This window comes from Hemicordylus capensis, chromosome 2, assembly GCF_027244095.1.
Source record: "Hemicordylus capensis ecotype Gifberg chromosome 2, rHemCap1.1.pri, whole genome shotgun sequence".
NCBI classification, from domain to species: domain Eukaryota; kingdom Metazoa; phylum Chordata; class Lepidosauria; order Squamata; family Cordylidae; genus Hemicordylus; species Hemicordylus capensis.
In genome coordinates this window covers 331,642,143-331,917,049 of record NC_069658.1, presented here as the reverse complement: position 1 = coordinate 331,917,049, position 274,907 = coordinate 331,642,143, and the positions used below count along the sequence as shown (strand labels likewise).

The 274,907-nt window shown below is 44.8% G+C and overlaps 4 protein-coding genes and 1 long non-coding RNA gene across 21 annotated transcripts; 3 read left to right on the top strand and 2 right to left on the bottom strand.

The window, feature by feature from the left end:
* Positions 1-14,230: 14,230 nt before the first annotated feature.
* Positions 14,231-91,563, bottom strand: RNF44 (ring finger protein 44). Of its 3 annotated transcripts, none has more exons than XM_053297870.1 (11): positions 91,479-91,563; positions 37,957-38,139; positions 31,598-31,826; positions 27,733-27,900; positions 27,198-27,371; positions 24,004-24,171; positions 23,229-23,347; positions 21,878-21,965; positions 21,402-21,523; positions 18,534-18,633; positions 14,231-17,064 (listed from the first exon to the last, which is right to left on the bottom strand). In XM_053297870.1, the coding sequence occupies exons 2-11, from the start codon at positions 38,061-38,063 to the stop codon at positions 17,002-17,004; spliced, it is 1,338 nt and encodes a 445-aa protein (XP_053153845.1). In that variant the 5' UTR covers positions 38,064-38,139; positions 91,479-91,563; the 3' UTR covers positions 14,231-17,001. The 3 variants fall into 3 exon arrangements, with proteins under 3 accessions (XP_053153845.1, XP_053153843.1, XP_053153844.1); XM_053297868.1 differs by lacking the exon at positions 91,479-91,563 and adding an exon at positions 91,215-91,361; XM_053297869.1 differs by lacking the exon at positions 91,479-91,563 and adding an exon at positions 60,662-60,960.
* An 8,310-nt stretch (positions 91,564-99,873) lies between these two features.
* Positions 99,874-142,951, top strand: CDHR2 (cadherin related family member 2). 3 transcript variants are annotated; one of them, XM_053288918.1, is made up of 33 exons: positions 99,874-100,000; positions 100,676-101,198; positions 105,244-105,308; positions 105,843-105,917; positions 107,160-107,302; positions 110,441-110,494; positions 111,280-111,369; positions 114,728-114,817; positions 115,109-115,234; positions 115,751-115,894; positions 117,666-117,741; positions 119,090-119,196; positions 119,285-119,515; positions 121,835-121,990; positions 122,580-122,747; positions 122,977-123,038; positions 123,174-123,417; positions 127,607-127,846; positions 128,196-128,265; positions 130,606-131,220; positions 133,179-133,250; positions 133,804-133,847; positions 134,028-134,179; positions 135,060-135,162; positions 135,254-135,342; positions 137,481-137,564; positions 138,064-138,141; positions 138,396-138,459; positions 138,849-138,973; positions 139,289-139,402; positions 140,024-140,104; positions 140,391-140,454; positions 142,216-142,951. In XM_053288918.1, the coding sequence occupies exons 3-33, from the start codon at positions 105,263-105,265 to the stop codon at positions 142,384-142,386; spliced, it is 3,978 nt and encodes a 1,325-aa protein (XP_053144893.1). In that variant the 5' UTR covers positions 99,874-100,000; positions 100,676-101,198; positions 105,244-105,262; the 3' UTR covers positions 142,387-142,951. The 3 variants fall into 3 exon arrangements, 2 of the variants coding, with proteins under 2 accessions (XP_053144893.1, XP_053144892.1); XM_053288917.1 differs by having other exon boundaries at positions 99,880-101,198; XR_008314757.1 differs by lacking the exons at positions 140,024-140,104; positions 140,391-140,454; positions 142,216-142,951 and having other exon boundaries at positions 99,882-101,198; positions 138,396-138,527; positions 139,289-139,399.
* A 5,994-nt stretch (positions 142,952-148,945) lies between these two features.
* Positions 148,946-244,245, bottom strand: GPRIN1 (G protein regulated inducer of neurite outgrowth 1). Of its 8 annotated transcripts, none has more exons than XR_008315476.1 (4): positions 244,013-244,210; positions 240,523-240,641; positions 208,524-208,693; positions 206,917-207,133 (listed from the first exon to the last, which is right to left on the bottom strand). XR_008315476.1 is itself a non-coding variant. In XM_053292221.1 (3 exons), exons 2-3 carry the CDS (start codon positions 240,619-240,621, stop codon positions 157,102-157,104), a joined length of 2,415 nt encoding a protein of 804 aa, XP_053148196.1. In that variant the 5' UTR covers positions 240,622-240,641; positions 244,013-244,165; the 3' UTR covers positions 148,946-157,101. The 8 variants fall into 8 exon arrangements, 4 of the variants coding, with proteins under 4 accessions (XP_053148196.1, XP_053148199.1, XP_053148198.1 ...); XR_008315475.1 differs by having other exon boundaries at positions 208,524-208,799; positions 244,013-244,193; XM_053292221.1 differs by lacking the exons at positions 206,917-207,133; positions 208,524-208,693 and adding an exon at positions 148,946-159,417 and having other exon boundaries at positions 244,013-244,165.
* On the top strand, positions 196,914-222,261 carry LOC128343332 (uncharacterized). The gene is made up of 2 exons (XR_008315480.1): positions 196,914-196,963; positions 221,972-222,261. It is a non-coding gene; the product is annotated as an uncharacterized LOC128343332 (long non-coding RNA).
* Positions 244,211-263,778, top strand: LOC128343331 (glutamate dehydrogenase, mitochondrial-like). 6 transcript variants are annotated; one of them, XR_008315479.1, is made up of 13 exons: positions 244,211-244,858; positions 246,958-247,038; positions 248,318-248,373; positions 249,169-249,232; positions 249,552-249,646; positions 249,870-250,049; positions 255,288-255,425; positions 255,673-255,849; positions 257,156-257,236; positions 260,394-260,609; positions 261,110-261,180; positions 263,027-263,089; positions 263,357-263,404. XR_008315479.1 is itself a non-coding variant. In XM_053292226.1 (12 exons), the coding sequence occupies exons 1-12, from the start codon at positions 244,378-244,380 to the stop codon at positions 263,471-263,473; spliced, it is 1,749 nt and encodes a 582-aa protein (XP_053148201.1). In that variant the 5' UTR covers positions 244,212-244,377; the 3' UTR covers positions 263,474-263,778. The 6 variants fall into 6 exon arrangements, 5 of the variants coding, with proteins under 5 accessions (XP_053148203.1, XP_053148201.1, XP_053148204.1 ...); XM_053292226.1 differs by lacking the exon at positions 261,110-261,180 and having other exon boundaries at positions 244,212-244,858; positions 263,357-263,778; XM_053292227.1 differs by lacking the exon at positions 261,110-261,180 and having other exon boundaries at positions 244,213-244,858; positions 255,712-255,849; positions 263,357-263,778.
* Positions 263,779-274,907: the final 11,129 nt, after the last annotated feature.

Here is a 274,907-nt window from a genome sequence, read left to right as displayed (position 1 = left end):
ACAAGACAAACAGTAGAGGAGAGCTGAGAGACCTGGCAACTTGACTTGAATTGGTCAAGTTAATGCTTTTCCTTCAAAGAACTTGGATAATGACATCTGCTAGTTTTCATCTTGATCCAGATCAAGGTCAACTTCTTTGGATAGGTTAAGATAAAACTATTAAAATTAAATTTAATGATTAATATTAATTTATATCATTGTTGTCTTCACTGCTTCCCCCTAGGCTGGCCTTGACTCCCTCTGGAGGGGCCATTGACTGTACCACTGAGAAGTGGTTCCACTCTAATCATATGGTGTGTCTGCATTAGTGACTGGAAGAATGATAGAAAAGAGAAACTAGCTTCTAAGAAAGAACTGTGGAAACTTTTTGCTGAGTCCAGTGGGTAAAACAGGGTCATTTTGTCAGTATTCCTGAAGGCTAGTTTTTTGTATGCCTTCCTAGAAAGCATAATTTAAATTATGTGCTGCATGTTCTAGCTGGAGTCCATAAAGTTCAAAAGGGCTATGCTCCAACAAAGGACACAGCCCTCTGCAATGACTGCAGCCATTGTCTCTTCTAAGGGTGTAGTGATTGAGCCTGCCCCATCTTTCAGTGGGATGCATATGAGGCCAGAAAGGCTGTCTTGTTTTTCTAACTCTCCAGCTGCATAACCTCCTCTTAGACTTCTTGAAGCTGAGAGCACAAATGTGGCTTGCACATGGCATTTTCTGGGTTCTTGGTATGGCTTCCCTTGAGGAGGTGAAGCCTCCACTCACTTTCTATTGTGCTTCACTGTTTATTTTGGAGAGACTTTTGCCTCGGGAAAAACAGCAGTATTTGGAATCTGAGGTGGACTCATGAAATACAGTATTACTTTGATATGCCAGACTTGGCTTCTTTTCTGTTTTGTTCATCTTTAGTCGGAAGCACAAGAGTAGTTTTTCTGTTACGTCCTTCTAATGTACGAATCCATACAAGCTCCCAGGTTTGCAAACAGGGGACTCCATGAGGAACTCCTGTGGGAAGGGGTACAGCTTCATGGTGGGACCTTTCTCTGTGTGCACATATGTGCATAGCAGCTGGGTCTCTGACTTGAGCAGTTTATGCATGTGAGTGGATTGTCCTCCATATGCACTGAAGGACTACCAACCATCAGATCCAGAGCAGTCTCCTTGTTACCAAATATATGCCCTAGTCCCACTTTGTGAAGAACCCTCTGTAGTGCCTGTTATAGGGTATGCAGAATTTTTGAATGGAACAAACTGAAGCAAAGCTGTAGAGCTGACGTATCCTATTTGCCCTCTCATTAGTCCTGGAGCCCTTTGTCACAAAGCTTGCTGTAGGAAACAGAAGGCACAGCCCATCCGTGTGTCGTCCTCCATAAAAAGCAACCTTTGAGAATTCTTCTACACTCCATGAAGAATTGTGTATGACTAGCTGTGGCAGCTGCATTATTTGGTGGAATAATCTTAATTGGCATAAGTGGGTGCCATACTAAACCTGCTAGAGAGAGCTGGTTTGTTTAACCTTGTCTGCTGTGTCCATGGATAACGTGTGTAGGGTGGGGGTCTGGGTTCTTTAATCAAAAGGAACATGCAGGAGGGGGAGTTGTACCCTCCTCCCACTTCTCTCACTATACTCTTGTCATTTCTTCTCACTCACAGTTCTCCCTGGGCCGGGAGGTGTGCATGTGTGAGTGAAGTGATAGTGTGTGGAGATATGGTAGGGTGAGATTTAGCTCCTCATTTTTACTTGGGAAAAGTGAGCAACCACATCCATCCTTTTTTCATATAGGAATGGGTCAGATGTGTGAACAAGAAACACAGCTGACTTACGGCAACCTAGGCTAGCTGTGAGACAAAAGGGAAGGCTGTGAGAGAAACTTATTCACAAACCACTGCTCTTATAATCAGTGTTCTCAGCCAGGTTGCAAAGCAGTCATATTGAACATACATCAACTTGCCTCCTGGGATTTTCTGCTATAGCCTTTTCAGAAGGAAAGATTTCTCTAGACCCAATCTTGCAGTAGCTTTTTCCATTGTAAGCATCCAATATTTTTGTATGTTCACACTAATCAATAAGCATATTCAGGACAATTTGGAAAAAAGACAAGTCATTCCCCAAAAGTGGGTTTAATGTTCAAGATGATTTTAAATGAGCACTAGTGTTAAAGGATGCGCTTTATGCAATGAAGGTATTATGGCTTTTTTCACACACACACACACACACACACACACACACACAGAGCCCCCCGTTGCTTAGATTATTTTCACGGAAGTCGTTTTGGGGGAATACACAAAGCATATATGACTAAATCCTATTGTAAATAATTAAATGGAACTTATTCCATTCTTCCTAGAGTAAGCTTTCATGCTTGGGGTAGTTTGTGCAGTCTCTCCTCCCCCTCCCACTCATGAAAAGGGGGCCAGGTAGGAGGAATGGAATGGGCACATCCAGGTTCCCAATTGTGTGGCTGGGGCTAGCTCAAATGTATTTTCTGGACTGACCCACTTGCAGCCATTGAGAGGGAGCTCTGTTGAATTGCACAGACAAGTTGCTTTCCCCCCGATAAATATGAGAACCACCACTTTTTAAAAGTGTCACTTTTTTTAGGTAACAGAGATTGCAGACTTAAAGAGAAGTGGTGGTGGGTGGGCCAGGGACCATCCTACCTCCTGGAGCTGGATTTTTCAAATCTATTTGGACAAATCTTTTATTGGAGATTATCCTCAGCAGTTCCCTTTTGGTCAGGGGACCACAAAAGAGTGCGATATCAGCACCTTGCTATACTCAGCTGATGCTAGAGCTGTAGCTTGTGTTAGACATTTTGTTAGATGCTACATTTTAACACATTGTGTTAAACATTGTGTGAGACATAGAGCTGAAGCTTGTGTTAGACATCTTCACAGTTTAACCTGTTCTCCTTCACAAAGATGCATTTGCACCTGCTTGCAAACAGCAGTAAGCTACTCTTCACTTCAGTAATTCACAGCTACTTAAAGGAAATCTAGTCACCTAATGGCACAGCAGGGAAATAGCTTGACTAGCAAGCCCGAGGTTGCCAGTTTGAATCCTGACTGGTATGTTTCCCAGATGGGAAACATCTCTATCGGGCAGCAGTGATACAGGAAGATGCTGAAAGGCATCATCTCATACTGAGCCAGGAGATGGCAGTGGTAAACAGCTCCTATATTCTACCAAAGACAACCACATAGCTCTGTGGTCACCAGGACTTTAAAGGAAATCTACTGCTGTTGGTTGGAAAGTGTGAATGTATCCCTAATCAGCTTCTTGCAAGACTATCCACATGAGCAGCCCTACCCAGGTTAGGGAATCCCTACCTGGGTAGGGCTGCTTGTGTGTGGCGCTGCCTCGCCCACAAGCCCAGGTTTTGTATTCTCTATTACTAGCCTACCTGCACAGAGCATCTATGCGCTATTTGGGGCTGGCTGTTCCCCCCTCCCTCCTGCCCCACTCTCTCTTGCCCCCTCCCCCTCCCTCCTGCCCCACTCTGCACTCTCTCTTTCCCTCTCACCCCCTTTGTAGTCTCTCCACTGCTTCCCTGCCACTTTCTTGTCTCACCGGCCTGGCATGCCGCCTCCTATCCTCGGCGGCCAGGCCGGGCTTCACCACTACTGCTGCCTGGTACTTCCAGGACAGCCGTCATGCCACCACATCCCACCTCCCGTGGGCAGGCTGGGCTTTGCTGCTTCCGCTGCCGCCTCCCCCTTACCTGGGACGGCATGGCCTGGCCAGGCCAGGTTGTTCTGCTGCTGCCTCCCGGCGGCCGCCATTTTTTCTTTGCCCCAACTCGCGCCCAATGCTAGGAACTCTTGCGAGAGTTCCGCTGCCAAATCCAGCAGGACACGCACCGGCTAAGAGAATTAATATAATAGATATATTAATATATTATATTATTTTATATTAATATATTAATTATTTATATTAATATAATATATTAATTCTTCTGGGTGGGCCTTGGAATGTGCGTTGCAGTGCCCAGCTGATTGGCTTGGTGGCGGACAGGCCTGATTGGCTGAGGTGCACCCAGGAGGATTGGTCGCCGCGGCAGAGGCAAGGCCCAGGAATGGGGGGGCGGGGAGAAAGTGGGGCGGGGCAGAAGTGGTGGTGGGGAGGAGAGGCGTCTGGGCCTTGAAGTGGAGATTGGGGCAGAAGGTGGGGGGAAGAGGTAACCGCCGGCCTCAATGAGCACAGATGCTCTGTGGGGGGTCGGCTAGTTATTTATTTGATTTCTATATCACCCAAAAATGGCACAGGGCAGTTTACACAGAGAAAGAATAAATAAGATGGATGGGCTTTTACCTGGGTGCGAGCAGCCCAAGCATACAGAGTCAGGCACCTAGAGTGCCCGACTCCTGGGGCATTCCCCCAATGCACTGCATTCATTGCGTGGTGCATTGTGGGATAGCCGGAGGCCAGGATCCGTTGCGAAGCAGCATGGATCACGTGGGAGCGTGATCTGTGTCCGTCTCTCCCCCCCCCCCCCCACTGGAACTGGATGGTTTGGGATGAAGGTAATTTGGGCACAGCCTCCCCACCGCCCCCACCTGGTGGTCGTGTTAATAGCCTTGGTGGTTTTGGAGCTTGAACCCATTTCAGTAAAAGTGTCTACATTTTTAACACCTTTGGTATTTTCTGCTAGAAGAGCTTCGAGGAGGTTTGTGCTCAACTTACCCTTCCCCTGCTTTGCATTAGGAGTGGAAGCACAATGGGAGTGTCTCTCGATCTCTCTCCTCAGCTGAGTTGGATGCCTGCTCTCCCACATTTGGAGGGGCAGGAATGTATGCAGCCAAGCAGGAGGAACAGAGACAGGAGGAAGAGAACCACTTCCTTAAAGCTAAGCCTCTGGATAATGAACACGGACTTGGCGCAAACTCCCACCCTCTGCAGGAGCCATCTGTGCCCTCTGTTAGGAAGCCAGGTGGGGAGCGAACAATGTAATAAGCCCTTGGCAGCATGGCAGACCCCAGAAAAAGGTGGATGACTGCATTTGCACAATGCGCGCAGGAATAAAGGAAGCTGAGGTTTTTTCCCCCTAGGAGGCTACAGCATTAGACACACCCACACCCCTTTCTTCTCCTAGTGTCTTGGTAACCAAGAGTTCTGAGAGGAGACGAAAACTTCCTCTGTGATCCCTGTAATAAAGCAATTGGGGAGAGCACATTCTGCTTTCTTCTCTTCACTGTTTTCTTTGAGGGGTTGGCAAGAGGGAACCTCAGGACGTGCCCTTTCCATGTACTGATTTAACAGAATACTGTGTAAAGAATACACCACCAGAGTACTCAGAACCTGACCCAAGTCCCCATCCTTCCAGTAAATCTTTGGTAGTGCTCTTTCCTCTTAACTGAGAGGCTCTTTCCCCTTAACTGATTTTGGGCCAGAAAAGACCCCACCCACCACCACACACCAGTGATGTAAACTCCATGCTGACATTGCATCCCTTTCTAAAGGAGTACTCTTGCTCTTTGCTACTGAAAGTAGACTTTGCAGCAACAATTTTAGCTGTGAGAACCTTCCCCAAGGAAGATATCAGCCCTCTTGTGTACAGGTAAAATGTGCTGTCAAGTCAATCGCAACTCCTGGCACCCACAGAGCCCTGTGGTTGTCTTTGGTATAATACAGGAGGGGTTAACCAGAGCTGCCTCCCACGCAGTATGAGATGATGCCTTTCAGCATCTTCCTATATCACTGCTTCCCGATATAGGTGTTTCCCAGAGTCCGGGAAAGCATACCAGCGGGGATCTGAACTGGCAACCTTCTGCTTGTTAGTCAAGCATTTCCCTGCTGTGCCATAGATTAAGAAGAAGAAGGTAGTGGTGTAGTGTTTGTAGAAAGCTTTCTGAGATTTTGGTGACAGGATTAAAGGATTGTGGGTGGGGGCCAGCTTTCTGTCCAAACACTGAGTTTCTTTCCACACTGTTGCTGAGTTTCCTCTGAACAACTGCCTGCGTCATAGCTTCCTCCAGACTTCAGAGTGGCATTGCTGCCTGAAGGTGCATCTTGCTGAAACCTTGAAAGATGGCCGTGTTCCCCTTCAGAGCAAACCTAACAGCTATATGCCATCAAATGCAAGCACACTTAGCCAAAAAATAAAAGGAGGTGGGGGAGTTACCTGCTACAACAAAGCTGTTGTCACTTTTTGAGGAGTGACTTTAAGGCTTGCAATAGATTCTGGGATTCTTATTGCAGTGGCCCTTACAGCTGCAGGAAATCATCTAGGTTACAATGGGGATGGGGGCCCTTTAAGGCTTAAGGTTGTATCACCAGCTGGCAGAATTGTGGGGCTGCTGAGGCCTAGAGACGGTTGAGGAGGGGAGTTCAGCACCGATCTCAATTGCTATCTTTTTTGTTAGTGCACATATATATGAGCTGTGATCTCCTATGCATGCCACTTGTAGGAACTGTTGGTGTGATTACCAAGTATAGATGTCATAAAATGATTGGGAAATGTTGCCTAGAAGCCCCTTTGCCCTAATCAGAGATGTTTGGGGTTTTTTTTAGACATTTTTCTTTTTATCTGATGTCTAGGGCCAAAATGGGACTAGGAGGGTCCACTGATAGCCTCTTTCCCAAGAACTCCCAAACATTTGAAGATTCAGCATGAAACCAAAAATATTTAAACGTAATTCAAAGTTCTGGTTGGTGATATGGCAAATGCCCTTCATGTTTGGTCACAGAGCATGTTCTAGTTTACCAGTGGGTATGGGAGTCTACCTTCACTTTCACACACTTGGGCAATAGAGATTACAGTTTGTTTGTAGGGTTGCAGAAACTCTGACAACCACCAGTCCCTCATTGTGCAGAATGGAGATCATACCTGCCATGGTAGCCACGCCATGTCTTGGGGCTTCCTCAATGTCTGGTTCTTAAATGATGCAGATGTGTATGTGACAACCCTGTAAGACCATGTTGGAAGGCATATCTGGCTTTTACTTCAACAAGCAGCACTTTCAACATCAGACGTCATCATTTTGCCTTCTCTTGTGGGAGGTGCAAAGGGCAGTGGTCTATGAGAGGCAAGAATGTTCAGTATAAAAAAAACCAGCTGCCATTATGAGCTGGCTAGTCTTGCGAAGAACCATCACAAAAACTATAGTAGAATTTTTCAAGCAAATTGACTCCCAATCCTGTTAGACTGTGTGCAGTTAGACAGAAGTGTTATCTAGACTGACCACTTCACTGTCTGGGCCTGTTCCCTAATACACAGGCAATGTGGTTAGCTTCCCAGATATGGCAGGGGGAGCTCAAGTTACAGCTCTGTAAGGTCCCAGTGTTATCAGCTGCCTACTGCTATGCAGGGCAGGGTAGGCTAGAGATCAAAGAAAAGCAGGATACCCTATGCTGTGCCCCTGTCCCCCATATGATGGTTTCAGTCAGGAACTGGAAGAGCAGATTGTGCCACTCAAGCTTGTTTATCTTCTATAACTAGTCCTAATTGTGGGTATGCGGTGTGTGTTCAAGAGCACAGTGAAGATCATCTGATACTCATTGGTAGGCAGTCAAGAAAATTCTAATTACACACTGAGAATGTGCTTCAAGACAACCAACAAAATTAATCTAAGACCTAGTGCTCAGAAGCAACAGATAAGGCAGTAAAACAGTGCCTGAACTGTATCACTTAACTGCAAGTGATGGCTTATATTAATGCTCCTCTAAACAAAAATTGCACACCATAGAAAACATAAGGAAAACAATTATATCCTTTCCCCCTATGTGGAAGATTATTCTGAATGGGAGAGCAGTTGAGCAGTAAGCCTTGCCTGCACTCTGGAGATAGTATAGATCAGAGACAGGTTTACCACCTCATTTGCCATATATGAGAATAAGGCCTAAGAAACACAATCTGTTAGGAAATCGCAAAAAAAGCCACATGTGGGCAAGAATCTCAAAACTCAGAGCCATATTTTGCTCACATTCTGGCACCAGACTGTAGTTGTGAATGTTATGCACACATCCTTAAAACTGTTTCTCTCATAAAAATACAGAGGTGGTCCTTATTTCCATGTGTTTTGACAACTGAAATGGTATCTTAAATATGTATAACATGCAGCATTCAAAGCTGTCATTGATTAGATTTTTGTATTTAGATATGCATTCCTCTGTACAAAAAAATGGTAGCTCTTTAGCTTGCAGATCTAGCCCAACTCCTGCCATTTGTTACAGAAATAATTTTCTATCCCAAAACCTATACAAAGTAGACAGTGAAGGTTTTTTTTTTTTAAGCTTGGTTACATATGACAGAATTCAAATATTTATTCACTACTTTGCAAGTTGGATTGATTTAAATTATCAAGAAAAAACCCAACTTAAATAACTGAAAGGTTTTTGAAAAATCCATTTATTTACTTATGAAATGTAATTGCATGGTTGCTATAATTATAAACCATACTGAATGTTGTTTCATTCTGACAAGCTGGCCTTGCCTTTTCTTGTACTGTTTACATTTGTCACATTTCCCATTTTTAGGCAGCAAAGAGATTTCTTCAGAATACTCCAAAATAGGATATTTTATGAGCTGCTCTGACAGGTCTTCACGGACAGGTACTGGTTGAAACCAACACTAGAAGTTGCTGCTTCTTTCCAGTGTTCTGTGCTGTTACTTACAGAAATTGACTGAGCCAATTAGAGAGATCAGATAGTTACTAAGCATCCAACAGGAGTAAAAGATGACCCAGTGGATGACACATCTGGCAAGTTGTCAGTCTTTGGCCTCCAGTATCAAGCCCTACTGAAAGCAGATGAACTGTTCTGTTGTATGACTGACAAAGGGGGCTCTCAACACAATTTGTTCTTTACAACAGGGTTTCTCAAACTTGAGACCCTGGATATTCAACTACAACTCCAATCATCCCCAGCCACAATGGCTAAAGGCCATTGGGGGTTGTAGTCCAACAGCATCTGGGGACCCCTGCTTTAAAAAAAAGCAGCTTTTCATGACTCAGATTTGGTTTTAAGAGATCTTGGCCAGAATTTAGACTAAATCCCACTGAAATATTCCACATGAACCTTAGTTCAGTTTTATTGTGATCGTTGAGCAAATAAAAGGAACCTTCAAAGGTAAACATCAATATAAATGCATATAGGTATATACACACACATGTGTCATCTATTACATATAAAATTGATAGAATAGTACCCAGGGGTACCTGCCACCCAAACCCCAAAGCAATCGGACACTCGTACGATTTTTTATGAATTTTTGAAAATTATTATTATTTTTTTCTCACAGGGTATAATGGGACTCGAACCAGGCAATTATTCCTTATTGTGGAGCACACATGGGTGCCAACAACCACCCAAACCCTGAAGCAATCGGACAGTCCTACGATTTTTTATGAATATTTGAAATATTTTTAATTATTTTTAATTATTTTTCTCATAGAGTATATATAATGGGACCCGAACCAGTCCATATCCCCTATTGTGGAGCACCTAGGGGCACAAAAGCGGGGTGGGTGGTAGACAGACAGGGGTGCCTACCACCCACAAAACCCCAAGGCAACTGGACACTCCTGATTATTGGTGAATTGTTAAACTATTTTTGAATTCCTCATAGAGAATAATTAGGATTGCAGCAAATGTATAGCTTCACGTCGGTTCGCACATCCTTATTGCAGGTCTTCTGTGTGCTGGATATATCAGGTCACACAGGTATTTAGCTGGTTTTTGCAAGGGCTTGGTAGCTCCAAGTCTCACGAAGCTTGGTGCCTGGCTTAAGTCTGGTGTTCCATATCAATAATACACTGTTTAAGGATCACTGTAATATTTGTCATAGCCCAGAGAAAGACAATATTCCACTGACAACCCATATGATTTTAGCTTTTCAGTTATTAGGTGCATCCAATCAGAGGGATATTCACCCTTAACCATTAGTTAGTTATGACTAACTTTCTCATTTATTTAAACTGTGTTTAGTCATGACTATGTTATTCCAGATCCTACTCTCAATGTTTGGATTAAGCTCAGATTTCATTTTGAAGCACTTAAAAACAACACAGAGCTGACATTTAAAATCTATTTTAAAAAGAACTTCCCTGATCTGGAACTGCAACCATTAATGTTTTATAATTGCACACCAATGAGTTTGCCAAGGGGAACAGGTGATCTGGAGATAAGATTCTGCAGCAGCAGAGTTCAGCTTCTGCTGAAAGAAACAGTTACCAGGGTAGCTAGCTGAATGGGTGAACAGGTGCAACTTCTACTACTGCAATGAATATTTCTATACAATTTTGCAACCAAAATTCTCAAACCGGTTTACATAGAAAAAGAACTAGATAATAAACAAGATGGTCCCAAAAAGGCAGACACCAGAAAGTCACTGGAAAGATGCTGTGCTGGGGTATGATAGGGCCAGTTGCTTTCCCCTTGCTTAATGTAGAGGACCACCATTTTTTAAAAGGTGCCTCTTATGCAAGCAAGTCATCTTTAAAGACACAGAACTTCCAAGCATGCTGGAGAGAGGAGCATGTCCATGACCAAAATGGCCAATTCCATGCTAGGGATCATTAGGAAGGGGGTTGGAAATAAAACTATTATTATAATGCCCTTATACAAAATGATGGTGCGGCCACACCTGGACTACGGTGTACAACTCTGGTCACCACATCTAAAAAAGGACATTGTAGAACTGGGAAAGGTGCAGAAGAGGACAACCAAGATGATCAGGGGCCTAGAGTACTTTGCTTACAAGTCAAGGCTACAATACCTAGGTCTATTTAGTTTAGAAAAAAGACGACTGCAGGGAGACATGATAGAGGTCTATAAGATCATGCATGGTGTGGAGAAAGTGGATAGAGAAACATTCTTCTCCCTCTCACATAACACTAGAACCAGGGGTCATCCCATGAAATTGATTGCCAGGAAATTTAGGACAAGCAAATGGAAGTATTTTTTCACACAAGGCGTAATCAACTTGTGGAATTCTCTGCCACAAGATGTGGTGACAGCCAACAACCTGAATGGTTTTAAGAGGGGTCTGGATAAATTCATGGAGGAGAGGTCTATCATCAGCTACTAGTTGGAGGGCTCTAAGCCACCTCCAGCCTCAAACGCTGGATGCCTCTGAGTACCAGTTGCAGGAGAGTAGCAGCAGGAGAGACGGTCTGCCCTCAACTTCTGCTGTAGGCTTCCAGCAGCACCTGGTGGAACACAGGGTGCTGGAGTAGATGGGCCTTGGGCCTGATCCAGCAGGGCTGTTATGTTCTTTCTTAGACCACTTGAAAGTGTGGTCTGTGCCACCTTTCCTTGAAAAAAATGAGTTACATCATAGAAGCTGAGAGTCCAAAATGAGCCTGGAGGTTTTCTAGTCCACCCCCCTGCCCCCGCTCAGTGCAGTACAGCTAATTACCAACACATCATGTAGAAAAGATTCTTGTTTGGATGCATCCTTTCCCCAGACCTCAGTCATGATATTACTGTTAAAAAACACAGCCCTTTAAACTGAAGCCCAGGCTGAAAGTTGTGTTTTGTTTGTGCATTTGAATAATTTGAGGTGCTTCAGGTGTCACTGCTGCCAGAGAATGTGGAATATAAATACTCTAAATGAAGGAAGCCCACTGAGTTCCACCAGCACTTGCGCTAGGTTTCTTCTGCCATGGAGTTGCAAAAGATAGGAACAACAAGCCACACACAAGACATGCTGGATTGCAACTTGAAGCTCAGAGTCACACTCTCCCCATTCATCACTGAATGGTCCATGGAAATGCCACAAGGACCTTCACTTGAAAGGTTCCCCTAGTACTATTCCAGAATACTGGAATATAATATACTGTAATATAGTTAGTAGGTATCCAGTGTTGCAGAGCACCATTAACTTCACCGAAGCCTGCAGAAGAGGACATGACACATCTAATTGTCAAATGTTCTGATTCGGTACTAACTTTAAGCATCCCTAAAAATGAGTGTTAAAGCAAGTATTTTCTTTTGAGCACTTTGTCATTATGCAGCTACATCTTGGTAACCTTGTGAGCCAGTGTGGTATGGTTTCTACTTAGGCTTTGGGAAATCCAGATTGAGATCTGTGCTTGGCTGGGAAGGACACCCCGTCAGCCTAATCGAACTCACAGAGGAGTGGTGAGGGATGCCGGAATGCTCTTCCGAGTGCTTTGGAGGAAGGACAGGGGCCATTGATGACCCCTTCCTAGATGGATTGCCTCTGTCAAGAGAAGAGACTGGCCTGCCCTCTTTGGTATACATCATACATTTATTAGTGAATATCCCTCTCAAAAATCAGCCACAACATTAAAAAAAATAATGATTGCACTACTTGGTCAAGCAGAACTAGCAACTTTCATTTTAAAAAAAGTACAAATCTGTTAAAAATTTCAATCAGTATAATACACATATATATAATACAACATACCAGTTATGTTAAATGCTACAAACCAATATGATTCCAATGGAATGGAAAAAAAACAAACACTTTTAGAGATTTAAGAACCTTTTTTTTTCTTCTCTATATATTAGCCTTTTTTCAAATACATACATGGGAAAAATGAGGTAACTGTAAAATGTGCAAGTAACAGAGCAAAAAAAATTATATAGATATATTTATATTTCATATTTATATATGAAACATATATATATATATGAAACTTTCTAACACAGAACAAATGCCCTGGTGCCCTACAGGGAGGCTCCTCTCCTTGTAGGGTGAAGCCAAGCTAACCCTCTGGAGGGCACGGGACTGGTAGAAAAGAACAGTAAACAGTCCACTATCCCACCACAGGAAATCATTGGTAAACAGTGGCATCTACAGCGCAATCAGCAATCACAAACATCCTAAATAAATGTTTCAGTAATTTTTTTGTTTTTTTAAATGATAATTTTAGCTGCTCATTGGAATAAGTTCTGCAGCACACGAGCTGTGAGCTTTCGAGTCACCGTCAGAAGAACCGTGAAGGCTTTTCTACCCTCCCCACCCCAAGAACTCTTCTGGTGCACTTTCCCAAAAGGATGGCAGGGCAAGGAGAAGAGAGCATTTAAAACAGAGGGGCACCGGCACGGTTCTGATTGGCTATAAATATAGAAATACTTCCTGTGGTTTTTATATACAGTAAAGACCTTTGGTTATTTGTGTGACGTGAAAGCTGGGTTTTTGTTGGTTTTAAACTGCGAAACAAGGGGAAAGGCTGTGGGGAGGGAAAGGAGGTGAGTCTGACACAAGGCACTGGCTTGACACGCGAGAGGGCAGGGGGAACTGACTGGTCACGGAAGGATCCGGAGGAAGGAGCTGCTGGTGTCTGTGCAGTTTTACTATGGCAAGTGGCCCATTCCTCTGTGTGTGTGTGTGCAAGGGCCGGTAACTGGCTTAGATGTCCAACTGCAGCTATTTGAACCCTCCAGAAAAAGGGGGTGGGAAGGAAGAGGTTAATTATTTGACCCAATCCAAAGGACTGCACCCATAACCTGTATCAGCTGTCAAAGCAACAAGAAATGTTTTTTTTTAAAAACCAGTATCTTCACTCATCAAATTCAGATTATTAGTTTTTTTAAAAAAGAAAGCTGGGGCCTGCCCAGAGTTCAACAGGTTAGTTTCTAATTCACTCATCTGGCAATAGGCCAGCTGCTTCTGTCAAAGCAGAAATCGATATTCAGTTGTAGTACAGCCTACCTCAATGCTTCCTGCCTGCCTAGATATCTCCCAGGAACTGAGGGGCTGAAGACCATGATGATCCTGAACTTTGATTGACAAGGCCCAAGGAAGAGTCCAAAACCCCAAGGCCTTACTAACCAAATTCCAGCAACTGCCAGGGAGTCAAGAGCTGCTCATGTGGCTGTGAGCACCAGAGGCAAAAGGCCTGGCCAGGCTGCCCCAGCGACTTTCCCCTTCTTCAGAGAGAAGTATCGTGGAGAGCCGGACCAGCGGTGGGCTCAGGAAAACACCCACAGCTGCACTGCCTGCCCACTGTTTTAAGAGCTGCCTCTTCCCTCCCTGGCCACCAAAGCTCTGAGCAGCCCTAGAAGAAGAGAGCCGGGCTGGAAGCTGACCTTCCCTTTCAAAGCCCAGACCAATCGGGGCCCACTCTCTCTGCTCCCCTGGCTAGCACCTCTTTGCTCTGCGACAAAGGCGAGCCACGCGGATGCAGAGTCCGGCAGCTGGTTGGGAGCCAGTGAGGGCACAGCTTCTCCCAAGTCATGAATTCACGTGGCGGCCTTACTCTAGAGCAGAGATTCTCAAGGTTGGGTCCCCAGATGTTATTGGACTTCAACTCCCATAATCCCCAATCGAAGGCCACTGGGGCTGGGGATTATGGGAGTTGAAGTCCAATAACATCTGGGGACCCAACCTTGAGAATCCCTGCACTAGAGCACTTAGGTAGAGGAGGAAGGTACCTGGTCTCTCTGGAAGACCTTGGGAATAGCTCGAGCGTAAGCAGAAAGAGACCACAGGCCAGGCTCAGGCTTTTCTAGCAACCATGCTCTCGTGTGCTGGCATCCGCTGCCACCCATCTTTAAGGGGAAGAGAAAACAGACCTAAAGCCAGATGGAGTAGGAATCGGGGGTGGGGGCGGGGGGGGAGGAAAAGAGGATGGACAGCACACAGATGCAGGAAAGGAGAGCGCCACCTTGTGGTTGGTTGAGCAATTTGACAGAGAGCAGCACTACCAGACATGCCCTGAAGAGTTACTGCCCAACCAGGTTCCCATACTGTTAATAGCAGCAGAGAAAGGGAAAAAGAAAAAGCGAATGTGTAAGAAGGTGCCACTTCTCCCACCTCTGCAGCACCATGAAAGAGAAGCTGCACCTGCCCCAACCCCCCCCTTTCAAGGCAGCTCTTAGCAGCACAGGAGTCCTGGCCTATGCTGACCCTTGCAACCCTAGCCTCAGATGAAGTTCAACTGGACCACACTGCCTCCTCCTGGCCCAGCAGGTTTCAAACCAACCTCTTTTTTCCCCCTTGGGGGCGGGGAGAGAGAAATGCCCTGAAAAGCGTTAACGGTCCTTGTGAGGCGTTGCGGACATGTGCAGTACAGTGCATGGCAGTAATCAGCTGAGCACAAAGAACTCCCTCTTCCCCACCCCCCATCACCCCACAGCTGGCTAGAGAGTTAGCCAATACCAAGTTCCAAGCTGGTCATAACATGCATGCATAATTTGTGAACATTTACATTAGGTTTTGTCATCCTCTCCGAGTCTTCTGCCAGGCTTCAGAACACAAACCCACTACACAGCGAGGGCTTCTCTCTTGCTCCACGGTATAATCATGCAAAACAACTTTTTTTCCTCTCCAAAGTTAACAGGTTTCTGTAACAGGGTGGCAGGTTGGTTGCTTTCTTGCTTCAAATCAGCAGGTGTTTTAGGTAGGAGTGTGTGTGTGTGTGTGTGTGTGTGTGTGTGTGTGTGTGTGTGTGTACGTATGTATGTATGTATGTATGTATGTATGTATGTATGTATGTATATATATATATAAACACAGGAAGGCACACCACTGAGTGTATGCTTTGTCACGGCAACACACACCCATGGCACCTGACCCAGAGCACAAGCATCAGGCCATGCAGAAAAACTCTCCGGGGTGTGCTGGCCGGAGTAGGCCAAAAACCATGATGGGAAGGGAGGGAATGAAAATGCTTGCCAGGTCCTATCTGAAAGAAAAGCAGATGCAACCTAGCATCCAGAACCATGGAGGGAGGAGTGATTGCCAGATGGGCTTTCTCCACAACAGCTAGTGCAAGGATAGACAACAAGCAGATTACTAAATAATTCCCCATCTGCTCTCTGCCCAGAATCCTGCTGCTGAGAGCCTCCCAGCTGCCCAACAGCTTTCAGGGGCTTAGCTGGAGGTCAGTGAGTGGGTGGGATTTAGTCACAATTGGAGGGTTGGAGGCTCCTCCTACAGTCTGCTGAGCATGTCACTTTCCTCTGCAGGAGAAAACAGGGAAAGAACACACAGGCAACGCAGCTGCATCTTCCCAGGAATATTTTCAGACCAGTGGCAAGAACTTGATTCTGGGTAAGCGGCATGGAGACTGGTGCTGAGAAGGGAGGGAGAGCCCCTCGGACTGGGCAGCAGTGAAGGGAGGGCACGAGGCAGAAGCACTGGTTCGAACAGGATTCTCAGTCTCCAAAGGCAGGCCTCAGAAAGACAGGCTCCATGTCCACTGGGTAGGTAGCAAACAGAGCCAGCTGCTTTACCAAAGGGATTCTCACTGGAACGCTCCTTCCCCCTCTGGAGGAGAAAAATGGGAGCCTCCCCGCTCCATCACTAACTCACAACAATGGCAGAGAGGGGTGTGGGATATTGCTGGACCTTGTTCAGGCCTGTTTTGCTCCTCCATCCCCCTGCGAGTTGTGAGGGCAGCCCTGAACTATACCCAACATCTCAGGCATGCAGGGGGGACCTGAGAAGCTGGAGGGGCAATAACGGGGTCTGTGTGCGCGCGCATGTGTGTGTGCATGTAGGAAAAAACAGAAAGCAGCACTGGGCCAAAATCTGCAAGGGGGCAGCTGCGGCGGTCTGGGAAGGCCTCGAGCTGCTCACATCACAGTGTCGCAACCAACCAATCCCCCTGCTGCTGCCTGCTGTGCAACACTGTGCTCTGGGCCAGCAGGATGCAAACAGGTACTTCCTCCCCTATCCTGGCTCGGGGCCGGCTCTGCTTCCAGGGGTCCCGGCTGGTGCCACCAGAAGGGGAAGCATTCAGACTAAAATCTGGGTCAGACAGCCACAAAACCAAAGACCAAAAACGGAGGAAAGGAAACCCCAAATCCAAAAGGAATGCAAAACACCTGGAGATTAAATGGCGCAAGGATGGAGAGTCTTTGGAGTGCGGAGCACACGGGGATGCCTCCCCCTACAAAGCGTGACACTGCGGAGCCGGCTCTGCCACCAGGCCCAGTCCATGCCACGGGGTGAAGGGGAGGGGGTGTCATACATTGCTTATATTCTCACCACATCCCAGGAGAGGCCCCAGAGGCCGAGCACGCAGGCTGGCCCAAGCCTCTGGTCCAAGGTCCGTATCCTGGAGTGAATTTGTGCAGCAGTGTGTCGACGAGCCTCACTCGGCCTCCCGATGCACTTCTGAGGCATCTGCCCGGCAGATTGGGCACGTGCGGTTTGCCTGCAAGGAGCAATGCACAAAAGTGAGACGTCGACACGTGCCAGCCTGGCCAAACAAAGCCACTGCTGGGATTCGGGAAGCAGGGAAACACCGACAACCTTTCTGCTTCTCCTCCTCAGACACTATTAACCTCTTAGGGTTAGGGTTAGGCTCAGAATCTGCTGAGGCGGATGGAGCCTTCCTTAAGAGCAGGGCAGAAGGTAAATCCAGTGTGAAAAGCATAAATTGTGCAAACATAGTTTGAGCATATCATTCAGGGTATTCAAGTGATAGTTCTATGTCAAACTGCAAAATATATGCCTCAGCATTAAATGGAACACACATAATTGTGTGTTGGTTTATGAGACCAATTCTTTCCTTTTAACCTCTTATGTGCATTTTTGAATGGGAAAAGCATTGAATTCTGTGTGTCCTTCAAAAACAATATGTATTTTTCTAGATAGGTGTCTGCAACCAAGTAAATAACGTAGGGAAAGAAGGGAAATGGACTGTAAATGGACTCCATTCAGCATTAGCAAGAACCAAGATCAATCTATCTCTCTCAGACACCATCTCTCATGGGAGATTTGACATTATCTCCCAATTGCAGGGCAGAGAAGTAACTGATTGACTAGTAAAGTAGCAAGAGGGATGGAATCCCAAGAGATGAACCAGTAGTAAATAAGGACAGGAAATTGAGCTCCATGGGGGCAAGACAGTCAGCAGTAAAGATTCTCATCTAGGACCTCTTCCTTGCAAATATTTTTTGTTCCCTCTCCCATTACACTAGAACTTGGGGTCACCCAATGAAACTGGTGGGCAATAGGCTCAGGACAGACAAAAGAAAGAACTTCACACTATGCATAATTACTCTAGGGAATCATCCACCATAAAATGTAGTGATAGCCACTGGCTTATATGGTTTTAAGAGGGGGTCAGAAACATTTATAGGAGACTGGAGCCTGCAGGTTCAGAGATAGTATACTTTTGAATACTAGAAGGCTAAGGTGGCATCCCATGGGCGTCTGGTTGGCCTGCTGGAAACAGGACGCTGGATTAGCTGGATTTTTGGTCTGATCCTACCAGGATTCTTCTTATGTTCTCATAAACAAGAGCTCTACATTCATGTCCCCACACACCCATCACCAAATTCAAACTAGGATTCTAAAGTGTTTTACAGATCCACTACAATGAACCACCACACTGTGTTTGTACATAATAAAGTCAATGCCCCTGCTCATATCAGTTACAAGCAATTTGCTCAAAACACCTGATAGAAATTAAGAGCCATTGTGAATTTGACAAGAGCACACCCAGACACCTCCCCCCAGCCCGGATACTGGCCTCATCCTGCTGCAGTTGCAACCACCAACCAGTAGAGGGAAGGCTCAGGCTCCACTCCCAGGCTTCCTAGGAAGACCAGGTCCCTGCCTTCCACCCCCAGGGCAGGGTCTGCACCAGGCTCCATGATTAAGCACTGCAGAAGATACCTTTAACCATTTGTCGATGCACTTAGCGTGGAACTCATGGTTGCAGGGCAGAACTCGCAGCAGCTGCCTTACTTCGAAGTCACTGAAGCACACGACACACCTGGGAAGAAGGAAGAACCCAGTCAGTGGTGCTGCAGAAGTGGAGGAGGAGGGACAAGCATGGACTTGTCGTTCCAGGCAGTTTTGGAGGAAATGGATTATCTAGACCTATTTCAAACTGGCTTTAGAGCAGGCTATGGAGTTGAGTCTGCCTTGGTCAGCCTGATGGATGACCTTCACCAGGGAATCGACAGAGGGAGTGTGACTCTGCTGGTTCTTTTGGATCTCAACAGTGTTCAATACCATCAACTATGGTATCCTTCTGGATCACCTGGGGAAGCTGGGGATAGGAGGCACTGCTTTGCAGTGGTCCCACTCCTATCTCTCAGGCAGATTCCAGATGATGGAGCTTGGTGATGGCTGCTCTTTAAAATGGGAGCTATTATATGGAGTCCCCCAGGGCTCCATTCTGTCACCAATACTTTTTAACATCTACATGAAACCGCTGGATGAGGTTGAGATTTGGTGCAGGCTCATCATCATCAGGAAATGGCATCCACTCCCTAAATGCCTACCTATGGGCAGTAATGGGCTGGATGAGGGATAACAAATTGAAGCTGAATCCAAGCAAGACGGAGCTGCTCGTTGTGGGGGGAAGGAATTTGAGGGATGAGTTAGATCTTCCTGTGCTAGACGGGGTTACGCTCCCCAAGAAGGAACAGGTATGCAGCTTGGGAGTGCTCTTGGATCCAGGCCTCACGCTGGTATCTCAGGTGGAGGCTATGGCCAGGAGCACTTTCCATCAACTCTGTTTGATTCAATAGCTGTGTCCATTCCTCGAAGAGAACAATCTCAAAATAGTGGTGCATCAGCTGGTAATCTCCAGGCTTGACTGGTGCAATGCGCTCTACATGGGGCTGCCTTTGTACGTAGTTCGGAAACTTCAGTTAGTTCAAAAATGTGGCAGCCAGACTGGTCTCTGGGTTAACCCAGAAAGACCATATTATGCCTGTTTTAAAACAGTTGCACTGGCTGCTGATATGTTTCCAGGCAAAATACAAAGTGCTGGTTATTACCTTTAAAGCCCTGAAGGGCTTGCGTCCGGGCTACCTTAGTAAGCACCTTCTTCTGTATGATCTCCATTGTACATTGAGGTCACCTGGAGAGGTCTGTCTCCATTTTCCACCAGTATGTCTGGTGGTGACTTGGAACCGGGCCTTCTCTGTATCTGCTCCTGGCCTATGGAATGCAGTCCCGGCAGGTATCCACAGTTTAGGCTCACTGTTGGCCTTTGAGAGAGCCATAAAAACGTACTAGTTTGGCCTGGCCTTCCAAGATTTTAAAATTGTTTTTAAGCATTTTAATTGGTTTAAATGGTTTGAATTGTTTTTATGTTGTTTTAAGCAGTATGTTTTAAATGGTGTTTGTTTTTATGTTTTTTAAAACTTCTTGTATACTGCCCAGAACCTTTGGATAGGGTGGTATATAAATGTAATAAATAAATAATACAGACTTCAAGCACCATACAGCCCAGCTCCTGCACTCTGATAGGATCTGCTAAGGTCTCACTATTTCCAACAGGGGCTTATCCAGGCACCTAAACAAGTTTGTACAACTGCCCCACTGCTCAATTCGTCATACAGCTGATAGATACCCCCCGCCTCCGCCCGACACAAATCTGCTCTGCTGCAACCTAAATCAACTCCTCAGGGAGCCCTTCTACTCGTAGCGGAAAGACAGAGGAGTTCTCCAGAAGCTCTCTTTCCCCCGCTGCTCTTGCTCCTCTACTGACTCACATATCAGGTTCAGTACGGATTGTTAATCCATATTATCCAAGCTTTGGGCTTCTTAAAAACCTTTACTTTTTCCAGCAGCCTGGCCATATTAAAGGTAAAGGTAAAGTGTGCCATCAAGTCCATTTCGACTCCTGGCGCCCCCCACAGAGCCCTGTGGTTTTCTTTTGGTAGAATACAGGAAGGGTTTACCATTGCCTCCTCCCTTGCCGTATGAGATGATGCCTTTCCACATCTTCCTAGATTGCTGCTGCCCAGTATAGTACCAGCAGGGATTCAAACGGGCAACCTTCTGCTAGTTAGTCAAGCCTTTCCCTGCTGCGCCACTTAAGGTGATGGTAGCCTGGCCATATCCCCCATTTTTAAATATCCATTCAACACTCTTAAAACTAAACTGGAAACACTGCCCAGGAGTGGAAGCGGGGCTCCATGATGGCAGGCAAGTCCAGCCCTCCAGCACTCTGAGCAATTGGCTTCTCCTGGAAAAGGAAAGGCCCTCTTTGCTCCCAAGCTCCATAAAGGGCGACAGTCCAAAGGAAAGGAAAGGGCAGCTCCCGAACAGGCTCAGCGCTCAAACCAAGAATGCCTTTCTTCAGCCTATATTCTCTTGTGGGGTCTCCATGCATCTGAGGGTGTGTGGAAGAGCACAATGTTTCCGAAGGCCAGGAAATGGATATTAAAGAGTGTCCCCCTATTCCATCAATGTCCATTTGAGGAGAGAGCACTCTCAACCGCTATTCACATGAAGTGGCACCAATCCACTCGTGATCCAAGCCTGCCCACCCACTGTTAGCTACAGTATTTACCACCCACTCCAGCTAGCAAATGCCATGATCACCACATCTGCGCATGCACGTGCGTGCACACACACACACACACACACACACACACACACACACACACACACACACACCCTGACCCAATAGCTTCCTTCCAAAATCAACTGCACTGCATATCCTTCTCACTCAGGGAATTTGAGTGCAAGTGAAGTAAGGAAGCCATAAGAGGCCTTTTCCAATCCTCTTCCAGGACTTACAAGGTTTGCTCCGACTGATGGCTCTCTGGGTTGAAACGGTAGGATGGAAGGTGCTCAATGTCTGCTTTGGTGAGTCCCCTTGGCTTGGCCTCTCCTAGCCTCTCAGCCAGGTTCAGTAATGCCTAGCGGAAGATATAAGATACAGTGCATCAGCTCCCTTCTGAGAATAGTCACTCTCCTCCCGATGCTCTGTGTGGTCTCTTTGCATAATCAAGGAATGAAACCTGCCCATCTTTTGCCAGGGCTCTGGCTAGTCTCAGCCCTACACCTTGAAGGCCACACTGTCAGCAAAATGTCCGCAGGGACAGCTCCAGAGGACAGCAGCACTCTCTTCCCCCATCACCACCCACTTCCTTAACCCAGCGGTCCTCAGATCCCGCCCAACTCCCAGCACAGCATAAGGCGCAAACTGCAGCGCTAGAGCTTTCCTACCTCAGACAGCCCCATCATGAAACTGCAGAGAGAGAACAACCCACCTCATAGTTTTCCATCTCTACATCGTCCACATCCAAGTCCAAACTTATTGTAGGCCCCACCGCGGTTGGTGACACAGGAAGCATTGAACTGCAGCAGAAGAGGGGGAAAGGTGGCTAGCAGTGAGTAGAAAAGCACATGCAGAGGGCAGAAGCATCCTCTGCAGTTTTCCCTAGCACAGTGCTAGGGGAGGAAGGCAGCCCCTTCTTAGGACACTGGTCTTAAGTGCTGCTTTGGGGCACTTAAGCAAGGTGGGGCAAAATTTCTCAGCTACATAAAACAAAGCTCCAGGAGCTGCCAGAGAGCACACCTTGCATGCAGAAGGCCCCAGGTACAATCCCCAGTAACACTGGGGAAGATCCTGAAACCCTGGGGGAGCTGTTGTCAGTCACTGACCGAGCTAGCCAGACTCAGGAGAACATCAACCATCTCAGGCAATTTCCTATGTCCACGCCCTTGCTGACTGGGCAAAGAGGCATCTTTTCTAAATGGTGGCTTTCTTATCTTTAGCAGGAGAACAACTGTCCCTATTCGCCTCGGGATTTGTTTTAATGAAAGGCGGTACAGGTGAATCTCCATATCTGTGGACTCCATATCCGCGGTTTCACACATCCATAGTCAGGGAATTGGCACCCAACCACATATACTGGGGGGGGGGAGGGACAGCAACAAAGGGGTTAATGTTCGTGTGTCTGCAGGTCAGGGGTGACGGGAAGTGACCTCAGAGGTGACTTTCAGCCGCCATTCTGGGATCGGGAGCCTCAAAAGGCCCCTTTGGGGGTGACGGCAAAATCTATGATTTTCAGCCGATCTTCTGCTATTAGGGGCATTGCTGTGCTGCTAGGGATCCACAGATCATGGTAGGCCACTTCTCCCCCACATTTTTAGGGCAATTTTCTTCTGATTTGGAACCTTTCCCTGACCTCCGGGAACCTAACCCCTGTGATCCCACTGCCCCAATGCCTCCCTAGTCATGGTTTCCATATCCGTGGTAGCAGTGGAGAACGGAACCGCCGCAAATACAGAGGTTCTCCTGTATACACATTTTAAAACAATAGATAAATTCAATCCAACAGAGCACTTCTCCCAGTGGCCATGGCTGTTGTATTTCTTCTTAGACTGGGAACCATTCTCTTTCCTTCTGGCGTGTAAACTGCTTTGAGAACTTTTTGTGTGTGAAGAAGTAGTATATAAATATTTTAAACAGAATGAGTATCTCCAGAGAGGCTACCTGAGGAGGCAAAGCCCTCCATTTGAGACCCTTGTCCCCTACTCCTATGAAGAGCAGATTTACAGCTCTGTGGAGTACCTTCTTCTCTCTCGTCTGCGAATGCTTGAGCAACGGATACTCACAGGAAGTAGGGCAGGAAGCTCGGGTAGTAGGGCGGCGGGGGAGGCGGTGGGGGGGGCAGTGGCTGCTGCAATCTGTACCGCTGCGTGTTCAGTCGCCGGGGCATCATGTGTGGATATGGCTGTTGGGAACAACAAGAGTTGTGGGAGTGTTGCCACAGAGATGGTACTGCCTAATCCTTGGGCTATGTATGTTCCAAGCTTTAAAAAAAAAAAAAAAAAATCTGCACCCAGATAAAATAAATATTCTGCACCAAGAGCAGCTAGATTGTGCAACTTGTACAAATGACCAGAAACACAAAACAAGCACACTTGCATAATATATTCTGGATTTGCTAGTCACGGGGAGGGGCAAGGAGCTCTGCAGGCCACTGAAGCTCCTCACTCTCTCGTTACTGGACACTTTCTCTAACTGCTGCTCTGGCCCTATTCAGCAACCCATGCCTTTTCAAGCGTATTTCTGCAGCCACAAGGGCCAGAATCAGACATTTGCGCCTGTCAGGAAGCTGACAATTTCCAATGTGCCCAGCTAGGTGCATGGACTCCATATATGCAGCGACAAGTAAACAAGGACTAGAAACTTCCTAGTTCTTTTTTGTTGTTTTTTTAGAGGAGGTGGGGTCTGAGATTCTCAAGAAAGGGGACAGTATCCAGTGTGCCCAATACTCCATTCTGCAGGTTTTCTCGCTACCACCCAATTGTGGCACGCACACACACAATCACACCTGCCTGAGAATCTGCCACCTTCCTGAGAGTGACTGCCTCACAGGACACTTACCACGCCAAAGGGCAATTCCTGGTGCAGTGGGTCATGGGTGTGAGGAAGGTAGTGCAGCGGCACAGAGGGAGACAGTGCCGGAGTGTGGTGGGAAGGGGAATAGGAGAAGCCTCCGATGGAGTGCTGTTCACCCCGAAGCTCCACCTCGTTTTCTATCCTTTGCAGTGGCTGTGGAGAAGCAGAGGATCCATAATTGGCATCAGCTCCCAAACAGATCTGAGGGCTTAGGCAGTTACACAGTTAAGACATGCAGTACTGAAGAACAGTAATGAACCATCACTGAGCCTGAAGGCAAGTCCCAGCTTTCCCTGAAGGTGGCACTGCTAGGCTGATTCTCACATGCCATCTCAAGACATTCTGCTAGAAACCTTCCCAGGCTTAGCTTGCTAGGAAGCCACTTCCTTGCTCTTCCCAGCATGATCTCTGTGGAAGGCATGACGGGTGACAGTGGACCAGGATGAAGGAGACCAGCTTCAAAGGCCCACTCGGCTCATGAAGACCACTGGGTGATCTTGGGCCAATCTCCCCCTCTACCTAACAGGGTTGTTTTGAAGATAAGAAGGCAGTGCTAACAAGGCAAAGCAACTGCCGCAGGCAGCACCTAGCCCTCCCGCCCTGCCTTCCGTGGGCGTCGGCGCAACCAACTTCTGCTCCCTGTGCCACCCACCACCTTGCCAATGTACGGGGGATGGAGTTTTAAAATCCCAACCCCACATGCCCAGAGGCCAGTGGAGTGGTGAGAGGAGGTGGAGGTGGCCCAGCCCATTGATGCTGGCATCGGTGTCAGGGCGCATGGCCAGTGCAAGGCCAGCATACGGCCAGAGTAGGGCGAATGGCTGGTCGTGGCATGGCATTGCTCAGGCAGCACCAGCAGTTAAGCCGGGCCCTGAATCTACGCCCACTATCCCAAGCCCTTTACAAACTAACAAGTTAATATGCCCAAACCATGCTTTTAAATGAAAGTCACTGCCACACATCAGATATGCATCTGTGCACATGTACTGAGGAGTGGGACAATTTCCAGAGGAAACTTCAGGTTTGTGAAATCTATTGTGTCTGCTACTAGGGATGCTAAACCTTTAGTTGCTGCTGTCCCGCAGACAGGCTCCAAGACTAGGAAAGAGCACATTGGCAGGCAGAGGAAGGGTTTTGTACCCCACCCCCACTTCTCTGTTGGGAATCACCCACCCTCTATTTCTGCTTTACTGATCTGTGCTCAAAGACTTATCTTATAACTTTTAATTAACTTGCAAGTCACTAGTCCCTGAGCTAAACTATGAAGTTGCCCTTCTTAGAGGAATTCCAAACTAGGATTTCACATGCAGAAGGACATTTTGTTGAATATTGCTGTCTAGCTACAATTCATCAGTCATGATCCAGAGCCACAATGGTGGGGTACTACCATCAGAAGAGAAATGATAAATCAGGAGGAAGCAAAACTTCAGGCTTGTGGCATCTACTCCGTTTGGTATGAGAACCTCAAGATCCACTAATCAGAGCCGTGTACAAAAAAAGTGGCTCAGGAGGGTGGACATACTCTCAGAATTAAGGAACAGGGTGCTCCAAGCACATTCTCAGCCCAGGAAGATGTTTTCAATACCAGAACTGAGCTCACAGTCCTTTCACTCAAAAATCCACTCCTGGTTTTCCCCCAAGCTGTATTTTGTTCACCAGTCTAATTTAAGAAAGCAAGAAGGAAAAAGAAAAGCAACCTTTTTGTTATTGCTGCTGTTAAGCAACTGGGAGTCAGAAACTCTTGCTGATCAACTGCAAATGACCAGTAGATTCCCATCTACCTTTCTGCCCTTCCCCTGTGCAAAGCTTATTGTCTCCCAATTACAGAGATGAGGAAAGGCAGTCTAGTAATTCATCTCAAATCAAATACCATTTATTTACAATACTAATTGCATTCAAATGTGGAACAATAAACAGTGCAGAAGATGAACACACACATGAACTCAATACCAAGTCAACTTCCAATGACTTAACAATGAGGTCAGATGTCCTTCACTAGCTGGGTGTTAACAGTCAGTCTCTGAAGAAGAGTTCCTTTCAGTCTATTCGTTCCTGTCTCTTCCCAACATCCTGTCCAGCCCCTGCTTTCTTCAGCTATTCTCCTTGCAACTGCCCCCAAGTGACTTACACTTCCCTTGACCTTCCCCTCACAGTCTATGCCCCACTCTTCAATCACCCCACATTTCATAACCTTGCAAAAGTAGGTATTAGAATAGCACTATTCAGACAATCAAGGGCATGGAGGGGGAGGGGGATTGCAAGCTCCACCCCATCTGAATCCTAAATGCATTCATTCTACTGCCTATATGCTCCTTACATACATACAAGATACGCACGTGGGTTCTACATACCCATATCACAGGCAGTGCTTTCTGCAGGGTTTTGCAGGGGGTTGTAACTCCATGTGTACAAGTGTCGGGGGACAGGACTTGCCATTGTGATCCCATGCTATGCATGCTGGAACATCTGAATAGCACTAATGGGGACTTGTGCAGCTGCCAGTTTAGCCATCTTCATAGGACAGAAGCAACACTTAATGCTGCACAGTGAGATGCAATATTCAAAAAGAGAGAGAATCCCACCACCGGCTCCAATGATGTCCAAAGCCAACACTGAACTGCCTTTCCTTCTTGTGTCCACCTTTAAGCTTCCTCTTGACTGTGCCATCCATGTGCAAATACACCAAGGTACCCTTGGTGGCTGTTTTGTGGTTACCAGACTTCCTTCCTCTTGAGATTTATTAAAGTCTGAGTAGAATTCCAAAGGGCTTCCAGATATTCCATTCTGGGCTAATTTTCAGGAGCAAAGCATTCTGTAAATTCTACTTCAGTGCATCATTTCAAGAAGATTTCCTTCACTGTTCTTTTTCTTACCCATCCAAACTCCTAAATAAATTCCAGTTTTTGTACTGTACACCACACACACAGAAACCACTCAGCCCTGCAATTACTGCTGTGGGCACTCTTTCATAAGTGTTGGCTGCTCTCTTGCTGACTATCACTTCATTCTTGGATCCCTTCCTTTGGCAGCAACTCCCACAAGTGGTCACAGAGCATGAAAGCTCACTGCTACGAGCTGGTTGGAATTTAGGATTTGACAGTGCATTGTGCATCACTGATATCACCGGCCCTGGATATCCCTCCTTTCCCATCAAGCCCAGACCATCCCAAGCGACTTACCATACGAGGATGCTGGGGCTGGAGTGGGACAAACTGGCTGAGGGGAGCCATGTGTGGAGGCTGGTGTGGTGGCACAGGCGGTGGAGGGTGCAGAATGTAATGGTCGCTGGAAATGAGTGGTGGGAACGTTTGGTAGGAGACAGGCAGCTGCTGCATAGCACAGGCCTGGATCAACTACAAAATGGGGGGGGGGAGAGAGAGAAAGAGAGAGAGAGAGAGAGAGAGACACCCTTGTGTGAAGACTATACACCACATACTTAAGATCAGGGCATCCTGCCTGAATGGCTGCCTTTAGAACAGGGAAGAACCCCACGGCCAGCAATTTAGTCCTGTTAACAGGGCATCTCCCAAGACTGGCAGGGAGGGATCTAAAGTGGAGTACTAATACATCCTAGCCTCCAGGTATGTGGGAAACAAATCAGGTACCAAATCAGCTGACCAGGTATCAAACCCCAACAGTGCAATGTGGCAACCCCACCCGTATCACAGAACAAGAGTTTAACCTCTGCTGCCCTCCCTATGCCAGCAGACTCACGGGGGGTGGGAGGCAGCAGAGTGGGTAGTGCTGTCCGCTGAACATCACCGAGCATGCTGGGAGCTGCTGCGTACTGCAACCTGGGATGTGCTGGCCAGTGTGAATGGGGAAACCTTGTGTTGTTACTGTGGTCACCGTGTAGGAGAGAGGGACGGCTCCCTGATGCACCTGGAGGGAAGTGAGATGAATGACAGAATCAGAGTCACATCTCCTTGCATCAGCATATCCAAGCCACCTTACCTTTCCTTGGCTAAGCCCACAACTAAGTATGGCAGTGTCAATCTAAAACTAAGGAGAAGGGAAGCACTGGGCTCAGGACTGCCGAAAGCACCAGAGAACACATTTCCCTAGTTGCATTGCCAGGTCCTTCACTGGCATGCAAAAACAAAACAGGTTATTATCCCAAACAAGTCAACAAAAGCAGAAGCCATGAACTGCTAGGGATAAGATATCAAAGTGTATAATGTGCAATTAATGCTTCTTTAAAAAGTAAAGTTGTGCTGTCAAGTCGGTGTTGACTCCTGGTGACCACAGAGCCCTGTGGTTGTCTTTGGTAGAATACAGGAGGAGTTTACCATTGCCATCTCCCGCGCAGTATGAGATGATGCCTTTCAGCATCTTCCTATATCACTGCAGCCTGATATAGGTTTTTCCCATCCAGGAAACATACCAGCGGGGATTCAAACTGGCAACCTCTGGCTTTACTCAGGCAAATATATAATGCACCAGTTTTAGGAAAACACAGGGTAGTAACTGATGAAACAGACAAAGGTTCAAAAGCTAAAAGATGGCAAAAAGCAAAACAAAAAAACCCTAAAATTAAAAAAATGGAGCACCATAATGGAAAACTGTGTCAAAAATACTCAATGATTAGCTGGCTACATGTCGAATCCCTGCACTCTTCCGATTTTGAACTTTTAGCCATATACTGCCAATTGCATTTCATCAGTTATTATTTTGGGGTTAATTGAAGCCTGTACATTATGTATCTGCATTATTCACACATTATTTCTTGTAGTTTATTTCTCGTGTTTGTAGGTCACTCTTCTAGAGACACATGGCTTGCCCAGAAAACTGCTACCTGGCATTTTTGACCCTTAAGAAGGCTGTGTGAGCTCCCAAATAATCTGTGCACCAAGGCATATCCCTGGCACTAGAGGACAAGCCATTGCATTGTTCCGCTGGTCTAAAAAGGCTTTCAAGTTAGGACATCAAATCCTTAGCCTAGATTGTGTGTGTGTATGCACGTATGTGCACATGTGTGCACGCATACACACACACAATGTGGACAGGAGTGGAGAAGAACAATGCTACAGGTCCATTTTAAAGCCTCTTTCAGTATAGTTCATAAAAAATGGGCTGTAAAAGTCTTGCAGATTCACTGAAAGTTTGCTTTTCAGGAGGAGCTTCAATGCATAAACTTGCATTCAATAAAGACAAGAAACCAAGCCTTCCCACTTTGGATCGCAAAGCCAAAGGAAACACCAATGGTATGAAAACATCAGAGCTATTCCTGGAGAATTCCCAGGTTCCGGGGCTGGGGTTGTTTTGCTAGCCAGAAAGGGTGGGTCTGGTGGAGTGAACCATGCTGAGAAATACCCAGTATTCAGATCAGCAGAGAAGGAGCCAATCTTTTGTTGAGTACTGTTGGAATGGGCACCCCCACCAAGCACTCTACAGGCCTGGATGCAGGCTGATGCAGAAAATCAGTCTCTGCCTGGGTTTGAGTTTTGCTCAAGGCTGCCTGAAGCTCAGCAAAGCTAAACCAACATGGGTCATAATCCAAAGCTTAGCAGCTCTGTGTGGCTAGCTCCCTGGGGAAAGATGCACAAAAGCAGAGGGACAAAAGGACAAAAATAGTGTTGCTTAGAGTAATCTCTGGAAGAGAGACTAGAAGCTCATCTATGGTGTCCATGCATGTATGTATGAGAAACTCAGACACCCTGTTTTCCAAAGCATTAAAGGCTCTCTTTCAGCTCACATGGGGAAAGGACCTAAAAGGAACATCTCACTCAGAGGACCTAAAGAGAACCAATCAATGGCAAGTCAAACCCCAGACTGCTTGGACCTGAAGGTAGCTGTCTTTCAGAATTCAAGAAGCATCTGTGTGGATGATGCCATAGAAACAAGAGCCTGAACAATAGGAATGAGCACAAACAGGTTCAGCAGTCCTTTTAAGGGCCACTGAACCGGTTCGGAGGTCTCACTTTTGGACCGGTTCAGAGGCAGGGGGTTACCTTTAAGGAGCAGGGAGGATTACCATCCCCCTCACACCACTTTTCCCCTGCCAGCACTGTCTCTAAAAACACTGTTGCGGGGCTGCTGCGTACCTCCTTGCAGCTCTGGTCAGCGCTGTACCAGAAGTGGCTGGTACTTAATTTGTTGTAATCTGGATTATGTATACCGCCTAGAGATACATATATCAGGTGGTATGGAAACATGATAAATAAAAATATGCAAGTTTACCTTAACAACTCAAGGTAATTCTAGTCATCAGGACATGTTCCCTGCATTATTTCCTGCTTCTCAGTGGCCTTCAAGCCACATGTTCTCTCCTTTTCATTTCCTAAGTTCCTAACAAATATGTATTCCAGAATCTGCAATACTTTTCAACGCTGCAAACTAAATAAGAGAGCCAGTGTACTTTAGAGTGTTGGACTAGGACCAGGGAGACCTGAGTTCAAATCCCTGTTCATCTATGAATCTCAGTAGATGACTGGGCCAATCATTTATCTCCCAGCCTAACCTAACTCACAGGGTTGTCATACAGATAAACATAAAGTATGTATACCACGCTGGGCTCTTCAGAGGAAGAGTGGGATATAAGTGTATAAAGAAATGCAACTTGTAAGGCTAGAAATATTGGCATGCAGGATAGTGATAGAGGGGAGACCAGAAGATATATGAACAAAACTGTGCCCAGTTACTGCAGAACTGCCTTTGGACCTTTCATCAGCTCAAGGAGACAATGGTCCCATACAGGGCAAGCAAAAAAGCTCTAGGTTCTTAGAGAAAAAGCAGCAAGGGCTCCTTAGGGTCTTACCCCCAAATTTAGAGGGCTTGGCCTTATCAAGGACATAAAACTGCCTTCTACTGACAGACAATTAGTCCATCTGTCTAACCGAATGTTTCCTACCCAACTGGGAGTGGCCCTCCAGGGTCTCACAAAAAGGTCAAACACAGCTCAATCTCCAATAATTTCAATTCTTTAAGATTCCAGGGACCAAATGATCCTGGGGCCTTGTGCATACAGTGCATATGGCCTCGCCTCCATGAGCTAAAGGCCATCCCATCACCTGCAAACAGCAGTGCCAGCCAGCCAATCAGTATATGCTGAAGTTAAGTATTAGTATCCCACTATCCACTTCTGCAAATCTCAGTTTTGATCTGTCCCAGGATAGGCTTCTACCACTGCTGACTGAGCCATAGAGATGAGGAATCAAGAAGGATTTGCTTTTATCATTGTACTGATCCCCACAGACCAGGGGTTCCCAATCTGTGGTACTCCAGATATAACTCCCATCATTCTCAACCTCAATCTCTTGTAGTTCAGCAACATCTGGAATACCACAGGTTGGGAACCTCTGTCACAGACAAAAGCTCTGGGTGGGTCACATCCAGCACTGGGCATGTCCAGAATGAACATCCTTCTTTCTCTTCAATGGAAAACGTGTACAGCAACGGGAAGTGATCATCCTGATTTGATTTAATGTCATTGTCCAACTCAGGCCCTAGGCATTCCCAGCCACTGTTTCTTCACTGGTGGGGCAAGATTTCAACCCCTAGAATTTGTAAAGTCCTTAATACATCCTCTACCTCTACCACCACCACTACCTCACACCAAACCCACCCAGAGAGTTCTTACCTGCTCATGGAGATCCACCATGAATGGATGCTGGTGGGGTGGGTGTGTGGCCGGGTGAAGCATTCGTGGTGGCGTATTGGCCAGAACATACGCCGGGTGCTCATCTACAGGGACGTGTGGCTGTGGCTGCTGCTGCTGGAAAAAAGCCGGGTGCAAGTAGTTCTCATCCTGGGCTAGGAGAGTCTGTAGAGGTCGCTCACGTCGGCCCCAGTGGTGCCAGGAAGGAGGGCTGTGGAGCCAGTTGGGAGGAGAGAAATATAGAGGGGTGACCCCAGGGGCCAACCAGTTACCTCTCAGCCAGTCTAACCACAGGACTAGGCCATAGTAGCAAGACAAGAGGACTCAGCTGTCAATGCAGCAAAACTGGACCACAAGATCAGCCACAACACTGCATGCATACCATAGTCTGGGAGCACATGTGGTTTCATGGCAAAGTTTGTGAGAAATTTACACAGGTAGTTTTATTTGAATTGAAATCCTTTCTAGAGGAATTCCCATGGTGTCACTCTTGCATGTGGCCAATTTTGTTGTGCAAGGTTTCATTGGAAAGGTATTTTCACAAGCTACAAAACATAACCATATGATGATTTCTGGTGACTTTTTTGTGGGGGGCCTTTTTTACATTTTACATACAGAGAAAGTTGTTTTTAACACCAATTTTGAACTTATTGGCCAGGATCATGGTTTAGTCTTAAGCAGAGTACACCCACTGAAATAATGTGAATTCATTTGCTCAGGACAAACTTAAATACCATTATTTCAATCAGTCTACTCTGAGTAGGACTAAGTCAGGAGTTTCAGGATCTTGGCATTGTGTATAGCAGGGCTGCCCTCCCACACACACTTTCCTGGGAGTACGCCCGGTTAAATGCAACAGGGCTTACCTCCGAGTAGACATGCATGGGATTGCACTATATGTAACACATACAACGCTGTATGTTGGTGAAACTGGAGTATTTTTCTTCCACAGAAGTCATTGTTAGAATCTATACAATTCTTTACAATAAAGTACTATATATTAGGCCTGTTCACGAGAAAACACACTGTATCAGATCTAACATGACATAATCAAACATAAAAATTGCTGGAGCTGAGATTAGCATATGTTTTTTATATTATATAGTTGGATTGTGTCAGATTTTCAGTTGAAAATTTGAGCAAATTGGATTTTTGGAAACAAAATCTAAACTCTGCAGAAACCATTACAATTTCACATGGTCGTAGTACATGATGAGCACACTATGTGCATTGAATTTGAAGGTAATTGGACAACCCAATGATTTTTAATGAATTTTTGAATATGTTTTTTAAACTTTTAAAAAATACTACAAACTGCTTGTTTTGTTGCAGAAAGTTAAAAGTGGTGCAGGAATTGAAGCTCCCACTCTGTCCATGCCCTGTTTGAAGGAAATCATGCCTAGTCTTCATATAAAAGGAGCATCCCCCTCTTTTGCTCCCCATGTTGCAATTCTAGAATGACTAAGTTTCACACAGTAGTAATATATGTGGACAGCACTGTGTGTTCTGATTTTTAAAAGGTAACCATCATGACTGGGAGACTTTTCTCTGTCAGACACACCTCAATTCAGCCCAACTCAAAGTGCTCTTTTTATTTAACACACATTGACACACCATGCCCCCTAACAATAGTAACCATTAAGAAACTGGGGGCATTACACTGCAAAATAGCTGCAGATTGTGGAATGCGCTCCTTACTGAAATACAATCCTCCCCATCTCTGACCATTTTAAAAAAGTATTTGAAAACCCACCTCTTCACCCAAGCTTTTTCAGCTTTTAAATTTTTAGGTTTTAATCTGTGTTTGATTTTAAATTATCTAAATTGTTTTAAGTTTTTGTGTATTTTTTTACTTGTTTTATGTTATTGTTAACTGTCCAGAGACTGAGGTTTGGGGTGGTGCACAAATAAAAATCAATCAATCCGCAAGCCTTGGGCTACCACAAACCACACAACCAGAAATTTCTCCCCTACAAGATATAGCAGCACAATGTCTGACCCAAAACTTTGTTTCTGCAAAAGACATTGCTTAACAAACTGCACCCCTCACCTGGTCAGAAATGTCCAGTATATGCTTGAATGAATGAGAAACTGGTCCTGCACATTCCAAAATAAACCATGGGCCACCTCAAATCCCACAAATGACTAGAAGACTCTCCTCTAATCAGGGATCATCATGAAAACAGCAACTCCATTTTCTCCGTCAATCTGACTGAGCTGAATTCAAAAATGCTGTGTATCAAACTAAATTTTTCATTTTAAAATTTAAACACAACTCCACCAAAATGGTGACTAAAAGTGATATTTTTCCCCATGATGGACTTATAACATTAATATAAATTGTTAACTGGAACTATTAATTAGATTATGTGATTATTTTTTAAAGCAGTAACTATAGGTTGCATTATAGTGTTTATTGCTTCATACTTGGAACTGGTCTAGGAGAGGAGAGCTGGTCTTGTGGTAGCAAGCATGACTTGTCCCCTTAGCTAAGCAGGGTCCACCCTGGTTGCATATGAATGGGAGACTAGAAGTGTGAGCACTGTAAGATATTCCCCTCAGGGGATGGGAAGAGCAGAAGATTCCAAGTTCCCACCCTGGCAGCATCTCCAAGATAGGGCTGAGAGAGATTCCTGCCTGCAACCTTGGAGAAGCCACTGCCAGTTTGTGAAGACAATACTGAGCTAGATAGACCAATGGTCTGACTCAGTATATGGCAGCTTCCTATGTTCCTATATTTTCTTACTGAAGCATAGCTGACAATCATAATGACAGAGGGAATAATGTTACTTATTCATGCAAGCCCTTTTAAACAATAAGAGCACTTTGGGCTGGGCTGAATCACTGTACATCTGCTAGAGGAAATTCTCCAAGTTATGGAGTTAATTCTGGAGTTAGAACATGGGGTGCAAAAGGGGGAGTTGCTCCTATTTTATGAAGGCAAGACACAATTTCCTCCAAATAGGGCATGAACAATGGTCAAAGGGAGGGTTTCAATTTCTGCACATTTTGTAACTTTCTGCCCAGAAACAAGAAGTTTATAGCACTTTTTAAAAGTTTTAACCAACTCAGAGTAGAGCAATTGAAATAATGGGTATTTAAGATTGTCTTGAGCAAATGAATTCCCATTATTTCAATGGGTCTACTCAGATTAAGACTAAGCCAGGATACCAGCCAATAAATTCAAAACTGGTGTTAAAAATCACCATTTCTCCTCCATTTGGGTACTTTCTGAACTTTCGAATGCTGTCCCTCAGGGCTCCATACTGTCTCCGATGTGGTTTAAAAGGTACATGAAACTGCTGGGAGATATCATCAGGGGATTTGATGCAGGGTGTTATCAATATGCCGATCAGGGGCGTAACTATAATAGGGCAAGGGAAGACAGTTGTCTGGTGGCTCACTGCCTTGGGGGGGGGCCCGAGGCAAGTCACATGACTGACTCCCCCAGCTGTGCACCCACCCAGGCTTCCTTCAGTTGTATTCATCCCTCTGAAATTGATGTGAGCGTTAAGACCTTGAGCTACCAGAACAGCATAAAATTTTACTATGCTTTTTGTTACCACTATTCAGCCTCATTTAAGATTTCTTTACTTCATGAGCTGAGCTTTAGTGAGGGAGGGACATTTTAAAATCTTGTCTCTGGGCCCACTCCAACCTTGCTACACCCCTGATGCCGATGACACCCAAATCTGTTTCTCCATGTCAGCATCATCGGAAGAAGGCATAACCTCCCTAAATGCTTGCCTGGAGGCAGTAATGGGCTGGATGAGGGATAACAAACTGAGGCTGAATCCAGAGAAGACGGAGGTAATTATGGTGCAGGGTCGGAACTCGGGCGATGATTTTGATCTGCCAGTTCTGGATGGGGTCACACTCCCCAGAAGGAACAGGTACACTCTCTGGGGGTGCTTCTGGATCCGAACCTCTCCCTGGTGTCCCAGGTTGAGGCGGTGGCCAGAGGTGTTTTTTATCAGCTTCGGCTGATATGCCAGCTGCGTCCATTCCTTGAGATGAACTAACTCAAAACAGTGGAACATATGCTGGTAACCTCTAGGCTGGATTACTGCAATGCACTCTATGTGGGGCTGCCTTTGTATGTAGTCTGGAAACTGCAGTTGGTCCAGTATGCGGCAGCCAGGTTAGTCTCTGGGTCATCTAGGAGACACCATATTATTCCTGTTTGAAGGAACTATACTCACTGCCAATACATTTCTAGGCAAAATACAAGGTGCTGGTTATTTCCTAAACAGCTTAGGCCCGGGGTATTTAAGAGAACGTCTTTTTCACCATGAGCCCCACCGCCTGCTAAGATAATCTGGAGAGGTTCGTCTGTGGTTGCTGCCAACTCGTTTGGCGGCTACTCAGGAACGGGCCTTCTCCATTGCTGCTCCTGGACTTTGGAATGCGCTCCCTGTTGAAATAAGAGCCTCCCCATCTCTGTCAACTTTTTTTAAGGTTCTGAAGACACATTTATTCATCCAGGCTTTTAATTAGATTTATGGTTTTAATTTTTAATGTAGGTTTTAAATGATTTTAATGTTTAAATGATTTAATGTTTTAAATGATTTTCATTGTAAACCACCCAGAGACACAAGTTTTGGGAGGTTTAAAAATATGTTAAATAATGATGATGATGATGTTTTTTTAACAAGTCATTAAAAAAAAAGTCACCAGAAATCATATGGTCCTGTTTTGTAGCTTGTGAAAATATCTTTCCAATAACACTTTACACAACAACATTGGCCAAATAATTACAGAGATAAAGAGGTTTAATATGAATGTGGTGCTGGCCGTCTTGATAATGTCATCACAGCCAAGCACCATGCATGCAAGAGTGATCCTTCTAATCTAGAGAGGATTTCAAATCAAATAAAGCCACCTGTATACATTTCTCACCAACTTTGCCAAGGAACAGGTTTTTTTCCACTCTATGCTCCCAGACTACCATTTGAAACTGCTGCCATGATTCCAATGTGATTAATCCTTGCTGCATGCAAAGTGAAACTGTTCCTCCCAATAGCTGAAGGACAGACATGGAGCTCTGCCAACCTCTCCCAGTTATCTACTATCTAGACACAAAAGATTCCCAGCACCTGGGGCAAAACCTGCTCAGTATCATGCAAGTACCTTTCTATCTTTACTGCTGTATAGTGGAGGTGGTGGATGTTATTGCCGCTGTGATGCTGCACCAGTTTAAATGTTTATTGCTATTTTAACAGATTTTAAGGGTTTTGTTTGATTATTATTTTTAGCCACAATGGAACACTCCTAGGAAAGATGGGGTATATCTCTTTCAAAATGAATGAATGAATGTTAGGCAGACAAAGAAATCCTGAGATGGCCCAGCTCTCTGAGGAAGCACCTGTTCTCCAGCAATCATGCAACCCACACCTCCTCTTCTGCACCTTCCAGTTAGGGGTGTGCGGAACCAGTTCGGAATGAACCAGTTTCAATATGAACCGGTTCGAACTTGAACAGGCCTTTAAAAATGTGGCCAGTCCCGAGTTTGAACTAAATCGGGCCCAGTCTGTTACAGCCTGCTTCGACCCAGTTTGAGGAGTTATAAAGGGGAATCTGGTGAGGATTCCCTTTTACTAGCAAAAGGGTGGGGGAATCCTTTAAAAGTCTTTTAAGAGTGGCCTGGAAGCGCCGCCGCTGGCAGCAACGCAGTTCTGGCCTCCATGCATGCACAGAAAATGGTTCTGTGCACACCTCTATTTCCAGTATGTGGTTTTGACAACTATGAGAGTGCACAAAACTCTCCTGACTCTGGAGGAGATCCAAGTTTTAAAATGCTCCCTAGACAGGACCCAATTCATAAAGAGGTTCCTGAGCCTACTCTTCAGGTATCTGAACAAGATACATAGTCCAAAAAACATGTGTTATCATTACCTCTCTTGATGGCAGGGAGATTTCTCCATCAGTAATAACAGGTAGCAAGTTTTAGGTCTTAACGGTGTAGCCCCAAATGGACAATACAAAGGACTCCCTGTGAGGATTTATGGGAGAAGATGGGAGGCAACGCGTAAAGCAATCCTACACCAGGAAGTTGCAGGCCTCTTTTAGCATGGAATGCAACATGTGTGCCATGATGTTGAGTTTTGTTTTTTAACCTACAGATGGAGTCCTTTGGAAGCTATGGATGTCAACTCACATTAATTAACCATCACTGTCACCAGTCACTTAGCAGCACCTAGAGAAGGATGTGTCAATCTCTATAGCCATCCACATATAATACTTATTCCAAGGAGGCATAGGGAGCCTCTGGATTTCCCAGTGTCTGCCCCAAGCAACCTTTGCACAGTTGATGGCCACCTTTAAGGTATGAAAGGCTGTACCTTCTCCTGAGGTGTGCTGGACTGCCACAGATTCCCCCCGAGAATCGTCGCTGGTCAAAGGGGACAGAAGGAGGCCGCCTATTCACTGCCAGTTCCCATGGTCGCATTGGGGATGCTGGCAAGGCAAAAGGGGACGCTGGATCTCAGGCTCCAAACACAACAGCACACCAGTTCTTTCAGGACCTGTAGGAAGTGAAAAGACAGCCATTAAACCAAAGACGCCGGAAAGAAAGGTGCCAAGCAGTTCACGATAACAGCTTCTGGATCAAAGGCACCAACATGGACTGCAACACTGGCATGTGGCAGCACAACAGCAGATAGTGAAAAAGTGTGCCTCATGCCCTTAGTGACATACCCAGCTCGATCATATCTTTTCCTATCATGCCCATGAAATTCTCTTCCTCCACTTCTTGCCAACCATTTCCTCTTCTCCATTCTGCTCCAGTCTCTGCTCCCTGCCCATCTCCCTTCTCCACCACTTCTCCCCTCCCTTTGCTTGTATGTTCCCCACTGAGTCATTCCAAGAAAGAATAATGTGCAATTCATGCCTTGCCATTAATTACACAGATGTGCGGGGTGTGTGTGATGGGTGCATGCAGAGGTTCTTCCTCTGCCATCTAAGAAAAAAGTGGCACCTAAGTGCCAGCATGTATCTACAGCTGGAAACCTTCTCAGAATCCACTTCTCATGGCAAGACACTCTCAGAAAGTGGGAGGAGAGCAAGACAAGATAAGCACAAGGGCACTGACTGTGTGTGCCACAAATAACAATGATAAAGACCAATTCCCAAGGGATCTGCTCCTCAGTGCAAACTCTGTGCTTCCATGCCCTACCTCATCAACAACATCAATTAGCAGAAAGGAAGCACAGTTCTGTTAAGCACACAGCTGGCAAATGACCCACACAGATCAAATAGATGCCTCCTTGCTGCCCTGATTGCAATATTCCGACATCCAGATGCCTTGATAACAAGTCCCTGAAATTAACACTGCTGCAATGCTTTTCCACAGGACCCAGCACTTGGCAAGAGCAGATATGGCAATGCCAGGTTTCCAGAGCATTTGTGCAGCTTGTGTTGCCAGGGTGCCTTGAGCACTGATGCTACATTTGCTGTTGGTTTTCTAATGAGTTCCAAGGCTTTTAAAAGAAAGGGTACAACAAGGCCAGTATCTGTTCCACCAGCATTCCCCCGATATCTGCTGCAGCCCCGTGGGATATACCAGAAGACAAGGAATGGGCAAGGACGGACTTAACTTGTACCAAAATTCATCCCTCTGGAATTCCTCATGTCATTAATAACTGTGGGCTGATTCAGGCAATACTATCCAACTGGCACACCCACTGCACAATTAAAAGGAATGGCGCACATGTCCCACCCAGCACACCATTCTGCCACAACTACTACACGACTTGGGGCAGAACATCCAATCTGGTGCAGTATTGGAGCCATGTGATTAGGGATAGTTTGGACTCCCCACCCCCCCAGCCCACCCCCATGAGCATGCAGCTCAGAAGGGTGCACCAGGTAGGCAGAGGTGGGGGACGACATGTGTGCCTTTGCTTTTAATCATGGGGTGGGCAAGCCATATTATCCAAACTGCCTTAGTAACAAAATGAGACAATATATTCATGGCACAGGTTCAAACGGAGTGATGGGACCCAGCAGGTCAAGGAGCCAGACTTCCACACATGGGTCAAACCTGAGACACAACAGTACAAGGAGGACAGGTTGGTTATTTTGAGGAAGGTTCCCCAACATTCATACTAAACTGCTCGACATCACTCACTGACATCACCAGGTGTCAGTGCAAGTACTTTGCTCTGATTCACACCCACCGATAACCATCACGTGGCACCCACTGTCATGATATGCAATTGCTGAATGGCAAGAAACGGCAACTTGTGACATTTTAGCCCACACACAGCTTAAAGAGCATTTATTCATCAGTAGTACACCTGCCATATGGTTCAAGCCCTCATACATTACCCTGAATAAAAGAGACCAGAGATGAACTGGCATTTGCAAGTGGGCAAAGCAAAGGAGCATATTCACAAAGTTCTTTGGAGCCAAAGACCTGCAGCATTTCTTACCTTCGGTATCAGAGCACTTTTGTTCTCATCCTCTTCCACCCACACCTCCATTCAAGGTGCTTCCATGTCTACCTCTAGTTCAATAATTCTGAACCAGCCCCATAACTGTGTCACATATTTGGCAATATGGAACAGATGAGGACATGGAAACATGCCCCTGAAAAATAGACGTAGCCCATCTCACACCCCAGTGATCAGGACCAGAGATTTGAACAGATTGTTGTTGTTGTTTTGAAGGGCAGGGGGAGGGGAGCCTTGTTCTGTTTTTGGTTTTTGAAAGACATTTTTCAGTGTTTCTAATAAAAAATTGGAAAGTTAGGGAAACTTTGAAAAAACCTCAAATAAAATGCTCTTTCTAGAATAAGTGAAATGTTTAAAATATTGTTTTAGTGGCCCTTTGCTCCCTCAAAAGGTTTTCTAATAACCATGTAAGACCATCTACAATATTAGGCAATTACATTTTCTGTAAACTGTGGCAATGTACAACTCAAAATTATCTTGCCTGCTTCAAGTTTCTCCCATCTTTTACAGTATGTGAAAGAAACTGGTCTATATGAGGAAGAATGCAAACCAAATCAAGAAATAAATTAATGTGAACTTGTAGAAATAATTTCAATTTGTGCAAACTTTCAGTTATCTGTAGTCCATAGAGACAGAAATGAAAGTGCAGAAATGGAAGCTCTTGATCTTTCAGCAACTGGTTCCAGTTAAAGAAGATGGCAGCATTTTTCAAGGCTATGTTATTTAGCATTTAAGTGACAGGATATCGGTTTTAGCTGGCTAAGTTTGATGTTATAAAGTTTAACGCAATAGACTCTAGTTTGTTTTCCCCAGAGTTGGGAACAGTTTGAAAGCGGGATCATGGCTGGTGGTGTGTACACTCATCCCACTGTTGCCTCTGGTAAACAGGGGTCACAAGTTTTTGTACTGTTCCTTTTGTTTCTGGATAATGCTGACAATATCCAATATGGAGAGAGAAGGGGGACGGACTTCAGCTACTTGAAAAACACCTGAGATTTCCTGTCTATCGGGAGCAAGGAGTGGAAGTTAACCCTTTGTGAGCCATGACCTCCTACTTCGAGGGAGAAACATTGGTACTCACCATGAGTGCTTCTTCTTGCTGGTGTAACGGAGGTCACCCATCGTGGACTCTTCCCACCCACATGCTCCAGAAGGCAGGACTATGCAAATGAAGAAACCTTTAAGAGGCCCCAAGTGGGTGGTTCCTTCCAGTTCCATTGAAAAGCTTGAAGCCACAGAAACAGCCACAAAAGTAGATCCATCTAACATGTACATAGGAGAGAAAAACACGTTGTCCCAGAATGACAGCAAAAGAAGCAGGGAGACACAAATGCAGGCCAAAGAGATACAAGGAAAGGAAGCACAGGCATAGACCCCAGCAGTAGATCTAGGAAGAACCACAGGTGGGCATGGGTAACCTTCATTATACTATCAAGGAGAAATCTTCATGGTGAATAACAATGTTTCTTTCTCTGCTGATGTCGGAAGTCAGCTGTTGTGGGTAAATACCACAGCACACAACCATGGGTGGGAACAAGCCCCTAATCTGGATCTACTGCCTAGGCAGCATCTGTTGTAGAACTCTCTGTCCAAACGCTGCCTGAGCAGAGGCATCCATGTCCAGTTTATAATGTCTCTAGAAGGTGGAGGGTGGGTTCAAGCATTGATGGAAAGCCACCAAAGCAGCCACCAACCTTGTGGAATGAGCTGTGATCTGCTTTGGTGGATGTAAGCATTGCATCTCATAGGCTAAAGAAATACAGGCCTTAACCCATCATCCTATGGTAGCCACAGTGACCCTCTGACCCATGGTACCCGGTCGAAATGAGACAAACAAGGAATCAGACATGCAAAAAGACTGTCCGTGTGATGCAGATATGCAAAACCCTCCGCACATCAAGTTTGTGTTATTGTCATTCTTTGGCATGACTGGGGTTTGGGCAGAATGAAGGCAAGTAGATATCCTCCAATCAGCAGAAAGCAGAGTTGACCTTGGGAACAAATGACGGATCAGGGATGAGTCTGACAGTGTCCTTTGAGAATATGCACTGGTGATCTTTCACCGAAAGAGCCTGTAGTTCAAATACACATGGATGTGATCACAACCAAAAAGGCCACGTTGACAGAAAGGATTCTGGGAGGTGCCTTACGTAATGATTCGTATGGTGGTTGATGTAATACACTGAGGAAAATGAGTAAATCCCACGTTGGGGGATAGATGTGTAGCACCCCTGAGGAATTTCTGCAGTAACAGATGTCTGAGTGTTTCACCTTGACCATGTGGGAACAACATCTGTGTAGTAACACACGATGCTTGTCTCCTCAAAGTGTTGGCTTTCAAACCCATAGATAGGCCTTCTTGAAGAAAAGATAGTAACTCCTTAAGCTTGCATCGTTGGACCTGCAGCGAGTGTCTGGATGCCCATCTAAGGAAGCTTCTCCACGTGAACTGATAAATACGGACGGTCTTATGTGAGGTGAGAATAGTATTGATGACCTCTGGGGACAGGTCTTGGCTACTCAGGAAGTCCCTCTCAGCCTCCATGCAGACAACTTTAGCCATGCTGGGTCTGGATGGAATATCGATCCTTGTGAAAGAAGGACTTGTTGCAGTGGTAGGAATAGTGGGCCATCTTCTGCCAGTTCTACTATGTCCGAGAACCAGGATCTCCTGGGCCAATACAGTGCTATTAATATCAACGTTGCACGTGTCATTTAGAGCTTCCGGAGGCATCGGATCAGAAGCGGAACTGGTGGAAATGCTTATAGTTTTGAAGGTGGCCGTGGTGTCAATACAGCATCCACCACCTCCACCCTCATCGCTGGAAAACATGAGAGGAATCTGAGTAGTTTCATATTGATCGGTGAAGCAAACAGGTCAACTTGAGGTGAACCAAATTTTTGTGATCCAGCTGAACACCTGAGGGTTCAGACTCCATTCTGCTGGGTGAACGTCCTGACGATTCAGCCTAAGGCACGCTAAGGCGTGCACACATGCTTGCGCTCACAAGTTTTTGATGTCCACTCAGTTAATTTTAGATCCTGCTCAGGTTGAATCAGGAAGGCCTCATTCTGAATGCATGTGTGCACACACTGCCTTGATACTCCCACCCAGAACAAAACTCATTCAGCACACAGATGAGAAAAAAAACAGAGAGAACACTGGTCTGTGGAGTCATAGACTTGGGGAGGACCAGGGATCCCTTAGACTGAGTTTCTTGAAGGTCTGGTTGCATCTCCTTAAACCCTAGGGCTTGAAGGTCCTCCTGTAAAATAGGCATTGGTAGGAGGTGGAAACGGAGGCGTCACTTGAGATTTCCCCCTCTTTAGAGACTGACAATTCTGGGACAGAATCTGGTGCTGCTGCTGGGGAATTGGGGGCCTAGCCAGAATAAACAAGTCAGGGGGCTCATCATCATGTAGCAAGAGCAGCTCCAAGGAGAACAAAGTGGCACTTGAGCAACACACCACTCCTAAGGCTCAAACGACATGAATTGGCAGCAGACCCCATGTCCTCCGACACAGGTCTAGAATCCCAAAGGAGTATGCAAATGAGGCATACTGAATTCTCCCCTTTCCCCACTGCCCTTACCTTTGCAGTCCTTTCAACATTAGTCAGGGTCCACTACCAGCCAGAAGAAAATGCCTGGAGAGGGGGTTGAAGAGGGAAGAGTGCAGGCAGGGCTCAGCATATACACACAAACCTCGCCGTGGCTGATCTCTCTTCCACTTTAGTCATGACTGAAACAGGCCCACAATGATCATCTACCAACACCACACATACTCTGAAACGGAGGAAGAGCTTATAAAGCATTCATTATTGTCCTGCTGGTCAAAGTAAACTCGGAAAGAGGGTGACAGAGCAAGCTGATCTCTATACACAAGAGTACAAGCAGCAGATTCCCAACACAGCCTTGCTACCACTCCAGTCTTGGGGGGTGGAGGAGAGGGATGACTCATGGAAAGAGAAGGGCTGCTGCTTGAACTGGTAGGTGAAGACCGAGAGCCTCAAATCACTCACTCAGCTTCCCAATTATAAAGTGATTTTGTCCCAGCCTGAAGCAAGTCAAAGCAGCACAGAAATCTTAAGAATGCTATACAGCAACACAAGTTAAATCAACCAGACACTATACAGAAGTGCTTTGCCTATTTTAAAACCTCATTTTAAAGCATAAGCTCTTGTACTTAACAGCTGTGACTGAGTCCCAAATGGCACATGTGTATGTTATGGGCTGGACATGGTTTCAAAGAAAGCAAATGTCATTTATTTGCAGGGCCAACAGAAACAAAGGCATGCCCTTGACCCAAATGAACTGGAGGATTTGGCCCTGGGTTTTTTGGCCTGCACACTGCAGTTGACATCCAGAGCAACAGTGGGAAGGCATAGCAAGAGGCTGAGTCCTTGCAACCAGAGACTTCCCGTGCAACAGAGCGTGCATGTGGGAGGAAGGGGAAGCAGTTTTTGCTGCTCTTCCCACCCCCATATGGGCTCTTTGCCTTTCAGAAATATGTCCCCGAGGACATATGGGGAAATATGTTCCCATAAGGTCACACAGCCCTTAGGGGCCATATTTCTGGAGGGCCAGGAGTACTTACAGAGGCAAGGGAGAGCAGTGAACATCTCTCCTGCACGTGCTCTGCTGCTCAGCAAAACTCTAGCAGAGTTAAGAGCAGCCTCTCCTTGAAAAGACACAGTTGCTGCTGTGTCCTATGAAAGCTACCCTGGATGTCAGTCGGTAACCCTAGACTGGCCCCTGGCAATGACCATAGTCACATTATGACTTTTTTTCCGTTTTGCCACATATCTGTTGGAAGTTGATTAGCCATGAAGAGCTTCTCAGATCCTGAGGAGCTGACTATTGAGCGCATGTTCCATTACAACAATGTTTTCTTTATGAAAAACAAATTCTCATCTTCTCGTGATGCTAGTAGAATACCAAGAACCCCTGAATGGCAAATCGTTAAGAAAGATGGATTATAATTGGGTTAGATACCTAAGATCTACAGCACAATGATGCAGAAGTGGTAACTTGCCTAGCAAGCATGAGGTTGCCGGTTCGAATCCCCGCTGGTATGTTACCCAGACTACGGGAAACACCTATATTGGGCAGCAGCGATATAGGAAGATGCTGAAAGGCATCATGTCATACTATGCGGGAGACGGCAATGGTAAACCCCTCCTGTATTCTACCAAACACAAGCACAGGGCTCTGTGGGCACCAGGAGTCGACACTGACTCGATGGCACAACTCTACTACATTGAATGGTAGCTACATTCCTGCCATTTTCTTGAACAGGCCTTGACAAAATTTTCTTTGGATCTAGGAGCCAGCCCAAAGTTTTGGGAGCCAGCTCATGGGCCATTGAAAAAATTACTGGACTTAGCAATGGATGTTGTAGAGGGAGAGGTAAATGGACTTCTCTTTATCCCCTTTACAAGTAACGTACGTAAAACAGAAACAGGGCTGCCTGGGACCAATAAAGATTTTATTAAAGAACTCTACCTCTGAATATCCTAATCTAGGCACCACAGCTAAATTTCTAAGCATTATGGCTCCCTGGTGCCTGGGATTTGTTGTGCCCTGCCCTTGAGACTGAACCACATCACATGGGCCTTATGCTTGGCCACTAATATTTGGAAATGGTGTGCCAAGAGCAAAATGACTTGATCCATTCTCAACAGGCATCTCAGTGCTTGACAAGGCAGCATATTATTTGACTTTAGTGCTCAATTGTTCCAGAAGGCATCCCACACTGATTTAAAACACCCTCGAAAGGGAAAGGTCAAAAGGGTCACAAGGTTTTCAGGAGACACAGGAAGCATGTACTAGTTGAAAGGGTGAGTAGCAAGGGCAAGCTTATGGTGGGGGTTGATTCAGCCCCCACTCTGCCACAGAATGCAAGCACTGTGCTTGCTTCTGTTGTTCTTTTTGTCATCTGTGAGATGTGGACTGTCAGGAGTCTCCTCTACCTTGAAGGCACTTGGTTTACAAATACAGATCAACCAGCACACATGAGGGGGCATACAGAAAGGACAACCCTCACCTCTCATTGTAGCTCAAACCATGGAAATCTCTGCAGCTTGCTCCGGAATCTCATACCAACAGTCATGTTTGTATACAATCATACATACATCCCACTAATCATGCAAGGGTACGTGAGCATCGCCATCTGCCCTAACAACAATGCCCACAACATCAGGTACATTATTCAGCCAGGGAGGCTCCCCCAAGAGGGGTAGATCTACACACAAGGCAGACACAAAACTCACTCGGGGATGGTTTTCAAAGCCTTTGTCCCAGCCTCCTCATAGTGACAGTAAGATAGATCAACAAACACCGCCACCACACTCTCTGGGGGAATGACAGAAGGCTCTCAAAGAGCATCTAGGCCTTAGAATAAGAAACAGCTGCCACCACCCATCTACATTTAGAGAAAAGGACCTCTTCTTGTCACTTGCTGAAAGAAAAACAGGGACGCAGAGAAACTAGTTGGCTCACATATGACAGCAAAGAACAAGGAGTACTTCAGAAGCAGAGGCATAAGCTTCTTCAATACGTGCAGCAAGCAATGAGATCTCTAAAGCCTCCTGGAGAGATGTGGTCTTCTGCACACAATCACACATTTTCCCTCCTGGATCATGCTAAATTTGTTTTAAGAGTTTGTACATCACAAAGTTTGACCATTCTCCCAACCTATAGTGGCTTGTTCCTTAACCAGTCACAGCCCTCTTCCATCCATTGACAAGCACAGCCCTCACTTCTCCCACACATCAACTCCTGCACAATGCCAAACTCTTTCCTTAAAGGACCTGCTTCTCAATAGCACTACAGTTTTCTCAAGTCAAGCTATATTGCAATCTACATACACCCACACCCCAAACAGCAATGCTCTCCTTCCCTGCCACAGTCAAGTACTTTCCTTCTCTGTTACAGGTAGAATGTAATTCCTCATTACATTTTTGGAAACTATGCTTCCAGTGACAAGTGCAGCATTCAGAGCACGTATCCTATTCCCAAACAATTAAACCCAAACTTTTCCACTGGTGATGTCAGAAGGTGGTATTGCACAGTTGTGTTACTAAAACAACTGACAAGCAGCAGAAAGCTGCTTGGAGTGCCCTGCTTATTACCATCTCTTCTTCTTGCATCCCCTAAGGACAGATAGACCATACCAATGGCTACGTCAGCACATTACAAAAACAGGACGTTGCTCAAGTATTGGAGGGAGACATCGCACCAATATCAGAAAGAGATAAACCAGGGGAAACCAAGCATTTTTAATACCTGCCTAGAACAGCAACATTGGGGAGTCTGTGATCTTAAAGATCCTATGGCATGAAATTCGAAAGGGTCAGTCATCAGAGCTGGAGAAAATGAGTTGTAATCATCTAGCATGACCACTTGGCTCAAATACTATACAAGTTCACCTGGTCATCCCCATATCTAGCTTTGTTCTTCTGGCTCAGCTAGAGCACATCAGTGAGACAGCTGGCGTATGGAGATGAAAACTCTCTTGCTGAGCAGCATTGTCCTATTTTCTTACACTATCCATCTGTCTTCAGCCACCTGTTACTCTGTGCCTTCTGAAATGAAAAAGTTCTTTGGTGGGGGGGAGCACTGCCCACACAGGTTTGGGAGCTTCCAGGACTGTAGGACCAGTCAACAACTAGAGTTTTGAATAACTAGAGAAAGAAATTTTTGGGTAAACACCTCCTACTTTACACACAACCATATCTCCTGTAAACAAGGTTGCAAAGTGAATAGAACTGCACAGAAGTGGTCTTTCATCAGCACAATGCAGCCAGCTTTTGCACTGCACCAGCATAGCCAGAAATCTGAAATGCTGGGGCAGAGTATAGGAGCTGGGATGCTGCACCATGCAAGACCATGTCCTCACCCAAGAGTGGAGAACAGGCATGGGAGTGATGTGACAGCAATTAGGATTCAATCAACCCCTCCCCTGCACTAGTAGAATACTTACTCATCACAAAAAGTCTTGAATCTTTCTCAAGACTATCATACAAGTCAGAATACAATCCACATCCTTGAGTCAAATAATGATAAGCACCATCCAACAGATTCATGTACCCATAACATGGCAAGAAACGGGCAAGTGGAGCCCTCAAAGACAAGGATCAGCACACAGACCAGAGGCAGGCACAAGAGAATGAAATCTTCATACCAGTGCAAAAAGCCCACGCACAAGATGGAAGCACAAATCAATCAGGAACTGAAGAGAGATTCCAAGGAAATAAGCACAGGTGCACAAATATAGGCCCACAGCCACTCCCTCCCAGAACTTAACGACCCTTCAGAAAGAAAACCACAAGGGGCAGACTAGAGGAGCACACATTCAGTGTGAAGCAGGGGAATGGAAAAGGATTCAGATGTCAGGATGGAGAGAGAAGTGCACGCAGGTGGAGGAATTTGCACACACACCACATCACTAGGACTTTAAGCACCACCAGGCAGTCTCTCTTGCAGTCTGCTAGCGGCACCTCTTGGTAATATCTGAAAAGGATCTTGCACAGGAAAGCTAGGTGGGCTGTTCTCCTACAGATTTTTTTGGACATTACAAACAAGCACTGCTAGCTCAATAAGAAAGCAATTCAGCACTAATCATGGAATTCAGCTCAAAATACATTGGTCTATTAAACCAAAATCCTATGCAGACAGATTGGGCAGGCTTACTGAAATGTGCCACTTTCCATTGGGTCTGGAAACACACACACACACACACACACACACACACAGCCATTGTCTTTAATGTTTCTTTAACAGAGGATTATTTTTTAAGAGTTCTCATGGTATCTTCACCCTCACAAGATTTAAACCCCTGCCTGTCACACATACTGCATCACTAGGGACAGCAGCACCAGCTGCATTAAGACCACAAAATTTGTGATAAATTGTGAGACACACAAGAACTTCTAGAGCCCATTGCTTGAAGAAAACTATTGAGAAATGACATTACAAGCCATGTGGCTCTGTCTACTACTTCAGGGAGGGCCCTCCACTCAGGCCAGCCTCCAAGCCAGCGTTCAGGTAGAGTAGTCACTTCCTTGTACCACATGACAATTCTTTAAAAAGTAATTATGCAGCAAAGAGAGCTAAGGAGAATTCAGACTGACAAGATGGATTTCCTCAGTAAGACCGAGTGACAGAAAAACATGACAGAATCCCTCTTGTGCTTTTGCAGATCTCTAACTTTAGGGGTCTGAAGACACCAATAGATCTAAAATGAAATTTCTTACTCCACTAGTAATTGGACATACATTTTTGAGAAGCATTTTTCAGCTGGCTTGAAGACAGTAGGTTCCTACAAAAAAAAAAACCCGAACCCATCACTCGATCCCACTGAAGTAGGAAACTTAAGAGGCCGATGGCCAGTTTTTCCTTCCTGGAAAAATGTTTGAACAGGTGGTGGTTGGACAGTTCTAGGATAACTGGGTCAGTTTCAGACTAGTTTCTGGCGAGGTTTTGCAACAGAAACTGCCTTGATTGCCCTGGTGGACAATGAACTGGCACAGGACCAAGAGAGTGTGACCCTGATAATTCTCCAGGACCTTTCAGTACCATCAACCATGTGTTTTTATTAGATCACCCAGCATTCCATGTGTGTGTGTCTGTCTGTCTGTCCGCAGCATCAACTTTGCAATGTCTGGGCCCATATGAACCAAAACGGGTACAGCTGTAGGGACATATGGGGATGCCTCAATGGCATAGTTTGTGATTACGTCATCCACCCCAATTCGAGATGGCAAATGTGTGGACGTTTGAGGCACAAGTGGGCTAACTTGTGGACTAACCAATCTGAACCAAATTTGGTACAGCTGTAATGAGTGGCACACAGGGACACCTCAATGGCATAGTTTGTGAGGATGTCATCCACCCCGATTCAAGATGGCTGACGTGTAAACATTTGAGGCACAATTGAGCTAACTTGTGAACTGCCTAACCGATTTGAACCAAATTTTGTACAGTGCAGGGACACATAAGGATGGGTGTAGTTTGTAATGTCATCCACCCCGATTCAAGATGACAGGCACGTGAATGTTTCAGGTGCAAGTGGGCTAACCTGTGAACTAACAGATTTTTAGTCCAGTTGTAGGGATAGTGAAAGGAAAGTGGGCAGATTAGTTCTTACTAGAACAACTCGCCATATAGGATATCGTTATACTGGTTTTGGTTTTAAGGCTTATGTTAGCCACTTTAGACACCCCTGTTTCTCCCCTCAGGTTATACATTCCTTACATAAAGTATATTGCTTTCTAGACTGTCTTTCCAGAATGGGAGTTGGAGCAGAAGGTGGTGCTGAAAGACTATTATTCTTGGTGGGAGTTGTCATGCAGGGTTCCTTAGGACTCGCATTAATCTTACACACACACACACACACACACACACACACACACACACACACACACACACACACGATACCTTTGGATGAGGTTTCCCAGAGTTAGGAGATGTGCTATCATCAGTATGCTGAGAATATTCAGCTCTTTTTCTCCTTTCCAACAGATTCTTTTGTGGTAGTATCTTTGAATTTTGTCTGGGATCACTGATGGTCAAGATGAAACAGGAAACTGACACTCAGTCCAGAAAACATAGAACTAATGATGGTGGGGGAGTTGGGGCTGGCTGGAGGGGAAGGTCTCTCCTAGACAGGGTCACACCCTCCCTCAAAAGGCAGGTTCATAGCTTAAAGATACTTCTGGATTCCAGGTAAGGCCTGTGGCACAGTGTCTTTTGCCAGCTATGCCATCAGCTGGGAAATAGTGCTCAGCCGCTGTCATTCATGCATAGATTAGATCAGGCATCCCCAAACTGCGGCCCTCCAGATGTTGCTGAACTACAACTTCCAGCATACCCAGCCACAAAAAATTGTGTCTAGGGATGCTGGGAGTTGTAGTTCAGCAACATCTGGAGGGCCGCAGTTTGGGGATGCCTGGATTAGATTATTGTAACGTAGTCCATGCAGGGCTACCTGTGAGGCAGTCCAGAAACTTCAACTGGCTCACAATACCACTGCCCAATTACTGACTGAAAATCAGCACTATTACACCAGTTTGAAATAACTGCACTGATTACCAGTTCGTTTTCAGACCCAATGCAACGTATTGTTTTTAACTTTTAAAGCCCTAAATTTGCTAGGTACTCCTGGTTATCTCAGGGAGCAGAGGAGTACAACAAGCCATGCCTACTTGGACATGAGCTATCGCCCAGAAGCGGGGTGGCTTGGGCCAAGTTCTTCAAAGCTAAGTTCTAGAAGGCTCTGATTATAGCTCTGCTATAGCAGTGGTAGTAGCTTTGTAAAGGCACAGACCTCTCATAAGTGTGAATCCACAGAGACTAAAAAGAACAACTTTGGAATACTCTCCCTCAAGATGGCCATCTCCCGCACTCTGGCACCATTTCATAAACGCAGTTTTGTTTCATTGTGGCTTTATTTAATACATATTTTAATCCTGCAATTTGCAAGTAGCCTAACAAGTTTCAATGTGGCTTACAAAATACATGCACACCCCAGAAGTAACACCCCTTCCTTAGGGAGTTAAATCTTTTCCTGCTATACTGCTTTTCTATTTTTAATTGTTTTACCAAGTAATTTTAAATATATACTGGAAACCACTTTGAGAGAGCATACTTGATATAAATTAAGTGCTTTCGCATTGCTCCTGGCTTTTGAGCAATGGCAGCACTTCTACCAGTCTCCTAATCCCTCCCCCATCTCAAACTATGACCAACCAGGGTTGCAGCAAAGGGAAACAGCAACCTCGTCTTTTGTGACTTAAGCCTAGAATACAGGCCAGTCTTTTGAAGTGAAGGGTTCCCAGTAGACAGCCCACTCCACTCAGCTCTCATACCCAATAATGTCTCCCGGTAGCCCTTGTCATTTCCATTTTTGAGCTCAAACCCATCCACAACCAACCAATTTCACACACTTAAAGATGGTCCTAAGACATTTTTGCACCTAAATGAAATATCACAACTGATGCATCCTGCTTTGGATCAGAACTCTTAAAAAAAGAAGCCTGGGGCATGCCCTTTTGGAATCTGCTGTCTGAAGCAATTCCTTCATGTTGCTCTAAGTGCAGAGGCTGCAACAGAAATTAGAATATTGACTAGTGGATCTTAGGTGGACCATAGGATTGATCAACACATTTATTCAGGGTTGACAGGAGCACTTCCAGTGGTGGAGAACACATCTTTTTGTGAAATGTCCAGTCTATTATTTGCTTCCACTTTGCACCTTTTATTTCCTGTTCCAGTTTTTTCAGCTGCAGTCACTGTCTCTCATGTCATCTCAAATTATAAGCTTAGATATTTAGAAAGGAATTTACCTAAAAGACATTTCTTCTCTTTCTTGGGAGAAGCCAAATGAAACCATTTACAATTTAAAGGAGTAGTTTTAAAATGCAGCAGTGAAGAAACAACATACACATCCCAAAGGTATTTGCTGTATTTCAAGTGTATCTTGAGAATGACACACTGAACACACTCTTAGCATTTTCAGTCTAGGACAGGGACTTCGTGCCCTACTGTCCTCAAAAATGCAACATAGTACTTTGAGCAGCTATCTATATTACATTTTCAGCCTCTATAAACAATCTTGCACACATCCAGACTCACACCTCTGTCCTGAAAATTCATTTTCTCCATGTGCAAAAACATGAATTTGCATGTGCACCAGACTTGTACCACATACACAAATGTTACTAACCCACTGCAATATTTCCCAAGCCTGATTGTCCATACACTAGATTTGTAACTCACCAATGGCTGGGGGTGGGGCACAACTCTCTCCCACTTTACAAATGTCCCTTTGCCCAGTCAAGTAGAGGAGATTCTTACATGCCAAAACCAAGGTGAGTTGCTATTTCTAAGTCTAATATACATGCAGCATTTGTATACACTGCTGTCTCATTTGTAGTTAGGCTAGATCTCTAAACCCCTGCTAACTTGGCAAACCCCTACTAATTTGGCAAAGAGGCACCTTTTAACGTCTATTCTCTTTATTTAGCAGGTGGAGAGTAACTGACCCTATGCACCCCCAGCACAGTACCTCCAGTGACTGCTGCTGGTGTCTGTCTTATGGGTGGTTTTTTTTAGATTGTGAGCCTTTTGGGGACAGGGATCCATCTTATTTATTTATTATTTCTCTGTGTAAACCTCCCTGAGCCATTTTTAGAAGGGCAGTATAGAAATTACATAGATAGATTAGATAGATAGAGAGATAGATAGATAGATAGATAGGATAGATAGATAGATAGAATAAAATAATTTGGTTTACACGCATCAGTCAAAACCCAAGAGATGACTTCTATCTGCTCAAAATTAAAATAAGTTCACTCAAACAAGGATACCATCAATAGTCCTTAATGACACTATCACCTTTGTTTTCATTTGAACACTATGAAGAAAGAGACCTTGGCTTAATGAAAAACACAAACTAAAATTCCAAAGCCTAGAAAGCCAAATTCTCCAAAGGTCAATACAAATGAAGTCAGTTATGCAAAATGATACAATGTGTGCAAATGTTATTTGATTATGCATTAAACCAAACAACTCTATTCTGCAACTGAAACTGCTTTGGTCACTTTGGTTGACAACATATGCCAAGAACTAGATGGGGGAGTGGGTGCATCCCCATTAGTTCTGTTGGATCTCTCAATAGCTTCTGATAACATTGACTACCACAGTATCCTTCTGGATGGCCTGGACAAGATGGAACTGGCCAGTGCAGTGTTGCAGTCATTCCAGGCTTACATGGCAGATCGGTTCAAGAAGGTGGCACTGGGGGAGTCCTGTTCAACCCAAAGACTGTTAACCTGTGGAGAGACCGTCAGGGTCCCATCCTCTCCCCATATTATTTAACAGCTGCGTGGAGTTTTAACATTGTTTTAAAATTTTAAATTGTTGTAATGTTTTAACTTTTTCTGCTGTCATTTTTTTTTTGTTGTAAACTGCCCAGAGATGCACATTTTATATGGGCGGTATAAAATATGTTAAATAAATTATAAATAACTACTGGGAGAGGTCGTCAGGAGATGTGGAATGGGTTTCTTCTTCAGCTGATACCAAGGAAGCGGTAGAAGTTCTGATCCAGAGTCTGGAGGCAGTGATGGACTGGATGTGGGTGGACAAACTAAAATTAGATTTGGACAAGATGGAGGTGCTCTTGATCAGTAGGAATGCCAATCCAGGAAGGAGGGAATCATTTTATCTGGAAGGGGTATACTCCCCCTGAAATACCAGATGCGAAGTCGGAGGGTGCTTCTGAATGTCCAGATGATGGATGTGTCCAGGAGTACTTATGTAGTTTTGGGTAGCATATCAGCTGCATCCCTTCCTGGAATCAGCAGATCTGGCCACCAACACCCATGTCTTGATCCCAAAGGTGATCGATGGCAAAGTGCTTTATAGAAGGCTACCCTTGAAAAATGTGCAGAAACATCAGCTAGTTCAGAATGAAATAGCTAGGCTGCTCCTGGGAGCTAGTTATAGGGAATGTGTAACTCCCTTGTAAAATTTGCACTGGCTTCCAATCAGTTTCAGAGAACAATTCAAAGTGTTGGTCATTACCTTTAAAGCCCTAAATAATTTAGGGCCTTGATGCCGTCTCCCATATAAGCCTGCTTGAACATTAAGATCTTCAGGAGGGCTTCTTCTTCAGAACCCACTGCCATCAGAAGCCCGGTTAGCAGTAGGGATATGCACAGAACCGTCATGGGTTGGCACAAAGGGGGGGGCATACCTTTAGGAGTGGGGGAGGGTGCCCTTACCCGTCCTGCTGCTCCATTTTAAAAGTGTCTGTCAGGGCAGCAGCATAGCTCCCTGCTGCGCACCGACAGACACTTTTAGAACGGAGTGCCGGGGGGGGGATGCAGCGGGAGGTGTAAGAGCACCCTCCCCCATCCGGCCTTAAAGGTATCCCCACCCCAGCCTGCAAACCGTCCGAACGGGTTCGTGCACATCCCTAATTGACCCAGAACAGAGTGGTGGCACCTAGGGTATAAAATACCACCCCCCAGAGCTTGACTAATCCCATGGCACCTAGAAAAGACACCACAATACCTAGGCAAGGATATTCAGAGGCAGAGTTATTTAATAAAATTTTTATTTATTTATTTATTTTTATTTTTACACTTCTCTTCACGCTCCTCTTCTTGTGAGGAGCTCCGAGTGGTGTACATGGTTATTTTTATCCTCACAACAACCCTGTGAGGTAGGTTAGACTGAGAGATACATGACTGGCCCAGAGTCACCCAGTGATTCAAGCAGCCCTGTTTCTGTTCTAAGACTGTGACTTGTAAAGGTGATAAAGAGAAGCCTGTTTATTCCCCAGCCCCACACAATGTCCATCACTAAGTCCAGTAATTTTGTTAAGCCACCACTGTCTGGCAACTAAATTTTTGGGCTGGCTCCTAGATCCAGGGCCTGCCTTCCCGCTGGGAGCCAAACAAGCCCCCACACTGGCCATCTTTTATAGACATGTTAACACACTCTTTAGACATGCTTATGGGGCTTGGTGTCCTCTTGGATCATTACTAGTATGTTGCTATTGATACTCTGAATTTCCTTCTGTGCTTCTTGCCTATTTTTAACTAAATTTGTTTTATTTGCAACTGTATTCTATGGTATTTCACTGTGCATTTACCATTGTACACCACCTTGAGCACACTTTGTGAAAAAGCAATATAAAAAAGTAAATAATTATATTCAGTATCAGCAGAAATTGTAACAAGATGAGATTATCATGTTCAGCCTTAGCTACGCATAAGTACTCCTGGCCACATCCATCATCTGGGCATTCAGAAGTGCCCTCTGACTGTGCATCTGCTACTTCAGGGGGAGAATACCCCTTCCAGAGAAACACCACAATAGTGGAAAAACATAAAACTCCTTCCAATTCTAATATACTAGCAAATAGTATATTAATATATTGCTTTATATTAATATAAAGCAAAGGAAATTTAGGACTTAATCTGTAGAGAAAGCCACAGAACCTTGAAAAATGAAAATGTTTTCCCATCTTGACATGATGACTCTCCCAGACACACACACACACACACACACCTCAAAACCGGTCAGATAATAAATAAATAAATAAATAAATAAATAAATAAATAAATAAAAATAATCGCCTCTACATAAATAATTAATAAAATCAACCACTAACTCATGAAGACTGGAACCATCTCCCTGCCCCTCAAGCCCAAAGGAAACAGACAGGAAATCCTTGCAACAAGTCTAGTAAAGAACATTTAAACACTGAACTGCCATTAGGACAAGTAAGCAGTGGCTCTTTCCTTGCTGTTAGAGGATTTGAAGAGGAAATCTCAAGACATAACTGAGGGAACGATATCTGGGAGGCTTCTTTCTGTGTGATGCCTTATTAGAACATAACAAAATCAGGCCCAAGACCTATCCAGTCCAGTATCCGATTTCACACAATGGCCCACTAGATTTATTTATTAATTATTTCTTTTTATAATTTATTTATGTAGTACATTTTTATACCAGCCCATACAAAAGAACCCTGGGCGGTTCCCAACATAAAACCAATTAATATAATTTAAGATACAAAAAAAGCTTATAAAACCGAAGCTTTAAAACTATAAACTAAAAGCCTGACTAAACAGGCATGTTTTTAGGTCCTTCTTAAAAACATTCAGAGAAGGGGAAACTCTAGTTTCATTAGGAAGCGCATTCCAGAGTCTCAGGGCAACTCTAGAAAAGGCCTGGTTTGGAGTCGCCACCAACTGAGCTGGTGGCAACTGCAACCATACCACCACCCCTCAACTGGATGTTCTTAAGTGCTGGAGTTGATGAAGAACAAGGAACTCTCTTAAATATCTCAGACCCAAGCTGTTTAGGGCTTTGTAGATAATAACCAGCACTTTGTATTTTGCCCAGAAATGTATTGGCAGCCAGTGCAATTCTTTTTAAATGGGTGTAATATGATCTCTTTGGGCAACCCCGGAGACCAACCTGGCTGCTGCATTCTTTCTATACTAACTGCAGTTTCCAAACTACATAAAAAGGCAGCCCAACGTAAAGCGCATTACAGTAGTCAAGTCTGGATGTTACCAGCATATGCACCACTGTTTTAAGGTCATTTATCTCCAGAAAGGGATGTAGCTGGCGAATCAGCAGAAGCTGATAAAAAGTACTCCTGGCCACTGCCTCAACCTGAGAAATCAGGGAGAGGTTTGGGTCCAGAAGTACTCCCAACTACCTACCTGATCTTTCTGGGGGAGTGCTACCCCATCCAGAACCGGCAGATCTAAAAAACTTCTTAAGTCTTGACCTCCAACAGCAAGTATCTCCATTTTGCTTGGATTCAGCCTCAGTTTTTTCTCCCTTATCCAGCCCATTAGATGCCTCTGAGAAGCCCACAGGCAAGTGGTGAGGGCATGCCCTCTCTCCTGCTGTTGCTCCACTGCAACAGGTATTTAGAGGCATCTTGCCTCTGAGGCTCGAGGTGGCCTATAGCCACCAGACTAGTAGCCATGGATAGAGCTGTCCTACATGAATTCGCCTAAGTCCCTTTCAAAGCCATCCAAGCTAGTGGCCATCATCACATTAAGAAGTGTATGAAGTGAGACAATCACCCTTTTAATGCCAGTTCTGACCACCATATGCAGTGCTTTCTCTGTGCCTTAATTGTGAAGAATCTTATCAACTGACACTGTGGGACAGAATGAGAAGTGGGAAGAAGGGACTTTTATTATCACAATGATCTATTCTACCACATCTACTGATGGAAAATCAAAGCCCTAGATTCCATTATTAATTATTCTTTACTGCCTAACAATGTGCTAGTTCATCTAAACAATCCTTGGCTAGCCATTGCTATAAAAGCTTTCCAACATTTCTAATGGGAGTTAACTGACATAATAAAACAAGATTTGCACTCATCAGCACTGCCCACAAACTCATGGTCAACACTATGTCAACTAGTGAGATTATTCACAATAATGTCACGGGGTAAATATATAACAGTATTACAACGGAGCACAGATTCATTAGGAACCTAGACTAGAGACTTCTTACTTGAAAGTCAAAATCTGAAGAACGTCTAAGTGCCCCAATCAACCTAAATGCTGCTCTTCTCACCCATGGATGCTTTAATCCTCATCTGCCAATCATCTTCTTTAACTTCGGATATGAAATTCCTTTCACTGTGATCCCTTTGAAAACATCCATATCTTCAATCAGCAAATGTGTATAATAGTCCTTTGCCAAGGATGTTGATTTTTATGCCAAAGGGCATGGAATCTCTTCCTGTGAAGTGATGCAACATCTTTCTTTTTGTTTTTTAAAGTGTTACTAGATCTCACAACTGCAGAGTTAAATTTGCAGATGTGCAGGTACTGTCTGTTGGAGACTCAAAATTCAAAGAACACCTTGGCAAAGAATCCTACTGTCTCTATGACCTGCCCAAATTCCCTGTGTGGATCTGTGATGTGTTGCTTATGGTCCACTAGCCACCTCAATTCTCACAAAAACATACATTCCAGATCTGAAAAATAATGATAAGTTGTCATGCTGTATATTTGCATAATTTATTTTGAGCTCAGGAAACAGGTTTCCTTGGTGCAGAATGAGGAATCCATGGTTCAGAATCTGGATTTTGTGGCGAGTGCCAAATATTGCTACCTCCAGACAGCTTTGGCTTCTCCTCACACTCTACTGCAATCTCAGATAAACACAAGCCATGCTGCAAACAGACTTGTCTCCTGTGAACAAAGCTTCTTCTCCAGCCACCTGCAAGAGCTTCCCACTCTATTTGCTCTAGCTCCAAAACCAAGCCAAAAATGTCTTTGCTTCCTGGGTAATTTCTCTGTGCCCATACATGCTTTGAACACCATCCTTTTATTTGCAGATATGATGGAAAGGGGGAGCTATTTCTCTCTTGAGGAACGGTCTGAAACACTGAACACTTCAGTGCTCACAGTTAACAACAGATGTGCACAAACTTCGAGAACACGCTACTGAAGGAAGGTTTAGACAAGGCCTACTGATATTCCACTTCCAGAAGCTCAACTACATAAAGAAACAAGTACATTCAAAAGGAAGGCCACATGGGATCCTCCACCTACTGGCATGCAACTCCAGTTGGGACTGCAATAATTTAACACACTCAAGTAAGGAAGCCATGACCATAAATCCTCAAAGAAAAACATACCAGTGTGTGCAAAATAAATAAGTCAGAGTAGGACAACCTGTCTTGAGTTTTAAGTACCATTGCTCTTACAACCTCTCCATGATATTCTCTCACCACCATTCACATTCACTCTCCACTTCACCTTCAGGAATATGTTCTAAGAATTAGGATCTAAGAAGCTAGATCATAATAAGAAAACACAATAAGAACCCAATACACACACAACTTTTCAGTCTGAAATAGTCGTTTTCCTACTAGCTGCCTACCTTGTTCGGAATAAATACAGCCAATTTAGTTATATACCCCTGGACATCATTCAGCTCAGGAAAAGCAGTCCCATCTTCGTCCCTGGGTATTGTGTACACTCTCCTTTCCCGCCCCAAGCTTTACTCAGAACCCAAAGCACATAGTAGGGTGTCCTAGCTTTTGTATTCCTGGCACTGAAGCCTGGAGAAAGAATAGTGGTAGTTTTAGGGAGGGTGTTTTGGGGTTTCTTTTGGTTGTTGTTCTATTTTCGTTGGAGGACTTATGAAATCAGGAATCGATCAGTTTGTACCGAGGTTAGGGATCTGTAACTTTAAGAGCAGCGAGATCACAGGCCATGTGCTCCGTGCGAAACAAAAGCAATAACAAAGAGAGCGGAGGCAGCCTAGTCCTCCTGCCAGCTCTAGCCAAAACGAAAAGCAGAAAGGAGGGAAGACAGAGGAGCGAGCAGGACACCCGCCACCACCCATCTCTTGCTAGTGGAGTCCGAAAAGCCCCCCGAAACCCTACAGGAAGAGATTATTAACGCTCCCCTTCGCTCCTAGACAAAGGCATTATCAACAACAACGAAAACGAACAGCACGTGTCAGCAAAGCAGCAGCAGCTGCCCCCCACCCCCAGTCGAGCGTCCAACGAGCCAGCCAGCACCCCCTTCCTCGGAGCCAGGATCGCTTCTTCCCTAGCCAAGAGAAACGGGCAGGAAACATTGACCCTTTCAAGGATTTTACTGGCTTGGAGCTAAAGGAGAGAAACGAGGAGGCACCTCACATTCTGCAAGGGGGTGGGGGTGGGCAGAGAGGAAGCAATGATCAGTTGCACGCACACACACCCCTCGTGCTGCAGGTGAAATTCAAAGCCAGGGATGAGGAAATGCCCCGGGCTGCAATGGTGTGAGAAGGAAACCGCAATTTGCGGTCAGAATGAGAGCTGCCCATCTAGCCCCACACTTTATGCATAAAAGCCGACTACCACCCGGACCGGATTAATATTTATTTCTTGTATTTTCCGAGGGCCTTATCCATCTGAAGGCTTTCAGTCCAACTGTCCGCGTCCAGACGGCACGACCCTCCCACCCCACCGCACCCCATGCATCGTCAGCTCCAACTCCATGCATGCAATTTGTGGCTCTCTCCCCCCGCCGCCCAGTACCTACCTGCTCCGCTTCTCTGGGTGCAATTGCAGTTTAATACTCCCCCCCTCCCGGTTTTTTATGGGTGTTCTTTTTTTGTTCGTGTGCGCCCGTTCTGGGCCGTACGCCCGCGACCCCTACAGTTGCTGCGGCTGTTTCCGGTTGCTTCTTTGTTTTATTCTACGCTCCCGGGGAGAGGAAACCCTCCCCCGGTTCCCAACAGTGCTGGGCAAGGTGAGCGCGGGGGGGCTGCTGGTGGCCCCAGGTCTCTGGCCCTTTAAGAACCGCCCGCTCTGCCGAAGTGTAACGAACGGCGCATTTTATTCACAACATTCGGAGGCTAGAGCGCGCGTCCGCGCGCCTTAGGCAAACGCAGGGGGATGGTGGGAGCGCGGGCCCGAGCACGAACATATGATCAGCCTCAGCGCTTCTGCTACTCACAGCCATCTTGCGCAGTCGCACGGTTGCTGCTCCTGTCGGAATCATTCGCACGCGGCAGCAAAGGCCACAATGTATAGAGGGGGTGTTCAGGAAGGCGTCATGGCAACTGTAGCCGGGGCGCCGCTGCTAGTATGGAGCCTAGAATTTGCAACAAGGTGTACCCACAGAAAAAAAGGGACTGACCAAGCAAAATAAACTATGTAACACTTTTGTCTTTAAAGCGAGAATGCTGGGAGGTTCGTGTTTCCAAGCCATTTTGCTGCCCCAGCGGAGGTTATTGTTACCCCTATACTACACTAACATGTTATAGTGTGAAAAAACATCATAGAATTTTGAACCAGCATCAGTAAAAAAAAAAAAACTTTCTGTGATTGGAGTAGAAAACTCACTTTAAAAAGTCAATTCAGTGTGTACAGTAAAGTGTGCCGAGTGGGTCTTGATACCTGGTGACCACAGAGCCCTGTGGTTGACTTTGGTAGAATGCAGGAGGGGTTTACCATTGCCATCTCCAGCACAGTGTGAGATGATGCCTTTTCAGCATCTTCCTATATCCCTACTTATATAGGTGTTTCCCATAGTCATACATACCAGCGGGGATTTGAACCAGCAACTTTTGGCTTGCTCGTCAAGTCGCTTCCCCGCTGTGCTATTAGGTGGCTTAACAGCACTGTAAAAAGTAAATTCAATGCTGAGAATTGCTAGGCTGAAAATAAGATAGTAAGTGCCACAATGCCATTATTGTGTATATATCTGGTGTGGTCATGTTTGGAATATTATGTATGATTCTGATCACTCCGTATCAAAAACACTATCATAAGTCAAGAAAACGGAAGAGAAAAATCAAAGGTTGATTTTGTTTTTTTAAATTTAGGAACATAAGAACAGCCCTACTGGATCAGGCCCAAGGCCCATCTAGTCCAGCATCCTGTTTCGCACAGTGGCCCACCAGATGCCGCTGGAAGCCACAGACAGGAGTTGAGGGCGTGCCCTCTCTCCTGCCATTACTCCCCTGCAACTGGTACTCAGAGGCACCCTGCCCTTGATGCTGGAGGTGGCCCACAGCCCTCCGACTAGTAGCCATTGATAGACCTCTCCTCCATTATTATTATTATTATTATTACATTTATATCCCGCTCTTCCTCCAAGGAGCCCAGAGCGGTGTACTACATATGAGTTTCTCTTTCACAACAACCCTGTGAAGTAGGTTAGGCTGAGAGAGAAGTGACTGGCCCAGAGTCACTCCATGAAGTCATCCAAACCACTCTTAAAGCCATCCAGGTTGTTGGCTGTCACCACGTCCTGTGGCAGAGAGTTCCACAAGTGGATCACGCGTTGTGTGAAAAAGCACTTCTGTTTGTTGGTCCTAGACCTCCTGGCAATCAATTTCATGGAGTGACCCCTGGTTCTAGTGTTGTGTGAGAGGGAAAAGAATCTCTCTCTCTCTCCACTTTCTCCACACCATGCATGATTTTATAGACCTCTATCATGTCTCCCCGCAGTCGTCTTTTTTCTAAACTAAAAAGCCCCAGGTGTTGTAGTCTTGCCTCATAAGAAAGGTGCTCTAGGCCCCTGATCATCTTGGTTGCCTTCTTCTGTACCTTCTCCAGTTCAACAATGTTCTTTTTAAGATGTGGTGACCAGAATTGTACGCAGTACTCCAAGTGTGGTGGCACCATAGTTTTGTATAAGGGCATTATAATGTTAGCCGTTTTATTTTCAATCCCCTTCCTAATGATCCCTTGCATGGAATTTGCCTTTTTCACAGCTGCCGCACATTGAGTCGACACTTTCAACGAGCTGTCAACCACAACCCCAAGATCCCTCTCCTGGTCCGTCACCGACAGCTCGGATCCCATCAGCATATACTTGAAGTTGGGGTTTTTCGTCCCAATGTGCATCACTTTACACTTGCTAACATTGAACCGCATTTGCCATTTTGTCGTCCACTCCCCCAGTTTGGAGAGATCCTTTTGGAGTTCCTCACAATCCGTTTGGGATTTCACTACCCGGAAGAGTTTGGTATCATCTGCAAATTTGGCCACATCGCTGCTTACCCCTGCTTCTAGATCATTTATGAATAAATTAAAAAGCACCGGTCCCAGTACAGATCCCTGGGAGACCTCACTTCTTACTTCCCTCCATTGTGAAAACTCTCCATTTATACCTACCCTCTGTTTCCTGTCTTTCAACCAGTTAGCAATCCACACATGTACTTGTCCCTTTATCCCATGACAGCTAAGTTTCCTCAGGAGTCTTTGATGAGGAACTTTGTCAAAAGCTTTTTGGAAGTCCAGGTAGACTATGTCAACTGGATCACCTTGATCCACACACTCGTTGACACTCTCAAAGAAGTCCAAAAGGTTGGTGAGGCAAGATTTACCTTTGTGGAAGCCATGCTGGCTCACTCCCAGCAGGGCCTGTTCTTCTAGGTGCTTTACAATTTTATCCTTGAGGATGCTTTCCATCAATTTGCCTGGAACGGACGTTAGGCTAACTGGCCTGTAATTTCCTGGATCGCCCCTGGATCCCTTTTTGAAAATCGGTGTTACATTTGCTACTCTCCAGTCCTCTGGTACAGAGCCCGATTTCAGGGATAAGTTAAATATTTTGGCAAGGAGGTCGGCAATTTCACATTTGAGTTCTTTGAGGACTCTTGGATGGATGCCATCCGGCCCTGGTGATTTGTTAGGTTTCAGTTTTTCCAGACAGTTTAGAACATCATCCCTTGTCACTTCTATCTGACTCAGCTCTCTAGTCTCCATCCCTAAAAAGCCTGGTTCAGGAGCAAGTATATGCTCAGTATCCTCTGCCGTGAAGACAGATGCAAAGAACTCATTCAGCTTCTCTGCAACCTCCATATCCTCCTTAATAATCCCTTTCACTCCCTCATTGTCTAATGGTCCAACTGCCTCCCTGGCAGGTGATAAACATTTGCAAAATTCTCAAGGGTGAATAGGGGGCAATTTCTAGATTTCAAAACTAGAATCCTGGGCCAGCAATTAAATTTATTAGAGGTAGATTCAAAACTGATGAAAATAAACACTTCACACAACTAGCGATGTGGGTTTTCCATAAATTTTTGAACTGAAGTTTCCCCTCATTTGCATATATATAATCACTATACAAATTTTCCTGATGCCTTAAGTAAGTTGTGATCTGATTTGGCATGTTATCTGATCTATTTATACAGTAAAATCATAATCCACCATATTAAATTTCCCTCACTGTATCTCAATTTGAAATTTTATAAATGGTAAATTTTCCACACACAAAAATAAATTATGGGGAAAAATTCCACTCCACATCTCTGCACATAACACATAATTAAACTTTTGCCATTCCCTGCCACAAGAGGTGATGATGGTCACTGCCTTAAGAGGATTTTAAAAGGGAATTATTCACTAAGAACAGTTCCATCAGCAACAGCTGGGCATGATAGCTCAAGGTAACCTCCATGTACAGTGGTACAGTATGCCTCAAGTGTCAGGTGCTGGAGACTGACAGCAAGAGAGCGACATCACCTTTATAACCTGCTTGCAAGTTTCCAAGTGTCTCTAACTGGCCCTTGTCAGAAACAGGATAGACCAAATTAATCTTGGTGACATCCAACACTAAGTCCCTATATAGTTACAAACCAGTACAAAGGTTAAACAGATGCTCACTGCTTAGTTCTTTCCATTTGTAGCCAATTTCTACCAACTGTAGTGAGATTACATTTTCTTACATTAGCTGGTTGGAGGAGGGGAGTGTATTCCAAAGAGGCTGGGAAAGGAGCTATCTGGAGTGGGGGGTGAGGTTCCTACAGCAGTGTGACTATATAGGAGCTGCACAGAATGGAAGCAATTCTTTGGGGTTCTAGAGATGGAGGGGGTGTCTTTACACAGACTTCCAAGTGACATAATCCAGCCATTTCCTGTCAGTAACAGAGCACTTGCTCATCCACCTGATGAGGAGCCCCAGAGACCAGCACATCTGCACCCTGCTGCCTCTCCCTGAAAGCAAATGTAAAAGCAGCAACAGCTTGAGCAAGTTAGCAGGGGCGTATCTAGGGTGGGGCAGGCAGGGCACACGCCCTGGGCGCCACTTGCAGGGGGGTGCAATTTTTTAAAATGAACATTTTTTTAAAAAAAATGGCTGCCAAAAACAAAATGGCCACTGCGCATGCTCATATGGCCTCTGTGAAGCCATGGGCCATGCCAGACCTCACAGAGGCCATTTGAGCATGTGCGGTGGCCATTTTATTTTTGGCGGCCATTTAAAAAAACAACAACATTATTTTTAAAGATGGCCACCGAACATGCTCCAGTGGTCCCTGTGAGGCCCTAGGCCAAGGCTGCTCAACTTCGGCCCTCCTACAGATGTTGGCCTACAACTCCCATAATCCCTGGCTATTGGCCACTGTGACTGGGAATTATGGGAGCTGTAGTCCAAAAACAGCTGGGGGGCCTAAGTTGAGCAGGCCTGCCATAGGCCTTGCTAGGCTTTGCAGAGGCCATTTGAGCGTGCATGGCGGCCTCCAAAATGGCCACCATGCCAATCTTTGTAGTCCCAAACAGGCCCAAAAATCAGCCCGGGTCAGGCTGCAGCAGTGAATTAAGAGGCTGGCGGGGGGGATGGGGGTCCTTTGCAGCCCCCCACCATGCCTATAGGAAGCCCCCAAAAGGGGCTACAGGTAATTTTTTTAAATTTAATATGTCCCTGTACACATATTCAGTTTGGCACTATGTACAGAGGGCTTGTGAATACTGAGCTGAAGCTTATGAGCTAGGATTGTATTCATTTGCTCTTACTTTGCTTCTTGTGATAAGTGAGTTAAATGTGATGTCTTAATAATATGGCTATTAATGGTGAGTTTGTCTTTGAATCAGTGTGAAATCCTTAGTATGAAGGCCCACTGGGAGTTTCTTGCTCTCTTTCTCTCATTTTAACTGTCTTTCCGAAATACTAGAATATATTCCAAGCAGTGACACAGTTTACTCTGCATATCCTTTAATTATTTTCAGAGTATCTGGGAAAGGCAAATTCTCCATTTATTTTTAAAACTTATGTAATAGTGATGCTACAATGCACAGTAGAGACTGAGACAGGCACTTCTGTTTAGTTTTCCAAGTACACCTCCACATAGTATTTGGGTATTTCATGAGCCCCAACATACTGAAATTGGTAGTTTTCCAGCATTTTTTGGTCTGCCTACATCCACTGCTAAATAGTTTTTGAAATATTAAAAGATTAACAAGCTTGATTTGTATTTTTGAGCTGATATTATGGTAAAGTTATCTGAAAGATGGGTGTCAGATGTTTGGCCAGGGGGCGCAATTTCAGTGCTTGCCCTAGGCATTATTTTCCCTAGATACGCCTCTGCAAGTTAGTGTCCAACAAGACTGATGAGGAGGTCTTGTGGAGGGGGGTCAGCCCCAGAAATGGTGCACTCAGCCAGGGGCATAACTATAATAGGGCAAGGGGAGACAGTTGTCTGGGGGCACACTGCCTTGGCCCCCCCCCAGAGGCAAGTCACATGACTGATTCCCCCAGCCGCGCACCCGCCCGGGCTTCCTTCAGTTGTATTCATCCTCTGAAACTGATGTGAGTGTTAAGACCTGGAGCTACCAGAACAGCATGTCTTTCTCTAGTGCAGGAGTGGGGAACCTTGGCCCTCCAGCTGTTTTTGAACTACAACTCCCATCATCCCCAGCCTTGTAGTTCAAAAACAGCTGGAGGGCCAAGGTTCCCCACCCCTGCTCTAGTACCATTAAATGACCTGCATCGCTCACAATTTACAAAACCTTTGTAAAAATAATTTAGGATTATGTTCTATGCACATCGATGAGATATAGATATAGATATATAAATAAATTTTACTCTGCTTTTTGTTACCACTATTCAGCCTCATTTAAGATTCCTTTACTTCATGAGCTGAGCTTCAGTGAGGGGGGCCCCATTTTAAAATCTTGTCTCTGGGCCCACTCCAACCTTGCTACACCCCTGCACTCAGCATTTTGACTGCTTTTTAATGGTTGTAAAGGAAACCCTAAAAGAGCAAAATAGTGCCTCTGAGCATGTGGAGTGAACCCCCTCCCTCAACTGAGGGTGGGAGACATGACACTACACACAGAGACACTTTATTAGGATGTCTATAAATGGAATAAGCAGCACTGGGATTCCCTCTACTTTTGCCCTACATTTTCAAAAAAGGGTAGAAGGAAGTACCAGATACCTTTCTGCTGAGGAGAAAGCAGCCAAAGTTTGCATAGCACACCTCTGCAGACTTGCTTGGGAGTTGCATGGCGTGTGTACTCCCCATGTAAACATGCACAGATGTTTATTGATTCTTTATTTCATGCTGTAGTGAGGGGGGGTTATCTGCCATTTATTTGCTGCTATTTATTGTCTTTATTCTTTAGCTTTCTATGACCATTTATATGATGTGCAGGTTTTAGTGTATTTTAGGGATGTGCAGAACATTTCGATGAGCTCAGACCTTTCTGACTTGAATGGATGAGCTCAAACCTTTCTGTTTCAAAATGGGCCATTTCAAGTGTTTTGAGCTGGAGACAGAATGCCCTTCAAATGAATAACCTGTTGCGAGCTTGGAATGGAACAATCCCATTCTGAGCAGAACATTCCAAGTACCATTTTGGAGGCATGTTTTTCCCTTGTTGATTGGTTTTGGCACTGGCGATCTCCTTGCTTCTTGGTCGACTCATCATCATATAAATCTACTTGATTGGTATGATGACAGGCCAACCAAGAAGCAAGGAGATTGCAAACCAATCAGAAGCCTGTGCCAAAACCAATCAGCAAGGGGGGAAACACACCTCCAAAATGGCACTTAGAACTTCCGAGCTTATTCCATCAGAACATCTGGCTTCAACGGATTATTCCAGGCATTTGGTTTGCATCCCATTCTGAAGTTGGAACGGAACACAAATCCCATTCTGTGCACATCCTTAGTGTATTTCATTTCATGTTGTTACCTGCCTTTAGTGGTTTTCATACAAAACATAAAGATATATAAATATTTATAAATAAATAGGTTTGGGATTTAAAAACTCTATATCAAGAGAGAGGTTCAACAGCCTTGATGGAGAAATAAGATTTATTTCAGTAATATATGCCACACTTTTAAATTAACATATCAAAGTAATGTACAATACTTGCATATAGATAAAACAAAGAGACAGGTTAAAAAAATACATAAGTGAATTAAAAATGGATAGCAGCAGTCTAAAAATATAGCAAGAAATAAAGACCATTTCAAGCAGCAGAATTAAAAACTTTCCAGATCAGGAAGATCTTCATCATCCAGCTAAAAAGACAGTCACAGAGGGAGCCTATTGGAGTCCTTTAGGGTGGGATTCCACAAATGTGGTGCCACTACTGAGAAGGCCCTGTCTCTGGTACCTGCCAGACAGATCTTTTTTTAATGGAGAACCAAAAGGCTGGGCTTCCTGTCCATGGCTGATCTCAGAGCCTTGATGGGCTCATGCAGGAAAAGACAGGTTTTAATGTAAACTAGTCCCAGATACATTACTTCAAAGGCTAAAACCATTACTTTGAATTGAACCTGGAATCAAACTGAAAATTAGTGTAATTGAGACAAAATAAACATGAGATGCTCCAACAGTTTTGCCCTCACCAACATTCCGGGGGTCACATTTTGCACCCGCTGAAGCTTCCAAAGTATCTTTAAAGGTAGCCCCACACAGAGAGCACTTGAACAGTCCAAACTGGATGTAACCAATGTATGAGTAACTGAGGCCAGGTCTGCATGCACTGTGTGCATGCAGGTCTGCATACAGTTGGTACATATGAACATAGGAAGCTGCCATATACTGAGTCAGAGTCGCAGTTGGTGCCACAGCCAAAGCCAGTAAAAAGTGCTTGTGGCCACAGTAGACATCTGACCATTTAGGTAAAATGTTGGATCAAGTAGCATTCCCAAATTGTATATTTGATTTTCCAGGCAGGGTGTGACCTCATCTAAGACAGGTTGGATACCACCATCCAGAGTAGTGTAATACCCATCCAAAAGCACTTCTGTCTTGTCTGTATTGAACTTTGGTTGGTTTGTCCTCATCCAAATCAGAACCAACTCTAACCACTGGTTCAGAATTTCTACCACCTCCTTAAGATTAATTGTTTGGAAATGAGAGGTAGAGCTGTATGTCATCCATCTATTGGTGACATCTCAGCCCAAATCATTAGAGGTTTCATGCAGATGTTTTAAAGCATGTAGGACAAGCTGGATTCCTACAGCATCTCATAAGCTAAAGGCGATGAGGTAAAACTGTAGTCCTCTAGCACTATCTTCTGTGACCAATTTCAATTATTATTTTACCTTATTATCTTATCGTAGACATGAGTGTTAAGATAATAGAACTAGTGTATCTGGGACACAGCATAATCAGAAAGTTCTCTGAAGTTTGACAGCATGACACTAGGCTACTTTAAACATGGGGGGGGGGGGAGAAATCAAATCTTAAGTATGCACCTAGTACGTTGTATGACATTTCAGCCCTAAATTCTGTTAATAGAAACATACTTTGGAAGGATCTGAAACATGCAGAGACTAAAACACATATACCTCAAACCCCAAGACTACACATTGAGTACAGTGGGCTCCGATTATGGTGGAAAAATGAATGTATATGTGATCAGACATAAGGCAAGGAGCTGTGGCTGACCCCAGCTCCTAAACATATTTTTGTATGCCCATGGCAGTTTTGAGATGTACATCTCCCTGATACATTTTCCAGTTTCACTGTGGCAAACACCAGTGTACATGTGGCCGCCATGTAGCACTTACATTAGCAATAGCACTTACATTTATATACCGCTCTATAGCCGGAGCTCTCTAAGCGGTTTAGAATGATTTAGCATATTGCCCCCAACATTCTGGGTACTCATTTTACCGACCTCGGAAGGATGGAAGGCTGAGTCAACCTTGAGCCCCTGGTCAGGATCAGGGGGTCAAATGTAAAGTTTGAATTGGCCTTGGAAAAGCTGCTGAACTTGTTTTGCTATTACAAAACAGCCTTTTAGCATGCAATAATTGTGTGTGTGTGTGTGTGTGTGTGTGTGTGTGTATGTTTAAAAAATATGGTTCTATTGCAAATGAACCAATGAGTTGAAATTACAAGGAAGCAAATTTAGGAAAGATATTAGGAGGGATTTCCTAATGGTTTCACAGTGGAACAGTCTGCCTCACACAGTAGCAAGCTCTCATTCACTGGAGGATACTGGATGGCCATCCTTCAAAGACTGGATGGCCATCTATCAGGAATGCTGTAGCAGTTTCCTGCACTGAGCAAGGTACTGGTCTAGAAGACTTCCAAGGTTCCTTCCACCGCTATGGTTTCCACGTTCTATGATGTATGTGAAAGGCAAAGTGAGCCATTTAATGTGTATGCCCATTCTAATCAATGTAGCAGATTGACAAATGTAGGAAATTCAAATACAGGCAGCAATTCTGTGCACATTTACCTAGTAGAAAGCTGCACTGAACACAATAATTCTGAGGAAAAATACATAGGCTTGCACTGTTAATTGCGTGTGAGGCAGCCCAAGACTGAGAGCTATTTCACATATTAATTTTTAAGGTGTGACCTTAAAACAAGTTACATGTACACCCTTAAACTGTAATATACATGTGCATTTTTGAGTGTATATATCACACATGCACACGCCATGAGCAGACATGGTACCAAATAAGCATTTGCAGCCATATAACATATACAAAAGCTCTAGACTTCAGCATAATTCATCACAAGCTAGAGGAAACTGCATGATCCTATGCATGTGTATTCATTAGGAGTGAACCCTACTCAATTCAGTGGGACTTCACACTACGGAAATACGTACAGAACTGCAGCCCCGTCCCCCTGGCTTCTCTCCAACAAATGATCTTCAAGAACACACTGAACGGCTTAACTAAGAGCAATCAATATGATGCTATCTCACTTTGCAAGCCAATCTAATTCATGTGTTGTAGTGATCAGCCACCCCTCACCTAAAGAGTTAACCGGAAGTGAACCCTTTCCTGACTGACAGGCTGGTGAACTCCAGGACTTAGCCAATCAGCACACCAGGTGGGTTGGACCTAGAGAGCTGCTGGGAGGAAGCAGGCAGTTCTTTCTTAGAAGAAGCTGGCTGGGGGCAGGCTCGGACTGGCCCATAGGTCAACAGGTCATATTCCCGGTGCGCCCTACCTATGTGGTGCCCCTGCGCCTCAACTCTCACCCTTAATTACCTATTCTGCTCAAAACCTGGCGCCCTCCCCATATACATTCTGGAGCCCTCCCCACATACATTCTGGCGCCCTCTCAGTGCCCCCAGTCCGGCCCTGGCTGGGGGTGCAGAGGCGGACATGTGGCCATGAGGCCTGGCTGCAGGAAAATGTCTCTGCAGGTCCTGGAAAGCCAGGAGGGCAGGAAGTGTGAGTTCTCAACCAGAATTTGGTGAGTTCAAGAAAAGGAAGCTTGGCTTTGGCTTCGAGAAGTTAGTCTAGGGAAAAGTTCGTGTAGTCAGACTTTGGGTTTATTTTTTGTGTATTTTGTATATCCACAATACTGGTCTATTATTACTTGCCTGTAACGTAACTAAACTAAGGACACTAGCCTTCACCCATCCAGCCAGGGCATTGCAAAGACTCTGGAAGCTTTTAAGTGTGCTTTTGTAATTTCCCCACATACCTGTTCTTTGCAACTGGGTAACCACAATTTTTAAAGCATGCAGCCTCAACATCATTCGGGGTGCTTTTTGAAGTATTGTTGTAACCTTCTAAATATTCTTAACTGTATAGAAAAAGCTGAGAAAGCCTCAGACGGAAGCAGTCTGTAGTACTGGAAATAATGCTGTTTTTCTTTTCTTTTCTTTTCTTTTACAAGCCTCTCTGAGTGGGTTTTTAAGTCAAGGAAAGGGGGGGGATAAAAAGGGTTTTTACCCTGGTGCAAAAATGCCTCAGGCAGTCAACAGCTATCAGTTTTCTCACCACATGTAGGCATGCACGTGGAAGGTTTTTGTATGTTTCCAATAGCAAAAGAGAGTTTCCCTTGGATTCCACCCCAAGCCCTTTGGAGTGGGGGGTGTTAAGCACTGTCGATAAGCAGGTGGTGGTAGCAGGCTTTTGAACCTACCAAAAATTACAGGAAAGTTTTAGGAGAAGCCTAGTCATGCAGCTCAGCAGGGATGATTCAGCATTTATCTTCCCCTCAGGTGAGCTTGCTCTGAGACAAAGGCTTTAATCCGCTACATGTGTTTTCTGCAATGATGAATCCTACTTAAGTATAACAGCTTGCTAGATATAGTTGCTGTCATGAAAGTCGTCCAGATTAAGGATTACCGTTTTAGTGGTTATCTTATGCATTTTATGGACTTTCCTCCTTGTTTAGTTAGAAGATGGAAATCTAAGATTCTGCAACATCCAGATTTTGTAACAAGCAGAGATGCAGATATGGGAACATTACAAATTGTAAATTGCTCAGTGTAGAAAAGCTCTTAAAGAAAAGAGCTATATCAGTATAAAAGGATTTCTACCATGATGAAACAGTCTGTACTCATTATAAGGACGATGCGTCACTTTTATACTGACAGAGTTCTGTGTTTGACAAGACAAGCAGCAGGATCCTATTCTCAAACTAGTCTCCCTGAAATTGGTGTACATCTTGGAAACTGCAGAAGTCAGAATGAAGCACCTCAACTAACTTACCTCTATGGCTTGCATTTTATGATGCCTCTCAGCATTTTAGTAATAGAGCATTCTTTTTTAAAATGTGTCTACCTACAGTCTCTTTTTGAGAAGTTTCTAACTCCACTTCCTTTGTATTTAAGTCTCTCTCTCTCATACGATTTTAAAACAGGTCTAGGAAGAAAGCTTGAAGAGGTCTTAATGTATTCCAGAGTTTGTGGTAATTTTCCCCTCATTAATAGCCTCATATGTAAATGCTGGTGTGCAGCAAGATTAATAAGCTTAATAGAGGAGCTGTCAGTGTTCTTCAGAATTTGCAAATGAACTAATGTAATAGTTCATATGCCTAGAGCTGTGTGTGTGTTTCAGCAGATGTCCTGTTACAAGTTGCCATACTGCACTCATGGCTGCTAGGACTGGTGTTCCCAATGCACTTCAATTTTAATCTTTGTCAAGGGAATATTCAATTCTTTTATAGAGCAGCTCAATAAAACAACATAACAGTGATGGCCAGACAAAGATTCAGTTTTATTTTCACTGTTCTATTGTAGTTTTACTGAGTTGCTTTGTAAAATAATTGAATATTTCCTTGCCAGATATTCAGACTGAAATGTGTTGGAACCACCATTCTTAGCAGCTGTCTTGCTCATACATTTTTTGGTGAGCTACTGCTGTTCTTGATTCTCTCCTTCATTTGTGGCAGGCCTGCTCAACTTTGCCCCCCCCCCCCCCCCGCTAAGCTGTTTTTGGACTACAACTCTCATAATCCCCAGCCACAGTGGCCAATAGCCAGGGATTATGGGAGTTGTAGGCCAACATCTGCAGGAGGGCCAAAGTTGAGCAGCCCTGATTTGTGATAACTTGTAACACCAAACACTGTTGGTGCTCTTAATGCATATGAAGTAGGGTTAAATTTAATTTGAACAAGAGACAGGGATGCAGTCTCTGGCTACAGGGGAGCAGAGCGGATCAGTGAGTGCAGACCTAAATGAGAGCTCACGTTTTCCCCATTCCCCAGGCTGTTCTGGGAATAAGATAGGTTACAGTCTATATGAATTCTCTGTTACAATTGCCAAACACTTCAACAGTAGCTGTATCAATGGCAGAGGGTGGGGGTTCCCTCAAACAGACACAGGGTACTGAGATGTCATAGCAACTAAGAAATTCATTTTGTTTTTAAAAGTAAAGCCATACTTAACAGAAGATAAAAAGACGAAATGAAGAGACTTTGGCCTAATGCTCACTGAAGTGGTTGACATGGGTCTGGGTTGTGCCACTTCAGACTGCAGGCATGAGCCCATACAGAAAAAATCCCTCTACATCAAGCCCTCCATCTTTTGGGGGGACTACAACTCCCATAATCCCCAGCCACAGTGACCAATAGCCAGGGATTATGGGAGTTGTAGGCCAATATCTGCAGAAGGGCCAAAGTTGAGCAGCTCTGCTTTACATAGACAACTGGATGTCAAGACGTCTAGGCTAGAACTCTTCTCCCTGATATCCAGTTTTCAATGTGGAAATAATTGTTTCATTAATCACGGGAGTCATCCTCTGTAGTTTGAAGCAGTACAGTCCAGGCAGGCTCACCACCTCAGTGAGAAGTGGCACATGCCCTTGTCTGAACTACAGCTGAAGCACAATTTTTATACTGCATATGCTACAGAGCCAATTTCCACTGTGTGTATGAAAGTCATCTGGGCATCTCATAGCGTTACCACCTGAAAACTATTTTGGATTTGTAAGCAAAAGTTCCCCCATTATAACTTACGGCAGTTTAGAAACACAGACAGATGGCTGACAACCTGACTAACGAAGTGTGCGCGCTTCAAGGGACTGCAGCGGTGTGATGGCAGCCCTCACGCAACTCTCTCTTTCCCCCTGCATGCATGCTGTTGTGCAAGAGCCATTAGAAGGGTTCTCTGCCAGGCTGGAATGTGTTGCTGAAGCCCTTCTAGAGCACAAGCTGCATGTGTGCGGGGGGAATGGGGGAACTGCATGAGGGTTCCCATCACCCCCACCCCCACACAGTCCCTCAAAGTGGGCATGATTCATTAAGCAGGCAGTCAGCTACTCTTTTTCCTCGTTACTTCTTCCTGGTCTACTTCCAACAGGTTCAAAAAGCAAGGGCTTTTGAGGGGAGGGGGTTGTCTGTATTTTAGGTAATTGTTAAGCAACTTCACAAATTAGCTAGAGGAGCCTCCGTTATTACTGTTGCTTGGAAACTATAGCTGAAAATGATACGACCATGCTGCAACACTCGGGATAAAATTCTTGCATGGTCTGGAAAGACAACCCCCAGGAATCTATGGGCATCTGTATCAGTCAGCCTTCTGGGGGACAGTGTAATTGCACCAGAAGAATCCACTGCATGAAGGCAGAGTATATGCTTCTCATCTGAGAACTCTGCAAGGTGGAGACAATGATGACAGCCATTTAGAATTTATGCAGCACTTTTCTTCAGTATTCAAAGTGCTTCACATTATCTAGTAATCCTTGTAGCAGCTGTGTGAGGTAGGGCAGTGCTATTATCCCCATATTACAGATGGGGCCCTGTGGCTAAGAATAGTGGTCCCTGTGGCTGAGAATAGTGGTATGCCTCCTACACCGTGAGATGCACGGAGGTACTTTAACAAAATGTGTGAACAATACATTTCTGGTTCTCTTATCCAATTATTTTCAGGAGTGTTTAATCTCCAACATCACCCATGTGGCTTTTTTAAAAATACAAACTGGATATTTCAGCTTGTCTGATGTGGAATTTCTGCAGTTCTGATACCCAGGATGAGTCCCTTCTCCCCTTTTTAGTTTTAATTTTAGATCCTTTATCTAATAATAAGATCAGCTTATGTGGTAGAAGAATGAGGAAACTGAAATGTTGCCACATTATATAAAAGACCGCTACTGTCAACATGGATAGGTCTTTTATAAAACTGTATTGGGCAATACCATCTGGGTTTCGGGTTAATTAAGTATGATGCCTGAGCTTCTTCAAGAAGAAATTTTGAAATGAGTCAGCTTCTACTGGGAAATCTCGACTGTGTCTTATCCATGTAGTTTTGGTCCATATTTGTTTTATCAGAACAGTGAGACTGAAACATGAAGTTTCTCCATTATTACAATCTGCTTATTCATTTTGGCTGTTGATGAAATCTACTGCTTTATGTCAATTTGCATCCAGTTGTCATTCTGATGCCATTTAGTGAAAACTTTTTCCTGTTTATTAGTTTCAATATTCCAATATTACTGAATGTATAGCTGTCCATTTTAGAAGATTCATGTTGTATTTTGCTTAATCATCTCCCGGAATAAGCAGTGTTGCTCTTCATCCAAATACCTATCTGGCTCTTTAATAAGCTAGATGTGGATAAATGTAGTTGTGCAGTATGAAACCGCCCTCCCATGTGTTAATAGAGGGTTTCTTTTAACTTTAATTAATAGCTTTTTAAAGAATTAAAGGGATTTCCCCCCATGCATTGCATGGAGTGGTGCCATTTAATGTATGGCAAACTGAATGCTTTACTCTCCATCTTTGTGGGAATTTGAAAATCCCATGCCAGATCTTTTATAATAATACCTAGAAAACAGACAGCAGTTTTTCTAAATGCTTCATATACATAATCTCAGCATTCTTTAAAACAACTTTGTACAGTAGGGCAGTATTATTATGTCCATATTCCAGGTGGTAGGCTGGGGTTGAGTGAGGAACAGTGGCTGACATGATGAGGAAAGATATTTAATGTAGTCCCATTGAAATTAAAAGGACAGGTTCCTAACTTGTCCTTTTAATTTCAATGGGACTACTTTGAGTAATTTTCCTTATCTCAGTCAGTGCATTCTCCGAGGCCACCCAAGACTTCCTAACTGGCTTAACTGCTAAGCAAAGCTATCTGTACTTTGAATTATAAGAGTTGGATAACATTTTTATGAATTATAGGATTAACTGGATTGTTTGCACTGAATAACATTTTTATAAGTTACAGGATTAATCTTCTACCCAATTAATTTTACTAGTGCTGACATAGCTTTCAACAGCAAACTCTCTGGAAAGGGAAGTCTCCCTCTCTCTCCTTTTCTACAGAACCCAGTTGTTATAGGCCCTCACAATTGCTACAGGAAAACAACCAAAAATAAATTTACACTGGACAGTGTGTGTTCCCCAGTTATAGTTGAATTACATCAGCCTCAGTGGACTCACTAGAACACAGTGCTGGAACGCTACTTGAGACCAGTAGTCATTATCTTGCTGATTATGGCATTCAGATGTGTCAAGCGAATAAAATATGGTATTTCATTAATGTTCTGTGTGCCCAGTTGATCCCTGTGGTATCACTCTGAGCTACTGCCACACTTGCTAGGTGATGAGTAATTACTTAGACCTAACTGCAAAACTGGCCAGCATTGAAACAGTAAATGAAGGAGAAATGGGAGGCTGACAGGCAGCAGATGGAAGCAGGGGAGTTATGAAGACGTCCAACTACCTGGCCTCCCCACTACGCTTAGGGCCTTTAGCAGACCATTATTATCGTAAACTTCACTGTAGCTAGAGCTGATGTAGCGTCATGGATAAAAGTGTTAACCAGGAAGCCTGGGATTCATGGCAGCCATGAGCTCAAGAGGTGGCCTGGGGAAGGATTGTTCCCTCCCTCCCACCCCTGCAATTCAGTATGTGGATAACAATACTGACCTACACAACAAGGTGGTTGTGAGTAGTGCCAAGATATGTGTGTGTGTGTGTGTGTAGCACTTTGAATATTCTAAAGTGCTGTATAAATGCTATGTATTATTACTTCTATTACTATGCAGCAATTCTGCTCCAGAGACTAACTGCTGTGCTTCACAGTGAAATCATGATAATGCCGCAATCTGATTTATCTAGTTATATTTTGTACAACTGCCTTTTGTTAAAGGAATCAATGTGAAGTCTCACAGGTATGGAGAAAAGCAGTATGTTTCCCTGTCAAGCATATCCCATTGCCACTACTCCGTGTGTGACTCATTCAGAGCTCAAAGCAGGGGGGAATTAAAATATATGAGGGATAAGCCCAATCACCTAACATGCATGGCCGTATGAATTCACACAGCCCAGGTCAAACAATCCCTATATAATGCTAACTAATATTAGAGACAATGATGCAACAGCACACAGCTTAGCACGTGGATGTCATGGTTTGTCACAAAAACCTGACAGGAAAATATTTTTATAATGCTGGTCTTCCTTAGCCCTTGGGGAAAGGGAGAGCCATACATCTAGATGACAAATATAGGCCTGTCCTGACTTAGCTTCACAGTCAGACCTAACCAAGATTGTCACCTGTCCAGGATAGTTTGAAACGTAGAGTAACGGGGCTCTGGAAAGAACGGAAATATTCAGGGCAGTAGCAGAGGTGAGGTGCAGGTGTGTGAACTATGGTGCTGATCCTTTGAACAATTAATTGTTTCCGGTGTATACACCATTCCAGTATGAAATGAAGTGTTCCAACAGCCACTTCACATGGCTATTAATAGCAGTAGTTTTTAGTCAGCATAATCATCATCTGTGCAAGAGGTGTAAAGCTCCATTTTTGCAGACACCTTTTTGTTATTGGTTCATTTGCACTTCTGACAAAAGCAACCATTCCAAACGCACCTCTTTAAGCCATAACAGGCTTACACATGTGCATGTACTCAGCTGAAACCTTCTACAGCAGATGTAAGCCAGCTTCATTCTTTATAGTCTACATATCAAAATGCCAATGATCCTCTGAGGTTTTAAATTTACAAAGCAACTACTGTATCACTTAGCACTAAAGGCATAACTTATCTGTGTCACGTGACCTGACTGCACTTTTGCTTAAGGACATAAGAAGTGCCTGGCTAGGTCAGATCAAGGTCTCCTTCAACCAACATTTTTTGCAGGCATTTGGAAAGTACGGGGGGGGGGGTACCCTTCAGGTGCAAGAGGATCCATTAGGGATTCTCAGCGTTGGGTCCCCAGATGTTATTGGACTTCAACTCCCAAAATCCCCAACCAGAGGCCATAGGGCTGGGGGTTATGGGAGTTTGAGTCCAATAACATCTGGGAACCCAACATTGAGAATCCCTGCAATAGAGGACTAAAAATATATCTTTTGTTTTGCCCATTCCTCTCCATAACACATCAGGCTTCAGGAGCTCACCATGGCATCTGGGCAAACAGTAAGCTTGTTCACACGACTTCCTGCCTGGGCAGAGGGGAGATGGGCCGGGTAGGCAGGCTACTACCTACCTCCCCACAGACAATCAAATGGAGAAGAATACTTTGCCAATCGCATACCTGGGCAGCAATCGGCACTCTGCTGGCTGGAAAGGGAAAGCACACTCTGGGCCCTCCATGGATTGAGAATGCAATGCGCACGTAGCAGAGCAACTGCTTTTAGCATTGCAGCCACTCTACTCCACACGGCCGCTCTTTCCCCCAAGCTCACTGCTGAAAATGGCGGTGGGTCGGTAGAGAGCCCAGGAACCCAGGGGTGATTGTCCACACGATTGCCTACTGAGGTAAAACGAACCACAGGAAAACCCTGAGTAGAAGAACTGGGCTCCCCAGGTCTGGAGCAGCCGGAAGCGGAGGGCTCCCAGCACTCCAGCTAACATGAACTGCCTGGTGTAACCCAGGCAACTTGTGTCATGTGAATAGCCTTCATGTCCATCTCGGCTGACCCCTCCTTCCAAAATGATTTTACAGATACTCATTGGCGGCTCAGCTACACAAGCATATAGAATGTCTGTTTCCTCGGTGGCTAGAAATGGAGGCTGTCCAGTTCCCAACTTTCGTGAACACAACCTCCTTAGGAGACCATCTGCTGTCGCAGACACGAGCCGCTTCCCATGACCCAGATAGAAGGCCAGTTTAGCAGGAGGATTAGATGGGGGTGGGGGCATGTCTTTAGAATTCTCTGCTCTCACTTCATTTGCACTGGGGCCCATGTTGATTTATTCCATAGATTCAAAGTTTTCTTTAGAATTACATATTTTAGCCCTCATAGCTGCAGGAAGCAATCCTTCTCTGTTCAACTGAATGAGTCTAGGGTGGTTTAAAGTTTCCTGAATGTGTTTTGCTGCTCAAAGAATTCTAAGTTGTTGTATGAAAGTTGTTAAAGGAAAGGCAATCTATTCAGAAGGCCTTTCTGATAAGCAAAGTTCTCCAAGGAACATGTAAGAGGCAACATAAGAAAAGCATTTTATGCAAGGCATAAAATGGTCAAATAATGTGGTAAGATAGCACAGAACGCAACTTTGACAAATTCATCAATAAAGAAAGAAAAGAAAAGAAAACTTAAGTTTCTAGCCCTTGTGGCTTCATAGATAGGCTTGAAAGCCTGTAAGAAAAGTATAAAAGCTTTCAGAGGTCAGGGACAGGGTTTCAATGCCCTGCAAACTAACTTAGCCTTCCTCCTGACTAGGTGATATGGAATAAAGTAAAGTAAAATATAATATAAGTATAAAGGTTATACTTTAATATAAGTACAAAGGTTAGGTAACCCTGGTGCAGAATTTTAACTTAAAAAAATAAATAAAAGGTCTACACATAACCATGTATATTTCTATAATATAAAGCTGCTTGGGCCTCACTCACTCACTGACATAAAACTCCCAGACCAAACCATAAACGAAAGAAATATATCATTTTTGCAGGTAGGTTCCAGACCTTGCCCAGAGTAAGAATGGGGAAAAACTAAAACCCTGAAAAAAATTCATTACTTGCTTGGAAAATGTGGAGAGACTCTCCCATTGAAAAGCATGGGGAATAAGACTGCATAGAGCGAGGAATACCTTTACAAAATGGCAAGTGTAGCAACTGGCACCCTCCATCCTGGGTGAAGCCTGGGAGGCCAACAGGTTCCTGTGAGGAAGCCGCCCTGCCCCAGTTGCCCAGCTGGCCACAGGGGCGTAGCTAGCGGGGAGGGGGCCTGGGTTCACCTCTCTCCCTGGCAGCCCCTTGGAGTGAGGGAGAGAATGAAGAAAATAGGGGGGGTGGAGCTGGGGGGCCCTCAGGAGCTGGGGAGGCGGGTTCTTTAAACCCATCAGCTCTATTATAGCGACACTCCTGGTGGCCTCCATAGATGTGTGGTGGCCATCTGAGTAGTTAGCACGGCACTCAGCTGCCATGCTGACCACTCAGATGGCCATCACACATGCATGGAGGCTAGCTGGGCACTGGGGGCTTCCTCACGGGAACCTGTTGGCCTCCCAGGGTGGTGGGTGCCAGCTGCAGTGACACCATTTTTCACAGGTATTCCATCCCCCAAGAACCACCATCACCGGCAGAAGCTTGCAAAGTGCAAGCCGCTTTACTAGCATCTATCTTTATATCTATATCAACCTGCTTGGGCCTCACTGACTCAATGAGGCTCTTCACACACATAGCCTAGCCCAAGACAGGGCAGCCCAGCCTGGGCTAGGCTGCGTGTGTGAAGTGCCAGGATCAAGCCCAATCCCAGGGCTAGCCCCCATGCTAAGCCCCAGTTCTTAACTCAGTGTTTAGCCGAGGTTAAGCGAACCCATGGTTTGCTTTAACTTTGGCCAGTTATCGTCTGGGCAATTGCTGCTGGGTTAAGCGGTTTCACCTTGGCCTGCTGCCATTTCTGACAGCAAGCTGGGTGGAGGGGAGTGGCCACACCAAGCGCAGTGGCTGCTCTAAAGAGAGTAGCCACCACACTCATGCCTGGGGGCACCCTGGGATGTGGAAGGGGGAAGTCCTCCCACTCCCAGCATTTCCCTTTGCCGCGCTGCTCATGTGGGTGTTCAGCGCGGTGGAGAGGAGGACAGCGGCCACTCATCTGCCGGGAAAGGCAGGCAAGTGAAATCATGTGCACAACTTCATTGACTGACATGGAACTCCCAGACCAAACCACAAAATATACCATATTTATAGATAAGTTCCAGATCTCACCCAGTCTACCAAAAAATGGAAAACTATGGAAAAACTCAAAATGTGGAAAAACTATCCTATTAGAAAATCACAAGTTAGGGTTACAATTCAAACAAACTTTGGCAGTTTTCCTTGATACTTTTAGAAACAGAAAGTCAGGATTTTGTGTCACAGGAAGCATGCTTGCAAACTGTAAGCTGTTGTGTGTGTGTGATGTGTGTTTGTCTGTGTGTGTGATATATGAGAGCCAGTGTGGTGTAGTGGTTAGAGTGCTGGACTAGGACCAGGGAGACCTGAGTTCAAATCCCCATTCAGCCATGAAACTAGCTGGGTGACTCTGGGCCAGCCACTTCTCTCTCAGCCTAACCTACTTCACAGGGTTGTTGTGAAAGAGAAACTCAAGTATGTAGTATACCGCTCTGGGCTCCTTGGAGGAAGAGTGGGATATAAATGTAACAATAATAAATAATAATTATTATTATATATATGTATGTGTGTGTATGTGTGTGTGTGTGTGTGTGTGTGTGTGATATGTGTGCTGTGTAAACATTTATCCTGGAATGCTATTAGCTCAGGTTCACTAGTCTTATAGTATTTGTCTAATACAGGATCTTGTCAATGCCAGCTAATTCTTATTCCAGCAAAGCTGTGGGATGTGTCAGAATAATGAAGGAAATCAGCAAACTGGCTTTCATTAGTCAAGACCCAAAATAAAAGAAGCAGCATCTGCTCATGCTATGTGCCAAAAACATGCTCACAACAGCCCAACATATCTGGCAACAAGCACCCAAGGTTTCCCAGCTCCTTCAGCCCTCTTATACTCATCACTATTTCATCCTTCTAACAGGTTCATAAAATGGGGCTAATTAAATCTCTCTTTAAAATGCCTTCCACTTATACCAATAAATCCATAGTCTCTCCACAGCACCCTCTCATTAGCCGGGCGCTGGGCTTTACTGCCCAATCAATTCCTTGCAGCATGCCAGCATTTGACCATGGGTAAAGGGAACACAGAAATACAAAAACAAGCATTGCCCCTTTCTAGGCCACATATATTTTAAAGTGCCTTTCCCCCGTCCCTGCTCTTATTTGTTATTACATGTTGTCTTTAAGTAGGAGCCATAAACAATGTCATTTAGCAGCAGCTGCTGAGGAAACGTCACTTCTACCGCCGTTTTACAAGCCAAATTTAGTGCCCAATGAAAGCAGAGGCCATGTCATTTATGCTTTTTATCAGACTATGGCACTGAAGGAGACAAATACCAAGGCAACAGGCTACACCATCTGCAGCATTCAGTGCTCCTCTTGGCTAGAGCAACCCTACCAACTGAGAACCAAAATATTACTTATCCGTTTTTTACATTCTCTGACCTAAATACAAATCGGTAAATACGCCCTATCCAAGAATGACACAGGTGAGAGCAGGAAAAAGCAGCTCTTTCTCCTCCCAAGTGCCACATTCAAAATGGATGAAGCATCTTGACGGATTACCTTCAGATGAACCCACCAGGGGCCACTGCTGTCAGAGGTTAGGTGGGCAGCAAACAGAAGTAGGACTTTTCATCAGAGGTGCACTGTCTATGAAATACTCTACCCAAGAGGGTCATGAGGCACCAACATTGTGTCTTTTGGAAATCAGGTTAAGACCTTTTTATTCCCTATTGCTTTTAACTGAGCAACATTTTGTTCATCTGACGTACTGCTTTTATTTGATTTTTGTTGGTTTTAATTGTAAGATGCTTTGGATTTTTTTAAAAATAGAAACATGAGATATATTTTAAATTATTCTTTAATACCTGGGATTAATACCAGATAAAGGAGCATGGAGAAGCAGCTGAGCCTTAGGAAAAGTAGAGCCAGATTCCCAATAGATTTGCCAGCTGTCTTTAATCTCAAATTCTGACTATAGTTTCTAGTCTATAAACTTTTATTGTCAGACAACTGGCCCATATATGAAAGGTAAACTGCCATCTGAAAGCCTTCCTGGCAAACAGGTCAGGAGTGACCAACTCCAGAGAGGTAGCCATGCTCGCTTATAGCAGCAAACACAACAAAGCATTGTGATACTTTAAAAGGCTAAGAGATTTATTGTAGCATAAATTTTCATGGTCTACTCCACTTCGGATGCAAAATCTTTGATAGATTGATTGATTGATTAAGTGCCATCAAGTTGGTGTCGACTCTTAGTGACCACATAGATAGATTCTTCAATAGGCATGTGTAAAGAAGACAAACTAACTAACCAATTCTCTCTCTCACACACACAAAAACTCTCTCTCTCTCTCTCTCTCTCTCTCTCTCTCTCTCTCTCTCTCTCACACACACACACACACACACACACACACACACAGAGAAATGAATAACAAAGGAGTCAAACAGCAGGAAATGCAAGAGGTCTAGCCTTGTGATAAGCTTAAAAGTACGCAAGGAGCATGGTGACAGTTCACAATAGCAGTAAGTGGTGATAACACACATCAAGAGTGATCATGACTGAGTTAGAGGAGACTAAATCCAATTACTGGGGAGGGGGCAGCACTCTGAGTTGGCGTACAAGATTGCAGCATGAGGAGGATGTAATGGATGACTTCTGGGGTCATGGAGCAAGATCAGTCAACAAATTAATGATTTAAACATTAATTTTAATAATGCTCCTTGGAAGAAGAGTGTGACAACAAAATTGTAACGTATTCATTTTATTTGCTGCTTTCAAAACACAACTTTGCAAAATGGTGAGCAAAAGATAATAAAAGCAATACATATTTTAAAACACCAACCACCAAAATTAAATAAATAAAGGTAATGAACTCAATAAAATGAACAGCACAGTGAAATCCACTGAAGCCAGTGTTAAAACCAGCAGTCAGTCAGATAAGAGTCAATTAAAAGCCAGACACAATAATAATGGTTTCAAGGCTCACTTAAAAATAGCCACTGTGGGAGCCTGATCTATACACTTAGGAAAGGAATTCCATAACTGAGGCAGCACAGCAGAAAAGGTCTTGCTCCGGTATCTGCCAAACAAATCTGTGCAAGAGGTGGAGCAGAAAACAGGACCTGAAGTGCAGATCGTAATGCCTCATAATAGTTCATATGGCTGCAGGCACTGCTTGAGAACTCAGTCCTAGGCCAGATGTGGCTTTAAAGGTCATAACCAGCACTTTGATTGGACCTGGAAACAAAATGGTAAACAACTGCAAGCCAACTGAAGTTTCTGAACATAGGCAGCTCCACAAATTCCACTGCAGTACCCGCCAGTCTGGATGTAACCGATGCATGAACCAAAGTTAGATCAGTGGGGTGGCAGCTGACAAGTCAGTGGAAGCGGATAAAAGGCACTCCTGGCAACCCTGGCTGAAATAACTGCTCTTAGCTTTCCCTTCCCATGGGAAAGGAAAAGTACATTTCCTCTTACTTCCTTAAGTACTTGCCTCTTACTTCCACCTCCAGTGCAGGTGATCCAGATAAGTCAACTACACTTGTGGACTATCTTTACATGCTCAGATGCTGCCAGAAAACCTAGAGGGGCACAGATAATACAGCAGAGGAACAAACTGTGCCTGACTCTGGGGAAAGAGACAATCAAGTTGACATTACGCTGAACAGCATTTAATACTACATTGGGGAGAGGGTGAAGAGAGGAGAGCAACCTAAAAGTAGAACTTCCCAAGTTCTCCATTGAGCAATTGTATACAAAACAGAAGAATGGGAAGCCACTCTGTCATAGCACTACCTTGGCCATGCAAATAACATGGCCCATGCTCATCCCATGGGGAATGGGTGCATATCCAGGACAGGATGGAGGTGCTGCTGCATGCAGGCTGTAGAGGATGAACACATCTCTGGCCCCCACTTCAAAAACCAACATTTAGACAGGCCACAGAAAACAGGGGGTATATAAATATGATAGATAGATAGATAAGATATCGACAGAAGAAAAGAAAACATAGAAGCCAACCAAGTCAGTAAAATATCTTTATAGGAAGCCAAACTCAACTGAGTAGCAAGATTTTTTTTTGTAGATGAGATAATGTTAACTTTTTGTTGTTGCTGACTAATCAGGCTCTGTGCAGCAAAATTTCCCAGGCCTGAAAGGGAGGGAGAGGCATACTGTGCACCAATTCCCTCCATGTTGTCCTCCCAAGGCATTATGGCTGTCTGCAGAGCTTTTTCCGGGAGAGGGGGGACCTGCAATCCTATACCCAATTATGGAGATTAAGCCCCATTAATTCAATAGGACTGGCTCAACTGTAGGGGGGACCTCACCCCCACCCCCAATACTATGCCAAAGAGTTAGAGAAATAGAGATACTGGGAATGTGGGTTGCCACAATACCAGGAAGTGGACTTGTGTGGAGAGAAAGATGGTGTCCACTTAACCTTTTACCTTTGGTAATGAGAAACACATTATTGTGGAACTGCGATGTAGTACAGATGAAGTGCTCCATGGGGCAAGTTCAAAAAATTGAAGAGTCTGCTCATGGTGAGAGAACTGGAGAGTCAGAGGAGGGGCAAAGCCGTATTTTGATTGCGAAGAACTGCTGAATGGCAGTTCAGAAAAACCAGGACTGGATTTTGGAAGGAAAAGAAAATGTCTGTGTTTTCTAGTTGTGCATGGCACAGTTGCTAGGGAGGAAAGGGCAGCATTTAAATTCGAGAAAGATAGATGTGCTTGTGGAGAACCCATGCCATCCATCCTCCAAGCCCTCCTCCTTCAGACTGTGCACGTGCTCATGGGAAGGGAGTACTTAAAGATGGATACATTGACTGTAGCACAAGCTTTTGGGGGCAAGAGCCCACTTCATCAGATACATGGAGTTTAGGAAAAAAGGGGGCGCAAAGTAGGTGGTGGTGTCATTATTACTCAAGAAAAAAAAAATCCAACGAAAGTGTTCAAAGCAGAGAGGCCAGCAGCTCATTCCCTTCAGGGAGGCCACCTTGAAAGTGAGCACCCAAAGGTGACAGACAAAAGCTCAGCAACAGGCTCTTGGAATTATTCATATTTTTAGATGCTTCTGTGAAGCCAGGCTTATTATTTTCAATGCAGTGTGCATAATTGCCCATACAGCACTACAAAGAGATCAGAAACCAGAATGCTCACCCTCTGATTAGAGCTGGCAAGGTGCAGGTTTGCAGCTGCTTTCACTCTTTTTGCTTGATGGGCAGCAGGGAGGGTGATAAGGCGGGGGGGGAGCAAAGTGCCTCTGGATAACAGTGTGAATACAAATTCACACCAGGGGCTGAAGACCTAGAGGGGTCCCCCACCGAGAGCAAACATGGAATGTACTTGCTACTGATGACTCAGGTCCTGCTGGGATGGGCCATCTAGTTGAATCTAGGGCTACTGTATGTTATGATCTATATCAGTCTGTGAAGGAAGGGGCAAGGGTTGAGTCTTGCCTTTTGATGCCAACAGACCTCTCCTGATGCATTGTCAAAGTACATGTGGAAAGTCCTCTTGCTGCCTTATTTCCTGTCCTGTGTCTGTGGTCATTTAGAAAATTTAGAGATGGTAAAGTGAGAAATATTGGCGTGGCTTTCTGTGGATCAAGACCACACGTCATTTTGTCTTCACCATCACACAACTCGTTTTAGGTGCATTTTCAAAATCTATACCAGTTCAGAACTGCCCTCCGCAGAGTCATTTCAACTATAACATAGCTTGCTTTAAACATAAAATGCAAGGGAAATGCAAATATAATATTGCTTTAGTCATGAACTTAGCAGGTGATGCAAGATCAGTTTGGGATTTGGAAGGCAACTGCTCTCTGCAAGGAGAACAATTTCTATACATCTTCTGAAGAGTTGTGCTGTACAGTGCCACACCTAATGTTATTGTTTAATCTCTTATTTGTATTATATCCCACCTTTCCTTCGAAAAGATGAAATGCCAAGGCAGCAGGAGTGTAGCTATAATTGAGCGGATGGGTTCAAAGAACCCTGGCCCCCAGCTCCTGAGGGCCCCCAGGCTCCACCCCTCCCTATTTTTCTTCATAATCTCCCTCACTCCAAGGGCCCACCAGGGAGAGGGGCAAACACAGGCCCCCTCTCCCCTAGCTATGCTCCTGCAAGGTAGCTAATTTAAAAAACACATTAAAACCAATCACAATACCAAGAAACAATAAAGCTACTTAAAACCCAATACAATACTATGATACGACACCAAATAAACAAAACAGAGTAGTAGTAAGACCCACAAATCCATTGCCAAATCCTCAAAGATCTTTCTAAAAGGCTAGGTTTTCACCATACAGTGAAAACAGAATGACGAAAAAGACAGATAGGCGTTCCTAGGAAGGACATCCTACAACACAGGTGCCAGAACTGACTGAGGATGCCTCTGAGTACAGTTGCAGGGGAGCAACAGCAGGAGAGAGGGCATGCCCTCACCTCTTGCCTGTAGGCTTCCCAGCAGCATCTGGTGGACCACTGTGTGAAATATGATGCTGGTCTAGATGGGCCTTGGACCTGATCCAGCAGGGCTTTTCTTATGTTCTTATGAAAAGGCCCCATTCTCTCATACTTGTCTGCTGAGCTTTCAGCAACAGGACCTCTGTTGTTGCAAGACCTCTGATGTACAAGGAAGTACCTTGAGGCTTACCACCTCCTCCTGTATCCTGATCCCAGACAAGATCTCACTTTGTACAAAAACATACCACTGTCCCCCCCTTCTTTCTGTATGCAGGCTACACCTACCTATTCACTTAGGTGACCACTTCATGTATCTGATGAATCTGGTTGATGAACGTATGACACAATAAATGTAAACCCAGAGGCGTAACTAGGGAAAACGGCGCCCGGGGCAAGCACTGAAATGGCGCCCCCCCCCATACTACATTATACTTAGGTTTTTCCTCACAAGCGCCTGCCGCCGCCGCCAAGCCAGGCCACTGACTGGCCACCAGGCGCCAGCAAAGCAATGGGGGGGGCGCCGGCGGCGCGGAAGGGACCGCTCATGGGGGAGGGGGCGCCGATGCGCTCCCTTGACTGCTGCAGCACTGCGCAGGAAACATTTGTATTAACAATTTTTTTAAAAAAAATTAAAAAATATATTTTTGTCATGGCGGTGCCCCCCACGTGGCCAGAAAAGATGGTGCCCGGGGCACGTGCCCCCCCTGCCCCCCTATAGTTACACCTCTGTGTAAACCTTTTAAGATGGCATGAGATTGGCATTATTGTTTTTGCTGCAACAGACTGAAATTGTTATTTCTCTGGCATTTATTGTAAAGATGGCAAGGTCTTAATGCTGCCAAATGATGCATAATGTAATATAGGCAAATTTCAAACAATGCTGTCATGAGAGGAATTTCATCCAACATGGATCTGGTGTTTCCAAAGTAACAATGTTCAACTTAGTCTAATATGACCAATAGCTGGAATACTCCTTCACTAGTATACGGCCACTCATCTTAGGGGAGCATGACAAAATTCTGATGATTATTTGTTTCTCAAAGGATGAACAGGCCTCCCCAAGAAAGAGGGGGCAATTACTAGTGAAGGTTTAAGCAAAACACAGAATTGCAGGTGGGGTGGGGAGAAGAGGAGCAAAATGCTCTCTCTTGAGACACACAAATGATCAGGACAACCAAGTATGATATTGGGCCCTCTAATTCCAAAGCAGTGCTAGACGCAAGTCTCAAGAGTGATTGTTTTTTAGCCACAAAGAAAACTGCACTGCTTATTCATCTCTCTCTCTCTCTCTCTCTCTCTCTCTCTCTCTCTCTCTCTCATGTGTAATGCACAGGGTTTTTGGTTTTGCTAAGTTTAATATAATAGCACCATCCCCACAAGAAGTAGAAGAGGCTTTGGCACAGCCTATCTCTTATGATACGTCTCAGCTACTCACTACTATTTCTCTGTGTCTTGGCTTCTGCATGGGAGTAAGCAGCTGATGTGCATGAGAAGAGGGCTGTGCTGTGCCAAAGCCTCACACTGGGGAAGAGAGGGTTAAAGGACCTGTGTGGTGGGCAGAGCCACTGCTGCCCAGTAACTTCAGCCCTGCCAGCTGGCCCCCACTAAAAAATCACTTGCCAAGAGGGGGATCCATAATATACTGCAGTAATCAAACAGAACTACACCAACATGCAACATGATGCCCTCCTTGCCAAAAAGTAGAACATGGGCTCTATAGCTCCATATCCAGAGAAAAAAGAGCTTTGTTTATGTGACCCAGCACTAAGGAAGGAACTAAAACCATTGGCTGTTTTGCCAACACTCAAACAGTATGAGTGGAAGAAGGCAAAAAGGCAGACATTTCTCAAATTCCAGGAGAAGTTCCATTGCACCAGTCCATCAGAGTCAATGTACAGAATGCTCCCAAATGAGCCAAATAATGACCTCCAAGCACACTCCAGGACCGCAACTGAGTGCCAGTCAGTACATATCCTTAGGGGAAACTCTCTACAATATTTATAATACACACACCCGAAACTGGTGTGCAAACGCTTCACTGGCACTGACCCCCCAGCTGGCCAAGCCGAGAAGTTCCCACTGACAAGAAAGCCTTCCCAATGTCCCTGTGCAATATGTTCCTTTCACAAAAGGAGCTGTCAAGGTCCAGGCAGAGCACCGCTCACGATGACAGATCGGCAAAGGAGGGCACATCACACTGGCGGCCCATGCCACGCCCAACAGCACAGGCCCCCAGTCTGATCTTGCTGGCTGGTTGCTTCTACCGGACTGAGCAACACAATTCAACAGATCAGCGATTAATCATGCCACGATCGGGAGGCATCTGCTCTCCCTCTGCCTACGCTCCGGTGCTCCGATGGCAAAGACAAGGCGGGGCGGGGGGTGGGTGTCGCACCGTCATCACCCCAGGTTCTAGGGCAACTTCACTTCTCCCTGCCTACCATAACGCTTCCCCCCAGATAACCACAGCGCTAAAAAGCTGCTAATGCTATTCCCCGGCCTATGCTCTGACAGGCAGCCTTTCCAGTGCGCAAAAGCACGTCTTTTTCCCAGGGATCTCACGCAGCCAGGCAGTGTACGTGCTGGGGGCAGGGGCGGGAGCGGGGTGGGGGAGCAAACACAGCGCTGCCTCCCTAGCTCGCTCTCTCTCTCCCCACAAAGCCCCAGTCGCTCAGAACAAAGAGCCTGGCTGCCCCAGCTCCTCCATCGCAGTTCACCGCGGCGGCACAAAGCAGAAGCGGCAGGGGCAGGAAGCCGGCATGGGGAACGCCCTCTCTCTCCACTGAGCAAGGCGCAGAGCGCTGCTCCCTGCAGGCAACATCCATCCTCCAGGCCCCTGATCGCCCAGCTAGAGGCCAGGCGAGATCCGCCTCGGCTCCCCACCGGCTCTGCCCGCGACTCTCTGCTCCCGGCCGCGGCGGCCAGGACGCGCGCAAACAGCCCCAGGGCGACGGCTCCTTGCCTGGTGCAGAGGCCCTCTCTCGCAGCCACCCCCGATTCCGTAGACAGCTCCCGCCTCCCTCCGTGCAGGGGGCTGCCTCCCCACCCCCGGCTGCTGCCTCTCTCGGCTAGTACTGCGAAAGACGCCTGCAAGGTCGCCACCGGCGGGCCCCCGCCGCGGGGACAAAACGCGCCCCCAGCTCGCCGCCTTACCTGCCACCCGTGCCCCAACTCCGTCACCTCTCCCACAGCCGGGCGCAGAGAGCCCCGCGGGCTCAGTCCCCCTCGGAGGTCCCGGCTCGGGCCCGTCCGCTTGGATCCGCCTCCTGCTCGCCACCGCGGCTCCGTTTCCCAGCCCCTTCCCCCCCTGGCTAACTCCCTGATGGAACCGGCTGCTCGTCTCAGCTCGCGGAAGAACAGCAGCCTCCCCCTGCCGTGGGAGTGGGCCAGTCCGCAGCAGGCTCCATCAATACCTACCGCGGTGGGAGAAATTCAGGCAGCAGAGATCGTATTGCTTCTAAGACGTTGGTCCCTCCGGGGGCAGGGGCCTTTCCGAGGCAGTACACGTAATGCGCCAAAAGCACGCACCTTTCAAAGTCGGAGTTGGGGGACTTGAGAATGCTGCTCCCTCCCCGGACATGATCGGGCTGTAATGCGTCTAAAAAAGACATGGCATACACGGCGCTTAGAAAGACCACTTGCGTTCATGAACCAGAACAGCGGAGAGGGGAAGACTCCTGAAATTGCTCTCGGTGGAATTTGCCTGGCTGTTCCCATTTCTCCGTGCCCCGTTAGGATTGCCAACTCCCCCCCCCCCCCGCCAGCAGGATCACTATGCTTTAAACAGCAATGTTACAAGCAGCAGTTCATCAGGCAAAGCTTTGCTTTCCATGGCATGCAGATGGAGTGATGGGGAAAGCGTCATCTGCTGAATCCTGTTTGTTATTGATCTCCCATTTCCAAATTGCCGCTCCCTTCATTTATTTGAAACAAGAAAAAGAGAGCTGAATGGAGCAAAATTCCTCCCTTTTCATTCATGAAGGGAGTCTGCTGTGAGGAAAAGCTTTGAGAAGGGAGGAAACACACACCACAAACAAGATGTGATGTGATGTTGGTGTGTACACATGTGTGTGCAAAATTATATTTTGTCAAATATAAAATAGCTTCCTCTGTCCCTGCATCCAGTGGAGCTCACCCTTTCTGGATTTTTTTAATCAACGTGTTAAGGATAGACTGAAGAATATGATGAAGTTGGAAATTGTGCAGTACAAGTAGATTTACCTGGAAATCTCACTGTGTTCAGAGAGATTTGTTACCTCATAAATGTGTTCTTATGATGTATCTATATCAAGGAGCACTCCTGCATTTTCCTCAGGAAAGTATTCCACAATTGTGATGCCACCACCAAAAAGGCCCTGTCTCCACCCTGCCAACTATATCTGCCATAGAGACAGGCCACAGAGCAAGACTTCAGATCTGAGTTTTAAAATCCAAGGACTGTAGCCTTAGATGCTCAAACATGTCCAACATCTTCCACGTGTCTCTCAAAATAAGAAGCAGCAAGGGCACATTTGCAGCCTCTATGATCAAGAACATATTGGCAAAGATCAAGAACATGAGCTGTCTAAACAGTAATAAATGCTGTGTTCTTTCTTGAGATCTAATTTTTGCATCAGCCAGGGAAGCCCACTACAGTCTGATTTTCCATCTTGTTCATCAAACCAATCATACTTGCTCCTTTAAATCTGGAATCTATACTAGTGCATTCCCACAAAGGTGTATTGTACCATTACTGTCCATCTCACCACACCAGTGAGATGCAGTGGCCAAAGTGGGGAGACTAGGATTCCAATTCCTGCTCATCCACAAAGCTACTGGCTGACCTTGGACCAGTCATTCTCTCTCAATCTAATCTACCTCACAGGGCTGATGTGATAATAAAAAGTATGCCCATGTACACTGCTCTTAGCTCTTTGGAGGAAGGACAAGATAGATATAGTAGAGTGGTGTTCCCTTATAAACTCTCTACAGAGCAGCTTCAGCTGATCAGAGAGGAACTGGTCCTATCTTAAGCTGGTTCACACATGCATGCATTTCACTTGATTTCTCATCTCTTGATTCATAGCTAAAGGTGTGAATTGACTCAAATATTGCATTTGAGGATACACTGAATGATGTGAGTGTTTGGTCTGTGATGACAGGTCTGTGAGGGCCATTCACACCTGCAAGTCCCCATGTGAGTGATGCACATGCCTATATTAACCGGCCTGTAGCATCCGGATAGGCTGGCATTGCCACCTGGCTAACTCACATGTCCTTTCCATTACAGGGCGCAAAGAGCCAGTACGATGTCGTGGCCAGAGCAGGGGTCAGCAACCTTGGCTGTCTAGTTGTTGTTGAACCCCTGCTAACTTGGCAAGGAGGCACGTTTCACTGTGGTGATTCTCTTTATTTAGCAGGGGGAGAGTAACTGGCCCTATCCACCCCCAGCACAGTACTTCCAGTGACTGTTGCTGGTGTCTATCTTATGTTTCTTTTCAGATTGTGAGTCCTTTGGGGACAGGGAGCCATCTTATTTGTTTGTTATTTCTCTGTGTAAACCGCCCTGAGCCATTTTTGGAAGGGCGGTATAGAAATCAAATTATTATTATTATTATTATTATTATTATTATTATTATTATTAATAACAAATACTACTACTACTACTACTATTACTACTTTCATCACTCTCTGCCTGATGGGAGTTGTAGTTCAACAACAGCTGGAGAGCCAAAGTTGCCTACCCCTGGGTTAGAGTGTGTCAGGCTAAGACCATTTGTTATGGGGTAACTCACTCAGCCATGAATGGGTGACCTTGGACCAGTCACTCTCTCTCAGCCTAACCTACCTTACAGGATTGCTGGGAGGACAAAATGGGCTGCACCATGTAGACTGCCCTGAATTCCTTAGAAGAATGCAGGAACATAAGAAGCTGCCATATACTGAGTCAGATCATAGGTCCATCTAGCTAGTATTGTCTACACAGACTGGCAGCAGCTTCTCCAGGGTTGCAGGCAGGAATCTCTCTCAGTCCTATCTTGGAGAGGTTGCCAAGGAGGGAACTTGGAACCTAGATGCTCTTCCCAGAGGAGCTCCATCCCCTGAGGGGAATATCTTACACTGCTCATACTTCTAGTCTCCCATTCAATGGCAACCAAGGCAGACCCTGCTTAGCTAAGGGAAGAAGTCATGTTTGCTACCACAAGACCAGCTCTCACAGCAGAAGGGCAGGATAAAGATATAATAAATGTTCACCCAACTGTGATACTGGATGCTCTGGATCACTAGCGTTCCACATGGTTGCAGCTAATCCATGTTGCATTTATGGTGCTGCAAATGCTTGTTCAGGTAAATCCACCTTGAATTGCCCCAAAATTATTCCTTCTCAAAGTATTTCTTTCAAGTTGAAAGTATTTCAAAGTATTTACTTCAAGGCCCTCTATAATCATGAGTGTCTCCAGGTCTAGTATGCTGACCTTCTCAACATGGAATGTCACGGTTTCTATCCCTTATAATTAAGACTTGGATATGCCTTGGGACCCAGGAACTGGAAGGATCACCTCATGCTTCAGAGGCCCTTTCTGGGTGCCCTATCAGAGGATCAGGCAGGTGGCCAGCAGGGACAGAGTCTTTTCAGTGATGGTTCCCCGGCTGGAGAACACTCTCCCCAAAACCTATCCTCTATAGTTTTAGGTGCCAGCTTAAGATGCTTGCTTGCTTGCTTGCTTGCCTAGGCCTTAGGGCTGTGGCCTCAGCTTGTCTGTAGATGCTGTATTATGGCTTGTAATGATTGCTACATGTTCTGTTTGTTTGGACTTGTGCAGATAAACCGGTTATGGCTTCATGTTATGGAAGCTGCTTTGGAAACTTCCTTTAAAATGAATAAAACCAAATAATAGAATAACAGCATTTTGGAGTTGGAAGGGACTTGAGAGGTCTTCTAGTCTGACCCCCCTCAGTACAGGAATCCTCTCCAGCGAATGAGGCATGGTTGGCATGAGAAGACTGATAGATATTGTCACCTCCCCACTGCTTTCAGCTAAAGCATTGGGGGTAGCACTGCACATCCTAATGCCTCATGTGACCCCACTTCCACTTGCCCATTGGGTAGATCACAATCTGTAGGTTTATCAAGCTCTTTACAAACATATTTTGCTTACAGTTGGAAATCTGGGGCTGTGTGAGAGACATTATTCATATGAATACATTCCACATCTTACAGAGATGTAGGAGGCTTGTATATTTTGGAGCTGGAAGCCATGTGCCTTCTGGCAAGAATAAAAAGATACAGCTTCTGCTTAAGAGCCCACATTGAGCAACTCAAAATATAATGGACCGGTATTACTAGCAGAGCGCTGTCTGCTGCCACCTTGTGTCAATGAAGATACATTGCAACTCTCTTTCCCATCCCCAAGCAATCTATGCTGGGCTTGGGCACAAGTGCCCAAGGGGACACCAGAGGCTCTCACACGGGCACAGATTTGGGGAGAATGATCAGTGGTGGTGTTACCTCTAGTGTTAGATGGCACAGAAGCACTATGGGAAGTAGGAAAAGGACAAACCCTGGTAGCTAAATAGCTGCCTTCTGCAAACCACTCTATTCCTCAATATCCCCACTGGTGTTTCTCCCAGACTATGGGAAACTCCTATATCGGGCAACAGTGATATAGAAAGAGGCTGAGAGGCATCATCTCACACCGCGTGGGAGGAGGCAATGGCAAACCCCTCCTGTATGCTACCAAAGACAACCACAGGGCTCTGTGGGCGCCAGGAGTCGACACCGACTCGATGGCACAACCAACCAAATTCTTCAAGGTGACTACTTAAATGTGCAGGTTTTGCCCCCGTCTGACAATAATCAGTGCTTATAAGCCAATATTTAATTGCTCCATCTGCCCCATACTCATGAAAACCTGGTTGGTGGTGCAGCAACTTATATGCTGCGTTTAGCTGTGGGAAGCCCAGGTTTCAGATCCCTGCTTGCCTCTGAAGCCTGCTGCTGTGTCGCCTTACAGGTCACCATGCAGTAACCTAACCAGACTCAGGGTACTGTGAGGCTGCTCTCAGCTCTTTAGACAAAGGGGGACACAAATGTGACTAATACATATAATCTAAAATAGAATCTATCTCTGCTGTCAGCAAACTCTGTGTCAAGTTAGTACTGTCTTTTCTTCCAGAACCCTAGGGGTTGCAACAATTAGCTATGGTGAGTGCAACCAGTTTTATTAAAGCATAATAGAAAAATAGTAACAATTAGTCATGATGGTAATATGGAACCTCCATGTTCAGAGACACTTATGAGTTGGGTCTCACGATCAGTGAGACCCGGTTTGGGAAGGGAAGCGGGGAGAGTCTGCACACGAGCAGGATGGGAGCCCTGGGCAGCTAGATTGGCCGCCCACACGATTGCCGGCTCTGTGACGGAGCCGGCAGGGGCTAGGGAGTTCGGGGACCACACGAGTGCATACTGAAGAGACCCCCAGAGCTGGGAGGCAGCTTTTCGCCTCCCCTCCAGGGGGGGTGTCTACTCATGAGTAACCGCAGCGCAGAGCCGTGCTGCGGCTACTCATGATCAGAAAAATTGGGTTTGGGGAGCACTCGCTCCGCAAACCCGGTTTAAGGGGAGGGGGACTTAGGCGGGTTAATTGCCGGGAGGCAACCGCTTGGTGGCTCCCATGGTCAGCCAAGGCTCCCCTAGCCCGATTTCGGCTGATCATGGGAATAGCCTACCTCTGAATACCAGCTGGTGTGGGGGACAGCAAGAGGGGGCTATTGCCTTCATGTACTGTTTGTAGACTTCCCAGCAGCACATGATTGGCTACTGTGAGAATCAGAGTGCTGAATTGTATGGCATTTCGGTCTGATCCAACAGGCCTTTTCTTATGTGCTAATAGTAGCCATGCTGCTCTGTTGAAGGGAAAAAGTCACGGGCACTGTAAAGGCACTACTACATCAGATGCTCTGGTGATTAGCTGATTAAATCAGTGGCAAAAGTGAATAGGTATGTCATGTGCAGGGTACCAGGATAAGGTTGAAGATCCAGGAATACCACCATAAACAAGTCAAGTTCACCATAACTTGTTGTTCACTCCCCCATTTTGTTATCTTTTCACAGACAAGTTAAAACGCTGATCTTCAGTTTAGCATTTAGCTTGATATTTTTTGTTCGTTGGCTTACTTTCAGCCTGCTGTGTGTTTTTCCTTTCTGTTACGATTGGTTGTGTATCGGAGATTAGAAAAATTCATGAAGGATAGGGCTCTCTACGGCTGCTACCCTTGGTAGCAATATACTTCCATCAGGGTGGTGGTATGCCCTTGCACACCAGGTGCTAGAGAGCACCTAGGGAGTGGGGCAATTGCCCTCTTTCCCCCAATTGGGGGCTTCCTGAGTGCTCCCAGTTGGCTGCTGTGTGAGGCAAAATGCTGGACTGGATGGGCCTTGGCCTACTCCAGCAAGGGTTTTCTGATATGTTCTTATTGTTGGTTTTAAATGGTTGGTTGCATTATACTGAAAACTAATTTTAACTGCTGATTTGTGCATTGTCTTAAGTTCCAGGTTTTGGAAGAAAGTTGGTATATAAAATAGACATAGACAGACAGACAGACAGATAGATAGATAGATAGATAGAACACTGGACACTTACATTCTTAGACAAGGCTGCATATGCACTAAAAAATCAGCATTCTGTATCAAAGTAACTCACATAATATACTCCCAAAGTTAAATTAAGTGCCCTGTATCAGTTATGGATATTAAGCACATTTTTATCTAAGCAAGTTTGGCCAGGTCCTCTGTATGGATGGTGCTTGCACCTTTACAAGTTGCAAAGCACCCAGGCAAAATGCAGAAAGGGCCTCCTGATACTATTTATAATACATACAGAGAAGGGCCTTTAACAGTGAGATGTGTTTTGGTTTGAGGAAGAATGAGACAAAACAGTGGAGCCAACTTGTGGCTAATCAACAAATGCATTTCAGCATCCCAAAATAAAGCAATTGTGGGGTGGGTGATGGGTTGCAGGAATTATTGCAGTTATAGTTTAACAGAAGGTAAAACAAATTCATATGTGTAGGTGACTCTGAATTCACTATTTTGTTCAGATTTAGATGACTTGGATCCATTTCTTCCAATACTTTTCTCACAGCCATACCTAGTACTTGGAAGTAACTTTTAGTCAAGGAATAGTAGGAGACTAAAGAGCTGCCATAACTTCCCATTACCAGGTTAACTGCCCAAAGTTTAACACTTACCCTACTTCGGACATTAAAAAAGAGGGATGCTGTTTTCACACAGAGCCTCCCGAGAGCATGACCACACGCCTTGCCCTGGCATCAGTGCACTCAGGAGCCTCATGCTGTCCACAGTTACAGCATTTGTCTGAAGAGACAAATGCTGTAACTGTGGACAGACTCTTTCAGTGATTGGAAGTTTGGGGCAATAACTGACTCAGCATTTGGCTAATGCTGTAACCATGGACTTTTACGTCAGCGTTGGCGGTCTTCCGGAGATTATGACTGAGACACATTTTAAACTACTTTCTTCCTTATCAGGTAATGGCCCCTTTAGAGTAACCAGTTGCACTGTTTGCTCCTATTGTATGCATTACTGTTGAACTTCCACCAGACAAATTCCTATCAGGAGAAAAGTCACATGGGTTTAATGATGGTAATCCGGGCAACACAGGATAATTCCTATTGCTTTAGTGGCATTTTTTGGAACTACCAAAGACCAGAAGGATTGCTACAGTGCTGTTTAGGTGTTTACAGGGGTTTCTTCTAGACTTTTGTTGATTGCATTTCTTAAAAAGCTCTTGCAGTACTACTTACTGATGTGCACGCTCCAGATGCCTGAATAGACTTCTGCGGAATCTCATTCTCCCTCCGTGCAAGTCTTGGTGGGGCACTGAGACTTTTCCCCTTCTTGCCATTTTCTCACCAAATATTACCCCATAAAGCAGAGATTGCCCCTGAAACAGTGATCTATAACTGCTACACCTCATTCTTCATGTCAGTTTCATCATAAATTATTGCACCATATTAATTTAAGATTAGTCAGGCAAGCTTTATAACCAGTAACGTCCTTATAAGAAATCACTCTTTCTTTCCTTCCTAATTTTGTTCTTGTTATTGGAATTACAGCTATGTTATTGCAGTCATATTGATTTGATTTTTGATTAATAACATGCCAGAGATACTTGAGACTGAAAAGTGGGAACTCTCTCTGTGAGAAAGTGGAAAGCTGTGAGAGACCCAAGGTGCCTGTGTAACACCAGTAAATATGTTTTTCTGAGTCTTGGCACCATTGGTAAGGAAGGATGTGTCGCAGCGGGGAAATGACTTGCCTAGCAAGCAAGAGGTTGCTGGTTCGAATCCTGCTGGTATGTTTCCCAGAATATGGGAAACACCTATATCGGGCAGCAGCGATCTAGGAAGATGCTGAAAGGCATCATCTCATACTATGCGGGAGATGGCAATGGCAAACCCCTCCTGTATTCTACCAAAGACAACCACAGGGCTCTGTGGTCGCCAGGAGTTGACGCCGACTTGACGGCACACTTTACTCTGTGTCCAGGCTGGTCAAAGCAACAGGAGTGACAGCACACTCACTAGCCCAAAGAACCGATCACCAGACAGGCAGCTGGCATCATTTCCCTCCCTTCCTCCAGCCTAACCCATCTTCTGCCTGAATGGAGACAGCACAATCCTCATTTGTTCCAGTAAGTAGGTCATTGGGGAGGCAAGAGTCTCTCCCCCACCCCCACCCCCCGTCACACACACACACAGAGACCTGTCTGGTGAATCCTCTTGTTTGTCAGTTACTTCGGTGTGAGGTCAAAGGCATACACCAGCAGCACAGGGAAGGGGGCTCATTTGCCTCGGCCAGAACTATGCAGGGCTCTGAAATGCAAGGCCTGAATGTGGAAGGGACCATGAGGCAGGAGCAAGCCCAGGCGCCTAGGGTAAGAGGGTAGCTTTCTCCCTTGTGTGCCCCATGGGGAGGGCTCTCCCCTTAAACTGCCTTGAGAAGCAGCACCACACACACACCGGCAGAAATTCAGCAGGCAACACATAGAAGAAGCAAGGCCTGCTGCTGGTGTGAAAAGGCACAGGACCTACACAAGAGTAGAAAAGGAAAAGCCTGAGCGATCAGTTTCTTCTCACAGCCTCTGCTTGGGAGATTCCATATGGTGAGGGGGAGGCAGTGGCAGGTGGGAGGGGCCCCAAGACTGCCCAGTCCTGGAAGGGAATAGGGTCTGTCTAGGAAATCCTGCCCCGTAGGGTTAACCCCTGCTGAGTCTCTTCTATTGTTGGGGGAGAGCAACTGGCCCTATCCAGCCCCAGCACAACATCCCTCCAGTGGCTGTTGCAGGTGCCTACCTTTTGTCGCTTTTTAGAGGGTAGCCCTTTAAGGACAGGGAATCCTCCTATGTATTATTTATTTATTTTTCTATCCAAACCACTTTGTGGATTTTTGTTGTTGTAAAGTACCTTTAAAGTGATATACAAGTATTTCAAGCAAGCAAGCAAACGAACAAGGGTTATGCTTTCATGGGCCAGCTATAAGACCAATGCTGCTGGGTGGGTATCCTCTGCATACAGTAAAAGCCATTTCAGTTTTTGTCTCTTCTCAATAGTCCATCTCACACCTGGCCCTTCAGTGCAGCATCCTCGCATGGTCCTGTTCCCCAAGTGATTGTTCGCAGTAGATTTGCCTACATTCACCTTGCAATGGAACCTGGATGTTGCAAAGCATCTAGCAAAATGGTTACTTAGGTAGAGGCAGGGCCTCAAATCATAGACAAGAGATCATGTATGGAAGGCGAAGCAGCAGGAACTGAGGAGCAAGCTGGTGTTGGAAATGAGCACCTCGTGTTGCCAAGCTGTCGGTCATTTTGGATACGTCTGGCAATTGGGAGATTCCATTCCAGAACACCCTGGAACCACAGTCTGGGATACCTGGAATGACTACTGCTCAAGCCTCAGAAAGAAGGAAGGCTGGTGATGAGATTCAAGGAGGCTGGAGTGAGCTCCCGATCCACTAATTTCAGTTAATGATTGATCAGCTAATTTACAGCAGGAACCAAAGTCTGAGGGATTCAGAGCTCCATGGCCTACAGCAGAAGCAAGCAGCCTTCCCAGGTTCCCGCATAATACAAGGTAAGGGGGCGGGGGGCGTGTACCTTTGGTTACTGGTCAGTACTGGTCAGTACAGTACCAGGGAAAGTGGGGCACCCAACTCTGCAACAATATGAAGCAGCCCCCCCCCCGCCCCCACTCTCAGGGGCTCACTGCTCCGTTTGAGTGGAACAGCTCTGCATGGGTAGCAAGTGTGGGCCTGTGGGCAACCATGGATCCCGTGAAACCCCTCTGTGTTAAGGCAACATCAAGGGAAGCCAGCATAAGGTTTGAAAGGCCTGGCTGGATTACTACAGGCACCAAAGTAGTTGCTCTGCTCATGGACACTTTCACAGGGTTATGCCCAAGTTGTATTGCTTCTTCTAATTCTATAGAATAGGCAATTCTATTTTGTATCGAGCTGTATTCACAGAAAGCTGTGCTACTGTGTGTGTATATATATATATTCACTGGCTGACATACAGAACAAGGAAGTGCAGGTGTAGCCGGAGGAGCAGCCTAACAGCGCTTCCGACTAACTGGGCTGGGGCACTGGGAAAGGGGCAATTTTTGACACCCTTCCCTTCCCCAGGAAGCCCTCAGTGCCACTCGAAAATATGTCCCCGAGGACTGTGCTTGGGACAAAATAAACATTCTCCCCAAAATGACTTTGTGACAAAACTCTTTGGATGTTTCCTATGAATTAGTTGATGGGCCGACCTTAAGCTGGACAGACTCTTAGCACAAGAACCAAGAGGAACCAAGAGGAAAAGCCCCCACCCCCTTGGTCATAACAGACAAATTCTTGAGTGGCTCAGAAGAGTTCCTGAGGAAGGGACGCGTGTCAAAAAACTGCCCCTTCCCTGGTTCACTGATCCATTTAGTTGGAAAATGCTGCTGACCTGCTCATCTCACTGTACTACTGCTTTCTTGCTCAGTATGTGACCCATTATTGACGTTTATGATTTTAGTGACATTACTGAATTCTAAACTTATCTGACTAGTCTGACTTTTGGTTTTTAATAAATGTATTATGGGAAACATGCATAACAAATATTATTTTGAAAGTATTTCCAGTATTTTCATCAGTAAAACATTTAATAGTTGCCTTAAAAGTAATCAAATTATGCATAGAGGTAACAAAACTTTACAGATATAAAGATGGGGGACAAAGAAGGGGCTATGCCATTCAGTGGTAAATCATGTGTTCTGTATGCAAAAGGTTCTGGGTTCAGTTCTTTGCACCTCCAGTTAAGAGGATCTCAGGCTGCAGGGCGTAGGAAGCTAGCCAGGACTGGGCTGGATGGGACACTGGTCCAGCTCTATGTATGGCAGCTTCCTATATGAAGGGGGTGGTTGGAAATCAGCACCTGACACCAGTAAATAAGGTCTAAGTATCATGGAACTTGTCTTTCTAAGGCATTATTAAAGTGGATGTTTAATTTAAAAACATCAAATTCAAAAAAATATTTTTTAATAAATAAAAGCATTGCCCTTAATATCACATGGCTGTACTTATTTTTTATTTTTATTTTTATTTTATTAACATATTTTTATACCGCCCAAAACTTGCATCTCTGGGCGCTTTACATCAAAATAAAAACAGAAAGTAAAACATTAGTTAAAACAAAAACAAAAAGTTTAAAGCATTACAACAATTTAGAATTTTTAAAATAATATTTTAAAACAGCGTTTTACTTAACAGCACAGTGCAATTGCCTTAGGAGTTACAGAGGATGTGATATGAGTTTTATTGATATATTGTATTGATATGAGTCATTGTCAAAGGGAGGTCTGTACTGGCTGGCTGGACTTTGGACAACAGAAAAAGTAAACCAGTAAATGATGCACAACTGCAAAACAGAAAGCCAGGGCATCTGTGTGCAGCTGAGAGCCACAATGCTGCCACTAGGGAGGCAGCCATGGGCTCTGATGCCTGCACCAATCCTGCCTGGACTCCTCCACAGGAGCACCCCAGAAAAGTTCCAGGGCTGCTGTTCGCTGTTGGCATCTCTCAGTCCTTGGATTCTAAACTGAGTAATGGACAGCTTGAGGAATGTATCTGAAAGAATTATACAGATATTAATTCTTGATGTGGGGTTGTAGCTCTCTTTTGAGACATTGCAAAAACTGGCATGTTTAGGGGAGCTGGTGAGAGCAATGTGTGTCATGATCTGGAATTATTTGGCGCTGAGTATTTTGCTGCCGTATGCCTATCTCTGATGTGCACTTGAGAGTTTTGGGATGTGTGTATCTAGGCTGTGTAGAATTGCCAACTCCTACTCTAAAAGGTACTCTTGTGCCTTTATCAGCTGCTTTATGAGCTGGATAACTAGAAGGTGTGGCACCTTCCTCATCTTGCAGCTGGGCATCCGAGGTTGGCATCCCCACCCGAGTGTCAGAAATGTCAAAGTGCTTCTTGATAGGAGCAACAGATTTTATTATAAACAGGGTGCCAAAGTCCCACTATGAGATTTCCTATCATCTTCACCCTTCTGACTGGCCCCTATGAAGCTGCATTTTCCAGGGCACAGAAAAGCAGTGCCTTTGCCTAGCTCCTCATTCATTATCCACCCAGGAAAGATGTGTCCCTGACACAAATGCAGTGCGATTAGTGTGTGGTTTAAGGAAAGATTACGTGTGGCCATGCCAATTCTATGGTGGCAGCTAATCTGTTCCTCAATACTGTAGCAAGGGTCCGGCAACGGGACTGGACTCCTGGGACAGAGCCCAAAGACTGAAGTGTGTGCACATTGCTAGTGTCCCGCAGAGTTGTACCTACAGGGGAGGAGTGCTCTGGGGCTGAGAGTTGCCAGCTCCCCAAGACTGGTCTGGAGCGTCCAGGAATCAGCATCAGTCTCCAGGTGATGCTTGAAGGCAATCCTGGAGTTTGAATGGCTTGCTATTATAAAACATATTGGGGGAAATATCAAGAAAAGCTATCTCCCAAAATCTCCAGCACTGGCAATCATACTGGAGCTTAATATGCCTACCCCTAGGTATTCCAGGCTTCTTGGCGGGAAGGTTCACTTTCATTAACAAAGGAAAACATCACTAAAGCCACCTAATGGCACAATGGGGAAATGATTTGATTTGCAAGTCAGAGGTTGCTGCTGGTTCAAATCCCTGCTGGTATGTTTCTCAGACTATGGGAAACATTTCCCAGACTATGGGAAAAACATATATCGGGCAGCAGTGATATAGGAAGATGCTGAAAGGCATCATCTCATACTGCACGGGAGATGGCAATGGTAAACTCCTCCTGCCAAAGAAAAACACAGGACTCTGTGGTCACCAGGAGTCGACATTGACTTGATGGCACACTTTACCTTTACCTTACATCACTAGCCCAGTTACTTCTAGAAATAAAAGGAAACATGCAGGTAATGTTCTACCCAATTGTTATGTAAGATGTAACCCTGATGTCAGCTTCCAGCCAATGCATGCAGAGGTATTTGGCACTTATCTTTTAATTCTATTAAAATGTTATTTGGTGAAGGTAATTTCATTAAATAAAATAATTTTAAATATACTGCATGTCTTGTAGTTATGTTGTTGTTGTTTTGCATTGATATATAGTTCTCACTGCTGTTGCCCTCCCCGATCTACTCTTAGGTCGTCCAGTTTGTATGACACTCTAAGCTTGTCATTGATTGTTTCATGTTGTGCAATATGATAGGAGAGGAAACTGAAATAATGGGATAGCCATAGATGGGACCACTAATTATGTGAAATGATAACAGAGATTGGAGGTTTTAATTTCTACTTACTGAACATATAGTATGTAATCAACGCTGCCTGCAGAATCAAATCTCTTCTGGTACTTGATAGATACAAACAAAATACAAGCCTATAAAATGTCATATGTGGTCAAGTTCATGGTGTGTCCTGTTGGAAACCATACCATACTCTGTTGGTTTCTATCCCCTGATAGTCTTGTCCTTGAGATGGGTGTTTGTAAGGAGCATATTTCACATTTTTAAAGAAGAGCCAATCTCAGCAGCTTTGGGGATCCTGCAGGTCAGGAGAAGGTGGGAGCAGGTGTGATGCTACAGATAGATGACCCTTCCCTGTGCTGTATTTGCAGGTCTTTTTGCCCTAGCAGGATGGTTTGGCACTCATGGACACTTCTCTCCATGTTCCTGGCAGTAGGTAAGGTGGGGCTCTGGTGAGGGTCAACCACTTATCCTAAAGACTACTCTGCCACCTCTATGGAAACTGTAGAGCCTTGGGCCTAGTTATAATTCCCAAACCTGACATTGACAGACATCTGCCTCAGAAAATTAAAGCTGCAATCCTGTCCTCTCTATCTTGAAATCAATGGGACTTACATCTGATAAAGAAGACATATGATGTTCAGAGTGGCCTCTGTGTCTTCTATTGCTTCTTAGTAGAGTAGGGGACAAGATTAAAAAGAGATGCCATCTTCAGGCCTGGAGCCTTATCCAACAATTTATCAAGGCAAGGCTTGCCAGGATTGGAGCTTGGCCGCTGTAAACAGCCCTCCCACATAAGAAACCTTCCCCACATTCAGTTCATTGGAAGCCCTGAGCCATCAACTCCTCTGGCAAAAATGGGGGGGTGGGGGAATACATCAGACTAGATTTGTTAGATTTTAGCGCAACTCTCTCAAGCTCTATGGAGAAAAATTAACCCACCCATCTCTATCAAATGTTTCTCTTGTAGCATCTGTGAATGGGAATACATCACCACAATTTAATATGAGCAGCATATTCCGTGTGCCGGAAGACACACGTGTAGGTGAGTAAAGAAGAGAGTGCTCTCCCAAAACACAAGCAGTAAAAGTAAATGCTTCACTTGTGAGAAAGTGGGAAAGAAAGCAATTGGTTTCCCCCTTCTTTAGCCTATTCCTTGGGTAGGCTGAGGAGACTAAGATAGCTCCATGAGTGCTTTTTTGCTCCCCATATCTAGGCCAAGGAATGGGCCTGAATGGGAAGAGGTTTTAAGGCAGGTGGAAACTGTCCTGGGACTGGTTCTCTTTTGAAAGGCTTGGCACTGCAGAGATGGTGAATCAAAGAAAAAAGATGGCTGACTGTAACGGATTATGGCCTTTGTCTCAGAGCAAGCTCATGTGAGAGAAAGAAATGCTGAATCATTCCTGCTGAGCTGCCTGGCTAGGCTTCTCCTAAAGCTATTTTCTATTATTGGTAGGTTCAAAATGCTGCCGCCACCACCGCTCTTATCGACAGTTTGAACTTCCCTGGGCTTGGGGTGGAATCGCAGGGAAAACTGTCTTGATTTTGCTATTAGATAAGTACAAATTTCTTGCACGTGCAAGCCTACACATGGTGAGAAAGCTGATAGCTGCTGACTGTTTGAGGATGTGTTTGCACCAGAGAAGTCCCCCCTTCTCCCCCCATTTTTCCTGAGTTAAAAACCAACTCAGAGAGGCTTGTAAAAAGAAACGAACTAAACAAAACAGTTTTATTCAGTTACTATGGACTGCTTCCGTCTGAGGCTTTCTCAGCTTTAAATTCAGTTAAGAATACTTAGTAGGATTAAAAAAATAGGTTGTCTTAATGCACGCTTAAATGTTTATAGAGTCTTTTGCAATACCCTAGGTAAGATGGGCATAGGCTAGTGTTTCTTATTTCAATTACATTGCAGGTAAACAATAATAGAACATTATCAGTATCAGAACATTATCAACTATCGTGAAGTCTGACTAAACAAACTCCTCCCTAAACTAAACTTCCCTTTTCCTTGAACTCACCAAACTCCTGATGAGAATTCAAGCTTCCTGCCCTCCTGTCTTTCAAGGATCGCAACAGCTCTCTAGGGTCCCATCCACCTGGTGTGCTGATTGACTGAGCCCCTGGAGTTCACAGCCTATCAGTCAAGACAGGGTTCACTTCCAGTTAACTCTTTAGGGGGAGGGGAGTCTATTAACTACATTGAAGTAATTATGTCCCCACCCCCCAGATATCATATTGCCCTGGTTAATCCCCATCCACCCACCCCACCCCTCATTTCTCACTGCAGGAGCCTGGCTTTTCAAGTTGGTGGCTGTGGATGCTGACCAAAATGATACTTTGGTCTATAGCATACGGGGTACAGAGGCGTACTACTTCTCTGTCAACAGCAGTTCTGGAGACGTGATACTGAAGCAAACACTGGATTATGAGGTAAGAATGGCCAAGATAATGTTCTAGAGGAGAAGAGCTGGCAGGGACAAGCCAACACACCTCCATTTGAATATTTCGCTAATCAGCTTTTGTAAAGATTTGTGTGGGTGTCAGTGTTGATCAGAAACCATGTTAAGCCATAGTTTCTGCTACTTTTTCTAATATAGAATGTCTAAACATTTCCTTCCCCGCCCCTGCGTTGGACCGATTACACCCAGTAACCTGCTAACAGCTTTGATAGGGTGTCAGTCCCTAAAGAAATGGCTATTATGGATCATATAGATTTCCAAAGATAGACATACGTACATGCGCTCAATGCTGGATGAGACTCAATATGATGAGACTCAGACCAAAAGGAAAGGCCTCTACATCGCATTCTAATCAACACTACTCCATGAGGAAAAAGAAGGGATCTGCGGCATAACCAGAACTAAACTGCCTGGAGCTTTACTTATGGAAGAAATGGGCAGAGATAAGATTTTTTTAGATATGAGATTGTTGTTGTACTAGTAGTAGATGGAAAGGAAGGCCAAGCTGTTAAGAAGGGCATGGTGTTAGAACAGGCATGCTGGGAAATACAGAATATTGGGAACCTCTGCGTATCAGGAGGGAAAGGACATATGCTGTTCATTATATTAATTAGAATTCCCCTAGTCCAAAGTGCAGCCATGTTTCCTGAACACACATTGTTTTTTGTAATGTCAGATTGCAGGAACAAAAGGTTATGTTGAGTTTTGAGACCAGACAATTGTTGCTCTGGAATGTATGTGTGTGTCTGTGGGTGGGGGGGTGGTATTCGCAACCAGCTTTTTGATCATTATTCTGTTCTATCTGGTACTTCTTTGCAGACAGGACTCCACAGGAATCTTCTGGATTCACTTGCTTTCACTTGCACTAGCTCCCAACTGGGCTTATCTCTGTTAAATTAAATCTTTGTTCAGATCTGAAATATAGCCCAAGTGCTTTATATTTGTTCCCCAAAGCACCTGACTCATGATATGCCTCGTTATTTTTGCAAATGTAACTTTTTCCTCTCCAAAGAACAATAGGGTTTTATGTGATATCTCTCCTAGTGAGCCATTTGCAAGTTAGAGATATTTGCTTTGTTCTCTGCCTACCCTAGCTAAAATGCCCCAATAAAACAGTAGTGGTGCCAATAGTTGTTGGTGCCCTTGGAATGGCTGAACTCCATCTTGACACCTTGAGCACTGATAAAATTACAACACATCAGCTGCAGAAGGCCACACTACTCGGGATAGCATGAATACGACGATGCTATCTTTAATTTTTCTTTAGTTATCCTAGACCCTTGGAAAGGGCCCGATAATTAAAGTAGCAAATCCAGTCAATAACATCTGGTAGACTGTGTTTAAATAGCATAATAATAATAATAAAATAAATAATGTCTTTGAACTCTGGAAACTACTGGAATCTTGCCCCAACTCAACCACAATTTTCATTTCTAGTTGTTAGTCTGTTGATTTTATGTTTATTTCATCTTCTGTTTTTCCTGACTAAATCTTTCCCCTTGTTTATCCATATTGCCCTGTTCATACACTGTGGCCAAAACCCATATAACTTTGTTTTATGTTAGTTAGATAAGAGTCTTTAGGACGGTGGATGCTGTGTTATTTGCATGTATCAGGACCCAGACTAAGTGAGTGAGAACTATGCACCATTGAAATAAATAAGACATGACTAACAAGTCCCATCAATTTCAATGGCTGATATGATGAGGAAAATTACTCCAAGTACTGTAGTGTTCGGCAGTGCCTAACTTGTTCAATGAGACTACTTAAGATGAGGAAAGTTACTTCGGTTGTGGCAGCTACCTTGAGTTATTATGGCCCTCCAGCCTACTCCTGTTTGTATGGGTAAAAATCATTCCTGGGGCTTGGTCTGAAAGAAGGATGTCAGTTTCAATAGATCAGTCTCTGGATCTGTGACCTGGGCATGTGTTGGCCTTAATCAGAGGTTTCCAACCTTTTTAAAAAAACAAGTGTACCCCTACTGTCAGGCACCCCACAGAGGTTGTGTGTGCATGTGTGTGCACAGACAAACAACTGTTAGTGTTAAGGCTACTCTAGTCACTGACATACAGCCAGACTAAGTTGCTCATGAGTACTCCCACTGAAATGAATGGGACAAGTGTACTTGTCCTGTTAAATGGAAGTAGTCAGTGTTAATTTTCTGAAGCCCGTCAGTCAGGCTGAGGGGAAGGGTATGCTATGGTTCAGCAGGTAGCCAGCCAATCAGGAGCAGAGGAGGAGGATCTTCACCCTCTTCCCTCCCCTTTTGCAGCGGACACATCGCTGAGGATGTGATGGCTTCAAGTCAGTAATCCTCAGATGATGACAGAGCAGCTGCAATGTGGGGAGGCAGGAGGGCTCTGAGTATCCCCTGGGAGCCCTTCAAGTACACCTAGGGATACTGGTACCCACTGTTGGGAACCTCTGGCTTTAATTTACCTGGAAGACTCTCCAAAGGAGTAGCCATGTTAGTCAGTTGCAGCAAAAACAATGAAGAGTCTAGAGGGACCTTAAAGATTATGAGGTTCTCAAAGATGGGTCCCCAGATGTTGTTAGGCTACAATGCCCATCATACCCAGCCAGAATAGTCTTCAGCTGGAGATGACGGGAACCATAGTCCAAAAACATCTGGGAACCCAAGTTTGAGAACCCCTGGACTGATGCATTCATTGTAGTGTACACTTTCATAGACTACCGTCCACCTCATCAACTGGCCCGAAGTCCGCAAAAGCTCATGCTAGAGTAAATGGGTTCATTTTCAAGATGCCACTAGATACTTTGTTGCTCTTTTCCAGGAACCATCTTTTCAGCGAGGTGGGGGAAGTAGCTGCAATTCCAGCTACTGGATGAGATGGCTGGAGGTGTTGTGGCTGGCTAGGGCTAAGGAGTTTTGGAATAGCTGAAATAATGGGAGGTTATTGAATGGGTTTGAGAATGATCCACAGATGCTCCTTTACCTCACAGGCCTGCTTTGATTGGCCTGCCCCTTTTAGACTTGCAAGAAAGGAGGCATCCCAGACTAATTTGGCCCTAAGGAAGAGGCACCTTGATAGGAAAGATGCTGTCAATGTATCACTTGGTTAAAGTGTTTCTGCATTTTTCCTTCTAGAAAACAAAGACCATTATTATTGATGCTGTAGTTAAAGACAATTTCAATGCTGAGGTAAGTGAGGCAACATATTGGAAGAAAGTTGATATTGGCACATGCATGGAGCAGAGATCTATTGGGGAGCCTTCCTATCAAGGCGGGAGGGGGGCAGCTCAAGCTGTTGGGGAGAGCTGCAGCTGCTCCACTGTTGCTTCAGGCTGGCTGCTGAGATCTCAGGCTCGCAGCTCTGGTTTCAGGGAAGGATCAGCATGGCACTTTCCAGATTAAGCCCTACGTCAGTGTCACTATGGATCGGCTAAGTGTGCTTTCGTACTTCCTGTGTTGCGACACCGCAGTCCCTGCACCGACAGCAAGGTGCCATTCATATTTCTGATGCCTTCTTTCGGATTTTATCTTTACATTATAGTGCTACAATGTTGCATGTACGTCGCAAAAAAAAGTAGCTGTATTTTCCCATTGTAGGAGTTTGAGATTCTGGGGGTTGTTTTCAATATGATCCTGCCAAGCTGAAGCATTTTACCCCAGTTGTAGCATTTAATCTGGAAAGCACACAGTTAATCTGTGAAGCTTAACTAGGGAAAGGGCTTCTGTACCTATTCCTCCTGTAGAAGAGGATTTCAGTCGGTGCAGCTTTTCTTGTCTCTACATGAGGAGCTGTACCTGCTGAAATAGTGCAGGTCACCCACACAGCTATTGTTTTCTACAAAATTATTAAAGGTACAGATTCAGTCCTCCTTTGAATCTGATCATGATGTCCTAGGGTTCAGGATTTCTCTACTCCTGCCTTGAACTCTGGGATGTTGACGCCTCTCCATTAACTGTCCATCTCTTCCCAACAGGTCTCTAAAAAACTCACCATCATTGTAGAAGACCGAAATGACAACAAGCCAGTATTTGAATATGAACCCTATTTTACAGATGTTCTTGAGGTACCTGTGCTCCTGATATAATGTCCAGTGTTACATTACAGACTTCTTTGCCTCACTTGTGATCATCTGTCTGCTCCACATGTGTGTATAGAAGTCTGCACGTTATGCATTTTTGTGTGAATGCCTAAACATGAGATCGTGGTTGTCTCTGGTGGGTGACGCTTTACTCCCCAGTATTTAGATCAACTGTAAACTGTTGTGTGCAAGGTTCCAGTCCAGAAGTTACACCACATATGGGTTCATATTCCTCACAAGGGTATTGGAATGACAATATTTAAGGATGAAAATTCGAGAGGAAAAAGTCTATAAAAATATTAGTTTACTTATATAGTATATATATATATATATATATATATATATATATATATATATATATATATATAAATTATTATTATTATTATTATTATTATTTCGATTTCTATACCACCCTTCCAAAAATAGCTCAGGGCGGTTTACAAAGAGAAACAATAAATAAATAAGATGGCTCCCTGTCCCCAAAGGCCTCACATTCTAAAACGAAACATAAGATAGACACCAGCAACAGTCACTGGAAGTACTGTGCTGGGGGTGAATAGGGCCAGTTAATATAGATATTATAGCATAGAGACAAAGCTTTACCCATAGCATCAACTACGCAGGGAGGCGATTCTCACAACCGCGGGAAAGCGGACTAAGAAAGCCGAGCCTGCTTTCTAGCGGTTGTGTGCTCCCACGGGAGCTGCGCAGCTCCCGGCAGCAAACTTCAGTAAGTACCCCCCTTTAAACAAAGTTAGTGGAGCGAGTGCTCCGCTAACCCTGTTTTGGTGACCGCGCCACGGTGACTCATGAGGAGACCCCCCCCAACTGGGAAGCTCCAACCAGCCCCCTGGCCTCTGGGGTCTCCCCGGGATGCCTGGCACCTTCACGTGGGGCATCCCGGAATCTCTGGGGGCTGGGCGGCCCCCAATCCCCACCCTGGGCCGGCTCCCTTTTCATCTGTGGGGAGAGCGGGCTTAGCTAGATCATGTGTAGAGCCTCAGGGTTTCAAGGAGCATAGATTCAAGAAGCATTGTACTTTCTTACAAACTGTAAAATAAGAAAAGACCCAAGCCCAAAGGTGACCTGACACTTTTGATCTGGATATCTCCTTTTTTATTCTAAAATTTCTCATGACTATACAAAACCATAACTTGGAGAAAAACATCAGCATTCTCATCCTTTCTTAATACACAACTAGTGATCATGTACTCATTTGTTACTGCTTCTTCTTTGATCTATTGTTAGTAAAGGTAAAATGTGCCACTGAGTTGGTAATCTATTGTTACTATAACTGAAATTTATAATTAACATCCTAAGCTTCCTTCACTAATCCTTATGACTGAGAAGCAAGGGCAAACTTAGAAAGATCTTAAAACATCCTGTGGAACGTCTAGTTCATGTAAGCATCTTTGAAAAACACCGAGTTGCAGGAGCAAAGGTTGTAGGCGAAAAAGGTTATAGGTAGATCATCATTTCTAGGCCTAGCTGAATCAAAATCAAAAAGGAAAGATTGGCTGATTTTATTCCTAATATCCATGACAATGGATTCATTTGAAAAAGTGAGTGTGGGGACTGGACCGTTCTTCAGATGCAGAGTTGTATAGATTGTGCACAGTGTGTACAGGAATCCCAAGGTAGGGCTGGCACATGCGCTGAGCAGAATACATGAATAACAGTGCTTATATACACATCAAGTGTACACAGATGGGATATGCAGGCACAATTATAAGGTCATTCACACGACGGATTCTGCTGGGGCTGAGGAGGGCTGTGGCGAGGCAGGAGCCTACCTACCTGTCCCCTCTATGGTCTGAGGCTGCCGTCACCACTGCAGCTTGTGTGCCCACACTACCGGAGCATGAGCACTCCTGGAGCAGCAAGGGAGAGAGGGGGAACCAGGCTGCACCCTACGATATCACAAGGAGTGCTGTACACTGGGGAAGCTCTGCCCTGCCTGGCCACTCCCTCACCTCCAGCTCTATGGAAGCCCCGGCTGTCAGCAGCCCGAGCTTCCACATGACCCGATCGTGTGGTAGGAGGCCCGCCCGCCCTCCTACTTCACTCTGAGCGCAGGTTCGAAACCAGAGGAGGAGTGCCAGGATCAGGAGCAACCCAACAGTTCTCATGACCGACCAGCCCTACCCAGGCTACAGCTCTCCTACCCACGTAGGTTTGGTCGTGAGAACGGCTTTTATGCGTGATAAACTGGTTGGGGGAAATCAGTCACGGAAGCCAATCATGGGGTTAACACAGTCATGCTATATTTGAGATACCTGCCCCATCCAAGACTTAGGAGAAATCTGATGGCCAGTTCAAAAGTGGCCCTAAACGTGTGGGCTCCTCTGTGCCCCATGGGAAACTGTTTGGTCAGCTTCAAATGCATGCTTGCAACCAGGGGCATAGCAAGGGTGGAGTGGGCCCAGAGGTAAGATTTTAAAATGTCCCCCCCGCCCCCCCACTGAAGCTCAGCTCATGAAGTAAAGAAATCTTACATGAGGCTGAATAGTGGTAACAAAAAGCATAGTAAAATGTGTGTGTGTGTTTGTGGCACAATAGAACATCATCCTAAATTATTTTTTTAAAGGTTTTGTAAATTGTGGACAATGCAAGTCATTTAATGCTACGAGAGAAAGACATGCTGTTCTGGTAGCTCCAGGTCTTAACACTCACATCAATTTTGGAGAATGAATACAACTGAAGGAAGCCCTGATGGGTGTGCTGCTGGGGGAGTCAGTCATGTGACTTGCCCCTGGGGGGGCGCCCAAGGCAGTGGGCCCCCAGACAACTGTCTCTCCTTGCCCTATTATAGTTACGCCCCTGCTTGCAACCACTGTTTGCAACCATGGCATCCCTATGTTGAGTGTTGAGACTGAGAAATGAAAGCAGGAATCTACGTTCCACAGGGGCTACCCCTTTCCAGTGTGAATTAGAAAGAACTACTGCCTTGTTTAGGCATGACAGTTTCCAGGTTGTAACCTCATCTTCAGGAATCCCGAGGTATATCCAGAGCAGACAAGTTAAGAGATACAGCAAAGGGGTGTGCTTTCCTCAGTATCCAGCATTGATCATGCTTTGAGTCATGATCAGAGTGCTCCTGTCTGCTGAAAATTGTGCTCTGTGCAAAGAGGCTGAAAACATGACTGAAGGTACATTACCCACTCTGGGCACATCACCTGCTTTTCCGATAATATTGTATGAACAATGAAGGGACTTCTCGAGGGAGGATGAATTAGGACTCCAGGAGTTGCTTAGTTGTGTGTGGCAGTCGCCTGGGCTGTGGCTTCTGTTGCCCCTCCCTGCAATCCTATTCCAAACTGACTTGACCCATTATCTGTTTTAGAATACAACTGTCGGCTCCCCAATCTATACAGTTTTGGCCAAGGATGCAGATACCGGAAGCGCTGGGCGTGTATCCTATTCAATTGAAGATGTGAGTGTCACCATGTGAATGTCGTTTTGTTGTTGTAGTGAGCACTAGACATTATTACATTTTTATGACCTGGGGGTGGGGTGGGGGGCATTTGCGGCTTTTTGCTTCAGTTCTTTGTGCCAAGAGTCTGTCCAGCTGAAGGTCACCCCATAATCTGATTCATAAGAAACACACACAGAGAGATTTTTTGTCACAAAGTCATTTTGGAGAGAATGTTTATTTTGTCCCAGACAAATGCTGTAGTCCTGCCACTCGTTGCGTTTCTAAATTCTACACTATCCCATTCCCTAGGTCATCCCAGATGATGTGCAGAATCATAATCTCTTCTACATCCTATACAATGGCACTGTGGTGTTGAATGGCTCACTCAGTTACAATAACAAGAGCACGTTCTACCGAATCAAGATCCTAGCCAAGGTGAGTTTGAGCCAATGAAAATCAGAGAAGGAAAAAGATTTGAAGGGTGGGAGGACAAGGAAGAATCCTCTCCTCTGTGAAGCGTTCATGAGAAAGAAAGGTAAGGGAGAGCCAGCTACCATGGGTAGGGAGGTTGTGTGCAGTGACCCCAGCTGCACTGATGAATCAGACTAGCTTTTCAAGTAGGGTGGAATGAGACCTAGACTGGAAGCAGCCACACCAGTATCCATATCTGCCTTTATGAGCACTTCCCTGCCCTTGCAATCTGGTCTCTCATTTTAAAAGCAGCATTAAATGATTGAGGTGTTTGTACTTTGAACAATCACATTTTTTAAAAAAAGACAAAGGCTGCCTATCAGGCAGGGGTGTATCTTTAATGTATGGAAAACATGCTGCAGGGAGGACTTTCTAGAAAGGAAGCCATTTGTGTTCCTATGGAGAAGGGAGGGGTTTTTATTGAGCAGGAAGAGGATGATGTGGAACATGCTCAGCTGCTATTGTCTCTCTGCTTTACAGGATGGTGGGGGATTGCTGGACGGTCAATTGGTCCATCAGAACAACACGGCCTATCTCTCTGTGACAGTGGTTGATGTGGCTGACCTGGACCCCCAGTTCCTGGGAGAGCCCTATGCAGGCTCGGTACCAGAGAACTGTGCCCTGGTAAGAAGCACCCACTCTAACCCTCAAGGGCCAGCATCCTGCGGCTTCTGGGAGCCTTTGTCATGGAAAAGTTGCCATTTGGATTGGCTTTATTCCTTGGTAGGGGCTTCACGCATATGTGGGGCTTTTTGAGATGGAGTACCTATTTATTTTATTTTGTTACATTTTTATACTGCCCCATCCAAAGAAGCGGTCTAACCATTGCCTCCTTCCAACAAGGAGCCATCCTACCCTCCCTCAGCGATGTATTAATGATATTAACTAGGCCACCTCCAACAATCTCCCTGCTAGATAGACTCAGCCAAGTTGGGCAAGGATCCAGAGAACAAGTGGTAGGCCGCACCGCCCCAAGCAGCTTGTCCACATCCTCAGGAGTCACAGACTGAAACTGATCCAATCCCCAAGAAGGACTGCTGGACACCCTCTTAGTAGACTTCATAGAAATGGTAGAGTCCACGTCAGCCCGAATACAAGAGATGTTATCCGCAAAGAACCCATTAAAAGTTACAGCAGAACATAGTCTTTCTCATGTATTTAGCTATGTAAACCATTTTGAGAGCTTTTTAATGTTGAAAAGTGATATAAAAATAATACATTAATTAATTAATAATATTAAGTAATCCACAGGTCACAAATGGCCTGCCTTGCCCTGTCCCTGTTGTTGTTGTTATTTATACTACTACTTATAATGATTATTAATTATACGAGGGGATGGGACTGTAGCTCATTGGTAGAGCATCTGCTTTGCAAGCAGAAGGTCCCAGGTTCAGTCCTTGGCAGCATCTCCAGGCAGGGCAGGGAAGGACTCCTGCCTGAAACCCTTGGAGAGCGGCTGGCTGTCAGTGTAGGCAGTACTGAGCTGGATGGACCAAAGGTCTGTTGTGGTTTAAGGCAGCATCTTCCTATATACTTTCCAACAAACAAACAAACAAACAAACACAAACAGAGGAGTTTACAAAGCAGTTTATAAAGCAAAAGAAATGAGAAAAAGAATGAGAAGATGACCCCTTTGGGCTCACAATCTAAAAAGATACACAGAGGAGACATCAGCAAATGCCACTGAAAAAGATGCCATGCTGGGTAGAATAGGGGCAGTTGCTCTCCCCCTACTAAATATAATAGAGGTTCCACTTTAAAAGGTACCTTTTTGTCCAGTTAGCAGAGATTAGCCAGCTAGCTTTGTTATGCCTCCCTGTGCTCAGGAACAGACCTCGCACACTCACTGGCTCACAAGTTCACAACTCTCGGGCAGTGTCCTCTCTGTGAAGACAATACTGAGCTAGATAGACCAATGGCCTGACTCAGTATATGGCAGCTTCCTATGTTCCTGTGTTCCTAACTGAGTGGACATAAAAAAACTTGTGAGCACATGCATGTGCGCATGCCTTGGAGGGAACACTGCTCTCTGGGTGTTAAGCCCTCTTCTGTTTCTTTTTCATAGCCACACGTTTGGGGTTTGGAGAGGCAGGCGGATTGAATTCCACACCTCATGCTGCTATTCACACCACACCAGTTCTCCATGACCATGAGGTGGAGACAGTATTGCCAGTTTTAACCAACCTATATAGCTGTACCTTTAACAGCAGCTTGGCATGTAGAAATTGGCAGATGATAGCCTTGATCTCCATGCAGTGAAAAGTCTCAGATCTCTGCATATCAAACTGCTGTTTCACCTTTGCACAGCTGCAAAGGTTGGTTGATTCACAAGCGGGCAACTGTAGATAGAAGTATGTTATTGCCCTACTTACTGTGGATGGCTTCCTCATTCCAGGGTACTTCAGTGGTGACGGTGAGAGCCATCGACAGGGACAAGGAAGTGAATGATATCATCTATTATAACATCACTAGTAAGTGGAAGATGGGTGGCATTGGTGATGGGTGACACATCCAGTGTGCAAACAGGCCCGAGGGTCAGCATGCCGGTGGCACTGTGTGTGTAGGTTGTTTGTGTCATTTGGGGGCAAGTGTTTGACTAAATGGACATAGCAAGAGGGAACTGAGGAGCTGAAATTGGGAGTCAAAGCAGTGACTGGAGAAAGGGCTGAGCAGTCGTGTGGATCCCACTCCTATTCCTGTGGGTCACTCATGATCAGTCTCGTGACTGAGACTGGTGGCATAAGAAGCCATAACAGATGATGCATCCTTCCATCCCTGGTCCCTGCCAGGTTGTGCGGGTGATCCCCCCCAAGCTGGATTAGCATGGACAGTAGCGTCGGACAGTAGCATCACTGTGCCTGCTGTCTACTTCTTGCATTCATTCTTGACCTTCAGAGAATACTTTCCTCAGCAACACCTTTTCCAATAGGATGCCAGAGGATGTTTCTCCTTACTTCAACAGGGTACTGCCTCTTTTCTCTTAGAACCCATTTATTGAATGTCACAGAGCCTGATCTGGCTGTCTTATCTCTACTTCTTCCTTCTCGAGATGTTATCCCAGCTCACATTTACCTTGCTAGGGAATTCTGCTCCACACCTTTCCCTGTAACAAGCTGTAGAATAGATGGCTTCAGAGCTGGGATATCACCACAGTCTGTGCCCATAAGCCAGCAGGGGCAAGGCCTGATAAGGAGGCCTATTAGGTAGTGGTGGGCAGCAGCAGCAGTGGAGATCCTCCCACTCCTTCTTCAGGAGTCAGCCGGGTGAGCCCTTAGATGACTATGAGCCTTCAGACTCGTGTGCAGCCTGGCCAGAGGTACACCTAGGTAATTTTGGAGCCGGGCCCTAAAGGCCTTTGGATGGCTCCCTCCCCACGAGCTGGAACCCCGCCCCCCACTGTGTTAGTGCAGTGTGCAGTGTGGGTCAGTGGTGACCACACCACCCAGGACAGACTAAAGAGGATTTGGGGGCCCCCAGGAGGTGTGGAGGCTCTGGACCTAGGCCCCGAAGTCCAGGGATAAGAACGCCACAGAGACTGGCCAGCCCTGATGCTAGATAGCTGGACTCTGCAATGTCTTCCTGCCTCCCCGCAAGGGGGGGGGGGAGGAAGAAGCAGAAGAAGAAGCAGAAGAAGAAGAAAACAGAGGCACTGAATGAGAGCAGTTAAGGCTGAGTTAGTGGGTGGACTGTTCTTGTAGGTGCATTCCTGTATTTCCTGAAGACTAAAAAGGAAACTGGTCAACATGGAATACTCTGGCCAGCTCCTCCCTCCCTCTAATGTGGCCAGTGAGAAGTTTCTTTCCTCTTTCTTTCCATTAGATCCCACTAATTTATTCAGAATTGACCGTATCACAGGAGTCATTACTGTGAGTGGCAACCTGGACCGAGAAGGTGATCCAGGTGAACAGGTGCAGCTCCAGGTTGTGGTGAGTAGCACACCAGTTCTGAGAGCTTCCTGCCTCCCTGTCACTACCACGCAAGGCCTCAGCTTGTCTCTCTTGCTCCCACACACAGGCTCGAGAGAAAAACCTGAATATTTACCAGCAGGTGGCACAGGTGAGCACCATTGTCACCATCCAGATCACTGATATCAATGACAACATTCCTCAGTTCTATTCATGCAGATACCCTGCCTGCAACTTCACAGCACCTCCAGAGAGCAACTTTTTGGGTTACATAGAGGAGCATGCTTCTGCCAGAACGCCTGTGGACAATCTGACCATTGTGGCCTATGATCCTGACAAGGTGAGCATGCAAGGAGAGTAGGAATAACTTTGTGTGGGTGGGACACACGATGTGAGAATAACAGGGATCTCTAGATTTTGAACAAGGGTTGATTTCAGTGCTCTGTTGGGGCATTGATCCTACTGCCCCATTTGAGCCAGAACCTCACATTTTGACCACTGGTACCACTCAGGGGAGCAAAGGCTCTTTGTCAACATTAACTGGGTAGGGCAGGCGTCCTTCCTACCCAGCGTCAGGAAGGAGCTGTGTGTGCTGTGCTCCTAATTTTCAGTCATTTACAAGCAAAAGCCTTGGCAGGAGGAGGGGGGAGTGATCATCTGTGAGACAGGAGTTGAGTAGGATGGCGCTGTAGGGTCTTTATATCAATCTCCTATAAAATTTTCAATGGTTCAGTCAGGGCATTCAAATTAAATATTAAGCTAGTCATGTGCTTGCACTTTCTGGTTTATCAAACAGTGTTCACCTACCTTCACTGGTTTGCCATTGGCAGCCTATTGTACCTTGCCTTAAATACTTCCACAGGCCAGTCTTGTGTGGCCCACTTTGCCCTAGTCCAGTGATTCCGCTTAGTGATTTCAGCAAGGGCAGAAGATGCAGCTTTAGACCTATATGGGCCTTAAAGAGGGGTGGAGAGCACAGGGCAAGAGAGGGAAGAACTTGCCACCATGATCCCAGGACTGAAGCGAACACATGTCTAAAAGGTAAAGTGTACCATCAAGTCAGTGTCGACTCAAGGCGACCACAGGGCCCTGTGGTTGTCTTTGGTAGAATACAGGAGAAACAATGGATATTTATAAGGTCCTTAGAAAAGGGATCAAGTTCAGGGACTGCAAAGGTGGGAAAAGAGAACAGGAAGAGAGAGAAAAGAGAATTTGCTTCTTTATTGAAGAGCATTTTGATTGATTGATTGATTGATTGTTAAATTTGTATACTGCCTTTCATTAAAACAATCCCAAAGGCGGTTCACACAAAAGTTAAAAACAAGACTAAAAAAATGACACAATTAAAATACTAAGCTAAAATATAAAACAAATCTGACTAAAAAGACTTAAAATACAAGCATAAGAATGGTACAAAACACAACAAAGCATCAGTAGAGACAATCATATTAAAGTCTGGGTAAAAAGCCAAGATTTAACATGCTTTCTAAAAACTGTGATGGAGACCGAGGCGCGAATAGCCAGTCTAGGTGGCTGAGGCTTTCTTGAGAGGCCAGGAGAGCTGTGTGGGCAAGAGCAAAAGGATTCTGTTGTGCCTCCAGTCAGAGGCTTATTCCGTCATGAGCACTGATTGTTATGGGGGCTTTTGTGGGGGGTCCACACAACACTGCAGAGGGAGAGGGGGTATGCTGCAGGCATTTGATAAACCAGAAATGGCTGACAACAGGATTTTGTTTTGTTTTGTTTTGTTTAAAAGCTGGGCTTGGTGAGGACAAGGGTACTGGTGACCATCTGGCAATGTTCTGTCCCTAGTGCAGATGGAAAATAGTGATGTGAGTACAACTCCCCCACTAAGTAACACCCCTGCTGGAACTGCTCTATGTGGAAGCTCAATTTACTTTCTGTGTGCAGTTCAGTGCAGGAAATCATTTAGGCAAGGGTTCCCAACCTGCAGTACTCCAGATGTTGCTGTACTACAACATCACCCCCAGCTACAACTGATTGTGGCTTGGGATGATGGGAGTTGTAGTTCAGCAACATCTGGAGTACCGCAGGTTGGGAACCCCTGCACTAAGGAAACAGAAGAAAGCCTTCCACTTGAAAAGCTCCAGTTGACGCCAGTGTTGTTGCTTCGATTGCATTTTAGAGTGTGGTTGACTTCTTTACTAGGACATGGCTTTTGTCTTTGGGTCTTGCTGTTCCAAAATGGAGGTTTGCTCTCATTTAAAATGTAAGTTCCTTGGGTGTAGTCTCTGCCTTCCCAGGTTCATTATACACTTTTGAGCTATGTTGGAGTCTTGCTGTCATGTTTTGTCTCTGCCACCATTCTGGTCCAAGCAGAGGCTACATTCTAAAATGGAAGGGGGGATGTCTTGTTACTTCATGTTGAGTGTGTTGCAGTTATCCATCTGGGGGTGAGTAAGTCTTAAAGAAAATACGGTGAGAACAGTGAGAATGCAAATTGTAGTAGTGTGTCATCACTTATTTTCCTTCTCTTGAGATCCAGCGTTTGCCAAGAGTCGCAGTGATGCTTCTTCCCCTTGGGTGGTACCAGCCAACTGCCCTTGCTTATAGAGTACACATGTGCATGTGTGTGCTTACAAAATGTGTGCCAAAAGCCTGTCTTTTCTGAGTTCCCTGATTAATCTTTCCTGAACAGGGTTCCAATGGCACTTTCCAGCTGTCCCTGAGGGGTCCAGATGCATTTGCATTCTCAGTGTCACCCCAGCAGATTGTGAACGTAGGCACCGTGCAGGTGCTAGTGAGCAATTCCAGTCTTGTGGATTATGAAAAGACACATACTATGATTGTGGAGGTAAGAGACCCAGAAAGACAGGCCTATTCTCTTGAACTGTCCCCTGCTGTTTTGCTGCCCAGAACTAGGATCTAGAATCAGCTGCCAGGAAGCAAACTTTCCCTATGAACAGCTGAAATCTTCTTCTGATCAAGCTCAGTATAGGAGACCTAAGTTAGGAGACCTAAGTGAGGAGACCTAAGTGAGAACAGACACTCTACCATCTGTTTGGATGAGAATGTCAATCTCCTGTCGGTGCAGCCTGAAGCTGTCTAATTGTGTGAGAACTCTGTGGTTAGTGCTAGGGGAGTACCCTTTTGGGAGCCCATGCATCCCCATCCACTCTGGACTCCCACTACGTATGAGAAGTCCTATTTTACCTGACTGGCTGCTAAGCAGATAGGCCCACAACTTCCCCTGATGCCCAGAAAGATTGTATTTGCAACTCGTAAAAAAAGCATCTGGCTGGTTGGCTCTATCCTGCCCCCTTCCAAGAAAGCAAGAAGGACGAGTTAATAATCTTCATCCTGAAGGGAGTTCTGTTCTGATGAGGATATAATCATGAACAGGGATGGGATGCCGCTTACCAGTCTCTTTGTAACTCTTGCAGATTGTAGCAAATGACACTGGGAGGACAACTGATTGCTGCTCCTATGCCACCGTCACCATTGATCTTGTTGACATCAATGACCACAGGCCTGAGTTCAGCCAGAGTGACTACAAGCTCTATGTTCTGGAGGACAGCCCAGCTGGAACCATTGTCTCTCCTGGCATCACAGTAAGCGAGCTCCACTGCTGCCTGGGGCCCAGGCAGGGGAGGTTGTCGATGGGCGGTGGGGTCAGAAGGACCTGTGCTCACTGATATGGCTCAAGGGGTAATGGTCAGTGTTTGTGACCAGGCTGAGGACCCTACAGAATGAATTTCCTCCAGCTCTGTCCCCAGTAGTCTGATGATTTTACAAGTGAATGATTCATAATAACTCATTGATTTCTTCTCCTTCCTGCAGGCCACTGATCCAGACAGCGGGAAGTTTGGAGAGATCACTTACGAGCTGCTGCCTCAGAGCGTGTATGTACATGTGACTGACTGCCATAGCGACAGGGAGATGCTGGGAGAGAGGGCTCTAGTGTTGGCCCTCTTTTGCTGGGAGGCAATGATTGTCCATCGAGGCTAAGGCATAGGTCTGTTTTGTCTGTCGTGCAGCCAGTCCACTTTTACCGTGAACGCAACAACAGGTGCCGTGCTGGTGGCCAATGGCAGTAAACTAGACTGGGGAACCCGTTCTACCTATTACGCCACTCTGCAGGCAGTGGATGGGGGTGGCTTGTCTGGTTCCACGCAGCTGGAGATCTCAGTTATTGACATCAACAACAATCCCCCAGTGGTAATAGGTTCCTACAACATCTTTGTTACCGAGGGCAAAAATATTGACCCTGTCAAGATCCAGGTAAGGACAAAACACCAGCTTCCTTTGGACTTGTGCATGGAGGCAGTCATCAAACTAATCTCTTGCACATCTTTAAGAAGTAACTGAGGCATAGTGTACTCATAAGACAAAATAATTAATTCCCCATAATGCATGTATCTCGAAGATTCTCTTTTTGGTTTAAGAGACTCCTTCCCACCATGTTTCCCACCATTGCCCTGGCCAGATGGCATCCACCCGAGGTTGCAACAAAAACTCAAATGTGAAATTGCTGATCGCCTAGCAAAAATATGTAACTTATCCCTACAATCAGGGTCTGTACTAGAGGAGAGAGGAGAGCTGGTCTTGTGGTAGCAAGCATGACTTGTCCTCTTAGCTAAGCAGGATCTGCCCTGGTTGCATATGAAAGGGAGACTTGATGTGTGAGCACTGTAAGATATTCACCTCAGGGGATGGGGCCACTGGGCAGAGCAGAAGATCCCAAGTTCCCTCCCTGGCAACCTCTCCAAGATAGGGCTGAGAGAGATTCCTGCCTGCAACCTTGGAGAAGCCTCTGCCAGTCTGTGAAGACAATACTGAGCTAGATAGACCAATGGTCTGACTCAGTATAACTGGTTGAAGGACAGGAAACAGAGGGTGGGAATAAACTGACAGTTTTCACAATGGAGGGAAATAAGAAGTGGGGTCCTCCAGGTTCTGTACTGAAACTTTTAAATTTATTCATGAATGATCAAGAAGTTGGGGTAAGCAGTGTGGATTTGCAGATGATACTAAACTATTTATGGTAGTGAAATCCCAAACAAATTGTGATGCACTCCAAAAAGATTTCTTCAAACTGGGTGAGTGGACAACAAAATGCCAAATATGATAATGTAAGTGTAAAGTGATCACATTGGGGCAACCCCCCCCAAAAAAAACCCTCAATACCCCAGCTTCACATATACACTAATGAGGTCTGAGCTGTCAGTGACTGACCAGGAGAGGGATCTTGGGGTCATGGTTGACAGCTCATTGAAAGTGTTGGTTCAGTGTGCGGCCTCTGTGAAAAAGGCAAATTCCATGCTCGGGATCATTAGGAAGGGTATTGAAAATAAAACCGCTAATATTATAATGCCCTTATACAAATCTATGGTATGGCCACATTTGGAGTGTTATGTGCAGTTCCAGTCACTGTATCTCAAAAGGGACAGAATAGAACTTGAAAAAGGTATAGAAGAGGATAACCAAGATGACCAGGGGTCTGAAGCACCTACCTTATGAGGCAAGGCTACAACATCTTGGGCTTTTTAGTTTAGAAAAAAAGGCAACTAAGGGGAGAGATGATAGAGGTCTATAAAATTATGCATGGTGTGGGGAGATAAATTTTTTCTCCCTTTCTCACAACACCAGAACCAGGGGTCATCCCATGAAACTGATGACCAGGAAATTTAGAACCGACAAAAGGAAGTACTTTTTCACACAGCACATAATTAATCTATGGAATTCTCTGCCATGGGATGTAGTGATGGCCAACAGCTTGGATGGCTTTAAAAGAGGCTTAGACAAATTCATGGAGGAGAGGTCTATCAATGGCTACCAGTCTTGATGGTTATAGATGACCTCCGGGCTCTGAGGCAAGATGTTTCTAAACACCAGTTGCATGAGGGATGGCATGCCCTCAACTCTTGCCTGTGGGCTTCTCAGAGGCATCACTGGGGGAAGGGGGTGTTTCTTTTTGGTTCTCCTCCATGTTTCCTTTTGGTTCCTGATTTTGTTTGCTTATTTGTTTAAGTGAGTTACATTTCCAACTCTTTCCGTTGTGGAGCGAAGCCTCAACACAGTCTGTTGAAATCCCAGAAACCAATGGGAATTAGGCATATATGCTAAGGCTAGAAAGGTAGCTTTGGTGTAGGGAGGGGCTCTTGTGGAAAGGGTTGAATGCACTATAAATTGTCATACCCCTCTACCAGGGATACATACTTTTTGCTGATTCTTGCCCCTTGACACCATAATCTTGACACACACACAAAGATCCATTCATGCTAGCAAGTGGTCCCCCAGTAGGAAAGTGAAACACCAGCATATGAACATAGGAAGCTGCCTCCCGCTGAGTCAGGCCATTGGCCCATCTAACTCAGTATCTCTTATACAAACTGGCAGTGGCTCTCTCGGGTTTCAGACAGAGGTCTTCCCAGCCATACCTGGAGATGCAAGGGACCTAACTTGAGGCCTTCTGCATACAAAGCAAGATGCTCTACTACTGAGCAATAGCGCCTCTACTCATTGTTTTTTTCTGAATAGATGCCCCATTTTAAAAACATTGCACTATATATTTGCTTTCCAAGGAGTATCAGGATTGATGTGTGTGCTTGTGCTAGAGATGTCGAAACATGGGTGAGGCCTGGATCAAGATAGCATCCCAGGGGATGAGCACATGGGTGAGAGGGTCCAATTGTTACAGAAAACAGAGCTAAAATTTGCTGGACAGCCCCATGCATTATCAATTGTGCTAGTTCTGAGTAGACATATTTGTATCTGTAAGAATGCGGGAACATACCTGCTTGTGTGTGCATGTATGTGTATATAGCAGAGATTCTCAAACATGGGTTCCCAGATGTGTATGGACTGATTGATTGATTGATTGAGTGCCGTCAATTCGGTGTTGCCTCTTAGCGACCACATAGATTCTCTCCAGGATGATCTATCTTCAACTTGGCCTTTGAGGTCTCTCAGTGGTGCATTCATTGCTGTCGTAATCGAGTCCATCCACCTTGCTGCTGGTAGGGGTGTGCCCAAACCGGTTCGGAGGCCATTCTGGAGGCCTCCGAACTGGTCCGGTTCCAAGCCGGTCCGGCGGCTCAGCACAGAGGGGGGTTGTAGCTTTAAGGGTGGGGGGGTAGTACTTACCCCCCCCCCGTCGCTCTTCCCCCTCCGGCGCTGTGACTTTTGCAAAAGTTTCTGGGGCAGCAGCGTTCCTCCCTGCCGCCCCTGGCCCCATTGTTAGCCCGATCGAACTCAAACACGCTCCACGCATGCGCCTGTTCTGATGCGCGTGCGCAATTGTGGCCGCCACGCGTGCGCTCCCTACACGTCACACGTCGATGGCGGCAAGTGCACGCGTGCGCTCCGCAGACGTCACACGTCGACGTGTGACGTGTAGGGAGCGCGCATGGCAGCTGCGAGTGCGTCTACAACCCCCCGTGCCCATCCGGACTGGTTCGGGGGGCATGCACATCACTAGCTGCTGGTCGTCCTCTTTTTCTCTTTCCTTCAACTTTCCCAAGGAAAGTTCTCAAGGCTTCTCAAGGAAGCTGGGTCTTCACATAAAGTGTCCAAAGTACGATAGTTTGAGCCTGGTCATTTGTGCCTTGAGTTAAAATTCTGAATTGATTTATTCTATGATCCATTTGTTTGTTTTCCTGGCTGTCCATGGTATCTTCAAAAGTCTTTTTCAGCACCAAAGTTCAAAAGCGTCAATGCGTTTTCTATCGTGCTTCTTCAAAGTCCAGCTTTCGCATCCATAGAGTGTCATGGAAAAAACCATTGTCCAAATGATTCTAATCTTCGTAGGTGTGGACACATCACAGCATCTAAATATCCTTTCCAAGGCCTTCATTACAACCCTACCAAGTGCTAGTCTGCGGCGTATTTCTTGACTGTTGGATCCTTTACTGTTGATGGTTGGTCCTAAAAGGCAGACGCTATCCACCACTTCAATGTCTTCATTGTCAATTCTGAGGCTGGTTGCTGTACTGGTGTTTGGACTACAACTCCCATAATCCCCAGCCCTAATGGCCTTCAGATGGTGTGGCTGAGAAGATGGTAGTTGTAGTCCAACAGGATCTGGGGAACCAAGTTTGAGACCCCTTGGTATATAGCCTGTGTGTAGGAGAAAGAAGGGGAGGAGAGTATATGACAAGGAAGAAGAGATACTTTTGTGTGTGTGTCTGTGAGACTCTTGTGCGTATATCATATGTGTGAATGAGAGACAGCACAGGCATTTCTGGTGTGGCAGTTCTGCACAGTGTGTAGCTCCCAAGATTAAAAAACAAACAAACAAACAGCTACCCAAACCTGCTGCAGAAGAAGAGGAGAGACCACAACACAAGGCAAATATGAGATAATCTCCCCTGATCAGATCCTACCCCCTATTAATTACCAGTTGGCTGAAGTGAAAAGGATTTTGCTCCTTCCCATTGTTTGCTAACAGCTCCTTCATTTCGCTTCCTAGGCCACTGACCAGGATGACCCTAATACTAATAATAGCCGCTTACAATATGAGATTATGCCAGGTGAATTCAGCAGCAACTTCACTATCAACCCAGACACAGGCAAGCTGAGCAGCAATGGGCCACTGGACCGGGAAGCCATCCCTGCAGAGCTCAACGGCGTAATGGTGGTGACAGTACTTGTGCATGACTTGGGCATCCCTCAGTTGAACACCACTGTCAATGTCACCATCACTGTGGAGGTACCCATGCTCCCAGGGGGAGGGAAAGGAATGCTTGGAGGAGGTGGCTGGGGCTAGGGCATAAGGGGGCTGCAGGGTCTTTGCCCTGCTCAGGTAAGGAATACCTAATGGTGGTGGGTATGCCCCCCTCCACCCATGAGTGGACACTTGTGGCAGACAGATATCATGACATTGGGGCTTGCAAAATCTGCATCACCCTTGCCTACTTGCAAGATATGACAACCTCACCATATGGCAACCTCACCATAGATACCATCATTCTGCCTGAATGTCCCATGTTATCAATTACCTTGAGCATGGACTTGGCCATAGAATTGTCCCTACTTACCTTTTCTTCTTTTCTCCCTAGGACATAAATGACAATGCACCGAGATTTGAGAGCTCTTTTTATGAGTTCTCGGTTCAAGAAGGCTTACCAGGTATGGTGTACCATGGATCCTTAGTTACTTTTAACTGGAAGGGAATTCAGGATATCCCTGTGGGGAAAGCATGATACATAGAAGCTAGGCTTTGGAAGAGCATTTTACCTTGTCTGCTGAAGATTTTTATCTTGTTTTTTCTCATAAATCAAAGTGGTTTTCAAAATTTAGAGAGCTACAGGAAAAGCTTTTAAGAAAAACTTTCTGGAAAAGCAGCATCTTTCAGGTTTTCCTAAAAGTGAGATTGTCAGTGAACTTCTCTGAACTCGGGCTGAGAAAGCATTCTTGGAGTTTGGGAAAGTGCCTATTTTTCTAAGGGGAAACAGCCCTCAAAAGTCCTGCTCTGAGTTCAGAGAGAAGTGTCCCCCCCCCACCTTGCTACCAGCTTCTCTGTCAGTATTCCATTCTTTACTTACTGGTTTTGGTAGTGGCAAGATAGCAGAAGAATCGGGAGCAAGAGCATACAGGGAGCCAGCAAATCCCCCCCCCCACTTTGTGCACCAGGAGAAAAGTGGTAGCACTGCCATGTGGGGCCTAAAAACTGTTGTGCAGCATCCCAGGGCAAAGTTGTGGTGGCTCTGGGGATTTGGAGGCTTCCGAAGTAGAGATGTGCAAAATGTTTTGATGTCGAAATATTTTTACTCGAAACGGGCCATTTCGAATGTCTTGAGCTTGCGGGGGGGAAACACCCTTAAAATAAAGAGCCTGTTTCGAGCTTGGAACAAAACAACCCCATTTCGAACTGAATGTTTCAAATGTTTCGGGTGCCATTTTGGAGGCGTGTTCTCTCCTTGCTGATTAGTTTTCTGCCACTGACTTCCAATTGGCTTATGATCTTATTGGGTTTGGGGAAAAGGTTAAAAAATTGTTAAAAATCGCCTGCTTGCCCATTTTTTTTGTTGGTTGGGTGGTAGGCAGCACCCATCATGTCGGTTTGGGCTTGGCTGGAACAATATTGATTCATCATAGGGAGGACTGTTTAAACTGTTCTCTCCCTGGGTACCACAAGTGCTAGAAACAGCTCTGTTTGAGGGTGAAGAACTTGGAGCATTTCCATGAGTGTTGAGGTGTTCAGCCATCTCTGTATAAAAGCAAGCAGTCCTCCTCAGGCAGGCCTTCTTAAGGAGGGAGTTTTGCAGTAAGGGGGCCATGCCTATAAAGACCCTCTATGAACTTCCAGTTCGAATAACACTGGATTTTGGAGCTCTGAGTTTGGACTCTCAGTGTAATTTGTTTCTTCAATCAACAGTCATGTGAGAGAGATATGTCGGATTGGGATTGTGGCATTGTGGGGGCGTGCTGAGTCCGACCCTTTCCCTCTTGTTGTGTCTCTGATCCAAATTGCCCCCAGGAGCTGGTATTAGACACAAAGGAGAAAAATTACAGATACAACATTTGTCTGATATATGGAAAAACCTTCATCTCGCCCTACCTGAGATCTTTAGGGGCAAGTAGATTTGTATAGGGTGAGATGTTCCCTCAGATATGCTGTTCCTTTATTAAATTTATATCCTGCCCTTCCTCCAGTGAGCTCAGGTGATGTACATTGTTCTCCCCCACCAATTTTATCCTCACAACAGACATATTAAGTAGGTTTTTGATTGATTTGATTGATTGACTGACTGATTGATTAAGTACCATCAAGTCTGTGTTGACTCTTAGCGACCACATAGATAGATTCTCTCCAGGAATGATCTGTCTTCAGCTTGGCCTTTAAGGTCTCTCAATGGTGCGTCCATTCTTGTCATAATCGAGTCCATCCACCTTGCTGCTGGTCATCATCTTCTTCTCTTTCCTTCAACTTTCCCCAGCATTATAGACTTCTCAAGGGAGCTGGGTTTTCGCATAATGTGTCCAAAGTATGATAGTTTGAGCCTGGTCATTTGTGCCTCGAGTGAAAATTCTGGATTGATTTGTTCTATGAACAAATCAATAGTATCAAATCAATAAGTAGGTTAGGCTAAGAAATAGTGGCTGACCCAAAATCACACTTCATGACTGAGCAGGGATTAAACCTCTGTTTCTCCATTTCTAATCTAACACAGTCTCCCTACACTACACTGGCTTTCTTTAGGCCTTCTAAGATCATGACCATCATCATGAATTAAGCCCTGAATGAACAGGATAGCCAGTTGCGCTGAAACAGTACTCCAAAGAGTATGACAAGATTTGCAGGCAATGGGGAACAGGAAGGAGTGGCAAGGCAGGAAGCACATGAGTAGCCAGTTTGGGGCAAGTTGCTCCTATATGAACAATGGAAGCATATATAGTCTCCCCCTGCTATTCTTGTGGGGCAGTACAGTGGTGGTATAGTAGTTCTAACAAGCTTTCTATCTCCAGGAATCTCTGTAGGCAATGTGACAGCCACAGATGCTGACCAGACAGAGATCAACAATCGTATTACATTCAACATTGGAAACAGTCAGGACTCCAGCAAATTCCTGGTATATGCCAGCCAGCTGGGGCCTGGCTGGTACCAGGGGAACTTGTGGCTGAAACGTGACATTGCTCTTGACTATGACCGGCTGCAGGAGAAGTTCTTCGATTTGACCATGCAGGCTGAGAATTCAGACTTTGGTGGGGCAGTGGAAACCGCCACAGCCACAGTGAGGGTGAATGTGCTGGACATCAATGATGAGCCCCCATCCATCATTCCATCTCCACCGCATGATATCGAGGTCCTGGAGAACATCACCCTGCATGAGTTAGTGGAAACGCTGAACGCCACCGATCTGGATGCCAACAGCTCACTGGTTTTCCAGGAGTTAGCTGTAGCCTGCTTCAAGAACTCCGCTAATGCAGGCCACAGGTGCCGGGACTGGTTCCACCTGGAGCCCAATGGCTCACTTTATGTGACTAGTTCAGGGATAGACTATGAGACCTGCGATCTAGTGGAACTTACCTTGCGTGTTAAAGATGAGTTCACTGAGGTGGGAGACCCCTACAGTAGGAATGGTAAGTGATCTGAATCAACAGGCCTTCCCACACATTTCCTCCTGACCCTCCAGCTTCACAAATGCCTTCTGCTGCTTTTCACAGAATCAGAATTTTAGAATGAGGAGGGAGGTTTTCTAGTCCAACACCCTGCTCAGGGCAGGAATCTGCTGTAGTATCACCCCTGGTAACTGGCCATTCTAGTGAAGGAGAGCTCATCACCGTGTGAGGTAAATTGTTCCACTGTCAACCAGCTCTTGCAGTTAGGAAAATCCTCCAAATGTCCAGCCTGAATCTGCTTCCTTCTCATTTCTTCCCACTGGTTCTAGTCCTGCCCTCAGGAGCAACAGAGATCAAGTTCACTCCTTCGTCTTTGTGACAGCCCTTCTGGTATTTGAATATGGCTGTTGTATTTCCCCCTAGTCTTCTCTTCTCCAGGCTAAACGCATCCAGCCCCTTTAATCATTCCTCATAGGGCTTGGTTTCCAGACCCTTCACCATCTGTATTGCCCTTCTCTGAACTTGTTCCAGTTTATCAGTGTGTTTCTTAAAATGCAGTGTCCAGAACTGGACCCAGTGGCCAATATTATGGACAGCTATCTGCTGCTGTAAAGGAACTCTGTTTCTTGGCGCCAAGGCTGTTCCAAGTTCAGCCAACATCTTCCTGAGCAGCAGAGCATGTGCAAAGCAAGGGCGGAGTGATTCTTGCTGATTTCCCCCTGCCTCTGTTAATGCTCTTCATCATCCAGAAATATGTCCCCGAGGGCTGTGCAATGCTCAGGAATGTATTTTCAGATGGCAAAGAACACAAATGGGGGCAGGGAGAAATCAGCAAGATGTTGGCTAAGCTTAGAGCAGTCTTGGGACAGAAGAATGGAGCTCCCTAACAGAAGTGGATAGCTGCCCACCATGTTGGCCACTATTCCATGTGAAGTCTGACCAGTGCAGAACAGAGTTGGCAATGTTACGTCTCCTAATGTGGACACTATGCCTCTGTGGATGGAACCCAATATTGCACTAGCTTTTTTAGCTGCCGCACATAGCTGCACTATGCTGGCTCATGTTCAGTGTGGTCCACTAAGACATCTAGATTCTTTCTCCAGTACTTGAACATATCTTTTTATCCCAGTGAACGATGCTTTAGGGAGCCATGCAGGACTGCTGGTTGCTGGTGGTAGAATTACCATATACTCTAGTCCCTGCTCTCCAAAGAAGCACTGCATATTGTACAAAAAAGCTGCTGAGAGAAATGTGTAGCAGGAACAGAAACCTGTCATAATACCTGGACAGCCCTTACATACCCTCATTCAACTAGGGCTGTGTCTGAGAAGAAATAGAGTCACCAATGGAGGCAGTGGAAGGGTGAAGCTAGGCCTGATAGCAGCACAACCATCCTGGATTATACTGAGTTCTTGGAATGCATGTTCATCTCTCCCTCCCCCCACTGCTACCTCTCCCAGCAGATGACTTATTTGCCGTCATTTTGCTCCCAGCAAGGGTGGTTTCTGGTTCCTGGTTCCCAGCAGCAGAACCGTGGTTGCAGAGCAGCTCTACCTTGACCACCACACTTTGTCTGCATCAGGTTACCAAGTGGTTGGTTACTAATCCCCTCCCAACTGGAGACACAGTTCTCTTGCCATTGCCTCTTATTGGGATGCTGGTTGTGTGAAAATAACACTGCTGACCCAGCATCCCAGAGCTGGAGGCTCTTTATTCCTCTGGAGTAGAAGTAGCAGCACTGTAGCCAATGTAGGAGCAATGCAGGGAAAGGAAAGGATGCTTTTACAGTAACTCTTTCAGGAAGCAATGTGTTGTGCTTTTGATTGAAAATGTGAGGCAGGAGGTGCAGTAGTGTCTTGCTCACTGGAGCGGAGGACTGTGGCTCCTACCTGCAGGGGGCACAGAGAAGGCCTGCAGAGCCACCTAGGCACAGTGATTGGAGCTTCCTCCCCCCGCCCTTTTTTTTTTTTTTTTTGCAGAGACCCTGAGAATAAAAATTGTTGATGTGAATGACAACCCACCATTGTTCCTTCCTGTGATGGATACCTTTGGTAAGAGCATTATGACCAAGAGAGTCACTCACAGCAGTCAGGATGTTCCATCAATGCCCCCTAATGGATGGGTGGGGTTGATGTTGTTTTGTATGCCAAACTGCTTCAAGGATTCTAGCTCTGCCCTATGCTGACAAAATTCTCCTCGGGCTCAGTGGGAGGGGCCTGCTCTTTGGGACTGATATCATCAGCCCTGTTCCCACCATGTGTCTTTAATGAAGTACAACTGAGTGCCGTTCTCAGAAAGCTTCTCCTTCCATCAGACGACAGCCCTTCCCGCAGTTCATGACAACTACCAGATTTCCCCCTCTATCCTACTCAGCCATTTGAGGAGGAGGAGCCGTCAGTCAGTTTTGCATCTCATATTCTTTAGCTAGGGCAAAGAAATACCCCACTGGAGACTCAGTCATTGCCCATCTATGGGAGCATGTGCTGGTAGCAGAAGGGCAATTGCCTCCTTGTAACCTGCAGTGGGTAGTGGGACTTAGAGCTCAGTTTCCAGCTTGCCTTGCTCTTTGACACACTCTGATCTGTATCTGGTATTTTGTTATAGTGGTAATCCCAGAGATCTCGCTAGTGAAGGTGGCTGAGGTCAAGGTAAGAGAGTTTGGAGTGTTGCTGTGTGTGTGCGTGTGTGTGTACATGTGCATGCACGTGTCTCTATCCATTTTGGCCCTGCCTATGGTGGGAACTGGCTTTGGTTCTCTCAAGCTGTGAGACAGGGTGAGAGAGTATTTCAAAGAGCACCAGAGTTTAGAATGTTCCTCCTTCTTCCAGGCTAAAGATCGTGATTCAGGGGTGAACTGTGTGATCACGTTTGCCATCTCCAAGGTAGTTTTCATCCCAGACAACGGGCCCAAACAGACCCTTACAAATCTTTTCAAAGTGGTGACAACAGTAGAGGAGGACATCTACGTTGGAAGTATCCAGTAATTGATGGGGTTTTCTTGTCTGGAAGAACAAGATGGAAACCACACTGGTGGACACTAATTGGGTGGCAGGGGGAATTGATGGTCCGTAGCACTGAAGGCTACAGCCATCAAAAAATCACTCGTCTGTTTGGGACTTCAAATCTTTAGTAGAGCTTCTGATCCTGGACCTAAAAGAGGCTTCCCCCTCCCGCTGCTGCGTGGGTGTGATGTTAACATCATTAGGAGTCCACTGAGGCAATCTCTAACTTTCCTGTCAGCCTAACACTTCAGTGCTGATTCTAATCTAGTGAGGCTCTTCACACACGTGTGCAAAACCGGGCTCCCAGCCCAATTCGGCATGCACATGTGAACCGCGGGAATTGGGCCTATCCCAGCGGCACCACAGAGGCAAACCCACTTGTGGAGCCACCCTTTAAAACAAGGTTAAGGGCATTTTAACCTCATTTTTTCTGCTCATGTGTCAGTCGCAGCTGGCAGACTTGGGGAGGGGAGCGGGGATCCCCATAACGAGTGTGCAGTGCATTATTGGAGCTCCAGGGGGTGGGCCGACAGAGGGCAGCATGTCTCAGCACCCTGACCTGTGGAGCTGCTGGAGCAGCTGGTGCTCGCCTGGGTGGGCGATCCACCCACCCAGGGATGGCAGAACAATTGTCTGTGGGGAAGTAAGTGCTTTCGGGCTTTCTCCCCACAAACTGGGTAGCATATGTTTATTCTGGTTTCCCTGTGAGAAATCCAGAAGGTTGGAGCAGAGTATTGAAGTGGAACAGAACAGAACAGTACAAGATGGGATCAGGGGCAGGTCTGTTCCTTCACTGGTACAGAGTCTGAGGGTGAACAATTCCCAATGCCTCTGTTGCTAATACCTCTGTTCTTACAGAGTTGCAAGCAACCTTGACAAGTCACTGAAGGGCCGATATCAGTTGATGGTGGAAGCCAAAGACCATGGGACTCCCCCACTGAGTTCCTCAACATCACTGGATGTAAGACTCTTTTCCTGGCTTGCCAGGTTCCTTCCACAGTGCCAACATTTATCATGGCTTACCTCTGAGAACTACCATCTCTTTCCTCCAGATCTTCACTGTGGATCAAAGCTACCGCGTCACGCTGAGGTTTAGCACCTCTTTGCAGGATGTGCAGACCAACTTGGAGAAAATCAAAGCGTATGATATGCCTTTCCTCTACTCAGTGGGTTGACTCAAGGACAGAATCTGGCACAGGGCAAGAGACAAACAGCATGGAGAGGACTGCAGAAGGAGTGGGGTGGGGGTGGGGGTGGTTGTGGGTGGGTCATGTGGATTTCACATGTAGCATTTGAAATCTGAACCAGAAACTGGCTTCTTAAGAACTTCAGCTGTTGTTTTTAAGAAAGGAGGTTCGTATTCTCATCGTTGCAGAGAACATTTTAAAATATACAAGATATATCTGACAAATCAAAGGAGACGGTGGCTCTGTCTTCTAGTCACTAGGTAAAAAGACTTTTGTCAGTGCCACATGCAGTCTGTCTGATACCACAAACTGTAGTCATTCTCTCTCTTGGTAAAATATACAGAATTCTGTGAAAATTCACATACTGCATTCAGAAACTATGGAGTAGATGTGGGTTCCTTTGCATCATGCACTATGAGCCAAAATATGGCTTTCATATTTGCAGAGTTTTAGCCTCTTAGTGCAGAGTTTTAGCATCTTTTAAAAATCTAATTCTGCACATGGCCATTTCAGTTAGTGGAGGAATCAATGGTCTAGGCTACAAGGGCATTGCTGGAAAGCCCCTTTTCTTGGGCTACAGTATGTCTGTGCTAAGAAGATTTAATAAATGGGATACGCTGCTAAGGAAAGTTGTAGAATCTCTCTTGGTGGAAGTTCTCAAGAATGGCTGGGCAAACATCTGTGCTTTGTAAGTTACTCTGTTGTAGGATATGGGTTACTGGATTGGATGTTTCACACTTCTCAGTAAGTGGCACCACACTTTCTGCACGCCAATATGCTGCCATGTTGTAGGATTTGCAGTGTATCCTATGCTCACTGAGCACTTTTCTACAATGCACTGAAACTGTTTCAGGGTCAGATGCCATGATATTTGTGCAATTGGAAATGGCATCAGCACTGTGTTTGTTACATTTACACATTGTGTTTTAAAACAAACATTTTGCTTCACACTGTTCTTCCTGCTGGCCTAAGCTGGGGGGAAGCTCAGTTGTAGTAATAACCTGATAGTAGTTGCTCTTACCTGTTAGGTTCATATGTTCATGAAGGATATCCACTGCATGGCAGGTGGGGAATGAATCCTTACTCATCAAGTTGCAGAGAACATTTGCATGTGGCTCTTTTCTCCTTGTAGCGATATGGCTGCTCAGATAATTCCATTGTACAAATCAGTACAAAACAGAAGGCCATTTTCCAAGTGAAAGCACAAGCAATGTAAATTGGAGGGACCCTCAGGCACTCAAGGAACCTCAATAAGCCAGGGATGGGTAATTTCACCTTGGGGAATCATTCTTAAAATTGAACATGTTTCAAAACCTCAAAGGAAGAAGAAGAAAAATGAGCGGAGGGTCAAACTGACAAGCATACATAGTTTTGGTGGTTGTTGTTTGTTTGTTTGTTTGTTTGTTCAATGTATATACCACCCTTCCAAAAATGGCTCAGGGTGGTTTACACAGAGAAATAATAAATAAATAAGATGGATCCCTGTCCCCAAAGGGCCCACAATCTAAAAAAAACCATAAGACAGACACCAGCAACAGTCACTGGAGGTACTGCGCTGGGGAGTGGATAGGGCCAGTTACTCTCCCCCTGCTAAATAAAGAGAATCACCATGTTAAAAGGCGCCTCTTTGCCAAGTTAGCAGGGGTTGTAACCTTTGTCAGTTACAGAAGAAAACAATAGACTACATTAGTATGATTTCCTCTTTCTCATGGCTGAGTTGGAACATGGAATTAGTTTTTAAATATTGGATGCTAAATATGGCTGCCTTCATGTAGAATGGGTACTTCAGGTGCACTCTTCTGTACTTATGTACCATCTCTTCCACCACCAATGTTTTCATTTTGATATTATGATTCTCAGTGATGGCTCACTGACATGAGTCTCTCATGTCTGAAGGTGCAGAAGAAGCAATACTATAGAGGGTTACCTAGCACTGAGCAAGATGCAGCTAGAGAGAGTAGCCCTGTTTCTTTGGTGTCTTCAGCATTACCGTGGTACTCTCAATTGAGATGAAAATATACAGCCTGTATCTTGTGGCATATTTAGCCTAGAGTCTGTGAATAATTGTCTCCTCTTCCTGTGCTACTTCCAGGGCTCTGTTTGTGGCAACACAAGCAACATTCTACATGGCATCAATCAAGTCTATAGAGGAGTCATCAAACTCCAGATCTAAGAGGTGATTGGGACAGAAAGGATAGGAAGTGGAAGTGGGCAAGGCTAAGGAGAAAACAGGGCTACTCAAGGAGAATGGATGAATAAGGAAGGAGGGGGGTGGCAAAATAGGCCTGTTGTATGACTGGCGCAAACACTATCCAATGTGGTTAGAAGGTGCTGGTAGGAAGTGTGTGCATGAAGGAATATGCAGCTTGTGGAATGAATGGATTGGAGCCAATAAAAGAATATCTGAGGAGAGATGAGTGTATGGAGGTTCCAAGCACTGAGTTGGCATGTGGGTGGTGTTTGTGGCTAGGCCCAGTGTGGCAGATGATGTTATTGGCTCCATAATGCTGATTCATCAGCACTTGACTAGGTTTGCAGGGAAATGTGGCCAGTTAGCTTGTCAAATCATCTTATGTGGGATGGCTCTTTGATCAGCAAGGTAGCTAGGAAGGTGCTCAAGCTGATACCTCCAGCTGATACCGCCATCTCCTGAATTATTGTCTCCTATCCTGCAGGGCTCAGGAAAAGACAGTGATGGAGGCCTATTTTGTCATCAGCAATGGCACAGCTCTAACAGGCAACACTGTGCGCACGTGAGTGACAGAGGCTGCTGTGGAATGGATGAACCCAGACGAAAAGCAGAGTGCTTCTGTTGGCCCCGGGAGGAAAGAGGCAGAAGATGGGGAGGGGAGCAGTGCATGGTGAAGGGCTGTCCATTGAAAGGGATCTGGGCAGGAATGCAGTCTAGGGAAAAGGCCCAGGAAGAACTCTGGCAAGACAAGAAAAAGCCCCCAGAGAAGCCTTTGGGAAGCACTTCCTGATACTCTCCAAACTGTCTTCTCTCCAGGCTCATCCAGGAAAACGACAAGGCCTTGGCGCAGTTGCTCAGCCTTGGACTGCTAATCATCACTGTGAGTACATGTCTCCTGCTAATATTCCTAAATGTCGAAGAGCAGCTCAGAAGTCTCTCTGAAGAAAGGTGAGGGCAGCTGCTCATAATGAACACAAGGGATTCATTGGGGCAGGTACCTCTGAGGCAAGGGGTGGGCCCAGGAACGACAGCAGAGTCCGGCTTGGCCAGGAACCGCCAAGGAGAGGGCCATACGTCTGATGCCAGTGCTTCATCGGCAGAAACTGGCATTGTGGCAGCAAGCATATGGAGAAAATAGGCTTGAGCTGCAGCTGACACTAGCGTGAGGAGAGCTCTGTGGGTTCGGGGCTGTAGCCATGGAATAACCTAAACAGCCCATAGATATTAGTACTTGCTGAGCCACTAGAATAACCCATTCGTCTATCCCAGGATTCTGTGGAGCCAACAAACACCAGCAAGGAGCTGCTGCTGTTCGGTATCATTGTAGGTCTGGCTGGGGCTGGGCTTCTCCTCCTCATCATCTTGATTCTGACTGTCATGGGCATGAGGAAAAGGTACACAAACTCGTATTGCCTATCTACCCAGACTTATCATGCTGCTCATATCCCCGAATGAACACCACCTCATCTCTCCATATCTGTAAACCCCATCCCCTTTGTGTTGCATTGCATGGCAGCAGTGGCTCCTTTAATCTGCATACCTCTGGTGGTGGTGGCGGTGGCGGTGGTGGCGGCAGCGGCAGCGGCTGCAGCCTTTCTGCCCTTAAGGATTCCATTCCACTTGCTTCTGGATCCATAACATTCTCCCAGGACAGCCCTTTCCACAGCATGTTCCTCACCCTCCTCCCTCTTGCTTTTTCCTTTTTGCAGTTATGGGAGGAAGATCAAGGCCCTGAAAGCCCTGAAAGTGGCTTCAACATTCTCAGCGAAGGCCATGCAGCAGGGACCTGCAATCCCTGGGACCAACAAATACAACACAGAAGGGTATGCTTAAGTGGCGGAGGGTTGAAGAAGGACAGTTCCAGCATTCAGAGAGTGCAGCATGTACTTGGCTGCAAGGGAGCAAAACCTAGAAAAGTATCATATCTGCTTAGAGAAATATCAGCCCCCACCCCCACCCCCGCCCTTCTTCTTAGCAGCCATCTTGCCTCTTGATTACTGAACATGTGTGAGAAAACTTCAGGTATGGAGCTGCTCCAGTGCTGCATTTGTGCTCTCTGAAAAGACATAAGAGTGTCTCCAGACAATCTGGTCGATGTAACTGGACTCTGGACTCTGGAAAATGCAGCAGGACTATGCAGTTGAGAATATATGGTTTGATGGCCAAGGGGCAACCAGTCTTTCAGCTAGCTCTAGTGAAGCATCATTACATCTATTTCCTTGAAGCTTCCAGCTATGCTGTACAGAGGAGAGCAAAATTAAAGGAGAAACTGTAGGTTGCCTTGACTGAGAGTGATACATTTTGTGTATATGCATCTGTTGTACTCATAACTGTTTTGTGGCGTTTTGGTTGTCTGATGTATATTGTGGTGTTGTGTGTTAAGTGTTTGCATGGGCTGAATTCACAGCTGTCAAGACACTCATCTGTGGGCTGTTCTTCCTTAGGGCTAACCCTGTGCTTGGTTTCTCCTTGGACCCTTCCATGGACCTGGGCTTTGAGGACAACTCCAGCGTGGAGGTGGCTAGGTATGACTATGAATCCCATCTTTGAGCTTTCCTCCTGTGAAGAATCAGGTTGTGCTAATCTAATTAGCTTGCCCTCCAAAAGCCCTATCTCATATTACCTGAAGCCCTGAGTTCTTTACCCATCCATGGTAATCACGTATGACTAATCACGTAGAGCATTGAGATCATGTTGTGAATTTCTATGTCCCTGTCCCACGTTCTTGGTATCTGCTAGTGGGGGTGTTGAGACTTATAACTAGAGTTATCAAGCATTCTAGGATCATCCAAACTGCTTTCTCTTTTACAGCCTGAACTCCTTAGATGAGAACACAGTAGATGCTCCAGAGAGTGGTCCAGCCACTGTTCTGAAGGTGAGGAGGAGACCCAAGTCTGGCACTGTCCCACTACAAATTCTCCTGGCCAACATGTGTTCCTGCCATTTGATAACAATGTAGTGGTATTAATGGTGGTTGATTTGCACCCACAGTCCTTGGACAGATGTGTGTCAGGCATCAGCAAGAGTCTGCCCTGAATTCTGAAGCACCCACATCAGGGTGGAGTGGCCAGTAGCAGACAAGAGTCAAATCAGGCAGGGGTCGCAGTCCCAGGTAGCAATCGGGGTGGGGGTGGGGAGGAAGCAGGAGTGAGGCACACTCTTCATGGAGCCAGTAATGAACAGCTTGGATTGAGAAGCTGGCTGCGAGACCTAGGCTCTGGATTGACCTTTTGGGCCAGCTGACTGGCACTGCAGCCTAGATGGTGCCATTGAAGCCCAGAGCTCAGCCCTGGCATTGTGACAGTGTACAGCATACGTGGTTATATGATGCCTGAAGAGGGAATTTTGCTAATGGGAATCTGAGTCCCACTTGAAGTAACAAGATTTCCTGCTGTTGGGAGGAACCAACAAAGAGATGTCATTGGAAGTCACTGGGAACTGCCAGTGCTGTTAATGTGCATTTATTAGGAAAAGCCAAGGTGTATATGGAGTCAGATTTCCAGTTGTATCAACTGTGGGGTAATCTAAGGGAATCATGTACTCACAAGGGGCATATCAGTAGGTCTGTTTGTGTGTAACTGTTCTCCCTTTGCATGAATAATAGTAAGAAGAGTGTGGGCTTTACCTTGGGGGACTGCGGTACAACAGCTGTGATCCACTGGCCCCTCCCACCTGCTCTGGGGTGGGGAGAGCCTTCGACCCTCATCTGTACCCTCAATTGCGGAAAGTCTGCTCCAGCACTTGCACATTGCTCCCAGTCTCATCTTTGCATTCCCCCAAGCTTCTTAGTAAAGCAAATGAGGGAAACAGGCCCACGACTTGTTGCCTTTCCCTCTCTGTGCCAGCCCCCCCCCCCTTTGCCTCCCTCTTGTTTGGAGAGCCCCTGGTCTCTGGCCTGCCAGCCCAAATGCCAGGCAGTGTAGCTTTGGCGCACCAGTAGGCTACTCCTGTGTGCTGTCCCAGCGACGCTTGCCATGATGTGCCACGGCCAGGTCAGGCAGCCTCCTACTGGTGAGCCACACCTGCATCTACCTTTGCACACTCAGCCATGCCCTCATGTTCTCACTAGGGAGTCTGGCTTCACAGCATCTCCGCCACCTGGTCTCATGGGGACCCCTCCAAGCCACTAGTAGGAACAGGAAGAGGCATCACAAGCCATTGTGCGTACCCACAGCAAACAGCCTCTGCACTACATATCTGGGGTTTGCTGCATTGTGCTTGCCTTCATGCAAAGCTACCAAGAGCCAAGTGATCTTCCCCAGCAAGAGAGCCTGGAAGACCCACATGGTTCCATTGTGTGGTGCTGTGTGCTAGCTGCCCTGGGGCTGTGAAATATGGCTTTGGGGTGCCATAAGAACTTCAAACCTGTGTGGTGAATAAAAGCTACAGCTTAGCCACCACACAAGAGTTCCCCATCCTACAAGGACTGGACTGTTGGATCTGTCCTCTTGTTCCTGCATGGAAGTACAACACACAGCATGGCGCCTGTGTGGGGGGAGATCATATGAAGGCGGGGCCTGCCTCACTCCATATCGTAGCTCTTGTGGCTACAGCCCAGCAACCCAAGATCTGATGGCATCCAGCATTCCCTCCACAGAGAACAATGTTCTAAATGCTCTCTCTCCTTTCCTCTTAGCTGGGCAGAGTCAGTGCTCGATGGCAAGCCGATGGCTGGGAAGAGCCCTTGGAAGCTGCCCTAGAAAGCCACTCCCGTCACACAGCTGAAAACAAGCCACAGCAGCTGAGGCCTCCCAAGGAAGAGCCTTTGTCCTTCACCAACTCCTCTTTGGACACTACAGATCTGTGACGGCACCCATCCTCTCACCTGGCAAAGGAGGATGCAGCCGGCTGTGAGCAGGACACATGGGGGAGCAACTCTGGCCTGGCGAATTCACACCAGCAGTGGCAAGAAACACTCGCCACTCCTGGGGAATACTTTTAAACTGGTGGTTTATGGTTATCTGTATTAACTCCCCCACAGGCCTGTATGCTAACCAGGACCAAGTCTGGCCCGAGCTTGAGCCAGAATGAGAGAACACACCACACAAGAAGAGGGAGCTGATCAGTGCCTTCCACGTGAGGTTGTGTCAACAAAGCATTTCTGCAACGTGTCTGAAAAGTGGGATGCAACATGCCATCTCCCATTAAAGACTGGGCAGGTAACAGGGGTTCCGAAGCAAGCTACTAGTCTCTGGGCACACAGCCTGCACCATGCAGCTCCATCCCTCCCCCCACCTCATTCCTGGCAAAGACAGTGGCCTCCAGTGACCTCCTTCCCCTTCTTGGACATCGTGCAGCAGTGATGTCTGGGTAGTGCATCCAGACCCCTCTGCATACGCAACTATGAAGTACTAATAAAGGAACCAGCTATTGCCCACATCTGGCTTCATGTTTCCTGAGCTCACATTTTCTTTTTCTAGGAGGATATACCAAGCATTTGTGTGAAAAGGGTTTTGCTAAAGCCTTTTGTAGGGTTCCAGGGATAAGGTCTATGGAGACCTACTATCATAGATACTAAGAACAAAAACCAGCCCTCCTTTCCTCAGTCATTTGATTCAACTCTGGCCTAGGAATTTATGACCTTCTTACCTGTAACCTTTCCAGCTGAAACTTGATGCTTGTGTTTTTCAGGATGTTTTCCTGATAGGATAGTTAGCTGGTTGCCCTGTGTTCCTCAAACATAAAGATTAGTGGTGGGATTTCTCTCTGCGTGAAAAGGGCTAATTATATATCTGAGTTGTAATAACATCAAACGAAGGAGTAATGCAGGAAGTTTATACATGGCAGTTTTCTATTAAGAGAAGACTGGAATTTGGAGGCCAGATTTCTACACAAGCTAAATGACTGTGCCTTAGAACAGTTGGTCGCAGAACCAACCAGAGAGAAGGCGACCTTGGATTTAATCCTGAGTGGTGCCCAGGACCCATGAGAGATGTCAGAGTTGAAGAACCATTGGGGAACTATAGTGTGATCCAATTCAGCTTATATTCAGGTGGAGCACTGCATATAAGTGTTATATGTGTCAGCATATAAGGCTGAGAGAGAGTCCTGTCTGCAGCCTTGTAGAAGCCGCTGCCAGTCTGTGCAGACAATACTGAGCTAGATAGGCCAATGCTCTGACTCAGTATATGGCAGCTTCCTATGTTCCTATGCCAAGGAAATCCAACACAGATGTGTTGGACTTCAGAAGAGGAAACTTCTCAAAAATGAGGGGCATGGTAAAAAGGAAGCTGAAAGGGCAAGTCAGGAGGATCAAATCACTCCAGAAAGCATGGAGTGTATTTAAAACAACGATAATAGAAGCTCAGTTGGAATGTATACCAAGAAGGAGGAAAGGTACTACCAAGTTCAGGAAGATGCCAGCATGGTTAACAAGTAGAGACAGGGAAGCTATAAAAGGGAAGAAGATTTCCTTCAGAAAATGGAAGTCCTGCCTAAATGAAGAGAAAGGAACATAAACTCTAGCAAAATAATTGCAAGGAGACAATAAAGGATGCAAAAAGAGAGTTTGAGGAGCATTTAAGTTTGAGGAGCATCTGGCAAGGGCAATAACAAAAACTTCTTTAAATATATCAGAAGCAGAAAACCTGCCAGGGAGGTGGCTGGACCCTTAGATAATGAGGATGTGAAAGGGATTATTAAGGAGGATAAGGAGATTGCAGAGAAGCTGAATGAGTTCTTTGCATCTGTATTCATGGGGGAGGATACTGACCATAAACCCGCACCGGAACTGAGCTTCTCAGGCATGGAGGCAGAAGAGCTGGGGCAATTTGAGGTAACAAGAGAGGATGTTCGAAACTGTCTTGAAAAACTTAAAATTAACAAACAGCCAGGGCCGAATGGCATCCACCCAAGAGTTCTGAAGGAACTCCAGTGTGAAATTGCTGATCTCCTTGCAAATATATGTAACTTGTCCCTAAAGTCAGGCTCTGTACCAGAGGACTGGAAAGTAGCTAATATAACCCCAATTTTAAAAAAGGAATCCAGTGGGGACCTTGGGAAATTACAGGCTGGTTAGCTTACCTTCTGTGCTGGGTAAACTGATGGAAAGCATACTTAGGGACAAAATTGTTAAACATAGAGAAGAACAGGCCCTGCTGAAGGAGAGAACCAGCATGGCTTCTGCAAGGGCAAGTCTTGCCTCACTAACCTTTTAGAGTTCTTTGAGAGTGTCAACAGGCATGTGAATAAAGGTGATCCAGTTGACATAGTAAGTATGCTTGGACTTCCAAAAAGCTTTTGATAAAATTCCCCACCAAAGGCTCTTGAGTAGACTTAGTAGTCATGGGATAAGGGGACAGGTTCATGTATGGATCAGTAACCAGTTGAAGGACAGGAAACAGAGAGTAGGAATAAATGGAGTTTTCACAATGGAGAGAAGTAAGAAGTGGGGTTCCCCAGAGATCTGTACTGAGACCAGTACTCTTTAGCTTAGTCATAAATGATCTAGAAGATGGGGTAACCAGTGGCAGATGACACTAAACTATTTATGGTGGTGACATCCAAGAGAGATTGTGAGGAGCTCCAAAAGGATCTCTCTAAACTGGGCAAGTGGGAAACAAAATAACAAATGAATAAAAAATTTTTTAAAAAAACCCTCAACGTCACATATACACTGATGGGGTCTGAGCTATCGATGACTGACCAGGAGAGAGATCTCAAGGTCATGGTGGACAGCTCATTAAAAGTGTCAACTCAGTGCGCAGCAACTGTGAAAAAAGTAAAATCCTTTAAAGTTTTTAATTTATGTAAACTGCTTTGAGTCTAAGGAAGTCAGGCGGTCAATAAATTTGCTAAATAAATAAATAAATAAATAAATATCCATGCTAGAGCTCATTAGAAAGGGGGCTGAAAACAAAAATGATAATATTATAACGCCCTTACACAAATCTATGGTGCGGCCACATTTGGAGTACTGCGTACAGTTCTGGTCACCGTATCTTAAAGAGGACATTGTAGAACTGGAAAAGGTGCAGAAGAGGGCAACCAAGATGATCAGGGGCCTGAAGCACCTTCCTTATGAGGCAAAGCTTCAATATTTGGGGGGTTTTAGTTTGGAAAAGAGGTGACTACATGGAGAAATGATAGAGGTGTATAAAATTATGAAGTAGAGAGAATGGACAGAGATAAATTTTTCTCCTTCTCTCCCAACACTAGAATTAGGGGTCATCCCATGAAACTGAAGGCTGGGAAATTTAGGACCTAGAAAAGGAAGCACTTTTTTACACAGTGCATAATTAACCTATGGAATTCTCTGCTATGGGATGTGGTGATGGCTACTAGCTTGGATGGCTTTAAGGGAGGCTTGGACAAATTCATAGAGGACGGGTCTATCAATGGCTACTTGTTAGTGGATATAGGCTACCTCTAGCCTCAGAGGCAAGATGCTTCCAAATGCCAGTTGTAGGGAGCAACATCAAGAGAGAGGACATGCCCTCACCTTTTGCCTGTAGGCTTCTCAGATGCACTGTGTAAAACAGGATGCTGGACTAGATAGGCCTTGGGCCTGATCCAGCAGGGCTGTTCTTATGGAGTGCTGATGTACGTCTCTAAGTGATTATTTCTCCTTGAACATAACAAATTTTATGTTATAGTTTAACTCCCAAATAAAGAAGCAGGTTGCTATTCTGAACCTCACCTGACTCTTTGCAAGACATAGGTACAGGTCATAAGTGTTTGAATTTAACTCATTCCCTTGAAATTATTTTTCATATAAAGCCCTTTAAAATAACTTTTATTTTAATGTTTTATGCTTTCTCTATGTTCTGTATATGCTGAACTGGAAGCTATGTAAGTAGAAGCTTTCCCCCATGAGTTTTCTTTAATATCATCAATAGAATATCCTAGTGACTTTGAACTCATGTAGTAGTGTATTCTCCAAATTGAAGCTTTGCATGTCATCCAGCTTCATGATATAGCTTAAGCCATAGGTTTTCCAATGTTGGGCTCCAAGATGTTTTTGGACTACAATTCCTATCATTCCCAGACAAAATTATCAAAGGCTGTTATAGCTGGGAACTCTAGTCCAACATCTGGGGACCCAAAGCAGGAAATTCATGGCTTAAGGCCAATCTAAATACTGAAGGTGGTGTGAAAAGTCATCTAACTAGAGGCAACCTGTGACACTACTTGTCTCAGATAATGTCCTACTTAAGTACCAGTTAACATGAAGCGGCCATGCTGGTTCCTTGCAGAGCCTTTGACATGTGGTTGGGGCAAAGCAGCAGCACATGCAGGGAGCACTGCAGTTGGATTAAGGATAACATCTCTAGAAGGAAGACGTGTCATGGCAGTGCAATTTATGACCCTATGTTGGATCTTGATAAAGTTCCCTGCCATCTTCTCAGTGTTGGAAGACAATGTTAATGACTGCAAAACTGGTTTCAGGTTTCAAGGCATGTACTGAGCTTCCAACCTCTTTGATATGCCTCTTTCCCCTATTTTTGCTTAATAGGCACTGGAAATACTGTTCCCTCTAACAGGAGTTCCCAGATGTTGTTCATTACAACTCCCAGCATCCCCAGCTGCAGTGGCTTCTGGCTGGGAATTGTGGGAGTTGTAGTCAACATCTGGGAATCCCTGTTAGAGGGAACAGTGACTGGAACTCTCCATTAGGTTGCCACAGAATCTTGTGTCAGAAAGGCCCATTGTTAGTCCTTTCTGGAGTGTGCTATGAACTGGTTTGCCAGCTGTGTGGTTGTCTGAAGCATGTGTATCTTCAGAATAGATAGCTGGAGGAGTTAGTGGTGGTTTTTTGAGCTTCCACAATAGGAAGCAGGGCTGAGATTCTGAAGCTTACTCTGCACTGTCTTGAGTTTTTAGCAAGATCTATACCGCCAGGAGCCTCAGGGCAGTGGGAAGTGGCTCTCACGTTGAAGACTGTTTTTCCCCAATGTGGCTCCTGCTTGAAAAATAATGATCCCTGATCAAAAAAATTCCACAAGCACTCAGCTTGAGACATCACTTACCTCAAGAAAGGGTCTCTTGACCTTTCACAGGAACCTACTTTGGGTGTTAGTTAAGTTTGTGGTATCTGAGATCATACCACCTTTCACTCCATGAGGACAGGATTGCAGTGGAAGAATGCTAAATTTTCTTCCCCCTCCCTCTGTTCAACTCTGTACTTAAAACACAGCACTGGCTGTGTGGGGAGGAAAGGCTTTAATTAGCACCCCAACATCTAGCACACTGTAATGTTTTGCAAGTAGATTAACGGCCCTGACTTCAAGCATCAGGAGTACTTCATACTCACAAGTCTCACTGTGGCTCCTGGAACCTACAAATAAGTGTACACAGGATTGCAGCTAGAAAAGCAAGGCACTGGTTAAGGACTTGCTTGAAGCAGCTATTTAGAAACTTTAGATATGTGTCCACCCTATTTATGCAGCCACCTAATGGCACAGTGGGGAAATGACTTGATTAGCAAGCCAGAGGTTGCCAGTTCGAATCCCTGCTGGTATGTTTCCCAGGCTATGGGAACACCTGTATTGGGAAGCAGTGATATAGGAAGATGCTGAAAAACATCATCTCATACTGTGCAGGAGGAGGCAATGGTAACTCCCTCCTGTATTCTACCAAAGACAACCACAGGGCTCTGTGGTCGCCAGGAGTAGACACTGACTCAATGGCACACTTTACCTTCACCACCCTACTTAAAGTGGTTGGACAATCCTTGTAGTGCTTGGCAGAAGGTGGAGTTTTCTTGGGAGTTTTCAGCCTACTCACCCAACCTATTGTTCTGCATTCTTTGGGAGAAGCCACAACAGCTCAACTACTCTAAAATCAGTGTTTATAGTGGAGATGTAACCCGCATGGCAGAAAATGGCAAGTTATTCTTCCTATCCATGAAAATGTCAGAGAAGGCTGGGTGTGGGATGTGACACTCACCATTGCTTAGACATGAGCCTAGAATGGTGGTGGTGGTGTGGGGGGGACCACCTCTTTGTAATGGTAAGAACCAGTCAAATGTGGCTCAAGCCATTTGTACAGAACATTTGCATGTATTTATTGAAAATACCAGAACAGTTTATCTTAATTGTTTAGACTCAGAGCACCTCAGAAGTGCAGAATGTATGGTCCTTTATTCCTTTCTAGTTCTGTAAGATAAAAGCTGAATTTTGGGCAGTCTTGTTTATGGAGAAGGTAGCCATCCCAGGCATGGCAAAGGGCACTGATTGGAGTTTCCCCCACCCCTGAAACCCAGCAAGATGCAGCTTGAAGGAAGGCCAGCCATGCCGTCTTAAGGCAAAATTTTGCCACCCTTCCCACCGAGTGCACCTATTCAGAGCTAGTTGCAGCCCAAAGGAAGAAGATGACTTCTCTTCCCAGACCCTTGACAAACACAAAGGAAGCCCTCTTGGGCAAGGTGAGCTTCTTTCTTTTTTCTGGAGAAAATTTTATTATCCAACAGCCAGGTTTACAATTTGTACCCTAAAGAAACAAAGGGGGAATGAAACCAAAAGGCTAAAGTTACTGTTAACAACTCATCATTGCTTGATACTATAGATCCATATGGCACGTGAACACCATACTGAGAACAGCAAACAAGGCAGGGCATGGGAATGGGAAGGGTCTTCAGCAATTTTGTGGGTCAAGAAAAGGGAGGCACCCACATTTCCCAGTAACTGGGGGCAGGCACATCTTCAGCACCCTACTTTCCAGGGATGCTGCCAGCTGATGAGGATGTGGCTATAGCTCCCTACACCTCATGCTTTGATACAACACGTGTGGGACACCTCCCCCCAGTTTTTCTTACATGTGCATGTCCCTCGCAGCATAGCCCTAGAATCTGTAGTTGGACGAGTCCCACTGAGAAGAAAGCTGGTACCACAAAGCCAGGTTTTAGGATGACATCAGATCCACAAGGCACCTGAACGGCTCCATACCTCACAGTTGGAATGTTACTGATGAGCGCTGGGCAGTGCAGGAATCCAGGTACCCAGTGAGCGGCAACAAATACCTGTTCTCAAAGGATAACTACACCTGTGGTGAGTTACCAGGACCAGACACACTAACAGCTATTAACAGCATGGAGAGACTGGGATTTTGTTGATACAACTGTGTTTGACATTCTTTTCCCCTTAGCAACCTGATGGGGTGGAGGTCAGACAGTACATCCTCACAGAAAATAGATCAAGTACTGCTTCTCTGGTGGACAACAGGCAGGCACACACTTTCCTGCCTGTATTGGTGCACACACAGACCTTTTTAAGGGCCAAGTGTGTGGTCCCTTGTTTTCTGGAGAAATGTCCAAGATATACAGATAATACTGCTACCCTGTGCTGTCCAAGGGCAAGCCAGCTTTAAGGCAAGACCTTCCCAATTAAATGGGGTGACTTTAGAAGGACCACCACCACCTCACACACACCAGGCAACTTAACTTTTCTAGCAAGTCAGTAAGCTTCCTCACTGGCCAATCTTCACCATAAGAGCAGGATGCAAAGCCTGAGTATTGACTGGCTTTTGCAGGTCTGGTGAAGAGAGCTGCAAAACCCCAGAGGAACCACACCCCAAGTGGTTGCTTCTGAATCCACTTGCAGCAGGGGCAGCCGGCCCATCCTCCCCAGCTGCAACAAACTGCACCATCTTAGAGAGATGGTGTCACTTTTGCTTGCAGCCTTCAGCGAAATAACACTGCACAGCTAAGCCATGCTTCCCTTACTTAGGATGTCCATATTCCTAAGAGGATAGGGCTTCTGTCCATTTAAGAGAACTTTTAGGAAGACACATGTTCTTCAGGATAAGCTGCTCCCCTCACAGTGCTGCAATGGTGGTTGAGGATGCACCTGGTGAATGCTGTCATTCAGAAGAGTTCTTAAAGGGGGAGAAACTCTGCCCCCCCCGCAATATAGTTCACATTTTCCAGCAGAAAGGCTTTAATTATGCATTCAGAGGAGGACTGCCAGTGTTCTTTTCTGGCAGGGCTCTACCACAGGAGAAAATCCAGCAGCCAAAGTATTTTCCCCACACTCCATTTGCACAGTGGGGAAATCTTTAATCTGCCACATTTCCTCTATTCTTGTAATTGTTAAAGGCACAAGAGCCCAGCTGAGAAAAAAGTTGGCAATCACAGTTTACAAAATTGGGGAGAATTGTAAACAGAAAAGTAACATCAAGTCTTCTGGCAAGATTGGGACAGTACAAACAGCAGAGGAATTCTCCAACTCTACCAAAAGGGGGCAGTTTTTGGCGCTCTACATGTCTTTGCTGGAACCAACCTTGAAACAAGTACACAATCTAATGCAGCCACTCTGGAGAAACCATTCCCTCCAAAACAGGAGCCTTGGTTTCCACCACATGAGCCCCTTTGTGTTCTTACTAATCACAGTATCAATCAGTCTATCCCATCCATCCCTTCCCAGATTCCATTGTTTAGGGGGGAAAGCCACAAAATCCCAAATCCCAATGCACAAAGGGTTGTAGAGGGTAAAAAAAAGGGAGGTGCAGGGAAAAAGAAAAAACAGAAATAGCATCTTCAAGACACCTTCAGAGAAAGAAGAACCTGATTCAGAGTAAACACAATGGAAAGAGAGAATTTTTTAAAAGCTCCAGTATTCCAACACATATGAAAAAAATATCCCAACCCACCCAGACCTGTTGAAAAACAAAACAAGGAACATTAAAACTAGCCAACTAGCCAGACATCCTTGCTCTCTGGGGGAAAAAATTGCATTGACTGCAAAGAGGAAAAGACACACACACACACACACACACAAGCAAGCCAGAGCCCGGCTGAGCCACACTCTCTCACACATGATGTGGGTTTTTCCAAATGATCAGTTTCTCAGGCAAGTTGATTGTTGATTGTTCGGTGGTTTCAACACCTTGGTCTGTAATCCAAGATGGCACCAACTGGTACTTAGCAAAATTCTTTGGCTAATCCACTCTTGGGATTCCAAATTGTCGCTGAGAACCTAACAAGGTACTGAACTGTAAATTCAAAATCCAAGTGATAGATTTGGGCTATACAAAGGACGTTGGCAGTGAGGAATCTGAGTGACTTGCCCTGACAGACTTGCAGGGATAGCTCAAGAGAATAATAAGAGAGTCAATGTTTTGCCTAAATATTCTTCCATGATAGGACAAGCCCAGTTTCTCTAAGGCTAGTGACCCAAACTGTCCATATTCTATGCAAAAACAAAACAAAACAAAACAGAAAACTCTCAAGTTCTGTGTGCACAGAAAAATCAATTGAATACTGTACTACTACAAACATTTGCCTTTTTTTTTTTTTAAACGTTGGTCAATTGTATACCTTATTCTAGGCCTGATGTATGAGATTTTGCAAAGTGTGGGACTGGCCTCAAACGCGCAATGGCAGAAAGAAATCTTATGAACATACAAGTGGCAATAGCAGTGCATAAGTTGAGGAATACAACAGTGGTTTTCTTTTGTAATAAATATGTAGAATCAGTGGAGATCACTGTACTGACAGCCTCCTGTCTTAGGTATAAGAGCTAGGGCTGACAGGTCACATCTTCACAAGTGAAGACCAAGTGGGCTATCAAGGCACCAATGCTTCCTCTCTGGCTTATGGCATCTTTCACAGGTACAACCCAAAATTTTTATACACCTTTCCACAACTACAAAGGCATGGAATTTAAATCATCCAAGATCTCAGGAACTGAAGTCCATGGAAGATCCTGCATTTGCACAATTACAGTTCTGATGTTTCACCAAGGGTTGCCTCCAGAGGCTGAAAGGGCTTCTCACCTTTGGTAGTTGCCCAGAAAAGACAAAACCCAGGGTATAACCACATCCGCTTGTTATAGAAAACACAACAAAACATTCTGTGGCACCCTAAAAGCTAATAATGTGGCATGAGTTTTCTTTGCCAAGAGCCTTCAGCTGATAAAGTAGGCTCTTGCCTTCAAAAACTTGTATTATATGCTCAACAGTGTGGAATTTGCTGTCCCAAAATGCAGCCAGCAGCTGAGATAAAAGGGGGTTTGACGCATTCATGGAGGACAGACCTTGAAATGCAATGCTACAGTAGCATGTAGCATACTGAAAGCTGTTATAGTACAACAGCTGGAGGGCCTGATTATGCAGTCCTGACATTAAATGTGATAGCCAAACAGAACCTCCATGTTCAGAGGCAGTATGCCACTGCAAACCAGTTGGGGGAAGGGACCCATCGCCTTCACACCCAGCTTGTGTGTTTCCTAAAGGTAGGGTAATGGGGGTAAACAGAATGTGAAGACTACTTGGGTTTCAGACCTGGTCCATCTTATCATGTTCATATGTTCTTAAATTGATGCAAGCCTTTTGGTTGCATTTGTTTAGGGGAATTAATTTCACTGCCACTGCACAGCTTTGTCCATTATGCATGGTTGCAATGGCAGGAGTTGTATCTAGAGCGTTTCCATAACTAAACTGCAGCTCATAACAGCTTAAGAGCACCAGCACACAGCCAACCAAGTACTTCTTTTTCATCACTTTTGCATGGAGAAGCAAAGGAGGTAGTTTCGGTGTTATCGCTCTTTTTCCTTCCAGTGCTCCTAAACTTTTGATATGAAGGTGCAATACGGGGGAGGGGAGTTTTTCTTTCTGAATATCAGCTGACCAAGCAGCTGTTAAAGGCTCACAAGGCCTTCAAGAAAAATAGTTGGCAACCCTAGTTAGTTTGCCAAAATGCCTCATTTTTAGAACACCTAGCATTCTATTAAACAGATGCCAGTATCACCAATCTATACGTACGTGTGTGTGTGTGTGTGTGTGTGTGTGTGTGAGAGAGAGAGAGAGAGAGAGAGAGAGAGAGAGAGAGAGAGAGAGAGAGAGAGAGAACACAAGAACAATGCAGATTGAAGCCTCAATCTGTGCTTTATTGAGAGGACTGGATCGTATAGTCCAGCAGAATAGAAATAGAATTAATAATAATAACTAGACCCAAGCCAGTGGTGCTTCATCATTCTTTTGTCTTTCTGACTAAGCATCTTTAATTTGGGCACTATGGCTGGGCTACTCTGAGTTCCCCAGAAACGCATCCTGGTTTGCCCATTTTCCTAGAAACGTACTCCTGTGACAAATATGCCAAAAGCATTCCCATCCATCACCCAGTGGCAATAGAAGAATGTAATGGTTGAAGAAAACCGGACGAAGTACACCTTAAGTTGATGGCAGATGTACTTCCAGGGCTTTATGGCTGCAGTCTTATGCACTTATGAGAGGAGGCGCATGAATAAAGCGGATCCCACACATAGGCTCAGGCTGCAAGTGTGTGCCCCAGTAAATATGTAGATAATTCATACCCCTTCAGAATGTCTATCATTCTGTCTCTATTGACAATATCAGAAGTCACTGTGGAGACTTCTGCTGCCTCCTGGGTGCCATGGATAAAGGATGAAAGATGGTAGCAGGCAGCTTAGTAAGAATTTATCTCTGATGTACTAATTTTCGAAGTGCAATGAGGGCTTGTTTGTACATGTGAGAACACTGAAGCATGCAGTCCCGTCCATCCCCACCCCCCACCATCTGAAGTGGTACAGTTCCAAATAATCAAAATGCACAGATCAGCTCTAACCAGGGCTGCCAGGTCACAACACAGAGAACAAGGGAGCAGCTTTAGATTTCCTGACACAGTGGGCGAAGAGGCGACCAAGGCATCCCCCATCAGTTCAGGCCTGATTCTATCATCCACCCCTCTCCCACACAGGTTGTGTGGCCCATCTGGAGTTCTGTTCATGGTAGAAAGTGGGAGGGAAGTGTCCAAAAGGATCAAGGGAGAAGTGGGCAGAAGCTGACTCTTCACCTACTGCATCACGGCAGAAACACATTCTCCAAGCTGAGACTTGCTAATCAAAGCTCTAACCCATTCCAGACCCAAGGCAGGATGCTGTCAGTACAGTGATCTTCATCTATAGCACACAGGTTTATGTTAGACAGCAGCTTACGCCAGATTATTATTATTTTTAAATGGATGTGGTCTGCCTCTGGTGACAATGCCTATTTTCCGGGTTATGTGGGTTAATCTGCATGAGAGAGGACGGATGGGTTGATCCGTCAACCCCTTGGGTCAAAGGGTTAAATTGCCACAAAACCTTCTGGCCCTTCCCACTCACTCCCATGCTACTACAGCTGTATAATGAAGGCCGTTGCTTATCCAGTCCATCCCTTAAACTAGACAAGAGCCACTTGCGCCAACACAGCTTGTATGTTAAGGAGTTGATTGCACCGGCTTCGCTTTGCCTGCTTTGAATTCCTGACTCAGTGACCCTCTCTTGAAGTGCCCTCAGCCATGCTGAACTTGTTTAGAGGCTACTAAAGTGAAAAGGTTTTCAGAGAATCTAGATTGGCAGCTACATGCACAGGAGGAAAAGGTAGTTCCAAGGCTTCTGTACTGCTGTCAGGGAAGGATAAGGCTGTAGCTCATATATATGTTACGTGAGTGTTGTGTCCAACTTCACCTGGTTGCTTCCAAAACACATCTCAGCAATGGGTCAGGTGGAAAGGCAGCTAGTAGAAATGCCAAAACCGTGGCAAAGAAACATGGGTCATGCCTTGCAGTTTAGTCTAGAATTTTGTCCAATGGGATTCAGGACAGCTAAACCACCATCATTTTTGGGGAAATGAAATAAGCCAAGAACCTGCCTATTTCAAGTTGAGCACTCATTTAAGAGAGGCAGTAAAGCTATGTGGAGCTTCATGTGGAAGCATTTATTTCCACATAACACAGGTGCAATGAAAGCCAGAAGGGCCTTGCCCACAATTATCTGAGGGTGGTTTGGGGTGGGGTAAAGAGCTCCTACTCTGCTCTTCACAGGCGCTCTGTTTGGGTCTGCAATCTCAGCACTCAGACAATCCAGGCAACGGCGGTCTCCATTTTTGAAATTGGGAGGTGAGTCCTCTGAGGATTGAAAGAGCTATCCCAGTATGCATTGTGCTATCAAGAGACCAGCTGATTGGCCATGAAGGGGCATGAGGCAGGACCAGCCCTACCGAAGGCATTGCTAGCAAAGGACCATAGAGTGTGCTGTGTAGAGCGTCATATTCACAGATGCAAGCCCCTGTGGCCACAGTGCTCTATTACAAACATGGCTACTCACTCCCGGGGACTGTTAGAATGCACCCATCTGCTCAACTGCACCCACATGATCAACACGACAAGGTAGGATGGCTGCTATTTTTGTTCTATTTCAGCAAAGAACAAAATACAGTATCTGGGCTACCTGCATTTGAACAAGCTAGATATGCATGGGTTCTCATGAACCTGGCTGCATGCCTCCTACCTTTTATTTTGACAATCGTGTGAATAGCCCTAGAGGGTAACTGTTTTTCTAAGGAGAGGTTGGCCTTCAAGACTCAGAATCTGTGCTAGAAACATGCTATAGGCGGCACCTAAAATCCAAAACTTCCAAGGTTCAGGGATTAATTCTGTGTTAAGACAACTATAATATCAAGTTATAGCACCTCAGAACTTGGTGTGTGACACGTAGGACACCCCCGATTCAGGTTCTCAAATAAAGGAGTGTCTGGATCAAAACAGATGTGATGGCAGCTATGGGCTTGCTGATCATGCATGCCTCGTTTTGTATAAAAGCCCTGACCATGTTAGCCAGCACATCGGCATGTAGCATTAGAACGCCCGAGAGCAGCCGCCTGGACAGGTGTGCCACTAACACGCCACATGTTGATTCGTGTGTGTGTGGGGGGGTGCATTTATGTGATAGGACAGACACAGAATGCTAATTTTTGTGGGCAAGCACTTCACTTGTGGCTGTGGTGATGTCTGCTTTGCAGTTCTTGGACCACTGGGACCGCTGGAAAAGACCCTCTGCCTCAGGGTCCCTGGAGGAGTGATTGTGATTTTGAGATATGTTGGCAATGAAGCGGACTTCTATTTGACAGCCTATAGTGTGGCTCCCATTATATGGGTTCATGGCACATTTATACAAGGAAGGTGGCCTAATAGAAATGCTTGCTACTGGACTGCAAACTCCTCTTGTTACTAGGTTACTGGCTTCTTACTCCTCACTCAAGCGTCTTGTGCAGCCTCCTTCAGAGCACTAGGACCTTTACGAGATCTTCAGTGGCGCCCCCCCCCGCTTTAAATGCCAAACGGGGCCTATCAGAGGACATCGTCAGCAATATACAAAAAGCCCAGGGACAGTCTCCTGCTGATAGCAAACAGCCAGATGGCTCAGAGCCTTGTGTACTGTCTTATCTAAGTTTAGTACTGCCAAGCCTCTATGTCCCAGTATGCAAAGCTGTATTCCAAGGGTCAGCAGCCATATGAGCACTGCATTCTGGGACACACAAACTCCCTTGGCACACAGTTCTGACCAGGGCTAAACTCTGCCAAGCAAAACGATGTGAGGTGCTTTTTGCACACCTTTGCCCATATTGTATCTGGCCTGCATTTTCAGGAGACTTCACGGTGTCTTCTAAAGTGCAGTAGAGGAAGTGGCAGAACACTTGGAATTCAAGAGACTAAAAAGGGATTGTCTCACACATTGCCTGAGAAACCACACAACATTTGCATTTTCCAGCTGTTGTAAAGACCACCACACAGCAAGCGCCCCCTTCACTCCACAGCCGGACCCCCTCGAGAGCAGCAGCGGGGCCGCCGGACATTCTGGAGGAGTGCCCTAAACACACTAGGCTGCCTCTTGATGTCGCCTTTGCGAGGGGGGCCCTTGATGGAGCTGGTGCGGGTGCTCTGAGGAGTCATCACCACCTGCCGGCCATGCTCTTCAATCTGCTTCTCCAGGTGCTTCTGGATGGCCATGCCCAGCACCTCCACCTCCATGGAGGCACCATACACTTCCCACGTCATGCCCTTCTCATCCCAGCTGACCTCCCGCACAGGCTCTGGGGTCTCTTCCTGTGCACCTTTCACGTGCACCTCAGGATAGGAAGCCTGGGGGGATTTGGCCACAGGAGTCATGGGCCCCGTGGCCACTGACCGGGTCTCCACAGCGATGGACACTTGCATTTCTACATCCTTCTTGGTGGGCTCCTGCTCCGGGCCGGGGCTCTTCAGAGAGGAGCCCTGGGTGTGGAAGGTGAAGGCTGTGGAGCCATCAGGTGGGTTGATGGGGCTGACAGCTATTGACACCATAGACACGCGATTGTCCACTTGAGTCCCAGCATCTTGCTGGGGAGGAGAGACCTCAAAGGAGCAGGTCTTGGCAAGCAGTTCTACAGACCTCTGCTCTGCCTCTGCTGTGTGTTTCACATCTGTCTTGGTGGGCTTCTGCTCTGGGCCGGGGCTCTTCAGAGAGGAGCCCTGGGTGTGGAAGGTGAAGGCTGTGGAGCCATCAGGTGGGTTGATGGGGCTGACAGCTATTGACACCATAGTCACGCGATTGTCCACTTGAGTCCCAGCATCTTGCTGGGGAGGAGAGACCTCAAAGGAGCAGGTCTTGGCAAGCAGTTCCACAGACCTCTGCTCTGCCTCTGTTGTGTGTTTCACATCTGTCTTGGTGGGCTTCTGCTCCGGGCCGGGGCTCTTCAGAGAGGAGCCCTGGGTGTGGAAGGTGAAGGCTGTGGAGCCATCAGGTGGGTTGATGGGGCTGACAGCTATTGACACCATAGTCACGCGATTGTCCACTTGAGTCCCAGCATCTTGCTGGGGAGGAGTGACCTCAAAGGAGCAGGTCTTGGCAAGCAGTTCCACAGACCTCTGCTCTGCCTCCATCGTGTGTTCCTCTCCTATGCTCACGCTGGCTGCCTCTGGCTTTGGTTGTTCCTGAGCTCGGGTTTTGCTCTCAGTACTGAAGGGCGTTGCTTCTTTGAGCCTCTCCGCTTTCTCTGTGGGCTGACCTGTGGTTGTTTGTGACTCACCTGATGTCCCTTGGCACTGGATTTCAGGAGGAGGAGGAGGAAGAGGAGCAGGAGCAGCAGGGACCACACTGCAACTCCCACCTGTGCTAGTTTTCAGAACAGGGACCTTCATTTCCCCGCTTTGACTCAGCTGGTTCGTATCTGTACTTGCTTTGCCTAACTCCCCTGGTGTGGTTTTAGTTCCCACGGGCTCTGGAGCAGATTCCTTAGTCACTTCAGTTGCAAGGGGATTTCCATGTCCTTCATCCAAGCATTCTGCGGCTTCACAGATGTCACTGCAGAAAGGAGACAGAGCTCTCGTAGAGGCACCAGGCTGCCCTGGGATTGTTTTTTGCTGGCACATGAGAAGTGCTGGGCCCACTTCAGAGTTCACTACACCCACTCTGATGTTTCCAGCCTCAGCTTTGTTTTTGGTTGGTTCAAGAAACGCAACATGTTTCAGGGAGGCTGGTGCACTGGGTGGATCCTTACTGGCTCCCCTTAGGCAGGGCTCTACTGGGAGATGCTGACATGCCTCCCCTGCACTTCCCTTCTCATCAGCAGGGCTGGCTTTCCCAGCAGCTTTCCCTTCTAGACGGCTGCAGGTATTGGCTGAACCACTGGGAAGCTCCTTCATTCTTGAGTCCTGCTCGCTGCCGTGCCGCAAATCGTGGCCCGTTGCTAGTTCCCCTTCCAATGGGCTTTCTCCAGCCCTTGTCTCTTTAAGAACCACAGTATCAGTGGCAGCAGCTACATCCACTGAAGGCTTCGTGTCCACAGATGGAGCTTTCTCTTTCTGGTTTGGATTGTCCACCATGGCGTCTTCTTGGCTGCTCTCTTTGGTGCCGAGATCATTTACACAGCAGTTCCTCATGGTAAGATCTCCTCCGTCACATCGGATGTTTGGGAGGCAACTGGCTTTCTCCTGACTGCAAGGCAAGCTGGTGCTGGACTGGTGAGCATCTTCAAGAACTGCTTCTTGCTTCAGCAACTGCAAAGTCTCTGGCTCCTTAGCACTGCCCATCTCTAGGCGAAGCTTCTGCCATACTATTCCACATACCTCTCTGGGAGGACTCTATAACAGAAAGAAAGAAACAAAGAGGAAGGTTATGTAAGCATATCAATCAATCAATCAAATAAATAAATAAATAAAATGTGTGTGCTGGAAACATATGGAACCATCACTACCTCAAAGCCAACTGTGTTTTGAGCCCTCTGGGTCTCTGGTTCGCCAGTGTAATCTGTCCATATTTTTCACAGAAATATGGACAGTTTACACCATATGGCCACATAAACATAGAACCTGTGAGTGCTGAAATGGAATTTGGCGTCCTGAATGTCTCAGAGTTGCTGTTTTGAAAAGTACGTTTCTAGTGTTCATATTTGCAGAGAAATGTTTGGAGAACATGTGGCCATCATTTTGTAATTTTCCAGGAACCAGAAAGTGGCTGGGCAGGACATTTAATGTCAGGACATGGGACTTACTACCGCAGCTCCCTGCCCATTTCCTACAATGAACGTTTCCTGTCCACTGACTTTATCTCTCCACTAGGCATGAAATCCCAGTCTTCGGCCATTCTCCTTTGCCATCCCAATCCTGGGCTGTGTCCAGGAGGTGTATGCTGCTTATTTACAAAACCATGGAACTCCTGGTGCTTCTTCTGACAGTTTTAAGAGCAAGCCACATCTGTAATAAGCACAAAGGTCTCTTTCGCTTTTGCCTACTAAAATACAGCCTCTTGGTGTAAGATGTGGTCTTCACAAAGGCCTGAAAAGCAACACACTCTTCTCACTAATAATAAGGCTAAGCACTCATGCAGACATTTAGAACATTGAAAGCATTTCATGAACACGGGCCAACGTCCTGACTAACATAGTGCACATCCAGCCAAGGAAGCACGTGTGCAGCTGCTGCAGCCCCAAGCAGAGCAGTACAGGTGCTTGCATTGGGGGTGGGGGTGGAAGGTGATTTTAGCTTGCATCTGAATTCTGTGCCATCCAGAAATATGTCCCTGAGGGTCGTACAGCCCTCAGGACATATTTTCAGGCAGCACAGAACACTTCAGAGGGAAGGGAAAGATCATTCCCTCGCACCATGCCAGTGCTGCTTTATTTGGGAACACAGCAGATGCACATGTGCCTCCATTGCTGCACACACCTGACATTAGTCAGGATGTCAGTCATTCTCTTTGTAATCCTCACATCAGCCCTGTAAGGTATTCAATCAGTTGTGATCACTTCTTTAGAGATGGGAGACTGAAACTGAGAAAACACCACTTTGCCTGACCAACTAGTGAGCTCACAGCAGCAGCAAGATTTGAACCAGGGGCTTACTGTGTCACAGCTCAGCAATATAGCCAGTACCTAACACTAGTAGCTTCTGCACTGCAACGTTCTTTAGCTGAATGATAAGGCAATAATCCCCAACATTCAGATAACCATGTCAGATAAGCATCTGAAGATGGCACTTGATTAATTCAACTGACAGGAAAATTTGGAAAACCAAAAGGTTACGATTAGAACAAAGGCAGCAGCCTGTTCAAAGAAGATTAAGAGTCACCATCGTTCCAATGGCCCAAAACAATTTCAAAACACCTGAAACTGCATCTGGCTGCTGCGATAATCTCCTGTAACGTTTGCACGACACAAGCTGCCAGCACCATTTGTGCACATATGTTTTGGCCCTGAAGCCCGTAGAGATTCCATGGTGACAGTAGAGAAAAGACATTTGGTCTGGAGGTGGTGTGCTATAATCAGTAGAGAGCAAATCCCACAGCAACATCATACCAACCCTCGGCACCCTCACCTTTGAACACGCCACAAACTCTATGGCAATGGTACTTGCCAGGCAGATTAGTATTAGATACAGCCTGTGATGGCTTTCTTTGGAACCTTCTAATGTGTTCCCATGACTGATCTCGTGTTGGCTCCTGACCCCTATGCAGTGGCAGTGCTGTCGTGTGTTTCAAGCAGCTCTGTAAGCTGAGCTGTACCCAGTCAATACATGTTGTCCACATAGCTTAGATTAGGGCTGCACAACTTTGGCCCGCCTGAAGATGTTGGACTACAACTCTCATCATCCCTATTAGCCACTCTGGCTCAGGATGATAGGAGTTGTAGTTCAACAACAGCTGGAGGGCCAGAGTTGTGCAGCCTTGTCCTAGATCCATTTCAATCTGGTTTCAGGCCTGGTTTTGACACTGAAACTGCTTTGGTTGCCCAGATGAATGGCCCATGCCAGTAGAAAGACAGGAGGAGTACAACCCTGTGAATTCTCAGTGGTCTTCAATACCACTAGCCACAGTATTGTTCTGGACAGGCTGTCTGGTCCGGGGGTTGGAGGCACTGTGTTGTGGTTGTTCCACTCCTACCTGGAGAGCCAATACTAGATGATGGTGCTGGGGGACTTCTGCTCAGCTCCATGGCATTTATGCTCTGGGTTTCCACAAGGTTTCATCTTGTCTTCCATGCACTGAACATCTACATGTAACTACTGAGTGAGGTCATCTGGAGATGTAGGGTGAGGTGTTAAGAACAGCCCTGCTGGATCAGGTTCAAGGCCTATCTAGTTCAGCATCCTGTTTCACACAGTGGCCCACCAGATGACTCTGGGGAGCCCACAGGCAAGATAGGGCATGCCCTCGCTCCTGCTGTTGCACTCCTGCAACTGGTATTGAGAGGCAACTTGCCTCTGAGGCTGGAGGTGGCCTATAACCACCAACTAGTAGCCACTGATAGACCCGTCCTTCATGAATTTGTCCAAGCCCCTTTTAAAGCCATCCAAGCTATTGGCCATCACATCCTGAGGCAAAGAACTCCATAGATTAATTATGTGCTGTGTGAAAAAGTACTTCCTGGTCAGTCCTAAATTTCCCAGCCTTCAGTTTCATGGGATGACCCCTGGTTCTAGTGTTGTGAGGGAGGGAGATCATTTTCTCTCTGTCCACTATGCATAATTTTATATACCTTGTTCATGTCTCCCCTTAGTCACCTCTTTTCCAAGGTAAAGAGCCCCAGATGTTGTAGCCTAGCCTCATAAGGAAGGTGCTTCAGGTCCCTGATCATCTTGGTTGCCCTCTTCTGCACCTTTTCCAGATCTCCAATGCCCTTTTTAAAATACAGTGACCAGAACTGCATGCAGTTCCCTATCTTAAGAAGGACATGTGTTATCAATACCCTGTATTTGTTATCATTTGTTATCAATACCTGTATAAATATCAATACCCTGTTGATACCCAGCTCTGTCTCTTTTTATAGGTGATTCAAATGGGGGACTAGAGGTGCTGAATCAGTGCCTGGGATCAGTAATGGACTGGATGAGGGCCAATAACCTAAAGTTCAATCCTGGGTGGTTTGTCTGATGGTAAGAGAGTGCTTATCCTCTTCTGGGTCCTCCCAAAGGATCAGGTTGTCAATCGGGGGGATGCTGATTGATTGAGCCTGGTCACTGGAATGCCCAAGCGACATCCGTGGCACAAGTGCTTTCCAACAGCTGAAGCTGGTGTGGCAGCTACAGCTCCTCCTGGCCTGGAAAGAGAGAGCCCAGCCACAATTGTCCAAGCTCTAGTAGCCTCCAAATTAGATGGCCACAGAGCACTGTATGTGAGGCTACCTCTGAAGATTGCTCAGAAATTGCAGCTAGACTAGCAGCTCTATTTTGGACTACTAAATGGGACCGGCTATTAGGGATGTGTGAAACGTTTCGGGTACAGAACGATCTGTACCCAAAACTGCCCATTTTGGGTGATTCGTTGCCAAAACGAATCACCCTCTTGCTCTCCCGAAATGTTTTGGAGCCGAAACGAATCACCCCCGTTTCGGCTCCGAATTATTTGTAGTTTTGGCCCTCCATTTTGTGGCCGATAAAGTGCTTCTTCTTCCTCCTCCATTTTGAGTTCTGACATCTATTTGAATTTCCCACTTTTTTGCCTCCCATTGACTTCAATGCAAAAAGGTCAGATCTGACGTTTACTTGAAATTCGGATCCCAGGGCCAAAAGAGTGGGATGTGGTGGTAGTGCCTAATGGGTGGAGGCTACCACCCAAATTGCAGAGGGATTGGGCAAAGGGCTGATTTTGGGTCAATTGTTGAAGTTTATTGTTAATTGTTGAACCTTAAAAAACGTTAAGGTTTTCCCCCATAAGGTATAATGGAGGTGTATCACTTCACGACAGGGGGAAAGAGGTGGCTTAGAGTGGTGTGGGGTTGGTGGTAGTGCCCAAGGAGGGCAAGGAAGCTACCAGAATTTTTTCCAAAGGATTTCGGCAGAGGGCTGATTTTTGGTGATTTGTTGATGTTTACGCGTCTTTAAGGTTTTCCCCCATAAGGTATAATGGAGGTTTCAGCAGCCCCATAACTGCACTTGGGGGGCACTGGTGTGGCCCAGAGTGAGTGGTGGTGTAGTGCACATAGGGTGCCAACCACCCTCATGGGTTTCTAACCCATGGGGTACAGGGTTATGTTGTTTCTGAGGTGTTCTGAGTATAGATACTTTGGCAGCAAATGAGAGTGGATTCATTGGTTGTATTGAAAATATCATTAACTCTCCTGCTAATTGAGCAAAGAGGCACTTTTAAAAAGTGGTGATTCTCTTTATTTAGCAGGGGGAGAGTAACTGGACCTATCCATCCTCAGCACAGCATCCCTCCAGTGTTGCTAGTGTCTCTCTCTTTTTAGATTGTGAGCCCTTAGGGACAGGGAGACATTATATAAATATCCGATGTATTTGTATTTAACCCAGCTGTTGGGACTGTGCGTCTTCTTGGGTTGCACGACACAGAGATGGGTGCCTAGAGCACCCGTCTGATGGGGGAATTCCCCAAGACACGGTGCTTGTCGTGTGGTGTCTTGTGGGATATCCAGAGGCCAGGAAAAGAAGTCCTGGCCTCTGTTGATCCACGCTGCTCCTGGCAGTGTGGGCATGTGGCTTGTGTGCCCAAGACACAACGATAGATCACCTGGGGGAAAGAAGGTTCCACTCTGCTCCCACCCCCATCCTCCACCCCTGGTATTGATTGTGAGAACAACCTTTGTATTTTGATTGCTTTCTAGCCTACTTTCCTTAAGGAAAGTAAGCTTATGGGATTACCCATCTCTCTCTCTCTTCCCCTCCCTCCCTCCCTCTCTCCCTCCCTATCAACTTTGCAATGCCAAGACCAATTTGGACCAAATTTCATACAATGTAGTGATACATAGAGACACCTCAACAGCGTAGATTGTGATGATATCATTTACACCAATTCAAGATGGCAGATGTGTGAACATCTGAGGCGCAACTGGGCTAACTTGTGAGCCACCTAACCAATCTGAACCAAATTTGGTACAATTGTAGGGACACATAAGGAAATCTCAACTGCACAGTTTGTGATGATTCAAGATTTGAATCATCACAAATTCACCCAAATTCAAGATGGCGGATGTGTGAAGATTTGAGGTGCAAGTGGGAACCAATCTGAACCAAATTTAGTACAGTCCTGGAGACACATAGGGACACCTCAACGGTGTAGTTTGTAATGATGTTACGTACCCCAATTCAAGAGGACAGACATGAATATTTGAGGAGCAAGTGGACTAACTTGTGAACCGCCTAACTGATTTAAACCAAATTTGCTACAACGGTAGAGACACATTGGGAAACGTCAATGGCGTAGTTTGTGATGGGGTAGATGTCATCTACCCCAATTCAAGATGGTGGATACATGGACATTTGAGGCAGAAGTGGGCTAACGTGATGATGGTAATTATCAATTAAGTTTATAGTGAAAGGGAAGTAGGCAGATTAGTTCTTACCAGAACTTCTTGTTAATAAATGTTGAATATTTTGTACTAGAAGCTTGTTGTCCCATTTGAGGCATTCCCATGTTTACACACGGGTTAGCCCTTAAGGCAAAGGTCCCTTAGTACACACGAGTCCTGCCCCACATGTTGTAACAATGGTTATACCTGGAAACAAGCCCAGGGAAGAGGGGTGTTTTCCAAACAAGGGCCCCTGCTTCCTATTGCTAGAATTGGAGTGGGGGACTGGGACTGACTTTGGAGAAGTTCAACAGACTGAAGATACTACTCAGCAAGCCAGGGCAGTCTCCTTGTGTTTATACTAGATCAGAGACTGATACTACCTGTCAGTCACAGGAGTCAATGATTCATACTCTCTCCAATTGGGCAAAGACGTACCTTTAAAGTGATGACTCTCTTATATTGAGCAGGTGGGGAGCAACTGGTCCTATCCAACCCCAGCAAAGCATTCCTCCAGCAGCTGTTGCTGGTGTCACCTTTGTGTTTTATCTCAGACTGTGAGCCCATCAAGCCCAGAGGGGACCATCTTATTCTTTTTTTCTGTGCAAAGCACATTGAGAACTTTTTGTTGAGAAGTGGCAAATAAACAAAAAACAAACCAACCATTGTGAGCCTGAAGGATAAGAGGCCTGAACACACACACTGACCCAGGTAGCTCACAAAGTGACTTTTGCCACAGCCCATGTTACAGGTCAAGCAGTGAAGTCCCTGACATTAAGGTGGGTTGCAAATAAGAGTCAAATATAATGTGGAATTGAGATATTCTTAGAAGAGAGTTGTCTTTCAAGGGAGCATTATGACCTCTGAAAATATCTGTGGATATGTAAGAGATATGAAAATACTCGCTTTATTCACATTTTTAAAAATCACCTATACCTGTAGCACATTTTAAAATGTGTGCAATTCTGTATATATTTTCATGTGATAGTCCTTGCCAATGTCCTGGTGGATAGCACTGATTTACAAGGAATCTAGAAAAGGCTAAAAGCAATACTAATGACTGACCCTTTTACCTCACAAGCTAGACATCTTCATACAAGTTATGCAGTTCTGAGGAAGATCACAGAATGCTGTTAGGTTTTCTGTCTGAAACAGGGCTTTCCCAACATTGGGTTCATAGACATTGTATAGTTGGGACTTCAACTCCCAGCATTCCCAGCCACAATGGTCTTTGGCTGGAGGTGATAGGAGTTGTTGTCCAATAACACCTGCAGACACAAGGTTAGGAACCCATGGAATAGCATAGCAAACATATTTGGTCTAAATACCTGAGAGTTAGTGGATGCCACAAATGCAGATAAAGTTAAAAACCACATTAGCCTGAAGCAAAATATACATCTTTCAATTATGGAGCCACTATAAAATCTAGCTATTTCCCTTCATCCTGCAGTCATATAATAATGAAAAGGACATGATCAAAAGCTATAAATAAGAATGCATTTGAGGGTGTCTAAAAACCATAATTCCACATAAAGGTAACCCAAATGCTGCACCAAGAAATGTTAAATTCTGCAATTTAAGCTAATGTTTGCGGTTTTAAAAAATACAGATACATGCTTAATTTTACATGATTTATTTGGCCTCTTATGGGAAGGAGAAGAAAGCTATATGGGATACTAGAGAATTACCCACTGAGCACTGGAAATAATCTTGTTCAGCTTCTCTTTCTTCTAAGATCTCAACAGGCATTGGCTGCACACTTTCAAGCCACTCTCTGCAACTTTAAGAACCAGATACTTGCTTAAAAATGAAAGATGAGATGGTCACTTCTGTGCCCAATACCAGGTTCTAAATTTGAGCAGTGCAACTGTAGAATTACAAAATAAATCTACACTGGTTAATGTCAGTAGTAGCCAAATCACTATTTACAGCAGAATCCAAACTGATTGCTTTGGCTTCTAATATGCTGGCTCCAAGAGTCAGTGAGGTCCTCCATCCACATCAACAGTGTGGAGAGCTGGATGGGGTTAGGCGGGGAGAGCAGGCCAAGCCCACTCTCCCCGTACACAAATGCCTGTGGGGCCCTGGGTGGCTGGATCGGCCGCCCACACGATTACTGGCTCTGTCATGGAGCCAATAGGGTGTCTGAGAGGATCGGAGGATGTCTTGTTTTAGCCTCCTGGCACAGGTCTCCTCGCGAGTTGTGCCATGGAGACTCATGATTGCCAAAATGGGGTTAGCAGGGAGCTTGCCCTGAGTGGCCAGATCGGCCGACCACATGATTGGGGGCCACTCGGCCCAGGATGCCCCGCGTGAGTGCGTGGGGCATTCTAGGGAGACTCCCGGGGCGAGGAGGCTTGCCGTTGCCTCCCAGGGGTCTACTCGCCAGTCACTGCAGTGCGTAGCTGCACCATGGTGACTCACGATCAACTAAATGGGGTTCTCACTTGAGGGGAAGCAATTAAGGGGGGCTAACTGCCAGGAGCCGCATGGCTCCCGGCAGTTCACATGTGCACAGGAAACCAGGCTGGGCTCCCTTAGCCCAGTTTCCTTTGCACATGTGAATAGCTTCAGTTTCTTCCTGGGATTCCCACAGGACAAAACTCCTAGACTTTTCTGCTGATCCAGAAGATATCCACAGCTGAAAGGCTAGTCTCCAGCTCAATGAATGAACATGCCTCCCCCATCACTTTATTAACAAACATTACCCTCCTTCCGTACAGTCTGGCTCCCGCTATTCCCCAGTCTGCTTGTATGAGATACGCCTCATCCATCACTGCTTTGTTACACACAAGTTCCTCTCCACTCCCCACCCCATTCTAAGGAAGCCACATATTTTGTTTCATATGCCAGACTACCTAGAGGATTTTAGTATATCTTTTCCATGAAACAATATAATCCACTGAAGGAGTACCCATGAAAATGCATTACATCCAAATGCAAAAGCCATGTGATTTATTCACCCTGACATAAAAAGATTATCTTATGTATTATTTTTATAAACATCCTCCTTCCATGCAGGAAAAATATTGTGTTAGGACTGACCCTAGTGGTAGTGAACATTCAGTATTATGGTCCCATACATCCAAAATCTCATTTGCGGAGTATCAGACTGAGATGTATACAAATATCACTTTTACACACACACACACACACACACACACACACACACACACACACACACACACCCATGAATCTGAAACAGTCCTTTATCTTTCTAGTTGGACATAACACAGAATTTAGTCTTCATCATAGACTGAATCTCCATCCACAGATATCACAACCTCTCCTGCCAAGGTTTTTCAGGCATGGGAACACAGCAAGTTTATAAGAACCAGTGTGGTGTAGCGGTTAGAGTGCTGGATTCAGTCTGCAGAGATGCAAGTTCAAATCCCTATTCAGTCATGAAGCTCACTAGGTGATCTTAGGCATGTCATACTAGCTTTCAGTCTAGCCTACCTCACAAGGTTGTTGTGCAGATAAAATGGGGTTGGGGGAAATCTATGTACTTAGCTTCTTGGAAGAAGCAGAACAATTTTTTAAAAAATAAGTCTACAAACATTCAAGTCCTCTCCTATAGTGGAGTCGTGTCACCAAGAGCAGAGTCCCACCCCACAACCAGGAGTTAAGGTGGAAGAACTAGATGCATTAGCAAATTCCCATGGCCTAGACCGTGAATGCCCTCATTCTTCCAGAGTACCTGGAGGGCCAGAACCAGCAGCCTGAAGATATGGTTCTGCCCTCTTCTTCAAACTCAGCAGACTCCACTGAGGACCCAACAACTGAATATCAGGTCCCTAAGCTAGGGGCCAATCACCCTAACCTAGCTAGCGACACTCAGTAAACACAAGATCTTTACTGGAGCAACATCTTAGCAGCTCAGTCTCTCCTGCCTCCCCTTAGAGATATTGAACATTCTGACTTCCTTGCTTGACTTCTCTTTACCCCTGGAGGCATCTGAGGTCTGGAGCCCCTACAAGGACTCCAGATGGAACCCTGGCTTGGGCAACAGCCTCATCTGGAACAGGACAGGTGGACTTGATATTGACTCCCCTGTAACCACACTTCACTTCTCAGTATAAGCAAGTACTACACCTTTGGACACACCCTTATAACACATACTAGACCCTTATGACAGAACAGTGCCATGGTTCCTGCACTTGCTACAAACGAACTGGATATAACCCAAATATATGCAACTATACTTAATTTAAATAACCTGAGTCTTCGGGGGGCCCTTGCCCAAAACAATCAGTCTGTTTATACAAATGGAAGCAAGAACTCTGAACCATCTATAGAGACTGCTAAAGCAAGGGTTCTAAACTGTTCTAAACTGTCTGGAAAAATTGAAAACTAGCAAATCGCCAGGGCTGGATGACATCCATCCAAGAGTCCTCAAAGAGCTCAAATGTGAAATTGCCAACTTCCTTACTAAAATATATAACTTATCCCTGCAATCAGGCTCAGTACCAGCTTAACGTCCGTTCCAGGCAAATTGATGGAAAGCATCCTCAAGGATAAAATTGTAAAGCACATAGAAGAACAGGCCCTGCTGGGAAAGAACCAGCATGGCTTCTGCAAGGGTAAATCTTGCCTCACAAACCTTTTGGAGTTCTTTGAGAATGTCAACGAGTGTGTGGATCAAGGTGATTCAGTTGACATAGTATACTTGGACTTCCAAAAAGCTTTTGACAAAGTTCAATCATCAAAGAATCCTGAGAAAACTTAGTCATGGGATAAGGGGACAAGTACATGTGTGGATTGCTAACTGGTTGAAGGACAGGAAACAGATGGTAGGTACAAATGGAGAGCTTTCACAATGGAGGGAAGTAAGAAGTGAGGTCCCCCAGGGATCTGTACTGGGACCGGTGCTTTTAAATTTATTCATAAATGATCTAGAAGTTGGGGTAAGCAGCAAGGTGGCCATATTGGTAGATGATACCAAACCATTATGGGTAATGAAATCCAAAACGGATTGTGATCCTCCGTGGGAGGAGAGCTGGTCTTGTGGTAGCAAGCATGACTTGTCCCCACAGCTAAGCAAGGTCTGCCCTGGTTGCATCTGAATGGGAGACTTGATGTGTGAGCACTGCAAGATATTCCCCTCAGGGGATGAAGCCGTTCTGGGAAGAGCAGAAGATTTCAAGTTCCCTCCCTGGCTTCTCCAAGATAGGTCTGAGAGAGATTCCTGCCTGCGACCTTGGAGGAGCTGCTGCCAGCCTGTGAAGACAATACTGAGCTAGATAGACCAATGGTCTGACTCAGTATATGGTAGTTTCCTATGAAAGGATCTCTCCAAACTGGGGGAGTGGGTGACAAAATGGCAAATGCAGTTCAATGTTGGCAAGTGTAAAGTGATGCACTTTGGAACGAAAAACCCCAACTTCAAGTATACGCTGATGGGATCTGAGCTGTCGGTGTCTGACCAGGAGAGGGATCTTGGGGTCGTGGTGGACAGCTTGTTGTTGAAAGTGATTGGCTGGATGTGGGCTAATAAACTGAAATTGAATCTGGACAAGATAGAGGAAATGTTGGTCAGTAGGAGAGCCAATTAGGAGATTTTACTGGTTCTGGATGGGGTTGCACTCTCCTTGATGGAACAAGTATGCAGCTTGGGGGTATTACTGGACCCAGCTCTGCTTTTGGAAGCTCAGGTGGAGGCGGTGGCCAGGGGTGCCTTTGCATGGCTTTGGCTAGTGCACCAGCTGTGTCTCTTTCTCGAGAAGGCAGATCTGGCCACAGTTACCCATGCCTTAGTCACGTCACGACTGGACTACTTTAATGTGCTCTACGTGGGGCTGCCCTTGAAGAATATCCAGAAACTGCAGCTAGTGCAAAATGCAGCAGCTAGGGTTTTATCTGGAGCTGCCCGATGGGAGCACATCACACTCATTTTGAAAGAGTTGCACTGACTACCAGTTTGTTTCCAGGTCCAATTCAAAGTGCTGGTTTTGACCTTTAAAGCCCTTAACGATTTGGGTCCTGGCTATCTGAGGGACCGCCTGCTCCCAAGGGTTGCTGCCCGCTTCATGAGGTCATCCGAGGGGGCTCTGCTCTGGGTGCCAACAATGAATGAGACTCGGCTGTCATGCGTGCGGGACAGGGCCTTCTCTGTTGCTGCCCCCAGACTCTGAAATGCTCCTCGGTCTCCATCACAGCTTTTAGAAAACATGTTAAATTGTGGCTTTTTACCCAGGCTTTTATTTGATTGTCTCTGCTGCTGCTCTTAGTACTGCATTTTTTATTTTTGTTATGCTTGTGTTTTAAATTTTTAAATCAGATTTGTTTTAAATTTTTAGCTATTTTAATTGTGTTATTTTTATAATCTTGTTTTTAAATTCTGTTGTAAACTGCCTTGGGATTGTTTTAATGAAAGGCGGTATATAAATTTAACAATAAATAAAAAATAAAATAAAATAAAGTGTTGACTCAATGTGCGGCAGCTGTGGAAAAGGCCAATTCCATGCTAGGGATCATAGGAAGGGGACTGAAAATAAAACTGCTAATATTATAATACCCTTATACAAAACTGTGTTGCGGCCACACCTGGAGTACTGCTTACAATTCTGGTCACCACATCTAAAAAAGGACATTGTAGAACGCGAAAAGGTGCAGAAGAGAGCAACCAAGATGATCAGGGGCCTAGAGCACCTTTCTAATGAGGCAAGGCTACACCACCTGGGGCTTTTTAGTTTAGAAAAAAGATGACTGCAGGGAGACATGATAGAGGTCTATAAAATCATGCATGGTGTGGAGAAAGTGGACAGAGAGAAATTCTTCTCCCTCTCACATAACACTAGAACCAGGGGTCACTCCATGAAATGGATTGCCAGGAAATCTAGGACCAGCAAGTGGAAGTATTTTTTCACACAAGGCATAATCAACTTGTGAAATTCTCTGCCATAAGATGTGGTGACAGCCAACAACCTGGATGGCTTTAAGAGGGGTTTGGATCACTTCATGGAGGAGAGGTCTATCAACAGCTACTAGTCGGAGGGCTGTAGGCCACCTCTTGCCTCAAAGGCAGGATGCCTCTGAGTACCAGTTGCAGGGGAGTAACAGCAGGAGAGAGGGCATGCCCTCAACTCCCACCTGTAGGCTTCCAGTGGCATCTGGTGGGCCACTGTGTGAAACAGGATGCTGGACTAGATGGGCCTGATCCAGCAGGGCTGTTCTTATGTTCTTAAGGGCATAGGTCTTTGAAAAACAAAGCTGTCCAAAGGCACAGTGCAGAATGCTATGTTTTGAAAGTACAGAGCCCAGCCCATGTACAGAATATAAACCTTACCTAATGGCCTATAGAAAAATGGAAGGGAGGGAAGTGATGTAACCCAAATATATGCAAATTCTGAAGCTGTTCTCATGAGCAGCCAAGCCTGGGCTTGGCTACCTGTGAGAACTGCTGGGATCTACACAGTTCCCCGCAGTGCTGAGACACTAAACCTAGCGCCAAAGCCCGGATCTTAGCAGAGGTTAAGGGTGTACCGTGTAAACAGACCCTTAATCCAGTTCCTGGGATCGTGTGTCAGCTGACCCAGAGACGGAATTCCCCAGTACACTGCGCTCGGCACGTGGTGCACTGTGGGATTCTTGGAGGCTGGGATGAGTCCCAGCCTCTGTTTACCTGTGTTGCTGGGAGCAGCACAGATAGTCATCCGTGTTGCTCTCGGCAGAGCTGGTTGTGTGGGCATGTGGCCTGAGCACCACAGAGGCTCGGAGCAGTCATCTGGGGAAAGGTAGGTTGAACCCTGCCTCCCCCTCCCCCGCCCACCCACATGGTCATGTGAACAGCCCCTCTGCATATTTGCATAAGCAATCCACAATCAAATTAAGCATATTTGCATGTATTTACTTATTTTGCAATGGATTCTACTTCCACTAGCCACGGGAATGGACAAAAAGTGATGGAGGATGAAGAAGTGCCACTTCCTACCCACTAAGAAGCCTACTGAGCTCCTCTCTGGCTTCTGAGATTCCACCAGACATTGCCTATTTGCAGCTGTAATTGCTCATAATTTATCTTTTAAGGAAGAAAGATTTTCAGGGTGCTGAATTCTTCTCTTAATAAAGATTGTGCTTTTTATAAATAAGATAAATATATGTTTACTTGAATAAATGTACATCCAGCACTTAAACATTTTCAAAAAAACAGAGCAAGCATGGTGGAAGGTGCAAGACAGATGACTAAATCAGTGTTTAAATTGCTATTAAGCATGTATGCCATTCACCCTGCAGGAGAAAACTACAGCAAATTTTGTTTTTAAGTTCCATTTGTATGTATCCAAAGAATCATGTGATTCACACACTAAGCACATCAGATGCATGTGTCATGGCTCAGCCAAAAGCAGCAAAGTAGAGGCTGATTTGCCAATGAAATGAAGTGTGCACACTCTTGGATCTCCCCCCCCCGCCCCCAAAAGCTAGCAGTGGTGCAAGTGAACAGGAGGCTCCTCAAAGGACACCTCCCCTGCCCGTCTTGGTCATGCTGTAAGTGGAGGGGCGAGTATGTGCAGCTCAGGCCTTCAGCCTCCCTCAAGGGCTTGTAGCTCAGCTGGAGCATTTCATTACATTTCCCAGGCCTGCCATCCTGCAGCAGCTAGATGCTCCCACAAGCCCCTTGTGAAGAGCTAGTGCTTTCATCAGGCAATCCATGCTCAGGCAGGCAAGTGAGGATCATTAGTTTTGCAAGTGCCTAGGGGCCATTTGGTAAGGCTTCAACCTTGGAGGCAGAATCTGCCTCCTGGGTGTGCTTGCCTGAGACTATTTGTCTGTTTATACAAATGAAGGCAGAGTCAACTCATCCATAGAGACTACTGGGGCGAGGGCACAAGCCTGTCATTAAGGGGGCTGGTCAAAGGCATTGTACATATTGCTGCACCAGAATGTTTGCTGTTGAGTGGGACAGCAGCTGCAGAACTGATGCAGACTTGTGAGCCGGGACTATGGCAAAGTTGGCAGATGTGCCCCCCCTCCCCGCACAACTGGTGTGGTATAATGCATTCTGAGGCCTACATGGGATTATGGCAAAGTACATCCAGGGAATTGGGTTCTTTCTTGGGAATAGGTTTGGTTCACGTTTAGTGCATTTAGATAACAGCCAAAACCAACACAGCAAATATACAACAGAGTTGCACACATGTGAATAATGTAATACATGAACTAAGGGGTCAGGGGAAGCACAGGTTTTGTGGTTTTTGCTTTTCTGTAATAATTCAATCCATGATACATGTAAATGCTTGGACTAGATGTCAAAGGAACAAGTGAGGAATGGGAGCTAGGACTGGTAGAGTGTTTCTCTGCATTTATCATAGAAGGTCCCATTTCCAAAGTGGGCTTAATTCCAAGTACACATGTTCAGGTCTGAAATATTCAATGTACAAAGCAAACACAATTATAACAAATTTCCTAGTATGGAGTATTTATTCCAGTTGCGGAATTTCATTTTTTGGGTTGCAGAATACAGGGTTTCTAACACAAAAGTTCAGATGCTCTGATGAAAGTATCTCAGGAAATCAGTGTATCTCACTGTGACAGGACAGGCTCTTTCCCCATCCCAGCTGACAGTTTCTATTACACCTAAACAGTGACACATTCTGCCATGTGTTCCCCATCACTGTCCATCCACGTTCCTATCATCTCTGCCTCTCTCAACACCCTGGCAGCTACCTGTCTATCTCAATCACCCTTGCTCTTTCCATACACTGCCACCAAAATTTCCTTAAACGTCTATACAGTATTGCTGTAAGCTCTGAAAGTTACCCCCAAGTCAGGAAAATTCAATTTCTATCCTAAGGTAGGTGTTTCCAACATGTCCACTCACTATGGATCAGTTCTCACATGATCCATAAGGTCAAATGTCACTAGTAGAGAGTAAGAGTGATTAGGATACACTATGCTAAAGATCTCTATTAAAAAGATAGTTCCAGAAGTCTTGTACATGAGCCTTCTAGAGGGAAGGCAAAAGATCTAGAAAATCTTCTGGAGGGAAGGCAAATCTTCAAGGACAAAAGATCTTCAGTAACTGCCTTACTGTGTGGACCCTATCCTTAATCATTTGTAGACCCAGTTCTTATTAATTCAAACTGGCTTCCCCTTCAGACAAGCAGTATGAAGCCTGGGGAAATTTTATTTCACTGCCACCTAATCGTGCTGCAGAGAAGAAACTTGCCTAGGGAGCAAGAGGTTGCTGGTTTGAATCCCTGCTGGTATCTTTTCCAGACCATGGGAAACACCTATATTGGGCAGCAGCGATACAGGAACATGCTGAAAGGCATCATCTCATACTGCTTGGGAGGAGGCAATGGTAAGCCCCTCCTGTATTCTACCAAAGAATTCAGCTGGGCCCATTCCCTGAGGATTGTGCATAGGGACATATTGGGTGGGGGGGGGGTAGCACAGAGGACTTCTGTGAGAAGTGGAGGTTGTTGAAATTACACACACACACACACACACACACACACACACACACACACACACACTGCAGCATTAGTCTGGAACTCCTCAGATCCACTGGTGCTCCACCTATTACACCAGTGCTTCATTAGTCAGGATGTCAGCCAGTGACCATATCCTCTTTCAGAATCTTTTTTTCTACGGTAGATAGGGCAGGTTCTCTTTCAGGAGAAACTTGGCTTAGTGTGGATTAAACTGGTGAGGATTTTCAAAGTTTAAGCCACTGCCTTTCATTTCCTTTGTGTGCACAAATGCAATCAAACCTGTTTCCTGAAACCAAAGCCACCACACATCAGAGTGAGGCAAAATTCACAAGCAATCAGTGGTGTAACCTTCTCAAGTAGCCCACGCAAAACTGAACACACAGATCTGCAGACTTGAAGTCATGTCATTTGCAAAAAATCTCTTCATTTTCATAACAAATAAATACAGCTTAAACTTCTGCTGACTAAAAATTCAGTGTGATGCCATTATATTAGCAATGCCATCTGGAATTTGTAGGGAAAATAGGAAATATTCAAAGGTAGCCAGGAAGGAAAGGCATCACCAACAAGGACCCAGCAGTAGCTTCAGTAACGGTGCTGTAGCATGGTTGGAGCCATTACCAGGGAAACCAGAGAGGTAACATCAGAGGCAGCCTGTTTAGGAAGCAGTGCAAGCAGAGGAGCAGGGGGCTTCAGCTTCCACCAGAGGGATGCACAACTGAAAAAGACTAATGAGGTAGTTCATACAAACAGAAGTGCACTAAGTGATTGGGAAAACCTGTTTCAGATCATGGACATATTGAGACTGATAGCAATATAGGCAGGCTGATATTAAACCTTAGTGCAAAATATGGAGTACTTTTTCCTGACTCTACCAATTGGATAACACTCTGTAGTAACATTCATCTAAACGCGATGTCATTGTGGAGTGACTGTCCTGCCATAGTGTCATAAGAGAGTTGTGTTTAAACAAACAACAAAACATTCAAGTGAAATTGATCAAAAAGGATCCGGAATTCTGCCCACAAAGTTCTGTGTTCTGTGCTAGAAACACACCACACCAAGTGTGTGCTTTCTCACAAGACTGTTTTATTTGATGCATTATTTGGGAAGTGTTTGTGCTTTGGAGATATGTTTGAGTTTTGTGATTTTTTAAAAAGGCAGAGGGGGTTGGCTGGAATCCACTGGTACTTGTAAACAAGTGTGGTTGATTGTGGAGAAAAGTGTTTTGCAAAAGTAGAAGTGTAGGAAATGGGCACCATGGCAAGGAATCCTGAATAGAAAAATATATCTCCCTCTTGCTCTTTGGGATCATTATCCAGACCTTTTTAGAATGGCTTCTAAGCCGTTAACCAGGAACTGCTACAGTATTTTTCCAAATTTAAGTCTCAACTCTCATAGGATATGAACTTTTTTTAAAAAGCAACGTGGAGGGAGAACATCTCAGAGTCAAAGGATTTTTTTTATGCCAGGGGTTCTCAACTTTGGGTCCCCAGATGCTGCTGGGCTACAACTCCCTTCAGCCCCAGCCACAATGACCAAAGACCAGGCCTGCTCAACTTAGCGCCCCCCCCCCAGCTATTTTTGGACTACAGCTCCCATAATCCCCAGCCACAGTAGCCAATAGCCAGGGATTGTGTGAGTTGTAGGCAAACATCTGCAGGAGGGCCAAAGTTGAGCAGGCCTGCCAAAGACCATTGTGGCTTTGGATGGTGGAAATGTATTTATTTTTATTTATTTCATTTATATGCCACCCATCCCAGAACGGCTCACATTTTAAAAAATTAGCATAAAATATAAAATTAAAGCAGTTAAAATATTAACATAAAACTCATTTTTAAAAGCAATTAAATAGTATTAAAAGCCAGGCTGGAAAGATGGGTCTTTAGGGTTCTCTTGAAGGCCTCCAAAGGCGGCAAGCCTCTTAGAACCATGGGGAGTGCATTGCACAACGTAGGGATGACAACTGAGAAAGCCTGGTCCCAGGTTGCCAACAGATGAATTGGTGGCACCCAAAGATGGACCTCTCTGATGATCTTAATGAGCTGTGGTGATCTTGTGGGGAAAGGTACTCTCTCAGGAAACCTGGGGCTAGCCAGTCCAACAACATCTAGGGTCTCAAGGCTGGGAACCCCTGCTTTATACAATACTAGACTCCCCATCAGAAGCCTCACTCTGTGCAATGCCATACAGTGCCATAAGACTGCCATACAGATCCCGAGGTTCCAAGTGAAGCTCCCAATCACCCCAGGTCATTAAAAAAACAACAACAACCCAGCACTCCTGGCAAAACATTGTTTATTTTACCAAACTGAGCCCATCCTTTCGTTCTGCTTTTTCTCAGTTTATAAACTATTCCAATCAGTCAGAAAGTGGTTTGTACAGATGTTGAAGCTAGAGTGTTACTGGAAGCCTTCAGACCATAAGGCAGGGTGGGGAACCTTAGGCCCTTCCATTAATTAGTCCTAATGTACCAGAATTAGCTGTGTCTACCAGACAGGTCAGCTACATGCAAAACCTTATTCAAACAGGTCTCCCAGTGGTGATGAAGACAACATGGGGGGAAAGTGAAAGTGCCACATGAAGCAAAGAAATGTGTCCTCTTCTGCAGTCATACAGACGATAACATGCACACTGCATATGACTTTTGCGTGTATGTGTGTGTGCCTCTCTCTTGATAGCTTGATAGCGTGGCCCTCAGACATAAAAAGCAAAACAAAGATTCCTCTACTCTTCTACAATGCTTTCCAGCCCTTGGTCCAAGAAAGTCAGGTGACCACGGAGCATCATCTTCTCTTTATACAATTCAATGGTCAAACAGCATTAAAGAACCAGCTATGACATCAGAGCTTCCTAACTTTCCCTGCCTAAAGACAAGGTGAGGAGGCCTTGTCTAATCTCTGAACAAGTGGGACCAAGATGTTTGTACTTGTGGCCCATGGTTCCACTGCAGGAAAGAAGCATACTCCATTTACTATCTTTTAGCTCATTAATTCATCAGTGGTTGGTGCTGCGCAGCTGTACATTATCCATTTTCAGCAGGGACTCCTAAGACCATCAGTCATTTCTCTGCCCAAAGCCTCTCCGCTCTAGGTCTTCCTTTGGTCCCCACTTCATGGGACTTCTGGTAAGTCAACAACAAAATACTTCTGTCATTGCATCCAAGTCTTGTCAGATCTATCCCTTTATTTAACTTTGGGACCATTACGTCCATCAGGTTGGGGAGAAGCTCCTTTCCCTGCCCCAGTCTGTAGGACTTGCACTCACTCAACCTCTTCCTGCTAAAAAAGAAGAAGCACGAGACACAGAGAATTTCTGCACAGTACAAATGCAGTTTTCAAATCAATTGTCAAGGCACTGAATGATGAGGGGCTATGCAAGGAAAGACTGTACTGAAGTGGCAAGGTATACCTGCTTTGCCTGTGGGCAGGAGAGAGGTTTTGCACTTGAATGCTGGGCACTGTTTACCCAGGCAAGTAACATTGCTGCTTATATTTTAGTACAAAGTGAAGAGGCATGAATGCAACATTTACAAGGAAGCTGCATTTTTCATGGGTCTTGAATGAGCCCCTGCTGTGTGCTGGATATTTCTCTTTTCTCCAGACATCCCTGAGCTGCAACAGTCCCTGCCTGTTTAAATAAAATAGTCCCTGCCTGTCCATTCTAGGACGATTCAGAAAGTGGTCGCTAAAGCCTCTTATTGTTCTAAAGGTAAAGTGTGCCATCAGTCGATTTCTACTCCTGGCACCCACAGAGCCCTGTGGTTTTCTTTTGGTAGAATACAGGAGGGGTTTACCATTGCCACCTCCTGTGCAGAATGAGATGATGCCTTTCAGCATCTTCCTATATCACTGCTGCCCAATATAGTACCAGTGGGGATTCGAACCAGCAACCTTCTGCTTGTTCATCAAGCATTTCCTCGCTGCGCCATTAGGGGGCTTCCTTATTGTTCCAGTGAATGGAATTAAGTTGCGTGAGGAGAAAATGTCCAAGGCAGCTTGTAGGGAGAATGCTTTAATATGGTTGGTTGGTTGGTTGGTTGGAAATTAGTTTCTTCCATCTTGTAAAACATTTGAACAAAAACAAAAAACCTTTTAGAAATTTAAGATCCGAGCCTATTTTTCTTTTTTCAGTCAGGCAAATGGAAGGAATTCTAGAACAGAATTGCCAGTTGATCTGTGGTGAGTAAGAACTGGAGCAAGGTGACCAGAAAGGAAAGCTTTACAAAAGCTTTTTTCTTTTATTTTCGGCCACAAGCAATGAAGGCTGCAACCTATGCACACTCATGTAGGAGTAAGCCTCACTGAAAACAGTAGGACTTACTTTGGAGTAAATGTGCATGAGATTGCACTGCACCATAGGTATGCATGGGCAGATGGGCTAGTACAAATTATCTGTGGGCTAGTAGCTTTTGTTAACTTATTAGCAAAGCTGCAACTGATTACACAGTTCTCAAGAGGCACTCCATGAACAAGATTCTTCAACACATATACTATGCCATTGGTTTTCTGGGGTGAGGGGGACTTTCTCCCATGCTTCTATATATTCACATACCACTCATTGAGTCAAATATAAAACTCAACACACACACACATACACCAGCACCAAATCAAGGGGGCTGCATTCAGCTCCCCTTCTGAGGCAACTTGCAGTGGTGGATCTAAGCAGAGGCAGAGCAGGCTCTTGCCTACGACACCAAAATTTGAGGAGTGGCAAATTTTACGGCTCCTCAAATTTTGCCACTCCACTCTGGGGGCAAGGGGAAAGCCCCCCCTTTTTCCCTCAAAAACCACTGCTATGCACGCCATCCCCAGGATGACAGAGGTGGCAGCGAGAGCTCCTTCCATCTCCCCTCCTCCCTCCCAAATGACTGCACATGGAGAAAGGCCCATAGCAGACTGCAGATGGGGCATGCAGTCATTTGAGAGGAAGGAGAGGAGATGGAAGCAGCTCTCCCTTGTTGCCTTCGCCGCCCATTCAGAGACATTGCTAAAAGGGGGAACTTTCTCCTCAGCCCACTACTACCCTCCCTGCTGCCACCCCATCCCCTGCGCAGCATTTTAAAGGGAAAGGGGGGGGGACTTTCCCCTTGCCCCCTCCCTGCCGCTGCCGCTGCCACTGTGCGGCCTTCGCTGACATCCCACCGTGCACAGCGGTGGTTTTTAAGGAGAAAAATGGGGGCTTTCTCCCTCTGCCCCTACCCTTGCTGCGGCGGTGGCAAATGCTTGGCCGCCTATAGGTGGCAAAAGGCTTAATCCAACCCTGGAGGCAAGAAAGCAGTAACATCCTGGTCGTGTAACCAACACATGCAATGAAGGCATACTCTAGTCTGTACTCAGTACCTATGGAAGCATTACACTAAACCCCACCCCTTCCTGCTCCTTTTGCTGGGTCACAGCTGCAACCGAGCCTGGAGCTCTGCCATCACCATCAATCTTCAACGACCAGCAAACTCAACAACATTAAACAATTACAATACCAATAAGCAGTAGGATAGAAACAAATAACTACAACAATGCAACTAAGATGAATTAACCAACTCTTTATTAATATTATCATCATCATTATTTTTTTTTAACATTTATATCCCGCTCTTCCTCCAAGGAGCCCAGAGCGGTGTACTACATACTTATGTTTCTCCTCACAACAACCCTGTGAAGTAGGTTAGGCTGAGAGAGAAGTGACTGGCCCAGAGTCACCCAGCTAGTATCATGGCTGAATGGGGATTTGAACTCGGGTCTCCCCGGTCCTAGTCCAGCACTCTAACCACTACACCACGCTGGCTCTATACACAGACTATATAACAAAATTTCGCAACATTTAAGGAAACTAAATCATTCTGGTCAGACTGAAATACTGAAGGTAAAATAAATCTCAGTAGCCTGGAAAATTAACTAAAAAGGGAGAAATAAAAAAGAATGAATATCTTTATAAAAATGACAGTAAAGGAAGACATGAGCCATAGATTCAATGGCATCTACACCACAAGGCTGAATACAGGATTTTAAAAACACATCTTCCTTCTAAGACGGCTGTAGGAAACACATTAAAACGTGCTAGAGTTAAGTCTTCTGAATTTTGAGAGTGTTATTTGATTTAGATATCTTGCTGGCCTTGAAATAAAAGGTTGGTTACTCAAAAATACATCTCTTGGAAGGCAAGATTGCCTTAATTGCCCTTGCATATCCATCACCCATTGTTTAAGTGCTAACGTAGCCTGCTCAAAGCCCATCACCGTAAGAGTATCATGAGAGAAGCCATAATAATATAATTTCAGTAGGAGAGATCTTTTCCAACGAGCTCTGCCCATTGCAGTCAAAGGGAACAGAAGCAGGCTGAAAACAAATGACAGATTTCTCAAAGTGACAACCGATTCCCTGCATCTGTGGAATAAAACCTTAAGGACAGCCAATGTGTGCCACTACATTCATCAAGCCAAAGGTGGAGTCTGGCTGCTAAATCACTCTGTCCTGACCCCATCAACAGCCTCTGGTGTAGGGGACAAGCTGCAGATAAAGCCAGGCCAACCATGCCAGCAACAACAAGCACCCTCTTGTTCAACTTTTGCTCCCTCTTGAGCTAAGAGACACTCACAAGCATGATTTAAAACATGTACTTCCTGTTTGCTTTATTCTTCAAATTTATACACCAAGATTAATTTGGGGGTAAGGAACAGGGCACCTAACTGTAAAAATACAAATAAAAGTTTATACCACTCTGCTCATGATCAGCCATTTGCCCCAAACAACTGCAATAGCAAATAGCTTGTTTGGATCATTTGAAATCGAATGAATGAATGAATGAATGAATGAATTTGCCATTAGTAGACATTGCTATTCTGTTTCCTGTTGCAAATAGGTATATGCTGTTTGTTGGCAAGCAAAAATGGGGGGGGGGGGTGGAGACCAAACCAAACAACTTGCAGTTTCTGGGTCTGGCAAATAATTCAGACATGTTAAGCATACACCAGCTATAAGGATCTGTAGAAAAAGTGGTTGTTTATGAGGACAGCAGCCGTGTGCATTAACTAAGGCAGGAACCAATGCATAACATATTCCTGCTAAGAAGCCAATCTATGAAGTGAGCTGGAAGAAGAGGAAGAGGAAGAAAGGTACGTGTCTTCATCAGGACTTAATTGAGCCAGGCCTTACCAGGTCTTAGACCCTAGAACAATTCTTAGTGCCAGAGTTCAACACTGGAAAATGTGGAATAATAATAAATAAGAGAGTGCCTCTGAGCATGATTCCTCACTGATGAGTAATTACAACCAGCATCTCGAGGGTGGTAGCAGAACATTAGTAGCTTCACAGCAGGTTTGAATTGCAGCATTTTAGAAATTAATTGCTGCTAATGTATGTGTGAGTGTTCATCTCTAAACAGATCCCATTTTTACAGGAACAAAAGTTAGCTGCACAGCTGTGCAAAGACACAGAAAGCATATCTTTAGTTTCACATTTCAAAGACTGTGAAATACTTTTCCTGCAGTATCCACAGCCTCTCCCTTCTTCATATTCCAGTCTGTGTGTCAAGTTGTTTAATAGCACATCTGCAGCAACTACACAGCCATCTGAGCTGTATCACATAGCTAGGAGGATGCTGGAAGCACACTGGGAGTGGAAGGGAATCCAAGAACCCATCTTTACTAGTTCTTGGAGCTACAGAAGCCCTGGTCTTATTTTTTCTAATGAAAAGTCACTTCATTTGTTCTCCGCCAGGGTAGACCTGGCAAAGAAAGGGCTCTGCTCTGCACATCCTTGAGGCTGGCTGAGCAGTTTCCCCTAGTTTGTGCTTAGGAAAAAGCAACCCATTCAGATCCATATTCATGGCAGGTTTGGTACAAAGATTTTTTGCTGTCCTAAGCTGGGCAGTGCAAGAACTGCCTCCCTAAGATGTCCATTTGTACGGGGAGCTTGCCACCACACCAGAAGCAGTATGGGCACCCAGACTTACATATTGCTTTTAGCATATGGCAAGTACCCCTTGAATTGTGCTGCACCTGGAAGGAGCCTAGCCTGCCTGCACTACAGTAAAGATATAATGGGATGGGCAGTAGTTGTCCTATCAAGCCACAAGCAGGAGCCTTTGAGCCCTTATACATACCCAGAAATCCCTAATTCAAAGCTCACCTCTGAAATGAGACTACTCATTTCACTAGGTCTCTCAGCGGTATTCACTGCAAGACCCACAAGCCTATGGCAGCTCACATGAACCCTAAGTGCGTCTCCCTGATGAATTGTTTATTAGGACTGTGTGAAGCTTTGGCTGAAACTGAGTACTCTGCACAGACCCCCTGGCATGGCACAGAGGTGACCGTTCCCACTGCACAACGTTGTGCTTTCCTCAGCAGGGGCTTTAAGAGAAATGGAGTCCTTCTGAGATCCAGTGCCATCTTGGATGGCATGCATGAAGCACCGGAGCTTTCCCAGACAGCAGGCTTTACCGTGGGTTTACTGTGAGACTTTACTGAAAGTTTGGATTTGCTCCCCCCCCTCAAAAAAGACACAAAAAGTGGGTTTTCGTTACCCCGGACATAAATCAAGCTAGGCTGCAATGTGCAATGAAAAACTTGAATCATCACTTGAATCAGCTCTCCGATATCTCTCTTGTACTTCAGCATGGATCTGGCAGATGTGCGAATGCACACCCTCCATTCTGAGCTAAAAGCCTCGTCTGGAAATGCTCCTAGCAAATGTAGTCCTTTCCAGCACTTTCTCCACAGAGCTCTGTGGGGAAAGTGCTGGGAAGGACTATATTTCCCAGCACTCTATGAACATCTTCCAAGATGGTGGAGCACGGGGAAGTGTAGTCCTTTCTCAGCACTTACTTTCCCCATAAGCTCTACACTTCCCAGCGCTCTGTACATGTCTTTGACAATACCACTGAGACTTGACAGGGCTCCATTTCTTTTAAAGCCCCTGCCTGCAATGCTGGGGAAAGCACAGCATTGTGGGGTCTCTCACACTGTAGCATTGAAGGGTTTTTGCCAAAGCACCCCCCCCTGAAAAATAGTGAAGATCAATGCACCAGGCAAGCCTCAGCATCCTCTCCTGCAAAATGGGAATAACCATACTGGCCTGCTGCCGGCTTATTCGGTTTTTGTGAGATATCCTGAGGTAATATCATGAGGCACCTCAAGCCCTCAGAGAGCCGTGTCCAACATCTTGTGTTGTTATCGTTATTACTGCTCCAACGCTAAATTAGGCAGCTGGCTCCTTGCACCCACATTTAATAGGCATGGCCACCCCCGCAAACCCGGAGGTCCCACCATGGCTCCAGGTTAAACACACAGCCAGTCCAGAGAGAAGCAAAACAAGGCGAGTGATGAGTTCAGTGAGGCGAAAGGGCTGCGAGTCAAATGCCTGCCTCGCGGACGCGAGACCCAGAGCCGAGCAGCACAAGAATCCGTAATCACGTGTCGCCCCAGGAGGGCAGCGAGGGGCTTTGGAGCAAAGCTGCTGCTGGCTGGAAGGAGGCTCTTCTTGTCATAATGGCTGGTGCGGCAGCACGAAAGCAACCATGATTCATTGGGGAGGGGCAACGACCGAGGACCGCGCGGGGGGCGGGCGGGTTGTCAGCAGAGAGCAGTCGCCTCGGAAACCAGCCTGGCGCCGTGACTGCGAACTGATGAATGGAGGAGCCCGCGTCTTCGAGATGGCAAAAATACGCTGCGCCGCTGATCATAGGCAAAATAAAATGCACATCTCCGCAACCGACCGACAGGGTGTGCACGGGCACATGCTCCATTCCGATGTGTCTCCATTATACGCACAGCGAAGGTACGCGTGCACACGAACTGGCAAGTAACGCGAATAAGGCGCCCAGCCGACGCGCGTGCTTCACCGCGGCTGTATGCGCGCAAACACACACGCTGCCGCGCACAAGACAGGGCCGAACGTGCGCGCGCGCCTATTCGCCCAAGCACAACAACATGTTTGCCCAGCAGTCGAAGTCTCACACAATGCGGCTGGGGGAGAAGCATTAAGGACAAGCTCCATCGGCCATCCGTGCGTACACATGCGCGCGCACACACACACACACACACACACACACAAGCATCGTGGAGGAAAAGGCAGACTCGCCATGTCCATCGACGGCATGCACACAAACAGGCAAGTAACGGTTTGTTCTGAGTTGGGCCGGGCGCACTTACACCAATGCGTGACACTCTCACACTCCCGCCTGCCGCACACGAGGGGCGGGCAGGTACACAATGCACACGATCTGGCTACACACATAAAGATACGGAGAATAAACGAAAACGCCTTTCCCTCTCTAGCGCCCCCCCCCCCCGCCCCACACACTCAGTGGGCGATGCCCACGCCATGATCCCAGCCACTTCTCCAGGATAACCTGTAGGAGTGAACACAGGAGCGACCATGACCCGTGATATCCTTCGAATAGGCTTAGGGCGAATGGTGGCGGGATTAGCCTCTGAACAAAGCCAGCTCTGCTCCAAATCGCACGTGCTTCTCCAGTGGCGCCTCTTCCCCGCTGGGCAAAGAGCGCTAGACGCTCCCAAGGGTCAAAGGCGCCCCCATCTGGGACCCCAGCCACGATGACTTCCTCCCCCAAGTGCCGATCGGGCCTGGGCTCGGGCTAAACGGTTCCCCAAGCCCTAGTGGTGTACGGGGTGTGTGCCTTGCCTTTACCTGCGTGAGTCATGAGCTGCCCCGGGTGCAGAAGAAGCGCTTGCTCTTGCCCCGCACCGCTGTTCCAGGCGTTGCTGGCGATGAGTGAGTGCAGCTAGGAGCATGCGTGCGGAAGCCAGGCATCTGATTTCGGAGAGGGAGGGACTCGGGGCGGGAGGAAGCCTGCTTGTGTGTGTGTGTGTGTGTGTGTGTGAGTGAGAGAGAGAGAGAATGGGGGAGGAGAGTCTCTGTCAGGGCTGGAGTTCTTCAGGAACCTGCTCAGGAGAATGAGAGCAGCAGAGTGGATCTCTTCCTTTAAAAAGCTCTCGTGCTATCAGCGCCATAAGACAGGGCAGACAGGTACAGGTAGCCTGACTTAAGTTCCCTTCGTTCTCCTCCCTTTCTCCACCAACCTTTCCTGCGAACTAGTGAAAAGGCAGACCCGCACAGATGCAAAAGAGTGTCGTCCAGTGAACTTTCTTTTACTTCAGAAAGTGAGCCCTGTTAGACTGTTGCAGAAAAACCAAACAATAATCCTGTGACACCTTAAAAACAAAAACAATCTGCTCGCTTTTAAGATGTCACAAGACTCTTGGTGGTGGTTTTCCATTTTTGCCTTGTCTGTTTAAATGGTTTATCCTCCAGGCTTACACCTTGAGTACAGCACCAATCACATAAGTTGGTGCTAAATAACTCTGAAATAGTGAAGGGACACTGTAGTCAGCCAGAGGCACAGTGGGAGAGTGGGAAGAAGTCAATTTGATCAATAAAATACACAGCTGAGGCCCCAAGGCTATGAAGTCTTTAAAGCTAGATTCTCAAAAACAGTTCGTCCAGATCCTAAAGGTTACCCCATTTTGCCAATTCAAAGCAGATCGACATTCTTTCAACATCCAAAGCACTGTCTTTTCTGTTTTAACCTGCTGCAAATATAAGCTTCCCTAGTTGGAAGAGCTATGGCCACATACCAAAGCTATTCTGACGATCACCAGAAAGTGGACTAAGGGAGCCTAGCCTGCTTCCTGGTGATCGTAGGCTCTAGTAATGAAAGTCAAGGAGCACAGTGAAAAAGTGGGACTACAACTAAATGTAAAGAAGACTAAACTAATGACAACGGGTACAGCAACCAGCCTTATAACTGACAATGAAGACAATGAAGTGGTGGATAGCTTCTGCCTTTTAGGATTGACTGTCAACAGTAAAGGATCCAGCAGTCAAGAAATACGCCGCAGACTAGCACTTGGTAGGGTAGCAATGAAGGCCTTGGAAAGGATATTTAGATGCTGTGACATGTCTACACCTACAAAGATTAGAATCGTTCAGTCAATGGTTTTTTCTATGGATGTGAAAGCTGGACTTTGAAGAAGCAAGATAGAAAAAGCATCGATGCTTTTGAACTTTGGTGCTGGAGAAGACGTTTGAGGATACCATGGACAGCCAGGAAAACAAACAAATGGATCATAGAACAAATCAATCCTGAATTTGCACTCAAGGCACAAATGATCAGGCTCAAACTATCAACTATCATATTTTGGAAACGTTATGCGAAGATCTAGCTCCCTTGAGAAGTCCATAATGCTGGGAAAAGTTGAAGGAAAGAGAAGAAGAGAATAACCAGCAGCAAGATGGATGGACTCAATTACGACAGCAATGAATGCACCACAGAGAGACCTTAAAGGCCAAGCTGAAGACAGATCATCCTGGAGAGAAGCTATCTATGTGGTCGGTAAGAGCCAACACCGACTTGACGGCACTCCATCAATCAATCAAGTTGGAAGGGCAGTCACCCTTCTTATCTTTGGACATACAACAGAGGTCAGGCTTTCAAGAATACAATAATGTCCTCCCACAATGACCAAGAAGGATAATAGCTATCTTTAGTTATAAATTGCTGTCTTTGTGGTGATGGCTGGAAAAGTCAATCAAATGAGAGGACACTGTTGCACAAGAACACAACTTTGTCAGGATTAGATCTTGTTACTACTGAGCTAGGTGAAATAATCTCACTTGAGCAGCAACATTTTGGGAGAGCACTGGGCCTCTGCAAATGTCATAAAAAGCAACAATAACACCTTTTTAGAAGTTCATTATTTCATCTGGGGATTATAAATTGTCTATTATTTATTTATTTATTTAAATATTTATACCCCACCCTTCCAGTCCACTAATGTTCGAGGCGGCTCACAACATTAATAAAATAGATAAAATGTTTAACTTTATTAATCTTTTTTTTTTACAAGTTAAAAGACCAGGCTAAAACCACATTAAAAAAAATTACAATTTTTTAAAAAGTTAAAACTTAAAAAGTTTTAAATTGATTTTTTAAATAAAAAGCTAAAAACTAAGGACTATAAAAACTAAAGAACCTATCAAATATCAGCCTTTTTGTAAGGGTGGTATAGAAATTGAATGAATGAATGAATGAATGAATGAATAAATAAATAAATAAATAAATAAGTGGTGACACAAGCATCCAACAGGTATCTATGGCCACATACCAAAGCTATTCTGACGATCACCAGAAAGTGGGCTAAGGGAGCCTAGGCTGCTTCATGGTGGTCGTCAGAACCACCGGGCTTGGCAGCTAGCCCGCCTAATTCCCCCTCCCCTTAAACAAGCTTAACGGAGTGAGTGCTCAGTTAACCTTGTTTTTCTGCTTGTGTGTTGCTGCAGCACATGGCAACACATGAGTAGACCCCCAAACGGGAGGCTACAAGCAGCCTCCTGGGCTCAGGGGTCTCCCCAGAATGCCCTGCACACTCACACAGGGCATCCTGGAACTTCCAGGGGCCGAGCACCCCCCCCCCTTGATCCCCACGGAGCCGGTAATGTGGGTGGTCAATCCGGCCGCTCAGGGCTCTGCAGACAATCATCTGCGGCAAGAGCAGGCTAAACCCGTTCTCTCCATAAACCACCTTGAGGCGCTTCACACTAATCGTGTGAAGTGCCTCACCATATAGCAATACATGAACTAACTGGATGGTGCGGATGGAGTTTTTCCAGTGACAGAAATCTGCAGTTTGATTGATGGGGCAATGTAAATATCCTGCAATGGAGACATCTGGATCTTCTGATGTGCATTTTTTGCACGCACACACACACAAACACACACACACCATCTGGACAGAGTTGGTTAACCCTAAAGGGCTAAAGAGGTGTTTGGTTTTGGAGCACAAATTCCTGCTTTTGTCCTTACCACAAGACCATCAGATTTTTTTCCCCCTGGGAGGAGTGTCCTATAAGGAACAAAAATGCCGCTCAGCATATGTCAGCAGAACCTAGGTGGGCTGTGCCATTCTGCTATCTAAACAGTGACCTGTTGCCACTCTCATCTCCTTCACTCCCTACATCTGACAGAACTGCCATCCTCTGCCCTGCCTGGATTAGTAATATTGCCTTGGAAGAATAAAACCGACAAAGTGCAAATCCACCCACCCACACCCTGCATCGACAATCGATGCCACCCACTCTGCCAACTCCATCAGAGAAACCAACATGTGCTGCAGCCAGCAAGAAGATGAGAAAGAGCCTGGATTCTCTGGGAAGGCGAGGCAGCAAGTGTAACACCCACTGCTATTTCACTCTTGCACACTTCCTTTCCATTTACTTCATGATCTCCTCCAGGTCTAAACTAAACATTGGATGGCATGGGGGGGGGGCCCTCCTGGAGGATCAGGAAATGAGGGGGACACGTGGAAGCCCTGAGTGAGGCTGGAACGAAAAGCACTCCTCGCAAAACAGCGCAGCAGCCTTCCCTCTGCTTCTTCTAGGCTCAGGCTTTGTCTAACAACATCCTACACATTAACACTCTTGGCAGTGATGAGGAAACCACTTATACTCATCAGTGGCAGGTTCTTAATCTCTCTTCCCCCACCCACCCCTCCCAGGTCAACCATTCTGAAGAATTCTCTGTGGCGGCTTTTCCCAGCTCTGCTTTCAGCAGGTCTGTGCCCCACAGGCCCAGAGATCTTGGTGCGCTAAGGGTCACTTCAGCCTCAAGACAACAAAAGAGCAGATTCAGGACCATTGCCTGAGGGGTATGTTGTCACTTGTAAACAGTTGCCAGAAAAAAAGGTGTAGGGTTCCAGTTCTGCTTTCTCTTCTGCCAGCAATAGCCATTACCTACCTAAAAGCAGGAGCGGCCATTCTTGCTATTTGTATGGCGAAAGTGAGTATTGTACACACATCACCTTAACAGCCCTGTACTTAGGATTCTGTGGTTATGCTGTCACAGATCATTCATAGATGACTTTCTGCTGGAGGTGAAAGCATGAGGGGAGAGGATGGTGGGAGCTATGAAAACTCAACCTGTTAAAAGGATTAAAAGGTCTATGGGAGGAGAGCTGGTCTTGCGGTAGCAAGAATGAATGGTCCCCTTTGCTAAGCAGGGTCTGGCCTAGTTTGCATTTGAATGGGGGACTACAAGTGTGAGCACTGTGTGATATTCCCCTTAGGGGATGGGGTCACTCTGGGTAGGGATGTGCACGGAACCATGGAGGCGTGGTCCGGCACTGGGGGGAGTGTGTCTGTAAGGGGGCGGCGGTAGTACTCCCCCCCCCGCCGCTCTTCCCTCTCCGGCGCTGGACTTTCCAAAAACGTTCTTGGGGCGGCAGAGTTCCTCCCTGCCGCCCCTGTCCCCGTCGTTGTTTGCAAAGGGTTAAAGTAGAAAAAGCTGGTGGCGTGCTTGCGCCCTTTGCGGCGTGCGCGTGCTCGTCTTTGCCGCTGGCACACGCCACATAAACAGCACACGTGCGCCCCGCCAGCTTTTTCTACTTTAACCCTTTGCAGACAACGACAGGGACAGGGGCGGCAGGGAGGAACTCTGCCACCCCAAGAACATTTTTGGAAAGTCCAGCGCCGGAGGGGGAAGAGCTGCGGGGGGAGGGGGAAGAGCGGCAGGGGGGAAGTACTACCACCCCCCGGTAAAAACACAGCCCCCCCCCGCTGAACCGCCGGAATTCCGGACCGGTCCGGAGGCCTTTTCTATGGCCCCGGACCGGTCCGTGCACACTACTAACTCTGGGAAGAGCATCTGTGTGCTTGCATGCAGGAGGTTCCAAGTTCCCTCCCTGGCATCTCCAGATAGGACTGAGAGAGACCCCTGCTTGCAACCTGAGAGAAGCTGCTGCCTGTCTGTGTAGACAATACTGAGCTAGATGGACCAATGGTCTGACTCAGTATAAGGCAGTGTCTTATATGTCTCTAACAATTATAAGCATGCAATGTAAATATACCCTTGTCAAAGACTTGGGGAAAGTTTCTCCTACTAAATGGTCACCTGTCTGTTTTCACCTGGAATTTAAGCTCTAAATCTTGCCTGGAATACTAAAAAATCCAAGAATGGCTTAGGGAGGGAGTGGATTAGTTAAGGCTAGAATTGCCATGTCCCCCAGAATTCTAGGTTTCACACGGATATTAAGCATCTCACCCAGATTGCTTAGCCCCCCCAGATTTGCCCGGATTTCAGCTTTCATTAAATAATAATAATAATAAAAAGCTAAGTTGTAGCCCTTGTGGAAGCAGGGTTATGGAGAAAAACATGCAGTCACTATTCTGCTCAAAAATTAATTTTAAGGCCAATTTACATAATATGCAGATTAGGCATCCAGATTTGGAAAGTGCAGGGTTTGCCACTCTCTGCTCAGCCCTTCTCTGCTGTCTTAATACTTACTGCATACAAATGTAAGCCTGATGCAGATAGGAGTGAATGTGTCAAAGTGGAATAAATGAAGGTAACAGCTGCCACTTAACCCAAGCTCAGCTCTGCTTGGGAGCCTGGGGTAGAAGAGAAAGAGAGAAATAATGGTAGGAAAGGAACAGATTGGTTTTAGGGTAATGTTTGCTTCTGGGCTTACCTTGGGAGGCATGGAATTTCATGCCCACTGTTTTCTTAAGGTTGATTGCCCCAATGAAACTCTAGTTGTCCTTTAAAAATTATTTATACACAGCTAATTGCACCAGAATGTGACAAGGGATGTGAATTAGAATGTGCACAGAAACCTACTTACACATGTGGGTTTCTTTAACTGAAGTGAGGCAGGAGAACCTGGAGCTATTTAGGACTCAGTCTTGGTCATGATAGGATATGCACAATACTAAAGGGTCAGGGAGTAATAAAGGAACCTAGTGGGTTTGTCAACCAAGGGAGTTTGCTGCCATCACTTACCATTTTAAACTAAAAAGCTTGTGAAGCAAAACAGAAGTATAGGAATGATGTCTGAGGAGCCTAGGCAACTCCTTCAGTAGGCTATAGCTGATCAGCACATTACTTCTAGCAGGTAGGCAGGTCATTTGGAGAGAGGGCAGGACTTTTAGAATTTCCAAAGCAAAACATAGGAATAATTATTAAAACTATATTCAGGGAAATGAATTTACAACGATACCCACTCATAGATACTAGTCATTTATTGCACACTGCCTAAGCAAAGATGGGGAATGTTTGAATAAAGTTGCATATTGAATGGCCTGGTTCACTGCCGATTCCTACAAATCCATCGTTTTAATATAAACATGTAGATTTTAGAAATACACAGAACTGATCTTCCCATTAAGCAAAACAAGGAGGCTGCCTCACAGTGGATTTTGGATGCCACTAAGGGGACAGATCTACTCTGTGCCACAGAGCATAACGCACTGGGAACTCTCCTGTGCAGACTGCACTGAAATGAATTAGTGCTCGTGCAGCTTCCATTTAATTCAATGAGGCTTGCTAACGAGAACTTGTAGCTGAATTGTGCCCCATACTAACTGGGGTGTGTGTGTGTGTGTGTGTGTGTGTGTGTGTGTGTGTGTGTGTCCCATCTGGATGTTGTGCCTCAGGCACCAAAATGTCTCAGGCCAGTCTTGGTCACAAGAAGATACCAAATCTCATTTCCTTATAGTTCAAAGACATATGCAGTGAGACAATGAGGCAAAATAATTATGAACCTCCTCTGTTGGAGATGAGCTCCAGCAATTAATACGTCAATAAGGGTTACTCTGAAAGAGTAACCCTTAAGAGTTCATTTGCCAGGCGAGAACAGCTAATGCAACATAAGGAAACTCTCTTATCAGAGTATTTCGATGTAATGGAAGTCTTACACTACAAAGAAATAAATTTAGATGAACAGAAACCAAAGACAGACTGAATCCATTATCTGAAGCTAATCAGTTATAATGCATAGTATATGATCTCCTCCCATCATCATCATAAGTTTCCCATCACAGTTTAAGTTAGTCTGAAATGCTTTCTTGCAATATTCTGTCATCATATTTTACATGCATCACATTCCACTTGAGCATAATTGGAAAGGCAGGATATACATATTTTTAAATACATTCATAATGTAAGTACAGTGAGGGAAATAAGTATTTCATCCCCTGCTGATTTTGTCCGTTTGCCCTCTGACACAAAAATGACCAGGCTATCATTGGAATGGTAGGTTTATTGTAGCTGTGAGAGACAGAATAACAACAAACAAACCCTCAAAAGCCCAGTGCCCAAAAGTCAGCGATGGATTTGCATTGTAGTGAGGGAAATAAGTATTCGATCCCTTCACAAAAGATGTCTTAGTACTTGGTGGCAAAACCCTTGTTGGCAATCACAGACGTCAGACGTTTCTTGTAGTTGTCCACCACGTTTGCACACAACCCAGGAGGGATGTTGTCCCACTCCTCTTTGCAGATCCTCTCCAAGTCAAAAAGGTTTCGAGGCTGATGTTTGGCAACCTGAACCTTCAGCTCCCTCCACAGATTTTTTATGGGATTAAGGTCTGGAGACTGGCTGGGCCACTCCAGGACCTTCATGTGCTTCTTCTTGAGCCACTCCTTTGTTGCCTTGGCTGTGTGTTTTGGGTCATTGTCATGCTGGAATACCCATCCACGACCCATTCTCAATGCCCTGGCTGAGGGAAGGAGGTGCTCACCCAAGATCTGACGGTACATGGTCCCGTCCATCGTCCCTTCGATGCAGTGAAGGTGTCCTGTCCCCTTAGCAGAAAAACACCCCCAAAGCATAATGTGTCCACCTCCATGTTTGACGGTGGGGATGGTGTTCTTGGGCTCATAGGCAGCATTCCTCCTCCACCACACACGGCGAGTTGAGTTGATGCCAAAGAGCTTGATTTTGGTCTCATCTGACCACAACACTTTTGCCCAGTTCTCCTCTGGATCATTCAGATGTGCATTGGCAAACTGCAGACGGGCCTGTACATGTGCTGCCTTGAGCAGGGGGACCTTGCGGGCACTGCAAGATTTCAGTCCTTCACGGCGTAGTGTGTTACCAATTGTTTTCTTGGTGACTATGGTTCCAGCTGCCCTGAGATCATTGACAAGTTCCCCCCGTGTAGTACTGGGCTGCTTTGTCACCGTTCTCATGATCATTGCAACTCCACGAGGTGAGATCTTGCATGGAGCCCCAGACCGAGGGAGATTGACAGTTATTTTGTGTTTCTTCCATTTGCGAGTTATCGTGCCAACTGTAGTCACCTTCTCACCAAGCTGCTTGGCAATAGTCTTGTAGCCCAGTCCAGCCTTGTGCAGGTCTACAACCTTGTCCCTGACATCCTTCAACAGCTCTTTGGTCTTGGGCATGGTGGTGAGTTTGGAAGCTGAGTGACTGCTTGCTTCTATGGACAGGTGTCTTTTATACAGGTACTGTAACAAGCTGGGATTAGGAGCACTCCCTTACAGAGGGTGTTCCTCATCTCAGCTCGTTACCTGCATATAGTGAAAAGACACCTGGGAGCCTGAAATCTTGCTGGTTGATAGGGGATCGAATACTTATTTCCCTCACTACAATGCAAATCCATCGCTGACTTTTGGGTACTGGGCTTTTGAGGGTTTGTTTATTGTTATTCTGTCTCTCACAGCTACAATAAACCTACCATTCCAATGATAGCCTGGTCATTTCTGTGTCAGAGGGCAAATGGACAAAATCAGCAGGGGATCAAATACTTATTTCCCTCACTGTACATATTCACACAGAGTTCTAGTTAGCTTCCACTTATTTTTGTTGATTTCTTGTTGATTAATATTGTTATGAAATGAGCCTTGCCTGAAGGAATGTGACTGACTAATCAAGAGTCCAGTATGCGTGTGTGAGACAGGGTCATAATGCATTGCATTCCAACCCGTCCCATAACCAACCCAAGAACTCCAATATTCTAAAATATTGTACTTTTTTTTAGAACATTGGGGATCTTGGATTGGTTATGAGACAGGTGGGAATGCAATACTTTTCTGACACGTGTCTATTGGTGAGCTAAATATGTACAGGGCACATTTATAAAATGTTTTCAGATGTATACAACCTTAAGTGTGACATAGATACTGGGTGAGTTTGGACATCACATAGAATCATGGTTTTCTGTCTGCCTGTGGTTGGTTTGACTCATTATGATGTCTGAATCCACAATTGTGATTTAAACTTAGTTTGCTCCATCTTTGCAGGGCTCTCACACCAAGAGAGGCAAATATAGATCACAGGAGTTTAGGAGAAGGAGTGGAACCCAAACAGATTATAAAAAGGTCTGATGGCAAAACAAACATAGATTTGATGATCTTCTGTGACACCAAATCCAGGTTTTTTTTTAAACTAAAGTTTTGTTAAAACAGACCATGGTTCTGCATGTATGAACCTGCTCATGGAAACTGTGGTCCTGTCTAACTGTGGTCACCTGGGAAATTACTGATGTCATGACTCCAGACCCCAGAAACCCCCACATAGGGGATGAGGCAGGAAGTCCAGGGGAAGAGACAGAATGAGAGACATCAATAATTTACAGGGTGTCCCTGTGTCACTGGGATCTCCAACACCAAATGAACCAGAGGAACCCAAACCAGTATCCCCATTAAGATATAAGGACATAGTCCTGCTTTCATCCTCCAATTTGGCCAGTCATAATAGCGGCCTCACAGTATCACCAGAGCCAGCTATTGCAAAACCAGACAGGGCTCTTTGAAGAACCAGGTCTTCCTTATGGGTGGAGTGGGGCTGAATCACCCTGCCTAAGTAGCAGGCTATAAAATCCAGCAGTTTGATACAATAAATTGTAGGTGCAATGTTACCTCTGTGTTGTAGTACCCAGCTCAGATAGCTTCTGATCAGCTCTAGGTCTCAATCTTTTGCCCTGGAACTATCCAAGGTGTGGTTCAATCCCTGATCTCTGCCTTGGAGGAGCTTGTGGCTCAGCCCAGAGCAGGATAGCTGAAGAGCAGACTTGGGCCAAACGCCTTTCCCACCACCTGTATTCTAACTAAATCTGGGTATGCAGAGTATGATCATCCTAATCCTGCTCATTTTTAAATTGCCCATGTGTTCTGGCTGATTTGTCTCCTACTATGTGGCAAGGAGACAGCAGCAGTCATGTTCTCAGCTGTAAAATAAAGAAATAAATGTTGAAATATTAGACAGACACACCAGAAGACTGCTTCTTCAAGACTTCCCCTCTCCAAGCAGACTGCCTTGTCTCGTGGGAAACCAGGACAGGATAGAGGCCTCTGTTTGCCTGTTTGAGGATGGAGATATCATTATGAGAGATGTGGCCATTGTAAAAAAAAAAAAAAGCAGAGCAAATCTGCTTCACAGCAGATTCACAGATGTTTAATTTGAGGGATTAAATGGACCATTCACATAGGGTCAGCTCCTCTCCACAATCCCTGCAGATATGTTGCCTGTATGCGTTCCCACCACTTGCTCTGTGTTTTTTATCCAACCAATCCCATCCCAGAGGAGGTGGTAAGAGAGCTTTTTTTTTTTTTTAGCTTAGTCTGACAGCTTTTTATGGAAGATCGCAAGACTGGCATGGAATCAAACAGAACGCTTAACCCGAACCCTGCCTTTGTGAGTGACTGCCTTCATCACCTCATGTTTCCCCACCCTCCACACCCCAGACCATTTAAGAAGCAGGGAAGTTTAAAGTAAAAATCATTGCTTTATCTCTGTCAAGAAGAAAAATGCAGCCGATGGAATCAGCTCCAACACAAAGGGCTCAGGTTACATCAAAACAGTAGTCTCCATTCTGCATATGTAAAGCTATAAGTGTTTAACTCAGGAATTTCTCCCTCCCCCTCCCCTTCTGAACGCCCTTCATAGAATTTAACCAATCTGCTACAACCCCTCCCTGCCAGCGCTTGCAACTGCAAATCACTCTGAGCAGACCATACCCAACACAGCTGTCAAACTCCCCTTCATTGAGTTTTGAAAAATGCTGAATTACTGCCAATGGCCACTCCACACATCACAGAGAAACTGCAGGGCATAACAGAAGCCTCGGGTGTTTTGTTTTTGGTTTTTTTTTAAGCTGGACATACTTCAGGCTAAGCCAGAATGTGCAGCCACGATTCGGGGGGAAACAGAGTCATGTCTGTACTGGTCCCTGATAGCCCGCAGGGACTTTGGGGTAAATGCAGCTAATGTGTGGACTGGCACACTCCATTCTAGAGGAGATTCAAAGTAAAAGCCCTGTGTGTAAAGCCTCCTGGTAAATATGTGCTCAAAGAGGATGGCTGATGTGATTTCATCAAGAACAATTTGCTCTGATCCACTTTAGCCAACAAAGTCAGGCAGAGAAGGCAGTGTGGCATACAGGTCTGAGAAGGACAGGAGCCCAGAGTACAGTTCAGCAGATGTGTTTCACCTTGCTTTAGTCCAGCACTGAGTGAGGGTAAGGGATTGCCTTTCAACAGAGAACAAAGAAACAACTATTCACAATGCAGTATGAGCGGATAGAGACACTGAAGTACCTCCTTGAAGTCTACTTTGGCTTGCTTTTTTGTCCTTTGCTGAACACAGCCCTACTTCCTCCCTAATCCCTGCTTATATCTACATTCTCTTTTGTTTCCTTGCTGAGCCCCATCTTGCTCTCCTGAAATCCAGGACAAAAATGCCATCAACTCCTAATGAATCAGGGGATAGAAATCCATATGAATCGTGTAGAATCCAATGAATCCATCCATCGCCACATTTGGCCAATGTGCGCTGTACTGAGTGTACAATACAGTTGAGAGGCATCCCAGCTAGAACACATACTGATCCAACATCATGGCTTTTAGATGTTCCAGCTGAGTTATGCTCTTTGTCTCCCTCCCTCCTTCTCTGGATTGGGAGAACAGGGGAAGAATACAAGGTAAGGGAAGAGGACCTACCCCCCTCAGTACATAAAGAGAACAAATTAGCTGCTGCAGCCTGGCATTTCTAGAGCCGGGTGGGTGCCCTATAATTTCCCTGATGCCACCTGTGCTTTGTGCTGTGACTCACACATGAATCACACTCCAGTTGCTAATTCACACCAAACTCAGTGAATTTAGCCAGTGTTTCTGCTGGGTGGGTGGAAGGGAAGAGGTTCGGGTGTGTGGGAAGAGGGCTAACCAGGATGCCCTTCCTTGAGGAATGGAAGCCCAAAAGGAGTGCTTATTATGCTGTGTTCTCATTTAAAGCAAAACTATGCAGGCATGGCAATTCATCCCCTGGCACGGCTGTGGCCAGGAACTGTTCTCTTCCTCAATTGTTCTGGAGAATGGCAACACCAGGGATCTCTTTGAAGAAGATGAAGGCTTAAAACAGTTCTTGTTTAATTGAGTTTGTATGCAAATGTAAGATCTACTTCAGCTAGAATGTTAATTCACATGACAAATGCCTCTTGTTTATTTTCTCTTCCACAAGATCAGAAAATACCACTCCACTCATTCCACTGTCCAACTATCTGTTGGTCTTGTTGTTCTCCCCATCACCCAATTGTCTCTCTGAGATCTTTTTGTCACTTGGAACAACAGTGGGTGCATGATGTGCATCTCTTGCCATGCTTCCAAGCTCTCCTGGGAAGGAAGATCACATGCATCCCACCCCCACCCCAGCATATGGAGAGCTGCATGGTACTCCTGATACATGTACAGGAGAGCTGCATACATCCCTCCTTTGCACAAAGACCCAGAAGCTCAGAAGCAGGATTTGTGAGACCTGTTTCTGATAAACTGTGCTTTCCCCAGTGTGCTAGGGCAGCATTTTAGAGAGCTGAAAAATACTACTCTATGTCATCTTTCCAACCTAATATTATTTTTTTGTAAATCACATTTCTTTTGACTTTTCTTATGATACATTCTCCATCTCAAATCCTTTATTGTTATTGATCTTTTTTGAGTTTTTTCTAATCTATTGCTTTGTTTAAAATACGGAGAAAGTGATTGGATGCAACTAGTCAAATCTGAGACCTAAGCAGCTATACCATGAAGTAGAATAAGGCAGCTATATTAAACAGCAGATTTGGAGCACAGACAAAAAAGAAAAGAAAATACAGTAGCCAGCTGTGTAATGTTTAGATTTTACTGTTCTCTGTGTATACATGTGAGTATACAAAGCCCCCAAAGTGCAAGATGCTTTATAGTCTTTTCTTTACATTTTGTATTTCTTGTTCTAGCATTGTATTGTCTTCTTGTGAGCATTGCTTTGTGCAAATTTTTGAAAGTGGCATAAAATATAAAATCAATTAAAAAACACCATTTGGATTTTCTGGCTCAGGTTGCAGGACATCTTGGACTAATCCTACTGAGCGGAGCGGTAGTATTACTTCCTATTACTTACATTCTATTTTAATCTATCATTAACCCACCAAATATATAAGTTCACAAATCTCCCCTTTATCTTACTTATCACTCAGTTTCAAGGGACTGATTTTTCAGAGTAATGATGCACATGCTGTGGCGCAGGAAATGCACTTTTAGTGTGACTTTTTCCAAAAATGATCTAGGGGAAACCTCTCTCTCTTTCGACTCCAGAGAGCCACAAAAAACAATTGAGCTAGATGGACCAATGGTCTAATAAAGTAGCTTCATACATTCATAAATCTCCTTATCTCTTGCCTTGAATAGCAATTAGAAAATATCTCTGCCTTTGTTGGATTGCCACAAGGCTTGGTTCATTGTGAGTGCTGCTAGAAATAAATACTCAACATGAATAAATTCATAGCACTGCTGGACTCCAGCACAGTACTATGTTTTCAAGTGACACTTGGTTTCTTTATAAATAGAAGAAGAAGAAAAGATCTTAATGAATTCAGTCCAGTTCAATCACTAAAGACAAACAGGAGGACAACCCCTGGGTGGAAATGAGACTGCCCAGTAGGAGGAGGAGCTTGTTTACTTGATAATTGGGTTGGGTACAGCAAGTGATTATTTGCTCCAAGGACCTTTGTTCCCCAGAATTCCTCTTAACAACTTGGTTTTTGCAAGAGATGTGCTATGGAAAAATGAGACTGGTAACTGATTAAAGATAGGATTCAGAGTCAGGAAGGAATGTTCCCCGAGGCAGCCTGAGGCTATATCCATGCTACAGAATTCTACCTTTCCATCAGTTTAACTGTTGGGGCTTCTTTCAAACAACCCTGGGAACTGTAGTTTGGTAATGAGAATTCTGCTAGAGATCTGTAGCCTACTCATAGAACTATAATTCCTAGGTTGTTCAAGAAGAAGGAATGGCTGTTTACTCAGTTTAAGTCTATAATGTGAACTAACTTTTAACTTGTTTCCCCCCATACAGTATTTATTTATTTAATGAGGCTATTCTGACAATCACTAGAAACCGGGCTAAGGGAGTGGTTGTGAGATGCTACGACATGGCTTTGCGCCACAACAACTCTTGAGGAGACCCCTGCCAGGAGACCCCAACAAGTCTCCCAGCCTCAGGGGTCTTTCCAGGATGCCCCACACTCTCGCATGGAGCATTCTTGGACTTCCGGGGGGGGGGGAGCAGGCGGGCAAGCCCCCAATCCCCACCACCCCTGCTGGCTCCCTGCCCGTGTCCCCGCACAAACCCTAACGGTGATTCTATAATGACCAAAACTTGTACGTCTGGGTGGTTTAAAATTAAAATCATTTAAAACATCAAATCAATCAATTAACAATTAAAATCATTTAAAACATTGAAGACATTTAAAACCCGACATTAAAAATTTAAACATTAAAATAATTTAAAACCAACATTAAAAATTAAAACCATAAATCTAATTAAAAGCCTGGGTGAATAAATGTGTCTTCAGTGCCATTTTTAAAAAGTTGCCAGAGATGGAGAGGCTCTTATTTCAACAGGAAGCACATTCCAAAGCCCAGGGGCTGCAAGGGGGAAGGCCCGTTCCTGAGTTGGCAGCAACCGCAGATGTACAGTGAGGGAAATAAGTATTTGATCCCCTGCTGATTTTGTCCGTTTGCCCTCTGACATAGAAATGACCAGGCTATAATTGGAATGGTAGGTTTATTGTAGCTGTGAGAGACAGAATAACAACAAACAAACCCTCAAAAGCCCAGTGCCCAAAAGTCAGCGATGGATTTGCATTGTAGTGAGGGAAATAAGTATTTGATCCCTTCACAAAAGATGTCTTAGTACTTGGTGGCAAAACCCTTGTTGGCAATCACAGACGTCAGACGTTTCTTGTAGTTGGCCACCAGGTTTGCACACAACCCAGGAGGGATGTTGTCCCACTCCTCTTTGCAGATCCTCTCCAAGTCAGAAAGGTTTCGAGGCTGATGATTGGCAACCTGAACCTTCAGCTCCCTCCACAGATTTTCTATGGGATTAAGTTCTGGAGACTGGCTGGGCCACTCCAGGACCTTCATGTGCTTCTTCTTGAGCCACTCCTTTGTTGCCTTGGCTGTGTGTTTTGGGTCATTGTCATGCTGGAATACCCATCCACGACCCATTCTCAATGCCCTGGCTGAGGGAAGGAGGTGCTCACCCAAGATCTGACGGTACATGGTCCCGTCCATCGTCCCTTCGATGCAGTGAAGGTGTCCTGTCCCCTTAGCAGAAAAACACCCCCAAAGCATAATGTGTCCACCTCCATGTTTGACGGTGGGGATGGTGTTCTTGGGCTCATAGGCAGCATTCCTCCTCCACCACACACGGCGAGTTGAGTTGATGCCAAAGAGCTCGATTTTGGTCTCATCTGACCACAACACTTTTGCCCAGTTCTCCTCTGGATCATTCAGATGTGCACTGGCAAACTGCAGACGGGCCTGTACATGTGCTGCCTTGAGCAGGGGGACCTTGCGGGCACTGCAGGATTTCAGTCCTTCACGGCGTAGTGTGTTACCAATTGTTTTCTTGGTGACTATAGTTCCAGCTGCCCTGAGATCATTGACAAGTTCCCCCCATGTAGTTCTGGGCTGCTTTGTCACCGTTCTCATGATCATTGCAACTCCACGAGGTGAGATCTTGCATGGAGCCCCAGACCGAGGGAGATTGACAGTTATTTTGTGTTTCTTCCATTTGCGAGTTATCGTGCCAACTGTAGTCACCTTCTCACCAAGCTGCTTGGCGATAGTCTTGTAGCCCAGTCCAGCCTTGTGCAGGTCTACAACCTTGTCCCTGACATCCTTCAACAGCTCTTTGGTCTTGGGCATGGTGGTGAGTTTGGAAGCTGAGTGACTGCTTGCTTCTATGGACAGGTGTCTTTTATACAGGTACTGTAACAAGCTGGGATTAGGAGCACTCCCTTACAGAGGGTGTTCCTCATCTCAGCTCGTTACCTGCATATAGTGAAAAGACACCTGGGAGCCTGAAATCTTGCTGGTTGATAGGGGATCGAATACTTATTTCCCTCACTACAATGCAAATCCATCGCTGACTTTTGGGCACTGGGCTTTTGAGGGTTTGTTTGTTGTTATTCTGTCTCTCACAGCTACAATAAACCTACCATTCCAATTATAGCCTGGTCATTTCTGTGTCAGAGGGCAAACGGACAAAATCAGCAGGGGATCAAATACTTATTTCCCTCACTGTACCTCTCCAGATGATCTTAACAGGTGGTGGAGCTCATGGTGAAGAAGACGTTTTCCTGAATACCACAGTATACTGTGTGGTATCTGTCATTTCCCTGAGCTATCCAGCTATATTTATTATTTAGAATATTTATACATTGCTTTAAAGAAAAAAGCTTATCAAAGCCTTTTACACAGCAACAGGAATGAGAAAATGGCTCCCTTTCCCATAGAAGTTCACAGTTTAAGCACAAGGGACACACCAGCAACAGTCACCAAACTGATGCAATGCTGAGGATGGGATGAGCTGCTTCTACCACCATCACCCCCCTCAAGATATGATAGCCACCACTTTAAAAGATTCCTCTTTGCCCATTTAACACGGACACTGTAGGCAGAGCTGAGACAGGACTCTTAGTCAATGCTTGCAAATCAATATTGCAGACTTGCCAAAATGTCCCTTGTATCCCCCATTCACCTGAATGGGAAAATAGGGACATTGTTGGCATGTATGATATTGCATTGAAAGAAGGGTGTTAGCTCCCCCCCCCCCATACTAATATCAATATCATTTGGTTTTGCATTAGGGTTGTGAGAAACTATCAACGTATACAACAGATTATCATCCCAAAAGGAAGTTTTTTAAAAAAAAATTTTTTTTAATTGGTTTTTAATAACAATGCAGAGCATAGACTGGAAGGACTATTTGTAGCATAGGAAATTGTATTAATACAGTCCTGCTCCTGTGACGCAACCAAACCCTCTCCCAACCCCCAATCAAGTCCAAGTACTATAATTCACCAACTGTTAAATATACAAAGATTGATAAACTAGGTAGAATCTAAAATACAGAGCACTTTACCAGGAGAAAAGAGTTTTTAGTTTGTCCGAGGTGTTGATGGGATCTTTGTCCTGAGACATAGTTCCAATCAGGCTGCTATCTGGAATAATACTGTACACCAGTATGTATTTTATCATGCTTTTATTTGTGGATATTTTGTCTAACATCAGTTGCCAGATCTTAGAAAGGCAGCTATGGACAGGAATATGACCTTTCTTGTCCCAGCAGTGACAAAGAGAGCCAGCCTAGCAGCTGTGTCAAGCAGGGAGAAGAGTTCTTTCTGTCTTCCAGGCATTCAATCTGGTGGAGTTAGATCCAGTAAGAGATTGACAGGTTGCACAGGAAAACAAATTTGAAGATGGAGAATTATTTTCTTAAAATACTCTTCATGAAGGAGCTCCTTCCATAAGAGACTTCTGTACATAGAGATTGGGGTGGGATTTTGCCCCGGATTATTATTATTTTTTAAACTGGAAATCAGGCTGTCATCTTCTAGGAACAAGACCTTCTCTGCAGCGGCACCATCACTCCTTGTGACGTCTGTGAGGCTAGTTCCTTTCTGGGAACAGGCTTTGTGTTTTGGGCTGTAGCATATTGTCAGTTTCCTTGGCCTGTTGCTGTTCTGCATTTACAACTACCATTCCTCAATATTATTTATTTTACATTGCTTTTATAATACTGTACTGGTATTTTACCATTTCATATTACTGCCTTGAGAGTCCTCTGTGTGGAAAGGTGAAATTAAGAATTACTACTACTACTGCTGCTGCTGCTGCTACTAAAACATCTTTGGAGCCTAGAACTCAGCAATAATCATGGATTGGAAGGGGTGTGAAGTTGGTAGGAACATGTTTGTTCTGCATGTGGGAAGGGAATGAGGACCTTCAGCTGCTCCTGGGATAGGTTAATGTTATGTAGTAGCAGAGAAAAGAAGGGGACTCTAAAGCATGGCTACAGCAGACCAAAGAGGACCTGGCAGAGAGCTAGTAATTGCTTCCAAGAACTTGTTTGGCTTGAGTGAATCGTGAGCCATGAGAAACACCAATGTCTCCGGGCTGAGTGTTCTGTTACACTGTCTCCCACAATCAGCCCCTTTCCCCACCCACGCTCCCACTTCTATCCAGATCATATGGTGGCTCTATGTGGAGGTGCAGGGACGGGGGGGGGGGAATACTTTATTTCTAGTGCTTGCTGAATCTGCCTCAACCATGGTGCACCCAGTTGCTTGGCAACACAGAGGATGCAGAGAAAGAAAATGCTCCTTCCAGTAAACAGTTGGGTAGGAACAAGGGGTGCGGTGGGGGGGGGGGGAGATATCTAAAAATAGAGAATGCATAAAAATAAAATTGATTAAAGCATTATAATAGTAATAGTGGGCTGGGGAGACAAATAACCCTAGTTTGCAGGACTGGTGCATGTGGGAATACTAACATGCTGGGTTGTCAGCCTTTCACACATGAGCAGCCCAATAGCTTTCACAAGACTGGATGTTCCACTTTCTCCACTGTGACTTTTAGCACACTGGTATATATACACATGAATTTTTCAGAGTGTGTGTGTGTTTGTGTTCTGAAAGTGGCACAATACTTATTCTTCAAATTTCTATTCCAATGACCTTAGGCCTGAGGGTGGTTTATAGCATTGCACAATAAGGGTTTTGGACCTTAGCTTCCAAACAAAAGCTACCCACCCTCCTCCAGCAAATCATCAGGCACTATAAACAATGGTCAATGCCACCCGCTCTCCTTTTCTCTAACATATCAAAATGGAACTAGCCCACCATCAAATCTGCTATGAATTTGCCCTATCCAGGGAATTCTCATGCCTTCTACGACAACCCCTTACCTATCAGAATTCCTCTCTCTTCACCCAAGTGCATGAATAGCACTAACTTGGTTGCCTGCTTGAAAACTCAATTTGTTGGGAAATTAGATTGTGTGTGTGTGTGTATAGTGTTTAATAATAGCCTCTCAAAAATTGCCTACAAGCTGTTAGAGAGCTCAGGAGGAGATTTCTTTATCTGCCCCAGCTACAGCAGACGTGCACAGGTAAGGGAGCACTACTAATTAATATTGTCTGGAAACAGAGTTAGTGTTCTAAATAAAGTAGTTTATTTAGGAAATCCATCAGGGAGAAAGATAAGACCTCCATGCTTGGTTGCCAGCTTCATACACAAAGTGGGGATGGGGAAAGATAGAAGTCTATCTCTGCAGGAGGGAAAATTAAACCTGAGATTATTAGTGTAACAAAGGCAAATCAGAGTACAGAAAGCATGTTCAGAAGAGAAAGCCCTTACTGGCCATTGCCACCCCTAATGCCCCTAGTAGTCAATAGGGTTGCTGGTTCTAAGAGTCGATGCCATCAGGAGCTGCATCTCCAACACAATTTTTTACATAAAAGAGAGATGGCCATTTTCTTTCTCCTTTCAGGTTGTCTATGTGTATGTATGAACTGCAGAGCTATGGGATTTTTTTCTAGGCTAGTAACTTGTAAATTTATTTGCAAGGCTATTCTAATCCAGTTTTATTTCTCCAGCCCTAATCCCAGTCTTTCATACTGGCTCACATTTTAACGGTGTAACACTCGTCTCAAATACACATCAGTGCCACAGAACTAATGTTATACAGTATGCCTCTTTTGGGAGAAGTCTGCTGCAGATGTGAAAACATGCAGATGGAGGAGTAGAATATGTGCCCATGTGTACAAGCACATATATTGACATGTTTGCAAAAGTGAAACTATGATGGGATGCTAGGGTGGTTGCCGACATTGGTATATGCAAATGTTGGCACTTTAAAATTTTAGATGCACTGGAATAATGATAGAATGTGTACATTAATGTTCAGAGCATGTTCTGCATATGTGTGTTAGACAGACACAATTATACGTGTGTTAGACAGACACAATAATAATATAACACAATTATATGTGTGTTAGACAGACACAATAAGACAGACACGTGGTGTGGTTGTTGTAGATGAAAATAAAGAGAAGTGAGATTGTCTCTGTACACAGAACCAAAGTGATACAATGGCAGCATTCACATGTAACGCAGAACTGCAGGTACAATAGACCCATGATCCTACGTTCCCCATCCACCCGAATTCAGATGTACTGGAGAACAGTCTTTCTGCAGTCAGTGAGACTGCACAGAGGAGGGGGAGCTGCCTGTGTAATGAAAATATCAAGTATTTCCCAAAGCATAGTTGGAGTTTTCCAGCTGGTTTGCAGTTTATTATTTATTCATCATATTTTTATACCACTTGATATGTACATCTCTAGTCAGTATACAAAATTTAAAATATTTAAACGTCAACACAGATTAAACTACAGAACACAATAAAAATAGCATAAAACAGTTCTTAACACAAATTATTAAAATTAATTGTAATTAAAAGCCAGCAAGAACAGGAGAGGGTCTTCCTGAAAACAAACAGAGAAGGAGATGCTCTTATTTCAGCAGGAAGCATATTCCAAAGCCCTGGGGCAGTCACAGAGAAAGCCTGGTCCTGGGTTGCCACCAAATGAGCTGGTGGCAAACATAACAGGACCTCTCCAGAAGATCATAACAGGTGGCAGGGTTTATGATAAAGGAAGTGCTCTCTTAAATAGCCTGGACTCAAGTTTAATTTGTGTGCCCATCTGCCAGAGCACCAAAACTCCCTGACCATCCTTTCTCTGCCCTACTAAATACACCTCTTGTTGTAACGACTAGCATAAAATGAGAGACTGGGCTGTGGACAGAAATCCCTAATAAACCCTGCAGAACAGAAAGAGACTGATCATGATCATCTTGTGTCCAGGGCCATTGAAAATATAAAGTGTCATGTTTCATGAAAACTTGTCTTTATCCAAATTCTATCTGCTCAAGGATTTATTAAATATATTATTAGCATTTTTCTTCTTGAGATCTATTGGTCCTTATTGCTAGCTAAAGATGATCATGACAGCAGATATGTCTTTGACTGCTTCCTAATCACATTTCTGAAGGGAGAAGGAAACACATGCACAATACACGTTTGTCATAATACAATTTTTCTCTGTCTGCCCTATGCATAGACAATCAATGCTGCAGCTGCAAGACTTGTGTTCTTGAAATGAACAAACACACACCACATCCCAAAAGATATAGTGTACAAATTTTCCCCCACCCAGAGATTTATCTCAGTAGAAGCAGTCCTAATTCTGGACAAATCTGTGAGTGTGTCCATCTCAGTTTAACTTGTACTAAGGTCCTACAATTGTTCTGATCTCTAAATAATCAGTGATAAAAGGTACAGTGTGCCGTCAAGTCGGTGTAGACTCCTGGCACCCACAGAGCCCTGTGGTTATCTTTGGTAGAATACAGGAGGGGTTTACCACTGCCTCCTCCCGCACAGTATGAGATGATGCCTTTCAGCATCTTCCTATATCACTGCTGCCCGATATAGTACCAGCAGTGATTCGAACCGGCAACCTTCTGCTTGTTAGTCAAGCATTTCTCCACTGCGCCATTAGGTGGCTTAACCAGTGATAACCATTGCTGAAAGCTCTTTGCCAATGAGCTCTGAAAGCTGCTCTCTTCCTGTATTTGAATGGTGACACTGGAAATTTAGTTTTTCAGTAGCCAATGAGAACACATGAGGAAGCAAGTAGGGTACAAACTATGAAACACAAATTAGTGTCTGGCTGTCATTTTATTAGTTGAGGCAATGGTGGTAAACCAACCAAATGCAAACCACTAATTCCCACCACCCCTTGCCTCTTCCCCTCAAGTTTTCCTTCCCCCATGTCCTATCTCTACCTCTTCTGTGAGAGCTCTATACACACTTACCACAAACCTTTCTCAATTAAGATCACTGAGCAACAGGCGCCTTGATCCCACAGTCACCATGACAACTGTATGTTACACAAGAAGGATGTGAAATTATAAACTGCCATACACCTCCAGTAGCTGGGAATAGCATCAAATGAGAGACTGGGCTATGGACAGAGATCCCAGCCCTGCAGAAAAGAGAGAGAGAGGTGTTGATGGTGGGAGACTAGGGATGCTTGGATGGATCCTGCTCAACAAGGATGTTACCATCATTTCTTCTTTTCACCATCAGTACTGAAATACAAATGCAATGTGGAAAAAGGGAAACATTTTCAGTCATCAGTTATGAGAGGACGTTAGCAAGAGATGAGCAGATTCCGACTACCTTATTTATAAAACATATATTCCTAGAGAAAGAGTTACCCTTGAAATACATTGGAAATAAAATGATTTTCTTGGTTTTCAAAAGCAGCAATTGCACCTGGATGGCAAAATGGAACTATACAAGTAGCCAGCGGAGTAGGTTATCCGTCGCACATGTAGCCCGAGGGAGAGAGCCAGAGTTGGGGGCTGCCTCAATTTTAGGATGCTTGGACAATCCTCTCCATCTCTTTTGTCTTAAGGGCAAGTGGCCTGACAGCATAGTCACTACCACTGTTTCAGCAAGAAGTGAAAATATGCCTGAAAGTGGCATATTGCCAAAATGCATTGGGCACAGGAAATGTTTTGTAATTAATTTCACATCCCTTTCACCTTTTTGGACTTTCACCTCACTTTTTTCAGGCAAGGAGTGGCAGGGAATTATTATTATTATTATTATTACATTTATATCCCGCTCTCCCTCCAAGGAGCCCAGAGCGGTGTACTACATACTTGAGTTTCTCTTTCACAACAACCCTGTGAAATAGGTTAGGCTGAGAGAGAAGTGACTGGCCCAGAGTCACCCAGCTAGTTTCATGGCTGAATAGGGATTTGAACTTGGGTCTCCCCGGTCCTAGTCCAGCACTCTAACCACTACACCACGCTGGCTCTCAGGCTCTGTGCTTGACTTTCCCTAGAAATTTATTGCAGATGTCACTTTGCCAGGATTTGTGGGTTCAAGGGGGAGGCCTGGGTTATAAAAGCAGCAGATGCTACAGCCCAGAAGACTTGTTCACAGACTGTACCACTTCAGATTGCAGGTGAGGGAAATTGCATGGCTGAATCTCTTCCTCATGAGGAAGTAAAAAATCCCTCCACATATCAGTACTAGTATATCAGAGAGAAAGTTAGACTAGTACCCTTATGCCTAATATTCTATGTGCAGGGTGGATTTTTATGTGCAGGAACATTCAGTTATGTTATCTGTACCTACAAGTCCAGTACAGTCAAGAACAATTTTACCACCTCTCTACTGTTTCGGCCTATGGCAATTGACCAAAGGGTGTGAGGGAGAGGAGAGAAGGCAAGTGGCAAGAAAAGAGTGTGTGGTGCATCTGCCCTCCCCCTCCTGGAATTATAAGCAAAACTGAGGCAATCCCAGTTGAGTTGCTTCTCACGCCCCACCCCAGCTCCACTCAAGAAAATTTCTTTGACCTTTTTATGAATTGTTTATGTTCTGAACCAGAGGTGCTATTCCTCACAGTTGCATGAGGAAGGATAGCTTTAATGTGAGCACACACCCCCCACACACACTTTAAGGCAGCATGGGGCCTTGTACCAACAGCTGGTCCATCCTCCTTTTCCAGCTAAAAGAAGTCAGATTGGCAGGATAACAATAGGAGAAAAGGAATGAGTAAGATGTTACCGATTGCCTTGGAAACGCATGCTCCCAGTCCCTGTGCCAGAGGAGGCTGGCAGCTCAGGCGGAATCGCATCCATCCCCCACCCCCAGACTCTCCTCTCACTTGTGCTGAAAGTAGCATGGAAACATATGGCCCCCACACACCAAGATTATTCGTTTACAGACATATGCCAGAGATCACACGCAGTGCAATAGTTACACAGATTTTGTACACATTCCTTGCTCTAATTTACCAACAAACTCTGCTGCCAACCCCAAATATTCAAACATACGAGGACCTCCAAAATTAAGAGACTCAGTTGAAATAAAGTGATGAAAACACACAACTGGGGGTTCTTTTGACTTGTGTGTCCATGCATGCACGTGCATGTGAGCAACATCCAAGTCTTTAGGCAATACTACATTTATAGATACCATCTTTGCTCTGGAAAGCAAATAGGTACCAGCTTTGCTCTGGAAAGGTTATTAGCTTTCTTTTATGTCTGTACACACTTAAAAAAAATAAATCTCAATCACCAATGTGAGGCTTTTCGAGAATACTTCAAAGGCAAGAGTTGGCAGCCCTGCAACTGACACAACACACAGTTCCAGATATGCAGTTCAGCTTCTGTGCAGTTTGCTTTATTTCTACTCCGAAAGATAGTCAGAATACACTGGTACAACATAAATCTTGTACCTTTTATCAGATATAACTCATCATATCACCCAGAACACCATGCCCCACAGAATCACCACCACCACCACCACGAAGACTGCACTCCTAAACACACTTATTCGGGAGCAAGCCACTCAAGGAAGTGGGGAGTACAGGTACTACTGGTGTCAAGCATGCAGGATTGTGTTTCCTTGTCCAATTAGGAAAGAAACTGGGAGCTGGTGTGATTGCAACAGGATGAAGGAAGAAATGATAAGCTGAAACAAGACTGTGGTTCCCAGAGCAAACATATAGGCCCCAACAGGCCCTATTCACTAGGGGCACTTACTATTTTCTGGAAGATGTTCCAGCTAAATTACTGTCCTGGTTTTGTACCTACTTCTGCCTCTTGGGGATGCCTTGTTCAGTTTTTCCTCATGTGAGTTGTCCTCCTTCAGGATTCAGTTCCCTTCTTAAGAGTATCTAGAAATGAAGCCTTAGAGTAGACAATCAGGTGCATTATGTCTCTAGGGCATCATATAGATAGTGCACCATGCTAAGGCACAAATGCAGTGCACTGTATAGAGCAGGCAGAATCCAGTATTCAGCCATGTGTAATAGTGAGTGGAGGGCTTGAACATGAACCCTTGGTATGAGAATTGATTGTTAGACGTGTATCCCTATTTCATCTAAAAAATACTGGAGGATATGGGGTGGATGCATCTGCCTTGGTAATCTTTAATAATGAGCTCTGCATACACTTGATTACCTGTTTTCCATTTGTGGCATGCTTGTAGTCAGAATTGTATACCACACATCCCAGTCTCCTTGGCAATGCCCACTACCTATTCACAGACATGTTCTTATTTTCATCAGTGAAAAATATGAGGGCATAAAAAGAGGCCTTTTATTTATGTAGCAGAGTATTTCAGGAGCTCACTCCCATTACAGCAGACGTTAACAGGGCCCCAGGGGCAACGGCTTGTAAATTATAAGCATAGAGATTCATGCAAGGTTGAACTATTCTATTTTATTCAGAAGTACATGATAGAAAAGACCTATACATAACCACTGGCAACATGGTGGTCAAATAGAGACCTGTAGAAACATGGTGTTCAGCGAAAGAGCTAGAAGCATTATGTGAAAAAGTAGTAACTCCCAGGAAGTTCCTGATTGATTGAATGAGTGAGTGAGTGCATGCCGTCAAGTCGGTGTCGACTCTTAGCAACCACATAGATAGATTCTCTCCAGGATGATCTGTCTTCAAACTTGGCCTTTAAGGTCTCTTAGTGGTGCATTCATTGCTGTTGTAATCGAGTCCATCCACCTTGCTGCTGGTCATGCTCTTCTTCTCTTTCCTTCAACTTTCCCCAGCATTATGGACTTCTCAAAAGAGCTGGGTCTTCGCATAATGTGTCCAAAATATGATAGTTTGAGCCTAGTCATTTGTGCTTTGAGTTAAAATTCTGTATTGATTTGTTCTATGACCCATTTGTTTGTTTTCCAGGCTGCCCATGGTCTCCTCAAAAGTCTTCTCCAGCACCAAAGTTCAGAAGCATCAATGCTTCTTCTATTTTGCTTATTCAAAGTCCAGCTTTTGCATCCATAGAGTGTCATGGGGAAAACCATGGTCCAAATGAATCTAATCTTTGTAGGTGTAGACATGTCACAGCATCTAAATATCCTTTCCAAGGCCTTCACTGCTACCGTACCAAGTGCTAGTCTGCAGCATATTTCTTGACTGCTGGATCCTTTACTGTTGATGGTCGATCCTAAAAGGCAAAAGCTATCCACCACTTCAACATCTTCATTGTCAATTCTGAGGCTGGTTGCTGTGCCCATTGTATTAGTTTAGTCATCTTTACATTTGTTTTAGTCCCATTTTTTCACTGTGATCCTTTATTTTCATTACTAGAGCTTGCAGATCATCCACATTCTCAGCTATCAGAGTGGTGTCATCAGCACAGCGCAGGTTATTGATGTTTCTTCCTCCAACTTTAAAACTATGCTCATCTTCTTCCAATCCAGCTTCTCTCAGTATATGTTCAGCATATAAATTGAATAAAGAAGGAGAAAGTATGCAGCCTTGCCTTACTCCTTTGCCAATCTGGAACCAGTCTGTTTCACCATGTTCCGTCTAGACTGTGGCTTCCCGTCCTGTGTATAGGTTTCTCATGCAAACAATAAGGTGTTCTAGGACACCCATTTTCCCAAGGATATTCCACAACTTGACATGGTCAACGCAATCAAAGGCTTTTCTGTACTCAAAGCACATATTGACTTATTTCTGGTATTCTTTGGCTTTCTCAATTATGCAGTGTGCATCAGCAATGATCTCTCTTGTTCCTTGGCCTTTTCTGAAACCAGCTTGAACATCTGACATTTCCCTTTCCATGTAGGGCTCTAATCTGCGTTGGATTATCCTGAGCATTATTTTCCTAGCATGTGAAATTAAGGATATTGTGTGATGGTTTGCTCAATCTGTTAAGTCTCCTTTCTTTGGTATGGGTATGTAGACTGAACTCTTCCAATCTGTTGGCCACTGTGGTGGTGTTCAAATTTGCTGGCATAGTTTGGTTAGATCCTTGACTGATTCTTCTTCTGTTGCCTGCCATATTTCTGCAGCTATTCCATCAACTCCTGTAGCCTTCCGACTTGGTAATGACCGGAGTGCTGATCTAATTTTAGCCTCCCTTACTAGAGTTTCTTGCAAGTAGGGAATATCTTCTAGAGTATCTTGGATGCTGACGTCCCTGCTGTACAAATTTTCAGTATTCTCCTTCCATCTCTGTTTGATCTTCTCTGAATCAGTTACGGTCTGTCCTTTGGCATCCCTTAACATACCAATTTGAGGTTGAAACCTCCCTCTGAGTTCAGAGATCTTTTGGAAAGCTTGCCTTGTTTTTCTGTGTCTATTTCCATCCTCATGGTCTTTGCAGATGTAATTGTAGTACTGCTCCTTGTCTCGTCTAACAGTTTCTGAAATTCCCTATTAAGTTCCTTCCTGAAGTCTTTATCTTTCTTGACTTTGGCTTCTCTCCTGTTCTTTGCAGTTTCCACCGTCTGTTCTGACATCCATTTTGCTTTCTTCTGTTTCTTGGTCTTTGGCAGTCTCTTTTCACATTCATCCTTAACATTTTTTATTTCATTCCACGTTTCATCTGGTTCCCTATCAATGAAGTTCAGAACTTCAAAATGATTCCTGATGTTTTCCTTGAAAATGGTGGGTACATGCTCAAGATATATCATGGAAGCTGGATAGCTTTGTTTTTCCACTTTAGCTTGACTTGGAACTTGCACATGAGCAGTTTGTGATCTGTTCCACAATCGGCCCTTGGCCATGTCTTTGCTGTTATAACTGAGCTCTTCCACCTCCTTGCACCAACAATGTAATCAATTTGATTTCTGTGTACTCCATCTGGTGATGTCCAAAGGCAAAGGTTGTTTGAAGAATGTGCTAGCAATGAAGAGATCATTGGCTTGGCAGAAACTATAGTCATTCTCCTGCTTGGTTTCTGTTTCCTAGGCCATATAGGCTGACTGTTTTCCTCCTTACCTTTCCCAACTTTGGCATTCCAGTCTCTAACCACCAGCATCACATCTTAATTGCATGTTCTGTCAATTTCAGACTACACTTGAGCATAAAATTCATCAATTTCCTCTTCTTCTGCATCAGTTGTTGGGGCATAGACTTGAAGAACTGACATGTTAAAGGGTTGTCCATGAAATCTAATTGATATTAGTTAGTCACTGACTGCATTGTACCCAAGTACTGTCATTGCTATATCCTTCCTGACGATGAAAAGCAACACCGTTCCTTCTTTGCTCTTCATGTCCTGAATAGTAAACGGTATGGTTTTCTGACTGAAAGTGTCCCATTCCAGTCCATTTTAATTCACTGATACCCAAGATGTCAATCTGTAGTCGATTCATTTCATCTTTCACTGTGTTGAGCTTTCCCATATTCATGCTTCTTACGTACCATATTCCCATTGTGATTCTGTCTTTGCAGCTTCAGATTTTCTTTTCCTGCATGACAACATCAGCTGCCAGACGTCCAAAAGGCTTTAGTCTAACCGCATCATAAACACCATCGGTACTTTGAGAGATCCTCAGATCTTCCTCAGCAGCATGTTGAGTACCATCCGACCTGAGGGGCCCATCATCCAGCACTACATCAACAATCATTCCATTTTGGCTATCCGTGTGGTTTTCTTGGTAAAATACAGGAGGGATTTACCATTGCCTTCTCCTGCGCAATATGAAATAATGCCTTTGTCGTTGTCACTGAAGTGATCGTCTGCCTCCAGCACCTTCTTATATTGCTGCTGCCCAATATAGGTGCCTGATTGCTTTATCTGGGCAGCTGGGATGACCTTCGTGCTTTGGGTGACCCTACTGGGAGTATACCTCCCGGCGTACTTCGCTCATCCCTCCCAGGAACACACCCACCCACCCATTCCGCCACGATGAGGCAGCATAGCAAGACTTGGTGGTGGTGGGGGGGGGATTCCTGAGTACACTATCAATTGAAGGGTCATAGAGGCAGAGATAAACAGGAAAGAGACCCTGACTCCCTCCACTCTTAATGCCCCTAGTGGTCATTAGGGTTACTGGTGCAAAAGGTTGATGCCACCTGGAGCTGGATCTCCAACAGCAACAGCCAGCCTTGAAGCAAAACAGAGACTGTACAACACCACCAGCAGGAAAACTAATCACTAAAAGACAACCTCACAGCCAGAATGAGTAGCCTAGATAACTCTCAAATTATTTCTGTTATGCTGTGTTGAGGTGAATTGGGACAGTTGCTTTTACCTTTGGGGAATGCCCTCCACAAAGAGCTTCACCATGCCCCCTCCCTCAGTGTGTGTGTGTTTTTTTGTTTTTGTTTTAAACACAATTAGAGAAATCTTTTAAAAGAGGCTTTTAAATGTTTTATCTGCTGTTTAAATCTGGTAGGTTTTAAAAAGTTTTAGTTCTCAGTTTTTAGCTTTCTATTAATAACTTAATTTGAAACTTTTACAATTTGTAGTTTTAAATGTGGTTATAGTCTGGTTTTTTAACTTGTTTAACTTGATTAATGTTTTGTTTTACATTGTATGTGCTTTGCTGATGTTGTGAGCTGCCCTGAGTAGTAATGTACTGGAGGAGCAGGGTATAAATATCTTTTATTAGTGTTAATAATTTTTTTTAAATTATTTCTTGTTTACACAAACAGGTTTTATTGACTGGTTTGTTTTATCCAGACATCAAATCCTTCTCAAGGACCTGGGATGCTAGAATTTTGTTATCAATATTGTGGTTGTTATTATTATAGGTATCATCACAAAATGTAGGCTTTTCCCAGTAAAGCTGCTTTTTGTAGTTGACTGATGGTGATTTCTGTGGCCCCTATGGTGTTGAGGTGATCTTCAAGGTCTTTTGGAATTGCACCTAGGGTGCCAATTACTACTGGGATTATTTGGGCAACTCCATTGCTATATCGCTACTGAATATACGGACAGTGTTTAGCAGTGATTTGATTTCTGACTGGGCTTTCCATACAACTTCAGATCGTCCATGTACAGCAGATGGTTTATTTGACTTGATGTTTTAGATGTTTGGTATCCAAGGCCTGTTTTGTTTAGTATTTGTGAAAGTGGGGTCATGGCGATTACAAACAAGAGAGGGGATAGTGAGTCCCCTCGGAAAATGCCTCTTCTAATGCTAACCTGTCCAAGTGTCTCGCCATTGATTGTTAACTGTGTACTCCACATGCTCATTGCTTTTTAAATAAATATCTGAATGTTTTTGCTGACACCAGTTGTTTCTAAATATTTTAGTATCCATGTGTGAGGCAATGTATCGAAGGCTTTCTTGTAGTCAATCCATGCAACACTTAGATTTGTTTTTCTTCTCTTGCAATTTTTTAAAATCATTTTGTCAATCAGCAGCTGGTCTTTTGTGCCTCTGGTGTTTGGGCAATTTCCTTTCTGTTCAACGGGAAGCTGTTTGTTAGTTAAGTGTTGCATCACTTTGTCTGCTATTATTCCAGTTAATAATTTGAACATGGTTGGCAGGCAGGTGATCGGTCTAGAATTACTTGGAACTGTACCTTTTGCTGGGTCTTTCATGATGAGATGAGTTTTCCCAGTTGTTAGCCATTGTTCAATATCACCTCCTTGCAAAATGTGATTGAACTGTTTTGATAGTTGTTTATGAAGGCTTGTTAGGTGTTTAAGCCAAAAGCCATGCAGTTCATCGTCGCCTGGAGCAGTCCAATTTTTAATTTTCTTTGCTCTTTCACTTATTAATTCTGGTGTTATTATTAGATCTTGCATTTGTTGGTTACATTTTTGACCTCTTTCACCCAGCCTGCTTTTTTATTATAATCTATTGGATTGTCCCATAATTTCCCCCAGAACTGCACTGTTTCTTCTTTATTTGGTGTTTCTAGGTTTCTTGCAGTTTCTCCTTCTATGCTTTGGTAGAAATGTTTCTGATCCGACTGGAATTGGAGATTCTGCCTGTGTTGTGTAATTCTGGCTTCGTATCTGCTAATCTTCTTTGACACTGCTGTTATTTGCTGCTTTATTATTTCCAGGACTTCTCTAATTTTCCTTGAATCTAGGTGGTATTTTTGGATCAGATACTGATTGGTGTTTTCATTCTTCAGCTTCTTGTCTTTCATATCTTTCAATTTACTAGCATCTGATCTAAGCCTGGGGATTTTATTTTCTAATCTAATCTTCCATTTAGGTGATGTACTACTTTCTTTTTTTACAGGTCCACTTATCTTATATCCGAGTTCTTGTGTTGTTATTGTTGCTGTACTGTACATTAGTTGGTTTGTTTCTTGCAAATTCTTGATTGTTATTTCTGCAAGTGCAGCATTGACATCTTTTAATGCCTGAGCAAGTTGTTTTTTGGCAACTGTTTTTAGAGCTGGAAGTCGAACCCTGGTGGTCATTTGGTTCATGTGCTCAGTTATTTTTTGCTTTAGTTCTTGTTGCTTTTCTGTTAAATGGCATTCGGGTTTTTGAGGTGGAAGCAGAAGGGAGGTTACCTGGTTTTGATTTTGGAACAGTTCAGCAACAGTGGTATGCTCTATTTCCAACACCTCCTCCACCTGCGGCAGAGCAACTTCTTCAGTTGGTGGTAATTTTTCTTCCATATCTTGAGCCCGTGTTGCTCTTTGCAGTTCTTCCTGCTCAACTCCTGTGAATACTTTATTTCTTATTATGAATCTTCTCTGGTCTGCTAGCCTTTGTTCTGTTATTTCTGTATCTGGATGCTTCTCTTTCCAAATTTGGTACATTCTTTTTAAATAACCTCTTCTAGTTGGACTAGACTTGTAATAGATCATTATTCCCTTGTTGGCATTTTTCGTATATTTTTTTCGGTTAAGCAACGTTTCTTCCAGTAACTTTGAAGTCTCCAGCCCTGGTTGCTCAACTGAAGATCCTGAGTCCTGTTGCCTACTTGCCACCAGATGTCCAGGGACTCCAGCACCTGGTGCGGTCCTTGTTGACCTGGGCGATGACCAATCCGGTATAGATTTATTAAAGTTACGTTTTTAGTTATAGATTTATTAAAGTTACGGAAATTATGGGACAATCCAATAGATTATTATAAAAAAGCAGGCTGGGTGAAAGAGGTCAAAAAATGTAACCAACAAATGCAAGATCTAATAATAACACCAGAATTAATAAGTGAAAGAGCAAAGAAAATTGATGATGGGAGAGGCACTCTTCGTCTGGCTCCTCTGGTGAGACCTGTCCAGTATGGTTGGACCTCTGGCATAGCTCTCACCTTCCTCAGAGCATGCAAGCCCCACAACCACACCAAGGTAGTACCTCACTGGGGGTTGTTGTTGTTGTTGTTGTTGTTGTTATTTCACACCTTCAGACAGGTGTTATTGACTGGTTTGTTTTATCCAGACATTGAGTCCTTCCCAAGGACCTGGGATGGCTGAATTTTATTGTCAATATTGTTGCTGTTGTTATAGATATCGTTGCAGAATATAGGCTGTTCCCAGTGAAGCTGCTTTTTGTAATTGGCTGATGATAATTTTTATTATTATTATTATTACTACTAAATAAATAGTATCTCTCTAACTGTAAGAAAGCCACAACTTTAAAAGTTATCTTTGAGTCCAATTAGCAGGGGTCAAACAACTGACACAGAACCTGCAGTCTCAATGGAAGGAGATAAGAGCCCTGCTTGTTCAGCCAGTACAGGAGGTCAAGCCTGACCCAGAAGTCCAAATGCAGAGTGCCACTGGCTGAGGAGATCCACAAGGTGGATAGGCAACAGGAAAGGCTGGACTGAAGTTTTGTAGTCAGTAGCTGAGAACCAGGAGGTTTCACCTATTCAGGTGCCTGCCAGCACTGTGGAGAGAGAGTTAAGAACTGGAAGGAAAGGAGCTGAAGATCCTGAGGGCTCAGGTAGTGTTCTTGTCCGATAGATTCTTTATTACACTCAAAGACCAGAACACACAATAAAATGACAATTGACACTAATTTAAAAAACACTAATGCAAAGTAGTCAGCTCTTGGCGAATTTTACAAGCAATAAAATAAAATTTTGCATCAATTAAGAAATTAAGTCATTCTGATCAGATGACAAAAATTAGAGGTAAAATGAATCTGAATGGCCTGGAAAGTAAACTAAAAAAAGTTATGAAACGTGTGTGAATGTTCTTATTATGAAGTCAATATAAAAGAATTTGATCTGTTGATTCAATAGTGCCCAATCCACAAGGACAAAGCCAGGCTACATAGGGAATTTTCTTATATTTCCCTTCCAGTATGGCCGTGGCTAACACATTAAAACATTCTAAAGTGAAAGCCCTCCTAAATTTAAGCACTGTAATTTGACTGAAGTATCTTGTTGGCCTGAAGATAGAAGATTGGCTGCTTAAAAAAAGAAAGAAAGAAGAAAGACAACTCTTGAAAGGGTGGATTGATCTAATTGCACTTCCATATCCATCACCTATTCTTTAAGAGCTAACCTGGCTTGCTCAAAATCCAACATCAAAAGAGGTCCCTGGGAAAACCCAAAGTAATGAAGCATCTGTTGAAGAAATATTTTCCACTTCATGCCAAAATTGTCAACTAATGTCAGTGGGGCTAATCCTACTGGGGGAAAAGACATCCTTAGTCAATAAACAAGGATGCTTAACCATAACCCAGTCCTGGTAGAGGATCACATTGGGTACACATTGTGCTACTTGAAAGATGTTTCTTAGGAATTTAGATTGCACAGCCTCCAATAAAGCAAAATTATTGTACGGCCTAAGTTATGCACCATATAAAAGCTGTGCTCAGGCTTTAACTACAAATCGCTTTATTGCCGCTGGGATAAATAGTGCACCTCCAGAATGATAAAATGATTCAATAGCTGTGGCTGATTTCTGGGCATTTTGTATAACGTAAGTCAAATGGGTACTCCATCTACTGAAGGCATGGAAAACTATGCCTACATATTTAAAGATCTGTAGTTGTTCAATTTCATGGCCATTCAACTGCCAAGAATGACCTTTTCGGTGCTTCACAAAGATAAGAATTTTAGTTTTAGTGTAATCAATCACTAAGGCTTCTTCATTGCAATATGAAGCAAAAGAGCGTAATGCTTATTTTAAACCAACCAGGGTCCGGGACAGTAGGACTGCATCGTCCACATAAAGCAAAATTGCAATGTGTGTATCTGCCAACTTTGGGGATGATGGACAAGATTATCCATATTAGATACCAAAGGATTAATAAATCGATATGTCGGCGATGCAATGCTCATATTAACTCCTCAACAAAAAGACCTTTTTATTGTGCACACAAAGAAAAATTACAAGTTGGTAAACATAAAAATATAAGACATTTTGGTGTGACACACCATTCTCAGTTAAGTAAAACAAAATGAGCATAGATGAAAACCTCGGTTTCCCAGCTGTTAAAGTCCTTAGACATGATAACACAGAGTTCCCTGACTGGTGGAGAGATAATTGGGGGGGTGGGGAGGAGAGAGAAGGGGGAAACCCCTAAAAATTAAATATACATGGCACCAATATGCAACCTTGCCTAATGCCCCCCATGTCGGAATTTCTTTAGTAAGATGGCCTTGCTCGCTGCAATGAACTTTCAAGCAGGAATTTTCATAAAGTTTGTATAATAAAATAAGGATGTGCCTGGAACCTGTTTGAAATTCCAGAGTTCAAGCTGGTTCGGAGGGGGGGGGGGGGCGGGTTCCTTTAAGGGGCAGGGAGGTTGCCTCTTACCTGCCCATCCTTGCCCCACTGCTTAGCCCGCACCAGCACTCTGCTAAAAGTTGTGTGTGTGGGCGTTGGCCACTTCTGTGTTGATGCTAAATGGAGCTGCAAGGAGGAACGCTGCAGCCCTGCACCCATGCTTTGTAGCAGAGCAATGGTGGGGGAAAGGCAGAGGGGCAGGGATGGGCAGGTAAGAGGCACCCTCCTTGCCCCTGAAAGAACCCCCCCTCCGCCCTCCTGGGAGTGCACCGAACCGGTTCTGTGCACATCCCTATAATAAAAGTAATAGGCACCTATCTATGGAGGAATTATTCAGCTTGCACGACAACATAGCTCTAGAAATTAAATCAAAACACAAACGTAAAATTGATAAAGGCAGTATACAATATAGAACCAGAATTAGCTGTATACTTTTCAACCAGATGTTGCAACATAAGGGTGTGGTCTAATGGGGAGTGGCCGGCTCTAAAGCCATCCTGTTCTTCTGCCAAAATATGTTCAGACTTAAGCTAGTCCAAAAAAATTTCATTTAGATGTTTAGTGTAAAACTTGATGATTATACTTAAGAGATGGATGGGGCGATAATTGGCAGACATTTCCCTTTTTAATATATAGGAATTCTTATAGCTAAGCCCCAGTCCCTTGGGTCCAACATGGCATGATTTATGAAGGTGAAGCGAGAGGCTAAAACTGGAATCCACCACTCAAGTTACTGCATGTAATTTCTGCTGTAATATAATAATTGCCCAGAGCTTTGCCAGGTTTGAGCTGTTTGACCAAAGACTCAATTTCCACGCATGTTACAGGTGCCCACCGAAGGAACAGATCAGCATCAAGCTCAAGATTAATATTGGACAACTCATCCTGTGTGTATAAATATCTGAAATGATCCTCCCGCACACCCACCAAGATAGAGGGAGAAAAGCAAGGAGGACAATTAATCAAGTGTGAGGCTATGAGATGCCAAAACAAGGTTGAGTTCTTTGATTCAGACGCCGCAATCAAACGGTGCCAGAAAGCTCCAACCGCTTCCCTTTTCTTATTTTGTAGCAACATATTACTTTTTCAGAGCTAATAAATCCTGAGTAGAGCAGAATGATGGATCTTCTTTATGCTGGTTAGAGTATTTAACCAATTCTCTCTTTGCCTCTTGGCAGTCAGAATCAAAATACAGCTGAGAAGAATTAGAAAATCTACCCCTAGATTTAGAGGATTCAAATGTGGTTAACCTTGTAATGTTCTTGTCAATTCTTGCTGTAAAAGGCAAAAGACTACAAAGAGAGAGAAAAATACTTTGGGTGAATGGCTGGTTACAGATGTATTTACAATAGAGATTCCATTTCTGGGAACATGGTCTAACCTTCCTTGATGAAGGATCATTGACAGGAGTTAGGATACACTTCACAAGGACTGGGGGGAAAGTTTTGGCAGAAGCCCTATAAACCTTATCAAAAAGTATTTAAATTAAACCCTGTTGGGGATGGAGATGGAGATGAAAGCCTGAAGGTAAGTACAAGATATTATAGAGACTTAGGTGCTACATAAGAAACTGGAAGAGTTGTGAGTTTATCTAGCAAACCGTACAACAAAACAGAAGCAGCATAATATCCATGGCTGCAGTAGGTATGTGCACGAACCTGTTCAGAGGCCCTTTTACAGGCCTCCAAACAGGTTTGAACACTGGGAGGTTCAAAGGCGAGGGGGGCGGGGCATGTCGGACTTTAAGGGCAGGAGAGGGTGCACTCACCCCTCCCTCTGCTCAGTTCTTGTAAAGTACTTTGGAGCAGCAGTGTACCTCCCTGCCACCCCGTGCCCTCTTTAGCGGGAAGTACCTGGTGCTGGGTGCACACATATTTGGCGGGATCACGCACGAGCGCAACATGCATGCATGTGGCCGGTACTTCCGGCCACTTCCAGCTGAAGAGGGATGGGGCGGCAGGGAGGTATGCTGCCGCCCCAAAGGACTTTACAAAAACCGAGCGCAGGTGGGGGGAAACGGAGAGAGGGGTAAGTGCGCCCTCCCCTGCCCTTAAAGTCTGATGCCTCCACCTTCGAACCACCTGTGCCTGGTTCTGTGCACATCCAAAGCTTGCAGTGTTTATACGCTGTGTATTAGTGTATGAACAAGATGACCTTGATAAATGATGAACCTAACAAAAAGAAATTCAACAGAAAGTACAGTTACATTTATATCCCGCTCTTCTTCCAAGGAGCCCAGAGCGATGTATATGTCCACATTTAGGCAAAAGTAACCAAATTTGCCTAATAGATTTCAGTACTGGGAATATCTGGCATCTGCAAAAAAGACTACTGCAATGTTAGGTTGCATTATTATTATTATTATTATTATTATTATTAACATTTATATCCCGCTCTTCCTCCAAGGAGCCCAGAGCAATGTACTACATATTTAAGTTTCTCCTCACAACAACCCTGTGAAGTAGGTTAGGCTGAGAGAGAAGTAACTGGCCCAGAGTCACCCAGCAAGTATCATGGCTGAATGGAGATTTGAACTCACGTCTTCCCGGTCCTAGTCCAGCACTCTAACTACTACACCATGCTGGCCTTCTAGCCACAGTAGAACTCTAGTTTCCAAGTCTCAAGCAGAAATATTGACACTTTAATACTAGTCAGACTCCTTTAGACTATTGTGAACAGTTCAGGGAGCCATGTTTTAAGTAGAATGTAAATGTATGAAATGGGTTCAATGCAGGGCAACAAAGATGGTTGGAGTCGAGTACTGGAAAACAAGTCCTATGAGGAAAGGTTGAAGGAACTCAGTATCTTTAGTCTGGGAAAGTGTGGGGCATGAGAGCACTCTTTAAGTATCTGAAGGGATAAAGTAGGGCAAATATTTGTTCTTTTGTGCCTCAGAAGGCAGGACTAAATCTAATAGGCTTAAGTTACAGGAAGGAAAATTTCAGTTGAAAATTAGGAGCAGCTTCTTAAGAGTAAGAAAAGTCTTACAGTTGAATCAATAACTGAAGTGGGGGCTTTCCCTCACTGAAAGGGAAAACTTCAAGCAGAGTTTGGACTCGACTGCCATCTGTTGTGAACATTCTGGCTTTTGATTTCCTGCATTGAGCAGAAGATTGGACTAGATGCCGTACAAGACCTCCCTCCAACTCTATTATTCTAGTCATGTAAGGTAACTTCACTGTTGGCAAGGGAGGGGAAATCCACCAAACAAATCCAAGAGAAATTTTCAAAATGGCAAAATATAAACCAAAGAATTTATTTACAGATTTGAAGATGTAAACATAATTCATTCTGATTATAATTCAAAATATAGGCTTATGCCATTGGAATGGACACCTAAGCATCCTATTGGTGCCATAGGCCTAGAAGGCAAAAGGCAAAAGTGAAGAAATAAATGAAGGGCTAGATGGAAGAATTGTTGCATGTTATGGTTAACAGGCATCTGACTTATTAAAAACTAGAAACCTATTAATAATACATTTGGGTTTGTTTTCTGAACTGTTATACCTTTTAAATTTTTATTTTAACCCGGTGTGTGTATCAGCACTAATGTCTGTTTGTGCGTTTTTAAACAGACATTTGTACTGACATACACACACTGTTAAAACGTGGGGGTGGGGGGAGGAAAACAAACATCTTCCTATATTAGTATCAGGAATGCTTCAAAGTGTACAAGGCGTGCAGGAGGCCCCATGATTGCTAGGGAGGAGATGGGAGATTTGTTTCATGTACTGATAAACATTTGACACGCTATTGTATCTTTACTATATCAGTTTTGAATAAACTGTCAACAGCAACAACAAAATAACCAACAGAAGCCCTATTCACCTGATGTCTAATTCACACCTTGTGTTATTTCACCATCTTCCTAGAACGAGAACAGAATTTCTGCAGATGCTGCTGTTCTGTCCTGCTCCCAAAGCTACCACCTCTCAAAAGAGGAAAGCCATTACTCATCTGCACATGGCATGCTAACCATTTCTATATGAACACATTTAAAACTACATGTCCTATCAGTTTACATCTAAGAAAATTTTAAACATTTGGACGGGCAGATCCAAACAAGAAGAATTGGCCATGGTCAAATTGCTTAACGAAGTCAGTAGCAGCGTTCCCTCTAATTTTAAGCCTACTTAGCCAGGCTTATCAGATCACCTGGCATTCCATGTGTCCCCCCCCACCCCCACATTAACTTCACAATACCTTGACCAATATGAACCTAAATTGGGTACAGTTGTAAGGACACAAAGGAACACTTCAATGGCATAGTTTGTCATTACATCATACACCCTGATTCATGATGGCAGAAGCGTAAATGTTTGACACGCAAGTGGGCTAACTTGTGAACCACCTAACCGATTTGAACCAAATTTGTTACAGCTGTAGCGACACATAGGGATGCCCCAATGGTGTAGTTTGTGATGATGTCATCCACCCCAATCCAAGATGGCGGATGCACGAACATTTGAGGGGCAAGAGATCTAACTTGTGGACATTTATTTGAACCAAATTTAGTCCTGTTGTAAGGCAAAGCGTGCCGTTGAGTCAGTGTCGACTCCTGGCGAGTACAGAGCCCTGTGGTTGTCTGCTAAAATACAGAAGGGGTTTTACCATTGCCATCTCCCACGCAGTATGAGATGATGCCTTTCAGCATCTTTCTATATTGTTGCTGCCCGATATAGGTTTTTCCCATAGTCTGTGAAACATACCAGTGGGACTTTGAACCGGCAACCTCCAGCTTGCTAGTCAAGTTGTTTCCCCACTGAGGTATTAAGCAGCAGAGAGAGTGAAAGGAAAGTAGGTAGATTAGTTCTTACTAGAACAACTTGTTTCCATCTGTGTGCAGAATGAGTTTTGTTCTGGGCAGCAGTATCAAGGAAGTCTGTACGCATATGCATTCAGAATGGGGCCTTTCTGATTCAACCTGAGCAGGATCTAAAGTTAACTGAGTGGACATCAAAAAACTTATGTGCATGCACAGATGTGCACACCTTGGAGGGAACACTGGTTTGTAGTAAGAAGTTGTACCCAAAGGCACTTCCATTTTCCAAGGTGAAACACCCTACATTTACAACAGATGTGAGGAAATACTTGGAAGGGAGAAGCAAACACAAGACAGATACAGTCATGGCAAGAGTGACCTATAGGACAGACATCCTAAGCCTGATCTGGCTGACAAGGGACTGCATGGAGTTGGTGCTGAGAAATCTCTCCTGTCGGAAGGCACAGAGAAGCCTGAAGCGATGCTCTCTCAGTCCTCACCCTCCTTTCACACATGACTGCTTACTTTATCTGCAAGAGTGCTCTGCCAATTCCTGCAGGCAGCCATGCAGAAAGGCCAGGCTCCAAAGCAGATGTAGCGCTGACAGATGGAACGCAAAATCTTGACTTTAGGAAGAAGGGGGTAGGGCTGAGCCAAGGAAGATGAATTGTCCCCACACAGCCTGTATCCAACTCCAAGAGCACCACATTTTCTGTTCACCTGTGCAGACGGGCAGACCAAGATCAAGAAAAACCAACTGCTGAAACCGAGCCCTCTCTATCTCCCTTGCACACATCCCCAGTGGTCTATTGAATACCCCCTCTTCCCCTGTGAATAAGTACAACTTGTTTGCCCATCCCAGTGATCTCCGTGTCAACAAATCCTCTCCCTAAATCATTTACCAATCTGAGTGCGACTCAAGTTTTGGAGTGAGGAAAGAGATTTCAGTATTCATTGAGAGATTCCCAGAAGGGTTCAAAGGTCTACTCAGATATATTCAAGATTAAATTGCAAAGAAACAATCCTGTGCATTTCCATATCATTCTAATGTTTACTTTGTACTCCTCATAATAACCACAAATATAGATGCTTCTGAGAAACAGTCACATGTGCTGTAAAAATATATGGGGGACAGGCAGGGTGCCCCCCCCGGTCCTAATTTAATAATGTCCTTATGTACCACCAGAAATGTTTTTCTGCACTCATGAAGCAGTGACTGTTTTCAACCCTATTTTCTGACAAGAAATTCCCTGAGCTCCTGAAGTGACATTCCTTGGCGAGCAGGCACCAGACAGGGAGCCAGGAGATCTCCCTCACATCTCCAGGGCAGCCCAAAGATTCTGGCAATATGAAGGCAAATGCACCAAGCAAGCTACAGTCATTGGGCCCCCCTGAGATGTCCTCTCTCTTCCGTTTCTTGGAAGAAATCTGTCCCACATGACAATGTCTCAAACTTTGTGCTTACAGACATTTTGAGAAGCAGCTTTCAAGTACTTTTCCAACACATTCTAGCCCTATTTAGATATTATGTGGTACATGCATAAAAGGTGCCTGTACATATCTATGTATTTTGTGTAAATGACTGTACAAGGCTGTTCTCATGCACAGCCTAACCCAGGTTAGGGGTGCTCAGCCTGGGTCAGGCTGTGTGTGAGAACCAAGGGATGGGGCCCAATCCCGGCAGGCCAGCACCACTTATCCTGGCTTTTTAGCCCAGCTGCTAGCCAAGGTTAAAGGAAGAAGTGCTTCCTTAACCTGGGCTACATGCTCATGTGCAAGCCAGGCTGCTTCCAGCCCAGCCACACATAGACATGAGTGCCTAGAGTGCCCATCTCTTGGGGGAATACCCCAATGCATCATTCATATAGACTAAACGAGTCCCAGCCTGTTTACCCGGGGCAGTGCAGAAATTCATCTGTGCTGCTCCTGGTAGCGCTGGTTTTGCAGGTGCATGGCTTGCATGCCTTTGGGGCTGCGAGTGGTCATCAGGGGGAAAGTAGGTTGAACCCTGCCTTCCACCCCACCTGCCCGACTGCACACACGATCATGTGAACAGCCCCTACATGTGTTCATTTAAAAAGTGAACACAGGTACAGGACCCCTCAAATCCAAGAATAAGTAGGAAGTATACTGTTGTATATGTGTTGATCATCATGTGAATAACTGTACATATGTACAGATCTGTATGCATGTACACAGATTGTACATGCACAGAACATAACATGTTAATAGGATTTCTATCTCAGTAAAAACCTCTTGCTCAGCAGGTTGAGCAGAAGACATTTCAGTATGGCATGAATTAATTATGCCATACTGATGGCATAACTTATTTATCACATTTCTATAACACTCTGTCTGAAGGGTGGTATAGTTAATAAGTCGTGATAGACTAACTGATCACATGTACAAAGCCCCATAGACTTTAACCATTTCTAACTTGTTTTTGTAAATTTCTAGGCATGCACTAAGGGTCGAGCCACTAGAGCTGATGGGCTTGTTTTTTACTCAGAAAGTAGCATATGTAGAGGGCCTGAATTGGATCAGGACTGTAGCATGGGGATGAGGTTGAAGGAGACCCTATTCCTTTGCCCCCATCATGGTCCCACAGCTGCTGTTTGCCCCAGGAGAAAAGGCTCCCTGTTCTTTCCCTTAGGTATTGTAGGGAACTTCACCTTAAAACGTAAACTGCTGTATCTCAGCCATTCTGCAATGGATTTGCACCAAATTCAGAGGAGTGGTGTCTCCTGTCCCCTCGCTGATATGTGCACAGTTTCATAGGGATTGGATGGATACATTTGACTTTATAAGCAATAGAATGTTCAAGACTTATAGTGGTGGAATATTGAAAACACTCCTCATCTTAACTATACTGGCATGACTGTGCCAGTATAACTTCCTTAAAAGTTACATGGAGGGGAAATTTGATTCAGTGCAATTCCAGGGACTCCAACTTTTCATTTGCACAATTATTTAATATTGTGCAAACAAACAACTGAGTCACCTTATGAAACTATCCTGTAACTTCCTCCAAAGCAGCTATGGCCTTGGAGTACATGGGTCATTAATCTGATAGGAGTATCACATTATGATTAGGAGATTCTGACTCTGGTTTTGGTCATGCTTGATCACCATCCACATAATTGGGAACTAAAAGGTCAGAATATACAGTATTTTCCCCATGGCTAGCAATAAGTCTTCTACTTGACCTGAAAGCTATGCTGTCACCCAGTACTAATAAGCTTTGAACTTAGGCAGGCAAACAAATATACCTGACATTCTTTATTATGATTCTTTTGGTAGGCTGCTTTGATTTGTACCCACTGACAAGGGTAAACTCAATTAGAATGACTTATTTTTAAAACCAGTGTTACACTAGCTATCCTTGCTCCTAAAATCGGGTCACTACAGTTAAATATCTATAACTGTTTTAAAATTCCAGTTGAAAGATGAACATCTCTTTAACAGATCCTGTACAGATAAGTGACTGCAACAGACAATGAAATGCGATGGTGTCAAAAAGAGAATTATCTTGCCTGAGGTTTTTCAGAAAGGAAGTGAAACATTTTTGGATGATCTGAAAGTTACCAAGGGGATCTGAAAGATCTGAATACTCTATAAATATCTTGTTCCCTTAAAACAAATTCAATGTAGATATATTCATGTGGGGAAGAGGGGGAATTGTTTCAGCTTCTGCCTAGGTTGCATAGTAGCCAGAATTGCTTCTCCACTTCCCCAGAGCTTCCTTTATCCAACAGATACTGAGCCACATGTGCTTGCAAAACACTGCTAGAATGACAAGTGGTGGCAAGCAATAGCCTATGAATGATGAAGTCATTGTTAAGAACAGAATGCTGTGAAGCATGGTCACATTGTCTAAGTGACAAAGCTTGCATTAATACAGCTGAAAGCTTCTCATCCATCATGGAGTCTACAGACATTATCTCACACTATAAACACTGTACTTTCAAATAAAAAACATAGGTACTCTTGTGAATCCATTCAGATGCATAGACTTTACCAATGACCGGCATCATGCTTCCATGTCTGAGTAAATATAATGAGAAATTGGTTAAGTGCTTGACTTGAAGTCAGCACATAGAATTTAAAACAACCAAGCTAGCCACATTATTGGGTGATAGTAAATGTCATTCTGAGGATGTCAGCATTAAGTTATTTAAGTTTTTTCAGAAGAGGAAAAGAAACTGTGAGAACATAAGAACAGCTGTAGTCCAGCATCCTGTTTTACAGAGTGGCCCAAGAGTTGTCTCTGGGAAGCCCACAGGCAGAAGCTGAGGGCATGCCCACTCTCCTGCTGTTGCTCCCCTTCAGCGGGTATTGAGGCATTTTGCCTCTTGGGCTGGAGGTGGCCTATAGCCCTCAGACTAGTAGCCATTGATAGACTTGTCCTTCATGAATTTATCCAAGCCCTTCTTAAAGCCATCCAGGCTGGTAGTCATCATATCTTGTGGCAGAGAATTCCATAGGTTAATTATGTGTTGTGTGAAAAAGTACTTCCTATTGTTGGTCTTAAAATTTCTTGGCAAACCAGTTTCATGCGTTGACCACTGGTTCTAGTGTTATGTGAAAAAGAGAAAAATTTCTCTCTCTCCACAACATGCATAACATTTTAGACCTCTATCATGTCACCCCTCAGTCATCTTTTTTCTAAACTAAGAAGCCCCAGGTATTGTAGCCTTGCCTCATAAAGAAGGAACTGTAAGCCCCGATCATCTCAGTTGTTCTCTTCTGCACCTTCTCCAGTTCTATAATGTCCTTTTTGAAGTATGGTGACCAGAATTATACACAAGTACTCCAAATGTGGCCACACCGTAGATTTGTGTAGGGGCATTATGCTATTAGTTTTATTTTCATTCCCCTTCCTAATGATCCCAAACATGGAATTGGCCTTTTTCACAGCTGCCGCACATTGTGTCAAAACGTTTCATGAGCTGTCCACCATGACCCTAGGATCTCCCTCCCAGTCAATCACTGACAGCTGAGACCCTATCAGGGTATATGCGGTTGTGGATTTTTTGCCCCAACATGCATCACTTTACACTTGCTTACATTCAACCACATCTGCCATTTTATCGCTCACTCCCCCAGTTTAGAGAGATCCTTTTGGAGCTCCTTGCAAAGTTTTGGATTTCACTACCAGTTAGGTGTCATCTCCAAATCTGGCCATCTTGCTGCTTATCCCAACTTCTAAATCATTTATGAACAAGTTAAAGAGCACTGGTCCCAGCACTGGTCCCTTGGGGATTCCACTTCTTACTTCCATCCATTTAGAGAACTTTCAATATATACTTACCCTCCGTTTCCTGTTCTTCAACCAGTTATCAATCCACACATGAATCCATCCCCTTTTCCATGACTGCTAAGTTTTCTCAAGCGTCTTTGATGAGGAGCTTTATCGAAAGCTTTTTGGAAGTCCAGGTATACTATGTCAATTGGATCACCTTTATTCACACGCCTGTTGACACTCTCAAAGGACTCCAAAAGGTTGGTGAGGCAAGATTTACCTTTGCAGAAGCCATGCTGGTTTTCCTTCAGCAGGGCCTGTTCTTCTATATGCTTAACAATTTTATCTTTGAGAATGCTTTCTATCAGTTTGCCTGCCACAGATGTTAGGATAACTGATCTGTTATTTCCCAGATTCCCCTGGATCTCTTTTTTTAAAAAATCAGTGTTACATTGGCTACTGTCGCCTATATCTTCAAGGTTTTCTTCATAAACAGAACTAGAAACTGAGAGTTGAGATTTGCATACTCAGTCAGTTGTAAAAAACCAAGAATATCCCCCCCTACTGTCATGGTAGAAAATGAAAGATGAGTTGGCCACCATTAAATATTTTCACCATTGCAAAGTGACAGATTGCTTTGGGCTCTGAATGATTTCATAACTCCTGGGAAGAGGTCAAAGTGCTGCTCTGGGTTAATAAATTAAAGTGCACTGAAGCCAGCAGGATGGTAGAGGACCTGAACAGAACAGCTCCTGGCTATATTCAGTATCTGTTCCAGGAATCTCAACCTATAGCAGCTGCTTGGGAATCCCACCATTGCATCTTCCTTCAACAGGTGATCAGGCCTTCAGCACGATGTACTCCTCAGCATGGAACGAGCTTCCACTCAACAGGTCCTTCCAAAAGGCAATAAGATGTACTATGGGAGAAGCTTGCGCACAAGTTCCAAGTGCGAGAGTACTCACCTTCCACACTAACATCTTCCTTCTTTGCATGAATTCATAATCTGTTCAGATGCAGAGCAAGGTCCTCACATTATTTTTACAGCTCCACCTGCGGGCCAACTCTTGCTTTTTGAGACGAACCGGGGGAAAGGGCTAGTTCTTTTTAGAAAGCAGGAGCTGGCAGGCAGGTGGAGCTACAAAAATCATGCAAAAACCCTGTCTGAACAGAGCACAAATTTGAGCTGGGAAGGACTATGGAAGCCTGCATGAGTGTGTGGAGGTTGAGTAAACTCACGTCTACAGACTCCTCATATGGGAACATCTTATTGCTATCTGGAAGGACCCCAATTCCATTCCTGTTCCTCTCACTCCAGTAATCTTTAATAGTATTTGAAGTAACAATGTGTTTTGATGTGACCCATTCTTGGTTTCTACTTAGTGTATTTTCCTTTTTTTAAACACAAAGTTAGTATGCTTTTTAAAATGTTTTAATGTCAAGTGCCATAAGCACTATTTCTATATGGGCAGGAAAGTGTGTGTGCAACACACACTGTATACAGAATCATGTGGCTTAGAATGACAAGTTAAGTATTTTTATTTGGGCCAGCAATATTTGGATTTAAGTCCCTGCTCAGCCATTAAGCTACCAAGGGGACCTTGAGCAAGTCACTATCTGTCTGTGTAATATACCTTACAGGGCTGCTGGGAGGATTAAAACAGCCATGTATGCTACCCTAATACCTTGAAGAAATGCAGATGTGGTAATAAAATAATAATAATAATAATAATAATTATTATTATTATTATTATTATTCAAGAACAACACAGAAAAACATCAGATGCACTCCTCTAAGTAAAGCTGAATGGGATTTTGTTTTGTCCAGGAAATGAATTTATTTATTTTGTACATTTCTATACCGACCCATACAGAAGTTCCTGAGCAGTTCACAATCTAAAAGCAATCACTAAAACATTATTTGTATTTTAAATTGTTTTCATCATGTTAAAAACTCTAAAACCTGAAGCTTTATAACTATAAACTAAAATCCTGGCAAAACGTATGTTTTCAGGTCCTTCTTAAAAACATCCAGAGAAGGGGAAACTCTAGTTTCATTAGGAAGTGCATTCCAGAGTCCTGGAGCAACTCTGGAAAAGGCCTGGTTTCGAGTTACCACCAACTAAGCCATGGCAACTGCCAACGGACCTCCCCAAATGATCTTAATAGGCAGCAGGGTAGATGAAGAGGACAGTCTCTTAAATATTATTTATCTATATCTATCTAACATATTTTTATACTGCTGAAAACTTGCGTCTGAGTGGTTTGCAACAAAAAACAGAAAAATTAAAACATTAGTTAAAATAAATTACAGCAAGATGTTAGAACATTACAACAATTTAAATTCTTAAAACAATATTTTAAAACAATGTTAAAACTATTAAAACAAGAAGAACGCAATATCTCGGGCCGAAGCCGTTTAGGGCTTTATAGGTAATAACCAGCACTTTGTATTTTGCCCGGAGATTTATTGGCAGCCAGTGTAGTTCTTTTTAAGTGGGTGTAATGTGATGTGATAACTTTGGGCAGCTCCGGAGACCAACCTGGCTGCTGCATTCTGTACTAACTACAGTTTCCGAACTATGTACAAAGGCAGCCCAATGTAGAGCACATTACAGTCATCAAGTCTGGATGATGCCAGCATATGCACCACTGTTTTAAGGTTGTTTATTTCCATATCAGCCAAAACCGATAGAAAGCACTCCTGGCCACTGCCTCAACCTGAGAGGTCAGGGAGAGGTTTGGGTCCAGAAGTACTCCCAGATGACACACCAGCTCTTCCAGGGGAGTGCAACCATGTCCAGAACAGGCATATATGAACCACTTCCTAAGTCTTGACCTCCCACATTGAGTACCTTCATCTTGCTTGGATTCAGCCTGTTTGTTCTCCCTCATCCACCCATTACCTCCTCCAGGCAGGCATTTAGGGAAGTTAGGCCATTTCCTGATGGAAGTGACATGGAGAAATAGATTTGGGTGTCATCAGCATATTGATAACACCCTGCACCAAATCCCTTGATGATCTCTCCCAGTGGTTTCATGTAGATGTTAAAAAGCTCTGGAGACAGAGCCTTGTGGGACTCCATACTGGAGCTCTTATTTTGAAGAGCAACAGTCTCCAAAAGACAGGAGGAGAGGTTTTGTGGTAGCAAGCACAACTTGTCCCCTTAGCTAAGAAGGGTCTGCCCTGGTTGTATATGAATGGGAGACGATGTGTGAGCACTGTAAGATATTCCCCTTAGGGAATGGAGCCACTCTGGAAAGAGCAAAAGGTTCCAAGTTCCCTCTCTGACATCTCCAAGATAGGGCTCAGAGAGATTCCTGCCTGCAACCTTGGAGAAGCTGCTGCCAGTCTGTGTAGACAATATTGAGCTAGATAGACCTATGGTCTGACTCAGTATATGGCAGCTTCCTATGTTCTTATGACACGATCTGGAACCTACACATGAGGAAGGAGCGGAACTACGGCAAAACAGTGACTCTCACTCCCAATCCCTTCAAATGCCCCAGGATACCATGGTCAATGGCACGCCTGTTCAACTTAGGCCCCCAGCTGCTTTTGGACTACAAGTCCCATGATCCCCAGCCACAGTGGCCAATAGCCAGGGATTATGGGAGCTGCAGGCAAACCTCTGCAGGAGGGCTGAAGTTGAGCAGCCTGGGTCTATGGTATTGAAAGCTGCTGAGAGCTCCAAAAATGAACAGAGTCACACTCCCCCTGTTGATTCCTAATTGGAGATCATCCAACAGGCTGACCAAGGCCATCTCAACCCCATAGCCTGCCCAAAAGCCAGTTTGAAATGGATCCAGATAATCTTCTTCCTCCAAGACAGCCTGCAGCTGAGATACTGCCACTCTCTCAGTCACCTTGCCCAACCATGGGAGGTTGGAGACAGACCTTATATTTGCCTAATTCTAAGTGATCCAGTGCAGGTTTCTTCAAAAGTGGTCGAATAATTGCCTCCTTGAGAGAAGGAGGCATCCTGCCCTCCCTCAGAGAAGCACTGATGATCTTAATAAGACCCTCTCCAATAGCCTTTCTGCTAGATTGTATAAGCCATGTTAGGCAAGAGTCCAGAGGACAGGTGGTAAGGTGCAGTATCCCAGATATCTTGTCCACATACTCGGGAGTCAGAAACTGAAAATGATCCAATTTAACCATGCAAGAGGAGCTGCTGTACACCTCCACAGTAGACTCCACAGGCACTGTAGAGTCTAGTTCAGCTCGAATACGAGATATTTTATCTGCAAAACACTCATTTAAAATGTCACATTGGGTAACTAATGGATCCAAATTCTCATTCAGGGGAGGATGGGCATGTATTAGCTCTCTCACAACCCTAGACAACTCAGCTGGACGTGAGCTTGCAAAAGCAATGTGGGCAGAAAAGAACTGCTTCTTTGCTACATGCATTGCCAGAGCATTGATCTTCAATTGTGTTCTGTATTGTAAGCTGTCCGATTCAAGCAGAGTTTTTCTCCACTTGCACTCTTGCCATCTACCTTGCCACTTCAGTCCCTGTAGTTCTTCTGTATACCAAGGGGCTAATTTAGAAATGGGTCAGAGAGGATGCTTAAGAGCAATCATGTCTACTGCCATGGTAAGTTCATTATTCCAAGTATGAACTAGGGCATCAAAAGAATATTTGGCAGAACCAACCGTAAAGTTTTCCAAGCCTTCTTGGAATCCTACTGGATACAATAGCCCTTTTGGGAGGACCTTTTTGAGCAGACCTATTTGGGTAAATAGGTCCTTCAGCCCTGAAGAAGAGGGCTGAGGCTGTGTCTAAACTTAACCAGATGGTGGTCCATCAATGATAAAGGGGAAATCACAGGAGTCCCCACCCACGGAACACCTTCCTGATCAGAGCAATAAACCAAATCGATGGTGTGACCAGCAATGTGCATCTGCCCCGAGACCACTTGAGATAGGCCCATAGTTGTCATGGTTGCTATGAATTCCTGAGCTGATCCTGACAAATTAGTTCCAAAGTGAAAAGGTCCTCCAGAACTGCCAGTCTGGGAGAGTCCAATACCAACTCCACAACTAAGTTCAGGTAGCGACTCTGTACATTAACAGAAGTTTCATTCTATCCTTGGTTTCCAGACGTGGGTGCATACATTAAATACAGGCCAATTCTCTGACAGGAATCCTGGTAAGTGAGATATTATTCTTATAGACCACAGCCACTCCTTCTCCTTGCCCACATCCTCTCACCTGCAACAGAGTACCCTGCCGGGAGAAGCTGAGCCCAAACTCGACCACAAGCCTCCCCCATCCAGGTTTCTAATACATATCAGGTCAGCTCCATCCTCCACAATCAAATAATGAATGATTTCTGTTTTATTTTGAACTGACCTGGCATTACAAAAAGGCAAGGTGAGGTTCTGTAGGAGTTTGATACTGCTCCAAGGTCAAAGAGCTGGCAGGGGGGCTGGAAGGGGCAACAGCTATTACATTTCTGATCTCCCTTCCCCCAACCATCTGCTACCCTGCCAATGCCACATCTTCCTCTATTCCCCACCCACCACCAGTGACATTGCCCCAGGCAGAGGCATTCTTACCTCTGGACTTCAGGGCCAAATTCCAGGGCCTCCACAACCCTTGGGGCCCCCCAAATCCTCTTTAATCTGTCCTGGGTTGTGTGGTCCCCATGCTACTGGGCGGCAGAGTGTGACTGTGATATGGACAGGATGCTTTAGAGACAGTGTGGGGAAAGAAATACATGGGATGGGGATATGTTAAGTTGCATGTTGAAATGTTTCTGTTAATGTATATTTGCATAAATATACCTTTTTTATACTCTTACATTCTTGGAAGTTCAGTTACTGTTTGTGCCCTCAAGACCCTCGTGTTAAAAATACTGTGTGTCACGGTGTGTGTGTGTAGGGGGATGATGCTTAACTTGCAGTCGGGGGGCAGCGTCAAAGGCCTTTAGGTCCAGGCTCCAAAATTACCTAGGTGTACCCCTGGCCCCAGGAACAGTGAACACGCTCCCCGCAGCTCCAGTACACCAAAATACATACCTGCATAAAATCTAGCAAATAAAGAGAAATGAATTGTATTATTGCTTCCTATAACAATGCTGTTATAGGGGAGAGCTGGTCTTGTGGTGGCAAGCATGACTTAGCTAAACAGGGTCTGCCCTGGTTGCAAATGAATGGGAGACTTGATGTGTGAGCACTGTAAGAAATTCCCCTTAGAGGATGGAGCCGCAATGGGAAGAGCAGAATATTCCAAGTTCCCTTCCTGACATCTCCAAGATAGGGCTCAGAGAGATTCCTGCCTGCAACCTTGGAGAAGCTGCTGCCAGTCTGTGTAGACAATACTGAGCAAGATGGACCTATGGTCTGACTCAGTATATGGCAGCTTCCTATGTTCCTGTGCTCTTTCCTGCAGAGCTTTCTGAGTTTCTGATTCAGCACTTTAGAAGAAGTGTTGGAAGCACAACCCAAGAAAGAAAGTGTCCTGTTTCCTGCCTGACATCACTGTTTCTGTTACGTGCACAATGTGCTCAGACCATAATTCCCACCATCTACAGTGCAGATGAGCTAGGGATCAACACGACCCAAGCAGCAGCACTATGCAGAAAGCACCATGCAGACAAGCCTTCAGGATTCTTGATAAAGGGAGCAGGGAGAATCAGCAAAGGTGAGATTTAATACAGACAGCCATCGTCATTCTCACTTTTGATTTACACAACTTTTCACCAGACAGAATGGAAAAGTTGTTAATTCTCAGTGAGAGAGAAAGGGAGATATTTTGCAAATATATTGCAATTTCACTTAAACAGTGATCTATCAACACACACGCTTTTAGCACTTCACAATCATACTGCAATGCCCAACTTCTATTCATCATTAAAATAAACACCTCCTGGTTAACATACATATGGGGAAAGCTGTGAAAGTAGTCCTTTAATAAGAAGGGATTAAAATATTTGCACTATAAATCTACTTTGCATCCTATATGGAATTCAGAATTAACTATATAACTTCTATATAGAATTTCAGAATTAACCCTTTTTCCCATTATTACTGATGACCTTTATATAGCTTCAAAGCCTGCACACTTATTGCACACATGTTTTCTCAAACATATGTTTCAAAACATCAGCCCAGTCTAATAAATATTTACTTGGAAGTAAACTGCACTGAGTTTAATGGGACTACTTCCAAGTAAGTGTGCATAGGATTACAACAGTCAGTGTTAACTTGAGGAATGGAACAGTTTCCATAAGATATAAGAGAAACCTGAGGAGGAGAGGGAAAAGACTGAAACCTCTCTTTTAAAAGCTCCTAGATGTTAGTATTTGATGGTCAAAAAAACCCTGCAGGTTTAAGACCAGAGTTAAGGCTATCTCATTTTGGCTCAAGCTCCACAAAGCTGGGAAATTGGATCCTAAAACTGATGCCTTCACAGACATGCCACATGATCAGTAGTGATATTGTGCAATGTCACAGATTTTGCTCACTATCAGTTTGCCTTCCACACATACACACTTTTTCTTAGCCTTTGTGGCCCAACCCAAGATGGGGAGGATGGAATGCCTAAAGATGGTGCCCATGTTGTCATGTGGATGCATGAAAGGAATGTTGCAAGTGAACACAATTTGTGATATTGAACAGTATCATGGCACATCTGTTAAGGCATCGGTTATAGGTTACAATTTTCCAGCTTTGTGGAGCTTGAGCCAAAACAAGAAAGCCTTAACTCTGATCCAGAATGAGCAGGTTGCAGCACTGGCAATCCAATACCCTCCTCAATGCAACATTCAGTGCTGATTTGAGAGAGACAGTGAATTGCATTATATTTCTTAAACAGTTGTAGTATATTCTATATTATAGGAGAGTCTTACAATAATCATTGTGATATAATACAGGACAGACAACAGTATCTTGGAAAGTATACACAGAATGCTGGCAAATGTAGTTCTTTCCAGTACTGTCCCCACAGAACTTTATAGGGAAAGTGTTGGGAATGTCTACATTTCCCAGTGCTCTCTGTGCACCTTCCAAGATGGCGCTGAGGCTTGACAGGGCTCTGTTACTCTTACAGTCCGACTTCCGCCTCCCATGCTGGGAAAAGCACAACACTGCATGAAGATGAGAAATGGTTCTCATATTTTAGATTTTTTCCCCAAAGTGCCCCCCCCCTGAAAAATAGTGAAGATCACTGAGTGATGGAGTTTCCCCACTGTAAAAACAAAAACTCTCCCAAGGACTAAAAGATAGCAAGAGACCAGTGTTCCCTCTAACAGAGATTCCCAGGTATTGATGACTATCTATTATATTAATTCTCCTGGGTGTGCCTTGGAATGTGTGTCCCAGAGCCCAGCTGATTGGCTGGGCAGCGGACATGTCTGATTGGCTGAGGCGCACCCAAGAGGATTGGTTGCCGCCGTGGCGGCCCAGCTGTGGAGGCCAGAGTTGGTGGGCCTGGCCCGGCCGCGGAGGCAAGGCCCGGGAGGGGGGGAAAGAAAGGGGGGGCAGAAGTGGCAGTGGGGAGGATAGGTGGCTAGGCCCGGAAGCAGAGACTGGGGCAGAAGTCGGGGGAGAGGAAACCGCCGGCCTCAAAGAGCACACAGATATTCTGTGCAGGGTCGGCTAGTAACTCACATAATCCCCAAGCAAAAGCCATTGCAGCTAGGGATCCCGGGAGTTGTAGACAACATCTGGGAATCCCTGTTAGAGGGAACACTGAGAGAGAAGCTAGAGAGCTGGGAATTGTGGGATAAGTTGAACATTGTGAATAAGCAGCAAATAGATTAAATTTCACTGGGATTAGCTCAGCATTTTTTATAAAATAGGTTTAATTAAGGTGGCCTACTCCACTTAAGTCAATGAGACCTCCTTATCATAGAAGTCAAGTGCAGTTTTCCTGTCAGCATTCTGACATCTGGGGATAGGCAGCAAGGACAGTGTCAACCGAGGTAATTTCTGAAGATGTGTGAGGGAGTTACTCTCTGCCTGACAGATGAGAGGAGGGTGGGGGGGAGAAAAGGGATGCTGAAAACCAGTGCAGGCTTTCTCAGAAGTACCGTAAGTCCTAATGAACAAAGGACTTCAGCTCATATTTCCTTATCTTTTTACCTGTACACATCTACACAGTTACCTGCTTGTGTTTATACATTTCCATGTGGGTGCTCATGTTTCCATGTGTGGGTTTCCACACACATGCATTTTTGTCATGTTGTATGCACGTTTGTGTGCTTGTGAGTGTGTGAATCCACTAGCTTCCTCCCCCTGTCAATCCCAGAATACTGGCAAATGTGTCAGCTTTCTGGCTTCATTTGTCAATTTGTCAAATTGGACAAATTCCATATAACTCTGCCAGCATTTGCTAGCCACATGATTTAATGGAGCAGGAATACCTTAGTAAATTTTGAACTGCTGCTTGAAATGTCACCAAACCGATAGAAGGCCGCTTCCTTGACTGTTGGACAGAGTTCATCAGTCATTTTCACCAACATGTGAAATAAATGCAAGACATCTGGATAATATTTGGACAAAAAAGGATCAATGTGTCAATTTTCAGCACTTTTAACTTGCTGTAGTAGTATCTTTTATCAGATAGCTTAACAATCAGACACATTTATAGACCTAGATCACAAATGCCAAGTTTTAACTCAACCATTGCCATATTTATGAGGAATACAGTTTTGAAGCTTATAATGGCAGAACTTCCCCCGCTACTTGCCTTAACTAAAGGGCTACTCCCATGCTCTGATAGCAGGACATTTCAAAACTGTTTTGAAAAAACTCTTGAACAAATGCCAATTTTTACTTAATTTAAATGCAGTACTATAAAATATGCTTCACATATTTTACAATGTTTGAGATTTGTCAGGTGAATGTCTTGTTAAGCTGCTTTAGGAAAGTGTTTTTAAAGAAAAAAACAAGCTTTGCAATAAAATGAAGCAGCTTTATTTTCAAGTGTTTGACGATTAACTTAGCATCAAGGAGAGGCAATCAGCAGACAGGTTTAGAGAACAAAAACTTCTGGATTTATCAGCAGAGTAAGGTAAGCTTCTGCAAGCACTTACTGTATATCACAGTACCTTGTCAATGGAATTACTACAATTACTGATCTGAGAATGCAGTGTGCTTCATCTATTATATTTGTCTAGGAAATTGCTAGTCCTCTATTACCAGTCCACAATCATACACACTCAAGATGAGTGTCTACTAGAATGATCAGAGGAAAAATAGTCAATATAATTCATCTTTAAAGCACGATAAATATGTTATCATTAAATAAGATAAATAAATAACAAACAATAAGCAAGGATGATAGCTTCAGTCCACACACATCACATTACCAGCACAGTACAATAAGCTTGATACCACTAAGCATCTGCTCTGCTAGGGGCTTGATTCTGTGTGCCTCCCTCCCCACCTCAAACAACAGATTATCAACACTGTTGAATGAAACAATGAGGCGCTTCACATGACCAGTATGAAGCACCAGGAGGGTTTGTGCAGGGAGAGCGGGCTTAGCCCACACTCCCCACTCTGCTAACCTCATTTAAGGGGAGGAGTAGTTTCGGTAGTTTGCTGCTGGGAGCAGTGTGGCTCCCATGGCAGCAGATGACCAGGAGAAATTGGGCTAGCCTCCCTTAGCCTGATTTCTCCTGGTCGTGGGAATAGTTTCAATGTCTGGCTGCATAAAGAGATCATGCATACAGCACAAGCATCCTACATCTATAAGACTTGGTCCAGAAGTGGGTTTACACAGGAAAGTCTGTTTTTGTGTGTGAATTGACCTCAGTGAATCCAATGTGTCTTATATGTGAGTGAATGACTTTCTCAAGATCACTTAATCAACAAACATGATAATAGATAATTATGATGAATAAACCATCTCCCCCAGTGGTTTCATAACAGAGGAGCTGAGTAGGGGTACCATTTCTGATTGTGTGGTGACGGGCTGGGGCAGGGAAAATTTTATTATTATTATTATTATTATTATTAATTCAATTCCTATGCCGCCCTTCCAAAAATGGCTCAGAGCGGTTTACAAAGAGAAATAAAACAAATAAGATGGCTCCCTGTCCCCAAAGGGCTCACATTCTAAAAAGAAACATAGGACACACACCAGCAACAGTCAGTGGAAGTACTGTGCTGGGGGTGGATAGGGCCAGTTACTCTCCCCCTGCTAAATAAAGAGAATCACCACGGTAAAAGGTGCCTCTTTGCCCAGTTAGCAGGGGTTTTAGTGGAGCATTTAGTGATTTTTTTTAGATTCAGCAGTTCACTCGGGTACATTCAAGGTTAATTTGCAAAACAAAAACCCTCTATAACCACCTAATGTATTTTGAGATTATTTGCTGTGATCATTTTAAAAGATCCTCTTGATAACTGTAGCAGCATTATCAACACAGGAAAAGCAGGGGTGGGAGTTGAAGCAACGAGATGTATAGTTTTGGTTAGCATTGGGGCTGCATAACAAACGACCAAATGGTCACATTTCAGAAGATCAGTTCCTGTACACTAGAGCTTTTCAAAAGAAAAATGTCTGAGCTGCATGAAGGTATAAACAACTACTAGAACACCTAATAATAAATAATAGTAATAATAAGTTTCTCACAGAGATGTTCCTGACTGCAAACTCAAAACTGAACATTAAAAATAATCCTAAAATTAGCCATAACATTTATTTTAGAGAAGAATAAAAACCTGAGCTCAGTAGTGTGGGAGGAAATGCACAAACATAAGCACCAGGACAAAACAAAATGGAGAGCAATGATCTGAATACACACCATGAGATTATCAGATAGTTGAAAATATCTTCCTTTCTAGATGTCTCTTGGGGTGCCTATGCAAGGGCCCTTTTGGGGCTGCCCTTGCTCAGCAACAAAGCACATGTTTTGCATGCACAAGACCCCACCATTCCCAAGCCTCTCAAGATAGGGCAGAGAAAGACCCCTGTCTGAAACCTGGAGAGCCTCTGCCAGCAGTGACAACAATACTGACCTAGATGAACCAGTGGTCTGACTCAGGAGAAGGCAATTTCATGTGTTAAACAGCATGACATAGCATCAGTGAACCATCTGGGTTGTCAGTCCGCCCCTCCCTGCTCCACTCCAGCTATCTGCACAATAGACTGAAAAGGTTTTCAGTCACATGACTGGTGCAATATTCAAGAGCCAGAAGGTAATGTTCCTGCACGTGCATTTTTGCAGTAAAGTGCAGGAGCAAGGAAAGTTCGTTTGTAGATTAGCCTTTCCATTTTACCAACAGCTATTCTTCTATTAAAAATAGAGCATCTCTACATAGGAGTTGTCATCATTTTATAATGGTCAGAGGCTCTGCCTTTAACAGCCATCTAATAGATAAATATCAGCTGCTGATCATTTCCATAATGGGTTTGGGGAAAGCTCAGTCTATTGATTTCTGAATCACACAGCAGAAATGCTCAGCCCTCACCCTGTAAAAACAGATGTGGTCATTCCACTTCCGGAACGTGGTTGAAAGAAGACAAGGAACAATGCGGGTGCTGGTGACGAGACACATCCCCACCCCTATATTATAAGCCTACATTGCACAATTAGGGCTACATAGACTAGAGCAGGGATTCTCAACGTTGGGTCCCCAGATGTTATTGGACTTCAACTCCCATAATCCCCAACCAAAGGCCACTGGGGCTGAGGGTTATGGGAGTTGAAGTCCAATAACATCTGGGGACCCAACGTTGAGAATCCCTGGACTAGAGCAACTGCTCTGAACCCCATATATTTTGAGGTGCTTTTATATCAGTTTCTGTTTCTTCTTTTTAAGTGAAACGGCTAGTCCTCATGATGCTTGTGAGAGAAAGCACGGAAATCAGAAACTGCGCGCTTCGCTGTTCCTTCGCCCACTCACCTTCGCCTGCCAGTCTCGAAGAGCGCTCCCCCAGATCTCAAACGTGGATTATTTGAAGCTCCCTATCCCAAGACTCTCCTTCCTAACTCAGAGAACAGCTCCCACCCCTTTCACAAGTTTCTCCTCCAATTATCTCCACGGCACTCCCTGCCTTCTTTCCCATTGGGCAGACTTCTATCCAATCAAAGGAGCTACGATTCCCCGCCCCGCCCTTGATTCCGCTACACGAGGACGTCAGTTATTGAACGTCGTGCTCGGAATGTTTTTTAGTCCGCTGGCGGATCATTTGTCGAGCTCTCTGGACTAGTGGGTGGCTATGGTGCTGCTGTTGATCGTAAAGATGCCTACTCTCTCCCGTGCTTGAAATGCGGTGGTTATTGAGGGTGCGGAGTCCGCCTTGGCAAACGGCCCCAGCGGGAAATTACCTGAGGCAACCTCAGGCGAGGCTCCGGGCGTTAGTAGGACTCCAGGAACACCAGGCCGTGTTTCCATGGCAACAAACCGGCGTCGGCCGCCCGGTTCTGTACGGCAGTGGCGGGAAAGCGCTCGTGCCCTGCAGGTGGCGGCACGCTGTTGAGGCTGATGGAGAGCAAAGCTTCTTGGGCATGATCGAAGTGTTTTGCGCGCAGGCGTCACGGGTAGTGGAGAAGGAGCTCGTGCAGCGGCTTCGGACTCCCAAGTCAGAGAACGAGCGGAAGTATCGAGTCCGCGGCATTCTAGACACGATCCACACCTGCAGCCACGTCCTGGAGGTGGCCTTTCCTATTCGCAGGGACAGTGGCTGCTGGGAAGTGATCAAGGGCTACCGGGCCCAACACAGCCAGCACCGCATGCCCTGCAAAGGGGGTAAGCACGCGGGCAGGTTCAGCACTTCCTCTGCCACGCAGGCATTAAAAGCAAACTCGCACAAAAGGGTGTAGTCCTGTGGCACTTTAAAGACTAACAGGTGTATTGTGGCAGAACTTTTGGTGGGCTAGAGCCCACTTCATCCACTTGCATCCAGGAAAGTTCCTGTCACATAACAATCTGTTTGTTTTTAAGGTGCCCTGCCATTGGACTGTCATTTGTGCTTGTAACAGACTACACTGGCGGGCTATCCCTTCACAATTTGTTTAAAGCAAATCTGCCAGAATTGTTTCATCAGGCGTGCACAACTTGTGACCTAGCAAGCCACCCAGCTAACCAGCCCTGTAAACCAACCTGTTGGAGATTGGATAATCCTGTTTTTGTTGCCTGCCAGGGACTGCAAAAACAGGCGCTTGGTGTGTGATCAAGCATCTGCTTGGCTGTGGCTGTGGCTTGGCGAGCACAAGCTCTCCTTTACAGTTTATGGGGGCAGTGGAACAAGGTTTTAAAGATAAATGCTGGAATAGTTGTGGGATGAGATTACTTGGAATCTTTTTTTATGTTAAGGTCTGTCATAAGGTAGACCCCTCTATTCAAAGTAAGCACATAACACCACTTACCTTCCCAAATGAGATATGAGATGGCAAATTATGGATGGGAAGGGATGGGTGATAGATGCGTTCATGCCCAGCTGACAGTACTCTTTTCAAGTCCAGTTGATGTTCTTGTCCTGACACTGAAGGCCATATCATCACTTTAGTATGCTGCCATCTTCTGCTGGCATTCCCATCCCTTTCCTGTTTTCTGTCTTCTTCAGAACAGCCTCCTTTCCTAAAGTAAACCAAGCCTTTTCTATTTGGAACTGCCTCTCTTTCTGTTTCATTCAGCATTCTCTGGGTTGTTTGACTCCACATCTTCCCAGGGACTCATGCTGTAAGGAGAAACTTTGGGATTTTAAGTGCCAAGCCTGCCACTCAGCAGCTGAGTATTTTCTGAGGCTGGCTATGACCTTAACTGGTTGCTTTCCCAGTACAAGCAGTTAACTTTTTAAATTCCTGGCCTGTTTAAAAGTAGGCTAGAGGAATAGTGGCAAGAATATAACTGGGGACTGTATCCTGCTGCTCATTTTCCCTTGCTTGGTTAATACTACCATCTAGCTCATCATAGAGGCACTGCTGCCTCTTGGGCTGCAATTTCTGATCTGTGATCATTAACACAGCATAATGTGATCATTAACACAGAAAGCTGTAAAATACATCTTCCATACATTTTTACACATACATTTTTACACATGCAGTATTAATGCTAGAAATGGCTTCTTGTAACTGTAATGTGGTGGATCATTTTAGAAATAACACACAAGCCGTCATCTACATTGAAAACTAGAGTTATAGATAAATAATCCAGATATTTGAAAGTCACTCATGGGGTAGATTTCAGCATGTTTAGGGAGCACTGAAATTATTGCAATATACTCTTATCAAACTTTTAACTTCAAATGATTGCAGATATACCCAGAGTTAGTGATGGATCTGTAAACTGTTATACTTTTGCTAGCTGCCAAATAGCTGAAACTTGGGAAATTAAAATTGTGTGGATAAATGTGTCTACTGATACATTTTAAAGAACAACCCCACGTTCTCTCTCTCCCTTTTTGATGGATTTTCTTTCCTCATATCAATCCTTCATTAATTCACACAGAACACAGGACTGGGACCATTACTACATTAGTCCCTTTTTAGGAGTAATGTGTGCCAGGATCTCTTTAGAGCCAGTAACTCTAGATGACTACTTCTGCAAATCCTTTATTTTGCAATGACCTATTTTGGCTAGAACAAATAAAGAATTCATCTATCTGTCTGGATTACCCAGGATGGCCTGAGCTGCTTTTTACTAATGGGATTGCATCAGCCCAAAGTCATTGTACCCGTCTAAAGATGGAGATTCAGAACTCACATCGAGCGAGGTTCCTCTTACATGTGCTGCTCTGAGCCTTTAGGATTGGAGTGGGAGTGGTGATGGTGGACTATAAATAAATTGATGCATTTGTGTTGTGCATAAGCTGTCTATATGCTTGTTTCTTTCTCTCCTTTCCTCAGGGATTCGTTACAACTCCTCAGTTAGTGTTAATGAAGTAAAAGCTTTAGCTGCTTTGATGACATACAAATGTGCAGTGGTGGGTAAGTTAACATTTTATGGGTGAAATAGTATAGGATACATTCAGCAGGCTTGAGGTAACTATTGGAATATGCTTCCACTGAGATACACAGAAGAACCTGTGCATACTTTGGAAACATAGTGTACCTCTTAAAGCACACAATGGAGTTGTCATAATTGGAATGTTTTCTCGACAGAATGGGGACTTTGAGAACAAGGTATAAAAATGGTCATACAGTTGGGATATGGGAGGAATTTACCTTCTCCTGACCCAGTCACTTTTGCTTTTCTCCATTGCTCATTTCATGGGAAGGGTTAGGGAAATGTGTATAACCCTCATAAATTAGAGCACAAACTGCCCTTGCTTCTGTGACCCAAACTGGCAGGTGAATGGAGCCACTGGCAAGAATCTCACTAGCCCAGTTAGAGGCAATGCCAATGATACTAAGAGCCCTGCAAGCAAATATGAAAGGGAAGGAAATCCTTTGAGTGTGCATGTGAAAGGGTGTGTGTGGGTGTGTGTGCATGCATGCATGTATAAGAGACTAAGAAAAGCCAGAATACTGATTTTGGGAAGTCCACTGAGATGTGCACTTAAGCATAGCATGTGGATCTACATTAGATTCTTGTTGCTCTTTTAGGTAGCTGACATTGGGGCTGTGGGAAGCTATTGTGGGATCTAGGTGACTTGCTATGTGTATGGAGAAACCAGAAAGAGGGATGGTGTTAGTGTGTGACAGCATGAGAAGATTTTGGAACACAAAGGTCTGCAGCAAGCTGATGTGCTATGAGCTATAATGAGAAACCTGTGAAGTAGAGATTATTATATTAAATTATCTGCCTTGAGGATGTTGCTGTGGTCTTGTTCTGAGGTGCTTCAAAACACATTGTGCTTCAGGCTAATGATATTCCCATTATACATCAACAGGGAGCACAACTGTTCTTGGTGGCCCCATCCGACCTCTGAAAATGCTTTTCTCCAAAGCTATAACACAGCCTGAGTATCCAGCAGCGGCATTAGCAAAGTCTGCTTACTTTGGCAAGCTTGTAGCTGCCAGGGATGAGGAGATGGTTATTTCAAAGATAGATCCATTTAAAATGTATTTTCTCAGATTTTAAAATTGTGTTTTAAACATTGTCAGAACCTTTGTGATGGAGGGAAGTGTGGTGGGGCTCAAATTCAGAACCCATACATTCCCAAATGCTGCTTTAAGCAATTGTTCTCACAGCACCATCTCTGTGTTCTAGATTAAGAAGTATGTCATATGTCCGCTTGCTGACTTGTCTGCTGGTATCTTTCAGATGTTCCTTTTGGTGGGGCTAAGGGTGGTGTGACTATAAATCCAAAGAAATATTCAGTAAGTCTATGCTTTCCTTTTCACTTTGTGGGGTAGAGTACAAACATGTACAAACACATGTTTACAGTTATATTTCAGATATGAGGATTTTTTAAGGCTGGAAGAAAAATGCTCTGTGATGTGCTGTAACTGTCCCTTGCAGTCTCATTCACATGGAGATGAACTGGACGTCATCACCACCTGCTATAACCCCCTTTTCCAGTCATTCCTGCAATTACAATGGCCACTTCTAGCGCAGTCACAGGAATTATTGCAGAGAAGCTGTAACTGTGTGGCTATAACTGTGCCCAAGTTCATATACTATACTTCTGCTTCTGAATATGTCCAGTTGGTGCACATCACTTGGAGATTTTTTGTAATGCATGAACATGCCTTTAATGTTATGCTTTAACTGGCATGGGCTATAGATTTTCTATGAGTAATGCTTGCCTAACAGTGCAAGAAACAACTTCTCTTGAGTGAGGGGGAGAAAAGATTACAAGCATTAAAACAGGTGACAAAGCATAGTCTTGCAGAGTTGTAACTGGTGTGTTATTCCCATAGCAGATAGGGGATGGATGGCAACTCATTGTAAGGGTGAAGTGGAAATGAGTGAACTCTAATCGTTGGGTACAAAATGAAGAGCCCCATCTGAGGACCACAAGAATAACTCTGCAGTTGTTGATTCTTGGAGCGCCTCTTAATGCAAAGTACCTATGTTGAAAGATTTCTGTCACATCAGGATGCAGTAGCAAAACCACCTGACTTAACTTGGATGCCAAGATTCTGAACCTGAATTTTGATATTCTTATACAGGAGAATGAATTGGAGAAAATAACAAGACAATTTACAATAGAAATGGCCAAGAAGGGATTTATAGGTGAGGACTCCTCCTTTGCACATTTTGTTTTTTTGTTACACACACACACACACTCACTCACTTACTTTGCAGGTGAAGCTTGGGAAGGGGTCAGCTGTGACTGCTGCTGAAATACATAGATAGCAAAGATCTGGAGATTGATGTGACCAGAAGGCATAGACATGCTATACAATTCAAGAGTCTACTAATTTCAGATGATAGAAGCCTGCATTCTCTTGGTCAGGATGTTGGGTGGGATAAGCCTGTCAAAAAGCTGACTGCTCTGATTTATTTAATGTGGAAGATGAAGAAGATTTTACAGGTTTGTTGTCCCTGACAGGACCTGGAATTGATGTTGCTGCTCCTGATTTAAGTACAGGAGAAAGGGAGATGTCCTGGATCGCTGACACTTACACCCACACTCTTGGATACAGGGTAATGTTGATTCTTTATACAAAAAGTTTAATGATCACAAAACTTGATCATTGTCCATCTGCAAATATTTGTCTTCATTCAGCTCTATTTAATATTTTAATATGTGACCTCCTTTGAATGAATTCCTGGGAATGACTTGGTCCTAAGCTCTTTGGTTTTCTCTACAATAATTGTGCAAGTTGAGATAGTCCTGTCATCTGCTGTTTCATGCTTGGAATTGTAGGATATCAACGCCTCTGCTTGTGTGACAGGGAAGCCCATCTGTCAAGGAGGAATCCATGGACGAATTTCTGCCACAGGCCGTGGAATATTACATGGAATTGAAAACTACATAAATAACGAAGAATACATGGGTCTCATTGGCCTCAAAACTGGCTTCTCTGACAAAACATTTGTATTGCAGGTAAGCCCAAAACTGAGCCTCTGTACTATAGATAAAACCTTATCCTTTTCCAGGATTGAAAAAATCCCAGTTTCCTGGTGCAGCATCCCTAAACACTGGGCTAACACTGGGCTGACACTGAGGAATATACTTCTATTTTTTTAAGCTCTGGGCTTAAAACTTGTACCATGCTGACCTGGAATCATGATAGGGTTATGGAATTTTAGAGTTCGAAAGGACTTTGGAGGTCCTAGTCCAGTCCCCCCTGCTCAGTGCAGAAAACTGCTTGTCCAGCTTCAGTCTGAAGTGTCAGAAGGAAAGCTCACCACTGCACGAAGCAGACTGTTCCACGGTCAAACAGCTCTTGCAGTTAGGAAATTGCTCCTAATGTCTACCCTAAATATGCTTCTTGTAATTTTAACAAGAATTGTTAAATTCAAGAATGGTTAAATTCCCATTGTTTCTCTTTCTGTCCATAGAGAACAAGTCTGCTCCTCCTCCTGTGTGACAGCCCTTCAGATATCTGAAGACACTGTAATATCTCCCTTCTGTCTTCTCTTCTCAGAGCCAAACATACTGAGTCTCCTCAACCGTTTCTCCTAAGACTTTGTTTCCAGACCCCTCACCATCTTTGTTGCCCTTCTCTGAATCCATTCCAGTTTATCAATGTCTTTCTTAAAATGCAGTGCTCAAAACTTGACACAGTATTCCAAGTGAGGTCTAACCATCAGATAATAGAGTGGAATTATTACTACTTGTAATCTGGACATTGTGCCTCTGTTAATGCAGCCTATGATTGTGTTAGCTTTTTTAGCAGCTGTGTCACACTGTTCATATTCAACTTGTGGTTCATTAAGACACCTAGTTTTTTTCACATGCGCTGCTGCCAAGCCAGGTATCCCTCATCCTATCATTGTGCATTTGATCTTTCCAGTCTAAATGCAGGACTTCATATATGTCTCCGTTTGAACAACAACTTCTTCTTCTTCTTCTTCTTCTTCTTCTTCTTCTTCTTCATAATTATTAATTCAATTTCTATACTGCCCTTCCAAAAATGGCTCAGAGCGGTTTACACAGAGAAATAACAAACAAATAAGATGGATCCCTGTCCCCAAAGGGCTCACATTCTAAAAAGAAACATCAGATAGACACCAGCAACAGTCACTGGAGGTACTGTGCTGGGGGTGGATAGGGCCAGTTACTCTCCCTCTGCTAAATAAAGAGAATCACCATGGTAAAAGATGCCTCTTTGTCCAGTTAGCAGGGGTCTTCATCTTGTTCATTTTGGCCCAGTGTTCAATCCTGTCCAGATCATTCATTCATCCATTCATTCATTTATTATTTAATACATTTATATACTGCTCCAAACCAAAGTCTCGGAGAGGTTTACAATAATAAAACAACAATACAAGTAAATAAAACATTTTGAATCTTGATTTTCTCTTCTTAGTTACCCCTGCCCCTCAGCTTTGTGTCATCTGCAGATTAGATAGGCATCCACTTTACTCCCACATCCAAGTCATGTATGAAAATGTTGAGCAACACAGAGCCCCGCAGTAAATACCTCCTTCGAGCTAAATACGGAGCTGTCACTTTCCAGCAAATCTGAGAAAACTGCTAATGAATGTGGTTTTTTCTGTGAAGATGGTCATAGCCCACTATTGGCAGGAGGTTCTGACTGCTACAACTGATGACTGCTCAAAAGATCTGGGAGATGGCAAAAATAATGAAGTTAAATTTAATATAGTACACTGAGAAATTCCAGAGATGAAGGATAGGTTTCATTGTTACTGGTCTGTTTTATTCTGTATTAAGAGTCTAGGAGTACAAAACTCTACTACACATTTTCTCAATAATCTCAGGTAGTCTAGTATTCTTTCTCTGGTGTTATACTTTATCAAATTGTTTTATATACTGTATTGTGGGGATTTTAAATATGAATAAAGAATATATAAACAGACATAGGTGCTGAATCTAGTCTGAGGGAATGTGATTTGCCAAGGTCACATAAGGAGTTCATGATCAAATCCGCCAGTTCAAAGTCTGCCTGCCTGTTAACTGGGCCGTGCTGGTTCTGGCTGCATATCAATCCAAGACTGTGTTTATCTGATTATTGTTAAAGTTAGATCAATCACTCTGGTCATATTTTTTACTTGTGTGATGTAGAACATGGCACTTCTGTGCTAGAATTTGATTTATGGGAATGGAGGCAAACTGAATATGCATCATCCCCTAGTGTTGTTTGTATATGCATTTTTAAGAGGTGCAGTTTAATTCTTATTCTGTGCACTGGTTGCTGATTATAGACACATGTACCTCTGAAAGGAAAACTGCATTCCCACTTGTGACCACCATGGTATGATGTCTCTGATGTCCAAAGGCAAACGTACTTATTGAAGCAAGAGGCTGTTCCAAGGCATTTGCAAAATTTAACTTTAAGTCGAGAACTTATGATGAAAGCTGTAGAGTACCTGTCTCAAAGGGGATCGGCATAAGACAGTAGAGATGTTGCCTGAGCAAATTTAGTATGTGCTTCAAGTTAGTGCAGCATCTTGTTTTGTATGCTGCTTATTCAACTCCGATTTCAGATCCTGGGTTAAGTGGGAATCCTGGCTAGCCATAGTAATCACAGCTGACAAAAAACTAAACTGTGATTCACACTGGCAATCGGAATTTATCTTGGGAAAGGTGTGCATGCCCTGCCACCATTTACACAGGCCAAATAAGCCTACCCATGTAAACAGGGCTGCTCGTCTTTGGCCCTCCTGCAGATGTTAGTCTACAATTCCCATAATCCCTGGCTTTTGGCCAGTATGGCTGGAGATTATGGGAGTTGTAGATCAAAAACAGCTGTGGGGGGGCCTAAGTTGAGCAGGCCTGATAAAAGCATAAATGGACATCAGTGGAATGTTAAAAATTATAACATTTAGAAACCTGTGAAAGGTTGGAATTTGGTCTTGGCAAATCCTGAGAATAAATAACTGAGTACAGCAATTAATCCTCCCTCTTTAATGTTTATTTCATACGTTATTGATCTTGCTGTACCTATTGCTCAGCAATGGCTGCTAGTTGGGACGGTGGGTTGCACCTACATTGATTGGATGCTGAATTAGTGTTTTGCATTGTACCATGGCACTGCTTTTGCGTTGGTTAACCTCACTATCAAACCAACCTCACCGTTGGTTTGGCCTCACTATTTACAAGGAAAAATCATGTTTTTCTTCCTTTCTTGGAACTCAGCGTACCTATCCTCTTTATACATCTGACAAAGTGGGCTTCTGCGCTTAAATTTTATGTCACTGTAGTTCTTTTCATTCTAAGGTGCCACAAGAGTCTGTTGCAACAAAAAACAGCAAAGAATAAGACAGCTGCTCCTCTGGACTCAGCAGGATTGTTTCTGTTCCTGGGTGCAGCATGATTAATTGAATAAGAGCTATATTTTGCTTGGGGAAAGCCTCTGTTGGACACCAGCTTTCCATCAGAATGTCTGTCGTACAAATACATTTCTTGGTCAGTAGATTTTCAAGTTGGCAGCCTGCCAGTTTTCCTTCAGTCCAAAAGAAATGTGTTTGTCCCTTAAGCAGTTCTTCTTTCAGGTTGAAAAACTTGGCTGACAGAATAGAGCTTGTACAAGGAGCCGTCTCTCAGTCACCTCTATTGAATTAAGTTTGCTGAGCAATCCCGTAAGGAATTCTTTGCTTACTCTAATTAACTTACCAGGAAAATTAAACTGAGAGGGGAAGCCCTCTAGTCCTTGGGGAGAGTTTTCTTTGCGGATTCTTTTTTCCTTGTCCAATAAATCAAATTTCAGTTTTTCTTATAGAAATTAAGGAAGGGTGCAGAGGAACTAAATGGTGTATGAATAGTTGTTCCTAGGGGAAGAATTCAGCTACTGTGAGTTCTTTCCCATCTGTAATCTTTTATCTATTCTTGGCAGTTCATCTAAACTAGAATGGAAGAGCAGATTGTGCAATGCATTTCAGTGTTGCCTTGACTGTTGCCATCATCTTAGAGGAACTCTGTCATTGTAATCAGTTTTTATTTGAGTGCTCTAGATTTTTCCTTTAGAAAGGTTGCTCTCTACTAAGCATTAGTGCTTTGTGACCACAGCTACTCTGAGATGTAAACAAGATCAAATTAGGCCTTTCTCAGCACTGCCTTTACTTCCTAGGGAATTTTAGCAGCGCCTTTCTCAGCTCTAAAGACCATCAAGGTATGTAAGAAAGAAAATGATTGCTGCTGACATACAACCAACAACCATACATTTACAGGTTTATATCTGTGCAGTCCTGAGGTGGTAAAGTCCAGAGGCAAAAAACTAGCTAGTGATCAAGGGCAAGCAGTGAGAACTGGAACTGACAAGGCGGACAAAGTCTTATTCAGAATCAAAATTCCAAAGGGCCAGAGCAATACAAGGTGTAAAACACAGGCAGGCAGAATGCATCCCCACTTCAGGACCTGGAAAACTAGGATAGTATGATACAGAGCTTTCAGGACCCTGGACAACTCACTGGAAATATGTTCCTTCCAACAGCCTCAGCTCTAAGTGAGCCTTCTATATCCCCTTCTGGCCCAGCCTCTGCTCCCCTAGCTGAAGAGTGAAGAGCCTTAAAGAGCCAGTTCTCAGACCTGGAGTCAAGTACTCTGTTCCCATGTGGTGTGTTAGCAAGTGGGAACCAGGATGTGTGAGATCCCTGGCAAGGAAGGGCTCAGTTCCTTGGGGAAGTCTGGCCTAGGGGGCGCTGTTTCTGATGGCCCTGATTCAGGTGTCTCAGGATCCAGGTGCTCCTGTCAGGCTGTATGTCAGGGTTTGAGTGTGTCAGGGCTCTGTCAATGGCATTGGCTTACCCATTCAATACCAGCTAGCTGCTCCCCATCTATGTTTGAGTTCCTGGCTGAGATCCCATTCATGACCATCTTAGTTCTCTATTTATTAACCAAGCAACTCTTCATGCACAGTTATAGTAGACCAAAAAGGCATAGGGATGATAGGGAAATCAGCTGGAAATTGAATAGGTTGCAAAGCAAAATGTAATAAAACAAAATCACGGTCCTTTACTTGATTCTTTGCTAAGGGGCTCATGGTTACTTTCCAGTGCAACCTTTCCAGTGCATATCCTGGAAGAATATATGGAAGTGTTTGCAAAGACCTGTTTAGTACAGCTTAAACTTTATCATGCAGCACAGGAAAAACTGTGCCTAGGATTTGTGTGCTTTCTTACTGTCTGAATTGCCCATGTTTCCTTATTCCATCTTCAGGGCTTTGGCAATGTGGGCATGCACGCCATGAGATACTTGCACCGCTATGGAGCACGCTGCATAAGTGTTGGAGAGGTAGATGGTGCCATCTACAATGCTGATGGGATCGATCCCCAGGAACTGAATAACTATAAGATGGTATGTTGAATCCTATTAGTGGATACTTCATGTGGAGGTGCTGGTGGGCATTTCTCTCCAGAAGATATGTTGAATAAATAGCCTGAAAAGGTCTGTGCAATTTCTCCCATGAGACAGTATTTGCTTGGTTATAAGGCTTAGCAGTAATCAGATGTGTGTGCCCCCTCTGGTGCCAGTGACCAACTGCTTTAGCCACAGAAAGGGCCTCTCAGTATTGGAGGCACTTTCCCATCTGTTCTCCTTCTAGGTCAGGCTAGGCACAGCTGAAGTGTGTTTCTCATTCCAGACACATGGCACCATAGTGGGCTTTCCAAACGCTAAGGCTCTTGAAGGCAGCGTCCTTGAGTTGCCTTGCGATATCCTCATCCCAGCTGCCATTGAAAGACAGCTCACAGAGGAGAATGCTCAACGAGTCAACGCAAAGGTAGAGAGGGGGCCACTTTTTCTGAATCACTCACAATCCCCTTTTCCAGAAAAACGTGAAGTAAGAAGGGGCTTGCTTTGTTTGACTGGGGGCAGAATTTTATCTACAGTAATCTTGGGCCTCTTTCACACAGCCTAGATCTACCCTGTATGGAATCACTGTGGAGCAGATGTGATTATACGTATTCATTAAACATGTGACAAATATATGGCAAAGTGGTGTCTAGGTAGTGTGTATCAGACTAAATTTGCTTTCTGTCTGTTGGGTACCAACTTGGATGCTTTATGAAAGGCAGTATAAAAACTGAACAATAAAATAAATATATTAAAAGAAATTCCAGAACTAAGAATCACTTTGTTCTGCAATAAGGGACCCATTTCCGCTGTGTGAAAGTACTCTTAGGCAGCAGATCACAAGCCACTTGTTCTGGAGGCTCCTTGCAAGTGTCAGTGTGGCTTCGGTAGTATTAGTCCAAAGTATTGGTTTTTAAATCTGAAAGCTTCAAGTTCTCTGGCTGAATTCATTTGCCAACCCTTGAAATACAATTTGTCTTTCTTCTGGTGTGTTATGCAGTGTCCATACGAACAGATACCTAGCGTGAATGAAAGAAAGCATTTCCACATGAACATCTCCAAGATCCTGAGGGGGCCTTTGGGATCATCCTCCTCTTCCTAGAGTAGGGATGAATAATGAAATAGGGCTCCTGTTGGTGACAGAGCCATTTATGTTGTTTACCTTATTTCCTTATCTCAGAATTGTTTAAAACATTAGGACAATAACAGGAAGTGAAAGATAAATTAGGTGCTGCCCAGTCCACATGAGGAGAGAAATGACTGCAGAAATAATATCTGGATATCTAGTTACTGGTTGCTAGTCTCTTTGGATTTTCCGTTGGGCTGCAGAACTGATGTGACAGATTAAGCTGGTGAAAATGTGGCCCCATTAGCCATCAGGGATCTGTGGGTCCTACATGTTTGACATAGTTTGGAATCCTGATGGAGCTGCCATGTTGGGAGTAGTATTTGCCGTGGAACTCTCCTTCATTTTAGAGGTGTGGTTGAGTGCAATCTTCTCTGCTTTTATTTAAATTTCACTCAGCCCTTAGAGTCTGCTTGTTGAGCTGCAGCGAGGTGGAAAAGGCAGGCAGCTCTCTGGTAGCTGAATGTAATAGCTTCTCGAAATAACTTGTTACAGCCTATTTCCATACTTTGCAGTAAAATAATTTGCTAAGGCAGCTGCTCGAGGCTTGGCTGTCTTTTAGGTTCTGTAATTCTGGTGTCATGCGTTATCTTTTTGTGCCTTGTAGATTATTGCTGAAGGTGCCAATGGCCCCACCACCCCAAAAGCCCATGAGATCTTCCTGAAGAAAAAGATCCTTGTCCTCCCGGTATGTCTGGCACATCCCTTGTCTCCACTGGTGCTCTGATGCTTGGGCTGCTGGCTAAACTGCCTCTCCTGAGCATCTTCTTTTGTAGCATAATATCTCTTGCAACAGAATCAGGCAAGCTTTTTGCAGTGCAGTTATGCAAACAAGCCTGACTGAGCTCAGCAGCATTATGAAGGTGGAAGTGCCTGAAACAGCCTGGCAGGCGTTAGGCTACTGAGTTGCAAAGCAGTCTACTTGCTCCGGCTTTATATTCATGTATTGCCTCTGTTTGCAGTAAAAGCTGCAGTTAATCTAGGTGATTGGGGTTGGCATAATATTAAGCAAGAAGAATGGCTCTGTGTTATATTGCTTTTAGTTTCTGCTGTATTCTTATCAGCTTATGCACTTTAGCTCAAGTAAATTAAAAAAAAAAAAGCCCAGACCTTAAGATCAAATCTTTTTCCTCTCCATTATCTCCTGTGAAAATCATTAGTTTCTATAGGACTGGAACTTGTCCTATAGATTGTGTATTCCTCTATTCTCTGTGAATGCTAAAAAGGTGCACAATGCCACTCTCCTTACTGGTGTGGTTCTGAAATGTTATCCCAAAACAAATGGTAGTTTTCCAGAGAGCCCTTAAATTTAATTTTTAGTCCACTTTCTTTAAGCTTACGAGATCACCCAGCACTCACGGAGTGTGTGTGTGTGTGTGTGTGTGCACGTACGTGCGTGCATGCATGTGCCCCCTGCCCCCATCAACTTCACAATGCCTGGACTGATTTGAACCAAATCTGGTACAGTTATTGGGACACCTCAGTGTTGCAGTTTGTGATGATGTCATCCACCCCAGTCAAAATGGTAGACACATGAACTTTGAGGCACAAGTGGGCTAACTTGTGAACCACCTAACCAATTTGAATCAAATTTGGAACAGCTGTAAGGAAACCTCAACAGCATAGCTTGTGATGTCATCCACCCCAGTTCAAGATGGGGGACATGTGAGCATTTGAGACACAAGTAGGAAATGATCTGGACCAAATTTAGTACAGTTGTAGGGACACATAGGGACACCTCAACCACATAGTTTGTGTGGATACCCACCTCAATTCAAGATGGTGGATGCATGAACGTTTGAGGCGGAAGTGGAAGTGGGCTAACTGTAAAGATGGTAATTAGCAGTTACAATTATAGTGAGAGGAAAGTAGGCAGATTAGTTCTTACCATAACTTCTTGTTTTCCTTCTGGCTTTCAGTGGTTTTTAAAATGGTTTTTTAACTGTTTTAAATTTTTAAATTTTAACGGTTTTATTATTGTTAATTTGCTATTGTTTTATTGTTTGTAAGCTGCCCATGGCTATTAAAGGTAAAGTGTGCCATCGAGTCGGTGACGACTCCCGGCGACCACAGAGCCCTGTGGTTGTCTTTGGTAGAATACTGGAGGGGTTTACTATTACCATCTCCCGTGCAGTATGAGATGATGCCTTTTAGCATCTTCATATATCACTGCTGCCCAATATAGGTGTTTCCCATAGTCTAGGAAATATACCAGCGGGGATTCAAACTGGCAACCTCTGGCTTGCTAATCAAGTCATTTCCCTTCTGTGCCATTTGGTGGCTTTTAGATGTGGTGATATAGAAATGTAATATATAATAAAGTCATCTCCTAAATTAGTCTTTCATGGGAGATTTATCTTCTTCCTCCAACCCAGTTTGGATCAATAGTAACAGCATTTCTTAGGGAAATAATCAGCAAGTATGTCTGTAATCTTCAGGGGTACAGGATCTTTGCACATTTCCATATCTAATTTGAAACAAAACAGTATTTCCATCTTAAATGGGGTCTGTTCAGGAGTGGCCAATTTTCACTTAATTAATTAGTTTGTTCTATCTTTCTTTCAAGAAACTCAAGGCTGTTCACCATGATGAATTTTTTAAAAACTATTACTATATACTAATATAAAATACAATAAAAGATTTCTGCAGAATACCAAGCAAGGAGAAAAATTAAAACAAACGCCAAACTAACTCAAGCGGGGGAGGGGGGGACACCATGAAAGACATGGGTTTTTGCTATCTGGGGAAACACACTGCAAAAGAAAGGGCCAGTCATACCTCCCCAAGTTTCATAGGGTGGTAGTAGCCCCCAAGAAAGCCCTCTGTTGAATGGCCACTCAACTTGCTTCCAGAGGAAGAGGCACATTAAGAGGGTCTCTCAAGATGTTCTCATGGGATGGGGTAGATTCCTGAAGGAGAAGGTGGCCCTTCAAGTACCTCAGTCCCAAGCCATTTAGAGCTTTATCACACTTGGCAACCAGTGCAATTGAAAAAGAACCAGTGTAATGTGTTCTGAGGTTCTTGTACAAGTCAAGACCTTTGCCACTGTATCCTGGACCAGCTGAAGTTTCTGAAGTGTCTATAACAGCAGCTTTAGTAGAGCTTGTTACAGTATTACGGTCAATATGTAACAAGCACGTGGATAACTGCCCAGATATGACTAAGACAGATCTGATCTGAAGCCTTACAGATTAAGAACAACCAAGTGATCCAAACCTTTATATGACTAGGAGCCACAAACACCCCCCTTCTTTTCTTTCCTACCCAGTACATAGCTATCTGCTACCATTTCTCTCACCTTTCCCAAAAGTGGCACCTCGCAGCCAGTGATAGTACAATTTTTCCTTTATATCCTCCCAAGCCTCTTCTTCCCCTTCCCAGTTTGTGAATACTGTAGACCCATGGATTGCATTAGCACGACTTTCTCAACTTCTCTACGAAGGAGTCAGTGTATGGCTGCACAGGAGCAGCAAGGGCAAGTGTGTTGAGCTTCTAGCATCCCTGTGCCTCATCTGTCCACAGTTAGCATTTGCTTGCACCAAATTGGCTACTTCTGGCTACCCTTTTATTCAAGAAGCAATCTGTGCAAGTGCAGTTGTCATACTAGCAGCTCATAATTCTCATGATTTGGGAATATTGTCCCAAAGCAGAAATGCAGAAAACTGCCATAATAGCCTCATGGTGTTGTCGTGACATACTCAGGCTGCTTTTTCACAGGCTTGGGGGCTAGCAAGAAGGAACTGCTGATAAAGAAATACATGAATGTCTTTGAGTGGATATCATGGTTCTTCAGCTCTGTTGCTGAAGTTCAGAGAACTGAAACCGCTACTTATCTCTTCTGGCAGGATTTGTACATCAATGCAGGTGGCGTGACAGTCTCCTTCTTCGAGTGGCTAAAGAACCTGAACCATGTCAGTTATGGACGCCTCACCTTCAAATATGAGCGTGACTCTAACTACCACCTGCTGATGTCAGTGCAGCAGAGTCTGGAAAGGAAGTTTGCGGAGACCAGTGGGGAAATCCCTATTGTGCCCACACCCGAATTCCAGGCCAGGGTGGCAGTAAGTACTGCTTCTGTTATATCCTTAAGCACAATCTCTTTTCTTCTTCTTTTTCTTGCTGGCTATCATTACCCCAGATTCAGAACCCCCCTAATTGAAGGGTGAGGCAGATAGTTTAGAGAATGAGACAGGATGGGAAGACCTGATGACCCTGTTCTGCTGAGATCACCCACACATATCAGGAGAACCAGGGGAGCATCTCCACCATGACCTGAGTGTCCTCTGACTCAGAGGAGCACCCTAAAGACCACCTAGTCTTAGTAGTGGTTGTCCAGGCCGCTGGAGCCATGGGTTAAGAAATTAGGCAGGGCTCTTTTTAGAAGCAGAGCATTCCCCAGGGAAGGGGTGGGGCCAATTCACTCTGCCTGGGCAGCAGCCACAAAAACTGGTAGTCTACTCTAAGAAGCTGCTGGGGTAACATCCCTTGTATATATGGTGCCAGTGCCAGTGTGTATGTTTCTGCTTGGCACTGGCTGAGGTTCTGATTCTTTTCCCTTCAGAGCTGCCTGAGGTCTGGATCTCTGCCTTGGTGGAGACCCCAGCCTGGGACAGCTTAGCAACTGCCTCTGGGGTAAGTGGTGCTGCCTCTGGGGTAAGTGGTCCCTCTCTATCAATTTCTTGTAAAGCTACATAGGGTGGTTTCATTTCTGCCTGGGGCCTAACTGAGCATAGCATGTCCCACAGTGTTTGGATGCATTCTTCTTCTTTTATTATTTATTTGCATCCTCCTTCTCCTCTTCCTCCTCCTCCTCCTCCTCCTCCTTCTTAATTTATGCACTGTTTTTCAATTAAGAAGTTCTTATACACAGAAAAAGAAATAAGATGGTTCCATGTCCCAAAAGGGCTCACAGTCTAAAAAGAAACATAAGGCAAATGCCAGCAACAGTTACTGGAGGGATGCTGTGCTGGGATTGGATAGGGCCAGTTGCTCTTCCTCTGCTAAATATAAAAGAATCAACACTTTGAAAGGTGCTTTTTTGTTCAATCAGCAGGGAGTTAGAGCAGCCTTTGGACAGACTATATAATAAAGGCTACCTTCGTATTTTTCTCTGAAATGATACTTCCTCTAGCTCTTCAGGGGAGTTCATTCTTGCTGAAGTTTAGATCAAGATCAACTTTGATCGAGATCACCTGAAACCAGAAAGGCATAAAGCTCATGTGGCTACTGTGTGTGTATGTCTGGAGGAAGCACCAGCATAGTTTTCCAGAATTGTTCATATGAACCTAGTGGCTTGATTATCTATCCTATCTATCTATCTATCTATCTGTCTATCATATTTTTATACTGCCTGATATGTACATTTCTAGGTGGTGTACAAAATTTAAACCAATATAAAAAAGTAAAAAGATTAAAATTCCATAAGACACAATTAAAAAAACCCACTCATAAAACAAGTTATTAAAACAAATTATTAAAATTAATTCCAGTTAAAAGCCTGCGAGTACAGGTGCGCCTTGAGGGTCTTCCTGAAAACAAGCAGAGAAGGAGATGCGCTTATTTCAACAGGGAGCATATTCCAAAGCCCTGGGGCAGCCACAAAGAGCCCAGTCCTGAGTCAAAACCAAATGAGCCGGCAGCAACCGTAACCTGACCTCTCCAGAAGATCTTAATGGGCGTCAGGGTTCTTGACAAAGAAGGCGCTCTCTTAAATAGCCTGGGCCCAAGCTGTTAAGGGATTAGATGGGGCCAACAACTTCTTGTTGAGAGAGATGCACTACATTTATTTCATGTATTGATTGGGCCCATGGTTTGGCTGCTCCAGATCCAAATAAAGTGCAGCGCAACAAATGCACAGTACTGTGCATTTCTGGTGTGTGTGTGAGTGTGTGTGTGTGTGTGGGGGGGGGTTACTTTATGGGAAGCCAAGCCCTGTACTTCCCTGTCAGAGGCTGGGATGGCACATGGGGCATGGTGGGAGTTGTGTGCAGGGGGCAATGGGGCAGGGAAGTTCCTCCCTGTGCACACCTCCCGCTGCACCCTGCATGCCATCCCAACCGCTGCTGGGGTGATATGGAGCTCAACCTCCTATAAAAGCCCCCCCCCCCCCCGGCTACACACTGGAAGCACATGGTACTGTGTGGAGACAGCCACACTGCAAGTAGCTGCCTCTGTGTAGCACCGACACAATGGTGCAATTTATTCAGATTTGGAGAAACCAAAGCACAGGCCTCATATTTATCATATTTTCTATCCTGCCCATCCGCCTGGAAGTTCAAGGCAGTGCATATACCTGTAGGGCCATTTTATTTTGTCCTTAGCCATGTGAGGTAAGGTGGACTGATAACAACTTACTCAGTGAATCTCAGGGCTTCCATTCCAAGTCCAGGACTCTATCCACTTCAGCGCACATGATGACAATCTGTAAATATTTGTAGGAAACCAGAGTATTATACACATCCTTGCTTTTTTCTTATAGGGTGCTTCAGAGAAGGACATTGTGCACTCGGGACTAGCTTTCACCATGGAACGTTCAGCCAGGGTAGGTTCCTCCTGGGTTGCATCTCTCGATTCACTCAGTGTTTGTTTTGATAGATTCTCAGCTCAAGCCCTCGCTGTCACATAGTAGGAGCTTCTTAACTCTCTAATATCCTTTCTGTGGCATCCATTACAATGTTGCCAGAATAGTGCCATTATTGTAATGGCACTGCAAATGAATCCCTTCTAACATCTATCTTTGGCATCTGAGTTTAGCATGAAGAGAATACTGGGGATCCTTTTTCTTTATGTTTCTGTTTTTATCTCCTAGCAAATCATGGACACAGCCAGGAGGTACAACCTGGGCCTGGACCAAAGAATTGCTGCTTATGTGTGTGCCATTGAAAAAATCTTTAAAGTTTACAGTGAATCAAGTTTCACTTACTGAGACCACCTGCCTGCTGGCCCTCCTGTCCATTGGCTAAAGAGTAAAAAGCATGTGTTTCACCTGAAAAGGAGCATCACAGTGAGAAAGTGTTGCTGAGGTGTCCCTGTGGAGTCCTGGGAACTTTCCTCTTTCTTTGTCTGTCACTCTTCCCTTTCCTGTTCCCAGCTTTGCTGATGCACAGTTGCAAGCTGTGCTTGTTCTGAAAGGAGTTCTTTTTTAGATCTCTAGGTGGTGCCAACAGCCTAGGGATGCTACTGTTTTGCTGAATTGTACTGTGTAACTGCTGGAATTAAGCATCTATTGGAGTTCATTGTTTCTTGTCATTCTTTTTATTCTGTGTGGCTGTACTGCACTGCATGCTTGGAATGCCCTGTTTGCCTTGTTCCAGGGTCATATTGCAGCTGGCTCAACTTTCTCCTAACCCCTTAATTGCTTCCTGGGTTGCAGCAGTGACTGTAGTGGTGGTGGTGGTGCTCTCCATCTACCTATTGGCCTCTTATGCAACTGGGAAATGTCTGCTTGTCTGTCTGTCTGTCTATCTTGCACACACGCACATGCAATAGGAGAAAGACAAAACAAGGACTTGCTCCTGTACTTCTCCCTGTCCCATGGCGGGATTCTGCTTTCTGGTACAGATTTCATTGCCGGCTTTTGTGCTTGAAATATGACCCGTTGTTCTGGTAAGAACGAATCCACTTTCCTTTCACTATAATCTTAATTGATAATTACCCTCTTCACAAGTTAGCCCACTTTATCAAACATTCACACATCTGCCATCATGAACTGGGGTAGATGACATCATCACAAACTACACTGTTGAGGTGTTACTCACTACAACTGTACCAAATTTGGTTCAAATTGGTTAGGCAGTCCAGAAGTTAGCCCACTTGCGCCTCAACTGTTCACGCGTCTGCCATCTTGAATCAGGGTGGATGACATCATCACAAATTATGCTGTTAAGATGTCTCTATGTGTCCCTACAGCTGTAGCAAATTTGGTTCAAATTGGTTAGGCAGTTCACAAGTTAACCCTCCTGTGCCGCAAACATTCACAAGGTCCTCCATCTTGAGTTGGGGTGGAAGACATCATTACAAACTACGCCGTTGAGGTATCACTCACTACAACTGCACCAAATTTGGTCCAAATCAGTTAGGTGGTCCACAAGTGAGCCTACTTGCTCCTCAAATGTTTATGCGTACACCATATTGAATCTGGGTGGATGACATCACCACAAATTACACCATTGAGGTGTCCCTATATGTCACTCACTACAACTGTACCCAATTTGGTTCATATTGGTCCAGGCATTGCGAAGTTGATAGGGACACACACACCATGCCGGGTGATCTCATAAGCTTACTTTCCTTAAGGAAAGTAGGCTAAAAATACATGTTCCCTACAACTTCTACAGCACTCTTTTAACCCGTTCTGGTACTGTCCTTAAAAGTCACTGCAGTTCACTGTACCCTTCTTGTGTTGCTTGAACTGGAAGAAGGAGCACAAGAACTGTACTAGGGAATACAGTGCAATTATTTATTTTAAAGGTAAAAGAGGTCCTTTTAAAGGTAAACATCTAAACTGAAAGCTGGCTGACATGCTCACATTTTTCTGAATTCGATAACTGTCAATTCCTATGGTATTTTAGTTTAGTTATTTTTTTATTCTTGTTTGTGATACAAAGTGCTAAGTCTGTCTGGCCACTCCTTGTTATCTAAATCTCTGTTGGAAAGGAATTTAAGAGGTCTTGGTAAGGGGTCTGTGTCCAGGTTCCAGAATTCTGGATGATATCCTGCCAGTATAAGATCTTTCCAGCTCAGACCTTCAGTGCTATGTGGAGCATGGTGACTGGTGTAGAACTATTGGAAAGCAGAGCTCAACACTGGATATGTGAACACCAGGCTATTTGTTGCATGGCTATGCTGCCAACAGTGGCAGCTGCTGCTTCTTTTTATTGAAGAAACTGATGAAGAGACTTGCTCTGGAGGACTTAATGTTGCCAGCATGCATGCTGGGTTGGGTCAGCAGATGCCAATCAAGTGTTTGTCTAGGGGTAATATCGTATGCTATCACACAACTGTAGTCTAGTTGGCCTGCTGAAGTTACTATTGTTTGCACAGCACTATCCATTCAGTTCGCAGAGCAACTCCGCTGCTGGATGAAGGCTGCTCCTCACTTTAGAGTGAGCTCAGGAGGACGCAGCAGCAACAGCCAGGGCACGCTGTGACTCTGTGGGGAAGGAAAAGAGGGAAGCCTCAGCTTTAGTACAAACTTACTGCCCCCAGATATAGGGATGGGATTTTAAAGATAAATAGCGGGGGGAAAGATAAATGCTCTTGGGGGGAAATAGATTCCTTCTTGTGGTGGTGTGGTGTGGTGTTATTTTATTTTGGTCTAGTAATATTGTGAAGGTTGTTAGCCCTATGAGACAGTTGAGACTATTTTAAAACCTGCTTGAAAGCACTGGTGTCCCAACATCCATTTGGTATCCCTGTATCACTCAAGGCAGCAGTTGTAACATATAACAGGTCAAATGTTGTAAGTCTCATTTTGGCTCACACTGGATGGGCTCCTCTAGTCTAGTCTGGTTGTAAATGAAGGTTAGCTCAGGGCGTAGCTATAATTGAACGAAAGGGTTCAAAGAACATGGGCCCCCAGCTCCTGAGGGCCCTCCAGATCCCTCCCTCCCTATTTTCTTCATTGTCTCCCTCACTCTGGGGGGCCGCCCAAGAGAGGGATAAACACGGGCCCCCTCTCCCCTAGCTACGCCCCTGGGTTAGCTCATGGGCTGGAGGTCAGATATGATGTGGACCATATTGTTTCTGGATATACTGTGGGCCACAGAAGCTATTGAGAAGCCTGATGGATTAAGAATATCTCAGGACAAAATGGGGCTTGGATAAGATCATTGCTCTTAGGCCTCCTCAATCTAGCCTACAAAATCCCCCCATGCTTACAGCACCAGTCCCTAGGTTATTAACCTAGAGCATCTCTTCCATGAAGACAAGATTTGAGTGTGACATAGCAGAAGGACCATTGGGGAGACCCAGGTTCTAGTCCCTGTTCAGCTGCAGATTTGCTGGGTGAACTTGGGCCAGTCACTGCCTTAGAAGCTGCCTTTATTCAAGCCAGACCATTGGTCCCTCTAGCTTAGTATTGTCTGCACTGACTGGCAGTGGCTCTCCAGGATTTCGGATAGAATCCTAGCTCTACCTGGGGATGCTAGAGATTGAACCTGCAGCCTTCTGCATGCAAAGCAGATGCTCTACTACAGAGCTATGGTCCTACTCACCAGCCCAACAGAACATAGGATTGGTTGATGGTTTTATTACATTAATGTGCTGCTTTTTGTCTGTTTTGTGGTGGTTGTGAGGATTCAAGGGGGAAATTCATGTGCACAACTTGTTCATTTAAGAAAGGATGGGATACAAATGTAATAAATAAGACTCCAAGTGGTGGACAGCCCCCCGCCCCAACAACCTACCAGCTTTTCTGCAGATTATCACATGCCGTTTCAGTCTTCGATTACTGAGTCAAAGAGCTGTTAGTCACCAATAATCCCTATCTTTTTACTGACAACAAGTGGATTATTGCTTGGGGTAGATTCATAATGCTATGTTCTTTGACATGGTCTCTTTGCTTTACACGGATGGGCTTTTCACCTGTGCAGAGACCATGTCAGAGTTTCTCCTCTCTATCTCTATCTCTCTATCATATTTTATACCGCCTGATATGTACATCTCTAGGTGGTGTATGAAATTTAAAAAACACAGATTAAAATATACAAGACACAATAAAGAGCATAAAGCAATTATTAAAAGAAATTATTAAAATTAATTAAAATTTTAATTAAGTAATTAAAAGCTTGCAAAAACAGGAGAGTCTTGAGGGTCTTCCTGAAAACAAACAGAGAAAGAGATGCTCTTATTTCAGCAGGGAGCATTTTCCAAAGCCCCAAGGCAACCACAAAGAAAGCCTGGTCCTGAGTCACCACCAAACCAGCCGGTGGCAACCGTAACCGGACCTCTCCAGAAGATCGTAAAAGGAATTGGCAGGAATCCAATGCAGCTTTCTTCAAAAGAGGTCTAATAATAGAGTCTCCTTAAGACAAGAAGGCATCCTGCCCTCCCAAGCATTTATAATATTTACCAGACCCTCTCTGATAATATGATTATCAGATGAGATAAGCCAAGTTGGGCAAGGGTCAGGAGAACAGGTTGTAGGGCACACAGTCCAAAGCAGCTTGTCCACTTCCTCAGGAGTCACAAACTGAAAATGATCTACTCTAATCCCATAAGAGGAGTTGTTGGACACCTCCATAGTAGACTCTGCAGTAGCTGTGGAATCTAGCTTGGCCCAAATATAAAATATTTTATCTGCAAAAAAGTAACTGAAGATGTCACAGCGAGTGACCAATGGTTCCAAGTTTAAATTCAAGGGGGAGGGCTACATACTAGCCCCCCACAACTCTAGACAACTCAGCTAGATGTGAATTTGCAGAAGCAATGCAGTAGCCTCACCCTTCCTGGTGATGTGCATGTGTGCCTGGCTTCCCTCCTTCTGTTCTTCGTCCACTGACAGACTAACATTGTCATGAGTTGCTCCGAGCTTTTTTTCCAAAAACCAATGCTTTTTAGTTTGATTTTACTACTATTCTACTGTACTATACTACTATACTATTTATATGTTATTTATTTTACTATGTAAATCACTTTGAGAACTTTGGTTGAAGAGCGGTATATAAATATCAGTAGTAGTAGTAGTAGTAGTAGTAGTAGTCCTTCTCTTATTTGCTCTATCTTACTATTCTTTAGTTAGTTATTTCCTTCTTTTCTCGTGTTCTGTTTTCAGTTTGTCCTTCATGGCCCCCTTCCCACCCTACCTAGTGGGGGAACCTCCTTTCTACCTCCACCTTGCGTATGGCCAGCAAGGTCACCTTTAAAAAGTGTGTCCGTTGTGGAGTGAGCTAAACTCCGCTCCACAGATGGATACAGCTGTTGTCTGTTCTGCCTCAGAGAGGCCCACAAGATTGACATGTGCCTCTGTTGCTCTGAATTTACTAAGCAAGCTTCGTATATTTACTAAGAACAGAGCTTCTTGCTTGTGTTCATGGCTCTGGGAACAGGCACTTAAATCTTCCCAAATGGCCGCGACGCCCACCGATATGCAAACTGGATCTGACAATCCCAACAATCATCTTCACCCCATGGCCTTGAGCACACCTGTAGCTCAATCGGGCTCGTAGCCCATTACTGCCTCCATGGCCAAAGATGCCCAGAGATTGGGCCCGTCCAAACTTTCTCTTGAGCCCACAACTCCAAACCTATCTTCCTCAGTACCGAGCGCTTCAGTACCATTGACTTCCAACGTGGCTCCCTTACAAAAACCGACTCCAACTACATCATTCTACCCAAAAAGAAAAAGAGACCCTGTCCTGCGGGAATGGGAGCTAACAGAGCCTTGGCACAGATGGGCAACCAGCTTCCGTCAAGGCCTCTAAATAGCAATAGCAATAGCACTTACATTTATATACCGCTCTATAGCTGGAAGCTCTCTAAGCGGTTTACAATGATTTAGCATATTGCCCCCCACATTCTGGGTACTCTCAGTGGAAACTCTCAGCAGAGGACCTAGAGTCCATTCCAAAACCAAAGAAAAAGAAAAGGGTGATGACAATACTGCCTACCACACAGCATCATCAGAGTACTACTCCACTGCAACACTCCTTTGCCTAGGAATGCCATCCCATCCCAATTCACCAAACCCAGTACATTCAGTGCCAGAACACCTCACACTGGCTGTCAATCCAGAGCAGGATCCACTCAATACCTAAGAACCCTATTATCCACCTTCTAAAGTGGAAGATGTTTGCTCCAGACCCAAAAGCCACTCTGAACTCAATTGAGGATCCTCCATATGAACCTCATTCAGACATGGATGACTCAAGGAACTCTGTCCAAACCTGAAACAGAGGATCTTCGGTCGATCTCAACTGTACACTCAACCATCAAATGCTCCTACTACATATAGCCAAGGTCACGCTGGCTATAGACAACTATTGTGCCAACTGGGATAAGCACCCTGCCTATAGGGACTACCGCACTACAGATTGGTAACTACGAACCCGACCTCCATAAACCAGACATGTTGCATGAACCCTCCAACCGGGGTCAATCCAAATACCCGCCACATCACTCTCAGCAGTGGGACTGACACTCCAGTCAGCCTTGATCCTGTTCACCAATGAGACACCCAACACAGACGCCTCATCAGGTCAAGTCAGCTTCACAGGCTCTCTCCTCTGAGGTACTACCTCCACAATGTCACCAGTCCATCCAGAAACAAGAATGACCACTACCACGTATCACATCACTCCTCAGTGAAAAACTGCCAATAAGTTTCTGGGCAAAATACAATGTGCTGGTTATAACCTATAAAGCCCCAAACAGCTTGGGCCCTGGGTATTTAAGAGAATGTCTTCTTTGTCATGAACCCCACTGCCCATTGAGATAATCAGGAGAGGTCCATCTGCAGTTGCCACTGGCTCATCTGGTGGCTACTCGGGGACAGGCCTTCTCCGCTACTGACCTGAAGTTTTGGAATGCACTCCCTGCTGAAATAAGAGCCTCCCCATCTCTGACAACTTTTAAAAAATCTTTAAAGAAGCATCTGTTCACCCAGGCTTTTAATTAAATATGGTTTTAATAGTTTTAACATTGTTTTAAAATATTGTTTTAAAATTTTAAATTGTTGTAATGTCTTAACTTTTCTGCTGCCATTTATTTTTAACTAATGTTTTAACTTTTCTGTTGTCATTTATTTTGTTTTGTTGTAAACCACCCAGAGACGTAAGTTTTTGGCAGTATAAAAATATGTTAGATTGATGAGACCAGGGGAGAGCATAACATCGCCCCCCCCCCCGAGACCAGCTCTGGCCTGTGAGGACTGTTGAGGCAGCCCCTCCCCCACCCACCTTCCCCGGAGTACGGAAAGACCAGTGTGCCCTCAGCGGGAGGTGAGAAAGGAGGCGCCCAGGCCAGGGAGCTCTTGTCCTTGGCTCCCGAAAAGACCAACAGCCTGAGACAACATTTTATTAACATTCTGTAATAATTTGCTTCTTTTAATATTGTAAACTGCTTTGAGTGCCTTTGTCAAGGCAGAAAGGTGGTATAAAAATGTTAATAATAATAATAATAATAATAAATAATAATAATAGGGGCCACAGAAATCACCATCAGCCAACTACAAAAAACAACTTTACTGGGAACAGCCTACATTTTACTGCGATACCTATAATAACAACAACAATATTGATAAAATTCTGGCATCCCAGGTCTTTGGGAAGGACTTGATGTCTGGATAAACCAAGCCAGTCAATAACACCTGTTTGTGCAAACAAGAAAAAATAATAATAGATACATGAAAACAAAACACTCCGGACCCACTTCCACAGCCCCAGAAGCTGGTTCCAACCCTATCAGAGCAGCCATCTTCACATGGGGATAAACCCCTGGAATATATTTTAGACCGAACCAGACTGCACGGATGATGACACCAGAGGCCAAGACTAAGAATACGAAGACATAGTGGTGCAGTCCACACAATGAGAGCTGGCATCTCTAGGATCATCTCCACCTAACCTTCTTGTGGATTCTAAACCTGGTTCCCCTTTGGAAGACTACAAATTCTATGCAGATTATATCTCCCACATGGCCATCTCCTTAGGGGTCCAGCTCACCCAATATAATAAGACAGACCCAGGCCCACTTTTTGGACTGATAGACACGGATGCCCACTCACCTATTTCTCTCCCCATGAAAGTGGCTCTCATGGAGATTGCCAAGACTTGGCAAAAATCATCACCTTTGAGTTAACCAACAAAACAGAATTTTCACAGGGTTCACACTGAGTAAGAGCAGACTGGCAAGTTCCTACAGCATCATCCTACCTCTGACTCAGTGGTAGTAGAATCATCCTTTTCCAAACACAGATCACACCCAGCCTCTACACCGGCAGACAGAGAAGACCGCAAGCTAGACAACTTTGGCAGTATACTATATTTTGTCTCAGCCCTTGATCTGAAGGTGGCCAATTATCAGGTATACAGTGCACGGTACAATCACTTTCTATGGGAGAAACTAGCTCCCTTTCTACACTATCTGCCTCCTGATAAGAAAGAACTAGCCACGGTATTCCTCAAAGAAGTTGCACACCTTGCCAAGTGGGAGGCAAGGTGTGCAGCACAACATTCAGGCACAACATTCAGCAGAATGCCCATCTAAGGTTATGGCTAATTCAGTAGCAATTCACCATCACGCCTGGCTCCACTCTTCAGGACTGGCATGTGATGCTCACTCCTGCATAGAAGATCTGCCTTTCAGTGGCAATCCCTCTTTGGAGAAAATGCAGATTAGACTCTCCAGAAGGTTCATCTCAGCAACACCGCTCATTCAATGAACTACCAACCTTCCTCTGCACATACCAACAGAACCAATAAATGTACCCGAACCCAGCCACAACATCCATTAGCTCAATTCCACCCTACAGACTGTTCCTTTCGTGGAACCAGTTACTTTTTTTTATGGAAAGAACAACTTTACAACACCCAGCCCACTACCCCTTTTCCTAAGAAGCAGTGACTGTCTAAACCAGTGATTCTCCAACTTGGGTCCTCAGGTGTTATTGGACTTCAACTCCCATAATCCCCAACCAAAGGCCACTGAGGCTGGGGATTATGGGAGTTGAAGTCCAATAACACCTGAGGATCCAAGTTTGAGAATCCCTGGTCTAAACCCAACACCGAGTGGGAACTTGCCCCTCACCATCATAAGAATTGGCTACGTGCTGGAATTTTCTTCTGTACCCCCCTACCTCTCCACCCATAGCCACACTCCCCACCACAGTCCTGATGGAAGAAGTGGTCTCCCTACTTTGTAAGGAGGCCATAGAGTCAGTACCACAACCAGATAGACAGCCGTTTTATTCCCTGCTACTTCACAATCCCCAAACACGTTGGGGGCCTTCACCCCATATTGGACCTCCGAGAACTAAGCAAATGCATTACGTATAAATGTTGTTGCATGATCACAATACCAACCATCCTTACCCTCCTCCAACGGGGGTGTGGTTCACCTCAAAGATGCTTACTACCACCTCACCATCTGCCCTCAACAACGGTGATACTTCTGTTTCAAGATTGACACACAAACCTACCAGGTCTGGCCTCCGCCCTGAGGGTTTTCACAGAATGCGTGGCCCCGATGGTAGCCTTTCTCCATAAACAGGGAATCTAGATCTTCCCATTTTTGGACAACTGGCTAATAGTAGGAGACACTACTCAAATTGTCCGCGACGCGCTGATGGACATGATCGACCTATTAAAACGTTGAAGTCTCCAGTTAAATTATGAAAAGTCCAAACTCAACCCCACCAGATGAATCGAGTTCATGGGACTCCTGTTCCACTCAGTAAGAGCCAACATTTTACCTACCTGCCAGAAGGATCCATGCCAACTCTACACTACTACAGTAGCGAGCTATCACCGATACCATGCCTGGATGATACAGCTACTGGGCTACATGGCCTCCCTGATGCATGTCCTCCCCTAAGCGCATCTCCGCTCCCGCACCTTACAGCACTGGTTCCTCCTCCACTTCAGTCCCCAAAGGGATGCTCAGATACAATGACTACACTTACTTCATCGAATCCACCAGTCCATGCACTAGTGGGCAGATGCCTGTCCTCTCAGCACTGGATCCCCATTCCATTCTCTGTGACCACGGATGCATCAGAAAGGGGATGGGGAGCTCACATGGGCAATCTCTATCTCCAGGGCCCATGGCATATACAGGAGGCAAAACATCACATAAATGTCCTTGAACTGTTAGCCACCTTCAAAGCCCTCAAAGGGTTCTTGCCCATCCTCAGGTACTCTGTTGTCACAGTCCAAACTGACAACATGGCAGCGAAGGCCTATTTGAACAGACAGGGAGGCATCAGCTCCACAATGCTCCTTCATCTAGTGCTAGACATATGGTGGACATGTGGCACTGGTGCATAGCCAATCATATTATCTTCATATCGATCCATATCAAGGAACATCCAGCTTGGAAGCTTATGCCCTCAACAGAGCAGGCACCAACTCCCACAAGTGGCAGATAGACCCCACAGTCCTCCACTCCTTCTTTGCACACCCTGGATATAGACCTGTTTGTCTCGCCCCTCAATACTCAAAGCCAGTTTTGCTCCAGAGCAGGAAGCGACAGACACTCCTTCAGGGATGCCTTCACCCTCAATTAGACAGGACTCTTTGCTTACCTCGCCCCCCGCCCCACATTCCACTCATCCCCAGGATCCTTTGCAAACTACAACAGGAGAGGCCAGAATGTATCCTGATAACATCCTGGTGGCCCAGGCAACTCTGGTTCCCTCGCCTACTCCAGTCCTCTGGGGGCTGCCATCTCCAGTTTCCCACATATCCACACATACTCACCCAGCAATCCAGATGGCTTCATCATCCAGACTTACCCAGATTGCACCTCCACAGAGGAGGGTCCCCTTGAGTTTCTGAGCTGTGGAGGGTCCCCTTGAGTTTCTGTGTTCCAGGAACACCTCTACCTCTCCTACACACTTGTCTGCCAAGGACATCTGCTCATACCTGTTACTCCTGAAGGAGTTGGGTTTAAAGATTTCCTCCATCAGGGTCCATCTTGCTGCCATTGTGGCGAATACCCCTCCAAACTCTTTCATGGTTCCAAGACTCCACCATAAAATGTTTCTTGAAGGGCCTAACACACCTCTACCCAGATGACCCTGTCATGGCACCTGCCTGGGACCTCTCATTAGTCCTTTCCTGCCTCGTGGGCTCCCCTTTCGAACCCCTTTGCTATGGCATTTCTAAACCTACTGTCCTGCAAAGTAGCCTTTTTAGTCGCCATCAGATTTGCAAGGTGAGTCAGCGAACTGTGAGCATTGAGAGTTGACCCTCCTTACCTCACCTTTCACTGTAACAATGTAATTCTCCGCCTGGATGTCGCCTTACTTCCCAAGGTGGTTTCTTCATTTCACTGCTCCCAAACACTTACCTTGCTTTTCCTGAACCCCGAAGAACTCACCCACCATTGCCTCCACTCTCTGGATGTCTGCAGGGCACTGGCATTTTATGTGCACTGCACTAAAGAATGGAGGTGGTCGCAATCCCTCTTCATTGCCCACACAGGCCCAAATCGAGGCAAACAGGCCTCTTCCCAGTCTTTCTCGATGGTTTGTGAAAACCATAAAACTATGTTATCAGTTGGCCAAAAATGAGATCAAGGCACACTCCACTAGGGCGGGGGCAGTCTCCACCATCTTCGAGCGCACAGTCCCATTGGATGTAAACTGTAGGGCCGGGCTGCCTCATTCCTTTATGCATCGCTATGCCCTGGATGTGTGTTCC

Bases quoted from the DNA above. Each gene is read 5' to 3' on its own strand.
- GPRIN1 (XM_053292221.1), bottom strand. From the start codon at position 240,621: ATGTTGGTGAAAATGACTGATGAACTCTGTCCAACAGTCAAGGAAGCG. The intron at 159,418-240,522 runs GTATTCCTGCTC...TTTCTGTTATAG, and splicing joins GCAGTTCAAAATTTACTAAG to AGTCCTCCCAGAGAGGTATG.
- LOC128343331 (XM_053292226.1), top strand. From the start codon at position 244,378: ATGCGGTGGTTATTGAGGGTGCGGAGTCCGCCTTGGCAAACGGCCCCA. The intron at 255,850-257,155 runs GTAGAGAGGGGG...TGTGCCTTGTAG, and splicing joins CTCAACGAGTCAACGCAAAG to ATTATTGCTGAAGGTGCCAA. The intron at 257,237-260,393 runs GTATGTCTGGCA...CTCTTCTGGCAG, and splicing joins AAAAGATCCTTGTCCTCCCG to GATTTGTACATCAATGCAGG.
- CDHR2 (XM_053288918.1), top strand. From the start codon at position 105,263: ATGGTTTGGCACTCATGGACACTTCTCTCCATGTTCCTGGCAGTAG. The intron at 135,163-135,253 runs GTAAGACTCTTT...TCTTTCCTCCAG, and splicing joins GTTCCTCAACATCACTGGAT to ATCTTCACTGTGGATCAAAG. The intron at 135,343-137,480 runs GTATGATATGCC...TGCTACTTCCAG, and splicing joins AACTTGGAGAAAATCAAAGC to GGCTCTGTTTGTGGCAACAC.
- RNF44 (XM_053297870.1), bottom strand. From the start codon at position 38,063: ATGCGACCATGGGAACTGGCAGTGAATAGGCGGCCTCCTTCTGTCCCC. The intron at 24,172-27,197 runs GTAAGTCGCTTG...GCTTCTCCACAG, and splicing joins AGCCCCAGCATCCTCGTATG to CCACTGCAAAGGATAGAAAA. The intron at 23,348-24,003 runs GTAAGTGTCCTG...TGTTCCCAACAG, and splicing joins AGGAATTGCCCTTTGGCGTG to CCATATCCACACATGATGCC.